This window comes from Rhinolophus sinicus, linkage group LG11 (genome assembly GCF_036562045.2).
Source record: "Rhinolophus sinicus isolate RSC01 linkage group LG11, ASM3656204v1, whole genome shotgun sequence".
Lineage (NCBI taxonomy): Eukaryota > Metazoa > Chordata > Mammalia > Chiroptera > Rhinolophidae > Rhinolophus > Rhinolophus sinicus.
The window spans coordinates 18,896,631-19,184,988 of NC_133760.1; the positions used below are offsets into that span (position 1 = coordinate 18,896,631).

At 47.8% G+C, this 288,358-nt stretch overlaps 5 protein-coding genes across 17 annotated transcripts; 2 read left to right on the top strand and 3 right to left on the bottom strand.

Moving 5' to 3' along the window:
- Positions 1 to 2,755: 2,755 nt before the first annotated feature.
- On the bottom strand, positions 2,756 to 6,959 carry FOXL1 (forkhead box L1). The gene has a single exon (XM_019747100.2). The coding sequence runs from the start codon at positions 5,680 to 5,682 to the stop codon at positions 4,657 to 4,659; it is 1,026 nt and encodes a 341-aa protein (XP_019602659.2). The 5' UTR covers positions 5,683 to 6,959; the 3' UTR covers positions 2,756 to 4,656.
- A 7,446-nt stretch (positions 6,960 to 14,405) lies between these two features.
- FOXC2 (forkhead box C2) lies at positions 14,406 to 17,285 on the bottom strand. The gene has a single exon (XM_019747094.2). It carries the CDS (start codon positions 16,748 to 16,750, stop codon positions 15,245 to 15,247), a length of 1,506 nt encoding a protein of 501 aa, XP_019602653.1. The 5' UTR covers positions 16,751 to 17,285; the 3' UTR covers positions 14,406 to 15,244.
- A 12,812-nt stretch (positions 17,286 to 30,097) lies between these two features.
- Positions 30,098 to 54,705, top strand: MTHFSD (methenyltetrahydrofolate synthetase domain containing). Of its 7 annotated transcripts, none has more exons than XM_019747135.2 (8): positions 30,098 to 30,210; positions 33,882 to 33,985; positions 35,194 to 35,307; positions 38,493 to 38,606; positions 41,419 to 41,509; positions 47,687 to 47,799; positions 48,073 to 48,198; positions 52,024 to 54,705. In XM_019747135.2, the coding sequence occupies exons 1-8, from the start codon at positions 30,195 to 30,197 to the stop codon at positions 52,522 to 52,524; spliced, it is 1,179 nt and encodes a 392-aa protein (XP_019602694.2). In that variant the 5' UTR covers positions 30,098 to 30,194; the 3' UTR covers positions 52,525 to 54,705. The 7 variants fall into 7 exon arrangements, with proteins under 7 accessions (XP_019602694.2, XP_019602693.2, XP_074170579.1 ...); XM_019747134.2 differs by lacking the exon at positions 35,194 to 35,307 and adding an exon at positions 35,340 to 35,453; XM_074314478.1 differs by having other exon boundaries at positions 30,180 to 30,237.
- A 12,671-nt stretch (positions 54,706 to 67,376) lies between these two features.
- Positions 67,377 to 71,836, bottom strand: FOXF1 (forkhead box F1). Its single transcript, XM_019747095.2, has 2 exons — positions 70,333 to 71,836; positions 67,377 to 68,875 (listed from the first exon to the last, which is right to left on the bottom strand). The coding sequence occupies exons 1-2, from the start codon at positions 71,456 to 71,458 to the stop codon at positions 68,715 to 68,717; spliced, it is 1,287 nt and encodes a 428-aa protein (XP_019602654.2). The 5' UTR covers positions 71,459 to 71,836; the 3' UTR covers positions 67,377 to 68,714.
- A 185-nt stretch (positions 71,837 to 72,021) lies between these two features.
- LOC141567473 (uncharacterized) lies at positions 72,022 to 172,475 on the top strand. 7 transcript variants are annotated; one of them, XM_074314483.1, is made up of 4 exons: positions 72,039 to 73,205; positions 73,467 to 73,680; positions 89,923 to 90,015; positions 91,181 to 92,107. In XM_074314483.1, exons 1-4 carry the CDS (start codon positions 72,958 to 72,960, stop codon positions 91,187 to 91,189), a joined length of 564 nt encoding a protein of 187 aa, XP_074170584.1. In that variant the 5' UTR covers positions 72,039 to 72,957; the 3' UTR covers positions 91,190 to 92,107. The 7 variants fall into 7 exon arrangements, with proteins under 7 accessions (XP_074170583.1, XP_074170584.1, XP_074170586.1 ...); XM_074314482.1 differs by lacking the exons at positions 89,923 to 90,015; positions 91,181 to 92,107 and adding an exon at positions 74,093 to 75,909 and having other exon boundaries at positions 72,022 to 73,205; XM_074314485.1 differs by lacking the exons at positions 89,923 to 90,015; positions 91,181 to 92,107 and adding an exon at positions 140,169 to 145,766 and having other exon boundaries at positions 72,047 to 73,205.
- Positions 172,476 to 288,358: the final 115,883 nt, after the last annotated feature.

Sequence of the window (288,358 nt, forward strand, 5' to 3'; positions counted from 1 at the left end):
CAGCTGCAACCAACTGGCCCCAGAGAAAAGACTCTGCCATGCTGAGCATCTCTGTCTGCCCTGTCCCCACCTGGGTTCACTCTCAGTCTCTGCTCTTCCCCTTCAGGCGGACCCCTATAGACTGCATTCTCTAGGCTCCCTGTAGGCTGGACTTCCGGTGGGGTTTGGCCTACCCGAAATACCGACATGAGGCTGGAGGGTAGGAGAGGACAGGCGCAGGGTGTTTCTCGAGGACTCCTGCGTGAGCCAGCACTGTGGCTATAGCCAGACTCCCCCATGCTCACCCGGCATGTTCCCTTTCCCTGGACCCCTCCGCTGTAACTAGTCCCGACACTCTTGCCTGTCCCAGTGGCCCATCTGAGTGGGTTTCTGTTTCCTGCCAGAACCCTGATTCTTGTGCCTGATGGAAAAAGGATATGGGGATGGAATCGTTGCCCCACCGCCTCCGCTTTGTCCTCCCTCCTCACTGACAAGGTCAATAAAGATACCTCACACGACTGTGTACCCCCAAGACTTATGACAGGGCCTCCATCTCCCTTCCCCCAGCCACCTCCTACGGGGAGAACTCAATTGTGTACTCCATTTCATCTGCTCACCATGGTGTAGACCAGGGGATTGAGTCCATATCTGGCCCAGTGCAATTGGCATTTGGATGCCATTGGAAAAGACAGGACCCAAATTTGGCCCAGGCCCCACCACTCCCCACTGCCCCACTCGAAGTCACTGTCCACATCTGTGGTATGTGCCTGAGAACCCTGAGTTCGGGGCCTCTGGATAAGGACAAGTATAGTAGAGAACTTGCCATTTAGTTATTCGGGCCTTTTAAAAAACTGCTTGAAATGTAGATCAAAAGACTGACTTTCCCAACTCACTGATGCTCTTTAATTTGAATAATAAACATTCCTTATTATCATGTGTATTTTTGACTCTGTGAAACAAGCCCTACTTTATGGAAGCAAGACTCCAGCCACCATGTACACAAGAAGTCCACCAAGTCCTGGCTCTCGTTCTAGCTGGTTCCTCGAAACATCACCCACTTTGGTGATACTAACATTAGCCTTCCAATGTCCGGGCAGGTGGGCCCTGGCCTTCAGCGGTAGTAATAATATCATGTGTGGCTCAATCTTTAACCCACACGTGGATATATACTGACCACTCTGCATGAAACAGTAGAGACCACACGTGGCCTCCTTTGCAGAGAGACACAATTGTGCCCAAAAATGGCTAAACACATCCTGTGTAGGTTCTAGAAAACCTTCTGGGGCATTTGAGACCCAGGAGACCATTAGCCTCTACAAGAGCCAGCTAATATCTAAAGCCAAACAAAGCAAAGGCCTTTGCAAAGTTCTCTTATCCTTGTAAAAGTCATGGAAGTGAAGGTCTCACGTTGGTATGTACTTCAAGATTCTTTCATAAAGTCTCTGTTAGTTTCACTATAGTTCAAGCCAAATTATTCCTGGCTTGAACTATACAGAAAAACAAAATCTTTCCAAAAGTATCAATACTGGGGTTATTTTGAAAGGATGCAGCACTAGATTTGAGGCTACCATGTTTCCCTAAAAATAGACCTAACTGGAAAATAAGCCCTAGCATGATTTTTCAGGATGACATCCCCTGAACATAAGCCCTAATGCGTCTTTTGGAGCAAAAATTAACATAAGACCCAGTCTTATTTTGGGGGAAACATGGTATCTCTCCCACCCACTTATATGCAAAAAGGATGAATTTCTGAGCATCTATGTACCGAACATGCATACACATACATATACACACATGCATACATGTATACATATATAAACATACATGCATACACATTATTTATTTGTCATTATGCATATACCTGTCATATCCCCCATTATGATCAGTGTACTCATCTGTGTGTGTGTGTGTGTGTGTGTGTGTGTGTGTGAGAGAGATCAGGGCTTGAACAAAAGATCATTTATAGAAAATAGAATCTGTTCTCTTTGTTTCGATGAGAGCACAGAGGCACACCTTATGATTGCCCAAGAGTAGAATGTATGGCTACTTCTGGTTTAGTCCAAATACTGTTTTAATTAAGAGTAGAATCCATTCCTTGATGTCATTGGTCCATAATTTGGAGCTCATAATTAAATCTAGAACATTAGAACAGCTATTTGGATTGCTAAGAGCCAGAGTTCCTCTTTCTCTTCTGTCGGAAGAAATATACATGAAACTATATAGAATTCATAGAAAATGACCCATAGAGAAAATTTCTCCTGGCTTTCCTAAACCAGATGAATGTGGGGATGAAGTAACAGAATTTCTCTTCATGTATGGATAAACCCTCTTACAAAGTAGATACACACTTCTGCCTTTCTCCTGTGACATAAACATAATGTTTATATTATACTTTTGGAACTGTAACTCTAAAATACCATCCTTTTTAAATGACAGTATTGGATTATTGGCTTCTCCAGAAAGCAGCAATCGTAAGTTAACAAAACACACAAAATAGCAAATCAAACACAAAGAAAGAAAAAATTTTAAACGTATTCTATACAGCAGAATTTTCATCTTACTTTTTGACATTTAGGCAGTATCCACTGGTCCTGGGCTTTTCTGCTCCAGCCCTTAGAGCCCCTGAGATGCTGAGAGGGTTCTTGAACATAATCCGAGGCTCCTCTTTCTTATTACACTGTTTGTTTATCATCCCCCTCCCCACCCCCCACCCCCCACCCCGCCCAGTAATCCACTGAACCAGTCACTGAGAGGTTAATGAAAAAACAACTTTATTCACAGAGCCTGAGACTTTGGGATTACAAAATAGCCAATGACCTCCTTTCCACCACACTTTAAGTTGATGAAGGTGAGCCTGGATCTCAACAATGGGATCTCATCAAAGTTCTTAAAGTCAAGGACACTGCAGCTCACTAAACGGTTCCCATCAGCCTGGGTAGAAAGCCATTGGGAAAACATGTATAAGTCAGTAGCACATGGCTTTACGGATGAATTCTCAGAAAGTCAACTCTGTGCCTACTACTTATTCAATTATTCTGCTTATCCAACATATTCACCAAAAGGCTCTCTTGATGTAAAATTTGTGTTCGTTTTTGCATCAGTCTTGAAAACTATTAAAAAGTGATTTTAAAGACCTCTCTCAGCCCACCTCCAAGAATTCATGACTTATTGTGCCTTTCCCACATCAGATACAATTAAAGTAACTTGGAGGTTCAGGGAATCAAGTTTCAGGACCCCTAAGACAATCCAAAGAGAGGTTAGACACATTTCCCAGAAGTTCCAAGCTGAATGGGATTGTGAGAATCTCGGATTTTCTTAATCAGATCTTTGTTGCAGACCCCTCCCATGAGGCCCATCCCTCCCACCAGACTTCTAGTCACCTTCCTAAGGGGTTTATTCAGCTGCAGGCTCTGGGTCTGCTCGATAGAGAGGTTGGAGGGCGGAGGGGGTTCACAGACTGGGAATGTCTGAAAGAATCCTCCCACCATGCCCCACGTTCTTTGGGGACCAGAGAGCCTCCAGCAGATAACAGCATATTCCCTTATTCTTCCCAGCACTAACCCATCTCTCCCTCTAACTGTTTTTCATGTGTTTGTTTCACCCATCTTTTTTGATGATTAGTAGTCCTTCACTACACAATTCTGGAAAATGTAGCAACAATCAAACCTAGATCTTGGGGTGGGGGAAACACATGGTAATTGAAAATCTTATGTTGTTTGAGACATCTTCCCTCCCCTTCACACACTTTCGGTCTTCCCTGAAATCTTTGATCCCTTAAAATCAAAAGCAAAAAGATAGGATGACTGCTATTGTTGGTAACATGCGTTGGAGAAGACGTGTATTGACTAATGAGCTACCATGTAACACAATGCTATATTATAAAGAGTGCGCTTTCTTGACAGAAATTGTTAATATAAACATTTTCACCGGGCAATCATTATAGTAAAAAGAATCAAGTATTTACGCAAAGAATAGAGCATGTTCCTTTTACTGTCTAGAAAGGAAAAAAAAGACAGAAAAATTATCTATTGAAAATAAAAATGTAGTTTCTCATCTTCCACCTGGACATTGGTCGTAAATCCTCACCAGGCCCCAGATCTGCCAAAGAACCTGAAAAACAGGGGTCACACAGACCCCGCCCAGGCGTCCCCACAACTGGACTTCAGGAAAAACAAACCCAGCTGAGAGCACCCATCACCCAGACGGTTCAAAGCCAAAGCCTGAGTCACAGCGACAATCCAGCTGGCAATGGTCAGACGGTGGCTTTCAGATCGAAACACCCACACTGGCCTGTGTGTCCTGCCCTTGGGTTATCTGGGCTCTCATATGCCCTAGACACGCAGGATCTGTGGTGGGTGGCGGAAGATCCCGCCATTAGATTGACCTAAGGTCAAAGAATTCTCCTGCACCCACCGTAGGCGATCTGAGACGCCCAAGTCCCAGTGGGGCAGGGTCTTTGAACTCTGACGCTTATCCTGGTTCTGGGGAGGTCCCCTTGGAGGAGGCAGGCAAGCATGCCCGCCTGCGCGCAGAAGTTGGAAACACTTCCCAGGATCCACACCTCAGCCGAGGAAAAGATCATTTTTTTAAAAGTGTCTCCTTCCCCCAGCGGTGGGAGCCTTGGTGGCTCACAAGAAGCTCTAACCAAGGCAGGGGAAAGAACGGAGCCAGTTTGCTTTACTGGAAGTGAAGCACGGTGTCGGGGAGCTGCAGAGGGAAGTAGGAGAAGAAAGGGATCCCGAGCTGGTAAAAACCGCCCTGGACGTGCGGGTCGAGCATCAGGGAAGCGTTGAAAGGGGGGCGGAAGCTAGTGGAGGTGGCCATAAGCGAGGTGCCCAGACAGCCGCCGGGCCCCTGCTTGGCGCCCCTCAGGAGCTCGGCCCCTCCAGCCGGCTTCTGGCCCTGCCGTCCTGCCAGAATACTGTCTATGCTGAAGCTCTTGGACTTGTCGGAGCTCTTCGGAGAGCTGCGCGAGGCAGGGCGCGGAGGGGATCCTGGGCGCGCTGGCTGGCCCACGGCCACGGCCCCAGCGCCCTGGACAGCGTCGCCCACGTCCTCCTCTGGGGACGCTGGCCGGGGCCAGAGGAGGGGCGCCGGCGTGGAGGAGACTTCCCGGAGGGGCCAGAGGCGCGAGGGCGCTCCCTCGTGGCTGGGGGTCGCGGGGCCCGGGCGCTCTCCTCCGCTCCCCGCCTCCTGCTGCGCATCTACGCCGCGCTTGTGAGTCTCGGCACGGGCCCGCTTGGCCTCCGGGGCCCCGGGGCCCGGCTTGGGCTTCCTCTTCCGGCGCCGGTAGTTGCCGTTCTCGAACATATCCAGGCAGCGAGGGTCCAGGGTCCAGTAGCTGCCCTTGCCCGGCCGCCCTTTCTCGCGGGGCACCTTGACGAAGCAGTCGTTGAGCGAGAGGTTGTGGCGGATGCTATTCTGCCAGCCCTGCCGGTTGTCGTGGTAGAAGGGAAATCGGTCCATGATGAACTGGTAGATGCCGTTGAGTGTGACCCTCTGCTCGGGCGCGTCCTGGATTGCCATGGTTATGAGCGCGATGTAACTGTAGGGCGGCTTCTGGGGGGGCTCCGCCCGGCCCGAGGCGGCCAGAGCGGCCGCCGGGGCGAAGGCCAGAGGCAGCCCGGGTCTCTCGGGGCCGTACAGATAGAGCATGGGCGACGCGGCCAGGGCAGGCAGCCGGGGACCGAAGAGGTGGCTCATGGCGGGTGGGAACCGGCGTTGCGCTCCCCGCGACGGAGGCGACCCGGGCGGCTTAGGGACTGCGCCCAGCGCGGCAAGGGCCCTCCCGGGGAGCCCGCCGTGCGTCTGCCTCCCGCTCTGCCGCTCTCCCCGGCCGCTCCGCGCTCTGTCCCTTCTTCATGGCTTTAAAAATGTTAAATAATTGTTGTAAGTTTGCTATTATATGTTGACTTAACGCTGGAAAATAAATTGTCTATGATAAACAGTCGTTGTGTTCTCAGCCCACCCACATTAATTAAAATTTCATTGCTGAAAAACTCCAAGCTTTTCCCTCCACGTGTCTTTTTGATACCAGCCAATCGGTTTCGGGGCTATTCCTTCATTTGTTTATAGAATTAGTCTGTTGATAAGTCCGCCCACCCAAGTTGAATCAAGCTGTGTTTATTTGGAAAAATTTCCGGGCACCCAATATATAAACGCACTGATCTGATGTTTGAAATATCACGTCCACCCCTTGACGCTGTAAGCACACACAGTCAGTGAGGCAGGATGTGGACCTCGGTGCCTGGGAGCGGGGTCTGCCCCGCCAGGAAGGAGAGGTGGAGATGGCGCGGGGGGGCGGGGCACAGGGGTGAGTTTAACCGCTGACCTGGGGGAGCCCCGTAATACCAGGGCCTCCCACAGAAGGCTTTTTGCTTTTCCCAGGCTTAATAGGAGATGGAGAGATGGCACAGTATCACAAAATGCATTTCGAGGTCTTTGAAAGCTTTTACATGTGTTGGGGGGAGAAGTGGCTCTACGCATCTAAGAGGTTTGGGAGTCTGAAGAGAAAAGGACACAGTCCTCCTTGGAAAGATCCTGGGCATGTCACGCAGGAGTCTGGGCGCTTGCTAGGGGCCTAGTATCCCAGAGGCAGCAAGCCTTGACCTCCAGGGCTCCCTGGGGACCCGGGGAAGAAAACTCCAGGAGCCCAACTTTTCCGGAGGTCAAAGCATCATCGGGCGCTTGGAAGTTGGAGAGGGCGTGGGTTACCTGGTCCACAGCTCGGTTGAGGGGAGTTTCAAAATAAACCCGATTGGAGAGTTCCGGGGGAGAAAGTAAGGTCTTTCTGATGGGCCCGAAGCTGCAAGCAAGAAACACCATAAAAGGGGAATTTGGCAGCTGGCGCAGGAGAGCTGGTATTTGTGAATGCGGGTCTCTTGCTTTATATTCTGCGCTTTCCTGTTTATAACAAGGAGGGGGGTTATAACAACTTTACAAGTGCACGCAGCTGGCCCGTGATTACATTAAGCATTTGGAAAGCCTGCTTGCTCTCCCCCGACCCACCCACTCACCCTGGGGTGCAAGCACCCCTCACCCCTTCTTATTTTACATTTAGCCACGTCAGGATTTGAATCAAAAGCTCTGAATGATGCCAATTCAGAAGGAGGTGTCTCTGCCCTCACTCCGCAGCGTGTGTGTGGGGGGTGCATGTAGCGTGACTAGTTCCTGTTTATGATCTCTGCTGAATATTTTATAAAAGAAAAAAAAAGCACTTGGGTTAACTGAATTAGCGTTTCATTGAGTAAATGAGCCGCGATGCCAAAGAGAAAAGGGAGGGGCGGGGAGGCAGGTGGGCATAGAAATGGCCCACACCTGGCTCCCACCCGGAATGGGGAGAGAGGCACCAAACTTGCTCTAAGGAGGTGGAGGGGAGGGGGGAGCAGCTGCCGCTGCTGCTGCCACAGAAAGGCGACACCATACTGCAGACTGGTTGAGAGAGCTCAGGAGAATCTCACTCCAAAATGGGGAGCCCAGAAAGTAACTCCTGTGTTTGGGGGTTGCGGATAGCCCGCGGGGTAGCGGGTACGTTTGAAATACCAAAAAGGACGTGGCAATCAGGTCGAAAAACCGGTTTGGGTGCAGGCGCGGCTTGTGGGAGCTCCATGCCAGGCCCTGGGACACCTCCACGCCTCTGTCCAGGGCGCTGCGTTTCTAACTCAGGCCAACCGTCTGGCCCAGCCTTCCCTGGCCTAGGTCTTGAGGATGGCCCTCTTGCCAGGAGGGGGCGGGACGCTGTCCACTGAATCTCTGGCTCTCGCCCGAACACCCCTTTCAATCACGAAAAAAAAGAGCCTCAGTGCCCGCGCTTTAGCAACCCCCGGGTCCAACTGTCCCCTGGGTCCCCCAACCTCTCCAGACCAGCGCTCCCCAGCGAGCTCAACTTTGAATCCAGCTGGGTTTCCAGCCTCGGCGTCCGCTCTAACAGACCCAGAGCAAGAGATAAACGGGTGTCACTATGCACCCCTCCCCCCACCTCCGCACCCGGAGCCCTTCCTGGAGTTTCCCCAGCACCCGGAGTCCAGCATGCACATCAATGCCTCTCCCGAAAGGCACGCCGCAGCGACGCTTCTTCTAAATTCTAAGGCAAATCCGAGCTTGAATTCGTTCAAGAATAAACACCACCCAATTTGGTAATGGGCCGGACGCAGGCGGAGACACGCGTGGCTGATGGGCGGGGCACTGATAGTAAACGAGGAGAAAAAAAAAGAAAAACCCGAGTTCTAGTCGCGGTCTGGAGCGACATATGCAGCCCCGCGCGTGTGCAGTAGTTTGTAACATCTCATAGAGGTTTCAGCCACGGAACTCCGGCCTGGCACCCCTCCCCGTTACCCGCAAGGGGATGAATCCTGAGCTCCCAGGTGAAGAGTTTTTGTAAGTGGAGCCTAGGAGGAGCTGCGGTGGGAAGGACCTCACTGGGGCTTATTTCCGGGGAGCGCAGGGCCCAAATCTCTAGCGTCCGAGAGCGGATGCGCCCTCGTGCGGAAGCTCTGTGGCGTGAGGACAAAGCGGAGGCCCATTGGGGTCCGCCGGGGGCAGCCGAGCCTGCGAGACAGCGAGGCAGAGTGGATGTACTAGAGAACCAGGTACAGAGACACTGAAAGTTTCCTGCAGGTTCTTAAGTCTTCAGATCCCAGAAAAGGACATTCATCTCTGAAGTCAGTGCAAGCGCCTCAACCAGCCTGCAGGAAAACCCTGAGATGCCCGGATGCTCCGGGAAGGACCTCAGCGCTTCCAACTCTGGGCCCCAGCAGACATAGGGTTCAGTGTGGGACGAGGGCAGACAGTACATTGCCAGATCCCACCTTTCAGGAGAAAGCCTCCACCTTGGGCCGGTTGGTCGGAACCCAAGCACCAGCCAGCACCAAAGGGGCCTCAGAAAAAGAGGCTGAGGGGGAGAAATGAATTCTAATAACTGCCAGCTCCCCACCAGGGGCATCTACCTTTCCTTGCTCTGACGGTAAATTAAAAAGCAGAGTCAAGTTAATGATGAGCTGAATCATCATCTCTCCAAATATGTGTATCACTTTCTAAATGTGAAGTCAGTTGACATTATATCTATTTCTACATATGTGCATTAGGTTAGGTCATTTCATCCTCACGGCAACCATATGAAACAGAAATCTTTCTCTTTCCCATTCTGCAGATCCAGAAACTGAGGGCAGGAAGTTAGCTCACCTCAGGTCCCCCACTAGGAAGTGTTGCAAAGCCAGGAAAACAATTACATTAGGGCCCTGTGGAAGTTCACTTGAGACTCCTCGAAGCATGTATGAAGACAGGGGACTTGCCCATCTCACAGATGATGAAACTGAGGCAGGGCACAGAACACCCTAAGACATGGGAGGTAGTAAATAGCAGAACATGGATCAGAGCCCACATGGTTTCCTCCAAAGGTGGGTTATCTGAGGTCTGACAACCTCAGGTGTGTACAGAAGCTCAGAAAGATGTGCTGGGAATAAGAAAAGGGAAGTGGGTGCTCCAGAGAGGAGAGGTATGCGGCACCCCCAGAGCTGTGAGATTTGGGGCATTGTAAGTAGGAAACCCAGAGTCCTCACTTTCATATTACCAAAACCCAGAAGACCCTCTCCTTCTTTCCCCTCCTCTCCCGCTTTGAAAGGACCAGGGAGCAGGGTCTTCTGCTGCTTCTCTGCAATGGGGTGGAGGGGCAACTGAGCCATGAAGGTAACTGTTGGCTGATCAACTGAGGCTGAGTGAAGCCCAGAGAGCAGGACAGGATTTTCCTAAATGCTGATTTCTTTAGAGCTCACCTTGTTCACTTCTGGAAGTGATTTAAAGGGTCTAAACAAGGGCAATTAGGTCACGTGCACTGCCCTGCTCAAGCAGTTTTGCCTGCTATATGCAGTTATTTGAGTCCAAAGATTCTTTTCTCTTCTGTTAGCCCAGTAAACCCTAAGAGATAACAGCGAGTTCTTACTATGGACTGGGCACCATCGAAGCACTTTCCTGACATGCTGGATTCCTTTATCCTCACAATAGCCCTAGTCGATGATCCTATTGTTTTTCAGTTGAGAAATGAGCTTACAGAAGTTTGGGTGGCTTGTACAAGGTCACATGAACCCTCGGCTGGCCTGTGCAGAGGCCCTGAGCTGGGGCTGGTGGATTCAGCTCAGAAAGGCTCTGCTGGAAGCAGAGAGCGCTCAGAGGGGCTGCTGGGAAAGGGGAGGCCAAGGGCCACTAAGCCAAGGGTCAGAGGGGCCTCTCTGGCCTCTGTGACCTCCCAAGCTGAGTGGGCATAGACTGAACACAAAGCTGTACCCCCAGGCTTAGGAGGTGAGGAATGCCCTCCCAATGCTCCCCAACTCCATTCCCTTAAAGGGACCTGCGATGCCAGCAAGCTCATCAATCTGTCAACCCATCCCCTTCCTTCCACTTAAACTTTTCACACCCTCAAGGCCCCAGGATAAAGTCCTCACAAGTCTGACACTGGAAAAAACCATAGCGCCAGAGAGACACATTCGAGAATCCAACTCTATACAAGTTGCGTCTCTCTGCCTTTGCTGCACAGCAGGCATGTTGCAAAAGCAAGGGAAAGGCTTGCACAAGTCCAGGCGGTGGCGTCTTCCCAGGCGCAGTGGCCTGTCCCTGACTGTGGATGCCTAGCCTTCCAAACTCCCTAAAACATTCCACTCCCTTCCTCACATGCCTATGTCAAAAAGCAAACATTTCAAACACCCCAGCGAGCTGAGGCCACGAACGAAAGAGGCAGGCAGTGAATGCTTCTCAAAGTTTGGGAAAGCATTTCAAGTATGTGGTGCCAGGAGGCAGTCACTGGTGGCTCAGACCTAGTGTGTCCTGCTCACCTGGAGTCCAGTCCCCCAGCCGTCCCTGGCCTGTCTACCCCTAAGGCATAAACCCTCATATATCTACTTGTCCACTTCCACCACACTGGGAGTCAGGAGTGTACTGGGATGACACCAGCACACATTCCACGAGGTGCCAAGTACAGGCTCCAAGATCCCAGCACATTCTCAAGAAACTTGGTTCTGCACATTAGTCAAGTATGTCTTTTCTTGGTGTCACTCTCCCCACCCACCTCAGGTTTACAATTATCAATAAATTCTGATCAGGCCAATGTTGCCCAACACCCCATCCAACTTTTTGGATTTGGGGTGGGAAGAGGAGCGAGGAAACAAGCGCTCGGCCACCAGGGCTGTTTTTTGTTTTGTTTTGTTTTGGGTTTTTGTTTTTTTTTTTTTTTTTTTAGGGGGACCTGGGAACTCCGCTGTTTGTGCTTTGAGTGCAGCTCACAAGCCTCTCTCAGGCCCAGAGGTCACCCCCAGGCAGTCTTGGGGTAGAGGGGAGGAGATAGACCCCGAAAGATTTATGAGCCAAGTGCCGAAGTTCCCAGGACCCTGCGTTTTCTTCCCTCCAACAACGGATCTTCATTTCTTGCCGGCAGGGAAGGGGAGCCAGGATAATTGAGGGCCCATGACAGGAGCCCAGGCTAAGAAGGTAGGGAAAGTGCTGAGCTGCCCCCAAAGTCCTTACACTCACCTGGTCATGTTACAGATGAGAAGGCCCAGGCAAGGGAGGGAAAGTGGTTTGTTCCCACAGCAAGATGTGGTCTTCTAACTCCTAGCCCAGTGCTCCAGCAATTCGAAGAGGCAAGTCACCACTGATTTTGGTGTTCATGGGGAAAGGTCACTTGAACCAGGGCAGGGAGGACCAGCTAGCCACAGACCCATGTCCAGCCTTAGGACAGAGGCTGGAGGTAGGCAGCACACCAGCAGTCCCTTCTCCCTGAAAGCGGTGAGGTTGGGGCATCTCTCCAAGTCTTATAAGAAGCAGAGGCTACTCCAGCGGCAGCCTCTCGGGGCTGGGACCGGTTGGCATGTTCAGAGACCACAGGGTCTGTCAGGGTGGTCCATATCTCTCAAAACTGGATCCTGTTTAGAGATACAGTCTACCCAGCCAAGGCCAGTCCAGGATGCAGGGTTAGCTTCGAGGGAAATGGTTTCTGCTGTGGTGGTCGGGTTGCTTCCATGTTTTTGAAGTATCTTTGAGACCCTCCGAGCTGTATCTTACTGGGTCAGGAAGGAACATGACTATCAGACATGCAAACTGTGTTCCTATGGACCACAGAGCCACCTCAGCCGGGGGCCAGGCAGCCGGTGAGGGGCTTTCGGGTCTTTCCATCACCAACTTCCTTTCCCCTTTCCTGAAAGGCCCTGGGCCTCCCAAGGACCCAGTGGCAGTAGGAAGGGGCAGCGAATGGATCCTAGAAGCAGCCTGTGCCCGGTGCAGTCTTTACGCCAGGCAGCAGACGTGCAGGGTGGCCACGGAGACGTGCAAGGCAGCCCGGCCAGTGCCTGGGCTCTGCACTGCTCAAGGTGTCGAGCTGCGGGATCTTCCCGCTCCATGGGGAGCAACAGATGCCCTGAGGCGGGTACCAAGCCCCTAGGCCACAGGTCTGCATTGGGGCTGTGAGGGCCAGGCTGAGCCAGCTCTGTGCTCAGTGCCCAGCACATGGGGCAGTCTTCCGGCACCGATCCACACCTACCTCTGTCCCCAGGGCCTCAGACTGTGGTCACCTTGGCGGGGTGGGTGGTCTGGGAGTGACCCAATGTGCCTGGCCTGATACACCCTTCCACTCTGCCAGCTGGATAAAGCCCCAAGCTGCCCACGTTCTCAACAGAATGGAAGGGCCCCTCACCTTGGCCTCCACCTGATGGGGGGGAACCTTCTGAAGTTACCTACTCCGGTGATTGGTCCACACTCAGCAGGGACTTCTTGAAGAAACCTTCCCAAAGGTAGAAAATCTGGGGCGGTTTCAGAGGCAGCATGGGGTCTCTCACCCTACTCACATTTCTCTTTCCTTTATTCTCAATGTGTCTCTCAGACATGGTCTGAGCTCCAAATCTTAAGAGGAGGACAAGCTTTCAGGGAGGACTCTTTGAAATGTCTGAGGGAGGAGAAAGCCAGCTAGAATACTCTCCTCTCCCGCGGCAAACACGATAAAGAGAACAGGAGCGAAATGAAACCAGAGTGCCAGAGCTGGGCAAAGAGCTGGGCGAAGAGCCGGGCTGCCTCTCTCTGCAGCTCAGAGAAGTGGTCTCTCTCTCTCTCTCTCTCTCTCTCTCTCTCTCTCTCTCTCTCTGTCTCCCCCCACCCCCTCTCTGTAGCTGACTGGTCCAGCTCACTCAACCAATACACTGTGGCCTGGGGGCCTGCTGAAAGTCCAGCTCCAAGCACTGGGGCTCCCCGTTCCTGCGTATTATGAAAAGGAATAAAATGCAGCCTTTAAGTTTTAACTACATGCCACCTCTGGGGCCACAGATTGGAAGAATCTGTGTCACACATATGGGGAAAATTATGCTGAAACTTCCCCCAAGTCTATCTCAGCATAACAGAGACAAAATGCCATGTTTAAAACAACAACACAACACCCAGGTGACGTTCAACGCCACTGCATCAAGGAAAATCACCTTTTGGAAAATCATCCTCACCTGAAATGTTACCTTCACAAGGAACTTGGCCCTTAGCAAGGTACAGCTCACATGCTGGGGTGGGAAACATTCCCAATTTGGAGCTCTGGCCCCCAAATTCACACGCAGACACCAGCAGGGGAGTTGTGGGTTTCGGCCAGTGAAATAGATAACAAAGCCATTTCCCCTCAGCCGTGTTTCACAAAGGCTGCATTGCTATTGAAAATAAAAAAGACGAGATATCAAAATTGAAAAGAAAAATAATCTCCCTATTATTTAAAGTTCTGAAAAAGTTGATGAATTTAGAACTCTAAAAGCACTCGAAATTATTTTTGAAGGGCAACGAGGTTTTACAATTTTTCACTGCAATAGGGTAAAAATTTAGAAATTAAATCAAGAAGTAAAGAGGTCTGAAATCCATTTCTGATCTGGCCACCACCTGGGATGGTCGTTAAACACTACAGACTCAGTCCCCTTTGGACCTTCACTGGCCCAGTTCAAATTCTTCTCTGAAATACCATTAAAGTGGGTAAGGAAGTCCGCATTTTAGGAAATCCAGGGAAAGCAGGACTCCCCTTGGTTTGTAGTTAGCTAATGGAAAACGGTTTTCCTTCCCCTCCTAAATTGGGGATGGCTGGACATTCAGATGGAATGGCACTGTTTGTTTTGACAATTGGCATGTTTTTCTGCATTTAGCAAAATGTATTACAGCAAATGACATTATGGCATGCAGTCCTTCAAGCAGCCACATCCAACCAGGACTGTTTCTCCTTTGCCTCCACCATGGTGGGATTTGAATTAATCGAAAGCCTTTTCTGCCACGAACAAGACAATAGGGGAGTGCGCCCATTCCTCTGTGATCATCTGTGTATATACGTCTACACATTTACCCACCTGTGTAACAAAAATAATCAAAACAGGTGGATTTGCAAACGCACCTTGTTTTTTAAAAATGCGAGAACACAAACACAGTTTTTTGGGCAGAAAAACAACATGGGTTTATTTTAAGGTAAGTACAACAATTAAGACCACATAAGACAAACACAGGTGAAGTTTAATTTTTTAGTTTTTTTTTTTCTTTTCGGAATGCTCAGGGCGGAATCTACTATACAAAACCATCACACTTTGTAAATAAAAAGTATCAGATACTTGACTTCTTTCTCTGCCAACAACAACAAAAAATAAATTATTTTCTTGTTTTGTAAAAGACCTACAACTGGGAAAAGAATTAGATCTCATAATTGTACAGGGGGGAAGCCCCACATAGATATTTTTGAATTTTCAATCTGGCAGTTAGAAATGGTTGGGCAAGATGAAAAATTATCCAGTGAACTCAACTTTAAATATTATATTAATGGCTCTGAACAACAACAACAAAAATAGCCTGATTACAAATCCACACATTTGTACAGCACGGTTAGAGAAATTTAAAATTACACATAGCACATACAAACTCTATAGAGACCCTCTACAGAGAGTCATTACTGGGTCGCTATGGGATTTGGTCCATAACTTAATTTTGGAAACCCCGAATGGAGCAGAGAACACAGCCATCCTGGTAGGGGAGAGGGATTTTAAACTCAATATTCATTTCGTTGGGCTGCCTCCCTTCACAGGGGCTCCTTGGGGATCTCAGAAACGGGGCGGCGAATTAAAATTACCTGCAGCTTCCCAGAGGACTGAGGCTGGCGCGCGCGCGCTCTGCTCCCGGGTCTGAGAAAAAGCTGGTGGATGTGTTTGGTTCTTTTTGCGTCTCTGCAGCCTGAACTGTCTGAGAGGGTCGCGTCTGGGAGGCGAAGCCAGAGCGTCCGGGCCGGTCAGTATTTCGTGCAGTCGTAGGAATAGGGGGCGGCGTGGCGGTAGAGGGACGGCGTGGACCTGTAGGGCAGCTGACAGCTCGCGTTGCCGCTCACCTGGGGTTCTCCGAGGGTCGAGTTCTCAATCCCCAGCCGGTGAGAGTTGAACATCTCCCGGACGTTGGGGAAAGTCTGCTGCTGGGCCGCGAATGTGTGGCCGGGGATGTGGTTCAGGTCGCCGCTATGGTTGAGATACCAGGAGGCCGCCTGGGCCGCGGCGGCCCCGGGCTGCGGCGCTGGCTGGGGCTGGGGAGCCGGCGGCGGCGGTGGCGCCTGTGGGTGATGGTGGCCGTGATGCTGGTGGTGGTGGCCGGCGGCGGCGAGCGCGCCCTCCTGGCTGGCGGCGAGGTTGAGGGCGCTCAGGGGCGACGTGGGGCCGCTCGGGTGGTCCGAGAGGGCCTCGTCCAGCGCGGGAGGGACGCACATGTGAGCCGGCCGCTCGGCACCGGTGTACAGGCTCATGGCTCGCATGCTGCACTGGTAGCCCCCGGCCGCCCCGGCCTCCAGGCCCTGAGCACACGTCTGCCCGTAGGCGGCGGGCGGCGCGGCGGCGTAGGGCAGCGCCAGCGGCGGCACCACCAGGCCCGCACGCCCAGCCGCCGGGCTCAGCTCGCCGCCCGGTGGCGACGTTCGCAGCGTCATGATGTTCTCCACGCTGAAGCCCGGCAGCCCGTTGGGCGCGCCTGCGTGGTGCTCCGGCAGCGAGCCGTCGGGGGAGCCCGCGGGAGTGGAGGCCGCGCTGCGCGGGCTGCCCTGCAGCGCGCTCTCAGGGCTCAGCGTCTCCACTTTGGTGATGACCGGCAGCGCTGGCGACGCCGCCTCGCTCTTGATCACCACCTTCTTCTCGGCCTCCTTGGGGGCGTCCGCTAGGGGGGGCCCGGCGGGAGCGCCCTTGGAAGCTGCCGGGGGCGGCTCCTTGAGGTGGGCCCGCTCCTCCTTCTCCTTGGGCACGTCCTTCTTCTTGAAGCGCCGCCGGCGCCGCAGGAAGCTGCCGTTCTCGAACATGTTGTAGGAGTCCGGATCCAGGGTCCAGTAGCTGCCCTTGCCAGGTTTCTTGTCGTCACGGGGCACCTTGACGAAGCATTCGTTGAGAGAGAGGTTGTGGCGGATGCTGTTCTGCCAGCCCTGCTTGTTCTCCCGGTAGAAGGGGAAGCGGTCCATGATGAACTGGTAGATGCCGTTCAGGGTGATCTTCTTCTCGGGAGCGTTCTGGATCGCCATGGTTATGAGCGCGATGTAGCTGTAGGGCGGCTTCACCAGGTCCTTGGGCGCCGCGGGTTGGTGGTGGTGGTAGGGCGCGTAGGAGCGGCCCATGCCCGCGCCGTACTGCTCTGGGTGGCCCGAGTAGACGCCCATGGGGCTGGCCATGCCGCCGTAGCTGCCCGCCGCCCGGTAGTAATTCTGCTCGCTCAAGTAGGGCACCACTCCCAGGGCGTTGGGGTCGGACACTGAGTAGCGCGCCTGCATGCTGCGTCCGAGACGGCTCGCCACCGCCTGCGCGCACGGACCAGGAGGAAGGCCCTGCGAGAGCGAGAGAGGAAGAGAGAGCGAGCGAGAGAGAGCGAACGAGAGAGGAAGGGAGCCGGTGGGGGGAGCCCCGGGCTCCTGGAAGCCTCGGTGGCGAGGTGGAGGAGGCGCCGGCGCTCGGCGCCCGCCTTCAGGCGGAGAAGGGGCGCTCGTTTTCAGCGGACCGGGCGGATCAGCATCCTGGAGGGCGCGCCCCGCGCGAGCGCAGCGCCAGCCCCTGCTCGCTCGCTCGCTCTCAGGACCTGGAGGGTGGCAGCCCAGGCGGGCCGCCGGGGACGCAGCGGAGAAGCCACACGCGCGGTGGACCAAGGCTGGGCCCCCGGTCCGTGCCAAGAGGGGGAAGGCGGCTCTCCAAGCCCCCCAGCAAATCGGTAGCCCTGAGGGTCAGCGAGACGGGGTCCAGACTGGTTGCCCTGCCGAGCCCGGAAAAAGAGGCAAAGTCCCTTTTAGGGATTGGGAAAAGTTTCAAAAGTCTTCTTGCTGAAAGCGAGTTTTTACTTTCCTCCGGCCACGCCCCCTCCGGGAACTTTGGACCAATAACCTGGCAGCTGTGGGGAGTTGGCACCAATCAGGGCGAGGAGCGCCGGAATCCGTCGGCTCTAAGACCCAGCCGCGCAGAGCCAGACTTTAATGCAGCTCAGTCTTAACTTGGAAAGATTTTTTTCAAGAAAAGAGTTATATCTTATTAAATTTTATTTTATTATCACATTTTAGTTAATGGGCCCACGTGCCCAGAGCAAAAAGAAAAAAGCGACGTTACTTTGCAGAAGAAAAGTTAGTTTGAAATATAAAATCGAATTGATTAATGTAGTCAAATATCTCTCTCCCCAAAGACCTTGTAAGTAGCAAAGACCCTGGGACTATTTTTCTTATTAATGAATGATGAGGCGAATAATTAGATTTCCTAATTATCGGGGTCCAGGTGTAATGGATTCAAAGCAAACGGACTGGATTGGCATGGAAGGGGCCTCCCCTGAATGTTGTCATTATTTAAGCACATAATTAATAATCAACAAGGAATTTCCAGGTTCGGGGCCGTCAAAAATAACCTATAAAGGTTTTAGGGGTAAATTATAGAAATGGAATGCCCCTCACCCCCACCTGAGGAGGCGGGCCGCGGCGTCTATAGGGGAAAGGCGGAGCGAGAAAGTAGCAATATCTTGAGAATTTAATCCTCTAAATTCGCCATGTATTCGGTAAATCACCCGCGTCATCGTGAGCAGTTTTGTGGAATTTGGGGAAGACAGTAAAATAATTTCGCTCAATCCGCTTTTTCCCTTCGCGTGTAGACGCCTGCAGCCCACCGACTCCAGCTTTCAAGCGTGGCTCCCTTTTCCGGGAAAGAAATTTCCCTTTGACCAAGCTGACTCCCGCGCTCCCGAAAACCGGGAACAATGCAGCAAGCCCCGGGCCAGGCAGAGCCGGAGCGGAGAAACCGAGCGGCTTTCCGCGGGGGCTTAACCACGACGCGCGTCCCCAGCGCAGACTCCTGACCCTGGCCGGCGCCTGGAACACCCACCAGGGCGCAGTCCCTCCTTGCGCTCCCGGCAAAGCCCCTTGGGGTTCTCCCAGCTGACTCGCTATATTTCAGTCTTGGTTGGTCGGTTGGTGTTTGATACGTTATTTGAGCACCGTGGCTCGGTGAGAGGACCGGGTAAGCGATTGCAAAAAACGGTTAAGACACCCCCAGAGATGATATTATTCGGGATATGGACCTGAAGCGACTCGGGGTCCTTGCTTCCAAGCTTTCTCCTTCTCTCTAGGAATCCCGGAAAGTTTGTTTATTTGTGGACTGAGTATTTATTCCTTCTACACCTCGAATAATTGGACCTCCCTATGCCCGCTTCCCTTGAAGTAGAGGGACCCCAATGAGAAGGGCTAAATGCTGGTCAGAATTCTTCTGGAAGTTGTCCGTCCGGTTGGGTAGGGAAGAAGACCAGATAAAACTTTTGTTTCAGGTTTCCTTTCCCCTCCTAACTCTTCCATCAGTTGCTTATTAGATTCCCAGGAAAAGGGTGTGAGAGAAATTTACCGTCACTCTTAAATTTGGGGAGATGAATAGAAGGAATTGGGGCCATCGCATTCATTTTCAATAAAATAACAAAAGAAAAAATATTTTTGTGCATTGTCTACGAATGGTATTACCTTATGATAATCAAAATCAAAGAGAAAGTGCAAAACAGGTTCCTATTACCTCAAATATTCTGCTTCTGAAACACACTATATTTTTTATGGCTGCTCTGAGTTCTTCTTCTAACTTGATTATTTTGGGGAACGAAATAAAATAAAGCCACCCAGTCCTCAGCTCACAGGTGAATGGTCTGAGGTTCTCCCACCGCCCAACACCCACCACGACTTTATTATTTTTTAATACCTCTAGTACATTAACATCCATCAAAAAAAAAAAAAAAAAAAAAAACCTCTGGCAAAAAGTGCTTTTCTTCTGGAGTGCGTGACAGGCACTCTGAGTTCTGCTCACAATTTTACTGGAAACGCGCAAACTATTGATCAAGAAACACTCCTCAGAATATTATTTACTCTGCTTTTACGAGGTGCTTTAAAAAAGCTTTATCACAGAACAGGGTAAAACCCAAAATAGCTAAGGACCATGGAAAATAAATTCAAAAAGGTCAGTTTCTGCCTGAGTTTGCATTTAAAAGGGTGTCCAGGTTTAAACCAAAGTCATCTAAAAAGAACTGAGTGGAGTTGCCAAAATTATTACCCCCCCCCAAAAAAAAAGTGGGGGTAGGAGGAAAGAAATTCTTATAATCAAGACAGAAAAGGTGAGAGAGACATTTTCCTTTGCCCCTGGAATTAGGTTTCTTCTCCACTCAGTAGGACTCCGGGAGAAATGTTTGTTCAGGTTATTAAAACAACACCTTCCACACACCTGGACTTTGCAAAAACCATATTTCCGATCTTTTCTTTAACCTGCCAGGATATTTTGGATTGGGGCATGGTAATTTCTTGCTTTCTTCCTTTCCTGACCTCATTGCCAGTGAGTCGAAAGCGGAATCGGGCCGGAGGTCCCTGTGTGCTTCTACAACAGTGAGCGATGATAAAAGGCAAAAGACATTCAAGTCACTCACGCCCCCGCCCCCCCAACTCCCCACCCCTGTCTCCCCACCACCGACAGCACCGCTTGCTTTCTCTCCTGGGTGCCACCGGCTCCTGCACCTGGAGGCGGCTCGGGTGGACCTGTGGTGTTGGCGCCATCTTCAGGCCAACAAGGATACTACCCTCAAAAGAAAAAAAGAAAGAAACGACAGTTCTGGTTACAATGAAGGTACTGACACCTTATGGATACACCTTAGCATTGCACGGCAGGAATAAAGTCTTCAAAAATCTGTGAGAGAGAAGGTAAATAAACTGTGCAGCGCGTCGTCGCGTCGTTCAAGAAAAACAACAACAACAACGACGACAACAACATTTTCCAAAGCTTTACAATGTGTCAAGAACATGATCTGTTGGAAAACAGAAATGTCTTTGAAACTGCCAGGGGAGCAAGAAATCCTCTCTAGGGAGAGTCTCTGAGGTTTTAGGCAAATAAAATCTGTGCCTCTTAGGTGGCTAGAAGTCTGGGTACTTTTTTTCCCCAGGGTTGTTGAACAAATTGCTCCTACGTGTCTTTCCCACGGCAGCTGTCTTTTTGCCCTACGTGTGGTGTGAGTTTCAGGGAATTCATCAGAAAAATGTCCTGGATATGTATATGGCATTGGCTTTAACAAGAGGGAGGCTTTTAAACGCACCTGCACCTGCTTTTGAGGCGCAACAGAACTGAAAGAGGGGACACGTGAAAAGAGTTTTGTGTCTTCTCTCACTGTTTTCAACATATTTGACCCTGTATCCTTCAAACATTTCCCTTCTAGGCTCAGGAGATGCCTTGGGTTTTAGGGGAAGGAACCAGGAATAAGAATAGTCCCAGACTTCCACAAGCTACTTTGGGTCTTATGAACCCTTGGTTTGAAAAGAGTCAATGCTGCTTCTTAAAAATCCATTGCAACCTGCTCCTAGCAGTTATCTTTTTCCGGGACAAAAAGTGTGTCCTTGATGAAAACTATATGAGCCCATTTTACTAAGCATGACCTTTCCAAGGAGTTACTATGATATGGCACTGTTCACAAAGGGCAGTGTCACAAACAGGAAAGTAACAGGGGTGAGGACAATTCTTGGTTAAAAGTTTAAAGAAACTTAATCACTAAATGCAACACTTGATCCTGGATGGAGGACGTTTTAAAAGACTAATAAAGGACAAGTTTGAGACTACCTAGGGAAATTTGAAAATGGAGTACCTATTAGATAATAATCTCATATCAAGGTTAAAATTCTTGAGTGTGATAATTATATGTGGTCAAGTAAGAACATGTTCTTGTTTTTAGAAGGTACTTGTCAAAATATTTAGGGCTGATAGTCATCATCTCTGCCACTTTTAAAAGATTCAACCAAAGGTGTGTGTGTGTGTGTGTGTGTGTGTGTGTGTGTGAGCGATGTGGGCGGGGGAGGGGGGAAACTGAGAAGGAGAAAGAAAGGTATCAAAAATCTAAGTAAAATGAAGATCATTTTTGAACCTATGCTATGTGAGTATTCATTGGGTACTATTCTTGCAATTTTTTGTAAGTTTAAAATTTTTCAAAATTAAAAAACAAATTGGGAGAAAAAGGACCATTGTTACTATGGAAATTAAAAAAGGGACGTGACACAAAACAAACATCTTTCATGGAAGAAGTTGCAAACCCTAATGTGGTGGCCAAAGTCGGCCCCAGTGTCCCTCTCCTTGTGTTCTGGAAGTTACTGAAAAACAATCAACAGCCATGGGCTTTATCACGTTAAGTTGTGGTTGTTAAAGACAAAAAACCCAACACTGATTTTCTAAGGAGCTTAACTGCCTTATAATTCAAGCATCCCCACATTTAATACAATCAAAGATGCAACAAAATCCAATAGAATACTGTAGATGTTTTCAAAACAGGATATTAAAAATATCCATGTTTCTTCTTAAAGAGTTAATGACATGCTTCTCTGTGCTTCCCATTTCATACAAATCCTATAGAGTTGCCCTTAGCCATATTGCTATGTAATTGCTTTGCTTACATGGTGTTATCAATCAGTTAAGGCTGGTATATGCACAGAAACAAACACAAGTCTCAGGGACTTAATCGTGAGCCAACCGCAGCTCAGCGGGAGCTCTGCTCATCAAAGTCGCTCAGGAGCCTGAGTCTTCAAAGGCCAGCTCTCCTGTCATCCCTGAAGGGGCAAGAGAGGGAAACTCTGCCCTGGGAAGTAAGTGTTCCAGCCTGGAAGTGATGTGTGTCACTTCCCTTCACAACCCATTGGCCAGAGCCAGTCACATGGGCCCAACCCACTCAGGGGACAGGAAGTTCAGTCTTCCCTGTGCCCAGCTGACATTTGCTTAGCAGCCTATGTCTGCCACACACTACCTTTCTAGGCCGGTAGAGACTTTGCCTTGTTTCCCTTGGCAGTCCCGGTGCCTTGAATGATATACATTGGCACGTAATAGGTCCACAAGAAGCGTGTGTTGAATGAATGCATGACTTTCCCAAGATTTTCTTCCCTAATATATGAGAAAATGTAATGTGTACATACTGTGTACCAAGCACTGTGCTAGATATTCTGTCCATGACAACTCATTTAATCCTCTTTTGGGGTAGATACTACTAATATCACTGTTTCACAGGTGAGAAAACTGAGGTTTGGAGATCTTAAATAACTCACTCAAGTCTTGCCAAATGATGGAGTCAGAATCTCTTAACCCATTACTTTGCTGTCTCTTTGAAATTAGGGTGAGGGCCTTGGAAATGAAAGGAGACTTAGAAAGTTAAAACAGAAGCTTCTATATAAATAAAAAGTCCATAAGGAAACTTACCTATTTATAATTTCCTAACTATATATACATAGTCAATAGTGTATGCATGAAGGCATGGCTTCTGAACACATGACCGAACATCTATGAAATTTTAGCTTTTTATATCACTAACTTGAAACCCTATAATTAACCCTGTGGGGTCAATGGACTCATTCTCAGAGCCTATGAAAAGAGGGCTGCTCCCTGGGAGGGACAGACAGGGCTTTGGATGTTGGACAAAGTCAGGGAGAGAAAGAGGTGAGGGGTTGACTTGTTTTTCACCAAATTTTCAGCCGGTGGGGTGGGTGCTCTGAGCTCCAGGGAATAAGCCAGGCTTTGAGTCACAATCCAGAGACAGCGTCAGCCTGCGTGTGCCCCACGGTGACTGCCGGATCTCCATCTGGGTGGCAATGACCATAGGCGGCACCAGCGGGAACTTTAAAGGACAGAATGAAATCAGCAGTGCAGAGAGGCTCCCTGGGGGATCAGATCATCGCTGCCACTGGGTGCTCTTCACTTTCAGGAATCCCAAGAAAGCCAAGAACGCTCCCCCACTCCCCCGCTGGCCCCTGACATTGGCACCTGTGTGCTCTCACAGCCAGGACCCTTTGCAGGGCCTCTGTGTGTGCTGTGCCTTTCACCTGGGTCCCTCATCCTCAATTCCTTGCTGCCTTGCCACCTCCTCTGAGACCTACCCCAACCACCAACCTACTTTTCCCCCTCTCTTCACACACCCCTCACATTGATTCATTTTCACCCTGTCGGATGTGATCCTGTCTGTTCCTGTTTATTGTCTGCCCCTCCCCTGTACCAGGATACAAACAGCAGGAAGGCAGGCATGGACCTGGTCTGCTTGTGCACCCCACTGCACCCAGCAGCGCCCTGCTCCGCTAGGCACAGGCTCCATGCTCTGGAATTATAAACCGAACAAATGGATGTCACCTGGAGGCTTCAGAGACACCCGGTCCCTACCACCATAACCACAGGCCTGGTCCACCATTTAGAGGTTCAAACCCAGAATTCAGTTCAAATATGCACCAGCACTTATTTTAGGCAGAGGCTGCATGCGGAATGGGGACACATCGTCCAGTGTTCCCTGGCTCCCGCATGGTGGCAGGCACAAGGCTGTCCTTGAAAGGGCTCGCAGGCTGACATTTTAATTTCAGCAAACACACAGAGAACCCTCACCCTGTTCCAGGCACCGCTCTGGTAATTGGCCATAATCCTCACCAAGGTTGAGAGGCAGATGCCATCAGTGCTGTCACTGCATCTTACAGACGAAGGAAGTGCAGCGCCGAGAACTCCAATGACTTGCCCAGACTCACCCACTGGTGAGCTGCAGACCTGGGAGCTCCTCCTTCCATCCCTGCTGTGGCCACCACACTGGGAGGGAGGGGCAGGGATGAGCAAGGTAAGATTCAGAAAGGGGAGGAAGAGGAGCAAGGAAATCTCCTGGGAGAAATCGGCAATCAAGCTGGGCCTTGAGACCTGAGTAAAGAAAACTATACCCACTCAAACGTCTTTCCTCTTCCTTGACGCTGCGGGTTGCCAGATGTAGGGAATAAAAAATACAAATGCCCACATTGTGCATGGGACGTATGTATTCATTGATTATCTGAAATTCAGATTTGACTGGGAATCTGGTAACCCTGAATTGGGGGGTGGGGGGGAAAGAAGGTCTTCAAATATCTTTTTGGTAATTAGCTTATTAAGCATTCTTACATTGATTAAGTATTAGACGCAGCTCCAAACAACTATGTATTATTGAGATTCATACCTTAATAATAAGGAGCATACGGGACAAAGTCTTCACTTGCTCTGTCATTGCGCAGTGCCAGACACGGGAGATACCAATGATTGATCGCAGCTTGCAATATGGAAGAAATTATACTGATTTTAAATGAGCACGAGTGCCATACGTTATATGGCTAAAAAATCCCGATAGTACAGAAGACGTTCAAATGAAAAGAGCATCTTCTTGCACCCCTCCCCCACTCACAGAGACCATTAACTCCTTTCACTGTTTTTTCTGGCAGTTACCCATGTTTCTGGAAAAAATAGGCTTTGCTGCTATTTCTTGTCTTGGTGACAATCTCTATGATCCTCTGTCTTCCTGCTCTGTGTTTAAAGATGGTAATAAGTTTACTCAGAAAAAATTGGCTGGTTCCTGTGTGTGAGGTGGGGGTGGTGGGGTGGGGGGTGCATTGGAAAACATGACCCACATGGTTCCCTGTTGTGTAATTGGTGCACAGTGTGTGTATTTTAAATTAGCACTTGGGTTCACCTGAGGATGCCCAAACCTCCCTCTGCCCCTGCACAGCTTCCCAGGGAGTTTTTTTCCCCAGTTCCTCTGCAGGTTTCCTTTGTGCCTTTAAGAGTCATGCCTCTTCATTTTCACTGCTCTTCCTTCAACTTTCATGTGTTTGTGGAGTCCCTGCTTTGTGAGAGGAGTTTGTTGGTGCCACTTCCTTCCCTCCTGCTAGTCCCCAGACCTAGTTGGGGTGGGATTTTTGACCTGTGAAAATTGGGGCAGGGGGAGGGCATTTCTGGGATTTGGAAAACATGAACAAAACTCGTGTGGGGACAGCGCCCCAGAAAGCAGTTTCCAGGCTCTCGGCCTCACATAGACAGGTGCTGGCTCAGGTAGTAAATGGCCATCAACTGTGATTGGATGGCCATCAGCTGTGGCTAGTTGGCCGTCAGCTGTAACCAGTGAGCCATTGGCCACTAATATAACTGCTGTGGCTACGCTAGCAGAAAATGGGGGTTAGCAAGAAGATGGTGGCTGAGCTGGCAAGTGTGGATGGCGGTTTGCGGACAGTGTGGATCCAGCCTCCAGTGAGAGTATAAGTGCCGCCAGAGAGAATATAGTGATATGACTCCCCTACTTATGGCCCCGTGGGTGTTCCTTTTTGGCCTCACCATATCCTGCGTTCTTGTATGGGGAGTGGGAGCAGAGACCCCGCCGGACGCCCTGCACGACAAATGGCGCAGCGAGCAGGGTCTCCCGCACGACAACTCGGAAGGAGGAGAAGAAGGGCAGAGTTGAGTTGGTAGGGATGCAGTCTGGCTGAGAGATAAGGCTGGGCAGGCAAGTTGGGGGGGCAAGGCCTGGACTGTCCTTGCAGGTGAGAAGTTCACGCTTAGCAGGTGGAGGCAGTGGGGAGCCACGAGGTCACGGCGGGAGAGTGTACAAGTAGAATTCAGGAAATCAGGTGTGTGGGGGAGAAGAGGGCAAGAAAGGGAAAGCAGAGGAATAGGGGGGAGGAAGAGGAGGAGGAGGTCGGAGGGGAGGCAGACCCAGGGAGGGGGCAGAGTGAGGAGGTAGGAGGCGGTTGTAGTCTGAAGCATGGTGAGACATCCTTGACCTGGGAGGTGGCGCCAGTGGGAATGGCAAGGCATCATTGTGACTCTTCAGGGACATCCTTGTCTTGGCAAAGACAGTCTCTCATGAAATGCTAGTAGTGCTGATGGATGGGCCTCGCCTAATCCCAGGATGGGAGAACACACATAGATCAGAAGCTGAGCCCATTGATACAGGAATAACTGAAGGTGGAAGGGAATTTTGTAGCTTCTCAGGAACCCGGCTTTGTTGTTATGAAAATTATTCACATCATTTTTGTTTTCGTTTTAGCATTTGAAGAGGTGTGTGTGTGTGTGTGTGTGTGTGTGTGTGTGTGTGTGTTTGTACATGTGATTCCGGGAGGAGTCAGAGAGCTGAAAGCTGAACGCAATCTATGACATTTTAAGCTCATACTTGTGAAATGCAGGGGCTGGAAGTGCTGGGGTTTCAGAAACATTCCGGGGGAGAGGTATAGCTCTCAGTGCCCCAGCACCCTGGGTGAATCACTGGACCTCATTTCTCAACGCTTGCCTTCTCCTGTTGATCTAACAAGATCGTTATGGAAAAATGGACACTAACATCTCTAGCTGGGCAGGCACTGTGCCTCGACTTCCAGTATACCAGCCCACGAGGTTGTCTCACTGACTTAATGGAGGAAGCACTTCCCCACATTTTACAGATGAGGGAGCTGAAGCTCAGAGAGGTAGAGGTAATTACCCAAAGTCACACAGCTCAGAGCTCCACAGCCAAGCTTTTCACCTGTTTACCTTTTTCATTATGTTTTCTTCTAGCCAGGTTTTAAAGGTGTTGTGAAGAATAAGGTTAATAAGGAAATGCCTATAGCAAGCTTTAAAATCCACATGTGACCTTGCACATGAATATTTATAGCTATTTTATACATAATTGCCAAAACTTGGAAGCAAATACAATGTCCTTCAGTAGGTGAATGGATAAATAAACTGTGGTACATCCAGACAATGAAATAGTATTCAGAGCTAAAAAGAAATGAGCTAGAAAGCCATGACAAGATATGGACGAAACTTAAAGGCATATGACTAAGTGAAAGAAGCCAATCTGAAAAGGCTACCTACTGTGTGATTTCATCTCTATGACATTCTGGAAAAGGCAACCTATGATGACAGTAGAAAGATTAGTGGTTGCTGTGGGGGCGGGATGAATAAGTGGAGCACAGAGGGTTTTTAGGACAGTGACACTACTCTATATGATACCATGATGGTGGATACGTGTCACTATACATATGTCCAAACCCACAGAATGTACAACACCAAGCGTGAACCCTCATGTAAACCGTGGCCTTTATTTGGGCTCCTGGAACAAAAATACCGTAGACTGGGTGACTTTGGCTGGGAAGTCCAAAATCAAAGTGTCTGCAGATTAGGCGTCTGGTGGGGGCCCTCTTCCTATTTCATAGACGGCCTCCTTCTCACAGTGTCCTCAAAGGTGGAAGGCGTGAGGGAGCTCTGTGGAGTCCCTTGTAAAAAGGCTCCAGTCTCATGACCTAGTCACCTCCCACAGGCTTCCCCTCCTAACACCATCACACCCTGGATTCGATTTCAATGTATGAATTTTGGGGGGACGTGAACCTTCAGTCCATGGTGATAATGATGCATCAATGTAGATTCATCCATTGCAACGAAGGTACCACTGTGGTGGGGGAGGTTGTGTGTGGGAGAACAAGGATGTATAGGAACTCTCTGTACCTTCCTCTAAGTTTTGCTACGAACCTAAAACTGCTTTAAACAATGAAGTCTATGTATAAAAATTCTAAAGTGGGGCCGGCCCGGTGGCTCAGGCAGTTGGAGCTCCATGCTCCTAACTCCAAAGGCTGCCGGTTCGATTCCCACATGGGCCAGTGGGCTCTCAACCACAAGGTTGCCGGTTCAACTCCTCGACTCCCGCAAGGGATGGTGGGCTGTGCCCCCTGCAACTAAGATTGAACACGGCACCTTGAGCTGAGCTGCCGCTGAGCTCCTGGATGGCTCAGTTGGTTGGAATGCATCCTCTCAACCACAAGGTTGCCAGTTCGACTCCCACAAAGGATGGTGGGCTGTGCCCCCTGCAACTAGCAATGGCAACTGGACCTGGAGTTGAGCTGTACCCTCCACAACTAAGACTGAAAGGACAACAACTTGACTTGGAAAAAAGTCCTGGAAGTACACACTGTTCCCCAATAAAGTCCTGTTTCCCTTCCCCAATATAAAAAAAAAATTCTAAAGTGACCAAATGCAAATTTACATATGTGATCAAGTTTGAAGCATTTGGGTTAAAGTTCTAGAATATCTTTTTACAAGAGAGCCAGCTAATTTCTTCTAAGGCGGCTCTTTTATAATTATTTATTCTTTTAAATGCCTGGGCTTTGTGGGGGCACTTCTAACTTGAAAACCTGGTGTAAAAAAGCTAAGTGGAATGTCCTTTCCTTCTAGCACCACCTGCTTTCTAAAATTGCCACTGGGGGAGATGGTCCCCAGTGTCTCTTTACCATCCAAGGGACGTGCCAGGCTGGCCACCGGAGAGCCTTGGGCTATTTGGTTAGCAGCCTGGTCGCTGCTCTGAGCACAGCTGGCTAACAGTGAGTCCTGCACACATTTCCACCACTGGGGCCAAGCCAACTTGCATAAAACACTTTCCACAGATTTATTGTGTTTTCCTGAAAGTGAGAAAACCTCTCTGAGAGATTTCATTTTATAACCTCCTATGATCCAAAGTAATGCTTTGTACTTCTTTTGCAAGCCTGGTAGAAGACAGGGCCACTTTCACGTAGCACTAAGGCCCCTTAATGTCTTAATGCACCAATGCTGTGGATACTACCTAGGCATGCAGAGTTGTGACTAGAAGCTACTACAGATTTGCAATTAAGCACACCAGAGTTACGTCATGCTCTGCCCTTTCTCAGCCCAGGCAAGTTTCAACATCTTGAGTCTCTGTTTCCTCCTTTCTAGAATGCCAGTCACATTTGCCATCTAGGGGTGTTGTGGGGATCATATTTAGATATGACCTCTAAGGCACTTAGCCTGGAGTCTGGCACATTAGTAGTGTTGTTTATTACTGTCATTAATTATGTTCTATCTAATGAAAGCAAATGGCATAAGATCAGTTCTGTGAGACCTTGAATAAGTCACTGGAACACCTGGAAACTCATTTTCCGTATATAGAAAGTAGGTATTAAAATGCTTTATTTATTTCCCAAGTTTGTTGTAAGGATTGTGTGAAGTATTGGATATATAATTTTGAAAAGTAGCTACCACTTCTTGAGTGCTTATGATGTGGTAGGCACGATGCTTATGGGTATGCAGTCACTCCCAGGGAGTGGTTACTAGTGGCTTGGTTACCCCCTCGTTTAGGGGGAAAGGGTTTTCTTCCTAATGCGTGAAGTCACGGCCAGTCACCCTCCTTGTTATCGCTCCCGCTAGACTGGAGCAGGGGAAAGCCATAGACTTGGTTGTCTATTCAGCTCCATCTCTTCCAGTGACCCTTGGATTGACCCATCCTATGTATTGAATGAATGAGAGAACAAATGAATGATGTAGACGAGCAAACTCAGGCCTTCACGTTCTTTCGGTCTCCAGGCGATCCAGAGGCCATGGTAAAACCTAAGGCGTGTGGGCCCAAAGTGTGGCCTCCAGCCGCATAAGACTCAACCAGGAGCTGAGCTGGGCCCGACCCCAAACCCAGTGAATCACACTCCAGCAGCCTGACATTTTAAACAGATGCCCCAGCTGAGCCCGATTTGAATCAGAGGAGAGGAATTGCGTCTTGGAGGAGCAATCAAAGTCGGCTTCCCGGAGGAGGCGGCTTCTGGGGACCAGAGAAGAGGTAGGGCGTGTTGAAATTGGCAGTGGGACCCGAGAGGCCAGGGGCTTGTTCACCTCGGTAGCCCCAGAACTCGGCAAACGTCCGTCCAAGCAAACTTTCATTGCTGACGTGCTCCATGAACAAAGCACGGGCACTGAGCCGCGCGATCTCCCCCCACGCATCCAACTTCACCCGGCCCACGCAGTTGCACGCGCATGCGTGCCTGGCCGGGTCCCACCACACTTTCACCGCCACGCCACTGTCCCCGATAGCGGCCAGGGCGCAGGCGCGGGGAGAGCGCGCGCGGGTGATGTCACTCGGCACCGCCCCCGATCCAGGTGGTGTCGCGTACTGACGGCGTCGCGATGGAGTCGAGGGCGGGTAAGGGACAGCTAGGAAGACCGGCGGGTGAGGGACGGCGGGAGAGACGGTGGGGGTGGGCGGGGGGACGCGGAGTGCTGTGGCGGGGCTCCGGGTCGAACCCGCCGCAGGCTCGGACCCAGATGCGGGACCCGGTCGTCGGTGGAATAAAGAAAATGGGAGAAAAGGAAGGAGGGCTACCGGCTGGGCAGGTGGTGGTGTCCGTGGGCCCCCCTACCAGTCATCACAACTGTTTCCCTGAGATCTGCCCTCACTATCCTCCGCATTTTACAGTTCACAGCTGCTGGCAGGGGCAGCACTGGACACCAATGTAACCTACACGCTGGGGCGCTTAATCACTGTCCTCTTAAGTAATGCGTTCTGAGGTCTCCGATGTACCAGGCACTGGGGAGTCCTGCCCCAGCGTCCCTGGACTTTGGTGACTGATTACAGGATTGCCTGGCAAAGATAACACTAGAACTCATGGTGTGCCAGGGTCTGTCAAAACCAGGTTCCACAACCATGAATAAATCCATTCCTGCCCTCAATACACGTGCAGAATGTAAATTGCACAGTAAACAGATGCTGCTAATACAGCGGAATGACAAAAAAGACCTTTGGAGGTGCCTGTGGAGTGCCGGGACTGAGCGTCAGGCTAATGGTAGAAGAGGGACACCCCAGTTGACCTGACCCAGAATTACAGAATAGGGTTTAGGCATTTCACACATTAATATATGTTGTCTTTTATTATCCTAATCGTTTCCTATGTTTTCATAACTTTCTGAGGGCAAGGACCTGCCCTTTTATTCTCTCCCTCTCCCAATTAGCCCATTGCTTTCTAAATGGGAGTCACTCAAATGTTTGTGATGGACTCTCCAGGGCAAGGGCCCCAATTTCTACATTTTTTGTGTCCCACACAGTATCCTGCACAGTGTTGGTGATATGGTAAGACCTCTGGGTTGTTCGTGAAAGTTATAAGTGTAAATAGCCTTATCATAGTTATGTCAGCGTAATTGTTTCTGTTTGAAAAAGTTAAGCAAACAAATGGTGAGGGTGTTCTGAGTTCCTAAAGAAAGAACATCTGTCTGTGACTGAGCACTCAGAGGATGCTTTCTGAGGGAGGTGGCATCTCAGTTAGTCCCAGGTCCAGTGTCTCAGCTGGACCTGGGAGGGGGGCGGGGGAGGGAGAGAGAGAGAGAGAAATGGGCAGGTGTGTGGGGCCAGGGACCAACAGTGGTTGAGCCACTCTTTGAATTCTAAGTGAGGAACGATGGGAGATGAAGCTGCAGTAGACAGCAGGGCTTTGCAGCTCATTTCACACCCAGTGACAGAGGGATCCACAGGACACTGGAGCAGAATGGCAGGGAGACTCCCTGGAGGTGGTGCCAAAGCTGGACCTTGAAGAGTAAGGTTTTGTGGGAGGGACGGAATGCTGAGCAGACTTTTCCAGAAGAGACCAGAAGTGCAGAGCTCCCAGCAGGAAAAAACAAGCCTAGTGCTGGAAACATCTTGCCTGGCCCTTCTCAGGCTGACAGCAGTATTATCTTGGCCTGCATCTTAGAGATGTGTGTTCCCTAAGCACACCTGGTGTTGTTGTTTTTTGGTTTTTTTTTTTAAGTATTTTTGATTTCTGGGGTGGTTCAAAGCACAGCTAGGGTCCAAAGGCACCACCAGTGTTTGCAGTGGGCTCCAAGAGGCTCAGGTCTGGCTGTTAAAGCCTTGTATGCACACTCTGCCAAGAGGATTTAGGTCTGTCCTGAGGGCATCAGCAGTGGAAGCCTTTAGCTGTGGCCCTTACACCTTAGAGCTACACATTTAACAAATTGTTATAAGATGGGTGGGATTGTAAAAGCATTCATCAGTAACAAACAAAAGGTTGGAAAGCACCTATTGCCCATCCGTAGGCGACTGCTTGAGTAAATTTTGACCTGTCTGTATAGTGGAATGCTATGCAACTACATGGAAAGATGAGGGTATTTTTACATATCATATGGACTAATCTGCATTTAGGAAGTAAAAACAACAGCAAAGGACAGAGCAGTGAGTGCAGCTGTATGGATAGCGCACTTCCTTAGGCAAAGAAAATGAGGGTGAGACTGAAAGTGTCTCCAGTGTGAAGCCTGAGATACCTGGGGAAAATTCATGAGAAGACACAGGTGCACTGATTGCCTTTGGGGGCAGGGACCTAGTTCCTAGCAAACAGTGAGGAAAGAGGCTCTTCATTATATTAGATTGGTGCAAAAGTAATTGCAGTTTAAAAGGTTAAAAATAATTGCAAAAACCGCAGTTACTTTTGCACCAACCTAATAGCTCCCTTAGGATGTTTTAAAAATCCATTTACGAAAAATTAAGCTTTTAGAATGTAATTTATTCCCAATTCAAAGCCACACAATTTAGAATGAGACAGGCTTCCAGCCCTGTGCCAACACCCATCCAGGTGACTCCCAGATCTCTTGGCCCTTCTGTTACTTTTGAGCAGCCTCCACTCCTTTAAGGGAGACTGAGGACCTGAGAGGTTAAGCCTGTCCCTCCTTCCTGCCTGGGTGATGAGAGTTCCCCCAGCCACACACACTGTGTGTAGAACCTCACCTTCACAGCCTGGGTATGTATAGTGATGGGAACGCCATCTCAGTTCTCTGAGAGGAAGAGGTCAACTTTTCACACCAGTGTCAGAGGCGCATGTCCCTGATGCACAATGTGTGTGTGTGTGTGTGTGTGTGTGTGTGTGTGTGTCCCTGCAGAGGCCTTTAGATGGCATAAGGCAGGTGACAGCACGTCACTGGGAATTACATCTGGGCACAGAATCTCCTTCCAGGTTGATGGTAGTGAGAGTATACTTGTGCATGAGATTACCGCCTATGAAATTCCTTGCTTCGTAATTTACGATGCTGGCCTTATAATAAATTGTTACGAAAAGAAACCAACTAGTAGCTATCAAAGTGATTTGAAACAAACTTCTGTGCAAGGATATCCTTTTGGACCAACAGAAGCAAAAATTCGGTGACTATTTTAAAATGTATCTCTATGAATGTGCTGGTTTTATGTTTTTTTCCCTACATCACTGGAAACTACTTTTGATATTTCTCCACTCCAAGAGGAGCACATCATTTGTGCAAATTCTGCTTGGGCTGTCCCAATCAAGTAAAATGTATTTGTTGCCTAAAATTGCATCTCCAAAGTTGGATATAGAATAAAAGATTCCCACACTAGCAACGTGTGGTAGCAAAGGGGTGGTAGTTGGTAATCCAAAATAATAGCTGGTTTATAAATCACTTAAGGTTAAGGAAGCTTACTAGATTTCCAGCAAAAATAAACTAATCATAGCCATCTCAAGACTACAGAGAGTGTTAAATGACAGTGCCTTAACTGGGCAGAACTCACATCTCTAAGTGAGGACTCTAGGAAGGCTGGGTTACATGGTTTGGGTTGCATTTTGTTCTGCTACAGGTTAGCAGAACTGGGTTAATTAAACACTTGGGTTATGTTGAACTATTGTAGGACTTGAGCGATTTGTCATGAATGCGAAACTTATCCCTAACCCTGATTTTCTGATGTAGAGATCAGAAGCTGTAGACCCTGGTCTAGCCTGGGTGGAGGGTATAGCTGGAGCAAGCGTGCAGTAGGACCCGGAATGCACACACTGTGGAATTTCTTTCTGCTGTATTAATCAATCACACCCTTTCTTGCGATAGGTGTTTCCAAACAGGACATTCGTGAGCAGATTTGGGACTACATGGAATCACAAAATTTAGCTGACTTTCCCCGACCTGTTCATCACAGGATTCCCAACTTCAAGGTACTGAAGCATTCTTGGAGCAGTGAACAGGAAAACAGGATATTCCTAAATGAATGACATTAGTAATACAGTTACCGTCCTGCGTCATCATGGTGGATTCAAATTCAGTGAACAGTGAGTGGTGGTGTGAAGTCCAAACCACCAGGCCGAGATGTTTTTGTGTTTCGAGACATCTCTCATCATGTTACCTAACCTTGACTCTCAGGGCCTTTTGCTTTTCTGTGCAGCATGGGTTGGTTGGTTGTATCTTGCCATGAGGTGGTGCTCAGTCTACTGTTTACCATCTGATGCAGAGTGAAATGTTTATCCTGGCTGGAAACACTTTATTGTTGTCCCTTTTCACAAAATTGGCTCCCTAAGGGCAGTGAGGGCGCTGTACTCTGAGAAAGAAACCCTACAGCTAGCACCTTTGGAAAGAGGAAGGCCTCGCCAGTTTCCCAAATATTCAGAATAGAAAACAAAGATACCTGTTTATAATAGTATTCGTAGAAAAAAGTCTGCTTGACAGAGGCAACACACGACTCATAATCTTTGGAATGCATGTTTTCAAAGAGAAAGAGAAAGCGCTTTTTCAAAATCATTGCTCTGTCAGGCCTGAAGGATGTGGCCTGTTTACTTGGTATCACCCCCACACCCCCACCTCATTTGGCTGGGCTTTCTCTTTCCAACCTGGCTTCTAAGAAGCAAGCTCCAGCCCTTCTCTCGTCCTTAGCCGAGCTGGTTCCGAGGCCATCCTGTCCCTTTGAAAAACTTCTTTTGGATGGTTTTTGTTGCTACGTGGGTTTGTTTTAGTGCTTGTTACTCCAGCAAGAGAAGTGTACATGAAGTTCAGGGAAAAGGTGAAAGATGAACAGAATCAGTAATGATCTTTAAAAAGCGAATTAACTAGGAGAGGGATGGGAGTTCTGTGTTAGTGCTCTAACCTTGATTTACATGCTCTGTCTTGATTTAGGTGGTAGTTCATTATCTGAAAATTCATCAAGCTGTACTCATGATTTGTATACTTTTTGGGGTGTATATTTTATTTCAGTAATAAAGTGGGGCTAGGCTAGCTTTCTACCCTGACTGCTTTCTCAGATGTTTCATTGGGTGACTCTTAAATCTTGTCTCAGAATTAGCGCTTCTGCCTGTCTGCGTGGGATGCTGGAGCAAACTGCTGTCAGACTGCAATTGTCCTCTGAGTAACACGCAATTGCATTTAAAAACAGGGAGCTTCTCGTGCTGCTGAGCATTTCCCACGCCTTCAGGCATTCAAAATGGCCAGAACCATTAAAGTCAACCCTGATGCTCCCCAGAAAAATGCTCGCTTCCTCATCCTCAACGTAAGTGCAACTCTGTCTGTTTGCCTAACCAGGGCTCTTATCTGGCTTGCCAAAACATCAAAGACCTAGAAGTTTTTTCCAGAATGCAGGAAGTTAAAGTGGACCCCGATAAACCACTGGAAGGCGTTCGGCTGTTGGCACTACAGGTAAATCCCATTTCCCTGAGCTGGAGTCCTGGCTACTGACAGGAAGGCAGTCTCCAGGTGGCTGGTACCGTGTTTCCCCCAAAATAAGACCTAGCCAGATAATCAACTCTAATGAGTCTTTTGGAGCAAAAATTAATATAAGACCCGATCTTATTTAACTATAATATAAGACGAGGTATAATATATAATATAATATAATATAATATAATATAATATAATATAATATAATATAATATAATACCGGGTCTTATATTAATTTTTGCTCCAAAAGACGCATTAGAGCTGATTGTCCGGGTAGGTCTTATTTTCAGTAAACGCATGCAATCCTGTATTTAGAAGGATGATACTTCTGACTCCTGCCCACGCAGAACGTGCCCTGGAGTTGTCTTTTCCAGGAACAGCTCAGAAGTCTTTCAGTTGTTTAGCAGTCAGTCAGAAGTCCTGAATGTTTCTAAATTTAAAGATAAAGGACATTCAAAACGATGACATGGAAGCATTCTCAATTCTGATGTCCTTCGTCAGAAGAGAAAGATTACAATATGTTTATTTTCTCCTGCCATATTTGTAATATTACAATTCTTTGAAACTTGATAACCCGTGAATAAGAAATCTGATACATTGAGTTCCAAAAATATATACATTAGAACAGTGTTTCTTAAATATAGAGGGCCCTTTTGAAGAAAAAAAATGTCCCCAAGTTTGCTTTAAATTAATTTATTATAATTCAATAAGTACAAACATAACATTTGGCATAAATTTGAATGCTCGTAGCTCTTAGGCAACCATAAAACCAAAGTAAGCATATAAATTAAATACAAGGAAAAGTATTAAAGCAATAACATTCAAATAACAGCACTAATTTCACGTAATGAGTGATGTTCTTTTGCTGAAACAGATCACTGCTGATAATGTGAACAGGTGCTAAATGTCGCAGTGCAGCCTCTTTGGAGTTCTGCCTCATGCGACCGCGCTTAGTGTGGTGACCCTGTTCTCCCACAACTCCTGAGAAGCCTGGGTTATGCAGGGCGTCGTTCATCCTGTGTGGTGGAGTGAATACCAGAAAGTAATTTTACAGGGAACCAGGAGGGGTACAGGGATTCCACTCTGGTTCTTCCAGCTATCTTGTGTAGAAGACCATTCTGTCTTCTGTGTGCGGTGCAACCCCAACAGGGGCGTCTGGTTTAGGCTCCTCCACAAGCATTCTTTTTTGCCAGCCTTATTTTCCCAGTCAATAGATCACTTTGATGAACTAGAGGCAATAATAGCAGCAGCAGTGAAGCACACACAGTGGGCAGTTATTCCACAGTGTGACCAGAGGCAGCTCTCTACATGTGTGAGGTTCAGGGTATTCTTACCTGTCAGCTCCTCAAGAGCACAGCATCAAAGGCCATGAACGTGTCAGAGATTTTAGACCTCAGCCAAGGCATCCTGTGAGACGAGTACAGTCAGGTGGCAGGAGAGATTGACTGAGTCCTCACTTTCATTTATTTGGGGGCCTAAACAGCCCAACTGTATTCCAGGCTCTAGGCCAGTCATAGACGTAGTGGTAAAAAAGATGCAGTGACGCCTGTGGTCCCTGTGCTGTAGGTCTAGAGGCTCATCAGTGGTTTCTAGAAATGTTAGTAGGTTAAGAATCACCTAGGAAGCAGGTAAAGTGCAGGTTCCCTAGCCCTACCTGAGTGCAAGCAGGGATGGTGATATCCACTGCCACAGACCACACCTGGGGACACAGTGGCCTGTGCTTAGGGATGCACCGCTTCCCAGGCTCAACCCCAGGCCTTGAATCGGTTTCTGGAGTCTGTTTTTAAAGAACAGCTGATGATGCCTGAGAACCACTGGCCTAGGCAGCATTGACCAATGCTGGCTAATGGTAGTAACCTCTGGGGAGCTTTGAAGACAATCAGTAGCCGATGTCAGGTTCTGAAACAGAAGATCTGACTACATCTGGACCTTGGTAAGTCTTAAAGCTCCCCAGAGAATGCTAACGTACAACTAGGGTTGAGATCCACAGAGCTGGGCGGGAGCAGCTTCTGGAAAACGGAGTAACCAGCATAGTCTGCAGTAAGCCAGAGTCATCTGGAGACTGCAAATGAAATGAACCCCAAACTCTTGAACACTCCAAAGGAAAATAGTATGTGGTCATTACTTGTGTTGAAATACTCTTCCCTTGTGGTTGAAAAACCTTTATTTAATTAAGCCAAACTGTGATTTTATAGACCTTTTGTTGGTCTCACGCTGTCATCTTCTGCACAAAAACTAAAATATACTACTTTTTACACAAAGGATTTTACACATTTTATGATTGCCTCACGGCCTGCCCCTGCATGAGCTACGGAGATGCTTTGAGCAGTGGTTCTCCTGTTTGACCCAGTGGGCTTGTTAAAGCAGATTGCTGGGCCTGCCCCCAGAGCTTCTGATCGTTTCTAACAAGTGCCCAGAGCCCCCAGTTTGAGAAGCCCTGTGTCCTCTGCACGGGGAGAAGCCGTGTGGCACTCCCAATCTGAGAACTACATAGAGGAAAGGGGTGTTGACACAGGTCAGCATAAAATATTGATTATATCAAGTGCTGATCTCTTAGACGGTGACTTATTGAACAGCAAACTAGATGTAAATATTTGATGGAATTACGTCTTTAATGTGGCTATGCTATACCAGTTTCAAATTATAGCAGTAACTGTGTAGTATTTAACGCCGAGAACAGGGGGCACGGGAAAGTTACGTTTGGAAGTTTTATGAGAACAGACCGTTGGATTTGTGTTGTCATTTTTTTGCCTGTAACAATTTTCAGTGGCAAGTAAAGTAGAATTAGTGAGTTTAACAAATGTCCTGCCTCTTCATCCATGGCTGGGTTAAGATAGTGGCTCTAAGAAAAATTGATCTCCAGGCATTATTTACTTGTTTGCAAACAAGTAATTTCCTTGGCACACACCAAAAAAAAAAATGCAGATAATAGTAACTTGCTTCTGTCCCTGAAATGTTAAAAACATACGCAAGAAAGTTCCTGTTTCATTTTGTAATTTGTTGTCTTTCTTTTAAAAGAGCAAAAAAACGTTGTTGGTTCCAACACCACGACTGAGAACAGGCTTGTTTAATAGGATCACACCACCCCCTGGGGCAACTAAAGACATCCTGAGAAAATGTGCCACCTCTCAGGTAAGTGCGAGGAACAAGTCACCCACTAAGGAAAGAAACTGCTCAGCCGCAGCTTCTGAAGTTAGAATTGCATAAAATACACCACAAAGTTTAAAATGTATTTTTAACAAAGTCAAATGAACAGAGATGTTAAAGTATTCAGCAATCCTGTCATTAAGGGAGCCAAGTAGAAAAACTATGAATACATGGATTCCATTTCTGTAACTTGGTTTCTATTTTGCACCAAGCTGGCAAATTACAAATTCTGGTAACAAAGGAAAAAAAAAGAAAGAAAGAAAGGAAAAACAAATTATCTGGTACTCTGGCACCCTCTAGTGTTAACCTGTTTCGTTGTTTCGTGCTCTATAGCGTTTTCTCAAATGCCACCAGAGCAATAGGGTACACAGCATGGAATTTCCAAAATATGTTCAATTAGGAATTGCCTCATCAGTTCTAAATTAATGATTGCTGGTGTGTGTGTGTGTGTGTGTGTGTGTGTGTGTGTGTGTGTGTGTATGTGTGTGTGTGTGTGTGTGTGTGATATAGTAAAACCAAAGTGTGCAAATATTACATCAGGGTGCACTATAATGGACTTTGTCTTGTAGTTTACAGATCAAGAAATAGCATTTGGTGACTTTTCAGACTCCTAGAGTAGACTGGTCATTTGACTCCTAATCTGCTGGAATAAAAAATAGGGCATTGAGATACTCCTTTTTTTAAGGGATTTTCCACTTAAGTCTAATGTATAAGAATTGAATGCTTTATTGTTATTTATTGATAACCTGTTTTATTCCAAAAATAGAATTGAATGTGGCTTACAAAAAATACTTATAAAGTAAAATGTTACAATATGTGTAGAACAAAAGAGCAAAGAGAAAATAAAAATAGAAAAACAGGAGACAGCATTGGTTCTGGGGTCACTGCTCAAAACTGCGAACGCTGTGATCCTCTGCAGTTGGCAGGCATTGATCCCACGTTTCTTGAAGCCGACAGGGAATGTGACCAGTTAGAAGCCATAGGTTCATGCAGTAACAGCAGTCCTTTTCCTGGGATTGAGGCCCAGGTCAGATGTAGCTGTGCTGCTGGTATAGTGGTCTGTGCCACCTGTAACAGCATCCCCCTTCCCCCTGAAAGGTGACCACCACTCTGCTTATTGCCAGGAGTTCCCCGTGAAACACCAGCACTGGCTGGTCCCACATGTGCATTCCTGAAAGTATGGCCGGGCCCACGGTAAAGCTAGACCGGTTCTCATGACAACTTTAATAAGGATTCAACGGCAAAGTTTGGGCTTTTTTATGACATGAGATACTGGATCACCATCAGAGAGCCAGAGTCATGAACCTCAAAAAGATTTTCATTTACTTTATGGCATAGGAAAAATGGGAAAGTGGAGAGAGACTCTTAAGGCCACATCAACTGCAAATGCAAATTTTAGTGCAATTTTTATTTTGGTTGCCAAAGCTTATGGCAGAAATACTGCCACGGTGCATATATACCGTGGAGCCTCTGATACAGCCTTAACTTCCTGGCAGATAAGTCTCTGAATTTGTCCCTCACTGCCACCATCACGCCCCAGCCACCTGTGTCTGTCATCATTTGTCTTTGTATTATATTTACTCTGACTTAGGAGTATTCTGGTAACCACCCCTGTGTGCAGACAGAAAGGTGTCTTAATCGCATGATAAGTCCTTCTACCCATCAGTGACTTTCTGTTGATTTGAACATGACTTTGGAGCATCAGGAGACTCCTGCTTGCTCACGCTGTGTCTGGCCACACTTAGCAGGTGAGGCTGACTGCGTGAGGAAAGAGGAAGTGTGACACACACAGTTACAACACATGAGACTCCACCCAGCTGTCTGCTCACCAAGGCTGCCAGGCACTGAGCCCCTTAAAACAGAGTTGGGGACAAGGGCCATGGACATGAGATGCCTACCTCCGTGGTCACTGAGAGATTAAGAAAAGATAGGTGCCCCACAGTGGGGCACCATGGGCTGATGACTGGTTTGACTGTTAGGAGGCCCCAGACTAATCACATGTACGGATCCCATAAGTGACTTGTCATATATTTGTGGACAGGGGTCAATACCACACCCAGTGATACGCTTCTGCTGGGTACCGCTCCATACAGTGTCCCAGTCTGGTTCCTTAGATTTACCTGTAGCCCTTATTGTCAGAATCATGACATATCGGCCTTCCTGTTTGTTAAATATGGGCCTCCATTAGTTAGCAGACACGGGTGTACTTTTGGTGCGTTTGGCTGAATAGGTAATATTTCAGAAGTGAATGTGCTATACATGAAGATAGTGGCCTCCAGACTTTCATACTGAATAAATATGTCACACCATGTCTTATGTGCCAAATGCTTTACCTCCGTGATCTCGTTTCATTCCAACACCAGTCTGATGAGGCCAGGGGTGGTGTCCCTATCTTAAAGATGAAGAAATTGAAAGTTTACATAGCTTCCTACTGCTGAGGTCACAGGGCAGAGAGGCATCTGGACCCAGTTCTGTGGGATTCCTTTGAGCCTATGTTGTAATCTCCATGCTCTTCTGTGTCATGGAAAAAATGATCTGCTAAATATTATGAAATTGATATCCTATCCATCTGTGCTGTCAGTTCCTCCTGGCATCTTTCCTGGGGAAGAAATGGTGGGAAATTATCCTAAAATGTTTTTCCTGAAATACCATTTCTGCAACGCCTTGTGTTTGCCGTGGGGCTCTGCATGCATTGGCTTCTCGCAGGACGTTGATTCAGACCCTGACTGCTCATCGCCTATGTATTAGGAGGTGGGGCAGCCTGGAGAAGCTTTCAGGTCCGCATGTCTGTCTGCAGGGCGTGAGGAACTACAGCACTCCCGTGGGCTTGGACGCCAGGGTCCTCGTGGACTTGGTTGTGGTGGGATCTGTTGCCGTTTCTGAAAAAGGTAAGATTACAAACAGGAATTCTCGGATGTGACCACTTACCATGCAGTTTGCTGTTCCACCAGCTCTCTGCTTGTCTTGCAGAAGGTGACAGTAAGTGATTTCAGCTTTCTGGGCACAGGCGTGGCCTCGGAAACCGCTGCATCTATTGTTCGTTTCCAAGAGTTAACCCCGCCCCTCCCACTCCTGGCCCCACTCGACACCTTTACAGTACATTTTCACTCTTCTCAATGGGAAAAATAAAGTGAGATAATCTCTCTTCACTTGGTGAAAGATTGTCCCTCTGTTCTTAAGTTGACTGGAACTGGAGCTGAATTTATTTGCAGAGTGTCAGTAAATAGTTGGTTTTGGACAGCCTCCAGTATGTGGGAAACATTAGGTTCTAAGCCTTGTTTTTGTCATGAAGCGGCAGTCTCCCTGACAACATGGGGTGCCCTGAGCCTGCCTGCAAGGCCTGGGGCTTCGCCATACAGGCAGGTAAGCAGCACAGGGTCTGCACTCTGCCAAGCCACCCTGTGGTTTCCAGGGTACCTCATCCCCCTCTGCATTGCTCTGCCCCAAGCCCAGCTTTTTTTAAAAAATATTTTTAAAAGATTTTTATTAAAATATAGTTAACATATAATATTATATTAATTTCAGGCGTACACCATAGTTATTCAACATTTATATACCTAAAGAAGTGATCACCATGTTAAGTCCAGCAACCATCTGACACTGTACACACTGTATCACAATATTATTGACTATATTCCCTATGCTGTATGTTACGTCCCCGTGACTGATTTGTTTTATACCTGGAAATTTGAACCTCTTACTCCCTTTCACCTTTTTCCCCCTCTTTTGTAATTTTTTCAATTACATTTGATATTCGATGTTATTTTATGTTCATTTCAGATGTACAGCATAGTGGTTAGACATTTACATAATTTAAGAAATGATCTTCCCCTGACTAGTCTAGTACCCACCCAGCACTATACATAGATATTACCATATCATTGACTATATTCCCTGTGCTTTACTTTATATCTCCATGACTATATTGTAACTACCAATTTGTACTTCTTAATCCCCTCCCTCACCTTTTGCACTCTGCCCCCAACCCCCTCCCATCTATCACCCCAACAAATCTTGTACCCATCTGACACCATACATAGTTACTGCAATGTTATTGACTATATTCCTTATGCTATACCCTACATCCCTAAAACTACTGTGTAACAACCAATTTGTACTTAATCCTTTCCCCTTTTTTACTTATCTTCCACTCCCCGCCTATCTGGCAACCATCAAAATTTCTCTGTATCTGTGAGTTTCTTTTTGTTTGTTTATTTTGTTCTTTAGAGTCCACACAAAAGTGAAAGCACATTGCATCTGTCTTTCTCTGTCTCACACTCCACTCAGCACAATTCCCTCCAGGTCTATCCAAGCTGCCACAGATGGCAAGAACATTCCCTTCCATTGCCGAGCAATATTCCATTGTATACTTATATATGTACCACCTACTCTTTATTCATCCTTCCATCAACAGACACCCAGGCTGCCTCCACATCTTGGCGATTGTAAACAACGCTGCAATGAACGAATGGATGCACACAGCCCCTCGAAGTAGCACTTTGGGTTTCTTCAGATAATTATCCAGAAGTGGGATTACTAGCTCCTTCTTTATCTCTTGTTATAGCCTTTGTTTTAAAATCTATTTTGTCAGGTATAAGTATTGTTCCCCAGCTTTTGGGGGTTTTCTGGTTTTTTTGTTTGTTTGTTTCCATTTTCATGAAATATTTTTTTCCATCCCTTTGCTATCCGTCTGTATGTCTTTCAATCTGAAGTGTGTTTCTTGTAGGCAACATATATTAGGGTTTTGTTTTCCATTCAGCCCTCGTATGTCTTTTGATTGAAGCATTTAATCTTACATTGAAAGTAATTGTTGATAGATTTTTAGCTATTTCCATTTAATTATTCTTTTTTTTTTTTCTTTTCATCGTAAAGAAGTCGCTTGAACATTCTTTGTAGTACTGGTGGGCTCTGGTACCTGTTGAGAGTGCTCTTTGTGTGTGCTGCTTGTGGGGTTAATTGGGCAGTGCTCTGTGTGGTCTGAAGCCACCCCCCAAGTATGTTGGTTCTGGGGCCTCTTGGGAAGGGCTGTGGTGCAGGCCCAGGTCACCTACTGCCTGTGACCAGCCAGGGACTACCTGGTAGGAGCTGCAAAGTGATCCATGGTTGTTCATTGCCTGTGCTAAACCTGGAGGCGTGTGGGAGAGGTCACATTGTGAACCAAGGACAGCTGCCACCAGTAATGGGCCTGGGTTAACTCTATAAAAATCCAGGACACCCTGAGGCCTGCTGCCACCTACTGGTTCCCTTAAGGTTCAGCAGCTGATAAAGCCTTGTTCGGTATGCAAGTTAGGTGAGGCAGGGTCTCAGGGAGTCACTAGAGTGGGAAGAGTTGTGGTTACCAGGTTAATGTAAATTCTGGTTTGGTGTCAGTGCTGGGCCTGGAGCTACTCAGAAGTCTCAGAACACACCAAGGCAAGTCACCGCGGGCCTGGAGCATTTGGACCCTGATAGTTTCCTAGAAAGAGTGCAGTGTGGGCGGGGCTGACTGCTCCAACGAGAAAGTGCCTTCCTCACTGGGGAAGTTGGGTGGGGTCTCAGTGAGTCAGCAGAGCAAAGCTGCGGAGCTCACCAGGCCAATCAGATTCAGATTTGGCCTGTGGGAGGCTGGTGGGTCTATGCGTGGTTTCTTTACAAGGACATCTGGTTTCCCGCAGCCTCCATCCCACCTGGATTGTTGAAATACCCACGGTTTTTCACAGCCAAATGTTGTGGGGGCTCTTCTGGGCACCAGTACTCCAGGCTGGGGAGACCAATATGAGGCTGGTGTTTCTTGCTTCTCTGGGGGGAACCTCCCTGGCCAGGATACCCTCCTGGTTCTCACCTGCCACAGGGAGGTTTGGGGCCAAACCATCTTGCATCTCTGCCCCTCTTACCAGTCTCGACGTGGCTTCTTTATATCGTTAGCTATAAAACTTATGTTCAGCCAGACTTCAGATGGTTCTCCAGTTTGATTGTTCTACAATTTAGTTGTAATTCTAATGTGTTCATGGAACGAAGCAGGTGCAGTGTTTATCTACTCCACCATCTTGGATCTCCTCTGCCCCAGACCTAGTTTGATGCTCTTTGCAAACAACCTGCTTATTCTTCAGTGGGTTCAGTGGTTCCAGGTGGGATCACCCCATTGCAGACCTGTGCTTGTACAGTGTGATTTGGGGCCCCCACTAGGAAAGCGTTCTCTCTCCTCTCATCCTTCCAAGAGAAAAAAAGGAGAGACTGTCCTGACACACTCATCCCCAGAGCTCTCTTTGAAAAGTAATTGGCCAAAGCCAAGTTCTTCCTTCAGGAGAGATTCCCAGTAAAGTGTTAGTAAGAGATGCTCTAAATCCTTTGTTCCAAACCTTGAGTGTTGTGGGTTTGTTTTTTTTTTTTTAATGCTGGTCTTTAATATTTTCACCTTAAAGTTCTCTCTCTTCCCAGGTCTCCCTTTGAGCTAGTATGTGAGACGTTGTAGTTCTCTATTCTTTGCTTTCTTTGTGCCCAATTACAGATGCTGTACCTGTGTCATCAGGGATGGGCGCACATCAGCACACATTTCCTGTGTGCCTACCATGGACCAGCAGCCAGGCCAGCATGGTGGTCTCCGCCTTGAGCCCACAGTGAATGGGAGGAGCAGACTCAATAGCTGAACTACAATACGATGTGCTTGGTCTTAGAAATGGAAGTTAGGACAGACATCGGTGGGGGTCAGAGGAGGGACCTTGAGCAGGGCATCATCTCAGAAGTGACCTCAGGGTTAGCTCTTGCATGCCAGGTGTTTTTGAGGCAGGTGGAGCAGGAGAGGGAGCAGGAGTGGCATGTTCATATAGTAGGACCCTTTGGGGCTTGGGGCCAGCTTTCCCAAGGCCTTGAGGCCGGGTGACAGGATTTGGGCTATACTCTTCTGTCAGTGGGAAATTAGTAAAGATTTCTCCTTTCAAAAGATCGTCAGGAGTTTTCCTTTTTAGCTCAGGATGCATGAAGAAGAAGATGCATGTAAATGTCACCATCCAGATAGCCCCCTGATTAAAACAACAGAATCACCGTGCATACATTTGGAAACTTTGAATGGCACAGAAAGCATCATGTGTGCACTTTCCTTCCTCCTTTCCCCAAATTCCCACTGTTAGCGGTTCCTTGTGTTGGTGTATGAATACCAGCACCGCGTGAGATAGAGGTATCCTATGTCCTTTGTGTGTGGGGTGTGTGTTCATCCTGTGTGTGTTTTCACGGGAGGGACAGCATTTACAGTACCCTGTGCCATGGATGATGTGTCTCCAAGGTCTTTGCCCCTCAGCGCCGATGGGTCGGCCTCCTCCTATTGAAAAGCCCTGACTGAGAGACATTTAAGTTATCTCCAGGGTTTGGTTTTGGTTTTTCCCTTACAGGTAACACTAGAATGAGGTGTCGTCTTGTCATATGGTCTAGGTGTGCCTTTGGGGACTATCCATGGGATCCTTCCTAGGAGAGGAATTGCTGAACCAAAGGGCGGATTCTAAACCCTGATGGATATCGCTAGATGACCCACCACAAGGTTGCCCACCTCATATCCCCAGCAGCGTATGTCTGGCCTCTCTCCCCACTCGCTTGTTAATAACTATGCAACTTTCATTTTTATACCTGTCTCATAGTGAACAGTGGTATTTCATTAACCTTTGGATTTGCATTTAGTTATGAGTGAAGTTGAACATTTCTCATACGTTTGCTGTTTATCTGCCTGTCTCTTTCTGTGGACTGTTCATATCCTTTGCTGTTTTTCTGTTGAATTGTCTTTCACTTATCTCTTTGCGTGCACAGTTGAAGGCTTTTAATTGTAAAAAAAAAAAAATAATAACATGATTAGATCTGAATTTTAGAAATATGCATGAGCAATGATGCTTCAACTCTTGGTGGTAAAGCTAACGTGAAATTGAAGTCAAAGTTTCTGCACTGTCATGGGCTTCCTACCGAGAGGAATGTCCAGACTCATTTGGGGAGCCAGAAGGCATTTTAATGTTTACTGTCTTGCTGCATTCTTTTCTCCTGCTTAGTTTCAGATAATAATCCCTTGTTGTTGTGCCATCATTTATGAATTTGCAAAAATTGTACTAGTACTGCTTAAATCATCCTTCGTTTGAGAACTGTAGGGGTGAATTGGGTAGCTGTTCAGGGCTTTTTACAAGACAAGGCTATGCCGTCTCAAATCACGTATCCCTGATTTTAGAGTTTTTATTTTCCCTTTAAGTGAAATAGATGAAAAAGATTTTGCCTTTAGTTGAAAGTTGTTCTTAGTCTTTTCAAGAACTCCTCTTGTGTTGCTTTTTTTTTTTTTTTTTAATTGGGGAAGGGGAACAGGACTTTATTGGGGAACAGTGTGTACTTCCAGGACTTTTTTCCAAGTCAAGTTGTTGTTCTTTCAATCTTAGTTGTGGAGGGTGCCATTCAGCTTCAAGTTGTTGTCCTTTCAGTTTTAGTTATAGAGGGCGCAGCTCAGCTCCAGGTCCAGTTGCCATTGTTAGTTGCAGGGGGCGCAGCCCACCATCCCTTGTGGGAGTCGAACCGGCAACCTTGTGGTTGAGAGGACGTGCTCCAACCAACTGAGCCATCCGGGAGGCAGCTCAGCTCAAGGTGCCGTGTTCAATCTTAGTTGCAGGGGGTGCTGCCCACCATCCCTTGCGGGACTCGAGGAGTTGAACTGGCAACCTTGTGGTTGAGAGCCCACTGGCCCATGTGGGAATCAAACCGGCAGCCTTCGGAGTTAGGAGCACAGAGCTCCAACCGCCTGAGCCACCAGGCCGGCCCCTTGTGTTGCTTTTAAGTGTAGTTCTGCTAACATAAAGCTCACTTAAGTGCACGCTCAGTTTCCTTTTGTAGTTATGTTTAAAAAGTTTCGACGTTCACTTCGTTGTGTGTTAACCACTGTACATGTTCAGTGTTGTTACTTATTCCTCTTTGACTCCATTTCCGGTGGGGTCACGAGGGAAGTTTCTATGGACGGACCAGAGATGTTGGATCCAAGTTTGTCCTTTCATTGTGACATAATGAAAAATTTACTCGTGAATGACTCCCCAGACCCTACAGAGATACCGATCCTCTGCATTGTCTCTTAGGCTGGAGAATCGGGAAGGGAGAAGGTTATGCTGACCTTGAATATGCCATGATGGTGTCGATGGGAGCAGTCAGCCAGGCGACGCCAGTGGTGACCATCGTCCACGACTGCCAGGTGCTCCTTGTGGCCCAGCTGAACCACACTCCTCGAAGAGAGTTAGGGGAGGGAGGGAGGGAGGGAGCGAGGTGGGGAGAGAGGGAGAGGGGCAGGCAGACTAGTCTCTGCTGTCAGTCCATGCCATGCCGTGAGTGGTGGTATCGAGGAATGTGGTAGCTAGGCCTCATCCACAGTCGGTTTCGTGAGCTCCGTGCTCACACTGAGCAGTGCAGTGGACACGACTAGAGCCGTAGTCCCCGTCAGCTCCTTTACCTACTTCTGTTTGACCAGGTCGTCCACATACCTGAAGCGCTCCTTGAGGATCACGACCTCACAGTGGACTATATTCTCACTCCTACGAGAGTCATCACCACGGGCTGTGAGCGCCCAAAGCCAAGAGGAATCACGTGGTCCAAGGTGGGTCACCACATGGCCCTGAGGGCAGCCACGGGGTTCCGTGGTCAGCTCTGGGCCGTGGCTCAGAGGCATCTCCTCTTTTACTGTGTGCTCTGGCATGGCAGCGGTACCCAGGCCTGGTGTGGCTGTACGTTAGCGTTACCCTGAGCTTTTGAACAATTCAGCTCCTGAATCGCTATCTCCAGGCGTGGGCCTGCGAATCTACTTTGCAAACCTGTGGGATTCTGATAAGCAGCCAGGTTCAAGGTCTCCTCTACAGGATAGCCAGCTGTAGGAAACAAGCAAATCCACTTGGAGGGCTAATGCCTTGAATCTATTTGCCAGTGGGTTGATAACATTATGCTTAAGAGATACTGCGGTTGGAAGGCCAATGGATGCTTCAAGGCATGAATGACATCTGGGGAAGACAACACATTTCCTGGTTTTGCACTCTTCCCCTGAGTGTGCTTACTCTGTAGAGTTGTTTCACCTTGGGCATTTGGAGGGACCTCAAAGCATTTGCATCAATGAATAAGCATTAGTCTCATGTAAGAGAACTAATTTTTGGTGGAAGTTGTATTTCATATCAGAAATACTCCTGGTGTTTCTGTTTATCTTTGCCAGCAGCTGCTTAAAGATCACCCATCCCAGTCTCCTTATCTCTGGTCAAGTAAAGTGAGAGCCAGAAAGAAAACAACTTATCCAAAATTGTAAAACCAATGTGTGGCTGAGGTAACATTAGAACCCGAATCTCTTCGTTTGGGTTTGGCAACAGATGCCTTGAGAGTCAGATTTCTGATTTGTGTTGGACTTAGCGTGTATTTCTAGGAGACAGGTTTTTAATTTAATCACTTAAAAAGAATACATATTTATAAGTGACTGACATTTGTATGCTCCATTGAAGCGTGATTGTGGCATATAAAAGAAAATTAAATTTCCTTTATACTGTTTTTTTAGTTACAGAGGGGTGGAAATATTTTTTTTTCGTATGTTTGATTAACAAGCAAAATCTTTTAGTTCACATGGCAAGTTAACAAAATGTAACAAATGTTCCTAATTGTCAGCCAGGAAAAACAGAAGCACTGCTGTGGACCTATCCCGAGTATGACATCCAGCCCATCCATTTGGCTCACAGAGCCCTTTCTGTCAGCTGTGGGACAGCAGTCAACCCGAGCTGTTCTTCAGAGTCCAGGGATGGCAAACAGCTGGCAAAAGCCACCTCATAGTCGGGAGATTTTTTCCATCTAGAACTTGCGAGGGAGTATGGACGATTGCACTGCTGTTAGTCTGTCATTCCGTACCCAGTAAACATATTGCTCTGGAAACAAGCAGTTCTGCAGAAAAGCCACGTGTTTGTGCATTTCCATTTCTAAAGATCCCTTTCCATGTGCCAGTGCAGCAGTGCTGTAGACGTTCACTTAGTTTATAATGTGCGGTTAAAACATTTTCATTATTCTTCAGCTGATTACAATTGAGACGTGCGCCAGCCCTGTGATGTGTGCAGAAGGACGTATTTTTGCTTCATATGACATGTGTTAAAGTAGATTTCTTCTGCCTAAGTGTGGAGCCTTGCCCCGTGGGTCAGGTTTCCTGAGAACACTTAATGTCTTCATGAGAGAGCTCTGTGGTTCCATTGGGCAAAAAACACATGGGAGTTACAGCACTTCAGGGGTGGTCACCTGGCCGAGACAGCTCCGGAGTGGGCACCAGCGGAAGTGCGGTATTTACTAGGCAGTGAGGCCCGCTGGTTCCCGCAGCTGCTGCTTGGAGGGGAGTAACATTAGTCCTTCTACGTCAGTATAGTCAAACTTTGTCTCTGATCGTCATTGCAGTTTTCAATGTGGTCATCCTTCCTCAATACCAGATTTAGTAACTTAAGAAGTCTCTCAGAATCAAATTATGACCATTTTAATTCGGTTTTTAAATATTCTGAAAGCACACAAGAACCTGAACTCTTAAGAAGAAGGCAGAGTGGGGGCATGGGAAGGAGTCGGGTTGGCTGGACTTAGGTCATCTGTGGGATTTTTGGGGGGACCCAGAGCCCATAGGGTCCTGGTCTCTGTGAGTTTAGTCACCTTCGGATGAATCAATTCAAAAGAATTGCAGAGGAACAGGTAGGTGAAAAATTCCTCTTGATTAGAAGAGTAGCCGCATCTTGTGGATATCTCCATGGTGTAGACAGGATTCTTTTGTTCTTTGTGTCTGAACAATGAGCAACATTAGAAGGAGCCAGTCTTTCTTTGCGCAGTCTTTCTATGGCAGCTGAGGATCTGCGCCATTCTGAGGACCAGAGTGGACGAGTGCCACCTGCAGAAGCAGCCATGCCAGGGAGCAAGGGTAACATCCGGTTGGAGAGGGCTCTGACCCACAGAAAGGCTTTGCTGGGGTGGAGAGTATTGTGTCCTTAGCACTGGGAGAGAGATCCAAGTATTAAATTAATGACGATTAAGAGCCTTTAGGTTTGTGAGCAGGCACTTGACTGTTCTTAGGTGTTTGTATTTCTTTAAATCTTACTCTAATTCATTGATTTTTAACCTGGGGCCTGTGTGCTTCTTGTGGTTTGGATGTCCATGAACAGACACTGGGAAATTGTACACAGAAGTGTTGGGGAGTCCTAGGGAGGAACGCCCGGCTTCTCTAGAAAGGTCCCTGACACCCTGCCGAGGATAAGAACCATGTTCTAAGTTACATGAGATTCTGAATATAACGAGAACAGGGATGCTAGTCAAACTATTTATTTTTGTAGAAAAATCGTACCTGCCTACCTTGTGTGCTGACCTGTCTTCATGTCCCCATGTCTGTGGGAAGCCCTGTGTCCGGACCACTGTTTGCCTGTTTGTAACGGTGATTGTTCATAAGCTTCATGCCCAAAAGAAAGACAGAGAGCATGGTTACAGAATGAGGACTGTCAAAAAGAGCTAAAGAGTGTTATTCTGTTCCTTTTCTGCCTCCTGATTCTTCTGACAATATGAAACGAGTTCTGCCCCAGGCTCAGCTGTCCACGCTCAGCCTGACCTGTGGCACAGGCCTTCCCAGTGCCACTGCCCCAGCAGGACAGCGCCAGCAGTCCACATTGCAGGCTGGATCCAGCCAATTCCAGCCTGTTCTGGAGGGCTCCACAGTTGAGAGCCTCCTTTGTTGCAGGTTTCAGGAAATATTTGTTGCTTGGTTAGGCCAAAAAGCCAAAGATGTCCTTTGGATAGAAGTCCTAGTCGTTGAGACTTAACATTTTGTGTAGTATTTATTATTTGAGACTCATTGCTAGAACTGTTTTCAAAGGTGGTGTTCTTGCCTTGTGTCTGCGTTTTCGGTGACACCTTGAAAGGGTTGGTTTCTGAGACATGGTCCTTCAGTGGAGAGGAGGAAGAGGAGATCCATGTGGCTTATTAAAGACCTCATACCCCACAAAGGCATAGGCTGGGGGGAGGGGCCAGGTATGGAGGCAGAAACCCCCCGTTTTCCTGGGAAGCCAGCAGGGGAGTTGCCATTTGTGACCCTGTAACCCTCATCATAGTGACCTTAGCTGCTACTCTGTGTAGGAGGCCGTCGGTTTTCTGCTTCCTGGGACTCTAGAAAAGTAGAGAAAGCTGTCCGTTCTTGCCAGCTGCCATGGCATGTTGGCAAGGGGGTTCAAAGCTACTGAGTAAGACACTCAGGGACTCACATTACAGAGGGTCAGGTGGGACCATTCACATCTAATCCATTGGTGCACATGGCACACAGAGACTGCTGCCAAGAGCGTGTGTGGCCGAGGCCTCTGTGTGACTTTGATTTCTCCTCCCTCATGACCAAGTTGTAGTCCCTTTGGACACTCGGAGAATAGCTGGAACTGCTTTATTTTTTCAGATCAGCTATGAGATGATGGGGAAAATCCCAATACTCAGAAGTCTTCGCTCCCGAGAACAGCAGGCTGGGAAAGATGTCACCCTTCAGGATGAGCACCGGCGCCTTCTGGAAACCCGCAGCCAGCAGACAGCTCCCCCGGGCGCTGTCAGAAGACCCTGGGACCCAGCCCCGCGGGAGTCAGGTTCCGTGCAAGGGGAGGATGTGACTTCTGACACTGTTTATGTTGGGAACCTCCCCTGGGATACCCGAGTGAGTGAGCTAAAGAGAGCCCTCAGAGAACTCGGCGCAGCCCCACTGCGGCTTACCTGGCAGGGACCACGGCACAGGGCCTTCCTCCATTATCCGGACTCAGCCTCAGCCCAGCAAGCCGTCTCCTGCTTGCAGGGCTTGCGCCTGGGTGCCAACACCTTGAAGGTGGCACTGGCCAGGCAGCAGAGAGCCAATGACCCAGGGGGCAGCCGTGCTGGAGAGCTGCATCCTGACCCTTACCCAACCATCTGATCTGTGACGAGTCCCACTCCGGTCTCCATGGAACTTCAGATGCCTGCATAGTAGGACGCCACAAAGCTGCTGCTGCATGAGCTGCTCTGACAAAGTTCAGTTCTTTTTAGGAAGTCTCCGCCTTCGGTTACTGCCTGGGGATGTCCTGATGAGTAGGAGCTATTAGCCAGTAGCACATTTCCCACGTTTAGGAGGCTGGAATGTATTCAGTCCGTGGTCCTTTAGCCTGCTGGATGTTATATCTGTGCTGGTTTCTCTGTAGAGATAGCAGTTGAGAAGGTTTAGGGGACTAAGTGAGCGATAAATAAGTAGGAGTAAGTGGGGACAGTGATTTAGGAGAATCTGAGTCTGGATTTGAGGGAAGTAGGAAATTGAAAAACAGTGGACAAGAGGATCCTTCCAGAAGAGGCCCTGGCAGGGACCACAGGCAGAAGCACAGTAGGACTAAGCAGAAAATGCTCTTGTGCCCCAGGACCCTTGGCCTGGCACTAAGAGGGGAAAACTGTATGCAAATCGCAGAACTCAAGTAGTTCAACCTCCTGGGTGCAAACTGCTTATCTCAACTCAGTCCTGGTGTCAGAGATGGAGAGCTGACCCGACATGAACCTTTGGTTCAGTGGTCTCACCTCTGTCCTCTCCTTACCTTTCTAACCTTATTCCTCCCTCTGGGTGAACACCCCTTCGCTCTCTACTCTTTGCCAGCTGCCCCTGAACACAGCAGGAAGCGCTGTCTCGTAGGAGATACTGGCTTTGGAAAGTGAGTCATCCAGGCCTGCATCACAGACAAAGTCCTGCAAACACACACTCACATTTGCCCTGTGCCTTATGTTTTCCAGGTTTTTTTCCTCCAGTTCCTTGTTCCTAAAAAACAAGCTGGATTTTGGCTGAACTATGCTTTCCGAACAGAAGCGCTTTTGCAATTGATCCTGGGCAAAAAGTCAAAATAAGCATTTAAGTGGAGATTTTATTTTTTCAAATGTACATGCATTGGAAATTTTGTTTTTTCACCAGGGGTTCTTACTGGGTGTATTTTAAGCACGCTATTATGCCTCAAGAGGGCAGGCCTTGCACAGACTTTCAAAAAATATTCTCAGGGCACTCAGTTTTTCTTTCAAAAAGCTTTTTCTCATTGGTTTTACAATGAAAATACTGTGGAGACTTCGGAAAGAAGATCTCTCCTAGACCTTAAACAAATAGATATATTTCCAGCAAAATGGGCTAATTTGGGAACAACAAAGAATTGCAATTCAGGACATGTGGTCTAATGGTGAACCATGTGCAAGTCCTCAGAAACAAAGGAGAGGAATGCTCTTTTATGGACTTGGGAGGGGCTGTTGTAAACAGAGACCATTGGAGGAAACTGAGTTCAAAGTGTAGTGACTTTTCATTGGCCAAGTTATGATGGTCGCTCATTGGCTGAGCTGTTACTGGGCAGGGAGGAACCTTTTCTTCTGCTGAGGCAGTAAAGTACCCTGTTTCCCCCAAAATAAGACCTAGCTGGACAATCAGCTCTAATGCGTCTTTTGGAGCAAAAATTAATATAAGACCCGGTCTTTTATATAAGACCAAATCTTATATTATAGTAAAATAAGACCGGGTCTTATATTAATTTTTGCTCCAAAAGCAAAGATTAACCAAAATCAACATTAGAGCTGATTGTTCGTCTAGGTCTTATTTTCAGGGAAACACGGTAGAATCACGCCCAGTGGAAGATGAAGGGTATGAGTGACTCGTGCATGCGAGTTCTCTCTTCTAACCTCCCAATTCCACTTTAAATGAAGTTTCTGTATTCATTTTCACATTTAGATTTGCTCATCAAATGCAGACCCCTTTTCCAAGTTGTCATGAATAAAATGGAGTGGAGAAATATCTCAAAACAGACCAGGATTTTGCCTTGGGACCTCGGGGCTACTTCTTTCTTGGCCTGAACAACCTACCCTCCTCTGCACATTCGTTCATTTTGCCACTGTGCATGCGGCAGGGATGTCAGAGGCTGACTGACCACCCAATCCATAGTAGCGACCTGATCTTCTTAACTCCTCACTCTTTTTTTTTTTTGTTTGGTTGGTTTTCTTTTTTTCCAAAATACCTCCTGTATGTGGCATGTTCTTGTTTAGTTTTTGTTGACTCTTTAATTGTTGGTTTGCCCCCGTTAAAACAGAACTCCAGGAGAATAGGAAAGGAATCTGTGCCTATCTCTTTCACTCCCCGCTGTGCCCCAGCTGTGAGAACAACTCCTGGCAAATACGTAGCAACCCAGGAAAAACGTAATATGTGAATGCATCCATCAGTGCCAAGAGAGGGGGCCACTGGATCTAGATCACACCACCCGCAGCCCTGTCAAGCTGTGCCTGACACCAACCTGCCTTAGACTGTTGAGTTATACAAATCAACAATGATCCCTATGGTTAAGCCAGGTCACTTGGGTCTTCTGTCACTGGCGGCCAGAATAATCCAGATATATTGATACACAGGTAATCTGAATGAGTTTATCATTTTTATATCTCTGGAAAATAGATTAGTATAAAAAAACTAAAGACCACATGCCTGAGATATCGGTACCCCAAATGTAACAGCTGCCCCTACCTTCCAGTCTTCCATCCTGCCTAGGGCAGGCCTTGGATATGCTTTCTCAGGGCTGCCAGGAAGAGCACTCAGATAATAAGGCAAGTGCTCAGTGACCCAGCTTTTTGTTCCCAAGACTCTTGAGTACTTGTCAAGAATAATAATCATGTAATTCACATAATGATAAGGGGAAATAATGGAAAATGACCCCTTGACAAGGTGCTGAGAAGATATGGACGCCTTTTAAGTGGAGCTGTTGTGATTTGTGAGTCCCATCCTGTATTTTCCTAAATGGTGGTGTGCTTTGCCAGTGGATTTGGCTCATGCCAAATCTGCAGCTACACAGTTTCCAGAAACTCACATAGTAATCGCTGTTCCTTATCTCTGAACTTCCATTTGCTTCTCTACAAATGGGCACAGTATTAATACACCCTCCCCCAAGATGGGTGAGGTTGGATGAAATAACGCATCAGAAGTGTGTGATCCGCATGTAGCAAGAGCTCACGATCGTGTGTTCCCTGTGGAGGGCCCAGCCGCCCCGAGACCCCCCTGATGGCCTCTCAGATGGGAAGAGCAGCTCCGACGGGGGCAGAACTCAGGACTGACCCAGAGGTCCTGTCATGCCCTTGCATTGAGAGCAAGGGTCCCAGGCAGCAGCAGCAGGAGGCCCCAGCCCTCAGGGGTATCAGCAGTGGGGGTGATGGCCCTGGAGCCATTTCCCAGGTGACAACATTGTCATGGATCCCAAGACCTGGTGGAAGTGGACAGGGTGACCATGGCACAGAGCTTGCTGGAGAGCACGTTTATGAGTGTAAGAAGCAGCCATCTCTGCTCCAGAGGGGAATCCCTGACCATGGGCTTCACCTGAGACAGAAGAAGGCACACATCATCTATGTTTCCCTGTCTGGTGAGCTGTGGCCGGGCTCCTCCCAGTCCCCAGGTGACTCGATCATGGAACTGGAAACGGTCCCTCCCGTGGAGATCTGGGAGGAAATCTGTGACCGCCCACACGTCAAAAAGCGGCACCTAACGAGAACCCACTTAGCCAATTTCTAGGAAATACACAGTCTGAATACAGTTGAATAAATAGAAAACAGATCAACATGAGGCCTTTCAAAAACTCAAAGTAAAAGGATCTGACACCTGAGATGTGAAGGAAGAGCATTCAGGACAAAGATTTACTCCACGAAACAGAAGTACATTTCAGGCAACGTCTGCTCTGTACTCCTGAAACATTTGAGAAAACAGGTGCCATTTTTCTTTGAAAATTTTGCGTCCATTTTTTACCTTTGCTGCGCTGATCTCGAAGAACACAGAAAATCCTGAGCTCTAAAATTAAAAGCCCTGTGGGGTAGGTCAGTATACCCAAAAGAGCGCTTGCTGAAAGTAGGCAGAAATGAAGAGTTAAGCAAGGATGGGTAAAGGTTTAAAAAAAAAAAAATACGTGTGATTATAATATTGGCATTAAATGAGAAAATGTGGTGTGCCGGCAAGAGAAGAAAGTCAGCAAGAAGAGAAGAGGACTGGAGAAGAGACAGTGACAAGCAGCAACCCATACATGGAAAGAAAAGAAGCCCATCCACACCAACATTCCAACATTCCAAGACATGGAAGGGCTCCCCTCAGCTGCAGAATGCAGTGCCACAGCACAGACTTCTATAACCGAAATGTATATATATATATATATATATAAAATCCCGTAACAGGGTTCCTGCCTGGAGAAAGGAATATTACCAGCAGTGAGGAACCTGGGCCCTCATCTACAGCTCTGAGCAGACGATAAAGAATCACCAGTCACTTGAGGAAAATGCGTATCTTGAAACTACCAGCGCCTGTGGAAATGTCAGCACAGGAATCAGAGAGTGACTAGAAGGCCATCGAGTCCATTAAAAAGAGAATAAACTGGCAAGGAAAAAAAAGCACTTCTTAGAAATGAAAAACACTGTGAAATAAACTTAACAGTCAAACTGAAAGCAGGATGGACACAGATACAATTAGTTGAAAGATTAAGTCACATGATTCTTCCTGAAACCAGTGCAAAGGGGATAGAGATGAAAAGTATGAAACAATGGAGGAAATAATCAAATTAACACTTTCTTCAGCTAAAGAAAGATTCGACTTCATGTTGAAAAATCCTCAAAATCCAAAACAATGGGAGCATACAGATCAGTGACCTTCCCAAACAGTGTCAGTAACTCATTGAAAACTTTGTTTTTAATGCAATAGCACCGAAAATTATTAAGTGCTTAGGAGTATGCCTAGTGAATAGTCCAGGCCTCGTATGGATAAAATTATAAAACTTCCCTGAAAAAGATGGAAGATCTGAATAAAGAGACATGCTATGTTCTAGATAGAAGGGTTCAATATTATAAAGCTATTTATTTCTCCCTACATGAAGACATTCTATACATGGCAAAATCCCAACTGGATGTTTTCATGGAACTCGATAAGGTGGATTGTCAATGCTCAAGAAAAGTCAAGAGTAAGGAATAGGGATTTAGCTTCTGGATATTAAAACCTATTTCAAGTGTCAGTACTTAAAGCAGTATGGTACCGGGGAATAGGCACCTCAGTGGAACATAATAGAAAGTTTCGAAGCAAGTGGGGATCTAGAACATAAGAGTAATTTCAAAGGGTTCCCCCCACTCGCCCTTAAAAGGATTTGCTTTTTAAGAAATGGAATGAGAGCTACTGACAGTTGTTTTGATGAGTGAATAGAGCAACTTGGATTTCATACCACACAAAAATAAATTCCAGGCTAATTAAATACCTAGGCATAAAAAGAAATATACAAGAATTGGGAGATAAGAGAATGTTTTATAATATTGGGAGAGGAAAGGGCTGCATAAGCAAGACCCTGAATTTAGGGAGGAATTTATTCCTTTGTTCGCCCTTGGAATCTCAGATTTTTGATTGGCACAGAATCCAAATGAGCCCCAAGATGAGCTATCTGAAGAATCTTCTCCAAGTAGGAAGATTGACTAGTGTGTTTCATGCAGTTATTTAGTATTATTCTTTTCAATGCTGCCAAATGCAACAAACCTTAGCTCTCTATAAAACTATGGCCAGCAAGTCCAGCTGCCCCCTAACTGGAGTTGATAAAGCCATCAACACGGAAGATGTTTGCCTCTTTGCCTCCGTGGAGTTGGGAAACAGTCACCCAATTCATGTCATAAAGTGGGAGGAAAGTTGATAGGACAATCCAGTTTCAACATCTGGAAAAGAATTTTCACTGTCAGGAGGAAACCCAAATTCCTTGATATCCAGTCTCTTCCACCTTCATTTCCTTCCACAGATTTCCCCTAAATTCCACTATGTTGCCCAAGAAAACAGGTGGGACACACGGCTGAAGCCAGGCATCTTTTTGCCAATGCTTCAGCACTGCCTGGCTGAGCGGCATTGCTGTGTTGCAGACGTTGAAGTACCAGGGCTCTCTGTTGACCTTCTGCAGGGTTTTTCAATAGGTGGTTTCTGTACGTGAAGTCATCTGAATGACGTAAGGGGTTCACAGCTGTTTTCTCAGTAAGATCAAGAGTAGTGGTTGGTTAGAATAAGCACCTCTAAACCTCTTGTTCTTCATTCCAAGTATTGGATTGACAGACCCAGTTCTACCGTCTGTTGAAAAGAATTTTTTACATAGGGTTCCCACCATGCCGCAAAGTGATTAAAATATAAAGGTTGCAAAAGAATCCTAAAAATAAGACTATAGAACGTTTAGAAACTATCAAGAAAAAGAGTAACCCCACCACCACCTGAAAGAAGCACTGTGATTTCCATGTGTGTTTTTTTCTAATGTCTGTCATTACACATACATGATTTTATTTAGTATTAATTTTACCGAAATTGGTTTTGGAATGATAGCTGGGACAAATCTTTACATATTTGTCTCCCACTTCTCATAAGTCTCTGGAACGCTCAGGGCAGTGCTTGGGGTTATGCTCACACACACACACACACACACACACACACACACACACACACGGTGAGCGTTCCCACCCTGGCTCTTGGAGTCTGGCTCCCAAGGTGGACTTGCCAATGCATCACGTGTTCCCTGTGGGCCAGGCCCCAGCACACACTGCCCCAGCACACACTCCCCATTTTTGCAAATGAGAAGACTGACGCCACTCGGGGAAGTGATTCCGCCCGCCCAGTCCCACAGCCGGCTCCGGCGGAGCTGAGTTGAGCCTCATCGAGATCATTGCTCCTACACCAGTGCCCTTTCCACTTCTGCACCCAACTCTTCACACCCAGGCCCCGCTGGGCTGAAGGCTCCCCAAGGCCAGGACTGTGCATCCCACTGGGCAACAGCTCGGCCTTGGAATAAGAACTCCTTACCTTGTGAACTAACGTATGACAAATACAAATAAACAAGGCTGTGCTCGATGGCTTAAGGGACTTGTCCAAACCCAGGCAGAAGGAAAGTTGGTACTTGGCCCCTGATCTCTACCCCCAAGTAATAGTGGTTTCCCTCTATTACTCTCTCCACCAGCAGATGAGCAAGGATGGCGCTGTGTGCACCCATCCTCCCCATCCCAGCCAACAGGCCCTAAGCCAGGGCTCAGCAGTCTGCCCTCCTTGCCTCCCCTCCAGGGGACGGTCCTGCCCACCACGCCTGTCGCTTTGCCCTCCAATTGTCCTTTGGCATCAATTGAACTCCCTAGTTCTTATCCGGTGACCCACGCACACCTCACTCCAGACACCACATCAGGAGAAAGAAGCTGATTATGACACAAGATGACAAATAAATGGCTGAGAACAAAACTACCCCCCCAAAAAAAAAAGAGGGTGATTTTTTTCCTCATTAACAATCGCATAATTTCATTTATATTATAATGATATTTATATGTAAATTATATGATGCATTTATATATACGTATGTATTGGTAAAGATATAATAATATATAAGTATGAATTGTCCACACTAACACAATTGCATAATTTCACTTACTCCTTATAATCACGTTTGAGGGACGTCCCTATTTCACAGACATAACCGAGGTACAGAGAGAAGAATGGACTTACCCACAGTCTCCCATCTAGTTGGTAGCAAAGTCAAGAGCAGATCATAGATGAAGCCAGAATTATTCATGTGTCTTCCTTCACGGTGGACTGTCTTCACCTTGCCACCTAAGGTAGAAAGAGGCAGACAAGCCAGTGGCATTTTTCTAGAAGAGAGCAGGAGTGGGGTGATTTCCCCAAGGCACATGGAATGCCAGTGGCAGAGATGCCCTTGGGGCCCCGGTCTGCTGAGTTCAGAAGCCTGCAGGAGTCTCCAGACAGGGCAGTGTTTTGTGTCCTGTCTGTGTTGCATCTATCCTACTCCCTTTAATTCTGCTCTGTACATCTCTAAATGCTGGAAGCCCACCATGTGACAGGCACTGGTTCAGACTTGCCTCTTTGCTTGAAATAAATAGCCCTGTATTTTATTGCATCTGTAAATGAAGAAACTGAGGCGCTGAGTTGTGGTGGCTTGTTCCCTGGTGTGTGGCAGAGCCCCGCTGGTCCCCCATTCCACACTCCCCCCATGAGTCCTGATGGCTTTGCCAGTCTTTGTCGTCATCCGGGTTTTCACCGGAGACCGCCTGGGCGCGTTTTCAAGCCAGCAGAGACTTCTAAATAGTGGAACCCACACTCCTGTTCCTCTAACTGGGCAGGATTTCTTCCTGTGAATGGACCCCTTTATTTTCTATGTCCATAAATCACAAAGGTTAAAATGGGAGTTGACATGTGACCATGTAATGTGGACATTTTGCACTTTGGATGGTTTGGAAGCAATAAATTCAGGTCCTGAAGTGCTGAGTTGTGAGCAAATTAAACATCCCTCCTCACCTCGGAGGGAGGGTGGATTAACTCACTTAACCCTTAGAAGAACCCCATGAAGCAGCTACTATTACATTTTCCAGGTGAGACAGACATGGCTCAGAGAGGTTACATGAATTGCTAAGGTCACACAGCAAAGCTGGCCTTAGCCCCAGGATCCCTCCTAGTCAGCATGGGAGAAGCCTGTCTTCTGGGGAAACATCGATGGCTCATCTCTTGACCACCAACAGGGCCTCAGGGGTCATTGGCAACCACGGTGACTTGTCGGGACACTAGAAAGATGATTAATGGTTCAGAGACATGGTGTCGAAGCCATGCACACCAGAGTATGCACTAAATTCAGCGCTGACGTGTACTAGCTATGTGTCTGTCGTGTGGGGTATCAAGCGGGGTCTCTGCTCCCGCTCCCCACATAAGAATGCAGAACATGGTGAGGCCAAAAAGGAACATCCACGGAGCCATAGATGGGGGAGTCATACCACTATAGTCTCGCTGGCAGCTGGGTTGGAGACACAGGAAGCAGGAGCCACACTGTCTGCAACCTGCCATCCACTTCTCTGCAATCCACAACCCACACTCCCCTGTGCTAACTGCAATCCCTGCTTGCCAGCCCAGCCACCATCTTCTTGCTAGCGCCCATTTTCTGCTAGCGTAGCCACAGCAGTTATATTAGTGGCCAATGGCTCGTTGATTACAGCTGACAGCCAACTAGCCACAGCTGATGGCCATCCAATCACAGTTGATGTCCATTTACTAGCTGAGCCAGCACCTTTCTATGTGAGGCTGAGAGCCTGGAAACTGCTCTTTGGGGCTCTGTCCCCATAGTGTCCTAGGGCAAAGTACTTACCCTCTCTATGCCTCAGTTTCACCTGTAAGCCATTCATAGATTTTAACTCAGGCTTCACAACAATGCTTTGAGAGAGGTGCTTCTGCCATCATTCCCATTTTATAGACTGGGAACTGAGGCATGCAGAGGAGAAGCACCTGCCAAAGCTCGCAGTTAGGAAGTGGAGTCAGGACTTGAACTCCCACACTCTCCACTACTACGTTTGCTGTCTGCTTCTCCAGGAACGGCAGGGTCTCTGTGTGTGCAGGGGGACATCTCCTGGGACACACACAGCTGTCTCCGGGGCGGGCTTTGAAGTGGTTTGCTTTCTTTTCACTTTTCTAAGGTTTATTTATTTTAGTTTAAATAAGCCCTATTGTTTGTATAATTAGGAAAAGACTAATTTGGTTTGACCCTCTCCCCCAAAAAGCCAGCTACCCATTAACAAAGGTCAGTAGGCCTGAAACACCAAAATCAGGTTCATCTGTGCACATTGTCAGCTGTCCATGTGGGGGTGAAATCAATTTTCCTTGGTAGAGTTTATTTGTAGTAAGTTTGCTGTTGTCCCAACACAAACTTCAAAGCAGACAGCAGGTGGCGCTGCTGTCTCACAGAGAACAGCCAGGTGGTGCAATGCCTTGGGTGGGTCGTCAGGGGTGGCCCCGCCCTCCTTGCCTCACAGAAGCCGTGACCAGGTGGAAACAGTATGTTGATCTATGGCTTCCTTTGGGGGAAATTTCCAAACAAAAACATTTTTATCCTTTTCCGGGGACATCTAAGGACCATAAACCGTGGACACAGTGGAATGTGTGGTCTGTGCCTCCTCCCTGCTATGATATCGCTAGTTTAATAAGACGCTCAGAGGGGCTTGTCACCACTGCCCAACTGCAAAGTTTCTCCCTGCATTTCCATCCTGCTGATGCAAAGCGTTGTAGGAAATAAGACATGGGTGTGGCCTATACCTGGCCCAGGCGACTTCATCCACTCTAGTCAGGCTCACTTTCTACGTCCTCAGAAGACAGCCTACACTATAAGAGCTGGAGGGGGCATCTTGGTGACCATGTTCACACTGAGGTCTTGAACAGTGCCAGCTTTCTGCTTTGACTCAGGTGGCCCTGCCCTTGGTGATGTCATTTCTTCAGGACATGAATCCCTCCCCCCCACACACACACCAGTATTCTAGTGCTAGAAAAAGCTGGAAATACTGCACTTGTCGGTCAACCCATGATGACAGGGGTGTGTCCGCCACTGAATCTAGTCCAATGGCAGACACATAGTAGGTGCTTGGTGTCTCTTGAATGAATGAATCTGTGGTGGCTTTTTCTTTGTCCTGTTCATGTATGCCAATAAAATTTTATACTTGCAAAGGGTTGTCCCTCTTCTTCTGCCCATCCCCAAAGCACGTAATATAATTGTTAGAGGCCCAGGATTTGTCTCAGTCCTACAATAAGTCAGTGTCCCATTGTGAATGGGCATGGCCTTTTCCTGACTGTCCAGCCTATTGGCCACGCCACTTGCCCAACAGAGCTCTGCCCCAGGATGTGCCTGCAGGAAACACCAAACAAGGGCCGTTCTCCTTAAAATAGTCTAGAACCCCGAGATATTGATGCCCAGGAGATCCCAGAAATAGAGCAGGGAGGCACAGCTACATGTGCCAACCAAGCTGGCCTCACTCACCATCAGCTTCAACTTGTGTTTGAGTTTTTCTCCACTGGACTAAGGGGGCTCAAGGAAGTCGAGGGCGCTCTCGTGAGGGGCCTGGTATAAACCCGTGAAGGCTAAGTCCACTGTCCTAAAGAGGAGGTGAACGTCACAGATCTGCTCTGGAGCCGCCATGCCAGTCTCCCCACCCCATCTGCATGAACCCCCATAGCTTGAAGGTATCGAGGGGTATGAAAGGAGCTGTGTTTAGAGACCTCAGACCCCTATGCCCCCCCCCCCATCTACTGCCATCTCCCCAGCAGAAGCTGGCAACCGGCAGAAGCTGGGTCATGGACCACCCTTCAGCTTCCCTCTTTTTTTTTTTCACTAGGCCTGGTGGCTGGAGGAAAATGGGTGTCCTATCACCACGTAACACAATGTTTAGGGACATGGGCTTTGGGTCAGACAATCCTGGGTCTGAGTTTCAATTCCACTTCTTACCAGCAGTGTCTGGAACAAGTCCCCTAACCTGTCCTAGCTCCGTTTCTGCATCTAGAAAGCGGGAGTAGTAATAAGACCTGCCTGAGGCCTGCTGAGGTGACCTGAGATGGCGTGTGTGAGAGGGCTTGCCGCTCGCCAGCATATGGTATGCCTCATAAGCATTAGCTGCATGTGTGTCAGCTTGCTGGGCTCCACCGTCTCTCAAACAGCTACTTTTTAGACTGCCCTGGGTTGCTGGGCGGGAGGGGGCAGCAGAGGCCACGCTGAGATGCCTTCCCGAGGTTTTCTTGGGAGCCCAGAGAACACTGGAGGAGAGTAAACGTTAGCACCTCACCAGGACCACTTGGAAATCTGTGAAGACTGTGGATTCCTGGGAAACCCCTCCACGGATTCTAATCTAGTGGCTCTAGGCACCCTGCCCCACTCCAAAATCTGGTTTGAGCAGACCACCCAAGTATTTCTGATGAGGGTGATTCCGGGATGGCGGTCTGAGAACCACCATCAGAATTGAAGCCACCATCAGAAAGCTCAGAGGCCTTCTGACCTGGAGGTTAGGAGATCTGGGGACAGATCCGTGTCAGAGCCCCAGGACCAACCCCACTGTCAAAATTCCATCTCTTGAGCCTAATGGGATGTCATCCTCCTGCCTGGGGAGGAAAAGAGCTTCCAAGTGAGTCATTCCAGGAGATAGGGAGTTCAGCGGTTCACAAACTGGGTGCTCAACGGATGTCCCTGAGCAGGAGGCTTTGTAAAATATGGATTCTCGCACCTCCTATACCACCCACCCCACCTGCTCACACCTACACACCACCAGATCTCTCCAGGAGGAAAGTGAGACATGCTTGGGTCACATGGCCACTCCTATGGGTGCCACCGCTGCCCCCCACACCCCCACAGGTCTGGGAGAACAGTGTTATTAGAGATGAGAAAACCCAGGCTCCAACGTGACTTGAGTGGTTGTGGTCAGGTGGTGGCAGAGCATGGACTCTAGCTGCGTCTTTCCACCACCTACGGAGAGCTGCCTGCTACTGGGCCCCTTGCAGGCAGGTAGATAGCCAGGCATTCATGTGCCATCACCCCCCTTACCGTCCCTGGCACTCCAGCCCCAAGGGAAAAAAACATTGGGACACAGTGGACCTCCGTGGGCCATACGCTTTCCCGTCAGAAGCACACACCCTGAGCACCTTCCAGCTACCCCGTGCTTCTCGACCTACCTGGCCCTGGGAGCGAGCTCCAGGGGCCTCCCGGGCTTCAGTTCTCGCCTGCCTGGGGCGAGGGAGCCCAGAGGCTGCGCCAAGGCGCTTCTGCTGCCCAGGGAGTGCAATGGGCATGCTGCTGAGTCTCGGATATGCCCAGGGCATCAGCTTGCTCTAGAAATGCGGCATCTGCGGGATTTCTGATCCACGAACAGAAACCCTTTCGCATATTCTTGCCATTTCCCTGCCTCTGTGCCTTTTATTATTTGAGGGATTACATACATTTAGGGCATGTAATGGACTGCACTGTTCCAAGACAAAGCCCCTAAAGGTAAGCGCAAAAAATTTGAGTTAATTCTATCGAGGATGCCCCTATACTAACTAGAACGAGTCCCATTTATGCACGCAGGGCGAGTGATTTTGCACCAGACTCAGGAGGGCCTTTACATTTTAAGCTCGTAACTTGCACTTGACAGGCACGCTTTTATCACGGCTCAGGGCGGTGGGAGCTCGGCGCCCCGCGGCTCCTGTGTCCCCCACCCAATCAAGTTTGGTCTCTGTGCAGCAACGGCCGCGGAGGCGGCGGTGTGAAATCTCGGACGCCGGAGTGGAGGCAATTTTGCCTGCGGAATCTGATCCTTTCGGGTCTGCCAGAAGCCAAACTCTCCTCGCTGGGAAGACTGAACTCTTCTGTCATCCCCAGGCCCCGGGTCAAGCCCGGAGACAGCAGCCATGCCCATCCCAGGGCTCCCCGAGCCCGTTTTCCTGCACCCTGGATGTGGGTGGGCTGGGAGATACTGCAGAAATGCAGGCGCCACTAGGGAGATGAAAACCGGCCAGGGTTCGCCGCCGTCCGGGACTCTGATAGAGCAGCGGCGCCAAAGCCACGCGCAACCGGGGCGCACCGAGGCCTCTGGCGCGCCAAGGGGCCAAGCGAGAGGACCAGAGCTGGAGACGCTGCACAAGGAGACCAGGGAGCGCGCCGGCTGGGCTGGCATTGAGTTTCTCCTAATCAGCCCCATTTCCCCGGAGCCTTGGACCTAATTGGGGCGCAGTCTCCGACGGAGGGAGGAAGAGGCCCCCTGTTGCCTGCGGAGGTTGTCTGGGTGAGAGCGAACGCGATATTCCGGTGCTCGAGGCCTGGGGGCTTTTCTCTGGCCTGTTTTCCTGGGCACCGGGGGGAGGCAGCGGATGCCGAGAGGTGGCCTCGCCTAGAGAGCACAGTGCCTTCTCCGTCCGCTCAGAACCTACTCCCGGAGCGCCGAGCCAGGCGCGTGCGGGCGACAGCGCGCTTCGTCCAGCAGACCCCGGCCGGTTGTGTCGGCCCGACGGAGACCCCGAGGGATGGAGTCGCCGGCCTTTTCCTGTCCATTTTATCTCGGTTTTATAGACAGCTGTTAGTTTGGGACATTAATTGCCCGGGGGAGTTTATTGATAATTTTGATGTAACAGAGCACCAGAGAAATTACCCTCACGTCCAAAATGTCAAATTTGAGAAGAACCAGGTTCAGAGAAACTGCGGTGGGTCTTGAACGGCCGCACCAACAATGCGACTTTATTGTGTTTGTTTTCCCAAATAGCGGGGATGGGAATAGAAACAGGGTGATCAGCAGTAGATACAGGTTTTTAAAATTTTTTTTTTTTTTTCCCCTAATGATTTAGGAGGAAATGTTGCTTACAGGATTGGAAACGTGCCTGTCACCTTGCTTTCCCACCAACAGCCCTTCTTTGCACAAATTTTACTCACTCCTTGATTGGGGAAAACCAAATGCAGGGCACCCTCAAAAAAAAAAAAAACTACCAAAAAACTTAGAGTTCTTTCATGATTTATAACAGATAGAATATTGGAACAGTAAAGTCTGAAACTCAAAACTCTCATTGGTTTTGGAATGGGAAAAAAGTAAAAATATAATTTTTATATATTTTTACATATCTATGGTCTTCCCTGAGAGGAGGACGATAGTTTTTCTTTAAACGTTTGATTATTTCTTTAAAAAGAGAAATGACATTTAGAGGGGCAGAGGGCTCTTCTTAAAAAACAGTAGCCAAAAAAAATAGTTACTCACATCCAGATTTCACTTCAATGTGAAATGAAGAGTGAAAAGAGGAGGATTAGCCAAAAAAATGAAAATGAAAAAGAAAAAAAAGGTATTCAGAATCACCCATATTTTAAATACAAGAAAAAAGGCTAGCTATCCCAAGCGGGTTTCTGTCTGTATTTGGGGGTTTGGAAGATATTCTGCAATCCCAGTAAAATACTCATGCGATTTTATTTCTAGTTGATACAATGTTAAGGCCATATACAAATGTTATACATTTTTATTTTTGTTCTTTTTTTGGAAAAAATACACAAAAGGCAAAACATCCTCAAATTGTCATTTTATACAGTGCAGAAGGAAATTTAAAATACGTGTCACAAACGCTGCACCCCAGCAGCCAAAATACTAGAAAAAAAGGAGGGTGGTCCTTCATTTTATATATATATTTATATAAAACATATGGAAATTTGTTTCGGACTTTGTTTCAAATTTACAATGGATAGCTAAAAAAAATTCTACCGGCAAATATTGCCAACAAAGTTACACCATTAATACTAATAAACGGAGGAGCCTATGCGGTGTTTCGGTTATTAGGGAAAGAAAGAATAAATAACAGGATGAGCCTTGCTATAGTTTTAAAAAGTGCCTTAACCTTTCTGCGTCACCGCAATCCTGAATTGGCGCGCTCGCCAGGCCTTCTCAGTCCCCGCGTCGCGCTGTGTTCGCCTTGCTCGCGCACAAGAAAGTTTACAGTAGAGGTCAGGAAACGGCCGGGTCTCGTGAGAAAAACACCCACCAAAAAAAGCCCAAATAAAATTCGAAACAAAACCAAAAAGAGAAGGAAGAAGAGGAAGGCGGCGGGGGATGGCAGAGGCCGGGAGAGCCGCTCGCTTCTGGGCTCCATCTAGTTTCTTTCTTTTTTTTAAAGACGAACAGTGGCTTCAGAAATGCAAGTTGTCCGCACAAAGATCCACCTGTGGTTGATGGAGGGCTTCTGAGGTCGGGAGGGAGAACGCGATTTCGTGCCCCCCCTTCCCTGCAAAAGACAGCTCTAACAAGAGACTTGCGCATTCCAAGACATTCTTTCCAAAAAAAAAAAAAAATTAAAAATTAAAAATAAAAAGATAAATACTCAACCCAAAAATAAAAGTATTTGATAATGATGGTCTCATATGTTTGCCTTTCTTCTAAAAAAAAAAAAAATCTCCCCCCACTTTTTCCATTGGAGGGTAAGAGAGGGGAGAGACCTCAGCAGAATTTTTGTTTGGATGTTGAGGGTTTTCCCCCAACACAGCACCTTCTCAGCCGGTTTCAATTGGATCAAAAATAGATACTTATTTACCAACAGCTGTAGTCAGATCAGGCCCTACGCCACCATTTTTTAAATTTTTCGAGGGAGTAGGGGAGGAGGTGCCGACCACTGTGCCCCACCGAGCGGTGTCTCTGCCGTGGGGATTCCTTTCCAAATAATCCGATTGGGGAGGAGTCAAACCCTTTTCTTCTGCCAACGGTTATACCTCGAGAATAAAGCAGTTTCTTGCGATGGGTTCCGGGTCCCTGTGCCGTGTGGCCCTTGCCCAGAGGGCCCCGTGGGCTTCGGCCTCACATCACACAAGGCTTGATATCTTGGTAGGTGACCTGCTGGTGGTAGTAGGAGCCACCACCAGCAGAGTGCATGGACGAGGACGCCATGGTGTTGAAAGAGAAGACAAACTCCTTTCGGTCACACATGCTGGGCGACTGCGAGTGATACCGAGGGATGCCTGCGAGGGAGGTGACAGGGAGAAGTAAAGAGTAAGTGCCAGGGGCCAGAGTTCAAGGTAGAGACGCAGGGCTGCCCACTGCCCGTGGGACGCAGGGCCCTCCCTTCCCTACACTCTACCAGCCGCACCCAGACTCCCCTCCGAGTTCCCGACCCTAGGTTGGGCCAAGCTGTGTACCCCAGAGGAAGATCCCGGGATGAGGCAACCGTCCCGGCTCCCGGGAGCACCCGCCGCCTGGGCGTCTCCAACCTTGGACACTGAGCCCAGGACCGGGGGCTTCTGGATGCCGATGAGGAAGGGGTGAGGGCGGCCGAGATGAGCCAGCAGACGCCAGTGAGGGCCCCAGTGGCCTCCACCTCCTGGACAGCCTGAGGCCTGCCGCAGGGGCAGCCACTTCCCAACCCCAAAGGCTCTGGAGGCCTCAGTGCATCGAGAGGCAGGCGCAGGCCATTACAGGGGCAAAGGGTGGCTTCTCCAGAGGAAGTGCCCCTTGGAGAACAGGGCACCTGGGGCAGCTGGAGCCCAGGAGTTTGAAGCAGCCCAAGCAGGGTGACCCCCAGCTCCCGCAGAGAAGCGGCCTTCCAGCCTCCAGGCCGGAGCTTCTGCCTCTGGTAGGCTGCTGACAGCTGACCCCTGACAGGCCCCACTTAGCTAACTCCATGCTCTTTCCAGAACTAGGCCAAGAAGGCTGCTAGTGGGTGCTCAGACCGGGAGTTCAGGAGGAAAGATTGTTCTGTATCGTCTTTCTCAGAGGGTTGGGGAGGGGATACCTGGGGACCTGAAAACCTGGATCCTGAGAAACAAAGAGTCTGTGAGGTCTGCAACTCTGACCCTTGCTCTGGTCGTGGCCACAGCCCCTCTCCGCCTCTGTCATCACAAAATGCCCCCAACTCAACGTTCCCATGGCCAGGCTTGGTTCCCTAAAGGGCTGGGGCGCTGAGCCTCTCAGCGCCAGGCCCAGGCGGCTTTGGGCCTAACTCTTCCGATCCGCCCAGGCAAGGAGCAGAGGCAGCTCTTTCAGTAGCTTTCTGAGTGACCACCCCAGGAGGGTGAGCCAGCTGGCCAGGGCTTGGCCCCAGCTCAATCCTGGGAATTTGCCGAGGCATAAGGGGGCCTAAGGGACCAGAAAGGTCTTAGAATATATGGGTCTGAGTCTTTTTGGTGGGGACAGGGCCTACCTGGTCAGGCTCTGGGCGTCCAGCAGCCTGGAGTTGGAACAGAAAAGGAGAAACGACATATTGGCGCAAATTGTGAGACCAAGCTGCACTCATGCCTCAAACAGGGATAGGTGGGACTGAAAGACACAGCAGTCTTGGGGTTGGCACCCCACAGAAGTGGCTGTAGGCTCTTGCCCAGGGCGGTCAGCAATTTGGGGGGCTAGGTCGGGCGCAGTGTATTCACAAATATCCGGACTTCCCCGGGATTAGAACCACCGCAGCCCAGCCTCCCCTACTCACCTTGCAGCTCAGCTGGGGCGTTGTGACTGTTCTGGTGCAGATAGGGCTGGTCCAGGGAGTGCGTGGAGAGGCTGCCGGACAGGGGGTTGGCCGAGGGATTGCAGGGGGACAGGGGCTGCTGTTTGATGTAGGAGGCGCCGCTGTTGAGTGCTGCGGAGGCCGACGGTGGCCAAGCGGCTGCGGAGCCCGAGTAGACGGCGTGCGGCTCCATGACCCCACCGGCAGCAGGCAGCAGCGGGGAGGCGGGCACTGAGCTGTCGTGGTGCGGGTACTCGCCTGCCGCCGCACTGCCGCAGCTGCCCATGTACGAGTGGCCGCCGTTGGCGGGCAGGTGGGGCACCGAGTGGCTGGGCAAAGCCATGCCGTCCACGTTGCCCGGCAAGTGGCCGTTCATCATGCCCAGGCCGCCCTCGAGCGCCAAGCTGTTGGGTGGGCACGAGAGGCCGCCGGCTGAGCTCTGGAAGCCATAGGTGTCCGGGAGGTGGTTGAAGCCCAGCCCGTTCATCATGCTGTACATGGGCTTGAGCGCCTGGCATTTCCTTCGGAAGCCGCGCGGCCGCCGCCGAAAGGAACCCTCCTCGAACATGAACTCGCTGGCCGGGTCGATGGTCCAGTAGTGGCCCTTGCCCGGCCGCCCGAGGCCCTTGGGCAGCTTGATGAAGCACTCGTTGAGCGAGAGATTGTGGCGAACCGAGTTCTTCCAGCCCTGGTAGGAGCCGCGGAAGAAGGGGAAGCGGCTCTGCAGGAACTGGTAGATCTCGCTGAGCGTCAGGCGCTTGGTGGGCGAGCTCTGGATGGCCATGACGATGAGCGCGATGTACGAGTAGGGCGGCTTCTCCGGGCGCCGGATGCCGGCGTTCGTCTTCTTGGCCTTGGACGGGCCGGACGACGCGGGGTCCATGGCCGCGCCGCCTCCCCCGCCGCCGCCAACGCCGCCGCCGTGCGGTGGCTGCTGTTTCTCGGGTGCCGAAGACATCGGGTGGCTGCTGCCGCCGCCGCTGCCGCCGCTGCTCTGCGCCGCGGACGAGCGGGGAGGAGGAGGAGGAGGAGGAAGACGAGAAGGGGGGGGCGGAGGGCGAGGGGGAGGGGGCTGCGCGCGCGGGGCAGGCTGCACCTCTGCCGTCATCGGCGGCCACTTCTCCCGAGCGAGCCTTGGCGCACCCTCCCCCGCCTGCCCGCCAGTCCTCCCGGAGTTGCTGCTGGATCGGCCGGCGGTTGGCGCAGAGCCCCCCTCTCTCTCCAGCTCTCTCCTCCCCCACCTCTCTCTCCTCCCTCTTTCCCTCTCGCCCTCCCACAAGGGAAGGAGCGGAGCGGAGGCTGAGGGCAGCCTCTTTGCAGCAAGGGCGGAGGCCGCGAGGAAGCCCCCTCCCCCAACGATTTTTTTGGGGGGAAGCACCACCTCTAGGGCCTGCGGCCGTGAGACCCCGCGGGGAGCAGCGCTTGGTCCCCGCCACCCGCAGCGCTCCGCTCCACGACTCCTGCAGAGGCCGCCCTCACTGCATCTTCTCTCGGCCGCGTCTCCCGGGCCGGCGTAAGACCCTCCAAGAGTTCCCTCCCCTCTCTGCCCCCCTCCGGCCCCCGCGCCGGTGGGCCCTTAAAGGGCCCCCACCCCCACCGCCCAGCCGCTGCCGAAAGAACCCGCCCCGCCTCCACCAACCTGGCGAGCAAGTGCTAATGCCCCCACAGCCTGCGGTTTAGCCCCGCTGCGGACAGGCCCCCGCCTTCCCTGCCCGGGCCGCGCGGCGGGAAACGCACCCCGGGTCCTCGGCCTTCCCCGACGAGTACAGACCCGTGGCAAATCGCAACTGCAGTGGCGGCAGCGGACGCCAGGTCGTGGCCATCGTGGGCACAGCCGGCTCGGGTTCCCGCGGCCAGCAGGCGTAGGTTCCCGCGAGGGACCGCCTCCCCACTCTCCCCGCCCCGGGAAGGACTGCGCGGCGCCCGGGACTTCGGACTCGCCCAGCAGCGCGCGAGCAGGCAGGCAGCCACCGGAGCCGAGCGCGGGCGGAAAACGAAAGCGCAGGGCGGGTCGCTGCCGCTTTGTCTCCGGCGCCGCGGGGCCGGGCGGGAGCGAGTAAGAACAGCTGGCCCTGCGGGGACCAAAACCGCACAGGCTCCCAGAACATGCAGCCTGGCTCATTCACTCACTCATGCACTCGTGCACTCATGCACACATATGCGTGCATTGATGCACATGCAAACCTGGGAAATTACTAGATTCAGGCTTGCAAACTCACACCCATGCGTGAGTTTCCACTCACGCACACGGCGCTCAGACATGTATGTTCCCACTAATGCATTCACGCATACATAGCAGGCCCATAGGAGCTTAAATGTGCACCAACTCTCACGTATACATTAGCCACGCTCGGATCTGAACCCACACGTAGCCAAGTTAACCTCCCCCCCCAAACACACACACACACGCACACACACACGCTCACTGAAAACCCGCCTATTTGGCCCCGCAGCCCCGGTGTCCCCACTTTCCAAGAGCAGGTTCCGATTTCTCGTAGATGGTAAAGGCCCTGGCAGGAAGTTTATACGGCTCAATGTAAACATGTTCTGAGGGATTCTCTAATAATAATAATAGAGAATTCCGCGTGCGCGGGGGGAGTTGGCCTAATGCCCCTGTGGGTTCGGCCTGCCGCCTCCTCGGGGGCCTCTGACACTGCGCGCCAGGCCAGGTTCCGGAAAACAGTCTGCGTCGGCGGCCCTCACGCGCCTGGCTGCCCACAGCAGAGGGCTCGCAAGCGCGCCTTCCCCGCCAACCTCACAGCACTGAGGTGTGAGCTAGGACAGGGTTGGGGGCTGGTGGCGCCGAGCACCGTACAGCGCAGGAGCCCGGCGCGACGCGGCACGCAGAGACCCAGGTGAGTGCTGTTTGCGCGCAGACTGCGGGGCACCAGGCTGGGCCTCCCGCCAGTGCCCCGAGTCGGGTGGAGGGAGGTGAGGGGTATTTTCGCGAGTCATCGCGAGGAGCCAAGACGCCTTGCCCTGGCGCGAACTGGGGTGAGAGGTGTATGCCGGGCTCGGAGCGGGGCCCGCGGCGCTTTTCAAAGCCCACCGGCCTCTCGCGTTTCTCTGGATTCGTTGTTCCCTGCTAATCCCCCTCCTCGTTCGCTCGCCTGCAGCTTTGGCGGTAGACGTCTCATCGCCATCGGGGCCCCTGGCATGTCCTTGCGAGGAAGCTGGAGGGCTCGCCGGCGTTGTCTGCCCAGCGATCGCAGCCTTCCCCGGCGGAGCCGCGCTCGCGGAGACCGGAGAGTCACCTTCTGCGCTGCGCTTCCGCCTGGCTCTCCTGGCCTCGGCTCCGCGCGCAGGCAGCCCAGCCGGCCTAGGGAAACGGTGAGTGTGGGACGTGATTGCTTTGTGTGTCCGTTGTTTCTTCGCTCAGGTAGACGCGCACTGGCAGACTCAATTCACTCAGTTCAGCCAGCATCCACAGACCAGACACACTGAGCACCGTGCACCGCCTCCAATACATTCCCCCACCACCACCACCATCACCACCAAGCGGACACCCGGCACACAGCTCAGGCGCCCCCCACCCTCTCACAGACGCACAAGCCTCCCCACCGCTGAGGACACACTTTCGGTTAAGTGCACACACTCCTGCACTGCGCGTTCACCCAAGTACAGCCAGCTGCACATGCACACACAATCTCACGCAGCCTCTCCACGCGCGCGCACGTCCACGCACACCCGCATTCTCACATATTTTTCCTCCATCACTTTTTTTCACCCCGTCAAACGGCAGCTGCAGGCAAGGAGGCCCCGGCAGCGCCAGGAGGGAAGCTCCCGCGAAGGGGTCGCTACCGCCAGCTGCTGGGAGCACATCTGGCTTTTAGAGGAGATGCGAGCGGGGGAGGCTTGCCTGCTCACCAGCCAGCCACGGGAACAGCACTCCCCACGGCTCCCAGAAAGTGATAGGAACGCCTCCCTTTCTCTCGCTCCTCCTCCACTAACCAGGAGCCTCCAAAGTGAGGGGCCTCTATAGAGCATGATGTTGGGGGGCCCTTTATCCAGTAGCCCCCTTCCCTCCAACGCTCTCTCCAGTTGGGAGGGGCTGCAGATTTCATCTTGGCTCCCCCCCAGATCAGGCTCCCTCCTTCCTGCACATCCTTGTCTCTCACCAGCTCCCCTTGGGGGGCCCTGTGTATTTTGGGGTGAAGGAGCTTCTGCCTTCCTGGGCAGGAAGTGTGGAGTCGGGCCCCACCTTGCCTCCATTTATCCCTCAGATTCTGACAGCAAACCAGACTCTGCAGGGGAAGGACAGCAGTTACCTTGTCCATGGAGAGGGGGCCAAGTGGCCTTGGAGCCTCAGGAATGTGGCAGATGGAGGCTCTCTCCCAACCCCTAATCTCCACCCCAGCAGGAGATAAAGGTGGGGGTTTGAGAGGGAGGGGAGGAGGAATGAGTTCCCAGCTCTGTAATTTGGGGCGAACCCCCCTCAATTCTGGGAAGAACAACAGCCATAGAAAGGAGGGCTTCTCGATATGCCCAGGGACTACGCTCTTGGCTCTCAAGATGCCCCTGAGAGGTCCCTGACCTTACATTTTTGTGGTGGGGAAACTGAGGCCTGGTGAAGACCTGGCCTGAGTCAACCAATGATGTTAAGCAAACAGGTCTTCCTCTTTCCTCTCTTGTCCCAAGGACAATCTATCATTGCATTTTACCCTCCCAGATGTCTTGTTGCAGGCTGAGAGTAGGGTTTAAAAACGCTCTGCAGCCCGACAGGACCCTGGCTTCCCAGGCCCAAGGGCACAGAGACCTGTTGGAGAACTAATGGTGATAAAATAATAACAACTACAAACACAATGTTAATCGGACTTATGGATTGTCGACTGCGCCTAAGTACAGATCATCACCTTATTAACACCCCCTTTGGATGTTCTTAACTTTTCTCTGGGCTGCGAATACCTTTGACAAACTGTTGAAAACTACATCCCACCCTCCCCTCACCCCACACACACAGAAGTCGCATACCTATGACATTTGTAGAATGATTTTCAAGATTACACCAAACATATTAAACTCACCATCCAGGGGTGGGAGCACATCCACAAACCTGCGACCTCCCATCCATTTATCCATGAACCCAGGACCCTGGTTAAACACCCCAAAGTTATTTTTTTAATCTTCACAGAAGCATCTACCAGATCAATATTATCCCTTCCTTTACAGATAGAGCTCAGCGAGGTTACCCCATGTCCTAGGTCACCCTGCAGAGACAGGATACAAACCCAGGTTTGACTGCAGGACCGGGGATTTAAGCCCCAGCCATAGGATGAAAGGGCCAGTAATAGACAAGGCAGAGACCCTCTGCCTGCAGATTTGGAATCGGGGACAGGATTTGAACGCAGTCTCCACCATGTAGGGATGTTACATGAGCTGTTTGTGCCTTAGTTTCATCTTTTTGGGGGCAGCAGTTGTTGGTGGGTTTATTTTTCCCCAGCTTTATTGAGATATAATTGAAACATAACATTGTGTAAGTTTAAGATATATAAAGTATTGATTTGATACATTTATATGTTGCAAAATGATTACCGCCCACAAAATTATCTGCCACCTCCATCCCTCCACAGTTACCATTTGTGTGTGTGTGTGTGTGTGTGTGTGTAGGTGTGTGTGTGTTCAGAGCATTACTTAACATCTCTTAAAAAGATGCAAGGATGTGATACAGTATTATTAACTATAATCACCACGCTGTAACTTAGTTTCTTCATCTGAAAAATGGGATGAATAATGGCACTATTTTCTTCGGGCTGTTGGGAGCATTGGGCAAGACTGTGCAGAGAAAGACTTACTCTATCCAAACAGACAGAAACAAACAAAATCCCTGGGGCCCAGCTTGAGGGGCAGTTGGAGAAAATGCAGACTGGGATATGGCAGCTTTTGGCTCTTAGCTTAAAGATCCATAAAGACCCCCCCCCCCCATCCCAAATCAAATCTGCACCCAAGCGCCAGTCCCAGGAATCCCAAAATGTGGGGAGGGGGTGTAAAAACAGACATGCCTGCCATGTCTCCCACTCCCCAAGCCCAAGGTATTTTTACTGGCTAATTGCTTAAGTGAAGCCGCCCGGGCCGAGAGCGCGCGGTAACCCGAGCAGGGAACCAGATCCAGCTTGGATTGTGCCCGGCCCGCCTCGCGGGCGGGGGCAGAGGCGGCCGCCGACCACCCACCTCGAGGGCAGCCGCCCTGCCCGCTGCCTCCCCAGCTCTGCATTAGCACCCGGCCAGCGCCAGCGCCTCCCTTGCCCTGCTCCCTCGAACCCCTTTCAGACGATGTCCAAAGGCGATGCAAGGTAGTGTGTGGGCTGGGCCCCAGACCCCAGGCGGGCGCTGGACAGTAAGGGAAACCACCTGGCCTGGGGGCATTGGTAAGGAGCCCTGAGGGGTTGAGCTGGGACATTTGTGGGTCAAAATGCAACCTGGGGGCAGGGCACCGTGGGGAGACACATCAGGGTTGGGAGGAGATAGTACATTCCCTCTCCTCCGATCATAAAATGATCTGTGCACACAAGAAGTGGGATATTTCTCAGCAAACTAGATGTGCTCTCACATGTGTGCCCATTTGCAGAGGGGCAAGAACCGTGGAACTAGAAAGGCCCCAAGCAGTGTCCGGCAGGCACGAAAATGTCAGGTGGGTGGACAGTGTAATGGTTGTGCACAGAATAGCCTGAGGTTTGTGCAAATAGGACACGTTTCCTATGCTAAGCAGTATAGGAGGTGGGTACAGTGCGGTGGCTGCATGTGTAATTCATATCTTAAGATGTGGACCATATAACACAGTATGTGTGCAGGCTATTCTAATGCAGTGTGAGGTGTCCCATACCCACAACATTATAGAACGTGTCTAGGGTAGCCGGTGATGTACATGGAATAGTTTGGGGGTGTGTACAACATAATGTGATCCAGACACAGGATACTGTAGCCTCTGAGGCCCATATAATATAGAATTACACAGACTGTTGTGGTGTGTGTGTGTGTGATATACTGAGTTATATCGTACATGACATCATGGATTTGCAGGAACATTGTAAAATATGTCCAATTCGATGTCTGTGGCACAGAACTTGATGGGGACTGTGGTGACAATGCAGTCTGCATCCTGGGGACAGCATGTTGCAGAGAGGGGTCTACACCGGGGTGCTCTGTCCACCCCAGCTTCAGGCAATGTGTTTACAGTAGAGCATGGCTAGATGAATGAAGGGCTGTCAGGAGATGTGCATGCGCGCGAACATGCAATAATAAAAAATGCAAAGCCCACACAGCGAATGATACTTGAGGGCTGACTGTGTGCTCTTCTGAAGCTCCTGAAGGCAATCACTAGCTCAGGAAACCCCAACCATAACCCTGTAAAGTAGATTGTTTTGATCTTAGGTTCCAGGGAAGCCAAGTGACTCTCCCACTTTATTTTTAGAACAACTTTCACGCACTTCGTTGTGCTGGGAAGGGTGGGCAGTTCTCAAAGTAATATGGAGACATGGGGACGATGAGTCTTCTCTGTGGGTCTTGAGAGGCTGTGAGCACCGGGCCTTGTCACCCTCTACCTGCAGCCGGCCCAGAAAAGATGCAGAGACAACGGATATGTGTAGAAGGGGCCCTGAACCCCGGGAAGCCCCAGTGTCTGGGTGTACCAGAGCCATTGGGAATACTCCTGATCTGAGCCGCACACCCACATGTTGGAATGCTATTCCCACTTGTGCCCCATTGCTGGCCAAGTAAACTCCAAACCAAGGCAGTCCCATTGTTCCTTCTTGTTAGTAGCAAGCTGGGTTCTGGGGCTTCCTGAGCCTTTTCATGGGGATACCCCCCAGGTGTGGAGGACAGAGAGACAGCACCCCCTGACCTCACCCAGCCCTGCCACACGCCCTCGGCACACGCGGGGCTGGGAAACCCCACCTGTTCAGACCACCAGGGCCACATTTGGGGAGCAGCGGGGAAAGGGGTTATCCCTGCACCAGGCCCTGGCAGTTCATCTCCCTGTCAGCTGTACATTAGGGCGAGGTTCAGATTTTGGTCAAGAAAAAAAAAAAAAAAAAGCTCGTGCTTGCACTGCTGCAGTCCTCAGCTTGCCCCATCACTTGGCCCTTTTACCCAAAAGCACACATTTTCCATGACGTTCTTCAATGAAATATTTGACAACATCGCGGCCCAGGAATTTACAGCCCTCTTCCCCTGTGAAATTTTTGGGAGTTTTCTGGCATTTGCAGTGCATGCTGCTGTAAGAAGCAGAGACCGCTCCAGGGACGGGGAGCGTCCTGCAGCTCCCATTCCGGATGCCTGGCCCGTCCACAGCTCTCCTTCCCACAGAAGCAGGCTCCGGAGCATCCAATATTTTTATCCCCGCTGCCTGAACAGCTGTGCTTGAAAAGATGTCGAGAAGATGTTCCCTCCAGCATGGGTGTGTGTGTGAGGGTGTGTGGGTGGCGGTAGATTTTGTTTCTGAGGAAGGAGAGAGAGTGGTGCCCAACACATATATCGGAGAGAAAGGGACTGTTGCTCAAAGCTTCCTCCGAGGGTGGGGCTCCCAGTGAAAATGCGTCCTTCTCAGATGGGGGTAGGCAGTGTAAAGAGAAGATGAAAATCAGTTTTGTCTGACTTTCAAAAAAAAGAGGACACTATAAGTTAAATTTCAAGGACCAGGTATTTTCTATTTCTCAGATTTGAGGGAGAGATAAAATAAGACAGACACACACACACAACACGCAGGGAAGAGGGAGTTAGAACAGAGTGAGATCGGGGAAGTGAGGGCCAGGCAATGCAGGGAGGTGGGGGGAACATACCCAGATTTGTTTCTTAATCAAAAGCAGCAATTTGCTCCCATAAACCTGCCTTGTGTAGGTCTCCATTTAGAGCTGGTAATGCTCTGTATATGCCCTGTTTAGAGGAGAATAGAATTTTGACAATGAAAAACGTATTGTTTTTAGGGAGAAAAAATTTGTTCATCCCTGCATGGATGAAAAAGGGAGGCGGGAGGAAGGGGCTTTACCTGCCTGAAGGCAGGACCCACTGCCCACAGTTTGTGGAGAAAATGGAAGTGACAGCCTCTCCCACACTTTCCCCAGGTCTAGTTTGGGTCCTTTTGTCCCAGCCGGGTTGCCCCAGGGCCCCCTGGAAGGATCTGCGCTTGGCCGTGCGAGGACGAGCACCGCTTTGCTGGGCCTGTTTTCTGCACAATTTATTGGAGAGCCAGCTCTCATGTGTATGTGACATGGGTGAAGGTGACACAGCTCCTGGGAAGTCAGAGCTGGGTAGAGCGCTAGGCCGCCTGCCCTGTGCTCTAGAACAGAGAAGCACTGATGGTCAGACCCAACCCCTCCCCAGAGAGAGAACCAATGTCCAGTCATCAGAACCCAGAGACATCTAGAGTCGGAGACACAGAGAGCAAGGTGCGGAGAGAGACACACACACACACAGATGGTAAGAGAGTCAGAAGTTTGCACAGCAAGGTGAGAGAGCCAGGAACAGATGGAGAGCAAAGCCAAGGGAGAGAGAGAAGGAAAGGGAGAGGGAGAGGGAGAGAGAATCCATGGATGGACAGAGTCCCTTGGTCTGCTGGGGGGGGGGCAGCACCCGGAAAGATATCCACTGTTGCTGGGGCCAGGCAGGGAGCCCCCTACCCGAGGGAGGAATGTGTGCAAGAGGGAGCCAGAGACAGAGAGGGACTGAGAGAGAGAGGGAGAGAGAGACAGAGAGAGGAAGAAAGAGGAAGAGAGACAGGCAGAGACACAGGGAGAGAAAGAGAGGAAAAGAGGAAGAGACAAAGAGAGGGAGGGAGACACCCTTCTCTCCAGGCTCCAGGCTCTTGGGCTGGCAGTGGCTGCTCTGACGCTGCAGTTTCTCTGGGTCCAGTTCTCCTGGGAGTGGGTCCTGGACCTGCTCCCCTTTAGACCTGATGTGGGGCTTTCCCAAGAGAGTTGGGAAGGGGCTTTGTGGCAGCTCTTTTCAGTATTTGTGTGTAAAGCCCTACGAGGCCATGTGCAAGGTGGACTGAAGAGTTCCTTGGCAGGTGATTTAACCTCTACTTGCTTCAGTTTTCTCATCTTAAGAGGAGGATAAGTTCAGTACCATCCACAAAGCTGGCCTGAGGACCAGAGGAGAAACACGAAGTGCTCTGTGCAGGGTCTGGTGGGGGCGGGAGATCAGGTGGGAGGGCGCACCATTAATGTGAACCATGACACAATTGTTAAACAACAAACAAAAAAACAAACCCAAGAGCAATTAGGAGCTTGGGACCTGCCTGACTGAGACTTGGTTCCACTGCTGTGTGACCTGGGGCTGGTGGCCTTACCTCTCTGTGCTTTGGTCTTCTTATCTGCCGAACAAGAATAGTGATAGGAGTACCTCCTTCTGGGTAGTCAAGAGGATTAGACAAATGAGTAATTGTTGCCCTAGTTGTTATAATTGAGGGTGCTTCCTCACTGGTGTTTGGGGTGCTGGGGGATGAAATTCCTCATTCCCTTCTGCCTGCAGTCTTGAAAGCCTGGGGGTGTCCAGCCTGTGGACTTGGCTTGACATGACCAAGGATTTGGTGGCGTGAACAAAAATAGGGGAATCAGTTTGCGTGGGCCTTTGGACAAGTCCCTTCTCCTGTGGCTGTGGGCTCTGTTTTTGCCACCAGGGAATGACCCCTACCCTCATCCCCAGTGTGGATAGGAAAAGTAGCTCAACATCCTGGCACCAATTTCAGGGAGCAGAATGTCGGGTTGGAGGGGGAGCCTCTTTGGAGAACATGACGATTCACAGCAGACTTCCTGACACAGGGAAGGTTGATGAAGTCTGTCCCCCCACCCCCCAACCAGCCTTGGTCCCTGCGTCAACAGAGTCCTTCAAGGGCTCCCTGCTGACCCTTGTGGGGTGGCCACCTGGACCAGGGCCCAGCCTGCCAAAACCTGGACTAGATTCCCACCTCCCTGCCCCATCTGCTGTGTGACCTCTGTGCAGCTTCTTAACCTCTCAGAGTCCCCTTTTCTCATTTGCATCATGGTGAAAATATAGACATCTCCACCCTAGGGCTGTGTGAAGACTAACCGAGAACAGCATTGTCATTAGGAAATCGCTGAGCATCGACCGAGGGCCAGCGCTTAGCTATGGCTGAGCTCATTTCATAGACAGGAGAGCAAGGCACAGCGTGGGCACACAGTGAGGGCTCATAAATATGGGACCAATTGTAAGACACTCGCCTCCCTCCTCCTGAGGGCACCTGTGGGGCCCCGATGCTGGGCCTCCATTGACAAACCCAGGAAGAAGAGGAAAGACGGTCGCCCCCCTTAACTCTGAGGCTCTGCTTATTGCACCCCCCAGCTTTCTCCTGAGAGTAATAAGAAAATAACAGCCTCCAGCCTGCGGTGGGTCTCGCCCTATAACCCCCCACGGGGTGGGGGTAGGCAGAATCCTAGGCCTCCTGGGAGGCCCCACCAATGGTACCCCGGCTTCCCGGTACTGTTCTCCAATAGTCCAGTTTCTAAGAAATGGCAGGGAGGGTGGGTGGTGGCCTGAACCTTGCTGAAGGGGAGGGCTCATTTAGTCCCTAGGCTGTCTCCTCCTAGGGTGTTCAGGGAAAATCTTTCCTGCAGCTCTTTTTGTGGCACGAAATTGGGATAAGAGGACTTGTAGCAATGCGGCATCAGAGCAGCCCCCCGGCTTAGCTGCTTGGAGGCCCAGGGATCCCTGTTCCCCAGCAGCAGGCCTCCCAGTGGAGTCCCCTGACCCACCCAGTCACTAGGTCTCTACCTGGGGCGATTAAAGAGCCCCCACCCAGTGGCTTCTCCTCACGCCTAATGCTTAGAGAACTCCTTGCCGTTTAAAACGCGCCTCTGTCCCTTTTTGCTACTATTATTTTTGCCTCTCACTCAACGTTCACCTTGTTACCAGTGAGCAGTGTTCCACCCCGTAGAATTTAAAAATCAGAGGTGAAAACATAAAATCGTCACGCAAACTTTGCCGTCCTTTTATTTTGAAAAATATTTTCTCAATGCTGGAGTTACACCAAAGCTTTGAACAATTGGATCACACACAGATCCTAGCGTGGGTTCGTTTTAAAAAGTCATTTCTTTGGGGCACTTCGTTTTCATGTATGCCCTTCATTTCTTCACCCCAGCAGCAACTAATTCTTATAATTATTTTTCTTAATAATTAGGAATTGATTACCTGCAAAATTCTATCCCTGATGTGTAAGACCCGCTATTTTAAGAAGCATAACCCTCAAAATATTTTAAGCATTTTTGTTATATTCCCACGGTCAAAATCGATCCTTTTATCTTGCTTCTCCTCCCACCTCCTGTTTTGCTGTTACACTTTGAGAATGAGTTAGGGCCACATGGCAGCTGTAGGCAACGTTTCCACGGCGTCACCCTCCCCTCCAAATTAGGCTAAGACCCATTTAATTCTCCATGAACACTAACTCAATTAGGAATCAAATTCGCTTTTAAAAGAGACCAGTAATAAGTGTCCCAACACCCCCTTCACCACCACCCCCACGTTTTTCTCCGCGTTTCTGCAAAGCAGTATTTTCTGAAGGATTTCACTTCAGGGTAGCTGCCCTCCACCACCCCTACCTGCTCTCTCTCTCTCTCTCTCTCTCTCTCTCTCTCTCTCTCTCTCTCTCTCTCTGTCACTCTCAAAAGCTGCTGAGACTCACTCTGGTTTTTCGAGTCTGACTCAAGCGTTCTTTACGTAGCCTCTCAGAAAAGAATTGGCAAAGCGCTGGCGTTCGGCCGAGGCGGTACGTCTGACGTTCGTAGGAAGTACAGGACACGTTTCTCTCCGCGCGGACCAGGTCCCCACAGGGGTCTGCGTGGGCCACCCCTGAAGGTCAGGGCTGGGCCCTGGCTGCGAAGTGGCTCCGCGTCCACCCAGGCCCTGGCGGCCGCGGCGGCAGGAGGGTCCGGGGAGACCCTCCTGGCTACTGCCGCTCTCATTCAGCGACGAAGCAATAGTGGAAACCGCGGTTTGGGCTAATGATGGGTTCTTCTGGCCTGAATGCGGTCTTTTATTTCACTTCGACCATCCCCGGGGAGGGGGTACGCCCCTGGGCGCCGGGGCGAGGGACGCTGGGGCTGCAAATTCGAGAGCCGTCAGTCTGGGGAAAGGTCTTAGGAGGTGGGGACAGTGAGTGCCCCTTTCTCATTCTCTTGGCCCGGCCTCGGTGGGAGCGAGGGGGCAGTTTCATCCTTCTCCCGTGCGTGTCTGAGCTGAGAGGCTGGAGGGCAGGGGGGACTCGGGGCACCAAGGCGCAACGGGGACTTGCGCTTGTGGAGACGTGGCTTCTGGAAACCAAGTCCGCGCGTTGCGGGCCCCGACGCCCCCCTGGACTGTCCAGTCTCAGATAACTGCTGCGGTCGCCGGGCACGCGAGGGAGAAGGGAGGATAAGAAGGGTCTGGACTCTGGATGAAACCTGGTTACCGCTAGAGGGTGATGCCTAGACCGGAATCTAAGGTCCACGAAGCTGGGGAGCCTCGACTGGTTTTTTCTTTTTTTCTTGCAAAACCGGGAAATGCTCTTAAAGTGCAAGATTGTTTGGGACGTGTCTATACGGGTAGTGAGAAATAGCGGATACCAAAGATTCTGCAATAATGTAAGGGGATAAAAGCACATCAGACTCGGCTACATGTACTATTCCCGCTACGTTGTCGGGAGCCTGGATTATACGGGGAACTAGCTCTGTTCTCCACCGGCCGGTGCCCATGTAGACAAAGCCTGGAACCGGGTTACTAGATGAGTCGGGCTAATTTCCCATTCCGGTCTCCAAAACCCGATTTTTAATTCGGGCAGTAGCGGAGAGACGAAATGCGGGTACAGAAGGGGGCAGAATAGGGCGCAGCTCAGACCCCGGACTCCTGGATGACTTTAGAGAGTTCTGATCCCTGCCGGGCCCTAGGGACACGTGCACACGCACACGTGCAGTGTGTGTGTGTGTGAGTGTGTGTGTGGGGGGCGAGGTGAGAACCAGGGACCAGGACTATTTGAACGCGGACGCTGGAGGCCGACGCACCAACGAGAGCCGCCAGGAAGTCACTGCGTTCACTTACGTGGACCGCAGAGAACCCCCCATTATTGCTCTTCCTCCAGCAAAAGCGCACCCCAGCAAGCCTAGGCCTCCACGCCAGGCCGGAGGTCCCAGGCGGCGTGTACCCCGGTCCCCCAGCTCCTTCTTTCATCCCCGACAAGCGTCCCTCTAAAAGGAGACCTTGCGGGTTCCAACGCAATTAGCTCGCTGCTCAGGCCGACGCCGGCTACGGGCTCCTCCTGCAATTAGGGCCGCGCCGGCGAGGGCGGGGGCGGGGGCGCTCAGGTAAAGAGGAACAAATTTGCCTCGAGGCTTTATCTACAAGTGGCTTAACTAGGAATTTACGTTGACAACTCAGCACCTCCGTCGGGGCTCCGGCAGCGGCCAGCTGGGATGACAAGCTGAACTGTGTGTGTGGGTGGGGGGCGGCCTAAGAGCCGGGAGGCCTGAAACTTCAAAGCCACCCAAAGGGGAGCTCAGCCGAGGCGCGGCGCGCTGCGTGGACCTGGGCGCACCAGGGCGCGCGGGAGGGCAGGGGGTCCGGCAGGCGGGCAAGCGGGCGGGCTGGTGGGCGCTGGGCCGTCTTTCCTGGCGAAGTAGGTGGCCCTGTATATTTTTGTTCAAGTGGTGTTTATGTTAATGAAAAAAAGGATGGAATTACAAACAGCCTGCGGATCGCACAGCGGCCACCGGGGACTCGCGGCCCAGGCACAATCAAAGGGCGCACAGGTTGGGCCCGCTTCGGACCTTTAGCAGAATCCCTACTTCGTCTGTATGAAATTGTGTCTCCTCCCTCCAACCCCCCCAAATCGGGAACTCTGTTTGGAATCATCGTGCCCCCTTACCCCGGCGACCCGCAGTAGCACAATCAGATTTCTGGATAAGAAAAAAACCCTAATTTAAGTCCTGCAGCGCCTTTTTGAAACGAGCACCCGGATAAACTCTTTTGGGACATTCCAGTGGGGGTAAAATCAGTCTCCTTCCTCCCCTTCACCGCCCGCCGTTCACTTGCTTTTCTTTTATTTTAAAAATAATACAATTCGCTCTGGCTTGGACGTTTGCTTCCTGTAATGGATGACTTCCCCCCACCACCTTGGGGAAAAGCAGTTGGCTTTCCAAAGGCCGCTTCTACTCCCCCATCCCAAGAGAAAAATCTTTTTCTCTTTCTCAACACCTACCGCCCAATTTTTCCTCCGTTGATTGAAAAGGACCGCGGCAGCACGTGTGTGATTGTTGCCTCCTTTTCTTTAGTAAATGAGAACCCGGAGAAGGAAAACCGGGACCCCGCTGGAAAGAGCTGCCGACCGCAGCAGGCGGGAGAGATTCCCACCGCGCGCGCAGGAGGCCGGCAGTGGCCCTGGAGCGGGAGGGGCATTGCCTGGGCTGGGGCAGCCAGGCAGAGACCCGCGTTATGCCCAGGGGATTTCACCTCCGCGCATCCTCTTGGAAACGCACCCTGGCCACTTTCAAACACTGTGCGGCTGCGTCTCCACGGGCAACGTGAGACAACGTGAGACGGAGACTGAGTGCGGCTAGCCCAGTGGAAAATTCAGGGCCTTGTCTAATCTCTTCCTAGAGGACATCGGACTGGGGCGATTTGGGTTTTTTCATTCACCGTCGCAGGTCTTCACCATGCTCTGCTCATGTAGACGCTGCTCCCTCCCTTTCGGATCAGTCCAGCTCCCGTTTAGGTGCACAGGGTGCCGGCTGCTGCAGTTAGAAGGCAGCGCCTAGAGCACACCCCCTCTGGGGTCTTCCAACCTGGCCAGCTGGATCTACCAGCAACGTTGCGCCCCCACCTTCCCAATTGATTCTCTGCTTCCCTCCTCACTACAAAGCAGATTCATTACTCAAAAAGGCTTTAAAGGCCAGGTTCACCCTGACCCGGTAACCCGCCTGGCACTCGAGCAGTAAAGAAGTAGAGGGAACCAAAAAACCAATGAGCTCTTGAGAAAGAGGAAAAATCCGGGATCATTGCCGGGCAGCAGAAGAAATCTGCATGCAGCCTTTCTCTCCCAGGGAAGGAGAGTTGTTCTTAGGATGGATGATTCATTCTAACCCCCAGGTTTAGGTAGAGAGCTCACATGCGTGGGGGCGAGTTACCTACCCCGTGTTTCCCTTTCACTCTGCCACCTCGGGGCTCCATGCCAAGCCTTGGAAACTGAGGCCGGACCCTTTGTGAGGAGGCTGGATTCTACCATTCCTGGGTCTTACGTGATGGAGAAAGTGGAGCTGCTCTGTGTGCATGTGTGTGTGTGTGTGTGTGTGTGTGGGGGGTTCTTAACTTGAGATCAGAGGGTCTTGAGGTGGGAGGTGTAAATCTAGGTATGTGGGTGCATTTTGGGAACGAGAAGAGCCATAGCTTTCAGCTGCTGCTCGAAGCTCCTATCCCCCCCCCCAAATAAGAACCACCAAGATCCAACAAATTGGGCCTAAGTCACGGTTTTTGGCACCCCCTTCTTTGAAAGAGCTGCCATTTGTCAAACCTGTGTGTTGAGCTGATACGACCCTGATGGGTTTTGTAGCCTTGACATTGAGCAGCGGAGAGAAAAATCCAAGAGGATAGAGACAGGGTGTAGACACGTGCAGCGCCCTGCGAGGCTGCCGGCCTGAATCGCCCCCCTCCGTGCCTTGGGGGTCACAGACTCCAGATGGGACATGTATTCCCTGCAGAAGCGCTGGGGTCACAGGCCCAGGGCAGGAGACCGGAGCATTTGTTTCACCGAGTCCCTCCCCACTTGCTGCCCTGCTCCTCTCCACGTTGTCTGCCAATGCACGCCAACGTTTTATTCGTTCACTAGCCTTCAGCAGGTATGTGGCCGCCCTCCTCCCTGGCTTCCCTTTCCTCCGTCCTTGCCAGTGGGACTGAGACAGGGGGTTGGTGTTGGAAACACTTCACGTCGGTGTTTTGTCTGTTGCGATTGGTGGTGAGGCAACTCCTGAGCCAGCTGAGTGCCCAGTTATTGGACCTTGCATTCTGCCTGTGGGGGTAGAGGTGACTTTTTTCTGGAAAGCAGGGGGCCAGGCCAAAAGACAGTGAGTCCGATGAGGGCTGATCTCCAGGGTTAACAGTCACCCTTATCCACCCACAGGGAAGGCTTCCAGGGGCAGCCTTGGCCAAGGACCGCACCAGCCGCACTTGGTTCTTGAGCCTTCGCCCATCTTGGCGGCCTGGGCACCGTGGGAGCCACTTTCTTCACTGGCACCACTTTCTCCAGGGCTGGGGGATGCCAGACCTGAGCCCTGAGCTGCCTTCAAGCTGGCGGAGCCCCTCTGCCCGTCCCAGCCATTTATTCCATCCTGCAATTAAACCCAAGGTCAAATATCTCCTTAACAACGCTATCAAGCCAGCGGCTCATTATGGCATATATTTAGCCATAAACTATGTGTTGTCGCGAGGAGGAGATGAAAATTATTGTGTTCTGGGAATGAATCCTTTTAGCAGAAACCAGAGCTGTTATTTACCAGGGAGAACTAAGTACAGGCTCCGGCTTCCAGGCGACCCCAGGCAGGACGAGCAGCTTCCAGGTCCTTTCCTGCTCTGCCTGTACCCCCACCCCAGACCTCTAAGGGACATGGCCTCCCCACTGCTTCCCAAGGCTCCAAAGGCAAAGCCTCAGGGCATACTGGGCCGCCAAGGAGTAACATCTAAGTGGGCAGGAGGGTGCTTACATCCACTGTCTGGTCTCAGCTCCCAAATTTGGAGTTCCCACGCAGCCCAGCTCAATTGCCTGGTCATAGCGGAGAAAGCCTTTGATAGGGTTGTATAAAGGTGGCATGACAGCCATGCAATGGAATAGCCTGAAGCTTGGAGGGGTCTACACATCTACAGTGGGGCATCTACAGTGGTTCCACTTCTGTGCAGCCTTGGGTGGGTTACCTAATCTCCCTGTACCTCACATACAATGGGGGAGAAGTCATACTTCCTCCTATGAGGCTCAAGAGAATTAAATCAGATCTTAATGTGCAGGCTGTAGCCCAGCTCCTGACTCAAAGGGGAAGTTCAGTAAATGGCCAAAGGAACAAACCATGAGGATGATGATAAAAAATAACGATGGGCTGCTGACGAGAGTAAATGAATGAAACCACTTGTGTAAGAGGCTGTGGGAGATTTGGAGTCCAGGGTTGGACACCCCTAAGTTTGAACGGGGCCCAGACCATCGCCAGCTGCGCCCATCAGCTCGGGTAATTTATTTCTCTTGTTCAGACCGCAGTATCCTCATCTTTGAACACTACCCGACTCAGAGTAGCTCGCAGCAGCGGAGATGCTGCTAGATGATGGCCAGGGCAGAGGTCCACATAAGAGAAGATGCTGAAACATTATCTCACTCCCTACCTTCCTCTTGTCCAACATGCTGGATGTCACGGTGGCGCTGGTCAGAACCAGAAGCTTCCAGATACACTGGTGACGCTCCGCTTGACCCTGGTAGTTCTGGGGGGATGGAGATTGCATGGACTTGAACCACCGCAAATTTAGCTTCTCAGGAAGTGACTGGGTGACCCACAAGCTACAGCTATTTGGACAAAAGAGGAGGGAGTGCCCAGTCTAAGTGTCTGCCCGAGGCCTCTGAGGGAGTAGATTAATCACAAGGTTAATGCCCTCCCCCCTCCCAAGCAGGGCAGGTGTGTCCTAGAGGAAAGGGGCTGTGGTCCCCACTCCACTGGCCAAGGCCCAACTTTCCTGGCTTCCAGGCTGGGCAGGACATCAAAATGTCCATCCTTTCCCCATGGATGTCATGTTCAGAGATCCTGGGAGCTCCTGCCAGGTAGATGTGGATTGTATTGGGGCAAAAGCAGATCCCCCAGACCTCTCCTGTTGAAAACACACACACACACACACACTCACACTCACACACTCACACTCACACACACAGCCAACACTGACCCTCAGGGCAACTTCCCACTGTCCTGTGTGCTGTCCTTTGAGCTTATGCATTGCCTTTCTTCCACACTGTCCATTGGAAAACAGCAGGGAGTCCTGGGGGTCCTTCTGAACTTAAGCCCTGGCCAGGGGACGGGTGCCAACACTCCTTCTTCATCTTCACACATCATCGCCATTTCTGGAAGTGCTTGCAGTTCTGAGAGGGACGCGCCAGACGGCATGATGATGTTGTGCTGTCACTCATAGCTGTGTGACCTTGACCCGATCCCACCCATCTCCAAGCCTCTGTTTCTTCTTCTGAGAAAAGGGGATTCTGTGTGACTCTCTAGAGGCCAGGCCTACCTATGACATTCATGGGGTGACCCTCCTTCTTAGTTGGATCACCGTATCTCTTGCTAGGGCACCACCCCCATGACGGCCCCCATCAGCTTCACGAAGCACAAACCAGGTGCTTGATGGGCATTTAATTCCTAGGTGACTCCGGGATCCAGGCTTCTCTGATGGCTCAGTGTCTAGGGCAGGGACACAAAGAGAAATTCAACAGATTTAATCATATGGAGTTCCTATTAAATGATGGTGCCATATGTCGTTTTTGTTGATTGATTAATAGAAATATGTATGTGATTTATTGCTCTAAGACAATGTGCATTGAGGGCTTAAGTTTCTTTGGGCTGCACATGTCTTACCCAGGAATTCCATGGGGTGAAGACGAGAAAGAATGACGCAGGCAGCAAAGGCATATACGCATGGCTGGATGATTCTGCTCAGATTTATTCGCCTCAGGTGGGTTGAAAAGCACCTCCTTGGACAAACTTTGGATTGAATCAGAGACGGATTCTCCGTGCAATGCTGGCGTCCTTGCTACTGTTTAGGTTGTTTTGTTGCTGGGAGGGTCTCCCATCAAGATGACAAATGCATTTAGCCTGACATACTCTTGGAAGCACACTGCCTGTTACTCACGGCAAACGGCTGCCCAAAACTTTTGTTTCATTAGAAGAGTACTTAACTGTCCGGCAGGCCGGCTGCTCCAAGGAGGAGCCCCAAGTACAACACTCCACTTGTGTCCTTCAGGGTCTTGAAATTGCAGTTCTTGCAAAATCTACGTTCCTTCTGTTAAAAAATGTTGTTTCTGTGCTTTCTTCCCCTGTGAAAATGAGAATGAATGCCTTTCTTGTGTCAGGCTTGCTCAAGCGGTGGAGGAAATCACAGAAAATCCAGAAGGATTAGACTAACTTAGACAACTTTTTCCCTTTTGGGATCATATTTGGGTCTGTTCTCTGGGTTTAACGGATTTCTACAGCTGGCCTGTAGGGAGGCTGACACAGAGTGCAGCAGGCATCCGGCCACAGGCAGCACCCATCTCAGTTTGGCAAACAGGGCAACGATACCAGGACAATGGTGTTTACGGAGCATTATTCTTATACGTCAGGCACCGAGCTGAGTGTTCGCTTATCTCATTTAATCCTTAAGTCAGCGGTATGAGGGAGACTTTGAGATGATTATTCCCATTCTACAGATGAGGTCATGGAGGCCCAGAACAGTCAGGGCATGTCCAGGCACACATTTCTGAGTGGTAGAGACAGGGGCTGACACGGCATCCGGCTCCGGAGCCTCTGTCCTTAGGGGACCTGGTTTGTCCACAGATCTCCGCCACTCACACCGAACACAGATACAGGGTGGGGACTTCTGCACATGCAAGATGAAGGCGCTGTAGGTGACAGTGCAGGAGTGTGGAGGCTGGCTTGGGTTGGTGTTAAGAGAAATTGCCTAATTTGCATATTGAGTTCACAGTTTTCTGGAAATGGTCGACTTCCGACCACTCTAGCATCACTCCTGAAGTTCTAAAAATTGCTTTCTAATAAGTGTATAGGGGGATGTTCTGAGTGTGTTTTAGTGTGTGTGAGACATCTGGAGCATCTGTTCTTGATAAGGGCACTTTTCCAAACAGGATTTGTGAAGAGGTGACTCAAATTTGAAGACAACTTCGGGATGTGAAATGCTTCATTGGACCAGCAATTGCATCACCATCAAAACCATCTCTGTCCTTGTCTTTTAAAGATACTAAGTGAAATATGTACAGATAGGATTTACTTCAAAATAATCTATGGGTAAACGGACATGGGGAGGGGTAGAGGAGAAGAAACAAAATTGGAAGTGAGTTGGCAAATTGATGCTGGGGCAATGGGAAGATGGGGTTTGGTTACAGTATTTACTTTTGTATGCTTGGTTTTATATTTATGGTAAAAAAAAATGGAAAAAAAAACAAAACATTAAAATCGCCTTTCTTCAGCTCATAGGACCAACACGGCAGGGTGGGGAGTCAGACAGTGAGTATGCAGAATTTACTGGGTATAAGGCTGAATTAAACACACACACACACACACACACACACACACACACACACACGCACACACACACACACAGAGGAATCCAGGCATTTAAAGCTAGAAGGAAAGTTGAGATGGCTTTGTTTCATTCTCCCATTTTACCATGAGAAATAGGAAGACCAGAAAGGCTAAGTGGTTTATCCAATTTGGCACAGCAGTGTTAGTTACAGTGCCAGGACTAGATTGCATAATGACACAGACTTCTGGTCCTTTTGTTTTGTTTTGTTTTGTTTTTTTTTTCACCATGTCATGTAGCAGAAGAAAAGAACTTAGTATTTGCTGTTGTGTAAAATCACTGAAGCAGGCAGTCCCCCCCGCTCTTATACCCACCACCACCTGGGTAAAGTGATGAGCAATGCAGTGAGTCACCTGATATCTGGATGCTTCGTGGTCTTGTGGCTGGAGTCTTCCATTTTCTCAGGATGTTAAGGGATCTGCTGAAATATCCCCCAGTGACTAGATACTGCGCAATCCTACCCTCTTCATCTTTTCAGACATTCTCATCACGGCAGATGATATGACACCCTTGAAGCATTTTACATAGAGTGGGACTTAATGCGAGGAGTTAGAGGCTTCCAGAATCACCAGACAGGCTGGAGTGTCTTCTAGCTGGGCCACCAGAACTGACTCTGGAACAACACAGAATTGACCTGCCAAGAGAGCGATGTGTTTACCTCAGACAGGAAGCAGGAGGCTGCCACTGGATCTACTGAGTTCAAGAACATAGCTATGCCTGCAATCCAGAATCAGGAAGTTACCACCCGCTTGCCCCTTGACTCCCCAAAGCAGGTGACTGGATACTGGAATTTGCTGCAGAAAACCTGGAGTCCCCATGACTGCACACCTGCAGAGTCCAGCTGGGCTCTGCTCCAGGCTGCCTCCCTTCTGCCTCCGGGTCTTGGGCAGCTGCATTTCATTGGCTGAATTGCATACACATCCAGCACGTGGGCTACAAGAGAGTCTGGGAAATGTAGTTTTTTACTTTCCAGTTCAGGAAGACACATAAATAAAGGGGAGTGGATGCTGGAGCCAATGATATCCAACACAGGTCCTTTCCTGTGTCCAGAGTGGGCTCTGTTCATTAGCACTGGCCAAGCACTTGTCCGGCTGCCTGGGATTAGCTAGGGGTGTCGGCCTCTGTCTCCAGCATCTGGCATTGTATCAAGCGCATACTCAAAAAGGACATACTAGTTTTGTATTTAGTGTCATCTGTCCATCCACTATCTACCCATCTATGCCTTCAACAAGCATTTACTAACACCAGGCATTGCACTGGTGGTTAACAAGAAGCTTCCATTCTGGTTGGGAGAAGCACACGATTAACACCAAGAAGAGCAAAGCATCGGGAAAACTAATTCCAAATTGAGTGAAGGACAATGAAGAAAGTAATACCAGGTAGCGAGACTGAGTGTGACAGAAAGGAGAACACATCTGTAAGGGTGCCATTTGAACCAAGGCCTGGACGACAGGGAGTGGGTCAATCAGGAGGAACAGCATTCTACCAAGAGGGAACAGCGCGTGCAAAGGCCCGAGATCCAGAGGAGGCCAGTGTGGCTGGAGTAGGGGGAGGACAGAGCAGAGGAGGCGGGGAAAGTAGAAAAGGAGGCAGGAACGGTGGGTGATCCTCCTGGTCTGAGGGGCCATGTAAACTGTGGATTTTATTCTAAATGTGATGGTCAACCATTAAAGGTTTGTGATGAGAAGAATGACATGATCTTTTGGTGGTTTGGAAACATGTCTGCAGATTCCCTGATGCTCTTTCTTTCAGAAAGGCTATAAGGTCTATATGCCCCTCCTGTGAACCTGGGCAGGCCTTTGCGATCGCCTCTACAAACAGAATATGGCAGAAGTGATACTGTGTGACTTCTAGGCCGGGTGGAAAAAGGGGATCGCTTCTGTTTGCCTCTCTCAGGACACATGCCTTTGGAACCTCTGATAGCCTTGTAAGGGGTTGGCTACTCAGAAACCCCTGTGCTGGAAAGACCACGTGGAGAGGCCACTTAAAGATAAGAGAGAGACCCAGCAGCCCCTCCTACTCTAGTTACCCCCACCCCCCACTGTCGAGTCTTCCCAGCCCAGGTGCTAGATGTGTGAGTGAAAAAGCCTTCAGATGACTCCAGCTCAGCCCCCATGTAACTGACCACATGCGAGACCCCACCCCAGAGCCGCCCAGCCCACCACCCCCTCTTGAATTCCTGAAAGCCATGACATGTTGGCACAATTTGTTATACATCAATAGATAACCAGAAAAAATTTGATTTACATTTTTAAAGTAAACTTTTTATTGAAATATAACTTATGTACAGAGAAGTCCACAAATTAGCTCAATGGGTTTTCTCAAAGGCAATGTGCTCTATAAGCAACGTGAAGATCAAAACATACATCTCCATCCCCAGAAGACCCTCATCCCTCTTCCAGTCACTGCCACCTTGCAATGGACTGAATTGCGTCCCCCGAAAATGCATATGTTAAAATCCTAACCCTCAATGGAATGGTATTTGGAGGTGGGGCCTTTGGGAGAGCCAGTGAATGGAACTGGTGCCCTTATAAAAGAGACCCCCAAGAGCTCCCTTGCCCCTTAGGCCATGTGAGGACACAGAGAGAAGGTGCTGCCTCTGAACCTGGAAGCCGGCTCTCACTAGACATTGAATCTACTGGACTCTTGGTCTTGGACTTTCAGCCTCTAGAACCCTGAGAAATAAATGTCTGTTGTTTAAGCTTCCAGTCTATGGCATTTTTGTTATAGCAGCCTGAGCTGACTGAGACAGACCCAAAGGTGGTCACTCTCCTTACGTGAGGCCGCAGAATCCTGCCTCATCTTGGATGTTGTATAAATGGAATCATACAGAACGTGCTCTTTTGACCCGGTGTCTTTCCCTCTGTACTGTGTACGTGATGCACTCAGGTTGGTGCAGGGAGCCATAGTTCACTCATCTCCATGACTATGGAGCACTCCGTCACACGATGCGACACAAGCTCTTTACTCATTCGGCTATTGAGGGACACATGCTTGTTTCCAGTTTGAGACGATCACCCATAGTGCTGTTATGAATATTCTGGCACGTCTTTTGGTGAACATCTGTATGCATTTCTGTTGCGTGCTGTCTCTGTATCTCTCAGTGTGTAAGAGACCACCCTATACTTTAGTGGCTTAAAGCAATAACACTTTTCTTGTTTCTCAGGGTTCTGTGGATGGACTGGGCTCAGCCGGGCAGTGCTTCTGTTCCACGTGATGCTCAACTATACCAACTAGGCTGGCTGCCCGAGCTGCTGGCTCTCCTGGCTGACAGTGGGTGCTGGGAACTCAGCAGAGACTTTGGACCAAAGCACCTCAGTTCTCCTCCCTGTGGCCTCACCATGTGGCTCTAGCTTCCAATAACAGAGTGCCTGGGTTCCAAGAGGGAGGAAATAGAACTTTTCAGCCTTCTCAAGACCTGGGTTCAGATGTCTCAACCCTTATTTTATTGGCCAGAGCAGTGAGAGCGTCCGCCTGGACTAGAGGGAGGGAAATATGCTCCATCTCTGGATAGGAGGACTGACATGCACCTCAGGGAGGATGACGTTTTGGGGAACCATCTTTGGAGCTTAGGATGTTGATTTTCACTTGAGGATGAGCACTCTTGTTGCTATGGAGAGGGGATTGTGTGCTCAGAGTTCACCGAGACTTAAGAATCCCCTTGGGGCTCTCCTCATCGTGACCTCAACCTCTGTATTAAAGGCCAGCCCTCCCAAGAAGCCCTGGGTGTGAGCACTGAGTAAATGAGATTGAACACCTTCCCATGGCCTGCATTCTGATGGATGGACCCGAGAAGCTTGCTTAGTTTTGGTCCTGGCTCCTGCTCCTGGCTTGGGTTCCCAAGAGCACACCTTCCTCCACAAACCAGAGTGTGGTTCCTCCATAGAAATGGTCTACACTTTACCCCAAACACAGATCCTGAAGCTCCATGCAGATGTGAGCAATTTAGCGCGAACTCTGATGTTTGTCCCATATGGCGCTATGAGGACGTTCACCAGCATGGGGCTTGGAGAGCCTAGAGCAGGGGCCACCTGAATGTTCCTCTCTAGGAGAATGGATAGGGACACGGCGGACTGTACATTCAGTGGAATACTATGCAGCAGTGAAAACTGGATGAAGATACAGCAACATGAACAGATTCTAGAGACATGACACCTAGGGCCAGGGTGCAGGCCATGTAGCACCATGAGGGTGAGCTCAGACACTGGAGCTGTAATGTGAGCGTTCAAATCCCCACTCCCCCACTGGCCGTGACCTTGGGCAGGTTACTTACCCTCTCTGGGTGTTTGCATACTCAAAAATATGCAGGCAGGAAGGTAGGCTCACTGCATGGACGGTTGCTAGGAGGAGGAGGGAGGGGGCACAAATAGACTGCTGAGAGCTGGCTGCGGGTATGGCGAGCCACTGGAAGCCGACAGAGACAGCATGGCTAGATGACTGTACATCCTGGGACAGAACAGATTCATTCCTGTTGTTCTGGCTTTTTACCCAGCTTAGACAAAGATGGGCAAAGAACGTTGTTTTACAAAAGATAGAGACAGACACACAGAGAGGAGAGTACCACGTGAGGCCACAGAGAGTCACAGACAGAGGCCACACAACGATGGAGGTAGAGATCAGAATGATGCCTCTTTATGCCAAGGAATGCCATGATTGGCAGTGACACCAGAAGCTAGAGAGACACGCGAGATGGATTCACCGTTGGAGTCTGAAGAAGGAACCAACCCAGCTAACACTTTGACTCCAGATTTCTGGCCTCTAGAAATGTGAGAGAAGAAGTTTCTGTTGGTTGAAGCCCCCCAGTTACTGGTACTTTGTTATGGCGGCCCTAGGAAACGAATGCAGATCTAGATAATAAAATATATGGCATTATAAGTCACTTAGCAATGACTAAAACTCATTAAATTGTGTTGGTTAAAAAAAAAAGATATATCCATACATTGTATGTGCTCACCATGATAAAAATCCAAGCTTACATAGGGTTCCTCTTGTTTTAATTATTTCATTCCTTTAAACAACAACAATGTGGCTAAAACAAACAGAAAAAAAATTTTTTTCATGAAACAAACTGAAAGGGTTCAATGACTTAAATGGATAAACCATCCCACCAGCGTAGAAAACAGGGTTTGGGCTGTAGACAGAGTCGTGTGTGTGTGTGTGTGTGTGTGTGTGTGTGTGTGTGTGTCTGTGGGGTTTGGGGTTTTGCTCATTTTGAGGGCAGGGAATGGGAGCCCTTTCCGAGAAATGCTCACCAGCCTGTGCAGTCTGGGCTGCAATGTCAGCTGTCCCCTGACTGGCTCAGAGTTCGAGCCCGGTGTGAAGGTGGCTTTGCCTCCTGAGGTCTCCCTTGGAGCCCAGCTGCAGGCAGGAGCCTTCACCCTCAGGACAGAATTCCATCCTGGTGACCATCCGTCCCTGAGTTTCAGGACACACCAGTTGGAACTTCCACGGCTGGCCCTCCTGTGGGGAGCAAACAGCACCCATGTCTTTGAAAACTCACCAGCGTTCCGGGATTCCTGAAACATTGGGCATTCTGTTCTCAGCACTCGCTGTGTACTATTCAGTGAATCCCCAGGCAGTTCTAGGAGGCCAAGGCCATAAAATTATTACCTTCATCACCCCTACTGTATAGATGGGAAACTGAAGCAGAGAGGTTGAATCACTTTCCCACACTGGCACTTGCTGGATTAGAGCTCCAGCGTGCCCACCACACCCATCCTTCAATGTGTGGCTCCAGAGCTTCTCGAAGCCTAGGGAAGGATGAGGAGGGGGCAACGAGGGTCTCAGAGGGCTTAGAGGGAGCAGCCCAGTGGATTCATCCTTGGCTCTGCCTCCAGATGTCCTCAGGCCGGCTCCTTTCCAGCTGGATTTCAGCTGCCATGTTGCCCGTGCAGAGGGGCTGCCCCCTCTCCAAGGTTCCTGCCCAAGCTCTCACTGACACATAGCCTGCTTTATTTCGTCACTCACTTGTCACGGCCTACGGTTGTGCTATTTGTTTAGAGTCTGATGCCCCCTCTGGGAAGGCTGTGTCCTGAGGGCAGCAAATGTTCCCTCTTGTTCCCTCTGAGGTCACTTCCTCAGCACTCAGGCGGTGCCTAGCTCCGATGTCCTGGTCCTGTGTCCTTGTGGAAGGAACACCCCCCAGGCGTGGGGCACTGATGGAGGCGCAAATTGGGTCTCAATGTTAGGAATCTGGAAAGAACATGTGCAAAAGTAGCTCCAACAACCGCTGACACTTGTAGGACACCTACTAAGTGCCAGGCACTTTTCATGGGGCTCGTAATTGAACCCTCAATGAGACTATGACAATTGAGATGTGGGGAGGCCGAGTCACCTGACGCGCACCCTCCCTTTGACTCTGGGACAACAGAAGTAATGGGATGTGATTTCCGAGGCTTTGGGACAGTCGTTCTTGGAACCCAGCCACCATACTACAAGGAAGCCCAAGCAGCCTGTGGAGAGGCCCAGGTGGACAGGATCCAGGCCTCGGCCTGCAACCCTGGCTGTGCTCTCAGCCAACCTGCCAGTCACATTAGTGCGCCATCTTGGGCATGCGTCCTCCAGCCCCAGGTCGCCTTCCAGGCAGCAGAGACAATGAGCTGTCCCCCTCAGCCCTGTCCAAATGGCCCATTTGTGAATAAAATACATGACTTTTGCTTTAAGCCACTACATTTCAGGGTGGTTTGTTATGCAGAAGCGTGTGGCCTTTCCATGGCCCCTCACTGACTCCTGTGGCGCTCTGCTCTTCGATGCATTCTCACAGGAGATGATGGAAGGATGGAGGCCCCAGAAGGTTCCTGTACGGAAGGTTGAGACCCACAGAAATATCTTAACGTCAGAAGGCAAAGAGCATTTAACTTCTGTTCTCAGCAATAGCAAATGAAGAGAAAGGCTGACTGCCTGGGGCAGAGAGTACTCCACCTGGAAACATGTCTGCAGTTTAGTGGGTTTTTCCCTCTCTGAATCTGATGGACCTTGCATGAAGAGACATGTTGTAAAAATTAGTTCCATATCATGGTAAATTTGATTTGCGATCATTCCATTCAGATTAAGGTATCAGATTTATTTTTACATGAAGGCATCAACTCCTACAATGAATATATATGTGGATAAAAGGTGAGGGTTAGATACATATTCTGTCAGAGCTGTGTTTTGGTTGGGCTTTGGCAAATATTTTTTAAAAATTAGGCATTGTAATCAGGTAGCTATGAAAACAACTGCCGTCTTTTGTTTGCTCACAGCCAGCACCAGGTGGTCTCAGAGCAGAGGTCCCTGGAAAGACATACACTGCAATATGGTTTCCATAATCTTATGATGGCAGCCAGCGACCCAGCTTGGGACTCCGCCTCATGCCTGTGACATTGAATCTTTATCCTTACAATACCTGTCATGGGCAGTCTGGACAACCTGTTTTGGACAGGTGGGTCTATTAGGCAGCAAACATTCAGAAGCAGACGCTAATTTTTATTGAGCTGTCCCTGTATAGCAAAGACAGTGCTAAGAGCTTTACATGTCGGAAGGTGTTTCATTCATCCTCATCTTACTTGAGAGGAAACCGAGACTCAGAGAAATGAGTAACTTATCCAAGGTCACACAGCTTGGAAGCAACAAGCCAAGGGATCCTTCCTCCCACATCACGTCCTGCCTTCCATATCCCAAGCAAGAAAGAAGGGGGCAAGTGGAAGAGATACTTTGCTTTCATTAGGGAAGAAAAGCTTTCTAAGAAGCCCAGCCAAGACACCCAGGAGGGTTCACATGTCTTTGCATAGTTGTGGTGAGCTCTGGTTCTGGAGGCAGATTGGGTTCAAGCCCCTGCTCCCCCATTTGCTTGTTGTGTGACTGTGGGCAAGTTACACCACCCACCATGTCTGTAAAACAGGGCCAAGTCTGGAAGCCTATGAAGATTCAATGGGCCAGGATAAATGAATTGTTTGGCACAGGGTAAGCTGTCACTGCTATTCTCAGCTTCATCAGCCATCTTGTGACATAAAGATTGGTGTGCAGAGGGGTAAAGGGCCCAGGTCTGAGAGCCCGGTGACCCTTCCACTCCCTCCGAAACCATCTCGGTGGGACCTCTTTTCCGGGTGTGTGAACACGAGACATTAAAGCTCCGTGTGTTCAAGCCCCTGTGCTCAGGTCTCCACTGTAGCAGCTTTATGTGACTTGTAACTGAGCATGTATTAATGTCTGGCCTTTTCTGTATTTCCTTGAGAGGTAGCAGTTCACCATAGGAGGGATTAGGATGTTATGGTAGGAATGCAAAGCGAAAGCTTTTGACTTTCAGAATAGGCCCCTCTGAGTTTGTGGCATGCGGAAGGTCTGGAGGCTTTGAGGAGGCAAGCGTGCTTCCTGCATCCTACCCACCAGCCCTCATGTACCAAGAGGCAAGACCACTGAGGCAGGGGGCATGTCACCTAAGCCCCAGGTAGAGGGACACTGTCATGGGATTTATGGCCCATCCTGATCCAGGATGATCTCATTTTAAAATTCTTAGTTTATGCCTGCTAAGACCCTTTTTCCAAGTAAGGTCACACTTCCAGGTTTGAGGAGTTAGGCCGTGGACCTATCTGTGTGCATGGGGAGGGGGGGAAGAGGGAGGGGCACCATGCAACCAGCAATAGCCATTCAAAGACCCTCACCTGTGTTGAGATGTTAGCTGTTGTAGTTGAAAACTGTTCTGCTTCATATGCCTGGAAAGCAAAACTAGAGTGTGAAGGGGGAAGGAGAGGATGGAAGATGTGTCAGTAGAGTATGGGCTTGCCTGCTGTAATAAAGGTCCAGAATGACATGTACCTAAACAAGCGAGACACCAGGAAATCTCCACATATGTATGTATTTGCTTTAAGGAATTGGCTCACACCACTGTGGGGTCTGGCAAGTCTGAAATCTGTAGAGCAGGCAGGAAGCTGAGGCAGGAGTCGATGCTGCAGTCTCGAGGCAGAATTTCTTCTTCTCCAGGAAACCTCAGTTTTGCTCTTAAGGCCTCTGTCTGATTGGATGAAGCCCACCCACACTATGGAGGGTCATTTCCGTTACAGCCAATGGACTGTGGATGCTAATCACGTCTACCATCTAGCTTCACAGCAACGCTTCGACGCGTGTTTGATGGAATAACTGGGCGCTACAGCCTGGCCACGTCCACACGTACACCTGACATTTCAGAGCCAATCGCACTGTGCCTGGCTGTGTCCCTCCTCCCTGCAGGGATGTAGGGACTGGAAAGGGCTGTGAGTCACTCTGCTGGTGACTTCTGTCCAGCCTGTCCATTCAGCCATCCACTGACAATTATCTGAGGAGATTGGCTGACAAATCAAGGTTTTTACCAATCATTCTCCATAGCTGAGTTTGTCAGTTTGATAAAAAAAAAAAAATCAGAGCTGTGACAATTTGCTGGCCTTTCTGCCACCAGGAAAATTGACACATGGACTGACATATTAGAGTTGGACCGTGCCCATGGGCTGATGGCAGGGCTGTCACACACACTCAGGCTGAGAAGATAACCACGGCAAAGCAGTCACAACAATTGAGCACTTACTATGCACCAGGAGTCTTTAACCACTTTATAAGTATTAACTCCGTTACTCATACAGCTAGATACTATTTTTTGCACCCATTTTACAGGTGAGGAAACTGAGGCCCTCAAAGGTGCAGTACTTTGCTTAGGGTCAGGTGGCTATCACAGGGAGGAGCCAAGATTCAAACCCAGACCCTCTGCCTCCAGAATCCATTTTCTTGCGCCCATAACCTGTGCCATCATAGGATGTCACTCTCTGTCCTCATGTCAGACTCGGGGTGACAGCAGGGGTTGGGACACACACCTGGGAATCTTTGCCCCAACCCAAAGTTCCTCTTTCGACAAATTCAAGCTATCCCACCCTCAAGAGTGTACCTCCTTATCTAAAACGGGACACAATCCCTCCTCTCTCTCTCCTCTGGAATGTTTCGAGAATTTGTGTCTGTCAAATGCTTCACAGAAACATGAAAAGAATTTTTTAAATGCCAGGCCTTTTTTTCTTTTAATCAATTATAAATTTGCCTTTGGAGTAGCCTTAAGACAACCTAAAAATCCCTAACTTTCATCCCACTGGAGTGAACAAAAATAATCGCTCTGTTGGCTTTTCAGCAGTCATGCCATCACTTTGGATTTCACCTTCAGATGCCATCAAGGAGAGAACTGAGACCTTGGGGGAAATTCTAAAGAAATGAACATTGCACGTTTCCCATGCGGAGCCACATGGCCGGGGAGTCAGTTGAAATGTTTGCAAGTGGCATTTGCACAGTCAAAGCAATTCTGACAGGTCCTTTTGAAGGGTCTGGTAACTAGACGCTCCGCAAACGGCGAGAAATTAGCCCCAACCACAGACCATCCAGCAGACCCGTATTTAATAATACTTCCCAAATGTGTGAAGCACTTAGTTTTAGAATAACAGGAAGAAGGGAATCGCCTGTAACTACAGATTTGAATTTTGTCCTCCTGGGGAGCCTTGCTTTCTTTGGCCAGCAAAGAGTGATGGGCACAGCCCCATCCAGCCTCCCCGTGTCCCCCTATCTTGGGACAGGCACGTCCCAAGGAGGGCGATGTCCCTGTGCCTTGCACTCTTGGCAACTCTGACGCTGAGGCCAGGTCTGCTTGAGGAAGGAGCACAGGCTCTAGCTCCGACCTGGGAACATGAGAACCTCCACCAGGTCCAGTGGGCCACGGAAACCACCGCAAAATTGCTCCCTTCCTTCTGCACGTCTCCGCTGGGCTGCCAGCCTCACGGCAGCTCCAGGAGGCCCTTCTGACAAGAGAGCATTATGACTCGTGTCTGATCCCTCCCCTGTCACAAAGGGGGCCTTTCAGTGCTGCTGATCTGGGAGGGTGGGGACCACATGGCCCGCTCATTAGCCAGCTCTGGGCACAGTGGCCACGGTCCACCGTGCTATACCTGGAACCGCCCTCGTTGGGACAAGCCCTTTATTTGATTTCCAACAGGGAGCTCTCCTGATGTCAGCAAACTTGTTTGTTGGGGAGAGAAGTGTTGGCTATTTACTCCAACAGAGACGATGTAGAAAGCACACATACATCCCTCTGTTGGCAAACGATTTCCTTCTAGAAGAAAAACGACGTATAGATGATGGATTTATGGTGTCAGCGGCTTCAGAAGGATATGAAAGAGAGGGACAGCCCTGGTCACATTCAGGGAGCTCAGTGGCTCGCAGAAAGAATGGGAGGGAAAGAAACTTCACACTCTGTCCTTCTGGACCCTTGGAATAGGAAACCACCTGAACAAATAGCTAATTCAAAAATATCTTCATCCTGCAAAAGGCATCTCAGAGAGGGTGGGTGTGCGTGGAGAAGTCTTGCTGGCGGCTCCTTGACAGCCGGGTGGGGTCGGGCGGTGTGTGTGCATGTGCCTGCAGAGGGGGAAGATCTGAAACATAATTGCTTTCAGCAGAACACGGCCTCACTGTGTAATTAAGCCAAGGGGGCTGCGGGCTCCCAGAGCTTAAGTGATTTCATGTGCATTGGGTGATTATGCTGCTCTCCTCGGACAAAAGTGCTGCTTCTCTTTTTGCCGTACAAAGTGGGTCCCAGCGCAGGATGAGGGGGCCACACCTCGCTGGGGCTGGCAGCTCCTCATGGCTGAGCTTCCCAGGGGTGCACAGGAGAGAGGTCAAGGATGAGGAGAAGCCTGGGGACTCCTGCCACCATCTTGGCCAGCATGACAATGCTAGCCCCGGGTTGATCTGAGCTGATTGGGCAAGTGTGTTCGTTATCATCTGAGGACACACACTTGTCAAAGCAGGTATCTTATTGCTGCAGGTTTGAGGGTCCCTGCTCTTTGACCATCTGGCCCCATTCAAAACAATCAAAATGACCCAAAATGTAAGTAAAGGAGTGCTGGACAGGAGAGAGACTTCCCAATGTGACAGGACTACAGTTCTGATGGAGACAGAGAGACCTCTGAGAAACGCCAGCTCTCCAGCGTATGTCGGGAATTTGTGTGATTTCCTGGTGCAGTCTCCCAAAGGGCAGCCTGTTCTCCTCTAAGTTGAAGCCACTCATCCATCATTAAGACAGGCAAGGTCTCAGGTCTTTGTGGGTGTACCGGGTGAAACGAGCCAACTCCCTTGAGTTTGCGAGCTGGGGTTCATGACTCCTTGTCTCCAGGTGTCTAAGTTTGTGTCCTCAAGAAGTGGAGCCTAAGACAGGATCTGGGTGTGGATGGTTTACTTGGGGGGAGATCCCAGCAAGGAGGGAATGAGGACAGCAGGACAGGGAAGGAGGGAAAGAAAATAAAGAATGAGTTAATGCATGATAAGCACGGTCCCACTGGAGACCCTCTGAGAAACTGGGTGGAGTCATGCCATGGGAGGCGGGAGGGCTGGGGCAGTTATCCACGACTCTCATCCTGCACTGGTCCCCCTTCCCCCATGGAGGATGAGGCACAGGTGCTTGAGGTGGGATGCTGTCAGTGAGCTGGGAAGAGTATCTACTGCTGTAGGCAAACTCAGGTAGGCTAACGGGATTTGGGCACATGCATCTACCACCGCTCGCCGTATATTCATACATAAAAGATGCTGGTTCTTTGTAAACCTTCTCTCACTTCTATTCCCTCAGTCTTCAAGAAATAGCTCTCAGGGAATAAAAGCACTGCTAAATCTCTAAGTAGTATTATTATTAAAGTTAGTAATAAGCTACCTATAATAGTTAGGATTGGCTGAAAATTGACAGAGATGCATAATAGCAATTGCTAAAATCAATGGTTTTCAAATTTTAATCTGCAAATGGAGTAGGCATGGATCTTGTTAAAACTGCAGATTCTGATTCAGTAGGTCTGGTGTGGGGCCTGAGATTATATTTTAACCAGCTCCCAGCTGATGTCAAGGTTGCTAGTCTGTAGACCACACTTTGAGTAGCAAGGGCTTATATCAGTTAAAGGTTTCGCTTTCACGAAAACATTGAGAGATAGTCTAGGTCTGGTATGCTTTGTGCTGTAAAGTCCTCAGGGACTTGGCCCCTCTCATCTTGTTGTTCTAATATGAGCAGCTTCCATTCCCAAGGGCCAGCTGACGGCCCAAAAAGGCTGCTTCAACGCCAGCCATCTCATCTACATTCCATTTAACAGAAGAGAAAGGGATGAAGAGGGGCAAAATAGTTGTCATTTTTTTAAACTTAAACGTTTTGTAGATTCACGTGCAGTTGTTAAGAAATAATGCAGAGAGATCCCATGTGCCCTTTACCCAGTTTTCCCCCAATGGTAATACTTTGAAAAAATATTACTACAATATCACAACCAGGATATTGACGTGGACATAGTCCACCAGTGTAATTCAGATTTCTGCCTCTTGTGTGTTGTGTGTGTGTGGTGTGCAAATTTGTCATCTGTGTAGGCTGGAGTATTCAGAACGACACTCAAGATACAGAGCGTTCCATCACGGTGTGCATCTCTGTGTCGCTTTTTTATATCCATACCCACCTCCCTCCCACCCCATCTCTGGTCCTTAACCTCTAAGGACCAGGGCCAAAGGGTTTTGGCCAGGAGTCTTTTTTGTTTATATTTCGTCTACTGAGGTATACTTTCCATACAATGATGTATAAAAATTTTAAATGTGTAGTTCAATAAGTTTGATGAATTATGCAGTCACGTGTTACCCCTGTAACCAAGATAGAGAACCTTTCCAATGTGCAAGAAAGCTCATTCTTGCCTCGTTGCAGTCACTCCCCCACCAAAGGCAAACAATGCTCTGATTCCTATTACCGTGGTTGATTTTATCTGTCCTTGAACCCCATGTAATGGAATCACAGAGCATGTACTGTGGGTCTGGCTGCTTTGGGCCAATATGCTTTTGAGCCTCATCCATCATGCTTGCATCAGGAGTCTTTTTTAAAAAATTGCCTCTCTTTCCATTATTTAAATATAACATGTATGTCTATTCACCTGTTGAGGACATTTGGCTTGTCCTTTGGCAGCTTCAATAAACTGCTATGCATATTCTTGTATTAGTCTTTGTAAGGACATCTGTTTTTAGTTCTTTGGGTAAATGCCCAGGAATGGAATTGCTGGGTTGAAGGGTCGGCATATGTTGGAATTGATAAGACTCTGACAAGCTGCTTTCCAAAGTGCTTGTATTTTGTGCTGTCAGTCGTTTAAATTGTAGCTGTTCTGGCACGTGTCGTGTTGTCTCATTATGGTATTAATTTGCATTTCCGATGACTAATTATGTTGAGTATCTTGTCATGTCATAAATGGCCTTTCGTCTTCTTTTAGGAAGTGTCTGTTCAAATAGTTTGCCAACCTTAAAATTTGAGTTGTCCTTTTTATTATTGAATTGTAGGAGTTTCTATATTCCAGATCTGAGTCCTTTATTAGATACATGTTTTGCAAACATTTTCTCACAACCTGTAGCTTGCCTTTTCATTTTCTTAATGGTGTCTCTTGAAGAGCAAACGTTTTAAATTTTGATGAAGTACAATTTAGCAATATTTAATTTAGTCATTTTTGCTTTTTGTTTCTTCTCTAACAAATCATGTTTTGTCTACATATCTTGCCTACATTTAAGTATGCAATCCATCTCTAATAATTTTTATGTACGGTGTCAGATATGTATCAACGTTCATTTTTTTTCTCCCTAAGGCTATTGAGTTGTTCAGGCAGCATTTGTTTAAAAGATTATTCTTCCCTCCTCTTAATTAATAATAATATTGATTATTCAATTGGCATAGGTAATTTGTGGTTTCTCTGTTTTTTGCTTGATCACTTGAATTAGAGGTTTATCAATTATATTATCTTTTCAAAGAAACACTTTTGGGTTTTAATTTTTTTCTGTGACTTGCTTTTTATTTCCTTCATTTCTGCCCTTATCTTTATTATTTCATTCTTCTACTTACTTTGTGCTCAGCATAGTCTTCTTTTTTCAGCTTTCTAACACAAATGTTTGGACCATTAAAGTTAAACTTTTATTCTTCACCCACAAACATAAGCATCAAAACTATAAATTTCTCTCTAAGGATCACATTAGCTGCATGCTGCAAATTGTAATATGCTTTGCTTCCATCATTCATTACAAAATATTTTATAATTTCCGCTGTGATTTTTTCTGTGGCCCATGGCTTCTTTAGTAGGGTGTTCCTTAATTTCCAAGTATTTTGAGACTTTCCTGGGTATTTTCGTTTGTTTCTAATTTAATTCCGTTGTGGTCAGAGAACGTATTTCGTATGTTCAGTCCTTTACAATGTATTGCGACTTTGTTCATGGTCCAGCACGTGGTCTGTCTTGGTGAATATTTCAGGTGCACACAAAAAGAGTCAGCATTCTACAGTTGTTGAGTGAGTATTCTGTAAATTCAGTTAGGTTGAGGTGGCTGACAGTGTTGCTTAAATCTTTTATATTTTTACTGATTTCTTTTGCCTACTCATTTTATCAATTATTGGGAGTAGGATTTTGAATATCTAATTATGACTGTGGAGTTGTTTTGTTTCTCCTTTTCTTAACTATAAAACTTGCTTCATGATATTTTGAAGCTCTGTGATTAGGTGTATACACATTTGCCATTCACATAGTTTAATACATAGTTATTCATTATAATATATACACTATATAATATATACACACATACCATATATGCATACATACTGCATACATATATACACAGCATATATATTGTATATATAAATATTTTCACAGTAAATGTGTGTGTGTGTATATGTATACATATACATATACAGGACTCACTCCTATGTCTGTGTCCCATCTGGCCAGTTTTTAGTACATCATCCCCCCAACCCCTTCATAGATAACCACGTTTTATTCCAGAGTTTCTTGATGTACATAAAAGAAAACACAAATATATATGATATTATTCCCCCTTCATGAAAGTTCCTCTTTTGTAATACGACTTTTCCCCATAACGATATATCTTGACACTCTTTTCATGTCAGTACATGACAAGTTTCCTTTAGACTGGTGCCTAGTATTCCAGCGCAGTGTATTCCTACTGAGGGACACTTGGCTGGCTACATACATTGGCTGTCACAGAATGCTGCCTCTCTCTGTCCAGCTTCTATTAATAGTTTCCTGTCCCCCCTTGTCCACTCTCCTCGCACCAGCCCAGGAACTAGCCAGGCAGACAAAGCTCCTCTTTGCGAAGGTGGGGCAGGGGTGATGGCAAACACTATTCAGTTAATATTTGCCTCTCACAGGCAGACATGGGTCTTGCCTTCCAGGAGTATCACTATTTGCTACGCTTGTATGCAGCTACCCCGCAGCAGCCAGCGAACAATGTTTGTGTAAGGAGTCCTTTTATGCAGATACCCTGAAAACAGTGATGGTATTTTGCAGCTACCATTTCTGTATATAGCACCATAGTCATGATCAAAAGCCTGGGCTCCCAGCTTTGTCACGAATTTATTGTGCGCTTTTGGGCAGTTACTGTGCTTTAGGACTCTTGGGATAATAATTAGCAACATGTGACTGGGTGCTTATTACATAGTCATCGCTCCTCTTAAGAGCATTGTACGAGTCCCGTTTCCTTGACAACATTGCCAAGCCAGTCACATTGTGTTCCCCATGGGTCTTTTTGAGGCACAGAGAGGTTAAATAGCTTGCCCAAGATCACACAACTTAGCAGAGCCAGAATTCAATGCCAGCAATCTGGCTCCAGGTTATCGTGAGAGTTAAATGCATCAGGGAACAGAAACCATTTTGACACGGACCTGGTACACAGTATGTGCTCATTGAATATTAGCGCTTGTCATCATTACTTGCCCTAGGAATGGGAATATCGCTAGTCTCTCCTAGGTGGAGAGAGGGAGCACTGGAAGATAACTGTGCACACTTAAAAAAATCCAAGATTCAAATTCACCCTGTACAATTTTTAAATGCACCAGGCCATGGGAGAGGAGGGGTACGGTACAGGAGCCGCTGTGCTGGGCTCAGGTGGGAAACACCAGCGAGTCGGTGAGCCAGGGTCACCCTGTTATTAAAAGCCAAGCTGGGACTTCACCTCCCGTCCATGTACCTCCAGGATCGTGCTCGTGCAGGACGCCGTCAACAGGAAATGTGCAAATGATTTAGAGTCCCTTTGCTTTTCTTTGCAGCAAACAGAGAAGCAAAGAAGTTAGCAAGCTTGTTTTGGCAGGGGAAAAAAACACAGAACGCCCAAACCACAGAATTCTCAAAAATATTGCTAAGCACTAATTTTGCTAACATGTTAGACAGCCTTTCGGATCTAAGCAATCTGTTCCTCGGCTGGAAACAGTTCCCGAAAGCCATGTGATCCCAAATCCACCCTGGGCATGTGGGGATAATGAGAAAATCAGCCCCTGCCTTCCTTCGCCTTTCAGCCGAGCCAAGTGGGAGCACTCCCTCTTGCTTCAGCCCAGGGCCCACCCAAAAGAGGCTGGCTGGTCTGCAAGAACCTTAGCCCTGCCCCCCCCATCCCCCATCTCAGTGAAGACCCAGAGGTTTACATGCCCTAGAAACATTGTCAGACCAAAACCCCCTCCCCACGTCAAAGTCACAGGACCAGAAACCCAACTTTAGGGGGCAGACAAGGCTCCTTACTGGCCCATCCCCATCATTTGAGGTCGGCGTCTCCATCAAAATGGGCGAAATAAGGAGACAAATGGGATAACATCGCTGTTAAGAAGGTAATGAGTCACAAATGCTATTTCGATGGTTTTCTTTGAAAGAAATACACATAACCAAACCAATTTTAATTAAAGATCTTGTCTTTGTAATCAGGCAGCCACAAATGAAGGCAAAACTGCTTTCATGTGGAATAATATGCACAAAGCCCAACGAGTTTTCCCATAAAAGGGCAGGGTTGTTGTTGTTTTTTTCAAATAAGAAAATAGTTTGTTCCTAACAATATGGGGGATGCAACAGAAAGCTATCTTTTGCAAAGTATAAAATTGCGAATCTCCCTCCCTCCCGCCATGGAAACCATTTGTTGATGTGAAACCAATTGGAACCTTTGCCAAATTCACATCCCAGCTGGGATTAGCCTACCCTTTGAGATTAGACACGTGATCCTGATTTTTAAGTGAAAAGCAGAGTCAAAAACCAAATAAACATACCTACAAGCACATCTAAAGTGCAAATGGTGGAGAAATGATTGTAACCCACCAGTGTGCATTTCTGCAGAAGAAACAGCCTGAACATCAAAAATGATGTCTTCATTTTTAGTTTTAAATGACAACAGAACGGAAACACCTCCTTTAAACATGTCCTCCAAAACCAGCAAGGAGATCGTCGTTTTCAGTTAAATGTGAATGTAACATAATAATCACAAGAGGAAAATAGATCTGAAGCGGCCCGAACTCAGCCATGCATTCTTGCTTCTTGACAGCCTTGAACTTGTGTGTACGAAGAAGAATGTTGGGTGGTGGTCCACGGAGGTCCTGCAGACAGCTCACGTGTTGCACGGAGTGTGTCTTTGGACATGGCTGGCTGCCCTCTGGCTGGGGAAGGCTTCCAAGGCAGCGATCATCTTGAATCCTCTTGACATCCCCAGTTTGGGGACCCTTGGGGGCACTCAGCCACCATCGGCTGCCCTGCATGACTCGGGGGGAGCAGGATGGAGGGATCATGTTGAGTCCTAGGGGCTTCTTTAAGCGTCTTCGGATGAGTGATTGTCTATAATGGTCCCACACGTACTGAAGTTTACCTGGCAGTAACTGAAACACATGATGGGGAAGCAGACAATACCAGCAAAGTTCTAAACGCAGGGTAGCTCCTATTCTGTCTGACTGACGCAAAGCATGCCAGCAGCTGATGATGCCCCTGGATGGATTGGTATTCGGATGCTGGGCAGTATCCCACAGCCAACCTGGACTGTAAATGTCTGCCAAATGCTCACTCAGTGTCACTTCCCATGTAGGAGCTGACCTGTCACCATGTTGGGTACACGCCACAGACCTGCAAGGGTCGGAGAAGCCCCAGCTGTATATCTTCATTGGTCCTGGGGGTTAGTGGTTCAGCACACACGGAGTGCTCAATACACACTGGCCATTCTCATTCTCATTTTTAAATGCACAGAGCTATGCAGAGTTCTGGCACAGTGGGCAACAGCATGAGTTTTGGAGTCAGACAGCTTGGGCTGCCACCAGCTCTGATGCTTAGTAGCTGTGAGACAGTTACTTGTCTGTAAAACGGAGAGAACTGTACTTAGCCCCCAGTGGTGGCAGCAGCCAGCTCGGGTTTTTCTTATTGACGACACACCAAAGACTTAGGAGAGGATACCTGCTCACACAAATGGATCACAGCGGCTGACTGTAAGAACACAGGTCACTTCTCACTTACGGAGAGCGCTGTCTGCTTGCAAAGTCAGCAATATTGCCTGTCTGATCTGTGCCTCGCCTCTCGAGTTTCTTTCCTATGCCCACTTTCCAGGCTGTTCTAGGCTCTCTCTTCCTAGAATGCCTTGGCATGTCCAGGGACAGAGCTGGACATAGGGGTGACCACAAGGATCAGAAAGGCTGCTTCTGCTCCATACGAGTAGCTGGCTGCCTGGCCCTGCGGGATGGACCCTTCTCCTCTGATGGCATATTGGGTGTCTAGCCAAGGACTCCTGTGAGTTTCACAGAGCCTGGCAGTGGGGCAGCTTCATTCTGGCTCCCCTCTTCCCTGGCACTTTGGCGACTTGCTGGCATTCAGGAGAGAAGGGGATCTTCTGAACCCACGGAGAACAGGGTGCTGACCATTTGCCGGAGGAACATATGGGCCTCAGGGCGAAGGAGACAGAACGCAAGTCCTCAAGCCCTGAACTGAACGGAGAAGCTGTTCCCAGAGGCTGAGATCAACAATTGTGAATTTCTGCATGAGCCTATTAACAGGTTTTTACTAGTCTTTAAAATCAGAAGGTAACATTTCAACCCTGCAGCAAAGTGACCGTGCATTTTAAGTAATGAGACTCTCCCTGTGAATCAAAGATAACATCTTTTTAAAATTATTATTAGTTTCAGGTGTACAAAACAATGTAATAGACATTTATCATTTATATCCCTCACAGCGTGATAACCCCCCTCTCCCCGTCTACTACCCCTCTGACATCGCACACAGCCATTACATTTCCACTATTCCTCTATTCCTAATGCTGTACTCCGCTTCTTGTAACTATATGTATATGTATATGTATATACACACACACATACATATAAAGTTGTAGTTGACATTCATTATTGTTCAGCCTCAGCTTCAGGTCTTTGAGGCCTCACTTGCACTTCATAGAGTCGGAACAGGGGGTCCCCACCTCCCTGAAGGACTCAGTGCTTCCCCAAACATACCCTACAGAATGTTCCCTGGCCTCCCTTCTCCCTGAAATGTCCCGGCACCTGCTTTATCCTGGCTATGTCACCCTGCAGGTTGCAGCCATCCGTGACCTCCTTGGAAAAGCTTTCTCTGGTCCCCAAGACCAGGCCAAGGGGCTCCTCTGTGTAGCCAATGCTGTACCCCCTGAGGGAGTGGCATTACCTGGAGTATATTATGGTGTATACCATTACCTGATATATAATATTATTATTAGGTTGGTGCAAAAGTAATTACGGTTTAAAAGGTTAAAGATAATTGCAAAAACTGCAATTACTTTTGCACCAACCTAATATTATATTACAGATGTTTTGTTTTGTTTTAAAGTAGGGCACAGCTCACAGTGGCCCATGTGGGGATCAAACTGGCAACCTTGGTGTTATCAGCACCACGCTCTAACCAACTGAGCTAACTGGCCACCCCTATATTATAGGTTTTGATTATCTTTTGCTGGAAGCCCAAAGTAACAATAGCTTAAAGAAAGCATATACGTATTTTTTCTCTCTTTCACACCAAAATCTGGAGGAACGCAGTCCAGGGCATGTGTGGCACCTCTTCTCAGTAACGTCCTTAGGGACACGACTTCCTCTGTCTTATTAATCTACCAGTGGGGCCTCTTTGCCCAAAGGCACCTTTGCTCAAGATGGCCACTTCAGCTCCAGCCATCGCATCTGTATTCCAGCCAGCAGGAAAGAACACCTCTGAGAAGAAAGGGCAAGGGGCTTGGGTCAGCTGTGTTCTTATAGTTTAAAAGAAGGGTCTGCCACACTACTTAATCTGATTGGCCAGAATGTAATCACATGGCCACATCTAGCTGTAAGGGAGTCTGGGAAATGTAACTTTAATTCTGGTTAAGCCCCCAATTAAACACGGAGCTCTATCACCATGGAGGGGAATGACAAACATGGGAGGAGAGCTGCATCTTATCCACGCCATCTGTTTATTCCTAGTGCTCAGCTTAGAGCCAGGATTGTCAGAGATTCTCAGTACATAAGTGATGCTCGAATGAGTAAGTGAACAAACCAATGGCTCAATAGTATTCAGATGTGGGACTCAACTCTGGCAGGGCCTCGTGGAATAAGGTGCAAGGTACCCATGGCGCAGGTGCTGAGAGGCCCCAGGGAGCAGCGTTCTAACTGGAGGTGGGAAAGAGGCTCTGGAAGCTTTGATTTCATAGATGCCCGGGGGGCTGGGGGATTGAGGAAGCCGGCAGGAGAGAGGTGGTCTCATCAGCTAACTGAGGGACTCCAGGTGAGGCCCCTTATTGCCTCTCCTCTGCTCCTCTCTGACTTCTGGGGCCTGGGCCTTGCAGAGTTTCAGCAGGTAACCCCACCCCACTGTCTGTGTTTCATTTACCCTGTGTCACTGGGCCCCAGCTTTGCAGACAGCTGTGCAGCGGGATCATCTTTTACAATCCAATTAGCAGCAGACCCCCCAGACAACAGGGAGACTTGAGCGGTTTGCTTTCCACAGTGAGGCTCGCTGCAGCAGAGGTTAGGCTGCTATCTGAAAAGAAGGGGAGTAAGGGACAGGGGAGAAAGGAGGGAGGTGACTTGATACTCTGGCAGGAGGAGAGGGAGGATGCTCCTGCACTTGGCCGGACCAAGAATGAAAGAAGCAGGAAAGGCCAGAACCACCCACACACTTCCCCCATATGGCATCGCAGCTGTGACTCCTTAAGCTCTACTTGGGGCCAAACACGCAAAGGACTCACGTTCCTTTCTCTCCTTGAAGGAAACGATGAGGGGCCTTTGTCTGCATCCTCCATCCTCACCTGGGGTAGGTAAGAGAGAAAGCTTCTTAGAGCTAGCAGGGACTTTGCAGGTACAGCATCCAACTGAGGCTCCGAGAGGGGCATGAGTCGCCCAACGTCCTAGGAGAGCTGAGACTGGACCCAGGGCCTCCTGCCTTGCAAGACACTGGTGTCCTTCTTGGGTCCCTCAGAAGGGCCTGCTTTGCACCACTTGCCATCATGCCTCTGATGCCTGGACCAAGAGCTTTATGCAGTACTGGATGTCAGGAATTTATCCTGATTTCCCTCCAAGTACCTTATTTCATAATTCCCTGTACCCTGTTTGCATCATTGGAGGACCCCTCCGTGTTGTGCATTCCTCCTGTGGATGGGGAAACCGAGGGACAGATGAGTTGATGAATAACATCCCTGGAAAGATGCCCTTCAACCTGAGATGTCCCTCCCTTGGCCACATTACCAAGGCTGGTCCCAGGTTGCCTGGGACACTGGTTTTGCACAGCAGCTTCTGGACCTCAGGGGGTCTTTCTCAGCTGACTGCCTATATCAAAGTCACTAAGGAGACATCTCCAAGAGCTAAAACTCCTTTGAGTTTTACAGAACCAAGCGGTCTCCCAAATTGAGAGCGAGCTGGATTGAGGAAATTAATGAGTCTGCATTCCAGCCAGGATGGGTGACTGAGTAATTGGAGAGACTCTGAGCTTCAAAGGGACTCATGTTTAAAATGAGGGGTGGGATTGTGTGCTGTCCACCTTACTGCTCTGGTATCCACTTTTATTATTTTTTAAATTCAAAGTCAAATGCAAGACCTGCCACAGGCCCACAGTCTGGTTTAGCCTCCTCTATCAGTAGCTGATACGAGGCCCCAAACCCGCCGCCCTTGGGAGCCTGCCTGCCAGGGAAAGGGTGCATCACCCAGCAAGTCTCTTGTTTGGGGGAGAGGGGGCTGCCTGGTGAACTTGCCCCTTGCTAACTATCCCTCCTGGTTGCTCGGCTAGATAACTGTTGCATTTGGAAATAAATGACACACTTTTCCTACATCTGCTCCAAATTTGCATCTCAGAAATTAGAGAACTTAGTTATGAGGTATTACATAGCCATCCGGGCTGGGCCTCGGAGTATGGAACTGATTGGACATTCCGCCCCAAGTAAGCGGAGTTTCGAGCTCTTTCCAGGAAATTGAGTGGAACACCCAAACTGACATCCAATATTAAATATTATATTTGTATAGTTGTTCTGTAGCGTTCCCTGGCATCCGACATCTGGGAGCGAAATTTATAATGGAGAAATTGAATACCTGGTTAGAACGATGCTCATCAGAGCTAAGAAATTAAAATATTACTGTATACACTCCAAGTCAGGCCGCTTATAAAGGTAGAGCTATTAAAATATGATTAGCCGAACCATATTTTGTCTCAAAAATGTCATACACCATTAAAGTTGAAAAGACTTTGATGCGAATTCCCCTGGCAAAGGCTTTGCCCCGTCAGCAGCAATGTGCTCGGGAATGTTCGCTGCACATATACAGTATCCCTGAGTGAGGAGAGGATGGGGCACCACCTAGGGCAGCAGGACTTCTGGGGGCTACTCGGACACCCAGCACCTCAGGGAATTGGTCCGGCCTGGGGCAGTGGCAGGACTGGGGTCAACATTGAAGGGAGCTCCAAAGTTCTTGGTAATCAAGATAAGTTAATATGTTAGTATAATATGAAAACACAGGGAAACTAATACCTGTTGCCTGGCCTGTTATTGTAAATAAAGTTTTATTGGAACCAGGGCCAAGATTAGGGTATGGCAAGTGAGGCAAGGTTGTGCCAGTTCAGGATCAGATTCTGTCTGTACTTAAAATTTGATATTTTGCTTACCGTGAATTTTTTTCTTGGTATTCATTTCGAGGTTTTTGGATCCATTTAAATTTTGTGACTCTTGGCCAGGGTCCCCACAAGGGGCTGTGAAGCCTGGGATGCACACAAAAGAAATTGTGCACGCTCCAGAAAAACCTGGGGCTCCAGCCCAAAGGTCACTCCCCCAACTCCCCCTTCCTCCCCACTCCCATGTTGGATCCACTGCTGTCATTTGAGAGTGAAAACCATTGACGGCAATGCCCCTACAACCCCACCCTACCCCCAGGTGCAGCTGTTCTTTAGCTGCTGGCTTAGGGGACCTCCTACATCTCCACTCACAGCCCTCAACCTTGGCAGTGGTGCTGTGCAGCTGGTGAGGTCCTGGAAAGCCAGCAATGGACTTGAGAACCACCTGGGTTGACCCCAGGAGGTTGGAGACAGTGTCCCAAACATGGTGGGCAGCAGACCAAGGCCACCCATCATCAGCTCTGGGGGTGGACAAGCTCCATTCTTGCTCCTTGTGCCTCAGTTTCCCCATCTGAATTCATCTAGGGTGATGACAAAACTTGCCCTGCCAGCGTTCCTAGATTTGAGCTTCTTAAACCCGAAGTCAAATTGGTGAAGGTGCCCCGGTTCTAAAGGGCTATCCACAGATCAGGAATCCACGTGCTCTTCCAGAAATAGGGTCAGAGACAGCAAGCATCTTCTCCAAGATTGCACAGTTTGTGAGTGGGGGATGGGTCTTCAGAACATCCTGGGTCTTGGTCTTCACCTCCTTCTTCTCAGTGGGGGGTTCTCCAACTGGAGCCTTCCTCAGGATAGGCCACAGGCCTGTGGAAACAGATTGCTGCGTCCCACCTCACAGTTTCTGATTTGGGGGGTCTGGGGTGGGTCCCAAGGACTTGTATGTCTAAGCTCCCAGGTGCTGTTGCTGCACTCAAGGACTTCCCTTGAAAACACTCTTCTAAGAATGATTAGGGAGGAGTTGGGGGAGTGACTGACAGGGTGAGAGCAGGGAAGCTGGTACCAGACTACGTCCCCGTCCTTTGCAGGGGACACTTCCAAGCCCAGGGAGGGGCACCCTGGTCAAGCAGCGCTTCCTGAAGGCTATGCCCTGCTGCCCGCATAGGAAGCTGCTTTTAAAAGATATGGCTTCCCGGGCCCCACCCCAGACCTGCTGAGTCAGAGGTTGGCCAGGGGTGGGGATGCTCATCTTTGACCCCCCTCCCAGGTAACTTTGATGCCCAAGAGTTAGAACCAGCCATGATTCTCCTGCTTCCTGCCCCCTTTTAAATACTTGGATAGGCGTTCATTTTAAATACCGCTTCCTGCACCCAATCTTGAGCCATTTGAATCCAAATTTTGGGGAGTAACCTTCATCATCTGTAGCTTGTAGAACTCTCTGGAGGATTCTAATGTATCGCCAGGATTAAGAAAATTGAGCGAGGGGGCCCCACCACCCCACTATCACCTCTAAAAGGAACGAACTGCTGAGTTGAGCTTATGTAGGATTGGCTAAGGGAAGGATGGCTGCGCCACAGCCGAAGGATAGCATTTGGGCCCACAGCCATCAAAACAGTGGGTAGATTTAGAGTCATCGAAGAAAATTGTATCTGGGGACAGCGGGTATGGCACTGTTATTCTGTAGGGTTGGTTTTTCTTTGAAACCGCTGAGGCTTGGAATGGGCCCAGATGGAATAGAATTGACCATACTGCCCACTTAGGATACAGACCACCAGCCTCATAAATGGCCTGAGAGATCTATAAACTGAAATAACAGCCCCCACCATATGTTTGGCTTGGCAGAGACGAGAGTCCATGCCTGGTGTTATTATTATTATGGGTTTTTATGGTGACTCACCTCCCACATTTGAGTCTTCCCCTCACTGCCTGCGAAGGAAACCTCTCTGACGTCTGTGTTGCCACTAAGATTCGTCAGGGTGGTTGGAGCCCTCAGGCTGATCGGGGTCATGATCTGTGAGCCTAGGCCACATGGAAGGCTGACCTGTCATTGTCCTCTGGGGTCTTGACCTTGGGTGTAGGGTGCAAAGTGTTGGCCTTCCCGGTGAGCTTGGTTCAGCACTGGCTGGGAGGGTGGAGTAATCGAGCTCTGGAGTCACCTGGCGCAGTGCTTTTACCTGGACTTGGGCAGGCCCTTTGGCCACAAGCCCGAGGAGAAAGAGACATTGAGTTAACCTCAAATATTGGGCAAAACTAGGCACATCAAGTGTGCAGCAAGCCTGCCTAGGTTCAAATTCAAGCTCTGACACAGACCTGCTGGGAGTTCTTGGACATGACTTAAAAAGACTTTCAATGTGCCTCAGTTTTCCCATCTGTTCAATGGGAACCCAATGCCACATAGGTTAGTTTTAAGTATAAAATGCATTCAGCCACGTAGAGCAGTCCTGCAATAGTAAGTGCACAGGAAGTTAATTTATCAGATATTTGTCCATCCATCCATCCCTCTATCCCAGCCTCAATCCATGGTTTATTTTATAATTAAAACAATTTTTTTATAGGCATAGACTTTACCTCTGGGGTCCAATTATTTAACCCCAATGCCTGTTTAACATTTTAATAATGCAACTGGCCCTTGGTAACCTTGGCTGGGCAGAGTCAGAGTCTAGAGATGGACCTAGGCAGATAAAAAGGAGAAGGAGGGACCACGGGTCTCTCCAGGGCGAGGGAGCTGCAGAAGCAGAGGTGCCCCCACAAAGAACTGGACTTGTTGAGGGCAGTGGTTGGATGCCACTCACCCGCTGCCCCCTCTGCAGGGTTTGCCACACAGCCGGCTCATCAGAGCCCCACAGCTGGGCAGGTGCAAGGCTGTCCCCCTGGGTGCCGTCCTCAACACCTTCCTGGGTGCTGCTGTGGGGGTTGAGCAGTGTCTCCACTAACCAGGGCCCAAAGGGCTTGTGGGAAAATCAGCTTTTTGCTCTTTGGGAAAAAGTCAGCCTGGGGGAGGGGCATTATATTCCCAACTTTTATTATGGAAATATTCAGACATAGAGAAAAGGTGAAAGGAGTGTATGGCAACCATTCATACAGCCACCCCCACGGAGACTCTCCAGATTATATCTTACTATTCTTGCTTGATCTGGTACCTATCGTCTATCCATCCCTCTGTCGACCACTCATACATCAATGGTTGTTTTTTTTTTAAGTTTATTGGGTGACAATTGTTAGTAAAGTTACATAGATTTCAGGTGTACAATTCTGTATTACATCATCTATAAATCCCATTGTGTGTTCACCAACCAGAGTCAGTTCTCCTTCCATCACCATATATTTGATCCCCCTTTATCCTCATCTCCCACCCCCACCCCCCTTACCCTCTGGTAACCACTGAACTATTGTCTGTGTCTATGAGTTTCTGTTTCTCATTTGTTTGTCTTGTTCTTTTGTTGTTTTTGGTTTATATACCACATATCAGTGAAATCATATGATTCTCTACTTTTTCTGTCTGACTTATTTCGCTTAGCATTATAATCTCAAGACCCATCCATGTTGTCACAAATGGTCCTATTTCATCTTTTCTTACCGCCGAATAGTATTCCATTGAATACATCAACTTTTAATGTATTTCATTTTTTTATGTTGGTATCAGATTGCTTCACCTCTGAGGCCGACTTATCGTATCCAAATGTCTTTGTTCAATGTTTTAATAAGGTGGAGCCTCTACAGAAATGCAATGGGCTCTTCTTGATTTAATTCTCTCATAAACACATGTGCACGTGGGGTGTGGGACGGTTACTCAGGACAGTGTCTCTGCCAGGTATTGCCAGTCCCTCTAACTATTAATATCTCCAACTCCTTCTCCCCTCCGGGAATTAAAATGGCATTTCCTCAAGCACAAAAGTAAAACAAAAATTAAAAATTGTTGAGCAGGTTTCTTCTTCTCCTTCATAAAATCATTAATCCATCTATACACCTATCCATCCATCCATCCATCCATCCATCCATCCATCCATCCATCCATCCTTCCATCCATCCATCTGTCCATCCACCCATCCAAGCAAAAAGCATTTACCCAGAGCCTTATCACTAGTCATCATATACCCCTCATTTAATCTCCATGACAACATTCCCAGATGGGTACTATTATTACTTTCTTTGGACACATGAGGAAACTGAGGCAGTGATTCGTCCAAGCTCACAGAGCTCCACAGGCAGCACTAGCATTTGATCCCAGGTCTGTGGACCCCTCCACACCAGTGCCTGAGCTGTCTGGCTCTTCCCCTCACAGGGACCTGGAAGTTCCAAATGGTCAAGAACGAGGTGGGGGATGCATCCGAGTATGACCTCAGAGTGCGATATCATTGCCCCTCAAGTTTTTAGAGAACCCCACAAGCCTGAGAGTTTCCTTCCTGGGGAGCTGGGTTTGTCCTTGCTCAGGGGGGGTCAGCTTTGAGAGTGGATTTGGGCCTTTTCCTGTAAGGAGCATGTCCCATCCAGCAGTCTCGTGCAGTCATGTCTGGGGAATAAAACCACATTTCCTGTGTTTACGGAAGCTATTATGTAGGATGAGCAAAGACCCAGGTGACCCCAGCCCAGGCACATTCCAAGAGGACCAGCCATCCCAGGAAGTAAGTCAGGGTGGGGATGGAGGGCCCAGGGGCTGTGCAGCACCGAGATGATAGAAAGCAGGTAAAGGTTTCTACCACCCTCCACTCCTGTAGGGAGGTGAGAAGGGAGCTCACCCTGTGAAGTGAGTGAGTCCGGCTGGGGTCCAGTCCTCAGGAGCTGGGGGGCACTCTGTAATGAGACTGAGGTATCATCACCATGGAAACAACAGCAGCCGCTATTGTTGTTTGAATAATTTCTAAGGCCCAGCATTTGGCACTTGGGGCAGTCCAAGGTGTATGACCCCCTGCTCTGGTGTGATATGACATGGATTAGACAGGAGAACACAGGGTGCCCAGGAACCAGCTGCCTCCTCCATCCTGCCTTCACCTTGCCCTCCCCCACCTTGCCCTTCCCCAGTCCCTGTCTCCATGGTAACCACGGTGGGTGCGTGACCCCTTACCAAGTGTGTCGCTTCCTTGCTCTGTACTTCCCTCCAAAGCCAGGGGAAGGTCAGGGGGTCTTTACACCAAAAGGCAAAGAAATAAATACACAATGGAAGCATTCATTGAAAACGTGCTCTGGACAAATTACTTCATGTGCCCAGTAAGGGCTGGCTCACCCATTTCATAGATGGGGGCTTGGGGATGTTGGTTAACTTGCCCAAAGCTACCAGTGGTGAGGAGAGAGACTTTAGCCCTTCGGAAAGTCTGCCTCTGCCCTCTCCCACGTCCTCCAAGACGTCCTTGTGATGTAGACCTGCACCGCCCCCCCCCCCAGCTGTCTGGACCCTCCCACCCATGATGGCCAGCGCCACCAAGACCAGCATCCAAGCATTAGCCCTGGGTCTGCAGGTGCCTTCAGGGTACACGCATGGGTGTCCTGAACCCCATCTCACTGTCTGTCTGGTTGAAGCTGGAAGAAGCCTCAGAGCACGGCCTGAGTCCTCTGTGTCTGGGCAGGACGGACACGAAATTCCATGACCTACAGGACAAGGATGAGGGGGTGGGCTTATCCATCCGGCTCCTCCCTCCAGTTGAATCAGGAGAGCCTTGATGGGAAAACCCACCCATCGTCTGCGCCCCAGGCTGCTGCCCTATGTCTGTAGGGGCGGGGCTGACAGACCTTGGCCTAAGGCAGGGCAGCTCAAACTTGACCGGGAAGATCAGCAGCAACCAGAGGGTGTGTGAAACACGGATGCTGGGCCTGCCCCCAGCCCCCTACCACTCAGCCCTGGAGTTTCATGAGGGCTGGGCCGTGCCCGAGATTTTGATTTTCTAACAAGTTCCCAGGTGATGCTATCCCTCTAGGGCTGGGGGCCAGAGCTAGGGAACTGTCCACTGAGTGATTTGCCTACCAGTCTTGCTTAATGGCGTTTGGGCCAGAGAGTCCTGCCTATGGGTATCCAATCGTTGTGACAAGCAAAACCATTTTGGAATGGGGCAGCTACATAAGGTCCTGATCGTGGGCCTCGCCGTGTCTTCCAACCTTCATCTGGACTGAGCTCCTAGATGACTGCCAACACCAGCGCTCCAGCCATACACTGTGCCATCTTGGAAGTGGGTCCTCGAGCTGCTCCCGCTGAGGCCCAGTGGGGCTCAGAAGAATTAGTCTTCCTTGCTGAGCCCTACCCTCAGCTTATCATCTGTGCAATGGGCCTGATGACGCTATCTCAGAGGCGAGCCTGGGTAAAGTGCCCTGCATAAACCACACACAGTTGAGTTAGGGCGTGGATGTTGCTGGCATTACAATGGCCTGTTCAGCAAAGGGGCCTTCCTTTCCTTGCATGAAACATGCTGGCCCCTCACCATGAGTTCCTGGCTCCGTTTCTGTCATCATAAAAGATTGTCTTTCCATGAGCAAGCCTCTGCTCATGGCGGCTTGTCAAGAAATTCCCCCGCTCCCTGCCCCCACTCCCTCTTTCCTCCTCTTTAAGGCCCAATGGAAACGGTTCCCCAAACCCATAAAGCATCAGTGCTGCCAAGTTGGCCCTGGCCCCTGTCATTGGGTTCTGTGCCCTGGATGGCCTGGTGGAGAAGTTGGGTGCAGGTCCTGGCCACTGCCCAGATGTCGGGGTGGGAGGGATGTGTCTGCAGTCGGTGGGGGGTGGAGAGTACCAGACGGGGGAGAGAGGCACATGAATAATCCATGACCTTTCCTCTCTGTGTTTGGGTGAACATAAGCCTGTTTACAATAAACCCCAGGGAGATTTTTCATCCTTCCAAATGGAACAAGGGTTATGTAAGCAGAGAGACCTTGAGCTCGGCAAACACCTGCTGCAGGGGGCCAAATGGAGGGAGATCAGGAGAAATGGAGCCCTAGATTGACTCACGACCAAGTTCAAGATGACACAGGCTTCATTAAGCAGGGAGGCTGCTGGGAGGAGCAGAGGGTGCTTCCTGGGGCTTAGCAGGCCAGGCTGACCTTGAGGGGCACCCCTTCCCCTGCACCCTGCACAAGTCAGGACCAGCACATGGCCTTGGACCCTGAGGTGGCTGCCTGTCCCTAGCTTCTCTTTCAAAATCATCCTGGATGTCCTCTCTCTTTAAAAACGGGCCTGTATATATTCTGATTATAGTGAGTAGGAAGGAAAGCAGGAAATCCATGAGGGAGAAACAAATAAATTCAACAGCGACTCACCCCTAGTTCGTTTTTTGCTTTACACCATCCTCGGTGACTTTTAGTGGGCAACTCAACCCAGGAATGCTTATTCACAGAGGCTGGTCTTCCATTTTCGGGGTTTTGGTGTATTGTGTTGAATAAGATAAGCCATTCTGGAAACAGAAGTTCAGCGACCTTTGTGTCTGGATGGTCTGTGGGATTATTTGTAGAAGTTCTAGGCTGGTTGGCAACTGTACCCATTAATGACTTGGGTAAGTTGTGCTTAACCCCATCTGGGGTGATTCTCTCCTCACCGTTTCCCAAATCGGCCCACAGACTTGGAAGTTGAGAGTGCCCCTGACCTCCAGCTTAGACCACGCCATGCCAGGACGAAGGAAGGATGGCATCTTATGGTGTGTCCAGACATCCCCGTCTCATTTTCAGATTCTCTATTATCCACGTGGTAGATTGTATTTTCCAAAATGGCTGCAACGAGATCTCCCATCTTCCCGGGCTCTTCTTACAACACCCTACCTCATAGGTGGGGAGGGGGGTCTCCGTTCCTCTTTTCTTGGATCTCAGTGGGCCTATCATTACAGCAAAGGTGAAACTCTGTGACTTTCCAGAGTAGGCCCTAAGAGGACATACAGCTTCTGTGTGGTCCTTGAGAGACCTTCCTTCTTGGAACTCGGACACCATGAGATGAGGAAGACTGAGAAGCCCCTAGTGGAAGATCCATGTGGACAGGAACCAAGGCTGGCAGCCTTCAGCGGGGCTGAACTCCCAGTTGACAGTCAGCCCTGTGCTGAGCCATCTTGGAAGTGGATCCTTTGGCATCCAGTCCAGCCTTCCGCGCTGATGCCCAGTGGAACAGAGATAAGCCTTCTTGTGGAGCCCTGCCCAAAAGACAGATTTGTGAGCTAAACACATGTTTGTTGTTTTAAGCCACTACGTTTTGGAGTGATTTGTTATACACAACACAGGTATTTCCAATGGAGGTGTAAAAATAACACTCGCTACCATTCAGGGTGAGCTGCCTACCTGCCCGTCAGGGTGACGTAAGTTTGGCTCATTTAAGCCAGGGCTGGACTGCCTATCTGAGGTTACTATGTGAGAGAGAAACTGCGATAGGTAGGATCTGAAGCTCAGAGAAATTCAAGCCGTTGCCTGAGGCTGCGCAACTAGGAAATAAGACCTGAACTCAGTGTGTCTTCTGATCCCGCGGCATCTCTCCCTGTCATTGCTGCTTAGGCATCTGTGCCCCCCTTTCTCCCCCCGCCCACACACCTTTCCGCACTTTGCTGAGCCTGGCTTGTGATACCGCTAATTTTTTGTTAGTTGGGCCAATGCCCTTTGCACCACCTCCCTGGAGCTGTTACTGAGGGTGATGAATCATTGCTCAGAGCCAGCTCTGGATGACCTTGACTCACCAGGGCAGGAGGGGAGGTCCTTAAGATGGAACATTCTCCTCCCCACACCGGAGTATATTTCAACATGACGGGGAAAATGTCTCAGAGTATGCTGGCGTTACTCTTTGTGCTCCTGCGCTGTGCCTGGCTGATTCCACGTGCACCTTAAAGGATTCAGCTCAGAGGTCCCTTCATCCAGGAAGCCCTCCTGACTTACTCCACTCTGCTTTGGCTGTGCACAACCTCAGCAGGGCCTTACCCCAGAATCCTTATTGCCAGACAGTGAACCCATTGAGGTCTCAAGCTGGGCTGTGTTTTTTCTTCCTTGTGTCCCCAGCCTCCTGTGTGGTGCACAGGACAAAAAGAACGTGTGTCCTAAATGCTTATGACAGAAGAGTGAGGGATAGTTAGAGCCCAGGAACCTTGGCTCACCACTACCTCCGGCTGCATTGGATTCACTGTCCTTTAGCAACTCAGGGCTCTGAAAGAGTGCTGTGGGGGCGAGTCTGGAGACCCAACGTCTAGTTCCAGCGTTTCCAGTGATCTGGGGAAAATAATAATAACTTATGTTTAAGGAGAACTTTCTACACTTCAACTGTTGTTTTAGAACGCCTTCACCCTCAGCCTCATGAACACTGACAAGGAAGAACAGTTAGTCTCTGGTTACGGAAGACTTGCTGAGCAATAGAGGCTGAGCAGGCAGGGATCCAAGGCCATCCAACCATCTTGTTACCCTGCCTCTGGGCATCTTCCTTCTTCTCAGGGTCTGCGTCTCCCCAGTGGACAACTGTAGGCGCAGATCCATGGGTCCTACTGCCTGACTCAGTTCCGAACTGTGGTTCTTTGTCTGCTGAGCTGGAGCTGGGCCACCCAAGCCTGCTTTCCGATGTGTCCCGTCCAGACATTCATTGGAAGCAGCGTGTTTGAACGCAGGGTGCCTTTTGCCATCCGCCCTATGTCACACGTGGTGCTGAGGTTCTCTGCCAGCCCACAGAAGCTGAGTTCACCCTGCGTGCTGCTGGGCAACGTAGCTTTCCTCTGTGTCCTGGAGAAAAGGCCTTCTGAGTCCATAATGGAAAACCTGAAGCTGGAAAGGGCTTTATGTCTGCGGCGCTGTCCTCCCAGCCTGCTGCACCCTCCACACTTGCAGTTTCGGGGCTGCCTCCTCCCACCCTCTCCCTCCCTGACAGTATGGATGGGCCTCTTCTCCTTCCCTCGGGTTTCTACAGCCAGGGAGGTAAAGGCAAGAGAGATGGGAGGATTTCTGAGCTGTGCAGCGGGGGCACTGAGCTGGGTGTGGGTTCAGATTTCAGTGCCCAAGTCTAAAGTAGAGAAAAATGCCAGCAGAAGGTAACGCTGGTACACGCTCATTCAGAAAGCATAGAATAGAGAAAGTCTAGTACCCTCAAGGGCTGTCGTGTCTTAAAGGCATTCCATAAGTTGGGCACTGTGCTAAGCATCTTCCGTGCTCAGGCCGTGTGACGGTGGAGGCGGAGAGGGGAGGGATGCAGCCACAGGACACCAGGATTGCCGACAACCACCAGAAACTGGGCGACAGGCACAAACAGATTCTCCCTCTGAGCCTCCAGAAGAAACCAGCCCTGCTGACACCTTGACTTTGGACTTCTGGCTTCCAGAACGAGGAGAATACATTTTTGCAGTTTAAGCCCCTGCCCCTTGGTACTTCCTTATGGCAGCCCTGGGAGGCTAATTCAGAAGGTGACCCCAGGAAGTCATACAGCTAGTAACAGGCAGAGCCAGGATTCAAACCCCGTCTGTCTACCTCGCTGCCCTACTGACTCATAACACGACCTGCCTCTCCCATCCATGCCCCAGGCTCACTCAGTCTCACTTCTCTCAGCTTTCCCTGAAAAAAGTGTTTTGAATTGGGCCCTTCCCTTCCACTCTCCTGACTTTATCCCCTCACAGCGGGGTTTGGCCAACAGCTGTGATTGGCCTTAATTGCCCATGATAGCTTCCTGCCCTAAACTTTCATCCTTCTCTAATTCCACTTCCACATGTCACTGCTCTGTGACAGTGGGGTTGGACCACTCCACCTGGCGTCCCAGGCCTCCGTCACCTGGCCCAACCTCACTGCCTCTCCCACCTCGCTACCGATATCAGTTCTGCTAATGAGCACTCAGCATGTGCACCCCACCTGATTTAATTCTCAGGCAGCTGCAGGAAAACAGCGTAGATCCGTTTCATTCCTTCCCTTGTCAGCTCCATCTCTGTTTCTCAGAGTTCTATCTTCTAAGAAGCCTTCCCTGCCCGCTCACACTCGACAGCTGTGCGTTCCCCACTCAGAGTTCTGTGTCCCTTCCTCCCCTTGTACCTGCCTCCCTGCTGTTCTTTGAATGTGCCAGGCACATGCCTGCCCCAGGACCTTCGCGCTAGCTGCCGTGTGTGTGTGTGTGTGTGTGTGTGTGTGTGTGTGTGTGTGTGTGTAATGCCTTCCCCAGATGTCTTTGTGTTTGCTCCTTTACTTGCTTCAGATCTTTTCCATTCAGGGTTTCAGCAGGAAATGGGATTCTCTCCCAATGTTTGAATAAAAGAGGTAGAAGAGGGTAAGGGACGTGAGACCCTGAGGGTCAAGAGCAGAAAGGTGTTTCCCCTCCTGAGGCTGTTGGGGGGAAGGGGAGGAGACAGTGTTCCTGAGAACTAGAGCGACAGACAGACTCTCACCATGGGGACACAGCCACCTGCAGAGATGTGTTGCTGAGACAGGGAAGAACTACACCGACCTCTCTTTCCTCTGTCTCTGATCTCCTCCTGCTGACTCTCATTGGCTGAACCCAAGAGGAAGCCAGAGGGCGAGGCCCTGGGTGATGCAGTCCATTGGCCAGTCCCAGAGCCCTGGGCTGGGGGCACAGGAGAGCACACCTAAGCCTTTACTCAGATGCCCTCTTCTGCATGGGGCCGTTGCTGGCCGCCCCATTTAAAATTTAACCACCTCTGTGGCTCTTTGCATCTCTATTCCGGGCTTAATTTCACTCCACACCACTTACCACTAACTGGCATCCTATCTGTTTTGCTTATTTTATTATCTGTCCCCTCTAGAATTAAAGCAGGGATCCCACGCCTTCCCCTCTGTTATATTTTGAAAAATTTCAAACTCACGGTTGAAAGACGAGAGTAATGAACATTCATGTACTCTTCATGCAAATTCGTAAATTGTGAGCATTTTAAAAGGCAGGGATTTTTTTTTTTTTTAGGTAAATTTGTAATGGATGTATAACCTATAGACAGAACACAAGCCGTCAGCATGAGGCAAGGACGTTTGATCCTCTTCTGTGCAGCTGTGTGCCTGAGGCTGGAATGACGCCTGGCACGCACAGGGCACACGCTCACTACTATTTGTGAAACAGATGAACGCTTGACTCTTCCATTGATGTAGAGGATCCTGTGATTGCCATTAACTTTGCACGTTAACGTCTGGGCTCCACAAGGGCGGGGACTTCCCATTTGGTTTCCTGTTGCTTAGCCTTGCCTGATTATTTAATCCTCACATCAACTCCATGAGGTTGCTGTTACTATTCCCCCCATTTTTTCAGATAATGAAATCAAAGCTCAGAAACATCAGGACATTTGCCCAACGTCACACAGCTGAGCAGTGGCAGAGCCTGCCCCAAACTCAGATTGGAGGCCTCAGGCCAGGCTCCGAGCCCTGTGATTTATCAGCTGGCGGTGCAGCCCAGTGGCTGGATAGGAGGGGAGGAGTCTCAGGGCTGGGTCTGACCCCGTGAGTGGACTTAATTGCTCCTTGTAGCTTCCTGCCCCACACTCTTAGCCTTCCAATGCGGGGCCTGGGGCAGGTGACTCCACTGTGACATCACATTCAAGGCTCTGCTGGTCTGCCCTTCACACGTGCCCTTCTCACCAGCCCCTCCTAACTCCTGCCATCCTTACCTGCCATCCTCACCCCGTGCTTACGGTTACCTTCTCATCCCGGCTGGTTGAGCCTAGCTCTGCTCACAGAGCTGGATGTGTCAGAGGGATACGAGTATGTATTCTTTCTGGTACGGAAGGAGAAAACTCTTCATGTGCCTACAAATTTGTGGTACATGTTCACAGTAGAAAAATCAGAAAAACAGAAGAAAAAAGATGGCGGATCATCCCACCATTCAGAGATGACTGTTTTGAATATTTAAATGTCCTTCATTCACGCCTTTGGGGTGATTTTATAACATGCTTTCCCGCATTTATGTAGTATTTCTTCTCCTCAGAGCTTTGCATATATGATCTCATTTTATTCTTACACCATCTCCCAGGTTTGCATTATTATCACCTCCATTTTATTGAACCGAGGTGAAGTAACTTGTTCAAAGCCACATAGGCAGTAAGTGATAAGACTATAATGTGTGCTCAGCGAGCATGATTGCAGAATCTGTATTCTTACCCACAGAGACACACACCACTCTGTCTCTTTCATACACACACACACACACACACACACACACACACTGATAAAGAGATGAACTGAAAACACCTTTGACAATGGTTCATGTAATGATAGAGCAGGAGTGTGTGTCAATTTCACCAGCTAGAACGCGCCCTGTGTTTTCGGGCCCGCCTCTTTCCTCAAGCCGTTAGGGATGAATAGCTAGGTAAACATCACCGTAGTGAACATCTTAGAGTTCAGTCTTTTTGTATACATCCTTAATTATTTCCTTTCTATAAAACCCTAACAGTGGGGAATTCAAGTCACTGTTTGTTTATACTTGCAGTTTCAGTAGATACTGCTAAATCACCTTCCAGAAAAGCTGAACAAGTTACACTTCCAAGGGTTGTATCTGAGCAGGAGCAATGAGGTTTTCAAAAATCTTTCTTACCTAGAGTTCTGGTGTCTTAGAATCGTTTTAGTCACTAAGAGCCTCACGATGTCCCAAGGTGGATTATTCCTATTACCTAGGAAGCCGGACCAGTCCTCTGTGATGCCTGGAAAGGAAGGAGAAGGAAAGTGGGACGAGGGAGCTAAATTCTGCACAGACTCCTCAAAAAAGGCCCAATGCCTAGGGTTAATTTGCTGCATACTTTGTCTTCCAAATTATTCCTGCATGAAGCTGGCCTTTGTAAGGAAGGGAGAGCATATGCCCTGTCATAGTTGGGATTGAATTATATCCCAGAGCATAACAAAATCTGTCTTAAGCTTTGGAGAAGATTTCAAGGAGGAGTGTGAAAATGACTGAATGTGAACTAGAGCAGGGAAGTCAAGTGATTTGATCAGGAGTCCATCCATGTGCCTATGACCTGGTAGTTCTGTGCGGCCTGGGGTTCCACAAACAGCCACACCTCCCTGGGCTGGTCCTACATAGCCCCCCCAGAGATGTGCTGACAACTTGGGCCCCAAATAAAGAGGTTTTCAAAGAGCTGGCAGCTCTTTGGAAAAAGCAAATGGAAGACAGTGTGGTGTAGCGGGAAGACCCGGATTTGGCGGTGGACAGACTTGGGGTCAAATTCCACTTCTGTGTCCTGCCAACGCAGGGGCCATTGGTGGGCTATCTTACCTTCAGCTTCCTTATGGGGCGGGGCATGAATCCGACTTTGCAGGACTGTGAAGATGACGGGTAATGGATCTCTGGGTGCCTCGCACATGGGCCACAGACACTCATAAATTGCACCTGTGCCAATTTTTATCCAAAATCAAGACGGGAATGAGGTCCAGAGATTCCCCAATTGGAACAGCTAACATCAGCTGCAGGTGAAGATGACTTCAATGGCAGACGGTTCTTTACTCCATTATCTAGAACCTTCCTAGCAATCTCACTGGTTCCCCCATTTTACAGACTTGAACAGGGAGGTCTGAGAGTTCTCACCAGTGATCGTCTGAAACCCAAACCCCTGCTCTGTCTGGGGAGACCATCCAAAAAAGCCCATATAAGAAAATGGAGGTTCATTTTCCAATAACTTTGGCAGTGGGGGCTGCAGCTCTTGCCTGGGGGGGTTGGGGGGGGACAGGTGGGAGAACAGCAGCACTCCAGATGGCTGTGGGACAGCTGGGGGAAACGCCGCCGAAACTGCAGTTTTCATCCAAGAAAAACGATAGCAGAGGAGGCATTTCCTAGAGACTGTCTCACGTTGGGCAAAACTATGAAATGGTTATTAATGTTTGAGATTTCATAAATTTTTTTTTTTTGAAATTATAAAGGCGGTTCTGAAAGGCAGTGTCTGTTTTCCATAATTGGCGAGCGTTCCCCGGAGGGCCATTCAGCCACCTTGAAAATCAATGTTTTCACGACCCTTGACCCCTCTTTTGCTGACGAGTGTCTCTCCTACAGGTTGCTCCCAGGATGAAAACAATAAAAGCAAATATATAACAGCAAAGGCCCGAGGTTAATGTCTTTAACAAGATAATGTTACTTAAGGGAACTGTAAAGCAAATCATTCCAAAATTCCATGTATTCGCTGCGGCTCCAACTGTATTTTGAAACCATATGTACATGCTGCCTGCACGTCTGGCTGTGGACGAGCTCCACTTGTGTGTTACTTATTTGGATCCTGTGTCACACTGTTAGTTTAAGACTCAAAGCATTCAAAGTCCCTAAAAGGTATGCAGAAGGTTGTTTGGTGTGACTGTGGCAATCCTTGCACGCCAAGCCTATTCCTGCCTACTTGTGTTTTCTGAACTCGTCATGTCTGCCAATTCAATAAGACCAATGCTCCTAGGGGGACAGCATTCTCCAGATATGATGTGACATAGGACATGTCCCCCTCCACCCCACCCTTCACCCCTGAGCTCATATTTCTTTGACATGAAACCTTAGATTGACAACTGAAAACTTCAGCTCAGCCAGCAGATGTTTTGCTGACCCGACACCAAACATCTGGCCCTTTGGAACTGGGAAGGTTAATGGGAATGATCAGGTTGAACCTGGATTTAGCATCAGGTAAACATAGACTCACAGCCTGGTAGGTGTGATGATGACATTATCCCTATGCACTAGTCCTTGCACTTGTATACACTCCACTCAAGCCACGGTCATCAGAGCACTGTCTCAGTGGCTGACTACAAGAACCAAGAGAGCAACTTAAACTATTGGTGCTGTAAACAAGAGCACGACCTGACATTTGGCCTTGTTTGTGGGTCATCAGGAGTTAAATATGGGCAGATCAAGATGGGGCAGAGCACTTACTTGGTGCAAATTCAAACCACAACCACACAATGCTGCTCGCTCACCAGAATGGCTAAAATGAAAAATAGCGACAGTGTAACAAGTGTTGGCCATCTGTGAGGAGGGAAAGGCAATTCCAGTGCAGGGTGACTAGTGCCACTGAGGAGGTGGCACTCGGGCTGGGAAAGGCAAAGAAGGTACCTGTGCCAGACTCAGGAGTGGGGGTACAGCCCCCAAAGGAGCTTAACTAGAGTGAGATCTGAAGGTGTCAGCCAAACGTAAATGGGAGGAAGAATTCTCCAGGGTGGGGACCGCCTCAGCCAGCCTGAGAGGAAGAGATCTTGATTCCATCCTCACGGTTTCTCGGTCTTTCAGAAACCCAGATCCAATCTCATTGCCATCCTTGTGAAAAGAGTTCAGCACACACTGTGGGATGCCTAGCCAACACTCATCCCCAAGTCCTGTCTTCTGTACCTGCTTCTGCTAACGAGGCTGGAAAGGCTGCATCTCTCTCCCAGCCCCCCTCATAGCTACAAAGGCAGGAGAGGACCTTTAGGTGAGAAGCAGAGAGAATTGGGGTCTGAGTTGAGGGGAGGACCAGGCATAGCTGCATCCAAAGCAGGTGAAGCCAAAGGTCTGGGCGTCTGGGCATCCATAGCATCTTCTACAACCTCCAAATGCAGGTCTGTGTCGTCAGGTAGATAATCGAGGCCCAGAAAGGTGAGTGGAGGCTCAGCCTCAAAGGGATTGTCTTGTGGGTATTAGGGTCACAGGCTATTTCAAGTTTCCTTTTTTGGGTATTTAGGAATTTTCTCAAATAAATACACATTGATTCATAATAGTTTTTTGTTTAAAAAAAATTTTTTAAAGCCATCGAAGATTTATGAACAACAAAAATATTTATGCCTTAATGTGTAAAATGCCTTCAGAAATTCTAGGCAAACCTGAAGCATTCTACACAACCATCCCATTTGTCCTCTTCCCATAGGTGGAGTATTTTTAGAGCATGTTCAACCCTTTTTCAATGAAGTTCAGTTTTTTTCCCCTCCCCACTCCCACCAAGTACCTGAGGTGTAGAAATGAATTTATAACAGGAAGCCTTTGATTTCAGAGCTTTTATGTTTTTGAAGTCTTCCAAAGCAGGGCTGTAAAACAACTGGCTTGTTTTAAAGGAATGTCACATTCTCCACACGGGGGCTGGCACCGTGTTTTCCTTAATGTGGGAGGGGCATGTCTCTGTGCTGAGAGTGAGGAAGCACCCGCCCCGTGGAGGAAGCGGTTGTCTGGGGTGAGGGCCTTGCAAGGCAAGCCTCTGTCCCTGCTCCCCAACTCCGACCGACCGCGGGGGATGGGGAAACTCAGAGGGGATTGGGGACATCCATCCTCAGCCAGCTGGCCATACTCAAAATCATCTCGAGGGTGACGCCCCTGTGCAGATATGGGACCGGGCATCGCTTAGCTGGCTCCCCCAAATGGGATGTCCGCTCTGACCCTGAAAGTGCGACCTTAGGGAATCTCATTCTGTCCTCACCGCAACACCGTGTGGTCCACTACTATTCCTATTTTACATGTGAGGATCCTGTGGCTCAGGGCAGCTCAAGGTCACGACTAGGGAGTATACGGACAAGGGTTGCTATAGCAACATCCAGGCCTCTCACCCTAACGCCGCACAACCTTGCACGTGCATTCACACTGCTTTGTTTCATTTTCTCCCATCCTGGATGGTAAAGAGGGTCCTTCTAACTTGACAGCAGCAGAATTGAGTACAGCAGGCCCTTGAATAAGGTCATTTTATTTAAGGTTGTTTCATTGTAATGTTGATGAGATGGTATAGGACCTTGACTCTTGTTTCCATCATTTAGCCTACGGTAAATTTGGCGTTATACGTCATTTCATTTCAAGTCACAGAACCTATCGAGGACGTTAAGTGAGGACTTACTATAGTTGTGACAGAGACAGTCTTGCCTATTAAAACTAAGATATTTTGTGAAAAAGCAAACAGCTTCACAGAGGGTGAGAAGTACGTTCAGAGACACACAGCAAGTGCTGGAAGCTAGGACTCAAGTTATGACCAGAGTGACTAACAAACGTCACTCTAAATCAGGGCAACGGCCCATGGGCCAATCTGGCCCTCCCCCTGTTTTGGAAATAAAGTTTTATTGGAACACAGCTGTGCCCACTCATTTACATGTCATCTAGGACAGGTTTTGTGCTATACCAACTACCTTGAATAGTTTTTATGACAGTGACCATATGCCCCACAAAAGCTCACATGGCCCTTTATGGAAAAAGTCAGCTGACTCCTGATCTAGACAAATGTCAATCTCAAAATACTGACTGCCATAGGATCACATCAACAGACCGGAGATCCCAACCACGGCAGGATAACCCCTTACTAATCTGGATTAAATGTGTAAAATAGAATCTACTGCAGTTATTCTAGATTTTCATACAGGAATTTGGGACCTTGAGGAATTGTTGGACCAGCTGAGAGAGCTCTCTTGCCCAGTGGATTTCCAGCTTCTTGCAGAACACACATGCCTTCTTCCACCTCCTGGCCTTGGCATAGATGGGTCCCCTCTGCTAAAACCACCTCACCCCACATTTTCCGGCTAACAACTGCTCACCCCCTTTTAAGTCTCAGCCTAGCCTCCTGTGGAAGCCTTCCTGGCTCCTCAGGCAGCCCTGGGTACCTGTTCCTATGTTTCCACGGCAGCCCACGCTGATCTGAAAAATAGCAGTCACCACCCTGCCACGTCATGTTTCTAATTATTATTCCTGTGGCCGATTGCATCTTCCCAAAATGCTGCAACAAAATTCGACACTCTTCCCATTAATAGGTGGGGTCCACATCCCCGTCTCTGGAAACTCAGGAGGTGTTGGTGACTGTTTGGGCCACTGGAGGATGGCAGAAGTGATACTATGTGACTTTCAAAGCTAGCTTATGGAAGGCAGGGAAGCTTCCCCGCTGTTCACTAGGGTGCTCACTTTTGATGCTTCTGGCGGCCATGCTGTGAGAAAACCCAAACTCGCCCAGGTGGAGAGACCATAGGAGAGGACTTGAGACTACAGGAAGGGAGGAGGCCAGTTGTGCCAGCCACACCCCTGTCCCTACCAGCTGCCTGCAACCGCATAAGAGAGCCTGAACCATCAGCTGAGCCCTTCCAGAAATCCTGAGCGCAGACCCTATGGAAGATACTATTGATTGAATTGTGTCCTCCCCAAAAAAGAGACATTGGAGTCCTAACCCCCAGTACCTCAGAATGCGACCTTACTCAGAGATGCGGTTTGTAATGACTGATATCCCTATAAGAAGAGGAAAATTGGATACGAGACACAGGGAGAACACCAAGTGAAGAGGAAGCAGAGATCGGCGTGATGCTCCCGCAAACCCAGGAGCACCAATGCTTGCCCCCAGCCACCAGCAGTTAGGGGGAGGCCTGGAGCAGATACTCCCTCACAGCCTCAGAAGGAACTGCCCCGCGGACACCTTGAGCTCAGATGTCCGGCCTCCAGAACTGTGAGACACTAAAGTTCTGTTATGTAAGACGCCCAGTCTGTGGTACTTTGTTATGGCAGCCCCACCAAATGAATACAGGAGATAATAAAATGAGTGTTGTTTCCAGCCACTCAGTTTTGGGGTGATTTGTTACATAGTACTAGCTTGCTGGAATAAGCCCCCATGAAAGTCTAATCTTCTCAAAGGCAGGAATCCCCGGTGCATGGTATATACTTATTAAATATTTGCTATCTGAGCACGTGGGTTGACAAATGGATGATTAGCTACCATTACCCTTAGAGAATTCCCTGGGCACCCTGCTGTTCCAGGTCCATCCCCCAGAGAATAAAGCTCTGGATGCATCGACCGGGCTACAAACTCAGAGGCGATATGACCTTTCCTTGCATGCCTGGGAACCTGAGCAAAAACCCACATGGTGATGCATTTCCTGAGAGAGCCCGTGCCTGGAAAAACAGGAAAGTTAGCGCCTATGCATTTTTATGGGCACCCAACATGAGGATTTTTGGAGGATGGAGGACTGAAAGCCAAACAATGCACTGGTGAGCTGTTAAAAAAATATGGGGGAAGGCCATATGCTTTTGCATTCAAGCAAGACACACAATTGAATAGATGCTAACGGCAGCTCACATTGATGAAAAAGCTAAAAGACAACTCAACCTTGAGTTCCGGAATGTCTCCCACACAATACAGAACCCCCATGGGGGGGCAAAGAACAAGGATGATAGGATTGTAGTCTGTTAGACTTGAGGGGCCATTAATCCAAACCCCTGTCTCCAGGCCAGTGGATGCCTACCTTCCAAAATGGAGGGACTTTTTCTTTTTTTTTCAAAAAGCCTGGAAGGTGGAGAGTTGATATTTGACCTTTACTGAAAAGGTCTCAAATCATACATAACATGTGTTTATTAGGTAATGGAATTAGCTATCACGGAAAAGGAACTGTAAAGATAAGGATGGAAGACTAGAGAAGATGGTAACTTACCCCAACTTGTGCAGCTAGTGAGTGGCTGAGCTGGGTGTTAAGCTGGGGCCCACTGACCTCAGAGCCACTATCCTAACCTCTGAGCCATACACACAGGCGCTAACCACAGCATTGCACGAGGTCAAACTGCCTCTCAACATTTAGGAAGCGCAGCAAATGACTACCGGCTGGTGGATGGGGTTTCAGCAAGCTTGTGGGACACCTGACGGCTCCAGGGGCCCACTTGTCCAACCATCCTCTGCCCTTCTGTTCTACAGCGTTTAGTTTTATTTAATTTAATCAATATTTTAAAGTCCCACGAATGACCTTATACGACATTAAGAACCCTCTACACGTAAAAATGATAATTGACTCCTAACCACACTGCCTCTATGAGCCAGCCTTTTATTTTCAACTTTTCTGTTAACTTACATTCTTTGTGGATGCTCTTACAAGTTTTTAGTGAACACATAGGCTTTTTTTTTCACCTATTAAATTACAGGCATTGCATTGCTCTTTTATTTTCTATGTTAAAGGCCGTGTAAATTCACCTCAAGTTGGTGATGTAGACATCTGCTGCTGGATTTGTTAGGTTTCTCTTTCTTCTCCTATAAAACTACTGGCATGAGCACTTTCACACCTAGAACATTTTTTTTCTCATTTGCTTATTTTCTTTGAGTAAATTTCTAGAAGTGAGATTTTTACTAAATCAAGGTAGATGACTATTTTTATAGGTCTTCAAATCTGTTCTTGAGTCATTTCTCAAAAGACTATAAGAAATTTACACCCCATTGGCCATGTGACATGTACCAGATTCACCAGATATGGCCAGCTCTGGGGATTACCGTTGTCTAAAAAAACCTGCTAATTTAACAGGTGTAAAAGGTCCAAAAATCTGCAGTCAGGACTCGTATCAGTTCAGGGGAAAGAATAAATATATATATTTTTTGCTTCTGTGAGGCGTTCAAGCAAAATACGGTCGCACAGTGTCCCCATGTTCTCATGTCAAACACACTAACCTGATTATTAAAATCATTCGTTTTACATGTGTTTATTTATTTATTTTTCTGTGTAAGAAATGCTTTTCTTCAGCTCAACAGAACATGGAAGTCTGAAAAAACCCTGCCTTCAGCAGAGGATGTGAGCTGGCTCACAGCCAGGGGTTGGATTTTACCCCTTGTAAATACCTCCCTTTCCCGTCAGGAGCCCAGAGATAAGGCTTCCAGGATTCTGCCTGGAGAGGTTGGTACCCCTTCCATCTGCTGAAGAGCAATGCTCCAGATCAGCCTCCCATCCAGGCAACCAGGTCCCCTAGAGATGACGTTTCTCAAAAGAAGATATACAAATGACCAACAAAGATATGAAATGTTGCTCCGTATCACTAATCATCAGGGACATGCAAATCAAAACCACAAATCAAAATCACACCTGTCAGAGTGGCTATTATCAAAAAGACAAAAGATAACAAGTGTTAGCTAGGATGTGTAAAAAAAAGAAAAAGAAAAAGAAACCTTATACAATCATTATGGAAAACAGTACGGAGGTTCCTCAAAAAATTAAAAATAGAACTACCCTATGATCCAGCAATCCCACTGCTGTGTACAGATCCAAAGGAATTGAAATCAGAATCTGAAACACATCTGCACTACAACGGTATTATTCACAAGAGCTAAGATATGGACACAATCTAAATATCCATTAGTGGATGAATGGATAAAGTAAATGTGACACACACACACATACACACACACAGTGGAATATTATATGGCCTTAAAAAGAAGAAAATCCTGCCATTTGCAAAACATGGATGAACCTGGAGGAAATTATGTTAAACACAGTAAGCCAGACACAGAAAACAAATTCTGTGTGATTTCACTTGTATGTGGAATCTAAAAACGTCAAACTTATGGAAACAGAGAACAGAATGGTGGTTGCCAGGGGCTGGGGGATGAGGTAAATGGGGAAATGTTGGTCAGTGGGTATAAAGTTTCAGTTATACAAAGTAAGTTCTAGAGATGCTGTACAAAATAGTACCTATGGTTAACAATACTGTTTTGTGCATTTAAAAATAAGAAATTCTCCCGTGTTTTTTTTTTTTAAAGGATGATAAAAACCTGGAATTTGAAATCTCAATGATAGGGGTGTGCTTCGGGAAATTAAGTTAAAACAACTTGATGAATTCTCATGAGGCTTTTAAACTATTATTAATTAAGATTTAAGTGATGTTTGCATAAAACTGTACAGAAACGTAAAATATATGTACACTGTTATGACATCATAAAACACTGTCGTGAACCACAAGACACTGGTCACATTTTGCACTTTTCAAAATGGTCTTAGCTGTTTGTGGGAGTTTATTCTTCCATATGAATTTTAGAAAATCTGCTCGTCAAGTTTCTCAAAAGATTCTGCTGAAATTTTGACAGACGCTTGAAGGGGAATGACAGCTCAACATGGATAGGTCATCCCACCCACGAACAGAGGTCACTTTTCATTTGTTCAGGTCTTCTTTCACATCTTAATAAAGTTTTCAATTTCTCCATAAAAGTTCTGCACGTATCTTTTAAAGGGTAATTCCCAGATGCTTTATAATTAGTGAAATGACATATTAGTTTGTCCTTTGTTTTAATGTGTCTTTTTGCTTCCACCCAGGATGGCTGTTGAACTGTGTATGCTGAGCTCACACACAGCAACCTCGCTGTACTTGGTTGTTGGTCTTTGCTCATCCTTTCAGAATATTTTTATGCCTCCACACGTATAAGATGTGTGGAGCCTCCCCCAGTCCCGTGTGTGGCTCATTCGAGTAGGGGACTTGCTTTGTCCTCTGAACCCCCGGGGTTACCCAAGTGCCCCAGAAGCAGCCCTGAGCCAGTGGTGGACAAGCGTCAGAAGATAACCACCCCAACTCTCCTGTTCTTCAGTTGGGATGACTCTGAGGCATAGTCTACAAAACGTCTAGAGGTTTCTAGCAAGGTGGCGCTCCCGTTGCCCACAGGGGTGCAATGTGCTCCGTAACGCTCCTTTTCTTCCCGGTCTTCCTTTCCTAGTATCACTTCTCACCTTCCCTCGGGTTATTTCCTGGGATCATCTTCCAAATACACTGGCTGCATTCCTTGCCTCATGGTCTGCTTTTGGGGGAGTCTGGACCACGCAGCAGGTGAATCATTGTCTTTGTGAATACCCCACTGGACAACCAACTTGATGGGGTGGGGGAAGGCTCGGTGTCTGTCCTGCTCAATGTCATGTTCCCAGTGCTTGGCACAGGGATTGGCCCAACTTTAATGCTTTAATAAGTATGTAGTCAATGAATGAGTAGATGGATGGGTGGGTGGATGGAAGAAAAGAAGGAAGGAAGGAAGGAAGGAAAGAAGATGGGTGGATGGACGGATGGATGGATGATGTGTGGATGGATGGTTTCTGTGGAAGAGGTGGGAGGAGCCTAGGCGTCCTCAAATCATGTTCAATCCAGGGACCGACAGAACCTTTTGGTAAAGCGTTTTGCATTCCTCCCACATCCCCCGTCTCTTACATTCCACATCCTTCTCTGAAAAAGTTTCTCTGGTTATCCAAAGATAATTGCTCTTACCCCACCCTTCCCAGGAATCACAGAGCACCAGGCCTCCATCCTCCTTGAGAACCTTGTTTTGGGGAATGAGCAAAACAGAAAACCACAAAGCCAAGCTGGGGTGGATATTATGGGATTTCAATTTGGATCTTTGTTTGAAAAAAGGCTGAAGTCATCCCTGTCATCTGGTGACTCAGACCCAAGTGCCTGATGGGATACATTGTCGAGGGCATCCGGGCAAGGAGGCAGGGGAGGGATGTCCACCTGGATATTTGGAAAGAGTTTCTCATCCGTCCTCGGCACCTGCTCCCTGTCTGCCAGCTCAGACCCTAACACCCACCCCAGGAAGTTGTGCTGCTTGCACCCACACTGAATGCCCGGGCTGAACAGGAAAAGCTCCCTGGGCAGCAAGACAGCTTGGTGCTTTACATTATCTGACTGATATTAGAGCTTTTCCTGAAAGCCTAGTTTAATGAGGGAGGAGAGGCGTTAGTGTGTGGCCATGGGCGTTTGAGGCAGAGGGACAAAGAAAAACACTGGGCAGGGATAGAACGAGTTGGTAAATTTCGATAGCTTTGTAATCGGCCGAAGAGTGAATTCCAACTATGACAATAGCTAATGTTTGAGAGCGTATCATGTGCTGGCTATAACAGGTAGCTCTTCTAACAACTATGTTAGAATCTACCCAACAACTTTGTTGGGTAGGTTCCATTACTAATCCCATGTTACAGATGAGGACCCGAAGCACAGAGACGTTAAGTAATTTGCCCCAAGTTACACAGCTAGTTATTGGAGAACCGATTCCAACTCTGTCTATGCGCTTTGCAGCAACATTACTGCTTCTCTGCCCAATGTCTCTTAGACTCAGCATCTCATCATTAGCTACCACTTGTTTTCTCTTTGATGATTGCCTCCAGGAAATGGGCCACAGCCAAGGACTGTGAAGATGGTTGTCAGTCTGATGTCTTGGAAAGGGCCTAGGAGATCGGGAACTTGGAGAACCGACCATTGGTACCCTAGTGAACTGAGTGGCATTTCAAGTAGGTTCCTGGCCTTCTCTGAACTTCTGTCTCTTCATCTCAAAAGTGGAGGTGGGCATGCTTCATGACGGCATGAGGTTTTATTTAGTAGTAACATTCTAGAGAACCCCTTGACCCCAAGTTGCTGTGTGAACTTCTGAATGCTGTAATTTCTTGTGCCTCCATGTCTGCAGCAGTCCCGTTTTACAAACGATTGGGCTTTCTCTGTGAAGAACAATGGGGCGATGCATAAACATATGCTTCATGCAAAGTCTGACAGATCAGAGGCACGAGGATTGCCCTCCTGATGCAACACACTGGCCTCAGACTGCAGAGGCTCAACAAAATGGACATTTATTTCTTGCTCACACAAAAGCCCAACATCAATTTTCCTGGCTGGCGTCTCTCCTGGGAAGGTTTACTCCTTGCATCTTCTGAGTGTCCCTTGTCCAGGACCCTTCAGACCTCTCCATTCAGCTGGTGGATGGGGAAGGTGGGATATTAGTATTTTATGGATCAGACCCGGAAGTGGTCAACATCACTGTCCACACATTCCATTGCCCACAACTTGGCCACTGGGTTGCCCCCAACTGCAAGGGAAGCTGGGACATGTGGGTGGCTGTGTGCCTTGGAGACAAAGGGAAATGAGAACAATCCATTCGTCTCTGCCTCTGAGAGTCGCAATGACAAAAATGAAGTTGTTGCCGTTGGTCATTTTGTGGAAGGAAAAGAGCGCTCCCTTGACTTATGAGGATTGAGAAAGTCTCAAGATAATCACCCTGTCGACGTGTGCAAGTGTGTATATATATGTTAGTGTGTGTTCCCCTGAGGCAAAACTTTACATTATTAGGAGGTGCAAGCTCAGGAAGCAACAATGAGAGGAGAGCCAACAGGAGGGTCTGAATTGGTATTAAGAAGCCAGTTGGTATTAAGAGCAATGAATTGTTCAATTTTAGGGGACAATCTTCGTACAGCACATACACACAATTGCTTCTCAGGACAGTCTGTCCAAGGACAAAGGAGAAAATTTATCCACTGGCCAATGATTTACCCAGTGATGGATGAACTCTTTCCTGGTCACACATGGACGGGCCCCGGGGAAGCCCTACAGCATCTATTGTCCCCAAGACAATGGAAAATCCCTGGAGTGGGAGGTGGGAGGTGTCCAGTGTGGGCGTCCAGCGAGGCACCTGTAGAGTTCAACTGGAACCCATGAAAAGGTCTGAGACAGGTGTCATCTTTGCCAAGCTCAGAGAATCCAGGGTGGGAAGGCACCAAAGTCCAGAGAGACAACTTGGCGCCCGCCCGACACCTGGTTCGCCCACAACCACATCCCCGTCTGAAGCGGAGCGTGATTTCTGCCTTGCACTGTATCTGACCTCTTGAGAGTTTGAGTGTTTGCTGGGGAAAAAAAAAACAAAAAACCCCATGCGCACTTGATTCTCAGAGGCCGAGGCCCTGTCATCCTTCACCGAAACGGGCCCTTCAACAAATGTAAATACCTTCCATGTTCCCCCGGAGGCCCGTCCTAACAAGGGCTCGCTGGTCTCATAATCCCTGGGATTGCTGAAGCTTTTAGGTTTAACGGAGTAATTTGTAAGGCTGCCTGACTCGCAGCCAGCTCTGTGGGGACTTGCCTGTGGTATGCTCCCAGGCATCTCTTAGAAACTGTGGGCTGGACTCATGTAGCCCTGCCCACTTACAATACCCTCTGAGTCTCATTGTCTCAAATATTGCTGGGAAAAGTCAACAATGACAAAGGATTGTCATTGTCGCTTTTCCGGGAGGAGGTGGGATCCAAAGCCTAGAAGACATGGGAAGCAGTGACCACCACCTCTGAAAGCTGTAATAATTGTGGGGGGATGAGGGAGCGTGGAGCTCCAGGATCCAAATGACCCACGGTTGCAGCTAACTAGCTGAATGACCTTGGGCGAGTCAATTAATCTGCTTTCATCACTCCCTTCAGTGGCCTCCAAAGTCAAGGCTTATGAGATCTGTGAAATGGACCCTGTCCCCTGACCCCCTTGCATGTCGTGCCTCTGACTCTCCACCTTCCCTAGCCACGTGGTTCCATTCTGCCTCCCACCACAGCACCCACCCTGAAGGTGCTCTGTTGAGTCTGCCAGCACTCACCACGTCCTGCTCTCTTTCGTCTGGCACACAGCCTGACTTCATTCTCCCTGCCCCCCACCGCCAAGCAGTCAGGTGGGGCCCCGAGACTGGGTTCTGGCCTGTGGATATGGGACGGAGTGCTATGTGCTACATCTAGCCTGGCCCCTGCAACTTCTGCCCTTTTCCATGATTTCTTTTTCCTGGCCACTGGCTGAGATCCAGTGGGAGACTCCAAGATCCTAGAAAATGGGTCCTGGGTTCCAGAATGACTGTGAGCAGCCAACCCCCACTCACTGTTGCACTGGATCGTGACATGCGAAAGGAACCTGTGTTGGATTAAGCTCCTGGAATTAGGGGATCTTTGTTTCAGCAGTTAGTCTATGCTGACTAATACATACCCAAGAAGAACTTCTCTGAGTCTGTTTTTTCCATCTCGTAAATGGTGACAAGAGAGAGACCTTGCTTAACCACTAGGGTGTTGTGAGCTCAAGTAAAGTAGCTGTAACTCTGGCCTGGAATCAGACAGGTCCCTGGGCTTCAGCGATCAACACATCTCCAAGGCTGCCCTACAGGACATGTTCCAGATTGGACATAGTTGTGTGGGAAACGTATGCAGACAGTGAGCCCACAGCAAGCACCCTACCAGTGTCCTGTCTGTCCCCTGGGGGAACTGGTGTTTCTTCATCGTCAGACTTATTTCCAGCTTCTCCATTCAGCTCTGACCCCGAGAGACAATAGCCCCTGGGCTTCTTTGTCTTTGCCCTGGCTTCCTATCCAGTTCAGCCAATTGGGGGATGCTAGGAGATCAATGGGCAGGGTGAGAGAGGTGTCAGGATGCTTCTGCCTCCTGCTCCTTTGCTGTATTGGAGCAGGCTGGCCCCGCTGTGTCCCTCTTCACCTAAGCTTCTCTCTTCCATAGTTCCAGAGCTCTGCCAGGGTCTGGAACACCATTTCCTCCCGTTGCCCTCGCAGACCTAAGGTGTCGATGGCTTCCTGGGGCTGCTTGCCTCAGTCTACTTACTCCTCCGTAAATCATCTCTCCATTAGAAGTCTCTTCAGAACCCTGGCCAAGGTGCCACCTCTTTCCTGGGGAAACCAGACTGTTGCCCCTGGCTGATACCACTCAGGGTTCTTGGTCAGAGTGAGACACTCATTCTGCCTGACCTAGCAGCAAAGACATTTAGAACAGAATATTACCGAGCTTACTGAATTTCCAGAAGGCTGTAAGACGTGGCACTGAGAGCCTGGTAAACCAGCTCCCAGAACCAGACAGGCGGGAGCAGCTTCGACCCCCACTGAATCTTGCCTCCAGACTAGGATGTCTGGGTGCTTGAATCTCATCGGCTGGGCTTGTGTCACTTGCCTACACCCCAGTGACTGGGGAGCATTTGACACGTCAGCACATCACAGGACGGCTAAAACCTTGGGTGGGACGCCTTCTGAACTGCCTGTCGTCTGCCTCTCCTGCCTTCTCCATCTGTGCCCTCAGAAACTGTAACATGTAATACTCTGCCTGGTCTTTTTTGGGTTCCCCCGCCCTCGCTTCCAGTGGAGTTCAGCCAATGAAAAGCACTAACAAGAGATCAGGGGGAGGGGGAAGAAAAACTAGGATATCCATTTGCCTTGCTTGTACTTTGATTGATATAGTAGCGAAAATAAGCCAACACACACAGCAGCAGACCATTGCCCCCATGCTGAGTGAGCAATCTGTCCATCGAGGCCTCTGGGGTGGCTAGTGTTAGGTCCCCCGAAAAAAGATGCTCAAGCCCTAACCCCCAGGACCTGTGAATGTGACCTTATTTGGAAATGAGGTTTAATCAAGTTAATATGAGGTCTCACTGGATTGGGTGGCCCTCATCCAATGACTGCTGTCCTGATAAGAAGAGGGAAATTTGGACACAGACACAGAAGACTGTGTGATGAGGGAGGCAGACACTGAAGTGATGCAGCCACAAGCCAAGGAGCATTAAGAGCTGCTGTCAACACAAGAAGCTGGGTCAGAGTCACGGAATAGGTTGTCTCTCTAAGTCCCCAAGAAGGAACCCACCCTGCTGACCCCTCGATTTTGGACTTCTGGCCTCCGGAGCTGTGAGAGCCTCCACAGAGACCCACAGACACCCATGGTCGCCAAGTGAATGAGCTATGCCCTCCCCACTGTGTGACACTGCAGTTAAGAGTATGGGCTCCAGAGTCAGGTCTGACTGGGATCCCAGGTCCATCTCATACTGGCTGTGACCTCGGGCCAGTGAACCTCTGGGAAGCCCCAGTCTCTTCTTACATAAAGCTAGAAAAGTAAGAATACTTACCTTGTGAGATTGCTTTAAGGATTCCAAGAGAAATTCTGGGAAAGCACCGAGCACAATGCCTGCCACATAGTAAGTGCTCAGTAGAAACTCCCAGAAGAACGGCTGAGCTGGTCATTTTGACCCAGCCCAAGGCGACAGGGGAGGGACCTCTGCCCCAGCTCAGGGATGAGGCTAGCTTTTTTTGAAGGATGCAGTAGGATGATGGCTGGAATCTGCTCAGAAACACGCGTGGGAGGAAGAGAAGAGGAAGGTCTGGTAGAGTGGAAAGAGCGATGTACTGGTCTCCTCTTCCCTAGGGACTGGCTGTGTGACCTCAGGGTTATCGCTTACCTTTCCTGGACTATAGTTGCCCCATCACATGTTGCAGTTAGGATCTCATTGGTTTGAAGAAAGGCTGACCAGGGTGGTCTCCTAAGACCCTTCTGTAGCAAGGACTGTCAATTATACCCAGGATCCATCTCTTTCTGAGTGTTCCACTGGGCAGATGGTACCTGAAATAAAGACTCAACTCTCAGCCTCTTGCAGCTATGTGTGGCCAGGTGACTAAGTTCTGGCCAATGAAAAGTAAGAGAAAGTATCATGTGATACTCTGGGACGTCTCCTTAAAAGGGAGGGGAATAAACTCTGTCACAGCCAAGAGGAGCCTCAGGGGATGTGATGACTAAATGTAACGTGGGATCCTGGATGGGAGCCTAAGACAGAAAAAGGACATTAGGTAAAAACTGGGGAAATCTGCAGAAGGGATGGACTTTAATTAATGATACTGTACCAATGTTGGTTCCTTCATTAGAGCAAATGTACTCTACTAATGTAAGATGTTAATAATAAGGGAAGCTGAGTGTGGGGTATATGGGAAGTCTGTACTCTATACGCAACTTTTCTATAAATCTAAAACTGTTCTAAAATTTAAAGTCTATTTTCAAAAAGAAGGGAGGTGTGGTCTTTCTTCTCTCTTTCCATCCTGCTGTCAGAAACCTGGATGTGATGGCCAGAGCTCAGGCAGCCATCTTGGACCATGAAGAGGAGGGCCAAACTGGAGGGAGTCCTGACAGGAGCCTGGAGTCCTGTCAACTTTATGGCGTCACCCACCAGTCTTGGAATACCTCTTCTATTTTCTTGTAAGCTAAAGAATAAAATATTGTGCGCATAAGCCACCATTCATTGCCTTTTTTCTGGGTCCTCTTCAGTGGAGCCTAAGGCCCCATGGAAACATCTCCTCTCTCTTTAAAACACTTCAGACCTCAACAAAATTCCATTGGGAAAACTTTCCCATGCAGTGTGATCTTAGACAATAAGTAGCATGTCTTTCCCTGTGTCCTCCCTGTTCTCCTCTTAAGTGTTTAGTGGCAGGTCCATGAGACTCTGATTCATATTCACCCCCGGGTGAATGGGACAAGACAAATATGTTCCAACTCCTTAAAAGACAGCCAGACCAACTCGATGGCATTTTGGTACGTTTCCACATCGCAGGAGGTATGATTTATGTCCTATTCCTCCAGATAACGCAAAGAACTGAGTTTGGAGTCTGTGCTTGACGCATGGGCACGTGAAGCTGGTGTGGCTTCAGCAGCGCACCGCAGAATGGAATACAAATAATCAGGATAGCTGGATTTACTCTTGTCCTGCTGTCTCGACCTTCAAACGGATGTCAGATGAGTGGAAAGCACAGTGGGAGGAACACATTAGGGTAAATTATTGCATCTGAAAAGGGAGTATCGTAAAAATGTTAAGAGAGAAAGTAAGTATTTATGACTCGAATCACTGGTAATTTAATCGTCCATTTGCCTCCTGGTGCGAGGTAATTAGAGCCTTGTCCATGGGGAAAGCTGCTTGTTCTAACAGGCTTGGGTGGGATTGATGATTTTCCCACCTGCTGAATTATCCTCCATGGTGAAAACACCATGCACATGCCTTGGGAAGGTTTTCTCTGGTGTGGACAGGGAGAAGGTGGCTGCAGGTCCTAGTAATGAGGATGCCTAATGGCGGACACGTAGCATCGTGTTTCAGAGGCATCATCTCTCACTGGATCCTGACTACACTAGGACACTGCACCCATTTTACAGATGAAGAGACTGAGGTCCAAAAAAGCAATGCGAGGTTCTGGCTGGGAAATGGTGGGGTCTGCCTTGCAGTTCCGTCTTCTTGACTCCTGAGCCGTCCCTTCCTCTGTCTTTCACTCTGTGAGACATCAAGTATTTCAACAAAGCTCAACCTCATAATCTACTCATGTCACACTTCCCACGCACCAGTACTGTTCCAAGTGACTTACTTGCATTCATTCAACACAACAACTTAATTAGGTAGATACCATTATTACATTGTTAAAACGAGCCATCCCTTCTTTTATAGATGGGTGGTTGTCACGCGGGGAGTCACACGGGGTATCTGGTCCCGCTCCTCATGTAAGAACGCAGGATATGGTGAGGACAAAAAGGAACACCCACGGAGCCATAGATAGGGGAGTCATACCACTATAGTCTCGCTGGCAGCTGGGTTGGAGACACAGGAAACAGGAGCCACACGATCCACAACCCTCACTCCGCTGCTTGCTGGCTCAGCCACCATCTTCTTGCTGGCCCCCATTTTCTGCTAGCATAGCCACAGCAGTTATATTAGTGGCCAATGGCTCAGTAGTTATAGCTGATGGCCAACTAGCCAAAGCTGATGGCCATCCAATCACAGTTGATGGCCATTTACTACCTGAGCCAGTACCTTTCCACGTGAGGCCGAGAGCCTGGAAACTGCACTCGTGGCTCTGTCCCCACAGTAGTTTTCTTAACCTCTCTGTGCCTCTGTTTCTCCATCTGTAAAATGGGAAGTTATGAAGCCTGACAGTTCGGCGTTAGGATTTTTGCTCTTAACATTTACTTCAAACTGCTGTGTACTAAGAGGACCCAAAAGAGAAATTGTCATTTCATGCCCAACAGAACCGTTTCAGGATGGTTGAACACACTGCAATTTTTTTTTTCAATTTAGAATTTTTTTATTTGCATTTAAAGAATAAGCTCCTCAAGTTACTGTGGGGAACAGTCCCTCCAGACAGAAGCATCCATGTTGAGTTGACTTGTGTATGTGTCTGTTGCCTGGTGGTATTTGGATTAGCCCATATATTTCACAGAACTGGGACCAGTTCATGCATTTCCCCTGAGTCAGATGGGGCTTGTCGCCCAGGGCGCTGGCTTTCCCGGGGAGGATAGTGGGTGGCCTTTTTGAGCATCGTTGCAGAAGACATTGATTATTTTAATTTTCCCAATCTTTGCAGCCATATTCTTGCCTCTGAAGTACCCTTCTTGCCTTAAAGGTGTGTTGAAAGCCGGCTTCTGCTCACAAGCCTCAGTTCTGCTGCCTAAAATAATACTCCAGGATGCTGGCAAGGGAATAGTACACTTCCTGCGAGTGTTCAATTCATATTCTCCCAAAAATAACACCGAGACTGTTAACACCTGCACTTTCCAACGTTTCCTCACTAACAACAGGGAGATTAATGGGTCCCATTCAGAACGGACCTCTCTGACCTCATCTATGAAGTCGGGGAACTCAGGAAATTGCCTGCTAATCCAAATCTTGATAATCCCAGGATTCTGACATTCTTTTGCCCTTCCCCCTTTCACAGCCCTAAAATGCCCCCATCTGAACTGCATTACAGCTTCCAAAATTTTGATAAGATACAAAGCAGAGTATTGCCCACAAATAACTTCTAATATGGTTTGTGTGGATTTGTTGAGAGGGGTGATCAAAAATGATGTGGTTTAACCAAATGAAAGTGGTCTGATTAAGCCCAAAGAGTTAGTCCATTTGCAGAAAGAAGAATAAGAAGAAAAAGAAAAAAATGAGAAGCTGCAGTCTCCCAGGCTGCATCTTTGTCACCTTGCGAACGTCTCAAGGAAAAGTGGAGCTATGCACCCTGTTTCTACATGTGAGCTGTCTCAGGGGCCAACAGATTCTAATTCAGTCCATATTTGTTCAGACCCCTGGCCACCCTGGTGTAGCAAATTCTCTCTGTAAGCTTCTGTGATAGATATTGGAGGCCCATTTTACAGGTGGGGCAAATGAGGTTACCCAGGGAGAGTTGGGATTTGAACTCAGGTCGATCATCTTCCTCTGGTTGACTATGAACTCCTTGGGGAAGGGCCAGATTGTGTTTAACTGCACATTTCCATTGCATACCCCTGGCACACAGTAGGTGCTCTTTAAATGTGCATTGATAGTCAAATGGCCTGTGCGTTCCCTGACCCCTCCAGCCTGCAGTGACCTCTCCCGCCTCTCACCTGGTGGGACTTGTGGTCTCTACACGTTACCTGGAACTTATGCTTACCTTGCATGTTACAAAACTCTCCTAGAGGCACTTCTTAAACATTTCAGTGTGTGTATGGGCAATATATGCCATATGCCACGGCAAGACATTAACATGTTTAGAAGGGTTTTTGGAGAAAAGTATTCTTCCCTCTAATGTCTGTCCCTAGGGTGTCATTAGTCATGAATGCTGCTTACCAGTGCTTCCCCTCCCAGGCACCCATATATTTGCATTTCCTGGTCCTCCTGTGGCTCAGGGGATCATGGACAAGTGCTGACCAAGGACTTGTGAGCAGCAGTGACAGATGGCTGGAGTAGCTAATTGTCAGCTCCAAGACCTCCAGGGCTTGCTCTGGTCTGATAACCAGCAGTGTTTGAGGTGGGGGGTGCTTTGTCAGCCTCGAACCCTGAATGATCTATAAGCAGAGAAGCCTACTGTCCCATGCTGATTTTCTATAGATGAAACATAAACCTCTGCTATTTAAGCTACTTAGATTTTGGAGGCTGTTTGTTACTGTAGCATAGCCTAGCCTCTCCTGACTGAAACACCCAGCCTCTAGGTTCCTCTTCTAAGAGGCACCTGCTCATAGCATTTTCTTGGGTAGCCTTCCAGATACAATCAAAACAGATACTGGAAAACACATAATAACATACAATATATGCTATTGTGTCTTGCTTTTTTTTCACTTAATACATCTTGGAGATACTTCCATAACAATATATAAATATCTGCCTCATTCTTTTTTAACACCCACGTTATATTTCACTCAAAGTGTGGTACCATAATTTATTTAAACAACACCCCTTGTTGGATATTTACTTTTCAATCTTTTGCTACTAAAACAGTGCTGCAATGAATAACTTGGTATCTGTGTCATTTCAGATTCATGCAATTATATTTCTAGAGCAAACTAGGCACTCTGTGTCTTAATTTATAAAATGGGAATAATAATAGGACCTACCTGAAGAGGTTGCTGTGTGTGGGTTAAATGACTTAGTACAGGTGAGGTGCTCTAGCATGTAGCAAATGCTTCGTGAATGAATGAATGAATGAATGAATGAATGAATGAATAAAATATGTAAAAATGTAAGTAAATATTATTCTTATATGGACTTTCAGGTAAATCAGTGAGATAAAAATGAGCAAAACAAAATTCCTAAATGAAGTCACATTCAGTGAACAAAAGGATTGAAAATGTTCGTGTCCCGTTATTATTAATATATATGCGTTGTTATTAAATACACCATATATAGCAGAGTTTCCTTCATGTATTCATCCACTTGTTCATTCTCTTTGTCATTGGACAGTTTTATCTTTTGAGCATCTGCTGTGTGTTACCTATTCTGCTAGGATCAGGGAATATCACGGTGAACCATAGGCAAACGCATACGCTGTTCTCATCCCCACGTTACCCAAACGTCAAAAATAAAAATAACGCTATTTTGTGTGTCACCCAAGAGCTTCCTCAACATTGCTCCTTTTTACAGATGTGCAAGCGTCATCACAGTCAATTTAGAACATTTCATCACCACAAAAAGAAATCTATACCCTTTAGCTGTCAATTTCCTATTTCCTTGTTTCACTAGCCTGGTCAACCACCAGTCTATTTTCTGTCTCTATCAATTTGCCTATTCTGGACATTTCATATGAATGGAATCACATAATATGTTACCTTTTGTGACTGGCTTCTTTCCGTCAGCATAACGTTTTCAAGGATCATCCATGTGGTAGCGTGTGTCAGAGCTTCATTATTTTTTATAGATGAATAATATTTCATTGTATGGATATATCACATTTTGTTTATCATTTCTCAGTTGATGGACATTTGAGTTGTCTTCACTTTTTGGCTACTGTGAATATTGCTGTTCTGATCATTTGGGTACAAAGTTTTGTGTAGGCGTATGTTTGCGATTCCCTTGGGCATGTACTTAAGAGTGGAACTCCTGGGTAAAATGCTGACTCTGCACTTAACTGTTTGAGGAATTGCCAGATGGTTTTCCAGCAGCTGCACCATGTTACCTTCCCACCAGCAGTATATGAGGGCTCCAGTTTCTCTACATCCTCACCAACACTCGTTATTATCTAACTTTTAGAGTGACATTCCTGTCCTTAATCCTGAATGAAACAGTCTCTAAATAAGGAGAGCACTTCAGACTTGATAAAGCCTTCTCCTGGACCAACATGATAATCCTAGCGATTGTTTCCATTTCTATAAGGTGTGCCAATTTGGAAAGCATTTTCAGATGTAGCAACTCATAGCATCCCCCAATATCCCTGAGTCAGCTAAGGGAGATGCTCTCATTCCCATTTTATAAATGAGGAGACTGAGGCCCACATGGAGTGTCCTGATGAGTTCACACATTAGGACCAGTTCACACATCAGGACCAGAAACCCAGGTTGTCCCACCCCTGGGCCACCCCACAGGGAGCACTGTTTGAGGCATTTCATCCAATATACCAGCCAGCTTGACCAGTTGCTCTATAATTATTCAGAGGACATTAGAACAACCTGATGTTGCCATTTTAACACACTGGCTTACTCGGAAGTTTTAAATTAGTTTTGAACAATTTTGTTGAGAAAGCTGAGTTGAGCTTTTTTGTAGTGATTTCCAGCAGTGAAGGAAGAGGTCACGCCACCGAGGCCTATGAGCAGGGTCTATTGTTTAGCATCTCAGGGCCCCAGCTCGTCACAGGAAATCCACAGCAAGGTGAAGGTCGTGCTTGCCAAGTCTTTGAAAGCAGTTCCTCCTGCCCAAGTGTTCCTTACAGAAGCAGCAATCCACCCAGACTTCCCAGGGCACTTTCTGCAGCACAAAGAGAGAAAATATTTTTTGGATGAAACGTGGCTCTGAGGTTGACATGCAGAGGCGAAGACTCAAGGGACACTTCATCTTTGAAAATGAACTGAGTAACACTGGAAACTGCAAGAATGCTCAACGAGAGTTGGTTAATAAACTATGGCCCATTGATAGATACACTCCAATCATCTATTGAAAAATCCCATTTTAGAAACATGCTTGATGGCCTGAAAAAATGTTTATTACATATGATTAAGTGAAATAAGAAGGTTACTACTATATAGAAGTAGTTCTTAACTGGGGTGAAATGCCCATGGACATCTGAGAGTATCTGGAGACATTTTCAGATGTTATAAATTGGATGCGCTACTGGCATGCATGAAGCAGAGGGATGCCACTGGGCAAACTATAGTGCACAGGGCTGGCTCTCACAACAAATAATTATCCAGTCCAATGACGGTAGTGCTGAGGTTGAGAGACCCTGCTATATAATACATATCAATGATTTCCATTTTTGCTGCATATATTTAAAAGAACGTTTTCTTCTTGTTTAAGGGAATAGGTAGATTATGTGAACAGTTTTGGTTCCTCTGTAGTTTCCAATCTCTTCAAACAAAAACTATGTATTACTTTGCAATCAGTTAAAAAGTAAAATAAGATCAACTAATGACAGTTACAAATAGGGAAAGTCCTGTCAGTGAGAGTCACTTATTTTTTATTTTTCAAACTCAGTCTAGTTTAGTCATGAGCGGCCCTTGGTTTGTGCCTCAGTCATGTCATCTCTCTGAGCCTTGGTGTCCTCTTCTGTGAAGTTGACTTTTCATATTTGTGTTTTACTTCTTCCTGCTGTCATTTCTCGCTCTCTTCAAGCTCAGTTTAGCAAACATGAGTGATGCTTCTGCAGTACAGAAGACATGTTCTAGATTCATGCCTGGGACCCCATCCACAACCTGGGAGAGGGGCTGCGATGTGCACAGGTGAACTGTGGCTTCTAAATCTGTAAACGAGGTCTGACAATAGTAAATACTCTCAGGGAGTTGTTGGTGAGGATTAATGAACTAATGTAGGTAAGTGTCTGCCACATAGTAGGCCCACAACAAATAGTATCTTATTCCCCTTAAGGGTATCATAAAATAGGGCTTATTTTCAATATTACTTAATTCATGTATTTATTTATTCATTCATTCATTCAACAAATATTAATTTGAATGCCTACTCTGTGCCAGGCACTGTTCTGGTTGCTGATAGGTCAACAGCAAAGAAAACAGTATTTTTAGCTGTATTAGTTATCTATCAGTTATCTATTATTGTGTAAGAAATTACATCAAACTTACTGGCTTAAAAAACACACATTTACTATCCCATAGTTTCTGAGTCAGGAATTCAGGACCAGTTTACCTGGGTGGCTGTGGAGCTCAGGGTGTTTCATGATGACACAGTTGGAATGAACACAGCAGGGGCTGCCGTCTCATGTGAAGGCTCAAGTGGGACTGGAGGATCTACTTGCAGGACGGCTCGCTCACGTGGCTGTTGGCAGGAGGCCTCAGTTCCCCTGCATAGGGCTGCTTGACCATCCTTACTACATGGCACCTGGCTTCCCCCAGAGTGAGTGATCTGAGAGGCATCTAGGTGGAAGCCAAATGGGCTTTGACAAGCAGGTCCCAAAGTCACACGGTCAAGTCCATTTATCCTGTTTGTTACAAGTGAGACACTAAATCTGATCTACACTTGGGAAGAGTAATTGGCTTCCATGTCTTAAAAGAAGGACTGCCAAAAAATTGACAGAAATAGTTTTAAACCACCACACTGTCCTAAAGTAGATAATAGCCTGGTGGGCAGATTTAAAACAGCAGAAAACTTTGAAAATGCAGAAAATCACACGAAGAAAATATGAATAAATTGCTCCCACAATCCTACCAACAACAAAAAAATCTATTCATGTTCATGACTTACCCCAGCTTTATTGAAAAATAGTTTATATTCAGTAAAACATGCCTACATTGAGAGTGAAGTTTGACAATTGTGTACAGTTATGTAATCACCATCACGATCAAGATACAGAACACTCCCATCACGTCAGAGCTTCCTGGGCTCCTTCTCAGTCAATTCGCAGCACGTATCCCTGGCCCTAACCAACCACTAATCTGCTCTCTATCACTAGTGATCAGTTTTGCCTGTTCTACAGCTTAACCGAAACCAAACAGCATGCATTCTTTTTTGAGCCTGGCTTCCTTCATTCAGCGTAATATTTTAGAGATTCATCTATGTCATTGCAGACACCAACAGTTGTTTCTTGTTTGTTTGCTTTTCAAAAAATTGCTGAGTAGCAGCACCTAAGTACATAAAACAAATATTGACTGACATAAAGGGAGCAATCAACAGTAACACAATCATAGCAGGGGACTTTACCACCTCATTGTCACCAATGGACAGAACTTCCAGGCAGAAAATCAGTAAGAAAACAACAGCCTTAAATGACACACTAGACCAGATGGATTTAATTGATATTTTTAGAGTATTTTACCCCAAAGCAACAGAATATACATTCTTTTCAAGAGCACATGGAATATTGTCCAAGATAGACCACATTTTAGGCCATAAAACAAGTCTCAATAAATTTAAGAAGATTGAAATTATATCAAGCATCTTCGCTGACCACAATGGTATGAAATTAGATATCAATGACAATAAAAAAAAAAAGGAAAAGAAGAAGAAAATCCTCAAAAACATACAAACACATGGAGGCTAAATAACATGTTACTAAACAATGAATTGGTTAACAATGAGATCAAGGGGAAAAATCAAAAGATACCTTGAGACAAATGAAAATTAAAATACAATGACTCCAAACCTATGGGACACAGCAAAAGCATCCTAAGAGGGAAATTCATAGCAATGTAGGCCTAACTCAAGAAACAAGAAAAGTCCAAATAAACAATCTAACTTTGCACCTAAGGTAACTGGAAAAAGAACAACAAACAAAACCCAAAGTGAGTAGAAGGAAGGAAATTATAAAGATCAGAGCAGAAATAAATGAAATGGAGGCTAAAAAAAAAAAAATACAAAAGATTACTGAAACCAAGATCTGGTTAGTTGAAAACATAAACAATATTAATAAACATTAATAAGACTTACCAAGAAAAAAAAGAGAGAAACCATATAAATAAAATCAGAAATGAAAAAGGAGAAGTGACAACAGACACCACAGAAATACAAAAGAAAAATTAAGAAAATACTATGAGCAGTTATACACTGATAAATTGGACAATCTGGAAGAAATGAATAAATTCCTAGCACATACAGTCTTCCAATGCTGAATCAAAAAGAAACAGAAAATCTGAACTGACCGATTATTACTAATGAAATCAAATCAATAATCAAAAAACTTCCAACAAACAAAAGTTCTGGACCAGATGGCTTCACAGGTGGATTTTACCAAACATTCAAAAAAAGAATTGACATCTATTCTTCTTAAACTATTCCAAAATATTTAAAAGGAAGGGAGGCTCCCAAGCTCATTCTATGAGGCCACCATTACCCTGACTCCAAAACCAGACCAAGACCTTACAGTAAAAGAAAAGTATAGGCTGATATCCCTGATGAACACAGATGCAAAAATCCTCAACAAAATATTAGCAAACCAAATTCGGCAATACATTAAAAAGATCACACATCATGATCAAGTGTGATTTATTTCTGGTATGCAAGTTTGTTTCAATATCTGCAAATCAAGTAACATGATACATCACACAAAAATGAAAAATAAAAATCATATGTTTATATCAATAGATGCAGAAAAAGCATTTGACAAAATCCAGCATCCAGTTAAGATTAAAAACTTTCAGGAAAGTGGGAATAGAGGAAACATATCTCAACATAATAAAATCTACATATGACAAAATCACAGCTAACATCATACTTAATGGGGAAAAGCGAAAAAACATTCCCCTTTAGATCAGGAACAAGACAAGGATGTCCACTTTCACCACTTTTATTCAACACAGCACTGGAAGTTCTAGCCACAGCAATCAGACAAGAGAAAGAAATAAAAGACATTCAAATTGGAAAGAAAGACATAAAACTGTCATTATTTGCAGATGACATGATACTATATATAGAGAATCCCAAAGATTCCACCAAAAACTATTAGAACTGATAAATGAATTTAGTAAAGTAGCAGGACACAAAGTTAATATTCAGAAATTGGTTGCATTTTTATACACCAACAATGAACTATCAGAAAGAGAAATTAAGAAAATAACCCCATTTACAATTGCATCAAAAAAATAAAATACCAAGGAATAAATTTAACTAAGGAAGTAAAATACCTGTACTGAGAAAATTACAAGATATTGAAGAAAGAAATTAAAGAAGATACAAATAAATGGATGCATATGCCATGCTCATAACTAGGAAGAACTAATATAGTTAAAATGTCCATACTACCCAAAGCAGTCTATAGATTCAATGCAATCCCTATCAATATACCAATGGAATCTTTCAAAGAACTAGAGCAAATAATCCTAAGATTTATATGGAACTATAAAAGACCCCAGATAGCCATGGCAATCTTGAGAAGGAAGAACAAAGCTGGAGGTATCATGCTACCTGATATCAAACTATACTACAAGACCATAGTAATCAAAACAGCATGGTCTTAGCATAAAAACAGACATATAGATCAATAGAACAAAATAGAGAGCCCAGAAATAAATTTATTCCTATCTAGTAATTTTATCTATGACAAATGAAGCAAGAATATGCATTGGGATAAAGACAGTCTATTCAATAAATGATGCTGGGAAAATTGGACAGATACATGCAAAAAATAAAGAAAGAAACTAGACCACTTTCTTACACCATATACAAGAATAAACTCAGAATGAATTAGACTCAAATATAAGGCCCCAAACCATAAAACTTCTAGAAGAAGAAAAAAAAGTAAATTCTCAGACATTACCCTTAGTATTATTTTTACTGATATATCTGCTCAGGAAAGGGAAACAAAAGAATTTTTTTTAAAAAAGGGACTACATCAAACTAAAAATTGTTTTCACAGTAAAGGAAACCATCAACAAAACAAAAAAACATCCTACTGACTGGAGGAGGATATTTGCCAATGATACATCTGGTAAGGGGTTAATATCCAAAATTTATAAAAAACTCATATAGCTCAACACCAAAAAACCAAACAATCCAATTAACAAATGGGCAGAGGACCTGAATAGACATTTCTCCAAAAAGGACACACAGGTGGCCAACAGACATATGAAAAGATGCTCACCATCACTAATCATCAGAGAAATGCAAATTAAAACCACAATGAGCTATCATTTCACACCTGTCAGAACAGCTATCATCAATAAATCAACTAACAAATATTAGCGAAGATGTGGAGAAAGGGAACCCTCATGCACTGTTTCTGGGATTGAAAATAGGTGCAGCCACTATGGAAAACAGTTTGGAGGTTCCCCCCAAATTAAAAATAGAACTACCTTATGACCCAGCAATTCCACTTCTGGGTATTTAGCCAAAGAAATGCAAAACACTAATTTAAACAGATATACAAGTATATGTTCCTATGTTCACTGCAGTGCTATTCACAATAGCCAAGACATGGAAACAACTGAAATGCCCATCAATAGATGACCAGATAAAGAAACTGTGGTACATGTATACAATGGAGTAGTACTCAGCCATAAAAAAGAATGAAATATTACCATTTGCAACAACATGGATGGACCTAGAGGGTATTATGCTTAATGAAGTAAGTCAGACTGAGAAAGACAAATACCATATGATCTCACTTAACTGTGGAATCTAAAGAACAAAATAAATGAACAAACAAAACAGAAACAGACCCATAGATTCAGAGAACAAACTGATGGCTATTAGATAGGAGGGGGGTGGGAGGGCCAGGTGAGAAAGCTGAAGAAATTAAGAAGTACAAATTGGTAGTTACAAAAGAGTCACGGGGATGTAAAGTACAGTATGGGGAATATCGTCAATAATACTGTAATAACTATGTATAATGTCAGGAGGGTAATAGATTTATTAAGGTTATCACTTTGTGAATTTCTAATCACAATGTTATTCTGTAATAAAACTAATAAAAAAAAGAAACAATTGTTCACCACTAAAAAACATACATAAAAATAAAATAAAATTGTTGAGTAGTTTTGCTTTGTCTAGATGCACCACATTTTGTTTATCCATTAGCTATTGATCCTTTCTTATTATGGTTATTTTCTACAATTTCTCTGTATTTCTGTGTCCCTCTATCAGTGTATAACAACAGGTATTCTGTTATTGAATGATGCCCCCCACCTTTTTTTTCCCACTTAGCAAATAATTGCCATGAAGCTTTCCCTTGAGGGCTGGGTTTGGGCAGGATGACACAGTCCAAGGGCATCTCTTCTTCCTGGTCTATACTTGTTGAGATCTTAGGAGCTTTTAAGGTGTACGTTTCTCTTCTCTCAGCTGATGGAGATGTTGTGGGAGTGTGTGTGTTGAGGTGCTCCAGGTATTTATTTATCAGTGGGATAAATAGGTAGGTAGGCCATGATCTGACAAAATTGCCATATGTTGGAAGGGTTGAAGGAGGCATTTTCTTTTGTGGAAGGAAATGTGTTGATTGGAACTGTGACTGTGTGCTACCTAATGTCCCCTGTGGGACCCAGCTCACACTTCAGCCAGCGCTGAGCTCGGACATGGCCACTCTGTACATGTCCTTCAGGGCAGCTGTCATAGTCTGTAATATCTCATTGGTTTGTTTCTTTGCCTCTTGAATCTCTGCCTGCCTGATGCCCCAGTCCCGGAGGCCACGAGTGTTGACCGCTAACAGCTCTCAGCTACCTCTTCTCTGCAGAGCTGCCTGTGGCTGAACAGGAGCCGCCGAGACTAGAAACTATATGCACATGCCTACCCCCAGACTATGGCCAGCGATGGACTCAAGGTGGAACCAGCTCTGGCGTGCAGCTCATCTCCAGAGCTCCCACTGAGACCACCTCCTGGCTCAGCCCTTCTCCTGTCCTCTCCTGCTTCCCCGACTCCCTAACCTGAGGGCCCTTTCCCTGCAAAGCACTGTCACAGGATTCCTGGAAACTCGCCTGAAATACTTCAATGTTGTACCCCTCACGTTTCTTCCTACTGTGTGTTGGTGAAAAAGCCTTTTAAACAATCTGAACCCCGGAGTCTTACCTGGAAAATGGGAAAAATGGATTCAGAATGGTGTGAGGGTCAAAGGGGATAATGTCTTACCAACGAACATGACCCCTATGACTCTACTATGACCACTATTTGTGTGGAAGAATACACGTCAACAAGCAAGCAGTGCGCCCCTATTGGTTGGAGCGTAGCTAGTGATTTCCATTTTCTTACTTTTGCTCATCTGTATGTTCTAATTTTTCATCACTTGATTTGTTTTATTTGTATACCATTATTATTATTATTTATTTATTTATTTTTAAAGATCTGTACCACTAAGAAGAAAGCAAATCAGAATGTGCAAATGAGTGATGCCATGAGAGGGACAACCACGAATCAGGTTCTAATAACTCAGGTTTAATTTATAAAATGCACACAATTTTGTTAAACCCTGATTTATGAATCAGGTCTACATTATAAAATAAGAAATGAATAATTTGCTTATTTCCGCAATTGTAGCACTTCCTTGCAAATTCCTGTGACCTACCACACAGGGGATCTCAACTTCTCAGTATGTCAGAAACGGTGGCTGAGAATGTTGGATGGAAAGGCAAGGCCCTTCAGGAGGAGGAAGCAGGCAGGGAGAGAGGCAGGCTGGTCTGGATCCAAATTGGGAATAATAATATTAATAATAACAGCAGCTAGAATTTTTCCTAAGCTTTTGCTTTATGCCAGATATAGTTCTGAAACACTTTTCATGAATTAACTGCTTCCACTCAGTAGGAACCCTGTAAAGTGAACACTCTTATGATCCCACTTCACAGAAGGGAAAACTAAGACTCAGAGAGGATAAGGAACCAGGTTGTGAGGGGTACAGTCATGGTTGGGATCCAGGCCACGCGTGGTGATACCACATTACTTGAGAGCAAACCCTAGATCTGCTGCTGGGGAGCATGCCCAACTCTCCGGGACCCAACCTGGGACTTAGGTACATGCTTAATGAAGCCTGGACTCCATTGAACTGGCGTTAAGAATTCTTGGAAATGTGTACAATTTGCTGTCTTCTTTCCAAGCTATAAAAGTGCAGCTAATGGAAAGGGTGGACTCAAAAAATGAAAAAACCCTGCACCCTCAAAAACTGACTAGCGTTGCTGTCTTGCCTTCCTGACAGAGGTTCCTGGAGTTTGTAACATGTCACCTGGGTGTCAAACAGCACACGTCAAACCCCAGGGGGTTCAGCCAAATTGAGTAGTCCGGGAATGAAGTCAAGAAAGAGAAGGAAAGGAGGGAAAGTGAAAGCCCATGGGTGCCAGAGTGAAGTTCAATCAGAATCCAGGCAAGAATCAGAATGATTGATTGAGAAAGAGCCAAATGCTGGGGTCTCAGCTAAGGACTTAATAGATATAATTTCCCCCTGATTCCAAGGGGAATTACGTCAGAAATATCATCCCCGTATCTCCATGATACCGTAGGTGAAGAAACTGAGGCTCAGAGAAGTTGAGTAACTCACATTAGGTCACACAGCTGGTCATCAATCAGGATGGCTGAAGTTCTGCTGCTAAACAAACAACCCCAAATCTCAGTGGCTTAAAAGGACAAAAGTTTAATTATGCTCATGCCATATGCTCATTGTAGATTGTTGGGACATTTAAATCACTCAGGGACCCAGGCTGATGGAGCAGCTGCCATCTTGGACTCTGCTGGTAGCTGTGACAGAGGGAGCAAGGGAACTGTCAAAGGTGTCATGCCAGAAATTAAATAATCTGGCCTAGAACTGTTGCACTCAGGACTCATTGGCTGGAATTAGTTTTGTGGTCTGAGAAATGCAATCCTGCCATGTGCTTAGAAGCTCAGAAGAATTGGGGACAAAAGTCTTCATGTAGCACCAGTAACTACCATCATTAGTTAAGATGGTGGAACCAAAATCTGAACCCATCTCTGCTTGACTCTAGGTCACTGTGTGCCTTCTGAAAAAGTGGGCTCCTAGAAGTTACCTTCACACATCTCATGGGACCCCCTTTGATCCCTTCTACCTTGAACTAAACAATCCTATGCTTCTCTAAGGAGCAAGTATGTCTAGGTGGGCATGTGGGTACAAGCAGGACCTCAGGGGCCTCAGTTCTGAAGAAAGCTTGTCTCATTTGCCATTATATTAAGCCATTGAATGCATAGCAAACTTCATTCCAAGATAAAAGCAAAATGTTTTCTAGAGAAGAACAATTCCCCAGGGACCCAATTTCTAATTCAGCCCATGAATTAGGTTCAGGCTCAGCTGCTACACAACAAAAATACTCCTCAGGACAGTGGCTCACACAAGTGGAGGCCGGTATCTCTCTTAGTACTGGGCAGTCCCGTGTGGCTAGCTGTGCTCCACAGAGTCACGCAAGGATCCAGGTTCCTTCAGCAATCCTCCTGCTGTCATCTCCTTGGGTGATGTTCTTGCCCACATGATGGAAGCTGACCCACCACTTCCATGCACAGACAGGATGAGCAGAATAGAGGACAGCAATTCCTCACAAGAAAATGACATGGAATTGCATACCTCCTGGGTGAGAAGGCAGTCACGTGACCACATCCAGCTGAAGGGGAGGCAGGGAAGAGGAGTCTCTAGCATGGTGGCCGTGTGTCCCACTGAGACTTCAGGAAGGGCATCTATTACTAATAGGAAGGAGGGATGAGCCCTGCCTCCTCCTCATCTCCCCCACATAATTGTCCTTCGAACCTCTCCGCTACTGATTTCTCATCAGCCTGGTTTCCATGCCATCTTGCTGCCAGGTAAGATATCTCCCAACCCCCTCTGTGCTACCTTCCATGGGTATATTAATCAGCTCAGTCTGCCATAACAAAACACCACAGCCTGGGTGGCTTAAACAACAATTATTTCCCATAGTTCTGGAGGCTGGAAGTCCAAGATCAAGGTGCTAGCAGGGTTGGTTCCTCGTAAGGGTGACCTTCCTGTCTCATAGACAGCCACCTTCTCCCTCTGTCCTTACATAGTAGAGAGAGTGTGATCTCTCTCTTCCTCTTATTATAAAGCCACTAATCCCATCATGAGCGTCCTACCTTCATGAACTCATCTAACCCTAATCATCTCCCAAAGACCTCACCTCCAAATGCCATCCCAGTGGGGGTAAGGGCTTCAACATATGAATTTGGTGGGGGGCACGCCATTCAGTCAATAACAATGAGGCTGTACGAAGCTCTTCGTCCAAACCCCATCCGGTCCTACTGCCCACCAAGCTCTGGCTGTGCCAGGATTGTACAAACACACGACATGACTCCATTGTTCCTTACACATTAGTTACTATTTACATGATGGATTACATGGGCAGGAGAGAGGAATGGAAGCCAGAAACCCCAGGGACCAAATTCCACCCAGGTTGATGAATAAACCTCCTTTTCCAGCCCAGACCCTGAGGAGCTGATGTATAGGAATGCAAATTTGTTAGAAGCCAATGACCATCTCCTCAGCAGTTCCAAATATCTCGAGGGCTTCCCAGCCCCGTCCAACATCTCACTGCCAAGTTAAACACATGCATCCACTCGGTGAATGTGCACCCAGACGTCCAAGGGTGCAAAAATAGAAGAGAGACCAACCAGGCTGCTCTCAGAGAGCAGCCTCTCCAGGATCTCTGAGAGCACGGGGTGGAGGGTGGGGGGCTGATGCAGAAGCCCCAGGCTGTGTGAAATAGTATTCATGAGCTCAATCTCCGACAAGACTTGCAACCTATTTTGGGGATAAATGGCTGCTCAGAAAGGTTCCCACCTCCTTGTATAAATGTGATTTCACACTCTACTCAAAATGCCCCAGGAATTGGTGACCAAAAAATGGGCGCTCAGATGGGCTTCCCCCATGAACAGTTCCTTGTGCCTCGCCATTGGACAGCTTGGGAAAATTACCTTTCCTATCCTTTCAGGAGCTCCTCTGACCCGGTTGGTCTCCCAGAACTGAGCTGGAGCACATACTCTTCCAGCCGAATGGCCGATCCACTGGTCGCCCTCCCACCTTTGCTTAGGCTGTGCCATATCACCCTGAAAGCTGTCCTTGCTGCACCAGAGTCCTTTCTTATTTAAACCTTCCTCTGCTTTCCCAGCCCTTCTCAAATGCTACCTCCTCCTGGAAGCCCTCTGAGATCACCAGTTCAGCCCTGTTTTTATCTCTTGTCAATGTCTTGAGTTGTTCTTGCTGTTCCCTCCAGCCAGACTGCTTGGCCAGTGCTCTCTGAGTGCTGGGGCGAGGAACCTGTACAGAGTCACATAACAATTGTTAAGCCCAGTGTAGGGACAGAGCCCCAGAGAGCAGTTTCCAGGCTCTCGGCCTCACATGGAAAGGTCCTGGCTGAGGTAGTAAATGGCCAACTGTGATTGGATGGCCATCAGCTGTGGCTAGTTGGCCGTCAGCTGTAACCAGTGAGCCACTGGCCACTAATATAACTGCCGTGGCTACCCTAACAGAAAATGGGGGCTAGCAAGAAGATGGTGGCTGAGCTGGTAAGCGCGGATTGCAGAGAGGCGGATGCCACCAGCGAGAATATAGTGGTATGACTCCCCTACCTATGGCTCCATGGGTGTGCCTTTTTGGCCTCACCATATCCTGAGTGCTTATGTGGGGAGTGGAACAGGAGACCCCACCGGACGCCTTGCATGACAAGTGGAGCAGTGAGCAGGGTCTCCCACATGACACCCAGGCTCAGCTCATCAATAGCTACATAACCCTGGGCAAGGTACAAACAACCTCTCTCTGTGCCTCAGTTTCCCCATTGCTAGGAGGGTCCGTAGATGGGTGAGGCACTGAGACCAAGCCCAGCCCCAAGCTGATGGTGTGTGTGTGTGATCTTGCAGTTATGCTGTGGCCCCTGCCCAGACTTCTCCTCCTTCCCCTACCCCAGGACTGAGGCCCACACAGGAGAGCACAGTGAGACGAAGCAGGACGGGTGTGGGGATTGCGGTTGAGGTCTTGTAGAGGTAGAGGTTTGGAGTCCAGGTCCAGGACCTAGGCTATTATACTGGGAACTGGGCAGGGATTTGGATGGAGGAGTGACACATTCAGAACTGCAGTTAGAAAGGCGGGTGGCAGGGGGTCTGTAACCTGTCACTCACAGGGCTGCAGGGAGGATGGCACACAGCTCTGAATGCAGAGTGCCAGGGCCAGACCCTGCCTGCAATTGCTGCTTTTTGTGCTTGAGCTCGCTGCCCTTGATGCTGAGTAGACCCTCCTCAAAGGTTTGCTTTGTGGATGGAAACAGAAGGCCCTGCGTTCCTAGTGCCCAGGGAGAAACGCGGCTGGCTACCAGCCACAAGGCAATGCCAGGCTCCTTCTGGACCATTCCTTGGCAGAGCAAAGTCTGTGCCATTCCTGGCACACATAAGACAAAAACCTGACGTTCGCTAGGCACACACCCAAGAACTTGGGGGAGTCTCTGAACTTGGGAATGCCACCATTTCCAAGACCTGCAGCTTCAGGGAGGTCCAGGGGAGGAAAGATGACGCAGCCGGGCACTGGCTGCTCAACTGGACTGAGGCTGTGTTACCTGGGTGAATTACTTAAGCTCTCTGGGCTTCTTATCTTAATTTGGTTCTCCTGGAAGCAGAGTCCGTGATGAGGATTTGAGCGAGAAGTTCATTTTGGAGGAGGTCACAGGAAGCACACTCCGGCAGTGGGGAGGTGAGACCAGTGCTGGTATGTTGTAGTTACCAACGTGGGTCAGCAGAGCTTCAACCCACTGAGAAAACTCTAGAAGCCAAAGGCAAACACCAACTTCAGAAGCACCCAGAGTGGTATCAAGGGAGCTGGGGTATCTCTACTCTCATCTCTATAATCATCGCTGGGGGCTGCGTTGCAGGAGGTTTACTTCTCAGCCCTCAGGCTGGCTCAGGCAGGTGCTGGTTCTGGGGCTCAGGTCAGACTGCAGGGAAGGGTTAGGGTGAGGGCTAAGAGTGGGGTTCCAAGAATATCTGCCGCAAATGGATGAAATAGGGGCAGTCTCAGGATGAGTGCAAGAATAAATGAGATAATATATGTCAAGTGTTAGCAAGATGCTCAACACTGAGTAAAAACTCAGTAGATGTTAGCCCTTCCTAATTTTGAGAGTTTGGAGCTTGTCAGGTGAGTGATTTTTCCCTTACTTGAAAGGTGAGAGGAGAAAGGCAAGATGTTTATTCCCCCATGTCTCTCCCTGATGGGTCACTGGATGCATCCTCCTATCCAGGGCTCCGAATGGGTGGCCGTCTGCACGCATCATAGTCTTGGGTTTCTAGTAACCCTGCCCCTTCCCCTCCAGTCCAGGGTCTGTGCCATCCTGTGATTTCCCCAACACCCTTTGTAGAGAGTCTTCTTTTATTAAACTCCCTTCCACTGTCTCCTGCCTGGGCCCTGACTGACCACTAGCTCACCTATGCATGCAGTGGACACTTGTCATTCTTTTTGGCTGCCCAGCACCCTACCTGTGTTTGGGGAATCTCCCTCCTTTTGGTTATGAAGGGAAGTGAGGAGGGCAGAGCTCGGACAAAAGTGGAAATTCCAGGTTGTCACCATTGCAGCTTCTCTGCATCTGGGATGGGCGCACATGGCCTGGGCTCCACTGGTCAGACACATCCTCGCTGGACATTAAGTTGGGAGCTCGTGGTTGTCACCAGTTCTCTCTGACAAAGGTGGCTGGGGAAAGGTGGGTACTGGGCTGCACCACCCAGATGCCCCTTGAGAAAGGACTTACCCCAGGCTCTGAGTGGACGTCCAGCAGACAAACTATCTTTGGGGATGGCTGTAGCAGAAGAAATGCACCTCTTCCAAGGTAAAGCCCCATTTTGTGTGAGAGCTGTACCCACTGACTCATCTCAGCCACTCACTCCGTCTGGACTCAGGAGAGCTCTGAAAGGCCAGCCCAGCTCCCAGCTCCCCACGGGGGTGGCTGTGTCCTTTTTTGGGACTGTCTCAAAGATCAACCTCTCCCTGTGACCAATTCTGTTTTCCCCTCCTTGCTCCCAAGACCTTTCCCTGGTAATCTGCCCCCATACTAACCCCCATCTCAAAGTCTGTTCCCAGGGGTTCCCAACCCCGGGGCAGGCTTGGCGAGGTTGGAAACAGTATCTGGCACATCAGCGATGGTGGGCAAGGCTCAGTGGCTGAGTGCTGTGGCAGATTGTGTTAGTTCTGTCTGCAGAACGTCTCAGTTTGATTCTCCAGCACTCCCAGCAACGATCAGCTATAACAGGATCCTTGAACAAACTCCTTTTCTCTTTTTATCAGGGAGAGACAGTTCTTGCAGCTTTCAATAACTCTGACTGCTGGTTGATGCTTAACAGTTGAATGCTTAGATGCTAACAGGTCTACAGCAGGATTTTCACAGATGCCCATAAATGGGTTATAGGGAGATAGCTAATCCTCCCCCAACAACAACTGGATCAAGTATGCATGATATGATGCATATATGAATTATTCACATAATTTCTGGAAGAGTGTGCAGAGCTTCAAATCAGATTCCCAAAGGACATTTTGATTACCGCTAAATGTCTACTATAGTGTCCCTCAGTCCTTCCTATGGCCTGGGCGGGGTGCTCTGTCCCATTCAAGGAGGCCAATTGCTATATAGTCAGTCATGTGCCGATTTACGATGGGGATACATTCTGAGAAATGCATTGTTAGGCAATTTTGTTGTTGTGTGACTATTGTAGAGTGCACTTATACAAAGCTGGATGGTATGGCTTACTACACACCGAGGATACATGATATAGGCTATTTCTGTTCAGCTACAAGCCTGAGCAGCATGTTACTGCACAAAACAGCATGGGAGTAAATCAAGCACAAGAGAAAATGATGCAATGAAGAGACATGGTAGACATGGGATGCATGAGGTTGCTGCCAGCGTAACACGGCACACTGTTTTACAGCAAACTTTTTTATAAGTAGAAAGAGTACACTCTAAAATAACAATGAAAGTATAGTATAATAAATACATAAACCAGTAACATAGTCATTTATTATCATTATCAAGTGTTATGTACTGTCCATAATTGTATGTGCTGTCCTTTTATACAACTGGCAGCACAGTAGGTCTGTTTGCACCAGCAGCACCACAGACACGTGAGTAATATCTTGCTCTACGATGTTTCAATGCTACAATGTCACTAGGCAATAGGAAATTTTCAGCTCCATGACAATCTCATGGGACAACAGTTGTATATCTGTCTGTCATTGACAGAAATGTTGTTCTGTACTGCATGACAGTACATTAGATACAACATATGAGTGGAGTCAAGTTTCCTGAGTTCCCTGCTCATAGAGCAGCCTAACACAGGTGGGCTCATAGGTAGTCACTCAGGAGCCCAGGCTCTTTCCACCTTGTGGCTCTGCCTGCCCCTAAGATACTGGGTGCTCTGCATTCAGCACATAGAGAGGAAAGAGAACATGGCCAGACATATACTTCTTCAGCTCCTGGGCCCTTACATTCCTTCTACTCACACTCTGTTAATGAGGACTAGTTTAAGGCACACGTTCCCACCTCTGTGCCTGGTGAGCTGGCAAGTGTAGTTCCTGGCTGGGCAGCCACCTCCCAGCGGCAACTCTAACCTGGCACATTGGTAGACATTAAGCTGCCTTCACCACATTTGGGTTGATAATAACAGAGCCAGTGCCCCACGGAAAGGGATCTTGTTCAACAGGATACACCCAGCAAGGGGTATTATTTATTGAGCAAGGGCTCAATGCCGATCTGTTGAATGAATAAATGAAGGAATAAAGGAATGAATGAAAAAAAGCCACCAGACTCTGTTAAGTCCAGGGAATATTTCCAGGTTGCTCTGGCTTTTTGGAAAGCAATCTCAGTATGGTGCTCCAGTCGAAAAGGAAAAAAGAATTGGCTGGATGAAGATGCCATTTTTCTCTAAGACAGTGGAAGGAAGCGTTTTGACTGTTGTCCAGGATATCCGGAGCGGGGCGGATGAATTTCTTTTCCCAGCCAGGCCTCCTTCCCCAAGGCTGTGTGTTTATTTGGAAGAGGTCTGTTCCTGCTGGAGGACAGGTGTTCTGAGTGCAGCCGACGTGATACGGTTGGAGACCCAGGTCCTGCACTAGCTCGACTGCCTGGAAATTGATGGCTTTTCTTGTTTTTCTGGTGGGAACTGGGTGTTTCCCTGCAAAAGGTAACGTGGCCTGTGGAATATTATTTCCTGAGAAGCACTGGATTTCCCCCCATATTAGTCATCGTAGAATGTATATTATTTTAACTCTTGGACTCAGACCTGTGTTTTAGAGCACTCCAGGCAGAGTGGAAAATTGCCGGTAGGGCCATATGGTTGACAACTTAGGAAAGGGCAGCTCTCTTTTTCTCTCTTGGAGATAATGTGATGCTCCCTGAAGGAGCCGACAAGCCTTTTCCAGGTCTAGGACCTGGCAAATTTTTCGAAGTGGAGTCCATGCCCTTGGTCTCTCACCGGCGGGGTGGGAGTGGAGGAGAGGGAGGTAGCACTCAGTGAGTGCCTGGCTCAGCGGGGCAATCAGTAAGGGTTAGGGGGTCTTATGTATTAGTGACCACCTATTCTGCGCAGGGCACAGGAGATGCCCTGGGGTGGAGGTAGATAGGGAACTCATCTAGGAATGGTAGGCGGGACACAAGTGTTACAAGCTCAGAAAAAGTGACGACACAGTCTTCATAGAAGGGGTGGATCCCCAAGGATGTGGGGAGTTTTCCAGATGAGAACAAGGGTGACCCAGGCATTGGGATCAGGGAGAGCAAGGGCCTGGAGTCTGGAAAGGGCAAGTGTCCTCCGAGAGCTGGAACCATCCCCTGGGCCCTCCCCCCTTTCTTTTCAGCCCCCACCCCCAGCAGACATCCACATCCGGCCAAGTTGCTGGCTGTCTTGGTGGGAGGCCCCAGGCGGCTGCTCAGCAGCGGTGGTGCAGGCCGGGAAAAGGCAGTGAACTTGAGGGCCCCCCACTTATCTGTGGAAGAAAGCTGGGAAGATCCGACTGAAGGTGGAATACAGTAGAGTGGGCCAGAGGCCTATGGGAGGTGACTCGGCCACGGCTGCCTGATGACTACCTGTGGGAGTAGCCACGAGCAGCCTGGCCGGGGCCCTCCCTCTAGCCAGACCCCTCCAGTCCTCTGAGCCTCTTCCTTGGGGAAGCTATAAGCTGATGTTCCCCTCTGGGTGTCCTCCCGTTGGTGTCTGGGAAAATCGTATTGACAATTGGCAGGTGAGGCCAGTGAGACAAGTAAGGCTCCCCAGGTGTTACAGTGAGGGCATGGCAGCCAGGTGGCCCAGGTTCAAATCCCACTCTGTCATTTCCTAGCTCGTGTTCTTGAGCTATTCCCTTCAGAACCTCAGTTTCCCTTTTCGTCACACAGGGAAAGTAGCAGTATCTACCCGATACTGTTATGCAGGTTACATAAGAGACAAATAATGGACACATTTGAGCTCTGGTTTTAAGCTATTGTCTTTGAATAGTTGATGCTTTGAGATCCCCTGTCTTCTGTGTCAAGTACGTCTCCTCTCCTTGTCACGGTCCCCTCTTCTCTATTTATCCTTCTTTCCCTCTTCCCCCCTCCGGTTCTATCTCCTCTTACCCTGATCTTAGCAGCCTGTTCTATTTAAACTTCTCTCAGAGGAGGGAGTGACAGCATCAAGTGTTCTTACCATTCCGGTTCCCTGGTCTGAGAAGGGAAGAAATCAAGAGGAGGGCCTCAGCTAGCCTCAGCTGCCAGATATGCCCTTCATATCTGTTTCATGAACGGCTACTCGGTTCTTAAGGCCCAGATCAAAAGCCTCTTCCTCCAGGAAGTCCTCCCAAACTCCCTTGAGCAGCTGATGGCTGCCTCTTTTTCTCCCCTACAACACAGGCCATTGGCATACTGACCCCTGAGATTCTGTCCCAGCCAGGCTCCTACATTCTCTTGCCTGAGGCCATAGTAACCTGTTGCCACCTGGTGAAAACTCTGGTTCAGGGAGGGGCTGCCAACTCCAGCTCTCTCTACAACCTGTGCCAGTGGAACACCAGAGACTAGTTAAAATAACTAAATAAATATTAAGGGGAAAGTATGGGTAAATGAACCATGAAAACATCAAACGTAACAGGATCCAGCATGAGGAATGTAGGTCGTGTGTCTTCTGCCTACTCTGCTGTCGTCCCAGCCATGTTACAAATGGCACCTTCTCTGAGAGCCACTGCTTCTCTCCCAGCACCTTCTTTCACTCCTTGTTTGTCCTTGCCATTATTTTCCTTGTCACTCTGTTCCTTTTTTCTATAGGAAAGGTCTTCAGATACAAGTTATTATTTGTTGCATACATTTACTATGCAAGCTAAGTGGTTTACACACATACCCCGATGTCTTCCAATGTTCCTGTGGCTTTGTCTCTGTGTGAAACAGCCCTCTGGGAAGCATCGTCTGGCTGCAGAGTGATCCAGAAAAAGGAATTTTAACTTTTATTTCAGGGGTTAGCTGACTGATTCTGTAAAGGGTCAGAGAGCAAATATTTTCTGGTTTGTAGGGCACACAGGCTCTGTCACAACTAGTGAACCCAACTGAACCATTGCAACGCTAAAGCAGCCAGGGACAGCTCATAAATAAATGACAGTGTCTGTGTTCCAATAAAGCTTTATGTACAAAAGCAAATGGTGGGCCGGATTTGGCTGTAGCTTGCTGGCCCTGGCTTTACATGTCTTTTTAAGTCCCAATTCATCCTCAGCACGTCTCATAAAATATTTTCCTCCAGTTTCTAATTCTCTTTGGCATTTCCATAGGTGAGAGCCCCAAGTACTGTGTCGCCCCAGGCAACGTGGCTTTTCTTCCCCAGTTCTCTCTCACCCTTTCTCCCAGTCTTTTTAACACAGATCAGGTGAGCCTCTCTGGCTGGTTTCTTCTCTGTCTCTTTCTGTCCCTCTCTGTCTCTCTCTTTCTCACACACACACACAGGATTTTAACATGGTGCTGGCAGAGGAGAGGGAAGTGAGGCCCGGGTACTGACTGGTGAATACATCTTGTCTCCTCACAGTTTATTAACTCATTCACGTCCCTCAACTGGCTCATGCTTTTGGATGATGATGTCGTTTTACAAAACAGTAAACGGAGGCTCACGAAGCTTCAGCCACTTGTCCAAAGCCAGGCTGTGAGTAAATGATGGGCTGGAATCTACGTTGCGTCTGTACAGCCCCAAAGCTCCCACTCCTGGGGGACGGACCTCCCCCCAGACACCAGGGCTCAGAGCTCCGACCCCTGCCGCCTAGTCTCCTCTTAGCGCTCATCACCATTTCCTGTGTCTTTGCAGGGAATTTGCATCTGGGGCTGAAGACGGCGACAGTCAAGCCCCAAAGCTTTCCTAGGACCCCCCAGGATTGTCTCACATGGGACCCTTCTACACAACGGCAGACAGAGCTGAAGAATTATGGCCAACTGGAAGAAGGGGGTAATCAGAGCATCAGGACCGAACCGGCCGCTTGGCATGTTTTAGGTCCCTTGCAAAGTGCTGTGTACTGAGGAGCTCACTGCTTTGCATTCCTGCTTGCCGAGCGCTGGCACTGTGGGATGGCACTGTTACCCTGTCTAAGGGACAAGGGCTGGGGCTCAGAGAGTCTATGTCATCTTCTCAGTGTTGCAGAGGGGGCTTCCAGCCCTCGTCTCCGACCTGCCACACATGCTGCCTTTAGTTCCTAGATTGTCCCCACCACCAAATTCATGTGCTTCCTGGACACATGACTTTATTTGGAAATAAGGTGGTTGCAGATATGTTTCGGTAAAATGAGGTCATTCTGGGGTATGTGGGCTCTTAATCCCGCATGACTTGTGTCCTTATCAGAGGAGGAGAAGAGACACAAAGACAGACACACAGAGAGAAGACGCCCAAGTGATGACAGAACAGACTAGAGTGGTGTGTCTACAAGCCAAGGAATGCCAAGAATTGCCAGAAGCTCAGAGAAAGGCATGGAACAAATTCTCCCCTAGAGGCTTCAGGGGGAGCACAGCCCTACCAACACCTTGATTTCAGACTGGCCTCCAGAACTGAGAGAGAATACGTTCCTGTTTTCTTAAGTCTCCCGGTTTACAGTACTCTATTATAGCAGCCCTAAGAAACGGATAGTTACTAAACCCCATCACACTAGGACCTGGCAGTGCCAGACTGTGATCCACAGTCAGTCCAGCCTCCAGTGGGGACATGCAGCAGCTCAGCCTCCAGAGCTGAAACCCTGAAGGTTCTGGTGGAGGCCAAGGAGACAGGAAGAGCCTGGAAGGGCAGCCCAAGGGCTAATGGGAGTCGGTTCTTCCCAAAATACTGGCAGGCTTCAGTTTCCTGAATACTCTGGACACTCACTGTCACCCGGGACTGAGGCTTTGTCCAGAATTGGCACAGGGACCCTCAGGATCTGCCAAGATGGACGATGTGGCTTAAGCTCTCTGTCCCCTGCTGCATCATTTGGGCCCAACTTGGCTCCGCATGGGAGGGAGCCAAGGGTTGAGGTCTCAGCCTCTCCTGGCACGTCCCATTGTTGAGCAGAAGACTAAAGAAGGGGCAAAGGGAATGGGAAAGAAAGACAGAGGTCAGGAGGGAGACAGAGAGATGGGAGAGATGACATGGGGTGGGGGGGAGAGAGAGAGAGAGAGAGAGAGAGAGGAAAATAACAGGGAAAGAGAAGACAGGGATGGAGAGAGAGGTTTGAAGAGATGGACAGACACCCAGACAAGTAACAGATGTTGACAAGGAGACAGAGGGTGAGCAAGAAAGACAGAAAGAGTAGGCGATATGGAAAGGGGCAGAGTGAGGAGATGGAGAAAGGGGAAAAAAATACAGAAAGAGAGGGAGACAGGAGGGGGAGAACAAAGAAGTCCAAGGTAGAGGGAGGGAGGGAGAGGCAGAGTGCTCCAGAGCCCTGAGCATGCTCCCTTGCAGGCTGGCTGTGTTTCAGCCGTATCATTAGCATCTTTCACGCCGTGGACAATCCCTGCCGTGCAGTACCACGCCCACTGCAGAAAGTGCCTGAGAGGGCAGCATGCGGATGAGAACAGCCCTGGGGACAAAGGGCACACTCCCCGAGCCCAGCCCTCAGAACGCGGGTTCTGTGTATTCCCAGGGGTGATGTGAACTCCCCCACCCGATAGAGGGCCATGGTTAATGTTCTGAAGTCCATGGGCCTCCACCCTCAGTTTTAATTAGGCATTTAACTGGAAAGGGGCAAGGCCTTCGTATTTCCCCACAGATGCAGCTGCCAGTTTTATCGTGATCCCCTGCAGGACACTGTAAAGACACGGGCTTGAATGAAAGAAGATGACAGACAGGCATGTCAGAATCATCAATTCCCCCACCCCAGGTTTTAAGGGATCAGGAAAATTATCCCAGCTGGAGGGGCTTCCGTGGAGAGGAATGGGCTTTATATTGAGCAGAATTTAACCCTTTGGGAGCTTTCCTAGTTACTTCTCTGACACATAGGGACCTGGAGGGAGCGAGACGCTGTGTCAGGTGCAGCCTTGATTACTTGCAAATGACAGGAAGCCCAACTCCACCTGGCTGAGCTGAAAAACAGAAAATTGGCTCAGTTAACTGGGAAGTCCATGGGCAGTGCAGCTTCAGGTCTGGCTGGATCCAGGTGCTGGGATGTGATCCACAAGCTGTGCCTCTCCTTTCCTCGTCTCTGCTTTCCTCTAGGAGAAATCTGTCCTCACACAGTTCCTCCCAAGTGGTAGTAAAGACGACAACTGGCAGCTCCAGTTATCCTGCCAGCTCAGCAATTCCCCAAGTGCCCCCCACCTCAAATATCCCAAGCTTGACTGTCTTTGGAGAACCTCGAGTATGTCACCATGGTGACCCCTGGCTCCCCTGGAGCTGTAGGTGGGGCTGGTCCCATCCAAACACACGGCCTGAGAGTCGGGAAGGGTCCTCATGGGGAAATCAGTGAGTTAGGCAGAGAATATGAGAATGCACTGTAGTCAGGGCTGAGAGCCTGCATGCATTGGTTTAGCTGTGTTGGTGGCTGCAATACTGAAACATTTCCATGTTGGTGGGTAAACAGCCACTGCCTCGAGTTTTCTGAGTGCTTCCCCGGCTCACCATCTTGGACACCTTAACCGTAAAGTTTGGGTTGCAATGCCTGAAAGAGCAGCTTCTCCAGGACTCCAGTGTCCATGCTATGGCAGATGTTGAATCATTTGAACATCTCTTCAGATCTAGGGACCATCGGGACCCTAAGGATGAGAGTGAGCTGGGGAGAAGGACTGGGCAAGGATGCTTGGACAGCTCCAGTGCCTGCCAAGCAGACTGGTGCTGATGCTGAGTGGTGAGAAGCTAGAGAGAGTGGGGCTGAGCACTCCTGGTGCACCAGCCCCTGTGCCACCTGCTCCACATGGGTAAATGCATTTAACCCTCACCTTGCCTTGGGTGCCATTCCAACTCCATGAGGAAAGTCAAGGCTCAGGGAGGTCAGATGAGCCACCCAAGACACTGGGGACGTAGGTGTCAGCTGGTAGTTACCCCTGACTCCATCTTGACACAAAGTGCTGGGGTCTTCCTACTACACCTGTCTTTTGATGTGGATTCTAGGATTGAAGCTGAGATGTAGGCTGGGGGTTGTCAGGGTCACGTTGCAATTTTCTGTCTCTCCCTGGCCCACCTTCTCCTTCTCTCATTCCAGACCTTCCAGAACACTTCTCACTGTCCCTGCTGACCAGGGAATTGACCCATGCATCCCCAAGACTCCCAGTTTCTCCCTTTAGGATCAGTCTGTTAGCTGGGCAGGGGTGAGGGAGACCCCCCTCCCCAGTTATACAGTAATAATACAGTTATAATAACTGTTAATATCCTTGTGTATTAATTCTATCATCTGCGTTATTTCTGGTTATTTTTGATGGGTTGATTTTTCTTCTCATTAATGGGTTATATTTTCTTGATTCTTTGCATACTGGAAGATTTGGGATTGGCTACCAGATACTGTGAATCTTAACGTATTGGATATGAGATATTTGAGTAGTCTTGTAAATGTTCTTAATTTTTGTATGATCAAAAGTGACAGTTGCAATAATAATGTGAACATCTAAGACATACACAACCTGGTCTAAGATGTGTGTGTGTGTGTGTGTGTGTGTGTGTGGGTGTGTGGGTGTGTGGGTGTGTGCATTAGCAGATACCTAGGCAATTGACTCATGTTTTGAGACTCTACTCTGTGTGTGATTCTGAGCTACGTTATTTCCAGGTCAAGAAATTGGCTTGCTAAGTATCTTTTGAGCACTTGCTGAGTTCATGATTAGGGGGTCACTTCTTTTATGGTCAACCACGAAAGCGAATCACAACCATCTTTCTCCTAACTGCCGTGGGTATGGTGCCACAGTCATTTTCCTTACCGTCACTGCATGAGCAACCACAACCATCTTTCGGGCGTCCACTGTATGCAGGGCAGGTATAAGGCAGGATTTCTTCCCTGAGACAAAGATAGAAAGGTGGGCCCCAGCCATGGACGGGATACCACAAGGCAGTGGAGGGTGTTGCCTGACTGCTTTCCAACAGGTTTTCAGAAACAGGGAGTTCATATCCACTTTGAAAAAGGCAGACTCTGCTGTTTGTCACTCTAGGGTATTCCCAGCAATGCTGTGCCCTTATCACCCACCGAAAAGCTGATCTGAATCTCACAGAGGCCTTTTTTTTTTTTTCTAAGTTAGTAACTTCTTTTTCTCTCAATGCCCACTCCTGCCCTCTCCAACCAATATTTCTATGATTGTAATTTTGCAGATGAGAAAGCAGGCTCACGGATGGGACCCTTATCCAAGGTGGTGCCCACTGGCCAGGGGTAGAGGCAAGAGGTGAGTATGTCTGACTCTAGGGCCCTGTCTCTCCTCCACCTCCCATCCTGCCTCATTTCAAAGTGAGTCACAAGGAAGACAGAGAGCCAGAGAGGTGGAGAGAGCCTCTGCCCCAGCTGCGTGTTCATCAAATGCAGCATTGTAAAGGATCACTTGGCAAAATATGAGCAATAAATTAAATTACTCAGAGAACACAGTCTGCAATCAAAGGCATTGTCTTAGCGAAGCAGAGCATTTGCCTCTCCAAGCTGGGCTCAATTATAGGCCACAAGGAGACTCCATTTCATGTAGACTAGGCTCAGGAACCTCCCCCCCCAAAAACTACCTAAGGGTCACTTCCTGGTCCCTGCCTTCTCCCCTGCTCCCCCAACCTTAGTTCTGAGGGGGCCCGTGAGGAGGAGGTCTGGTTCAAACGACACTCTGCCCAGAAACCACAAGTTTATGAATCCCAGAAGTTTCGTTCGCTCAGGTCAGGCTCAGAGCTTGGCTGACGTTAGAGAAGACATTTTTCTCTGTCAGGCAACAGAATGCAGCTCAAAGACGCCAGCTGCGAGGCCTCAGAGCCCAAGTCTCTAATTAAAACAGTGGAAAATTAGATAACTTCACAAATTCATCACTGCCGCCACTGGCTGTCACAGGAAAGGCTTCAGGGGTTACCCCCACCTTTTGTTTATATGCTAACGGGGTCCCTTCAGTTGGCCTTTTTGTGTGTGTGAGTGAGAGTGTGTGTGTGTGTGTATTCTCGCACGCCCCCACACGCGTGCATGCACGTGTTTGCATTTTCTCTTCCTCTTGTTCTAGTCTTTCCATTCTGGTTCTGTCTTTTCTTTTTCAGCCCAGTCCATAAAATCTTCGGTCTAGTGGTCAACCAAGAAGAAAATTTCATCCGACAGTGATTTTTATCACTTCTCTGAGCTTGAAAAATATTTCTGTTTAAAACAATCTTATTCAACATCTCATTTAATTCTCCCAATAACCAGGCAAGGTGGTTTGATCCACTCTGTGTTACAAAAGATGAAACTGAGGCTAGGTGAGCTTGCTTACCTGGTCCAGGTAACACGGCCAGGAGCTGAGCTGGGACTTGAACCCACCTCTGTCCCACTGAGAACACTTGCTCTCCACCCCTACAGATCTGACCTCACACAGACTCTGCCGCAACCTGTGCCAGAAATCCAAGGGATGGACATGGTCATAGTTGTCGTAACTACCATTTATTGTGTTTCACAAGCAGTCTGTTTTCACTCACCCCAAACAGCATGGGTCAGGTACTATAAATATCCCCATTTTACAGAGAGGGACATTGAGGCATGGAGATTGAAACAGACAATGTGAGCCAGTTTCTAGCCCCTTAACCCTTACAATGCACTACACCCAGACCTCTCAGCCTGAAGTTTCCTCTAGTCACTGGAGCCTTCTCTGCCCAACATGTTGGTATACCCTAAATGCTGGGTTCTAATGCCTTTGAAGCATAAATACCTAAGTTCCTTCATGTCAGGTAGAATAACTCTGAGATGTGATCTGCATGATTTCACAGGGGTTTATAATCTGGTGGGGAGATAGTAAGTATATAAATCTATGTTTGATATAATGTGAGCTACAGACACATGCAACTAAGAAGTAGAAAGCAGGGTGGGGGCTGCCAAAGAATGGAGGGGTGTGGTGCCAGTTTGTATGGGGTGGTCAGAGAAGGCCTCTTTGAGGAAGCATTGATTGGTACACAGAAAGAAGCAAGCTTAAGAGCCATGAGAAGATGTTGTGGAAGAACATGCCAGGCAGGCAGAACAGAATATCACCATCACCATCATCACCATCACCATAGCCACCACCACCATCACGACCACAATCACCATCATCACCATCACCATCACCACCACCATCACCATCATCACCATCACCATCACCACCACCATCACCATTATCACCATCACCATCACCACCATCACCACCATCACCACCATCACCATCATCACCATCACCACCATCACCATCATCACCATCACTATTATAACCACCATCACTATAACCACCACCACCACCATCACCACCACCATCACCATCATCACCATCATAACCACCACCACCACCACCACCACCACCATCACCATCACCATCACCATCACCATCATCACCCTCTCCATCATCACCATCATTATCACCACCATCATCATTCCAATTCTAATTCTTCTAATCCAGTGGGTCTGGGGTGGGACACAGAGGCATTTTCAAAAGAGTTTCCCAGGTTATTCTAACATACAGCCAGAGTTGGGATCTGCTGCCCTAGACTGAAATACTGTATAGGTAAAATTTCATTTTAAAATTCCATATTCACAGAAGCTCTACACAGTTGATTTTTTTACTCCTCCCATTTTACAAATGGGAAGAGATTTAGAGAGAATAAGGGAGTTAAGCAAGGCTACGAGCCCATCAGTTGCATAGTGTCCATGGGATGCTGGCACTCACCCTCTTAGCAGCTGCTCTGTGTGGGCACTGAGTCAGAGGGAAATTCAGAGCATCTGCACATAATATGTGCTCAGGGAATACCTGTGGGCCAATCCAGGTCCCCTGACTTGCAGCCCAGGACAACGCCACTTTCCATCCTTGCCTCAAATTAACATGCTATCGTTCAAAGAAGAAAGCCAGCCATGAGATGCCACAAAATATATAAAGGTGACAATGTCACGATAGCTGTTCCTATGGTTGCTGTTTCTCACTGGATAGAACCCAGAAGGTCACACAGCTAGTAAGTGGCAGAGCCAAGATAGTGCATAAACATTGACTTACGGGATCCCAGCTCCGTCTTCCCCAACCATCTTCCTCACAACTGATTTTGAGAGAAAACACAGCTTGAAACCAAAGGCTCCAGGTCTGAGCAGTGATGAGCTTAGGCCAGTACCTCTCTGAACCTCAGTTTCCTGGTCTGTAAACAGGGTGCTTCCTCTGCTGATCTCATAGGGTTATTATGAGACTAAAGTAGAAGGGATGTGACTGCGTCATGTAAACTTCCAAGCACCGTGCACGTGCCGTGTTCTGTTTCCTCTTATCATATACACAAATGTGGCCGCAGGCAACTTTCAGCTCCCTGCTTCCAGGTGCCACAGCCGCTCCCGGCTGGAGGAGGCCTGTGAACAGTGTTCAGTCTCCAAGCACCCTCTTTGTTCAGGCCTGTGTGCAGGCTTTCCATGCCCTGGGATGCTTCCCTATCTCACAGCCACCACTCGCCGCCATGTGGGCTGGCAGGTAACGTGGGCACAGAACACAGGGTGGGAGCAGGCTGGGGTTGGAGGTTGGCGATTGAGACAGTGACAGGTCCAGAATCAGAACTTCTGGGACACTTGCTAAAAATGCATATTCCGGAGCCCAGCACAAGAGATGTCATGGGGGATCTGTATTAAAGCAACGTTCCCCAGGCAATTCTGGGGCCAGCTGTTTTGAGACCCATTAATTTAATAATGTTTGTTTATTCGTCCAACTAGTAGTTATTGACCCCTACTCTGTGGTGTGCCTTATGTTCCAGCTAGTTAAGGGGCCAGCTCTGGAGCTGCAGGGAATGGAATCCTATCTGGATCTTCCATAGCTTCAGCAGATTATTTAATCTCTGTGGTTTATTCATCAATAATAATAATAATAATAATAATAATAATAATAATAATGCATATGACTGCTTACTATGAGGTAGTTATAGTGATGTGCTAGCAAATGTTCAATAGGCAGCTCTTCAGGGGTGAAAAACCTGACTTGTAGCATCTGCCAATTTCCATGGTGTAAATACTCTCACTGCGGCTGCTTTTAAGCCACTAATGTGAGGTCATTGAACATGGAGTCAGGAGATGTGCAACAGCTCACTATTTCTGTGTATTTCTACCATAGTGATTCAATAGACATAATCCAAGGGCAGAGATATAGCAAGAATACAGTAAAATAATTAGAAAGTGATGAGTTTTGAGTATTTATTACCTTTTTTAAAAAAACATAGTTTGTTTAATTTTAAGTGTGCGTCATAATTTAATTTTTAATAATGGCAAAATTTTAAATTTTATTAAAATTCAACAGCTTCTGCAAGCTAGTATGTGTTAGTTCCAGCACGCTACTGGTTAGCTACTCTGATTATCTCCATTTTGCAGACAAGAACCCTGAAGCACAGAGAGGTTAAGTCATTTACTCAGGGTCATAGGCAGAGCCAGGATTCAAACCTATTAGTTTAGCTTCTGAGCCTGGCCATGGGGATAATATCATATCCATCTCCAGGGTAATTTTCAGGATTAATGCATACAACACTCTTAGAGGAATACCCAGCACCTAGTATGTGCTCAATCAATGCTGGTTGTTATTAACATTGTTCCTGTTCATACAAGCTGGAGATACCTAAGTACATGAAACACAATTTCTGTCCTTGATAAACTCACCAGGCTGGGGGATGAGACACATGCCTGCAAGGCATAACAGAGGCCTCCACACGTACCCTGCAGGGGCACAAAGGAAGAGTTGATCAACTGTTTATGGAACAAGGAGGGCTTCATGGTGGAAGGCATATTTAACCTGGGTTTTGAAGGATGTGTAGGAGTTCAGCAGGCAGTTTAATGAGTCAGGTGGAAAGCCCGGTCACCTGTGTGGCTAAAGGAGCTTTAGCCCAGTTGCTTCTTCATTCTCTCACCCCTTTTGCCATGAAAGTAGATGAAAAATCCATTGCCAAGGGGGCTCAATGACTGGTCTTATCCAGATAGGCAAGCCCCTCACATCCTAAGGTCTAACCTTGCCTGAGCTTGGTTGCCTGCCTCTCCCAAGGAAGCTTCTGGATTGAGGCAGTGAAGCCTGGTGGTTATGAATGATGGAATCTCTAGTTTGAATCACGGTTCCTCCCCTGACTTTGTGATACACATAAAGTAACCTTGATTCAAGTCAGTTTCCCCATCCATAGAAGGGAAGTCATAATAGCTTCTACCTCGCCAGGCCGCACAAGAGACATGAGACAATGTTTCCATGCTTAGCACAGAGCTGGGGACAGAGAGAGTGCTCAAAATAAGCTGGCTTCAGAGTGCAGGCCAGTCCTGGAAACTGTCAATGGTCCCCAGTGCCTGCGTCTGGAAAGGCTGTTTGGCCTGTAAATCAGGTGGGCTGGGGTGGCACGTGTCGGGGCAGGTAACATCGGGGGAGCTGCAAGGCCCACCCAAACCCAGCCCCACAGGCCCCCTGCCAGACTGGTGTGGGTGTCAGGAAGCTGGTGGCTGGGTCAGAGCAGGCTGTCATTGTGCCTTGTCCCATGAGGTGAAAGCATTACGGGGGATGCTGCCGCCGGCGCCCCCACCTCTCAGCCCTTCCTTTGAACTCTGACAGTAATTTCACATGTACATGTGGCTGCCAAGCCTCCGTGTCTGATGTCCTTTCCGGCTTTTGTAATGTCATTTCCCGTCAAGGATGGGGAGATGCATTATTGATGTAGGAGAGTCACTTTTTGGCCTAGAAAACCCAACATAGGTAGAAAATCAGCATGGACGGACCTTCTGAGTCAGATGTTGTGGGCATTTCAAGTTGTTGGTCTTTTTCATTTCTTTTTTCTCTCCTTCCTCTGTCTACTTCTGCTTCTAACGTGGTCACTTTGGGGATAATCCATTCAGAAAATGTACCTGTGGAAATAGCAACACCAGGCGGGAGGCCAACATATTTAGGGAGTGCTTGGTTCCTTGTAAATTAATTGTTGGTGGATTTCACTTGAGAATCAAATGTAAAAAGAGACTGAGAAATCATAGATGCAAAGCTTTTAATTCTTCTATATGAATGGTTGCATATACAGTGACTACAATGTGATATAATATGATATAATATGATTAATATAATTAATAAAATAGTATAGTATAGTATAGTATAATATAGTATAAATGAATGGTGTAGACCAGGATAGGCATTTTTTTTTAAAGGGCCAGATAGTAAAGATTTTAGGCCTTGAGAATCGTACTGTCTGTCGAATTACTCAACTTTGCTGCTGAAGCAGGAAGGCAGCTGTAGACAGTACATTAAAGAATGGGTGTGGTTGTGTTCCAATTAAACTTTAAGTACTCTCCTGAGAAATCTCCTGGTTTTGGTGGTGTGAACACGATCTGGCTGCGGTCTTGGGCGAGGGACCTAAAGTGGCCCGAGAGCTGTGGTTTACCCGCCCCTGGCGTGGAGCACTGGTTGGGGAGTCAGAACAAGTTAAATGAAAATCCTGGCTTCACTACTCGTCCGCTGTGAGAAGTGAGACCTTTGGGAAGTGATTCCACTTCTTGGAACCTCAGTTGTGCCGCCTATTAAATGGAGATAAGGACGGTGAGGAAAGTACTGGGTTGTAGGGAGGTTAAACAGATGATGTGTGTGAGATGCTGAGCACAGTGCCAGGTGGGTGAGTGCACGGGAGCCACCCTGGAGGAGGAGGAGGAGGGGGGGGGGAGGGGAGGGGGAGGAGGAGGGGGAGGAGGAGGGGGAGGGGGAAGGGCGTCCAGCTGCACCTTGCTGCTGACCTGGGCAAATCCTTGCCCCTCCCTGGCTTCCATTTTCTCATCTGACTGGTAAGGAGGTTGGACGTGGTGCTGCTCAGGCTTCCTTTCTGCTCAGTGCCCCTGGGACCCTGCAGGTCCCTCTGTGATACCGAATCACACAGCGGGTGCCAGCTAGACCAGTGCTGTTTTAGAGATTTCACCAAGGCACAGCATGGAGTCAAGGGCTTCAGTCTCTGAAAACCTGGACTCTGTCAAAGTCGCCTTTGGGTGCTCTGCGAAGCTGACGTTAGCCTCTCATGTGTGTCTTCCTTCAAAACCTCTTGAGCTTCTACCATGAGTGGCGCGATGCTAAAGCAAGGTGGGCGGGAATAACCCCGTGAGCTCACTGCCCTCGGAGGACCCACTTTCATGAGCGATCTCATTTTGGGGCGACTAAGTCTGATCAAGCTGTGGTAACTGTGGTGGGGTGAATTATGCACCTCCAAAAGATCTGTCCACATCCTAACCCCCGAACCTGTGAATGGGACCTTATTTGGAAACAGGGTCTTCGCAGAGATAATTAAGTTGAGGGTCCTGAAATGAGAGCATTCTGGATTTTGGGTGGGTGCTAAAGCCAAGGACACGTGTGTTTATATGAGACAGATGAGGAGAAGACACAGACACAGAGGAGTGGCCATGTGACAATGGAGGTGGAGATGAGAGCCAAGGACCACCTGGGGCCACCAGGAGCTGGGAGAGATGGGAAGAATCCTCCCCTGGAGCCTTCAGAGGGAGATGGCCCTGCGAATACTTGGATAGCATTCCTCTGGCCTTCAGAGCTGTGAAAGAATAAATTTATGCTGTGTTGAGCCCCCAGTGTATGGTCATTTGTTCTAGCAGCCCCATGACCCTGTACAAGCCCCAGGACAAGCACAGTGTTTCTAGAGAGAGAGTGTCGCCTAGGTTGTCCCTTGAAGTCAGTCACACCGCCAACAAGGATACTCATGTCCCTTAAGGAAATTCCATCTCCTGATAAGAGGGTGGAACCCACCCTCCTATTTTTTTTTTTTTTTTTTCTCAATAGAGACATTGCAGGTCCAAACTTGTTAATGAGGCTCAGTGTCCTGTTTCAATTCCTGGGTCAATGCTGGTGCAGAGAGGATGTTTCAAATTCTGAATATGCTGCCTGGACCGGTGAGTTCAGCCAAGTGTGCGTTGAGTCAAGAAGTGATTTGTGTGTGTGTGTGTGTGTGTGTGTGTGTGTGCGCGCGCGCGTGCGCGCACATGCTAATATTTTTTTTATTTGTTAGTGATCAAAAACAAGTTTTAAAAAAGTTATAAAAGCTACACAATGTAATGTATAAGATGATACTCTAGATGATAATAAATGAACTTTCCACCTTATAACTTTTCGTTCTACTTGTTGGTTCTTGTCTTAAGTTTGGTTCGGGCTTTATCCTTCATTCCATTTTGGTCAACAGATTGTTACCAAGTGTGCCCAGGGCTGAGGGAACACATCTGATTATCCCACTTTGGAAAATTAACTTGGGCTTCTAAGCTTCAGTTTCCTCGTTTAAAAATGGAGCCAGTACACGTCTGTCATGCGGGGGACCCTGCTCGCTGTGCCATTTGTCATGCAGGACATGGTGAGGCCAAAAAGGAACACCCACGGAGCCATAGGTGGGGGAGTCATACTACTGTACTCTCACTGGTGGCTGGGTTGGAGACACAGGAAGCAGGAGCCACACAATCCACAACCCACCGTCCACTTGTCTCTGCCAACCAACCTCACTTGCTAACTGCAATCTGCCCTGCTAACTGCAATCTGCACTTGTTAGCTCAGCCACCATCTTCTTGCTAGCCCCCATTTTCTGCTAGCCTAGCCACGGCAGTTATATTAGTGGCCAATGGCTCACTGGTTACAGCTGATGACCAACTAGCCACAGTTGATGGCCATTAACTACCTGAGCCAGCACCTTTCCACGTGAGGCCGAGAGCCTGGAAACTGCACTCCTGGCTCTGTGCCCACAACGTCGTTGTGATGACCGAGAGACGCTGCTTCTTAGGGTATCTAGGGCTGTGTTGTCCATGTAGGTGTCGCATATGTGACCTTCCCTGGTTTTGTGTTGAGGATGGGGGATGACACAGCTGACTGAAATGACACCTTTGGTCATTTTATCCCTGCATGTGTACTGAAAGTGTCCACCCCCAGCACTGTGGGGAAATGAAACATTTTCCCATAGTTTTTAGATAAATTGATGTTTACCCATCTGAGTCCCCCCCTCCAGTGCCCTCCAACAAAACAAAATACACAAAACCCAAACCCACCTGTGATGAAAATGATTTTAACCTGGAGACATCGCAGCTCAAACTTGAACGGAGAACAGCTTGCTGACAAATGATGTTTCAGCCTGGCAGTGGGGTCAGGCCAGGAGGGGACGCAGAACGAGTGACCCACACTGCATTTCCTCATCCCTGGGTCAAGAACGACCAACTGCCTAAAGCAGGCGAAGCTCCCGACCAATGAGGACTCAGCTTTGCTGTCGGGGAGGAATAGCGTGATGGGGGAGCTCGGCGTGGAGCTAGACCCACCTGGCTCCCCCCTTGAGGCGGTGGCTTAACTTCTGTGGGCCACTGTGCCTGTCCATAAAGAGCGTAGCAATGAGAACCTCACCGAGCTGTTGGAAAGACTGGATGAGACAAGGTTCAGAAAGCAGTAGAAATAGTGATAGGCCCCTCCCCTTATCCCGTCAGCCAGACCCATCCAACAATGCCTGCCTGTGCCATAGTTAGTTCCCCATCAGGGGAGGCATTCAAGCACTTACAGGGAGCTGCAGAGAGGACTCAAGCACAAAGAGTGTTGCCCAGAGGACCTTGAGGTCGCATCTTTCCCCAATCGCTTTCACATTGCAGTCACCATTGAGCAAGAACTCCTTCGTGGGCTGAGCCCAGCTATGCACAGAGCTCCAGCCTTTTCCAGTCCCTGCTCAGTCCGCGGTGACAGTGACCCAAGGTTAGAGGCCATAGTCTGAAACTGTGTCCTACGCATTTCACACTAGAGCCACTTCTAAATAGTGTTCACCACTAGCCCGGAAACAAGCAAGTTAATTTTATAATATTTTATTTGGGTCACTTAAAAAAATTGCCAGCCTTGCTTTAAAAAGTCTTACTACCAGATCTCTCCACTTTTATATCTGCGGATATAACTCACTAGAGGGGAGGCTCTCAACCTTTGCCCCCTCATTATGACACTCTCTTCGATCTTAAGTTTTGAAACTTTTTTTTTTTTGCTACCAAATAACAACAGCTTCCTCATTCTTTATTTATCACATACACTTATGGCAGCCAATCAGAGCATGAGATAATCGGCTTGACCATTGCCAAAAGCTGTGAAATTTGACCTTAAAGTCTCTCTGATTTTGGTTCAGGTACAATTTCTATTAGTTTTTGTGAAATGATGAAAATAACTCCTCGGTCACCATCATAATAAAATATGAATAAAGAAGAGATAGCCTGACTTCCTTCCTCCCTTCCTTCCTTCTCTCTATTTTTCTTTCCTTCAGTTAATCACCATTCCTTTAACCAAGCATTCAATTGAACATCCATTCCCTAAATCACCCATCCCTCCATCCATTTGTTCAACAAGTCTTTATTGGGTGGACACTTCATGCCAGGCCTGTGTTAGCCCCCTGGGGATACACACTACATATGTTAACGTGCTGCTCTCATGGGTTCTTTCCTGGTCCTGGGGCTCAGGTAAAAGGCTGCATGTAGCAATCAATATTCTCAAGGTGATGAGCTGAGGGAAATCCTGGACCCACGGGAGGACAGTAAGGAGAACTGATGGTGCAGGAGTGGGGAGAGTTGAGCATAACGTCACAGAAGGGGTGGGGCTTGAATTGGACCTCGGAAAGGAAGATGGAGTTCAAGTGGGGAAGGGTGTTTTAGACAGAGGGAACAGTATATGCAAAGGCTGGGAGTACTGGCAGGGCGTGGAGAGTTGGGAGCTGGGGAGTAGTTTGGGATAGGAGGGTATGTACTTATGGCTGGAGAGAGATAGGTGGGGATTACATTATATGCGCCCTGGTGAGCCATACTGGTGAGCCCAGGGGTCTCCAGCAGATTCTTTCAACACAGCTCCAGGCTCTGAATATGCACATTACAGGCAGCTGTGCCTAAGGGTATAGCTATGGTAGTGCCAGCACAAGTTACAGAATCTTAGACTCTAAATTGCATAATTAAAAAGTCCCTTTCGGCTCTATCTCCATTTCAGGGGAGAAATCCCCTTCTGGACCTCAGTGGGAGCTCAGCTCTGTGGTTGTAAATATCAAGTGCTTCCTGGGTCCCTACCCCTCACCCTAAGAAGACAAGGTTTGATATAGGAATGCATGTGGGATACAGGAGGCCATGGGTCCCCCTGTGGAAACTGTCCCAGGTGTGTTCTGGGATGAAGGTTTGTGTGCGGATGTGCACCTGGGGTTAGCACCTGTGGGGGAGTGCAGGCTGCAGGACCAGGCAGAGGGAGGAGATGAACTGAGATGCAGTTACACCATGGTCTCATCCGTCCCTCAGGGAGCTCTGGGCCTGGGAGGGCCCTGCTGAGTGCCGAAAGGACCAAGTCCTCATCCCAGGAAGGTGGTAAGGCAGTGCCCTTCAGCTGAGGGGTGTGACTGCAGATGGTCAAGCAGGTGATGCTCCCAATCTCTGGGGAAAGGAGGACCTGGATGAGTTTTGAATGGTGGCAGTCCCCATAGCATCCAACTCAGGACCCGGCCTCATGGAAGAAGGGACTGGAAACCACTCGGACTGTTTGCCTCCCCCACTGGCCCTCAGCAGCCTGAACGTATCAGTCCCTTTAGCATTCCACCATTGTTGTGAGACAATGCCTCTGCCTCTGCCTCCCCATCTAAGGCTCTGCTTCTGTACTCAGCCCCTCCATTCCTGTGTCTCAGGTTCTGAGCTGCTGGAGAAAGGATCTGATTGGTGCCAAGGCCCTGCTGGTGCTGAGTCCTCACCACCCTGTGGGGCAGAGCCTTTGGGCTGGCCAATGAGCTACTTGGCTGGTTGCTTTGTTTTTTTTGTTTTGTTTTTTGTTTTTGTTTTGTTTTTTTTGTGTTTAAGTTTCAGTTGTACAAAACAATATAATAGTTACACATTTATCATTTATACCTCTCACAACGTGATAACTCCCCTCCCCCAATCTACTACCCCTCTGATATTGGCTGGTTTCTTTAGAACCAGGCGGCAGCTGGGCATCTGTGGTCAGATGAGCAGACTGGAGAAGAGGACCGTGAGTTGGGACGAGGTCGCAGACCACAGGTTCTTTTGAAGGGCAGCTCTTGGTGTGAGATGCATTCAAAGCTTGGTTAGTCTAGTATAATCTTCCAGAATGCAGGTTCCAGACTTCCTGAGCTGACTCTAGAAACAGCAAATTCACTGCATTTAGAAGTAGCTCACATTTAATACCTCTAACACATGAACAGTTCAACTTATGTCATGCAGGAACTTGCCTTCCATTTGAGGCCAGTGTAGCAAAGATAGCAATGCCCACAAGCCTTTGGATGCCCTGCACTCCTCAGCCCACCAGTTGCTAGGAGGGTCCTGTGACTAATTCTGGCCAATGAACTGGGAGCATACATACCCCCTGCTGCTTCCAGGTGCAGGCATGAAAGGCCCTCAGGGAATTCTCTCGCTGGGCTCTTCCCTGCTTAAAGACCGAGGCAGCGGTGGTTTCCAGATGGTGCAGCTACAAGATGGTGATCCTGCCAAGAACCTGGGTTCCTGAATGACCACCTGGAGCACAGCACCCTCATTGGACGTGAGCATGAGTGAGAAATAAACCTTTGTTGTGTTCAGCCATGGGGATTTGGAGTTCAATTTGTTCCCAAAACATAATCTGGTCTATCCGGACTAATATAGAAATTGGTGCCCGAGAGGGATGTTACTATAACAAAAACCTGAAACATGAAGCATTGGCTCAATGGTCAAACAGCAGGAGACAAGACAACGTACTGGATTCCAGCAAAGAAGAACCTATAATATGCGGTAGCAAAACGTTTGGTAAAACCTGCAGGAACTCTGGATGCAGTTACAAAGACCATGAACTTGTAGTTTTGGGGAAAGAAGTTGGAACATAGCACAAATTATGTACGCTGTGATCGGCCCCACTTGGCAAAGTGCAATAAAAAAGAGACAAGCTCAAGAAAGCGACTCATTTGCAGCAACAATAAAAGGGAATCAAAGGTCTTGCAATATGGAAAAGCCAGATGCTTCTCAAGCCCCGCAACAACAGAAAAAGCAAAGTTGAAAGAACTCTGAGAGACCAAGATCCAGGAAAACCTTTTTCACTGATTTTAATTAATTAAGGTTTCTCGAGGCCAAGTGCAGACAAATCATGTAGTACCTGGTAAATCCTTTGAGTTGGGTAAAATGACTCATGGCAGAGATTAATGGTGAGACCTATCCTACAAAGCCCACAACACCTCTCAGTCCAGAAAGAGAAGTATGGGAGGAGAGAAAGCAGAGAAACATGTCTGAGCACTGTGTCTTGAAATGCCCCGTGAGCATGTATATTGGTTCTTGAGCTTGGCTGCAGTCACATAGATAAGCAGCCTACTGGATATTTATAAGAGTTGTACTGCCAATGAAAGGCTTGGTCCCCCAACCTTCTACCAGCAGAAGGTGGCTGAGGAAGTGGTGCAGCCTCCAAGGAGGGCATATCCCCATCATCCACTTCATAGGGTCCCAGGTAGATGAAGCGCAAGGAAGATCCTTCCAGTGACTTGGGAGAAGCTCTGGTCAGGATGCCTTTCCCACTCCAGGGTGGCACCCTCCAGGGCTGCCTAGCTGGACTTGAGAAGTGCCCAAGATCAGTGATGGTGTGTGCCCCACTCCTTGGCCGGGAATGTTGACTGGGGTTATCCGGTGACCCCTACCCCTACTCTGTATGTTGGGATGGATGGAGGGCAAATAACTTTGATTCAGACTCTCCACCAAGAGTTTACCTGTCTGAATCTGTCATAGAGACCACCATGCATTCCCTAGGATCCTGGGCTGTGAGCTGGGATAGATTCAGTGGGACTTCCAAGCTGCCTTGCTTGGGGTGAGGTTGAACATGTTGTTTCTGTGGGAAGGAGGGAGCAGTAGGGACATTTGGTGACCAAAAGGGCAGACTGTAGCAGAGACGAAAACGCTCACTGTTACATTTAGCTCTTCCTGTGTAACAAATGACCCCAATGCTTAGTGGTTTAAAAGAATTACTTTTACTATATCTCCCTTGTCATGGGTCAAGACCTCAGCAAGGTTGGTTTGTTTCTGCTCCTCGATGTCTGGGGTTCAGTTAGAAAGACTTGAGCAGCTCGGGCTGCAAGAGCTGGGAGAAGCCATGCAGCTTGCTCTCTCCCTCTCCATTTGGCGAACTTGGGCTTCTACAAGCACCGCAACTTCCGGGAAGTAGGACATCTTACTGGCCATTTCGGGGCTTCCAGAGGATGAAAGAGGGACTTTGGTCCTCTTCCAGGCCTGGAACTGGCCAGGCATGGAACTGACCTACTGTGACTTCTGTTGTACTCATTTGGTTGAGGCAGTCAGAAGCCCACCGAGACTCAAGTGGAGGCCATAGGTCTCACTCTCTAGAGGGAAGCATGTCAGAGTCCCAAATATTTTACAGGTTCCTCTGTATAACCCCTGGCAGTAAGCTGCTTTCTTAGCGCTTTCACAAGGCTGTTCTGTGCACGAAACAGCCTCAGTGTTACAATGGCGAGAGTGACTGTGGCTCCCGCTCTGTTTCAGACCCCGGGCTGTATTTGGGGCTGCTCCATGGGTCTTCTCTTTCCAGTACTCAAGTGGCAATAAAAAGGAATGAAGCTCTGACACAAGCTACAGTGTGGATGAACTTGGAAAGCATTTCACCAAGTGAGAGAAGCTAGACTCAAAGGTCACATGTTGTATGATTGCATTTATATGAAATGTCCAGAATAGGTGAGTCCATAGAGAGAAAGCAGGTCTGTAGTGCTGATTGCTAAGGATAAGGGGCTCCTTTCTGAGATGATGAAAATGTCCTAAAATTGACGATGGTGGTGGTTGAACATATCTGTGACTATACTAGAAACTGTTGCATTGTGTACGTCAAAAATCGTGTTGATTATTGATTGAAATAAAGGATTGACATCTTTTTAAAAAGCAAAGTATTATCACAACCTGGATTTCATCTTCCCTTTGGGCCCCTGGACAAAATGTAAATCCCAAGAGCTTAGGCTTTGGGGTCAAGTCCCAGGGCGGTCCCATGCTGCTGTATGACCACAGGCCACTCCTGAGCCTCCCTGAGCCCTGGCTGCTGCATCTGGGTAAAATAGGATAATAATAGCACCTGTCTCCTAAGACTTAGGAAGATTAAATACAATGGTCCAGGTCAGTGCTCTGAGCATGTCTGGCCAACAGGGAACTCTCAGGAACGGTGCTTGTCACACACCCTTGTTGTTTTTGTATTTTATGGAGGTGGAAATGGAGTCCGGTGGGTGACACCGGGGACTCTGAGACCGGCCCTTCCTGGCTTCCGGCCACCAGCCAAGTTGGCGAGTTGGGCACTGGCTGACTGGACCAGCTGCATCTCCCCCAGGGTCCAAGCCAGGCTCAGCTGCGGGGCCCGGTGCTTTCATGGTGCTGATGCCAGCTCTTCAGCAGACCCTGCAGTTGTGGTTTGGAGAAGTAAATGACACGCTGATTACTTAATCCTAAAACGATGGGAATTTTCTCTTTTTCTAAGGAGCAATGACAGGAAGCTGGCAATGTGGCAGAAGTGGCTACATGAGTCTCGGGCTACTTTCTGGGGGGTCGAGAGCAGTGTGGACGTGACGCAGGACTAAACGGGGGCTGGGGACTGCTGGCTTTTCCCTGCCTTTTCCTCCTGGAGGCTCACTGTCACTCTGAGACCACTGTGTCGCTTCCCTCTTGCTCCCAGCTAGTATCTTGTATCCCTCTGTCTTTGTTTAAATCTCCCCTCCCCCCTCCCTCTAATTTCATGTCAGAAAACGGAGGCTCAGGCACACAAAGTGACTTCTTAAGGTCTCACAGCCACAGCCGCTGCTGGGGTCCTGTCTTCCAGCCCTCCTGAGCATCCTTCCTGCCTCCTGGGCTGCCCTTATTCATTCCAGGTTATAGAATTGAAGGCTAGAAGGACTCAGCAATGGTTGGTCTGACTCTCAGTTGTTTGGAAGAGGAGACCAAAGCTCAGAGAGGTTGAGTAACTTGCCCCGAGTCACTCAGCTAGAGGGGCGGTTCAGTTGCTCATTCCAGTGCTGGGCCACGGTTCCGGAGGTCTTGGCCCTCGTGTGCATCTTTGAATACCTTCCTGGTGGATCTCAGGCCTGGCTCAGGGAGTGCTTTATCCTTCTCGGGCTGCGTGGACCTCCAATATCAGCCCTCTCCCAGGGCCGTTCCCTCTGTCTGCTGGCTCCATGCAGAGCAGCTGGGGGCCTTCTCAGCTGCGAAGGCGGCTGTGCCTGCGCAAAGATCTCAGCGTCTTTGACAACTGAAATGCTCGGTGCTGATTGACAAATGAGCTGGTACCTGAGCATCTCAAGCAGAGTAATGACACCGAGTGTTAGCCGGAGGGCTGGCTAGATAAAAACAAAAGGCTGGGAAGGTCTGGGGGCAGCTGTCTGGGCCCCTCCGGCTCGGGGTCTTCATGCGGGACACAGAATCAGACACTCCTGAATGCTAAGTCCAGACCTGCAACTGCGTGCTGGGTGGTCCTGTGCTGGCCGCTTGTCAACTCTCACTTCTCCCACACCTCGTTCCCCTTCCTTGGGTCCTGCTGATGTGACAGTTCCCTCCCGTCAATCACTCGGCAACTCCAGTATTTATTAAGCCAGACACTGCCCTAGGCAAGCAATACTAACAATAATAATAAGACAACAACCAGAGTAAGGATCTTTAAAACTCCCTGTTTGCGAGTATGACTGACATTCGTAATTCATTTAATCCTCCCAACAACTTTTTGAAATAGATACTATTCTATCAGCTTTTATAGATGAGAAACCTGGGTTACAGAGAGGTGAAGCGATTCACGTAGTAAGTGTTGGAGACAGGATTCATTAACTCACGAGCACATCTGTCTGGCTCTAGACCAGGGAGGGACACTTGGGTGAAAAGTACCTCTAAGCTTTCTTTTTCTTAGAAAGAGACCCCAAAAAGAAACAATTTGTTTTCTTCCACTGCACATGGCAGCATCTGCAAGTGATAGCTGGAACCCTAGCAACAATTTTGTGATATTGAGGAAGAGGCTGACATGCTGAGGATGGAAGAGAAGCAAGAGGGAAGAACATGGGTTCTTGACGATGACACTAAATTAACCAGTCCCGGGGCCAATTGAGCCTCCAAACTTCTTTTCCTGAAAGACAGTTTTCCTTATTGTATAAACCTCCTGGAAATGGGTTTCTGCTCCTTAGAGCCAACCGTCTCCTGTCTGATTCATGGATTAAGAAGGGAAACACCCTTCCAGTAATCCTCCTGCAGGGGAACTTGCCGACAAATACAAGTGCTCAGTAAGTAGGGGTTATCATGACGATGAAGATGATGGTGGTGGTGGTGGTGGTGATGTGTTGCTGACAGTTCTGCTTTCGCTAGCTATTTGGGAGACCTGACTTTTAGAGGATGCGGCTTTCGTATTTCCGGCCCGTTTCCATTCAGGCTTGAACAAAATGATCTCAGGAGAAGCAAAGGATGAGAAGGAGTGTCACTTTGGGATGACCTTGGAATGCCAGCTCGTGCTCTTCTGCTCCTCAGAGCAGCTGCCAGCCACGGACCGAATCCCAGCACGTGCAGGGCTCTGAGCTGGGCGCTGCCTTGTGTTAACCCACCTTATCCTCGAATGCGTCCCACGACGTAGGTCCTATCCTTCTTTTCCTTTTACAAGTGGGGACCTGTAAGACCCAGAGATGTGAAGCGATGTATCCCGGACGACACAGGCGGGGAACTGGTGAAACCAGGATTTGAATTCAGGTTTGGCAAATTGTGTAATCTGGAGGGTGAGGAGACATGCATATCTTCATCAAAGCCTATGGGAGTGCAAACGGCTGTGATCTTGAAGACCGCCTCATGCAACATCTGTACAGATGTGCCCTAGAAATCTTTCCTCAGGAAAATCCCTCCTGTGGAAGGAAGAGCTCCAGTGTGTACGGCTATGTTTACAAGGATATCTGTTACAGCATCCCATGGTTTGGAAGCAAAAAACCAGACAAATAAACCAAGCAACCTGGACGCAGATAGAGCATCCCTCTCTGGGGAGGGGGAGGTGAGTCATGACGTCAAAATTATGGGGTATCCACTGGTGATGAAGAAGAAAAAATTGGAGAAGCATCAGGGAGCCTGCCTTTGTGAGGAGAAAAATCAACTCACATGCAGAGTGATGTTTGTGCGTTAATCTCATTTGAGTAAGAAAAAATAAGGAGGAAATCTCTGAGTATATATGGTTTGGGTTCATTGTGTAAGCATAAGGCAGGTATGGAAGGAAATGTACCACACTGTTCACGTGCTGAGAGGTATAATGAGGACAGCATTGCAAAATACTCTTTTATAAAGTGCATGATCAATTTGTAAACATACAGACAACTATAGAGAGATCACCAAACGTGACAATGAACTATTTCCTTGGATAACTCTTATCAACATTCCTTAAGTAAACATGATGTATGTGTGTGGTAGGCAGAATTAAGATGGCTCCTTGACCTATCTCCATCCGCACCCCGCACCCCCCTCGCCACGTCCATATCTTGTGAGCATCTCTTGAGAGTGGGCCCAACCTGTGACCTGCTCCTACCCAACAGGATATGGCAAAGGTGAAGGGATTTTGCAGACATAAGCAAAGCCCTTAATCAGTTGATTTCAAGTTAATCAGCAGGGTGGTTATCTTAGGTGGGCCTGGCTTAATCGGCTGAAAGCCTTTTATAGAGAGACGGAGGCCCTCCTTGATGTTGAAGACTCTCTCTCTTGTTGTCTTTGAAGATGCAAGCCATCACGAGTTCCACGGCTTCAAGAAAAAGAATTCTGCCAAAAACCTAAGGGAGCTTAGAAGTCCATCTTTCCCCACGTGGGCCTCTGATGAGCATTCAGCCTGGCCGACACCTTGATTGCAGCCTTGCGAGAGCCTGAGCAAAAACCCATTGAAGTGCCCAGAGACCTGACCCACAGAAACTGTGAGATAATAAGTGTGTGTTGTGTGTGGTAAATTGTTACACTGTAACAGAAAAGGAATACAATGTCCACGGTTAGAAAACTGAAACAGCACGGAAGGGAATCATACGCAAAATCCAAGCCTCTTTCACTTCCCCAACCTTTCTGTGGCGTCCAGTGCCCCTTTAGAGCAACTTCCGTGTGTATCGGGGCCTCAATGGTGGGGAGAGGGGTTAGTTTTCAAGTATAGGCAAATGATTTCCCCATTTACCCCAAGAGAATATGTAACATACCCTGTCTTAAACAAATTTTTTGTCCGCATTTAATAATGTGTCTTACACCCTTTTTTATTAGCTCCTCGGGCCCCCTGATTCCTCTTTCTCTAATGAAAATGGGACTGACCAGAACTCTCCCTCCATTCTTTCTGGAGCTACAGACCACAGGAAAGCAACCTTCTTCATTCCAATGTCTGACGGCTGAAGGTTTGGCAGAATCGTGGATAACTCTAACTTTCAGGTCTCTGAAAATGATTAGGTCAGCGAATGGATGCTCAGAGCCTATAAAATTCACGAGGATGTCAAATCACTTCCAGACACGGGAGGGGGGAGCAACAGAAGGGATGTGAGTTGTGAGGCTGCCTCAGCAGAGAGAGGGGAAGACGATGCTTGTTGGAGGCAGGAGGCTGAGAGAGCAAGTAGCCCCACTCTGCTATTGGGGTACTTTGACAACTTGAATGCGTTTTTATCGGATTTGTTCACTACAGAAGCATTATATGATTCTTTGATAAGCCCAATGATTCAGAGGTAGCTAGAAAGACAAGCTAGGAATTCGTGAACGTACAGCAAGGTGTGTGTTTGGGAGTATAACTGCCACATTGATTGTGATTGCCCCCCCCCAATAGAAACTCCCTAGCCCATCGAAAGAGGACCAGTGAAATAAAGCAGGGTGCACTCATATGTTAACATGCTGGGCAGCTGTTGAAAATGAGGATGTAGTGGTGGGTCGACGCCATGCAATATTACACAGCAACAAGAATGGGAGATTTGTAACCACAGGCACCAATGTGGACAAATCTCACCTGCATAATGTTGAGCAAAAACAATCAGACACAAAAGAACACACCCTGTCAGATTCCATTGAAACAAAAGCATAAAAACCAGCAAAGCTAGCCCATGCTGTTGGAAGTCGGAAGTCAGGACAGTGATTGTCCCTTGGGGCAGAGTTACAGAGAAGGGAGTTTCCAGGGGCTGATAATGTCTGTTTTTTCATTTGGGTGCTGGTTACCTGGGTGTGTTCAGTTGGTACAAATTCATCTTGCTACACACTTGTGATTTTTACATTTTTCTGTAGGTGTGAGACTTATAGGTACAAAATGTCGTACTTCTTATCATGACAAAAATGTGACCACAGTCATAATTCTACCATAACACTTTGTTACAAATGATATATTTAGAATCCCAGCAAAAATGGTTTATGAATGAGTTCGAGTCAAAAATGAATTAGTTCCTTAATCCCTTCACCTTTTTCACCCAGGTCCCCATCCCTCTCTTATCTGCAATCATCATTTTGTTCTCTGTATCTATGAGTTTGCTTCTGTTTTGTTTGTTTATTTTGTTCTTTAGATTCCACATATAGGGAGATCATATGGTATTTGTCTTTCTCTGTTTGATTTATTTCACTTAGCAAAGTACCTTCCAGGTCCATCCATGTTGTTGCAAATAGTAAGGTTTCATTCTTTGGTATGGCCAAGTAATATTCCAGTGTGTGTGTGTGTGTGTGTGTGTGTGTGTGTGCGCACACACCCTGTTTCCCCGAAAATAAGACCTAGCCGGACAATCAGCTCTAATGCATCTTTTGGAGCAAAAATTAATATAAGACCCGGTATTATATAAGATTAGATTAGATTAGATTAGATAAGACCTGGTTTTATATTATAGTAAAATAAGACCAGGTCTTATATTAATTTTTGCTCCAAAAGATGCATTAGAGCTGATTGTTTAGCTAGGTCTTATTTTTGGGGAAACACGGTATATACCACATCTTCTTTTCCAATCGTCTATTGGTGGTCAGTTAGGTTGCTGCAAAATAGTCAAGTGGATGTAAAGTACATAGAGAATATCATCAGTAATATTATAATAACTATGTATAGTGCCAGGTGGGTACTAGACTAATGAGGGGAATCACTTTGTGGATTATATCTGACCACTATGCTGTATACCTGAAACTAAAATAAAATAATATTGACTAAAATAAAATAATAATGTCAACTGTAATTGAAAATAAACAAATATTTTTTTGAAAATTTTGAAAAATAAAAGTATCAGGAGCTAATAAAAGAAGATTGTAGGATGCACTATTAAATTAAAAAAAAAAGAAAAAAGAAAAAAGAAAAAAAAAAGAGCTGCAGCCCTCAAGTCTGCCTGTGAAGCAGGATGATGCAGGAAGCTCTGTTTTCCTAGCAGCAATCCCCTGCTCACACCTCATTGGCCAGAACAGTGTCACATGACTATCTCTAGCTGCAAGAGAGCCTGGAAATGGTAATCTGCCACTGAGTTCTGTTGGTAGTGCAGAAGCACAGAAAGAATCTTGAATGTCTCCTCCACACTCAGACAGAATAAAACTCACTTAACGAGCCCGTTTTCAGGGGGTCACCAGGTGTGAGAACAAAAAACGCCCTCTGGTTCTAAGACGAGGATCTCCAGGGTCTTAGCAGGCCTGAGTATCTATGGGCTCCGCAGGGACCTTACAGAACTGCCTGACTACTCGGAGTCGTTAAAAATTAAGGCAATTAAGACAATTAAGACAAGGAGGAAAAGGAAACTGCCATTTCTCAAGTACTTCCCATATGTGAGGCGTGTGCCTCTCACAGGGCTGCACAGCATCCTGAAAAGTGAGGAATTATTGCCCCATTTTACAGATGAGGCAACGGGAGGTGAGTGCCATCGTGGTTATTTTATGCAGAGCACTGTGCATGCTATGGGCTTTGCCTGCACTCCTCTAACTGCAGTTCTGGGAAGCACTGTTGCTTTGCTTGTCACGACTTTTGCATAAATGAGCTCAGTATCAAAGGAATTGACCCTGATTTTGTGCCTCCAGACCCCAGCTCTGACTCTATCCCCTCCCTGCCTCCTGCGAGAAGCAATTTGGCAGGTCCAGGTCGAGGCTGATGATCAGTGCACTAGTAGACTCTGGAAAGAAGCTGGGGTTCTGAGAAGTTAAAGGAGTCAGCCAAGGCAACACAGTTAGAGGGAAGAGGGGCCAGCATGGACACCCAGGTTTGCTGGACACCAAAGAGCAGACTTTTGCCACTGTACTCCTTGGATGCGTTCCTCAGCTTTTCCTGTCCATCCACCCACCCCAGACAGAGCCCAGCTGAGCAACTCCTCAGCCCTGTGGGCCGTGAGTCTTGGGTTCTGTGCAGACAAGGCACTCTAAATTTTATAACGCAGCCTGTCCTCAGAAGGTTCAGGGCAGCCCAAAGGGCTCCCCCCACGTGACCTGAAGCTCTGGGTTCACAGAAAGGACATTATGCATCCATCGGGCCTCCCGAGGTCCTGGTTGCCACGGTGGCACGCTTGCTGTGTGCACATCCACGTGTGTGGCTCCTGCTGCCCATCATAGCCCTCCTTGCTGACAGAGGCACTCAAGCCCACAGGGAGGGTGCCTGCAGACCGGCCCACAGCATCTGCCCATCGGCCTATGTCCTGGACACTCTTCGTTAATGAATAAGCCCAGAAAACCTGGTCCTCTTGCTTCATTATCTTTGTTCCTTTTCCAAAGGATCCATTTTTCCCAGGCCAACATCCTGCCCTGGCCCCTCCCAGTTTGGTATGGAATATACAAAGAAGACAGCTCTTTCTGGGATGATATATGGGCCCCTTGCTGGGGTCCCATCAGTCTCCTCAAGAACCCACTCCTCTGGCCAGGTATTGCTGGGGTCATGGCCCTGGGAAGGTTGCCAGAGGTCAGATAAGGATGATGTTGAGTCTGTCAGTGATTCCTCCACTGGACAGACCCCGTGTGATGGGGCTCTGCTTGAGGAATTAGTGAGATTTGTCACGGGGTCGGCAAGGGAGGGGAAGGAACGTTTCTGGCTGAGGTCACAGGGTCAGTTTGCCTCAGTGACTGAGTGCCTTACAGGTAATGGGCATATCCCATAGCTCCCGCTAAGCTGCATAGGGTCTAGCATACCTTCCATAACCCAACCTGAAGGCGGTATAGAGAAACTACAGAGGCAAGTGATCGAGTTCAAGTCCTAACACAGTGCCCAGCCCATAGTAGACGCTCAATAAATAAGAGTTGAACAAATGCATGCACGAATGAATGAACTTGCTACATGACCTTGAGGTGGTACACATCAATGTGTGGGGGATGTCCAGCATCATTCCACCTTCCTCTGGTCCGAGCACTCTGACATTCCTTTAGGAGGGATTATTTCTTCCAATAAATAAAGTCCTATACAATCACGGTGTCCTACCTTCCCCATGCCATGGGGTGGGTCATGACTCATGCTTAGGCAGAGGGTCATTCCCCGCCTAGAAACTGGAATGTGCGCAGAGGGAAGAAAGGACCACCAATGACTAGAGTCATTCATTCCAGCAGAGATACCCAGGCAGGTGTTTCTTGGCTAAAGAATCACAGAAAGAAATTGTCAGCCTGTCATGGGGTGGGGAAGGGCACAGGCAGCCTCTCCTACCCTTGTCGTTCCCCACTTTCGTCATTCATTCATTCATTTATACCTTCATCCTACAAACACCACTTACACCCCTCTGCATGCCAAACTCTGTAGGTGCTGGTAGAAACACAGAGTCAGGGCTACAGTCCTGTGGGTGACAGCTGGGCCAGACACAGTTAGATGCAGTGGGGCTAACTGGAAAAGAATGGCTGTCCAAATTCAGGGAGCCAGGGTAAGGGCTGGGGTCAGAGAGGTTACACCGATGGTGGAGGGAAGAGTGAGGGGAAACCATCCCCATCCCGAGGAGGTGGAGGTCATGGGGATGTCCTTGGGTGCACCGTGGGTAGGGATGGCTGTGGAGATAGAAGGCAGCTGAAGAATCTGGGTCTTTCCCTCTGAACTCTGTTTCCTGCTTCTGTGCACCTTAACCTTCATAGAGAGATGTACAAAAAAGTGTCAAGAGGGACACGGGTGCCAGACCTCCCCCACCTTACGCCAACCTCACCTCTCCATTTCTGGAAACAGCAGCATAGGAAGTGACCATTTTTGCACATCCAGTCCTGTGTGAGCAACGTGAGAGCCCATGGGAAAGAATTCTCTTTAACTTTTTGTTTTCTTCTGGCATAAGCAACTCTTTCAAAGGGGATTTTGTTCGCCAGTTTTGTTATGTGCTGTTTTGTTTTCCTGGGGGGTGTGGGGGAGGGCTAGGTGCTGAGTAATGGGGTCTTTGAATCTTCATCTGTGATAATTATAAACCAGTCCTGCGTCCCCTGAGGACCCCAGCACACAATTCTTGGAACTGTCCTGTTCGCTCCATTATGTTACAGAAAGTGCAACGCCGGAGGCATTTTCTGAAGAATCAAGATCTGAAACCAACATTATCTTACTCTCTTATTGTTGGCACGGGAAGAACAGCCGGCGCCTGCCAAGGGAAACATGTCAGACTTCCATCAAATTCCCGAAGGTCAGAACCTTCGAGACTGGTGAATTTTGATTTCATCTTAGGGGAAAGAAAACCTCAGAATGCAATGCCAGGACACAGTGAATATTTTAAATAAACTTATACATTAAGTAGAAAAAAAAAAAAAAAGATAATGAGAAAAAAGAAAAAGGAGACCGCTGGTTGAAACCCCCCACAGGGTGAAGGGAGCAGAGGAATGGAAAACAAAACAGAATAGTCCCTCAAACTGCCCTTTGTGCCCTCATTCTCTCTGTCTTGGCTGTTCTTGCTGCCCCCAAACCGCCTCCACTCCCCACCTGTCAATATCTTATTTAATCTCATTAAACCCCAGTTACACGCCTTGGCTGGTAACACTTTTCCTAATGTCTCCAGCCCAAATTGGAGATCCTCTTCTCTGCAGATTCACACTTATTTGTTCTGTATTATACGGTGTTTATATTATTATTTGAGTCTGATGCTATGATTATTCATGAGCACACCTGTCTCCCTATCAGACCACAAGTTCCCCCAGGACCCCAAACCTGGGGGCCTGGCACATTGCCAGGTCCATGGCGAGAGATGAATACCTACTTGTTACATTAATTAACTAGCTATTTCATGTTGACATGATTCTATTGGCCTCCATCATCAGTGTGCCTCAGCTGTGCGTGCACATTTGCACCGATGGATGTGCGTATACCTTTATTATTTATCAGCCACCAAATATAAAAAGGGATTGGCTCTCACTTACAATCTCAAAACACACATGAACCCTGCGTCTGCACAGTTGAAAGCAGATCAGAAATCATGTAGAAGCAGAAAGACCGATTTCCAGGAATCTGGAATGCGTTAGGTGCTCTAATTAAACATAAAATTTTACTCTGAACTTCCTGGCAGCCAAGACGAAATGGAAATGATTCAGGATCATCAGCTTCTTCCTGTTATTCAACTGGAGGAGAACTTTAAGGAGTAGGTTCCTATTTCAGGTTGGTGGAAAATGGTTTTGACTTCTATTTTGTTAAAGACACAAAACATCAGTCACATATTCAAATCTGAGGTCACCCAAAGGTGATAGGAAGAGGATGCGGAGAGGACAGAAAAACGGAAGGCTCAAGTCTTTTCAGACCAGTGGCTCCTCACTGGGACTGTGTATTAGTTATAATGATGGCTAGCTGCTGTGACAACTATCCCCTCCCTTTTCAGGGCAGTGAAAGGTCATTTCTTGCTCATGCATGAGTCATGCTCAGGTGGGGTCAGTGGGTCACTGTTTCGCTCTAGGAGGTCATTCAGGGACCCAGGGTCTTTCCCTGGGGCCCTGCCACCCTCTTGCCTCCATGGTCCTCCTCTCCTAGCTGGGGGTTGGGGAAAAGGAGAAAGATGCACGCACATGTACTTCTGAGCCACTTTGACTGGGCAGTGACTCCGATCACGTCCACTCATGTGTCATCATGAGAACTTGTCCCAGGGCCCCCTTAGATGCAAGAGGCTGAGAAGTGTAGTTCCCGGCTTGGCGGCTGCTGCAGTGACAGCTCCTCTAAGGACATTCACAGCTACATATCAGAATCTCTAAGGAAACACTTTTAAAACCCGCGGGCTAGACCCAGAGATTCTGGCTCCGTGAGCCTGGGCATGTGTGAGCATGTGGAACTTGAAAGACTCTGCTGGTAATTCTGATGGGCTTCCTTGATCGAGGACCCTCCCTCAGATTGTTCCTTTCCACTATCAGACTTTTCTCTGACCACATGCATTGGGTTGGAGAGTGTCTCTTCCCCTTCCCAAATGTATGTCCTTCTCAGAACCTTGGAATGTGACCCTCTTTGGAAATAGGGTCTTTGCAGATGTAGTCACGTTAAGATGTGGTCATCCTAGAATAGGGCGCTTAATCCAATATGACTGAGGCCCTTATAAGAAGAGAAGACACAGAGACAGGCACACATAGAGGAGAAGGCCATGAGGCCCACAGGAAGAAGGCCTGTGGCAATGAAGACAGATACAGCTGCAAGCCCAGGAACACCAAGGAGCGCCAGCAACAGCCAGAAGCTGGAAGAGACAAGGAAAGAATCTTCCCTGGAGACTTCAGAGAGAACACGGCCTTGCTGATTTTGGACTTCTGGCCTCCAGAACTGTGGGAGAATAAATTTCTATTGTTTTAAGCCCCCCATTTGTGGTAGAGCAGCCCTAGGACACTCATACACCACTTGACAGTGCAGTGATTCTGACCGGACTCAGGAATGAGGCATCTGGGAAGTGTGCTTCGCTCTGTAGCAACGCAGGGCAGGGGATCTACTGAGGCTTTCAGTCCTCACACTAGCCTGGAGGGCTGGGCTTGAAATTAGACACCAGGCAGCCAGACTGGAGTTGGCCCTCACTCTGGCTGTGAGAACCTGTAAGTGCTTTCCCACTTTTGGCTTCCTTTCCCTTCGCTGTTAAATAAAGGGTTTGGCCTAGGAAGGGGGTTCTCAAAATATGGACCATGAACCACGCAGCATTGTGAGCTATAGAAACACCTGGGGATATGGCTGAAGACGCAGATTCCCGGCTTCATGTGGGCCCTTTGAACCAGAATCAGCAGGGGTTGGTCAAGAAGGCAGATTGTCAAGGGTCCTGGTGTAAGGTGGTCTGGCATCCGCCTTGTAAAACGTGTCATGCAGATGTCTCAGGGCACCAGCGGCGTTCGTCATCACGGATCCCCAGCCATGGGGAAGCAGTTTAAGTATTTAAGCAGCTAAATGTTCCTTTCCTTTATCTGCCCCTGGGACTGAGCTCCGGATTCCTGCGCGTGGATACACTACTTAAAATGATGCCCTCACTACGGGGAGGAGGGGAAAGAGACTCCTTACGATATTAGAACAACAATTTCAGCGGCTGTGTCAAGCAAATCTGAGAAGGCATTTTTTAAACACAGACTCGTTAGCCAGGCAAAGAAGGTTAATAGTGAACAAAACACACTGAGCCCATTGGAGTCTAAAAGCCAAGTCGAACTTTCTTTTTCTAGAACAGATGTTTACAATGTTATCGTGTTTACTTCTCTCATTCCTGGATGAAAGTGGTGTTACCTAATTTAATGTCTACTAATGTTTTTCACACCCGTTGGGGAAAAATTACAGTTCCTAGCTTTCTAAATGTATAGGCAGAGAAAGAAATCTTAAAGAAAGAGATGAATGCATTTGACCATGTTAAATCTTTTTGTTAATCCATTACAAAATTCGAAAGTCGACAACAAAGGAAAATGTTAGCAACATTTTGAAAGACAGTCTGACTTTCCATTGGCCTCTAGAAGATTAAGAAGAGATGAGTTCTGATTAAGGGCTAATACGAATTAAAATTCTTAGTTTGCAAAGGACACTTGGAAATCAATAAGATCAAGGCAATTATCTCAGTAGGAAAACGCTATGGATATTTTCAAGCCAAAAGGAGAAAATCAGATGGCCAACTAACATAAAAAAGTGTTCACCCTCTGTAGCAATCCAAGAAAACAAATTGGAACCAAGATGTTCTTTCTTTTCTGCCTGCCAAATTGGCCAAGGGTTTTTTTTGTTTTTTTTTAATTTAATATTCAATGTGAGATTTTTTGAGAAAAGTCCTCTTATCATATATTGCTGGTGAGATTATAGATTGATAAAACCTTTCTGGAGGACAATTTGAGAAATGGTATTGAATGTCCACCTTCTAAGGCAGTCATTACATTTTTATGAATTGAGTCAAAGGAAATAGAAATGCTGCTGCAAATATACATATTCATTACAGCATTATTTATATATTCTGGGGGGAAATGGCAGTCACATAAATAACTATTAGATTGGTGCAAAAGTAATTGCGGTTTAAAAGGTTAAAAATAATTGCGAAAACCGCAATTACTTTTGCACCAACCTAACAGTAATTGGGAATTGGGTTAATAAAAAATGGGCTATGCCCACCAAGAAATGTTTTAAATCATGTTCTTAAAAAATATTCAAAGGTATAAGAAATATTTACAAAATACAGTTATAGGACAAATATGTACAAGAAAAAATAGGTCACAAGGCAGTACATGTGTTATTGATTTTAAAATTAAGTATTTTATTTATTGGCCTAGAAAAAACACCCACTTGAAATGAATCCGAATGTTAGCCATGAAAGTCTGTGACTTTTATTTATATGCTCAGGTTATTAGAAGCGAATGGGGCTCAAGACAACTGAAAGATCATTGCTGTGTGTGATTTTTAAATTTTGTGTATGTGTGTGTGATTTTTAAATTTTAATTCAGGTGCTTGTCTATGTTTTCCAAGTTTTCTACAATAAACATGTATTGGTTTCATTTAAAAAAGAAAAAAAGATGTGTGAAATCCTCTTGTCTCTGTCTAGTTCCTTCTTTGTTTTGCTTTGCTTGATGGTTGTGAGCTCAAGTGGACCTTAAATATAGACTTGAATATAGGAGGTAAGATGGGGCAAGGAGACTAAGATAAAATTGCTGCTTGGTGGAGGGATAAAAAGCTGCCAAGGCCTCTTCCTGACCTAGTTCTCCTCTGCTGGCCAGGGGACCAAAGGCACTTACACACAGTAGCTTTGTCATGCAGGGTGTCATGCGGGGTCTCAGCTCCCGCTCCCCACATAAGAATGCAGGACATGGTGAGGCCAAAAAGGAACACCCACAGAGCCATAGACAGGGGAGTCATACCACTATATTCTCTCTGGCAGCTGGGTTGGAGACACAGGAAGCAGGAGCCACTCTATTCACAACCAGCCGTCCACTTCTCTGCCAACCAACCCCACTTGCTAACTGCAATCTGCTCTTGCTGGCTCAGCCACCATCTTCTTGCTAGCCCCCATTTTCTGCTAGCCTAGCCACAGAAGTTATATTAGTGGCCAATGGCTCACTGGATACAGCTGATGGCCAACTAGCCGCAGCTAATGGCCATCCAATCACAGTTGATGGCCACTTTCTACCTGAGCCAGCAGCTTTCCACGTGAGGCCGAGAGCCTGGAAACTGCACTCCTGGCTCTGTCCCCCTAAGCTTCCTGGGGGGAAAGCTTCCAGGCCAGGGCTAGGCTCTACACTGGCCTCTCCACTTTCCTCCACCATCAGTTTCAATCTGCTTGACGTGTTGAGTTTTCTGGAAATACATTTGAGAAAAAGACTCAGCGGATTTCAATAGTGTGAAGTGGTAATGTATGATAGGAACTATATCATTTGGCCTTTGTCCCTGTTCCTGGAACAGATCTCCTCAAATTCTTAGAATTTCCTACATGGGCAGAGCAGCAAGGTAGGTTCCCTTGAACCTTCAGAGGAGGCTCGGCCCTGCTGACATCTGGATTTTGGATGCTGGCCTCAGAATAGTGAGCGAATGAATTCCGGTTGTTTGCAGCCCTGGGTTTGTGGTCCTTTGTTATGGGAACCTTCGGACATGAATACAGAAGGAAAACCCACTAGGGCAGTTCTGTACCTTCTTGGGTGTCTCTGGGCCAGTTTAGGAGGAGAAAGTTCTGTCTGTGTAGGAGACACGGGCTGAGACTTCCTGCACGGGAGTCCGTAGGCTGTGCCTCCCAAAGCCTTGCCTGCAGGGACCTAGAAATAGCTCTAGCCTGAGCCCCTTTTTTGGTTAATGGATTGGGCTTGCGGTGCCTGCCACTTAAACAGCTTCACCAGCCAGGAGGCCGCGGGGAGCCTGACTCCTTCCCTCCCTGCCCCTTCTTATCATGATGGATTGCCACTCAGGAGTGAGATGGAAACTTAAAAATGCCCTTGCTCCACACAGCTCTGGGCAATGCCTTGTTGGTTTTACTTGCAAATCCAGGGTCGTAAACTTTTAAAAATAGGCGCAGGGCTGCCAGTGTCATTAAAGGAGTCTCTGATTTATTGAGATGCACCGCCGTCTTCTGTAGATGGTTCTGAAACTTGCTGGAAAGACCCGACTGGTTGTGAAGGCCGTAAGTTTTCCTCTCAGTCATTTTATTCCTCCTTGACTGTTCGTGTTCTTCCCCCAAAAGAGATGGTGAGATCATTGAGGACTTTCTGGGTACTCTTTAAGGAAGGCAAACATTTGGTGCTCTATAAATGCTTCCCTGATGGTTTGAGCTAAAGGGGTAACTACCACTCTTTTGAGGTGGCTATGAGAATCGGTTGGACTGAGAGGAAAGCAATTATCTTGAATCATGTTTCACTGAGTGTGTCAGGATGAAAGCCTTTGTAAAAGAGGACTTTTTCTTTTTTCAAAAAAAAAAAAAAAAAAAAGGGAGGGGGAGGTGGGACATGTGCCACCTTAAGAATGCTGTTGTTAAAAGTATATTTAGCCAATTCTATTTGGATAATAGTGGAAAATAAAATTTTGCCAGGGACTCAGCTGACCCCTTTACAACTGAAATCAGATCCACTCAGCTGAGTGAAAACGCAGAGGCACGTCCATACCATCCTTGTTTTTTCTCTCATGGAGGCAAGAAACTGTGGAGACAAACAATCAAAAGAGGATATCACTTACAATCAATCCCACTCTTTAAGGAAATCCCTTCAGTCTTTGGGTGCAACTCTCTTTTCGTTCTTTTTTTTTGGCTGCGCATTTTGTGTATATACTTAAAATAAAACCTATATTTCACATAGCGGTTTATAACCTTTTCCCCCACGCAATGTATTGTGAACATTTTTGCAAGCATTATGTATTTTATGGCACCATTTTAAGTGAATAAGGCTCTGCTATGTGGATATACTGTCATTCATTTGACCACCCCTCTGTTGCATATTTGGCGTAATAGTCTGATTCAGGACTACTTTTTCATTCTGCGGGTTAAGCAAAAGGCAGATTCTTTTTCCTATAAATTCTTTTCCCTCTACACTGAGTAAACGGGTCACATCTGATGCCAGTTTTTATCCTCCAGCTGAGATTAGATGTGGAACATTAGAAAATGTTCCCTCACAAAGTGGTAAGTAAGTTAAAGGCTGTCATTTCAGACCTTTTCAGGCAGCGGTTGGAGCGTGTTGATGGCAGAGAGGGACATGGAATCAGTCCAACACCCTAGGAAAGTGGAACATTCTTTATCTGATTAGAGGAGGAACAGCAATTCCAAAAGTGAGTTTCTGTGGGTGTAGCAAAAGCCCCAAGCAGGGTCTGTCCTGGAGAGTTGGCCACCAGGAGTTCCCCCTGATGGAGTGTTTCATTGAGCAATTGCATGTGAATGCTGCTGACAGAAATTCCCAAATGGTAACTTAAATACACTTGGCATATTATTTTTCTCAAGCATTGAGGAGTCCCAAGGTGGCAGCAGACAGCATTGGTTCAGTACAAGACTGTCAGAGTTGAGATCTTTTCAATTTTCTTTGACTGTCCTTTATTATTGCCTCATAGTGTCAAAATGACTGCCCCGTCGCCACCGTTGCATCTATGTTCCAGGCAGAAAGAAAGGAGGTAATGGAGGTCAAATAGATAGTCTATCTGAATCCACTGGGACTCTGCTTGCAACTTATTGGCCTAAATTATGGTGCCTGATCACATCCATCTGTAAAGGAGATATTTCTAAACTCATGTGTCTTTAGGAAACCCTTTTAGCATCCTCTGTACATGCTATGTCATCCTTTTTTTGTGGTCAGAAAATAAATGGTATCTAAAAAAAAACCAAAACACCAAAACAAACTGAAACAAGAAGAGTAGTTTCTCCAGAGCACTCCCTTCATGGAAACAGAACCCTCTCTGATTTCAGTTAGGGGTTCTAAGTGGGGTGATATTGTCAGGAAAGGCAAATGGGTAGACAGGTAGCAGCTTGGGGCTCGGGGGATGAAGAGAGGTGATGTCTCACACAGACCTGGAGTAAACCTTTCCCTCCATATCTCACTTTGACTCTGCACTTAAGCGTCCTTGTCCAGAAAGTACGAGCCAGAGCCACCTCCCCTGACTGCTACTCCATGGCTTGTCCACCATACCCAGACTTCCATGATTCTTGTCCTGTAGGAGCTCTACTAATAGTTTCCTTTAAGTCCATTCAACTTTTACTGCAATTGATTTATTTTTAAAAGAAGCGTTCAATAAATTTGCACGCAGCACCCCAGGGACACCTGCCACAGGTAGACAGGTGACTTTCTAAAGTCCATGTGTTAGTACAGCATGTGGCTTGAGCTGAATACAAATGTCAGCTGGAACTCCAGGTCTGCTCTCTCCTTGGCACAAAAGGGGGGATTGGCAGTATTGGTGCTGAAGACCTATGAGCACCCACCCAAGGCTTCCTCTAGTCAGACGGAGAGGGCATGCGCGGAAAAGGAGCAGGCTCTTTGTTAGCCAATGTGATTTAACACCACTTTGCCTGGGGATCATGGCACCCATGCTCTGCTGCCCTGTGTCCCTGGGGCTGGCCCTCTGAAGACCTCCCTGTAGGAAAACAGATTTTCCTTGAGCAAATTGTTTCTCCAAAACAATTGCACTTCCTTCGACTCTGGGCTTCCCCTGGAACCGTGGGCTGTTCCATCCCATTCGCCACAGTCACCTTTTGGCCCTTGTATGTTTGACCTGAGACCCTGTTCCATATGATAAAAGTCTTTGAAAATGCTGCATGGGCACCTTTACACATAACCATTCTCGTTATCCCTCCCCCAATTTAATGCATATTCCTGTAAGAGAAAATATCCTGTAAGAGAAAATATAATTAAGTTACTTGCCTGGCCCCTGTAGAGATTTGAGTTTGAGACCCCTGACTTACATAAGAAACAGTCTTTGAGAAACACGCTCCATGTCACCTGCTCATACTAAGAGTACACCATATTACTCCCAAGCCTACGGTAACTTCTTCAGAGAACATCTGTAGCTCCCCTCCCACGTGCCGACATCACACTTCTCCTGTTTTGTTTTCCAGCCGTCCTCCTCAGTCACCTCGTCGGATTCCCACCTGGACGCTGAGGCCAGTGACAATCCACTGAGCGGGGCCTCTTACATTGGCCTTGGGGAACAAAAGAGGGACGGCAAGGACAACCCCCGTGCTGGTTTGCTCGCTGCCTTAACAAGATAACCACCAACTGGGCAACGCAAGCAACAGAACTTTATTGTCTCACAGTTCTGGAGGCCGGAAGTCTAGGTCAAGGTGCTGGCAGGGCAGGTTCCTTTGGTGGCTGTGAGGAAGACTCTGTTCAGGCCTCTGTTCCAGCTCCTGGTGGTTTGCTGGCAATCCGCCATTTTTTTAGCTTGTACAAGCATCACCCTGATTTCTGCCTTCATCGCCACATGGCGTTCTCCCTGTATGCGTCTCTGTGTCCAAACTTCCCCTAGAAAGACATGGATCATTTGGGTTTAGGGACCCACTTACTCTAGGATGACCTCATCTTCGCCTCACTAATTACATATGCAACAACCCTATATCGAAATAAGGTCAAATTCTGAGGGCCTAAGGGTTAGGAATTAAACATACGGGCAGTGACGGGTGATGAGGTGGGGGTGGGGGAGACACAATTCAACCCATACCAGCACTCTGGCCAGAATCATAGAAGACAGCATCCAACTGGTAAGATGGCCAGAAGTTAGCTCTGCTAAAGAAGAGGTGAGGAGGGTTCCAGGCGGAAGGCACCGCACGTGCAAAGTTTCTGAGGAGGCAGAGAAGACAAGAAGTGCTTTCTGGAATGAGCGGGGACAGAAATGTTTGGCAAGGGGGAGGCAGGGGGGGCGGGGCGCGGGCAGCTGAGACTGAAGAGCTAACCAGGGTACATCAGATATGCACACAGTGTGATTTGTAAACTCACTGACACATTCATATATACCTAGGGCAAAACAGCAGATGTGAAGATCCGTACATGTTCCCAGGACCATCCGTGGGTGGTGTGGGCCAGCACTCGGGACTCAGGGGTTGCTGGGAAGCAGGCAGGAAAGACTCTGGTTCCCTAACCCCCGTCACTCCCGTGAGGATGCATTTCCCAGTGCAGAACGGAACGGTCTGGGCTGAGCAATTACGAAAACTTTTAAAGGCTTATGCAGCAACCCCTTTCCAGAACGCTTCATTTCAGCCCTCCTCGTAAACAGATTGTAAAGACGCAATCAGCCCAGAGCCTACTCTGCTGTGATAATCTGATGTAAGCCAGGCACTGATTTATATGCGCCAGTCCAAACAAACATACCTGTAGACCATCAAACTGGAATTTCTTCCATACTTTCTTCTTATGCATTAAGGAACTGCTTTTATTTCTCTTTTGCCGGAGGGGAGTGATATATTTATTTTGCGGAATAAGAAAAGCAGTGTGCAAGATGCTAGGTAAAGAGCTGGGAGGAGAGCTGTGGGTTGGGTGGGGGTTACGATTCCTTGTCAGACAGGGTCAATGAGAACGGAGGAACTAAGCAGGCATAATGTCCAGTTCATTTCGTGTTTATGTTTAAAAACGACTTACATAACACTTGTTGCGTGCCAAGCACTATTCTGAGAAATCTATAAATATTAACTCCGGGACTCTTCCATCCTCATTTCACAGAGGGGTAAATAGAGGCACTGGAGTGTCCATTTCTCCCTAATAGAGAACTGAGTTTTGATTTGCTCTCTGCCTTCTCTTCCCATCACTCTTGAGCTCTCAAGATCTGAGTCTGGATTTGCCTCCTTGGCCCTGGCTGGTGAAAACATCTGATTCCACATACTGCCTTTCACCCATTCATCCTTCTCCTCCTGCCCTTCCCCTTCTCTTCCCACTCCTCCTTAACCTCCTCCTGCTCCCTCTCCTTCAAATAACATTCCTGCAATGCTCACGTATATCATCACACCATTGGCTCCAATTCCTCATCGCTCCTTATGTCTTTTGTCACGTGACATTACAGTTCCTCTGCACCAAAGGGACAGAATACATTTCCCCTTCTCCTCTTACCTTTGAGTTCAGCCATGCGACTTTCTTTGGTCATTAGAATGAGGTAGAAGTGACAGCATGCTACTTTTGAGCCCAAGTCTTGAGGGAGCTTGCATGTTTTCTGGTTCGTGAGCCATTGCCATGTGCACCACTTGCCTGGGCTAGCCTACCAATCCCAGAAGGATGAGAGACCTTTGGAGCAGAGCCATCCCAGCTGTGCTCAACCTGGGTCTGCTAGCTCTCAACTGACCTTGAACTTGTGAGCTCAATAAATATCTTATAGTGCACACTGCTGAGATGTGGGGGATGGTTGTTACGCAGCATTTTGTGAGCCATAGAAAACTGCTACAATGAGCATTGTAGAAAATCTGACAACTACAGACAAGTGTGAGGAAGACAAAGTCCGTGGAGTTTCACCACCCACAGGTAGTCTCTGTGAACATTTTGGTATCTTGTGCTGTTTGTACAGGTATACATGAATATGTCTGAATTTACAAAATGAGATCATCCTACGTGCATATCTTATGTATGCTGGTTACCTCTTAAAACTCAGCTGCTCCCCTCCCCAAGCATTTCTGTCCCTCTTCTTTTCAGAAAGTACTTCGTGTCTTCTGTGCATTCTCAGGACCTTTACACATGTTGTCCATTCTGCTTGGAACACTCTTCACCTCTTCTGTAGCTGATCTAACGGCTACCCATCTTTCAGCTCCTACTCCTCTTAGATGTGGTCTCCCTGACTCTCCCGTCTGCGTTGGGTACCACTCCTGTCCTCCCACTTTCCTTAGTTGCCTGCCTTGTGTGTGCCTGAGTGCTTACCCGGTCCCTGCCCCAGACGGTGAACTCTGTGAAGGCAGGGCTACGTCTGTCCTGTCCTCAGTGTCTCCAGGGCAGCATCTGGTACACACTTAACATTGGTGAAATGGATTTTCAACGTGATAATGTAACACGATGTGGATGGAACAGGATACTGGGGGCAGTTTTTCCCATATCATTGAAGGTCAGCTTGCCTTTTCAAAGTTGTCCTATGCTGTCAGAGATGCTTGGCATTTTACATGGCTGGCGGAAGGTAGCTCTGCCTGTTTTCTTGAGCGAGGGCCTGAGAAGCCCTTATATCTGATGGGTCTCTTCCCCAGATGAACAGTTCTATGACTACACCCTGCCATCTCCCATTCCCACACGTCCTGGTAGCCAACTCTTGCAACCCAGAGCACCACTTCCATCATAGGCCTTCCCCTACTCCGTAAACTTCAATGGCTCCCAGTTCTCTGGCAGAGTGGGTAGCCGGGCTGATCACTTGGACAGAAGGTAGGACTGGAGTCATGGTCAAGGTGGAGACTGGGAGGAGGAGAGATAAGCAGGGTTCTCCATGGTTCCCCTGTCTGGTCTCCCTCAGAACTGTGTGTTCCTTGAGAACAGAGAACAGGTCTTCTCTTTCTCCCTCATCAGGTCTGGGAGACCTCAGAAAAGGTTTGGTGACTGCATAAATGACTACATGCCTCTTGGAGATTCCTGACTTCTGCAAAATGCCTCTGTGCCAGTGGTCCTACTGTGTGCCCGGGCTCTGCCTGCTACTTTCCAGGCTCCTCAGTGGTCCTGCCTCTTGTGTCTGGTTTTAAGGAAGCATGGACCTACCTTTCTTCGGTCTCACCCACTTTGCTCCTTAACTGTCAACCCCTTAAATCACTGAGTTTGTCTTCCTGGTAGGAGGGGTGCCATGCTGACTGTCTTTTTGGGAGGTTTTCGTGATTCCTGCATCTCTGAGCAATCAGAGGGAGGGAGCCCTGCCGATATCTTAATTTCACACTTTTGGCCTCCAGAACTGCAAGATAGTTTCCGCTGTTTTAATCTACTCAGTTCGTGGTCATTTGTCAGAGCAGCCCCAGGAAACGAATGTAGACAACAAACTGTGTGTTGTTGGGCAAGTTACTTAAGCTCTCTGAGTTGGCTTCCTCATCTGTTACTGGGTTTAGTACTGATCTCATCGGATTTTGGTGAGTCCCAGTGCTGAGGGACATAAAGGACCCAAACCATTCATATTTCATAGTAAGTGTCAGAAAATCACCACCCTCATTATTTTCATTGCTTCCGTCTGGTCTGGAGGAGAGGGGTTTGATCGAGTCTCTCAAATGACCTGACGCTTGGAAATAAAAATGATTTCTGACCCTCAAATGGGCATTTTCAAAACATGCTGGTGGAAGCGTCAGTTACCACAGCCTTTCTAGAAAGAAATATAATTATAAGCACAAAAATGCAACTAGCTTTGATCCAATAGTTCTTCCTGAGGTATTCACCTAAAGAAAATATTTACATTCACATGCAAAGATGGAACTACAATGAAGCTGAATCCAGTGCGATTTTATACACACTCAAAAAAACACACACACACACACACAAAAAAACACAGATCACTACAAAACAGAATTTTTAATTTTGGTGAGAATGCCTAAAATAGAAGATTGATTAAATATGGGTTTGCTTTCTCTTTTACACCAGAGGTTGGGAAACGTTTTCTGTAAAGGACCAGATAGTAAACATTTTAGGCTATTCGGGCCATACAATTTCTAGCTATTCAACTCCCCTGTTGTGGGAAACCAGCCATAGACCATACATAAGCAAAGGGGCTGGTTTCATGCCAATAAAACTTTATTTACAATAATAAGTGGTGGGCCAGATTTGGCCCACAAGCAAGAAGACGCTGACTCAAGTTATAGACAGAATATTAGCAAACTACTAAAGATACTGGAGTAAAGCAACCTAATGTCATCCATGGGGAGTCACCCAATCCATGTTCTAGGGCCGCCTGGTTCTAGGTTCCCCGAGAAGCACCCCATGACATGAATATTTGAGTACAAATTTATGTAGGAGGTGACCCCAAGAAACACCAGTGAAAGATGGGGGGTGGGACAGGGAAGGGAGGTGGTCAATATACTGAGTGTTATCTAGAGCGTTACCACCATGTGTCCCTGGGGCTCGTGCACTGGGACCCTAGGAGATGGTGTTAGCCATGCCCCCGTGTCCTCTGATGACGGAGGGGGATTTCATTCAGGAAATCCCTCTTCCTCGTTGTTGAAAGCTAATTTGTTTGGGGGGGCGGTCATCACTCCAGCACTTCTGCTTGCCCTGTGTGTGGACAAGTGTATCCCCAGAAAAGGCAGTCTCAGGTAGAAAGGCCCAGGGTTCCCAGCAGGCAGCCTTAGGAGTTGAGAGGTTAATGCAGACCAAGAGAAAACATGACCAAGTGGGATTCATCAAGAGAAAAGGGACATTGCAGGAAAACTATATGTAGTTTTCGTGTGACACGATTTCTGTTCCAATAAATAACATGCAGGTATGTTTCTACCTGAATAGAGAAAGCATGCCAGGCAAGAAACATGCACGCTATCCAGCCAGCTGGGTACCCCCGTGGGGACGGGGAATACAGAGAGACACTCCTCTCTTGACTTGCTTCTGCATTGTGTGAGTTGTTATAGAGAGTATGTGTTGTCCTTGCAATGTAACAGTCAATAAAAATATACAAATGATGCTATAGGAAAAAAACTAATGATAGAGTTCATGATATCAAATTAGTATTAATAAAGTTAATGTAAAACAGTTTGTAGAGTACGTTCCATTTTTATAACATTCTGCATGTGTACGTGCATATATGTGTGTGTATATCTATCTATCTATCTATCTATCTATCTATCTATCTATCTATCTATCTGCTATCCATCTATCTAAGGAAGAGAGAGAGAATAAGATTGGTATTTGGTAGGACACATACCAAAATGTGACCTATGATTTCTTTGGATTTTTTTTTTCAGTTATTAGGCCCCCCAGCTTCTGTATCCGGCCTGGGTGTGTGGGGTGTCCGAGAGGCATCTCAGCAGGCCCAAGCCCTGAGAGTAGGAGTAAGGTCATCCTCTCAGTGGAAGGTGAGGGCCCTGAAGGCCACTTGCTCCGTGGGGCTCCTTTTGTCAACTGCCATGTGCAAATGGGCTCCTTGGAGGGCAGCTCATCCAGGAGGATGGATTGTTCCCAGCTGGTACCCAGCCAGGCTAAGGGTCAGAGGTAGCTGAAGGGCTTGTGAAATGAGAAGAGGACGGCTGTGGCTGTGACTGCCATCTGAACCCCCTGGCCTCTATTTTGTTTCCTGTGCTATTATCTGTCCCCCACAGGTGAGGGCAAGGACCCGGCCTCTCTAGTTTATAGTTTTATTCCCAGTGCTGGGATGTAGTAGATGCTCAGTAAAGCTTAGTTCCTATCACAGGTCTCTCTTTCTCGTGGAAAACAGGACTGGGGGATGGGGATGGCATTGTTGGGGTCTAAACCATGAAAAAGAAAAAGACTTTAAAGTGGGCTAGCTGGCCGCATGTTGCACTTCCTGCAGGAGTTCAAAGTCAGCCCTGCCCCTGGAACTGCCATTACCAGTTTAGATTGTTCAGAATCCCGCTGCTGACTGTTCAAAAGGCTCCCAGCTGCTATCAGGAAATAGCTCAGGAAGGTCTCCATTAAACACCAAGAAACTGAGATGCAATCAGCCGGGCTGGAATTCAGGAAAGTGCTGGCTCTGGAGTTTAAGGAAGAAAGAACACGTTTCAGGGCGAGAGGAGGCGAATCTGCCAACCGACCCCTTTTTTCCCTTCCACCTGTTGGGCAAGGCCAAATCCACTTCTCCCGTCCTGCCCTTAACCGCAGGAAGAGAGGGGCCTCCAGCCCAGGGCGCACCGTGTCCTTACGGCAGAGTCTGGGATCTCCTGCAAGTGGACAAGAGCGTTCTGATTGCTACTTCTTCTGGTCGTTGGCGTCAGCCCGTAATCTTTCAGTTGTGGTCTCGAAGGCCAAACATGAACCAGGATTTTCCATTATGGTTGCAATTTTGGCTTGTAATTTTATCACTCGAATCTAAATCCACTTCAGAAATGCCGTAAACTAATTGTCACTGAATAAACTGAAACTTTTGAGGAGTTTATAAAAGTGATTTAATGAAAAAAAAAAAAAAAGAAGATAGAAAACAAATGTTGCCTACAGAATTGTTGGCAAAAGGTAAAAACTCTGTTTCTTTTGAACGCATGCCCCGGTCTCGGCCGAGCCCTGCCTGCCGTGGCCTCCGAGCCCAGTGGCGGGGATGCTGTTTGTGTTGGAGCCTGTGGCGTTGATTTCCAGTTTGTCCTGGGGAGGTTGATTGCAAGGACGTTGGGACAAGGGCATGGGTCGGGTCAGCTGAAAATAAATGGGCACAGATCAGATCAAATCCTTATCCAGCAGAAGGAACTTCGTTTCCTTGATTAAAAATACTAATAATAACAAAGTGACTGTCGGGGTTAAGTAAATGTGAGTTAATTACTAAGCTGTGACCATTTTCACAGTTTCTGAAGCTAAACACTTCAACGCGCGTTGTCAGTTTACGTTAGGCAATAATTTGAATGACTACCGGTTAGCTGTTTCACTTCATTCATATTAAGAAACAATATACAAAGGGTATAAAGTGATCAGCTCTGTTTATGCTGAGGAGGAGGCAGCAGAACACAGGAGCGGGGCAGAGGGAGAGGCTGTTCTTGGCTTTGCACGGGCTTCTGCTGGTGGTTTATGAATGAAAATCTTGAGAGAAGCTTCTAAACGCTGACAATGTGGGAATGGTCAAGCAGAGCAAAGCCCACCCAAGCATTCCCAGCACAGAATGGGGAGATGAGAAGGGTTTCCTGTGGGGGAGGGGGGATGTAGCTGTTTGACAAGAGAGAGTCTGCGAAACAAAGATCCTTCCAGGTCCAAAGGTGCAGGATTTAGGATCTGATGAACTCCTACAGGAAGAATCTAGCTGGGACCCATCATAGCTGGATGCCAGTGTTTTCCATGACTGCTGAGGTGGAGTTGGGGCGGTTGTGGGATTCTGAGCTTCCTGGATGGCTGAGGAAAGTGGGACCAGGATAGGGACCTCCCTCCTATGTTGGCCTCAGGAAAACCCAAGAACTTCCTAGCCTCGAACCCCAGGAATCTCAGGTCTCCTGTGAAAATAACGCACAGGTGTCAGAAATCAGTCTGGAATTCCAGGCGCCATGCCCTCTCCCACGTTTACGGTAAACGGCAACAACAATAACAGCAAAAGCCCTGCAAAAAAGCAAGAATGCTTTCTTTAGTTAAGCCTCATGGAATAGGAAGTGAGGAGAAACAACCCAACTGTCCATCAGATGAAGAAATACACAAAATGCGGCACACACACACAATAGACCATTATTCAGCCTTAAAAAGGAAGGAAATTCTGACACGTGCTACAACATGGATGAACCTTGAGGAGAGTATGCTGAGTAAAATAGCCAGCCACAGAAGGGCAAATCGTGTATGATTCCACTTGTGCGAGGACCCTAGAGTAGACAGATTCATAGAGACAGAAAGTAGAATGGTGGTCACCAGGGGCTGGGGGAGGAAGATGGGGAGCTAGTGTTGAGTGGGGACAGAGTTTTAGTTTGGGAAGATGAAAAAGTTCTGGAGATGGATGGTGGTGATGGTTGCACAACAATGTGAATGTCCTTAATGCCACTGAAACACACTTAAAAATGGCTAAAATAAATTTTATGGTCTGTATCCTTTACACCAATAAATGAAAACCAGTATAAAATAGGTATCAAGTGGAGATGAAATGATATATCCAACCAATTGAAGTTTGGTTGGCAAAGAGTAGGTGATCATATATGTAAATATTCATTATCGCTGTTATTACTGGTACCCCATGAATGCTTGTGAAATGTGATATGAGGGAGAGAGGGGAAAGTGGGGGGAGGGGGAGAGAGAATTCTATTATCGATCTGTGAGACGATTCATCTAGAGTCATTTTAAGTAGAAAGACTGTCTATGTGATCCCATTTATAGTGTTACATTGATAAAGCAGGTCTTTAAAATTAGAGAGCATCAGGTAGTCTGAACTCAATTCCATCCCAGCAATCACCACTCCTTAAGCATTTGTGGGCATCTACAACCTACATCTCTGACCCACCTGACCATGTGTTACCCATTAACACCCAGGACACAGGACTTCCCTAGGTGTCACCTCTTACATTTCAAACCAACAAGACCATCTTCCAAACACTCTTGAGCTTTGCTTCATGTTCCATCCTTTCCACGGTGCTGAGTGGAACAAGGCAGGAACCATTGATGAGGAGAGAGAGGCAGCTGGGTAGTCAACTTGCCGGGGTTGTTCCCCATCTCAGACAGCCTGGCCCGAAAATAGAAACCACCTATCACCTAGGTTTCTATCTCGCTTTGGGTGCAGCCTCTTAATGGCCAGGTGTTTTTAATAAAGGGCCGCCAATCCTGGCTGGGATTGCACAAGCATGAGGCAGGAGAGAGAAAGGGTGACTTTGCCCTTTAGATGTCCATCCTTCTAATGACAGAGCCGGTGTCATGGTTGGTGAGCAAAATTCCTACAGACACTTTCTTTTAGGGACTCATTTCCCGCTAGAACTAGAGGCACCTCTCCAAGGAACTCCTTTCACAATCTTTCCTTCCCTCTCTCCTTCCTCTCCTTTCTCTCTCTCCATCTCTCTTCCTTCCCTTCTGCCTTGAAGAATGTTTTGAGTGGCTGCCAAGAGAGAGACCCAAGGCTAGGCACCAAGTCGAACTTCTGTGTTTCCTAAGGAGCCAAGAATCCCCTCTTGGCGGAGAAAGAACACAAGGTTTTTTGTTTTGTTTTTGTTTTGTTTTTTTTTTTTTTCATGTGAAAAGCATCACTGTAGCTGGGCCATCAGAAATGTATAATACTCACTTTACCCAATGCCCCCAAGGGCCTGCAACTTGCCAACTTGCTTCTCCAAGGTTTAAGGGAGTTGTGGGATACAGGACTTTGGGGGCTAAAACTGGGACAGTCCCTGGCACCCTCATTCATCGGCCCGTCTGTGAGCATCTTGAGCTTTTCCTTTGGCTTGAAACAAATCCCCCCAGCCCATCTGAATCTGAACTGTCATTGGAGCCCCTGTCTGCTGGACCCCTAATAGGATATCTGGCAGTTAACGACGGCATCTGATCTTATCACCTTCTTCTCTGGCAAGGCTGGCTCCATCAAAATAACTTTTATCTGGAAATAAAATAATGCAATTAATGTCCTGACTCTCTAATGCCCTCTCGGGTGATCTCAGCTCTAATGATTTAATGGGTGTCCTCCATCTGCTAATTACCTGAAGCATTTATTAAGTCAAAGGCATTTGGCTCAAAAGCAAAGGCATGGATGTATAAAGACCTTGTGCGGTGAAATGAGTCCACAAGCATGGGGATTTGTTCATTTTCTCTTTCTCTATTTGGCTCTAAGATGGCTCCATTCCCCACACCCCACCCCTTCCCGGGGCAGGAAAAGTGCATACCACTCGCAAGTGTCTTGACTGCATTTACGTCACCTAAGAATTTTCTTTTTCTGGCTCACTCTCTGGCATCACCCGGCCGAGAGGCTCCAGGAAAATCGTAAACCCTATTGAATGGCACCGCGGTAACGGCCTGTCCCATCGGAACACGTTTGTGCTTTTTGTCTTGTAATGTCAAAATGAACTTGGCTGGGAAACTGAAGCTGCCAGCTGTGTGTGGGTTTGGCTTTCTGAGTTTCAGGGGGGTAGCGGGGGGTGGGGGTGGGGGAGAGAGAGCCCCAGCAGGCGCCCTGCACATCCTGGGGAGACTCGTCTGCCTCACCTCCTTCTTCATCTGTAAAATCAGACTGCTATCATCATGGCAGACCCTCTTGGAATTGCCCCGACAGCTCCGTGAGTGTGTCCAGAACCTTCTTTTCCACACTTGGGACTGAGTGTGTCTCACAGGAAGCACTAGGTGGAGAGGAACTATGCCGGATTCTGCCACTGAATAGCTGTGTGACCTTAAGGGAGGCACATCACCTCTCTGAGTTTCAGTGTCTGTGAAAAGAGGGGAGATTGGACTAGTCAGAAGTTTTCAATTTTGTCTCATCCTGGGATCTCATTTTCTATGGAAACCTTCCCAGGACGTGACATTTGTAAAATGACTAAATGTTGAGATCTGTTTGAGGCAGACAGTTGGTGGCTTGGCCCCATCTCCTGAGGGCTCCCTGCCACCATCCTCAAGAAGGCTCTGGGGGGTCTTCTGACAGCTTAGTTAATATGCCACGAACAGCTCTCAGAAGGGAGGTTCAAGCTTGTGATTCTGTGTTCTCTGATGTGCTCAAACCAGCAACAGCCTGCCTGTCTGTCTGTCTGTCTAATCTATCGCCTTTCTTTGTCTCTCCTTCTCTGTAGCTATCATCCATCTAGCTATCCCCTTTCTCGCTTGCTTTCTCACTCTCTCTGTGCGATCACTATCTATCTACATATCTATATATCTATTTCTCAGATTTATCTTCATTCCCCCCCTCCCAAACGTTAACGTGAGAATTCCCTGGAGATCTCGTTCAAACACGGATTTTCACCCCCTGAAGTCTCTGATTCTGAGGTCAGGATGGGGTCTAAGTTCTGCATTTCTAACACTCTCCAGGTAATGTTGATACTGCTGGTCCTGGATCACACTATGAGTGTTCCTGAATCTTCTGCATTTGCTTACCAGAGGGTCTCTTCATGTTTGATTTCAAAAGCTTTTTGAGAAAGCTAAGAGAGTAAAGAACAAAAACAGCACCATCCATTTCTTACATGTACTTGGGAGTAATAATCAACAATGTACTTGTGTCCAAGTTACTTTTCTGCAGTTCGGGGCCTAATACCATTTGCATCATGGGATACATGCATTTATTAAATTAGTAGTTATACCCTCCCCCCCCCTTATGTTTCAGACGTAAAACTCTGACTAGTTAGTAGTCAAACTAAGTGTCCACATACCCTGGGACCCAGCCACATGCCCCCTAGATAAGTTATCCTGCAGAATTCTCACACAGGTCCACATGGGATGTGTACAAAGATGTCCACCAAAGTGCTATTTATGGTAATGAAAACTGAGGTGTCCATCACTGGGACAGTGGGCAGTTGCCACCACAGAGTGCCAGGCACCAGTGAGGGACAATGAATTGGGTCCACCCAACACCACGGATGGATCGTAATACTGTGCTGAGGGGGGAAAGAAAAGGACACTGAGATATTTAACCTCAGACCACTTCTGCAAGTTGTTTGCACACTAAATCTTGCACAGGGACACACAGGAACACAAGGACACGTCAGAAAAGTTGCCTGCGTGGTGAGAGGGGACAGAAGTGGGAAGCCAGAAAAAAGGAATTCAAGACATAACACAAGAGGGGGACTCACTGGGGCCAGGGAGGAAAATGATACCCTGATGGCTGTGATGAACTCAGCTCTCTGCACCTCTGTCCAACTGAAGACTCTATCGTAAAGGAATACATAAAAAGTGAAAAAAATAAAAATGAAAATGTCGGCCCCAGGCCTCCACAGACAAGGAAGACGACGCCTTTCTCCAGCAGCCTCTGCACCTTTTGTAACTCCCTGGGGGCCTCTTTCATCAGCACGGAAGCCTGTGGCCTGTCCCCACCCACCCCCAGCTCCAAGGCGTCCACAGAGCAGGGGAACTCCAGGCATGATCAAAAGATAAAAAGAGAGAGAGAAAAGAAATGAATCATCAGGGTTTCTCTTTTCTTTGTTCTCCTTGATCGGTAATGGGTGGGACTAATTTTCTTTGTGGAGTTTTAGTGTTAAGTCTGATTGTGGGTGACACGGGCCAATGGTCCATGAATCTGGCTACATCATAACCAACCAAGGCACTTGATTAAAAACAAAACAAAACACAAATCCACCTAAATTCCCAGGGCCCACTGCATATGAGGCTCTCTGGGATTGGGGTTAAATGATTGTTAAAAAAAAAAAAAAAAGTAAGTGTTTCAGGTGTTTGGGATGAAACCCAAGTTGGAAAAAGGAATGTAGCCTCAACCTGACTCTCCAGGTGCCGAGACGGTACTCCCCTGCGCCCCCTGGTGGCGAGAACGAAATGCACGCAGCGGTCCCTGGGTTGAGCGCTCAGGGGCAGGTGGAGGCCAACAGAAGCCAAGTCTATGGCTGGTGTCGGGTGGATGCAGGTGAAACCACTGCCTTGTGCACGAACATTGCATCCCTTGCTTTTCACCCTGTCCCACAATTTATTGCCATGGCATTATCTTGTTTGATCTTATTCGTATTTTCAGATGTGCCCTTCCTGAGTCCAAAGGAATGACTTTTATGATGAAATTTTAGCTGCTGTGGCTGGACATCAAGGAGATGGTTTGCGGGAGAACTTTTCTTCTTTTCACTCACATCTGTGCAAATCTACGATCAGGTCAAGTTCCCTGACCCCCTGTCATTGCTCAGAGGCCTCTCTGATGATACTTAATGAACAGGACATGATTTTACCTACATTTTAGCAAATGGGAAAGGTGCTGGCACTGGGCAGCAGAGCATAAGGGAGAGAGAGAGACTTCTGTATGTTTTATTTCGAGAGGTGAACAGCTGCCACTTTATGATGTCCAGCAACTGTAGAGCTCCAGCGTGAGCCGGGACTTGTCAGGAGCTGGGGAATGTCAATATGTGAATAAACGTGGCCCTTGCCCTCCAGGAACTTAGAGTCTATCAGAAAAAAAGAATGAATGTAGTCCAGGAACCACACAAAGAGATCATTGGATTTAGAAGCTCTGATTATTAAGTTTAATCTGACTCTACAGTGGTAGCTCGGAAAAGAGCGCTCAGAAAAAGGGAACAGCACGAGGAGAGGCCCTTTGGTGGGAAAAGTCCTCTGGTGTTGAGTGCAACTGGAGCAGATGCTAGAGAGGGAGGCAAGTCTAGACCATCACGGCTCAGCATCCACGGGAAGGGCTGCGGTCATGTTCTGTGAGTCCCAGGTGTCATGGGAGGCGTTTCAGCAGAGGGTTAACATAATCCAATTGGTGTTTTTGTTTTCTCTCCTGTACTCATAATAAATGCATATGGTTTAAAAAGATCAAATAATCCTGAGTCTTCTAATGGAAAACACCGGCATTCTGCTTTACTCCAACCCATCCTGTTCCATTCCCCAGAGTAGCCATTTTGGGTTTTTTGGTTTTGTTTGTTTGTCATAAACTCTATGTTTTTATCCTGTTCACAATAATAGAGAACATCAACCATCAATGAATGCATGCGTGAATGAACGAATGAATTCCCACCCGAAACCAAGCATGACAAACACAGGAAGGAATGCACAGGACAGCCTGCTGGCCAGACTCTCCTCTGTGCCTCTTCCCTGCCATGTGGGGAGGCCTATGCAGTAGCCCTGTTGGGCCCAGGCTCTTTACGGAGGTGGGTGCTATGAACCCCAAGGAGACTTGGACTCCGTAAGCATTCGCTCGTCCTGCGTGTACAAAGCTGAATGTAGGAAGCCACTGCAAGTGGGTGGCGGGGATCTTTTGTCTCAGGACGTCATCAGCAGTTGGAAATCTGACAGGAAAATACATTTCCCAGGAGTACATCTATTCACGTTCATCGGAAACAGCAGTGAGGGGCCCAGAGTGGAGGAAGGGAGAGGCAGGGACAGGATGATTCATTCATTCATTCATTCATTCATTCATTCATTCATTCATTCAACAAGTAGTTATGAGCCCTGCTCTCTGTGCTGGAGACGCTGACAATGACCCTGTCCTCAGGAAGCTTACACTCCTGTGCATGAAGCTAGACAAAGAAACAAATGAGAAAATGCATCACATGCCCGCAGGTGTCAAGTTCTGGGAAGAAAAAACCACACAGCACAAACAGGCTAGGAAGTGTGGATTGTGCTACTTAAGTAGGACTGTTCTGCCGCCTCTCTGAACAGGTGACATTTGTGTGGAGGCCTGGAGGAAGGCAAGGACGGCCACAGTGTGGATTTCTGGGTCTCTGCACTCCCAGTAGAGAGGAGGGTGAGCTCAGAGATGGCTCCGTGGACAAGGGACAGAAGGGCAGCGAGGAGGGAGACACATAGGACCAGGGAGCAGCTGGGACCAGTTCATGGGGTCCCAGGACATTTTAAGGACCTTGGATTGCAAGGGAGGGAGAGAGGAAGAAAGGGAGCCTGAGGCCTGAGCCTTCTGTGCCCCCACACCCTTTTCCTGCTGCCTGGGCCACCTACGCCCAGCCTCCAGCACTATGACCAAAATGATTTTGCATTTCTTCCTATAGCATTTCTTTTTTTGGAGGGGAGGGGAGAGTGAGTAAGGAAATGTTTATTGACTGAGAAGGCACCAACCAAGAAGATGGGAGACCCAAAAGTGCCTCAAATCCACCTGCTCACTAGACTAGGTTAAGGGTTTTTAAGTGGTTGGGGGAACAGGTATGAGGAAGCGCTGATGGGACAAGTTCGAATTGGAGGACCTTGGAACTTGGCCATTTATGGTAAGGGGCATCAGCACTGGATCTTCCTGGACAACGGACCCTTGGCTTCTGGAAGGGTTCCGGTGTTTAAATTCTGGTTACGTCCCTGTCCTTTGGTTCCGTGTGCGTTTGGGGGTGGGGCGAGACTCTGGTTCTGGGTGCAGCTGGAGGTTCCAAGTTCTCTTCTCTGCTTATGCCCCAGGCGCATGACTTCCGGTCTTGGTCTGTTGTCTCTGAAAAGCAACTCAGTATCGGGTTAACCAGGATAGGCGCCTTCTGAGCAGGTTCGGCCGTTACAGATCCCACGTTTTTGTTGTTCACCCATCAATCTTGAGGGAAATAGGGCCACCCGGTCCAGGTTCAATTAAGTTGGAGGACGAGCGTCATTATTCCTGCAGTATTACACGAAGGTGCAAAGCCCTCAAACTGTGTGTCCCTTGGCTTCAACCAGGTAAAATTTGTCTCTGCCAAAGGACATGGACTGGAGAGCCAGATGGACATTAAAATATATATATATTATATTTAAATATATTTCTATACAAGCACACTTATTTATACACTATACTATACATAAATACATGAATGACATTATATCACATATAATCCACAAATTATTAATTATAATATAAATATATTTATAAGTTATAAATATATTTATAAGTTATATATTTATATTTTATGTAAATATAAGTTTATAGGAATACAATTGTCTAATATATTTATATAATTTATAATTCATATAATTATATGATGTGTAGCATATCACATACATTTATTATGTAATATGCAAACTACATATCATATAAATTAGAAATAATATTTTATATCATATAATTATTTTCTGTAATGTACAAAAATAAATCTACGTACATGTCTAGACAGCACGGCGAGGGCAGGGATGTGTCTGTCTTTTTGATCAGACCATGACACCCAGCCAGACCTCTTTTTGTTAAGTGTTGAATGGATAAAAGCCTTTTCTTAGTGGGGACGCTGAAACCCCAGTGGCTGAATTCTGTCTGCTGCATCCTCTGGCTGACTCTTGGAGTTGGGCTGTCCCCTCACTCTGCCATCTAATCACAGTGCGAAAGTCTGTCTCAGGGTCCCTGTAAGAGCTGGTGGGAAAGGCACATAAAATACCCCTCAGGAGGTTTACGAGGGGCCTCATTCCTCTGGGCAATGCCCCCAGATAAGAGACTATTCACATGTGAAGGACTCACTGGCTCCCCTCTCACTCTGCGAGATGAAGCTCCTGAAGAGAAGGGAGTCTCCTTGGCCCCTCCTCCCAGCTCCTCCTGGTCTGTTCCCAGTGGCCCTGTACCCTTTTCTGGCAAATGGACCTTTTCTAAGACCCTGCCCTGGGCTGGGCCAGGCAGGCCCTGGGAACTCACAAAGAAGATAAGGCACTCCCTACCACCGCTCCTCCTTACTTGCTTTGGGAACTCGATGAGCATAATGGAAGCAAAACTTAAAAACGCCTTTGAAAAAATTGCATATAGAATTATCCAGAAAAGTGTGCAAATCATTGGCATGCAGCTTGATGAATTTTTCTGAAATAAACAGTCCTGAAATGAGCCCCTGCAGCTTCCAGAGCCCCCCTGTGCCCCTTTCAGCTGTGCCTCCCTCTCTCCCACCTCCTGATAAGGCTTTATCATGCCAGGTTTAGTCAGGGAGGCAGAACTACCACGGGGGATGTGGGAGAACAGATTTATTATAGGGATTAGACCTGATTGTGGGAGGAGCTGGGGGTGCTCAGAGACAACTCCCACCCCAGCCTTCCAGAAGCACCGGTGCAGTGGACAAGTGCAGCTTGCAGGGAAATCTGGAAAGCAGGCTCAAATGTGAGTTGACAGATTGGAACCTGGCAGGGGAGTGGGTGGAGAAGCCTACGGACAGCTGCTTCTGCGACTGGCGGTCCATGGGTCACCGATGGTCAGCTAAGCTGGCAGGAGGGAAGGAAAGGGAGAGAGCAAGAATCGGCTCTGTGCCATCTCTCACTCGGGCAGCTGCCAGGACCTCAGAGGACGATGGCCATTGCTGCACTTCCACCCTCCAGATCGAGGACACGCCCCTCTTTCTGCAAACTCCTACCTCGGACCATGGTGGTTCCAGCTCAGGCACCTGTTTGAACCGGTGTCTGTGCCAGCTTCTTTCGCTCGGTGTTATGTTAGCGACATTTATCCATGTTGTTGTGTGTAGCAAGTGTTGTTCATTCTCAGTTTTGCATAATATTTCATTGCATAACTCTCCCATAATTCTATTTGTTCAACTGTTGAAAGGCATTGAAGTAGTTTCTAGTCGTTGGCTATTACAAATAGAGCTGCCTGAATATTCTGGTACATATCTTTGTGTGGACATACCTACACATTTCTCTTGGATATATGCCTAAATGTGGAATTTCTGGGTCATAAACTAGCCTCGTATTCAGCTTCAGTAGATAACACCAGTTCCCCAAAGCGGTTGCACCACTTTATTATTTTGAGTGCCTCTTGTCTATTTGGTTTGTATCTTGAATTCATGTTCTGACTCTGTTACTTACAAGCCAGGCTCTTGCCAGAGGCTCCAGTGTTGGGGGGAGGGGCTGGGCATGTACAGGCAGAGAAATAAGAGACCCTGAGTTATAGATAAATACGTTTATTTTTTGTTTACTTATTTATTGCCTGCCTCTCTCCCACCCCCACCTCCCACCCCAGACTGTGAGTGCCATGAGATCAGAGAGTGTTTTAGCAAGATAACGTACACCCCCAAAGATGTCCAGGTCCTACGAATCCCCAGAACCCGTGAGTATGGTACCTTACATGGCAATAGGAAATTAAAGCTTCAGGGGGAATTAAGGTTGCCAGTCAGCTGACCATTAGAGGGGGAGATCATCCTGGATTGTCTAGGTGTGCCCAATGTTATCACAGAGTCCTTAAAAGTAGAACAGGGAGGCAGGAGAGAGAACAAAAGATGGCAACATGAGAAGGACATACGTAAGCTGCCATTGCTGGCTTTGAAGATGGAGGAAGGAGCCACGAGCCAAGGAATGCAGGTGGCCTCTCGAAGCTGGAAAAGGCAGGAAACAGATTCCCTCTTAGAGCTTCCAGAAAGAACCAGCCCTGCCAACACCTTGACTTTATTTAGCCCAGTGAGACTTGTGTTGGACTTCTGACTTCAAGAACTGCAAAAGACCCTATGTATGTCATTTAAGACACCAAATATATGGTATTTGTTACAGCAGTAACAGGAAATGGACACTGTCTCATTCCCTACGTACTATGTCCCCAGGGCCTGGTCCATAGTAGATTCATAATGAATACTTACTAAATGAATAAATATAGTGAAAGGAACTCTTTGCTGAGAGCCTTTGGTGAGGCAGCTGCTTGATACCTAGTTAGAGTTGCCAGATGTAGCGAATAAAAACACTGAATGCCCAGGTAAATTTGAATTTCAGATAAACAACAAACCATTTTTATGAAAGTATGTCCCTTGCTATACTAAAAGAAATCGTTCGTTGTTTAGTTTGAATTCAAATATACCAAGGTGTCTTGTGTTTAATCAGGCAAGCCTATATGCAATCATTCCACAGATGGCAGAGTGTGCCTCAAAGTGATAGCGAGTCAGGAGCAGACCCAAGGCTTGAATTCAGACCTGTGTGATTCCCAAGGCCCCCTACTCCTTTCACCCCAGTGCCCCCTGCTGCTCCTGGAGTGAGAGAAATGAGCCCATCGCATCATCCCAGGTCCCTGACGACTTTGGGCCGAATGCACCATCTCCTACCAGGTTACCCCACACACACACCCTTTCCCACCTCCACACCCCATTCCCACCCCTGTGCTCTGAGGAAACAAGCTTCTGGGATATCTCGGCTGAGCACCACCAGGGACAATGCAAACTCTGGTGAGTATATGGTGCTGAGCCTGCCTGGCCCTTCAGGAGGAATGAGACGGCTGAAGTGGGACCCGCGGCCAGACAGTGAAGGCTCCGTAAGACCTTGGCCGTTGTGTCTTCCTGCCAAGCCGGCATTCCCCTGAGCAGAGGTCTGAGGAAACCTGCTAAGGAAACAGGAGGCAAGGGAAGTCCTTCCTTCAGAGGCAGGAGCACTCCGGGAGGTAAAGCTACCGGGATGCAAACTGAACAGAATTGTGCCATTCTATTTTGGGGAAAACAGTACAAAAATAGGGTCCACGTGGAATTCTCTTTCCCCCCAGCGCATTGCTGGAGGAGGGACAGGTCAGCCCCTCACGCCCAGTGACTCCTGGCTTGCACGGTCACTCACAAACACACCTCCAGGAAACGCGTTGTCAAACATGCTCACATCCATGCACTGACACACAAAAATAACCTCCGAAAAAAGCACCAAGAATGGATAGTGAACCACCTCAGATTTTTCAAAGGAAGTTAAAACGCAAGAGATCAAGGGATTTGCCCAAGGTCACAGAGTACAATAGATGCTTCCCTAGTCCTCCAAGTTTCCAGGCAATTGCTTGTCCTAAGAGGTTGGATGGCCTCTCCTTTAAAACTTTAAATATGGTAAACACTGAAAGCCCTCCCACCCTGCCCAGCCCTCCATTCTGGTCACCTGAGTCAGGCATGAATATTCTGCAATGATGCCAACTCAAAGAGATTTCAGTTTTTGTCACCTCTACTGCCAGTCTGATCTTGGAGTTGGAGGAGTGATGTTTGAATCACTCTCCAGTTAACAAGATGAGGGGTCATGGATTGTCAGGCTTCTGGGAGCAAACAGGACGGTGGCAGAGTCAAATTGGGAAATTCGAGGAGAGTTGGACCAAAGGACTATTTACAAAGTTGAGGGCAAGGTGTGGGGACTGTAATGAACAGTGTGGTACCTGGGGGTGGTGTTGTGGGGTGTCACTACCTCAAAGCATGCAGAGCAAGGTGAGGGGATTCCTAGAGCTTGGGGAGCGGGGCTGCCTAGCTGGAGCTGAGACACAGCCAGCTGGACTCTGGTTGGGTTAGACCAGTCCAGAGCTGGAGAGGGGCCAGGCACCGGAAGAACATGGCGGCCCCCTACCTGAACAAAGTCAGGGATCTATTATCAACTACTACAGAGGAGAGAAGCACAGGGGGCCGTAATGGAGTAGCTCAGGTGGGGTAGGTCAACAAAGCGTACTTGCCCCCAGAGGCTGACTTATAACCTAATTGACTTCCAGATTTTAAATCTTGTAAATCAGATCCTTATCTCGTCGGAAAAATGATGAGAAACTAAGATTCTATGTCACACTATAGAACTTGATGATGAAGAGAAGATAAAATACAAATACGCCCTTCACCCGGCAAGCATCATATTTGTAAACCCAAAACACTTAGCTAAACGTGTTCTCACGTTAGCTTCTCCAGGGGACTTTTCTGCATAGGCTGGACTGGTAAGGGGGGTCTGAACGTCAGTGTTTCCTGAGGCTTGGCGCTTCCTGAGGGCAGATGCTGTGCTCACCATGGCTACTGCCCTCACCCCGCCCCAGCACACAGCGCGTGCTCCAGAAATGGATGAAAATGAGGGAAGGAACGCAGGCGGCTATCTTATTTTCCTGACAAACCTCCTTGAAGTCAAGAAAGCCCCATTCACTACTTCAAGGATTTTCTGACTCGGTTCGACATGAAGGTCATCTGTCTGGAAAATTTTTGTTGCTGATTCACTGTTCATAAAATGCTTTGGAAGGTCAGTTCTGAAGGAGGGAGCAGTTTCCATGGTGACACAGCTTTCTCTGATGTGTCCTTGATTCAGGCTCAGCTGAGTCACTGAGACTTGGGCACCGTGACTCACTCGGGGGTCAGAGTTCACAGGAGATGGTCTTTATTTTGGAGTTCTCATTCATGATAATAAGAGCCTTTGAAGTGGATGTGGGGGACAGGAAGGGTGCAGGCTGAACCTCACTAAGATGGGGGTTTCCCCAGAAGAAGGGGGAACTGCAGATTGGCTTTAGAGAGACCTGGGATGGGCCTGGGATCCGCATGGGCTGTGGAGCCCTGACAGGTTAATTAATTTAAAGAATTGAGTGTCTGCCACTCTCACCGATAGGGCTGGTAGGAACACTCAAAGAGATCGTCTTTGTAAAGTACCGGGCACATAGTTGGCATTCAATTGTGCTGGGACTGGAGACACTTAGGAGTTCTTATCCTGAGACAGAGTTGTCATATCATTTGAGGATAGCTGTTATCTGTGAAAATCCCCCATCTCTTTGTCTCGGCAACATGTCGTCCAGCACAGATACTTCATGTGTTCATTTCCATCTTCCCAGCTAGCCAAAAAGAAAACAGATGCTAGGAAGGGAGCCAAATGCTGTATGATCTGTTCTTTCCCCCAAAACATTACAGCATCTTCTTTGCAGGGTGATGTAGGGATGAGGTCTGTGCCATCGACATCTCATGGCTGCCTGACTATGCCAGGAATCTGGTCCCTGGGAAACCTCTGGGACTCTGTCCTCAATGCCAAGGCCGGCCAGTGGTCCTCCAAATCCAATTACCTGAGATCATCAGCGGCTTTGGACGTGTCTGCGGTGGACTGTGCAAATAATTTGTTGCTGGAGGCAGTCCCATCAGCACACAATGAAGTCCCAAGCTCTGGGGCCTCAGTCCCTGCTTGGCTAAGTTAATAACCCCAGAGGTTGGGGTTTTTCAAGTCCTTACTTTGTCATTGGCTATTAAGAGAATTAAGATAACATAACCATCTAGCATGGCCCTCTGGCCATTACATCGATAATTCTTGGGCTATGAATCATTAGACCAACTTGGTTGGCTTCTGTTGTCAGTGACCCGAGGTGGTTGTTTGGAGAAAGGAATTGGATTAAAACATTGTGAAGACAGTTGGGGGAAGCTGTTCAAATCAGACAGGTTTCCGAGGACTTCCTAACCCCTCTACCCATCACCCTCTTGTATTATGGTTTCAAGGGGAACCTTTTGCTTTTTGTTTCACTTGAGTTGTCATAGCAATGCCCATAGGAGCTGGAGCACCTGACGATGAATGATGAACGCTGGGCAAAGAGCTTTTTATCAAGCATCTTGTGTAATCCTCACAAGAACCCTGTGAAAGGGCAGAAGTAAACGCCCCCCTGACCCCCACCCCCTGTCACACACACACTAAGAAATGGAAAAGCTTTGTATCCATCAGCTCACTGAGCCAAACAACTAGCAAAGGGGGCAGGGGCCCCCAGGGCTGCTGGTTCTGAAGTCCACCATCCAACTAATTCGTTTCACACATTTCTTGTTGCTGTCTCGTTCTCACTGCAGACACACGTGTGTTAGTTCAAGATAACTGGCCCGCCATGCTGATGGCAGGAACCTTTTTAGTTGAGAAACGAATGTTTGCAGACGTCCCCAGCATGCATTTGTGCGGAGCTCGCCAAAATGTGTAAGTCCTAGATCTCCCCGCTCAAGCTGTCATAGTCTAGTTGGGTGGGGGACAAGACACGCAGATGCGGAAAAGCTTACCACCAGTGTTGGGGTGAGTGAGGGTGTCACAGAGCTGTCCTAGGATAGAGCATCTCAGAGACCTGAAATGGGGCCTGCTGGGGATGTGGGCATGTGTTTGTGTGTATGTATATTATGAAAAATAATTTAGTGGTTTTTTAAAAAGACATTTCATTTTGAAATAACTTAGGACCTTCAGGAAAGTTACAAAAGAGTACAAAGAATGCTGGTATATTTTTCACCAAGATTCCCCAAATGCTAGTGGTTTATCCTATTTGCTTTGTCAGGTCTGGCAGACATGATGTCCTCTTACCTCTAAATACTCCAGTGTGTATTTCCTAGAAACAAGGATTTACATAACCACAGTATTATCAAAATGAGGAATTCATCTGTGATATAATACTTTCATCTGCTTTGGAGAGCTTATTCAAATATCACCAATTATCCTATGAATGTCTTTTATAGCTAAAGGGGCGGGACACACACACACACAAACACACACACACACACACAAACACACACACACACTTTTTCTGGTTCAAGAGTCATCCAATCCAGGATCACAGCTTGCATTCAGTTGTCCTGCCTCATACGTCTTTTTTATTCTGCAACATTCTCGGTCTTTTGTAGTCTTTCATGATTGTGACGTTCTTGAAGAGCGAAGCCTCGTTATTTTGTTTAGTGGCTCTCAGTTTGGGTTTGTCTGATATTTCTTCATGGTTACATTCAATGTATGACATTTTGGTAGGAATTCCCCAGAAGTGATGTCTGTCCTTGTCAGGGCTTCTTTTCAGGGGCCCATGATGTCATTACCTGTGATGGTAACTGATCACTTGGGGAAGGGGGTGCCTGTCCTCTGTAAAGTTACCATCGCCCCCTTTGTAATTGATAAATATCTTGTACAGAGATACCATACTTTCTCCTACAACGTAGAGCACATGGCTACTGCTTGCCTGAAATAAGTATCCCAAGGGTGGTTTCCAAATGGTGATTTCTTTCTTATCCCATCATTCCTGATAAAATTTTTAATTTCAATTCTGTTGCAAGAAAGAGCTTTTCTTTCTCCCCTGTTTATTTATTGTGTCAATATGGATTCACAAATTCTTACTTCATTCTTTGGGTTATAACCTGTTATGACCAGCATTTATTCTGTTGCTCCGATTGTCCTAGATTTGACCATCAGGAGTCCCTTCAAACTGACTTTGACATGTCCCCATTGTTCATTGAGCACTTCCTCACGTCTGTCACAACAAGATGTCCAGGTTCATCTTGAACTTTCCCTGCCCACTCTTGGAATGGATCATTCTCTCTGCAAATTTCACTTCCTTTTTCCCAGGTATATCCATCCACCATTTAAATCACCTGCTTCGTACCTAGGTACTATCTATGTTTCTATGCATCTGTTTGGGTGTAAAATGTAAGGGCTCTTCTCAGGAAAAAGACCATTGGAGGACCAGCAATTGTGAGGACTAAAGAATAAGGTGGGTCCAGACAGGCTCTCGGATCTGTAAAGATAATCCAATGAGTGGTTTTTGGTCTAAGGAGCATTTTAATTACCCAGGGTTGACTTTAGCCTCACCAATTACCTGCCTCCAATTTTGCCCCAAGCCCCTTCACGTAAAGACCAACTGATGGACACTCTTATTGTTGTAAGATAGTCGTTTAACTTGGACAATGGAGGATTAAAACAACACGGCTCAAAGATGAGGCGATTGCAGCCCTAAATCATGATAATGCACTAGGGTAAGAAAGCTTAATCTCCAGGGAGTGCTCCAAATTCCCACCACGTGCTTATAATACTTTGTTTTGCATTTGGAAGTCTTGATGAGCAAAAATGAGGTAGAAACTACACTAGGACAGGGTGTTTACCGGTTAATGATCTAAGCTGCCTGCCACTAGCCCATATAGTATCATTGAAAGAGCAATATAATCATGCGACAAATTAGAAAGAGGCGCTTTTTTCACCCTGGTAAATCTAGCTCTGAGCCATGTGCAAGGCTATGAGTGCAGTGTGGGCTAGCCACTTGCTCCGTTGGCTAGGCAACTTGTGCAGTGAACAACCTGCACAACTGTACCCAGCAGCCCAGCGTCCAAGAGAGTCCTGGATGTTTCCTTACTGCCTTTCACAAGGAGTTCTACTGCCAATCCACCAAGAATAAAACAAGGCAATTGCATGTTTAAATGCCAGCAATGGGTTGTATACAAATGTCAACTTCTTGAAATCCTTGCCTTCATAAATTGCTATTACCTGGACAGTCTCAACCCTTGCTAAGGAGAAACTAGGCTAAAAGGCCTCCTGTTGAAACCCTTGCTGTGTTTGTACCTCTGAGGTGCTGGCAGGACAGTAAAGCAAGGCTCAATCTGAAACCTGCCTGGGGAGGTTCTTCCATGGAAGGTAGTGTTTATGGAGCTTCTGCCGTTACTCAAGATCAGAGCATTGATTAGCTGTAACACAGGAATTGAGGTTGTTCTAATCACATGCCATGAACGTATGAGAATGTCGGAGGACATCTGAGAGGGCAGAGACAGGCTGTGAGGGGAGCAGGGAGAGGAGGAAGGAAAAGAAGCAGGGGCTGGGAGTCCAAGCAAGGAGACGGCCCCTTCGTCTCATGCATGTCTCGTGCTGGCATTTTTATCTCCATTTCACAGAAGAAACTGAGACTCAGGCAATAGTGAAGCAAGTTCTTGTTGTGAACAAATAATTATACACCAATATAATCATGTGACAAAGCTCTGTCCAGATTGTATAGGTTATAGTTTGCTCGTGACATGGAAAAATGTATTCTTTACATATGTAATATCACCTCCCTTAACCTTTACAGGATTCCTACATTTTTATAGGCAAGGAATGTAGGTGTTAGGACTAGGTGCAGATACATTTAACAGAAAAACCAAATTAATGGTGGCTGTAATATCTAAAGGCTAATTTTTCTCTTTTGTAACAGAGAAAGTTTAGTAAAAGGGAGTACAGGGTCAACAGTGGCTCCTTAGTCTTCTGGGACTTAGATTACTTTTATATTTTGCTCTACCATCCTTAGGACCTCATGGTTTAATATGGTTGCTGGGGCTCCAGCCATCATGTTTTCATTCCAGGCATCAGAAGGGTAAAAGGGAATGTACTACTACCTGTTTATTTCTCAAAAAGTGTTGCCAGATGTCTTACCCAATAATATTCACTTACATTTCATTGGCTAACCCTAGCTACAAGGGAGGCTAGAAAATGGCAGTCTCTTTATTGAGCACATTACCTCCTAGGATAAACATGGGTTTCTGTTATTAAGTGCATTGGACAGGGTAGGCCAAGTGCTGAAATAAAAAATCTCCAAATCTCCGAGATGTAATAAAATCATGTTATTTTGTGCTGACATCACAGTATAACACAGGTTGAGGGGTGGGATTGGGTACTGTGGATGTCTGTTCCAACAACTCACTCAGAGACCCAGGCTCCTTCCATCTTATGGCTCCTCCTCTTTCCAGGTGCTTGGAGGCAGCAGATGGGGAAAGACAGTGAGGATGGGACACAGGAGGTTTTTATGGGCCATACCTGGTGGGGGATCCACAACCCCCTCATTCAGATGCCATTAGACAGAACTCGGTCACATGGCCACCTAAATGCAGGAGGCTGGGAAATGTCGTCTGCACACGCAAAAGCAACAGGGTTGTGTGGGCATTGGCTAGACAATGTGCAGTTGGCCAGGCTGCAGAGAGGGAAGTCACTCACCCATGAGGACCTGGAATTCAAACCCAGGGCCCCAAGAAGGAAGAGCCAGCTTCCCTCAGCAGCAGAGAACCAGAAGCCCAGGGTTTCGCTGGGATGATGCTCACTGCTCAGTGACATCCCTTCCACCATAGCAGGAAGAGTCCCCTCCCCGGAAACACAGGGGCCAAACCAGCCTCCTGCCAAACTTCCTCTGAAGGATACAATTAGCGGAGCTCTCCAGACAGGGGCTGAAAATTGTGCACCTCCCTCCCCCCGCCCCCCCCCCAATGACCTGAATGGATCATTTGTGGCTCGAATGACAGACAAATGCAATAATTAGGCCTATTTAGTAAAGAGGGGTGAAAGGTCAAACTATGAGGCCAACCGTCTCCTGTTACCAGCCTGGTGACTAAGTCGGTGATGTTTATACAATAAACCAACACTGGTCACTGCTGCCCCACTGCCCGTCCCTTCCCTGGGGCTTTCAGAGACTGGGTTTAAAATCCCAAGAGCTTGGTTTTTAGGAGCCTGCTGCCAGGCCTGCAGGACCCAGCCTCCACTCCCTCCCTGTAGGACCATTTGCCTGACAAGGGTCCAGAGACTGAGACACCGTCACTGGCCGTGGATTTTGGCTAATGTGACTCCAGGGGTCATGTCCACAGCAGGTTCAGGAACATGGACTCAGTAACCCACCAGACAGTGGGTCACGGCCTCCTTCCATCCTGCACTCCAAGTCCCCAACGTATCTCTTTCGTCTTCTTTTTTTCCCTAAAAATCTGATTTTGTTTTATTTTAACCCAAAGCAGATGATTCGGCTGTTTGTCAGTCTTTTCACTGCTCCTTGCCTGGGAGGATTTTCTGAGGGTCCCTCAGGCTTGAGGGGTGAGAAGGGCAGGGACTAGAGCTTGGGCCTGGGACCGCCTCCCGGAGCAGGCAGATGGGAGGGATTGACAAGCATAGGAGTCCTGGGTGCAGGCCTTCCTCTCCTCTCTCCTTCCTCCTCCTTGCCTTCCCACCCCTCGCTGCCTCACCCCTCTCTCCTTCCTCCTGTGTAAAGCCTGTGGGGACTGGAATCCTTTCAGATGACAAAGTGAGAACTGTCCCTTGAGCCTTTGCCTCCTGCCACTTCCCCCTGCACCCGCAGCATGTCTCAGAGAAGGACAGATGCTCAACAGATACCTTCAAACACCTGGAAGTGTAGAATGGTGCCTTGCAACCTGTACTGGGCATCTCAGGCCAGAAGACAGGAAGCTGGGAGCCTCCCCATCCCTCATAAGGGCCCCCCTCACCGGCTGCCTCCATTTACATGGTGGTGGGGAAGAGGAAGTGTTCCTGGTTACCCTCCTAAAGCCTCTGATGGACTCACCATGAGTAGGGCAAAGGGCTTGTGACTCTAGGCTCTGCGGGTGTTAGCAGGTATCAGTGGGAAGTCTCCAGCTCCTTGGGACTCAGTTTCCCTATCCATTAAATGGGGACGAATGCAGGGCTAATGTCACGAGGTGACGTCAGGATCAAAGGGTGCACGGTGCCCATTTTCTTTCAGGGATTGTGCAAAGCCTTCACAGGACAAGGGTTGGTCCTTCTTGCTTTAGGGGACCCCCTCGTAAAACTCCCTACCATTCTCTTCTCTTTCCTACCTGGTTGTTCTTGCTTAAAAAGATGGATTCAGCTGCGGGGGGGCAGGGGGTGGGACATTCTGTCCTCGAGAGGAAGGTTTTCTCTGGCCTGGTCACTCAGGAAAAAGGACCATCCCAACATTCCGCCCCCTTTGGCCTTGAAGCAGCCAGAAGGCAAAAGGCGCCAGGCCAGAGCTGGTCTCCACCCAAATTTGGCAGATTCTGCATCTGAACTCATGGAGTCTGGTGGAGGTTGCAGGGAGGGGAGTTCAGTTAATTTGCTCTTAGACAAATACAACTTCCTGGTTCATGGACCAGAAAGATTAAAAAAAAAAAAAAAAAAAATATATATATATATATATATATATATATATATATATACACACACACACGTATGTACATATATATGTATATGTGTGTGTATATATACATATATATGTATATGTATAGATATGTATGTGTATATATGTGTGCATATATATATATATATATAAAGTTTCAATCTCTTTCCTGTCTGTCACATCACTTTTTGAGAAGCAACACTGGGGTGACTTAAGGTACAGGGATCAGAAAATGATGGAACTGGTGAAGGGAAGGGAAAGCACACAGGACATCCTGTCGGGGTGTGAGGGGGAGCCAGAGGCGCTGGAAAAAGAGATGAGGGACACATGAGATAACTTACTTGTCCGAGTTCATTCTGCTGCCTGCCCCTCATCTCCCAGGCAAACTCCCCACGGAGACCCGCGAGGCTGAGGCGCAGAGACTGGCCCCTGGCCAGGGAGGCTTGGCACTGTTTATGCGCTTTTGTTGGAAGGAGAGCGGAAGGAGGCCTGATCTGTTTGTTTGTTTGTGGAGGAGGTTCTTGTGCGCCCTCCAAAGCCCGCTGGACTCCAAAGGACAAGACAGTCCCTCAGGAGGGGTTATTTTTGTTTTATTGTACAAATTAGAGCCCAAGTGTTGAAGTCACCAAAATATATAGCCCTTGAAAATGAAAACACTGGAGATGAATTGAGCTAAGGGGAAAACGACAAACTTTTACAAAAAAAATACGATGAAATTCAACTCAAGAGGTGCCGAGATGCTCCTCAACACAGTGAGGGCTTGGCCTCTCAGAACATAACATTCACCTGAGTAAATATTTCTGTCATGCAAAGATGCAAGATTATTTTTATAACTGGCAACCAGCTTAGCTTCTTGTTTCCAGGGACTCATCTTTAATCCTTGTGTAAAGACACTTCTGAAAGTGCGCAGGGATCTTTGTGTTTGGTCTTCGGTGGAAGCAGAAATGAGAGGTAGCTGAGCATGGGGAGGACGGAGACCTGCCCCACCACCAGGACACAGGAGGTGTTAGGCAAGTCATTCTCAGTACCCCCTAGCTGGGGCTTGTCGAGGGGCTCACAAGAGGGGGTCACAGCAGGCCGTTTCCTGGCCCACATAATGCAAATGGCCATTAGGTCTCTATCTCTATGACTTCCATTACTCATCTCACCCTCCCCATGCCTTCAGTGCTACTATTACAGCCGTTTTACAGATGGGGAAACAGAGAAGCTAGTGGGTTGTGAAGGCAGGCCACACCACAGCATCACAAGTACTAACCTGCCATTTGGGAACACAGACGCTCTTCTTCCTGTGCCTGGTATACACGTGTTGGAACCATAGGCTATGCCAACATGCAACTTCTTTTGACTTACAAGCATGGCGATGTTATGCAGTCCAGCCTAACAAGCATCCTGTAATGAGAGCCTCTCTGTGAGCTGAACAGGGCACGTGCTAGTTGCAAATGGCCAAAACATGCTGGGCCAGCCAGCTGGTGGACCTGAGTGCAGTGTGAATGTGTGGGCAATAAAAATGGAGGAATTAAGGCGGATGCCTGAGAAGGACACGCCGACCCTGGGAAAAGAGCATCAACTAGCAGAGAAAAAGAAAATAGCTGGGGCTAGGGCACTGATCCAATTTTTAAGCTAAAGATGTGAAAGGACTATCTCACCTCGGAGTTTGAAGATCCCAGATTTTGTTTTAATCCAGCACTAGGAAATCAGACTTTTCAGGGTGGGTTATGAAATATTACTACTGCTCAACCAAGCTACATATATTGATTTTGGTTCTTTGCATGTTACCTGAGTGTGGTGTTGTTACCCAAGCTTTTGGAATTTTGAGGAAATAATCGGGTGTTTTTGTCCCCATTTTAAAGATGAGGAAATCGAGAGAGAGGGAGGATATATGTGCTGAGCATTAATCCTAGAAGCTACATCTTAAAGTTCCGGATCTCTCACTCTAGTGAATCATAACCATTTACTTCTCTGCTATTATTATTTCCTCAAGCGTTTTGTGTTTCCGGCGCAAAGTCACTGCAATCAATTAAAACGCTTAAGCTGGTCCCTCACTCTTAACCAACTGCACATCAGATTTTGGTAATAGTCTGATTTCAACTCTCTTGTAGTGGGTAAAAAAGAAAACTCTCTTTTCTGTGAGATTTTGGTTTTGGTGCCTAATTAGGTTGGTTCCACCATTATTGCATTTTCAAAGTAAAACATGATTTTATAATGAACAGTGAAACCACAGACAAAATGGTGTTGCAATTGGAATCATTCAGATAAGCAAGAAAGTCGTACCAGATGCTCGCATGCCTGGGGTGTGGAGGGAGGGAGCACGCCCGAAATCAGATTTAGCAGATGTTCTGATGTCTGGGGTTGTCCCAAACATTCCATATTTAAACGATGGGCCCTCGGTTTTTTTACTCTGTTTGAAAGGAACATTAGCAATGGGAGGGCAAGAGTGGTTCAAACGAATCAGATCTTTTCCAGAATCCAGCCAGGGCTGCGTTTCTCTCTTCCAACTTAAAACGTGCTGGGCTGGTTCTTGGCAGCACTCATCCGCTCATGTCTCACTCCCTCATGTCTCCTTGCTTTCTGGTTTCCACCCTGGTGCAGACAGAGACTGTCCCCAAAGACCTGAAAGCAGGTCCTCACCAGAGGACAGTTCCAGGCCAGCTGCTTTGTATGGCAGATACTCTGCTCAGATCCCCAGCGTCTCACTGATGGGATTCTAGTGGCAAGGCATTTCCTGAGACCTAGGCGGCTTCCCCTTCCGTTACCAACACGCTCACCTGAGGAGCTCAGTTCTCTTTGAAAACACAGAGAAAAACTTAACACGAGGGCTATGACTATAGTTGAAGGTGCCCGTAGCCAGGAAGTAAGCCAAAGTCAGTCAAAGCCTGGGGTGAGGAGGGTGTGGAAAGAAGGGCATCCATGAGAGGCAGATTTTAAATAATTATCCCCAAACACGGGAATGTCAACCACATTCCCACACCTTTCTACCCCTTTCCCTACAGAACTTTACATCCAAAAGTTTAAAACCTTCCACTACGGAGGAGAAGGAAGAGAAGAGGCCTTTAAAATAAAAACCTTTTCAAATAAAGTAAATTAAATATATAAATTTGACTTGCTACCAATCAATTTCTTCGGGATCCAATATACGCATTGTCAAATGCAGCAACGTTGACTAGCTAGTACTTTGTTTATTTGGCAAACATTTATTGAACACATACTGTGTGCCTGACACTGTACTAGGTACCGTGCAGAATGGAGGATAAATAAGCATCTCGGCCCCCATGTAGCTTTCATAGGGGAGGGATTGGGAGAAGACAATAAAAGAGACAGGATGCCAGATGGTGGAAGGTGTTTTGGAGAAAAGAGAGAAGTAAGTAGAGGCCGGGGATGAATAATTGCAGTTGCAAATAGGGTGCTTGGAGATCATTGCCAGATTGCCTTCCTTGCGCCTTGAGGTAGGTATTAAGAGTTGTGCCCATTTTACAGATGAGAGAGTTAATGCTCAGCAATTAGCTGAATGGCTACTCTAAGATCATCTAGAGATTGGCAGGATTCAGAGTTAAATCTGGATTTGCCTGACGCCAGTGTCCACGCGTTTAACTATTCGTTTATTACTCAGTCCGTTACATTTTTTCCCTAATCATTTCACTTGTTTTCTCACATCATAGTACCCCACCCCAGCAGAAATGACTGTCCCTTTTATGGATGAGGAGTTGGAGGCCCAGGAAGTAATTTGCCGATGGCCCCACCAGTGCTGGGCAGCTGGCCAGGACTGGCCATCTCTGGGCATGAGGTCAGCCGATCGTCCCACTGGCTCTGTCCTATTGGGGCCACCGGGTACATCTGATAGCGAAGGACCGCCATCTCTGGACAGATCTTTAAAAAGTGACAGCGTGACCTCTGACATGGTCTGGTCTCCAGAGCTCCCTCCAGCATGAGCAGGTCATAAAGCTGAGAGCAGCACAGATTTCAAGGAAGATTGAGGCGTTTATCGCAGGAAACCCTCCTTAATTGCTGTTAACTTAAACCTCTGCTACCCTGCGTGACCGCAGCTGGCGATCTTGATTTGTGTCTCAAGACTCAGGGACAGAGAAGGGGACCAGATCCTCCAAGGATCTTAAGGAGACAGGCAATGGCCACTTGCTGTCTCTTCCACTCATGTTTGTTTTTGGATTTTTATTTTTTTTTTAAAGTGCCAAAGTGAGCTGCTGTTGAACTCACGGGATCCCACTTCCATGGGCAGGGCTGGTGTGGAGGAAGGCAGAGGTGGCCTTCCCGGAGCCTTCTGTTCTGCAGCGTTCTGCAGTCTCAGAAAGGCAGGAGGCTCCTGCAGTTGGCAGTGGTGATGTGTACTTGGCCGTGGGGAACCTGAAGCTTTTCTTAGGGCGGCTCCCAAATGCCTAACCCAGCCTCCACTTCGAGAAATTTCCTGGGGGAAGCTTTCTTCCTTTTATGTAAATTCGAGTAGACCCGCCCCCTTTTTTTAATTAGGAAAGGAATAGCTGCTTGTTTTAACAAATTCAACCAATATACACAAATACAAATAAAATGTACACATTTCCCCCTCCTGATTCCACACCCTGCAGAGAAAAATCACTGTTGGCAGACAGGGGAATAGCATTCAGAATTTTCCTATACAGTAGTTGCCCCCCATATCCATGGGGAATGTGTTCCAAGATTCCCAGTGGAAGCCTGAAACCATGAATAAGACTGAATCCTATACATACTGAGATGTCTCCTGTACATACAAACCTATGATAAAGTTTCATTTATAAATTAAGTATAATAAGAGATTAACAACAATAGCTAATAATAAATAGAACAATGATAACAATACACTAGAATGAAAACTATGTGAACGTGGTCTTTCTCTTTCAAAATATCTTATGATACTATATTTACCTTCTTGTGATGTGAGATGACACGGTGCCTGTGTGAGGTGAGTGCAGGTCAAACCTGGTCTTGCCCCTTCAGGCCTCTGCGACCACAGCGAGGCCCCGAGCCTGTTTCCTCCCCTGCAGACCAGGCTGAAGAGTACTACCCATTGTCAGGACACAATGACACGTGGCATCATTTAGGGAGAGCGACACAGAGGGAGGGCTTGAGTCTTGGTGTCAGAGGTTCCCATGGGGACCATCGCCTACTAACACAGTGATCTTGGTGAGGTCACATCTGTGATCTGCTAGGTCACAGATGTGCCCATCTGCAAAGCAGCACTGAATGATTTGTCTACTTGGGCCACTGCAGAGGCTCAGACTGAGGGTAGCGCTGGTACTCTGCCATCCACCCTAAGCGCTGGCCATCATTCCGTTCCCAGCTGCTTCCACGGCGCGATGTCTGTCCAGAGGGGCATCATGTTTAAAAGGGCAGCCTCAGGAGGCAGAGAGATGTAGGGTGGGCTCCGGGTTCCATTGTCCACAAGCTGTATGAGCAGGCCTCACTCACCCTCCTCTGTAGGTGGGCATATGCTAGCCCTGGCTTACTAGCTGGTTGGGCCAACGCCAGGAGATGATGCATTTAGAACACTTCCCGTGCCTGGCACACAGCAAGTGCTCAGGCACCATGAGTATCGTGTGTTTGAAAGCCTGATCTACATCAAAGAGTGCCACACAAACACAGAACACCCCTACCATTTGTGTCCGATGAGGCCGTGGCCGTGATCGCAAAGCTAAGCTAGGGTATGACTCCTGAAGTAACTGGAGACAAAAGTGTGGGGTTTGCCTTGAGGTAATCAAAGAGAGAATGCATGTGCAAACTAGCAGGTTAAAGTTAACGTAAACTTTGAAAACCATGAGGAAATTAAGGATATCACTTTAAATTAAATATCTTAAGTAGACATGTACTTTCAATGTGATAAGACAGCTATGGCACATTAAGTCAATGCCGATGGGTAATTAAAAGCGGATTTCTCCAGGCTTCACTGCCCAGGAGGAGAGATCGATGTCTTCCTACAGGAGCTGATAGCCCTCAGAAGCATGGTTTTAATAATCCTCGGGCCCCATTTGCCCTCCATTTGACAATAATAATGATTTGTTCTTGTAATGAAATCATATTCATTTACTGCGAGTGCACTGGGCGCATAGGGCCTGATACGATCGGTGTGGCTAGCCCTGAATATGACCCAATGTGGTGATGATTTCACGGAATTCTAGAACATCAGAGCTGGAAGGGATGGAAGGCACAGCACGTCCCACGCCACCATTTCACAGATTTAATGCTGGGTTGTGAAGTTGTTCGTACACGTAGGAATGCACCTAGCTGTAAGCTTCTGGGAGAGTTCAGGGAAAACGGAGCAGAAATGTTTCCACTGGGCGATATGTCAGGTTCTGTTCTTTCTCCTCCCTCCTTTCCCGTTTCTTCCTCCTTCCCTCTCTTCTCTCCCTGCCTTCTCTCCCCTCTTCCTCCTTTTCCTCCCACTGTCCCTCTCTCTTCCTTCTTCCTTCTGCTTCCTTCTCTTTTCTTTCTTCCTCTTTCTCCTCCTCCTCCTCCTCCTAAGCTTTCCACCCATTCATGTTGGTAGCCAATCTCAGTTTTCTGGCTGAACCAACCTCCCAAGCCTTCTCGGGACATGTGGTGCCTGTTCTCACCTGGTATTCCTGTGGCTGAACTCTGGAAGCTTCTGGAGGAAGGTGACAGCCTGGGTAAGATTCAAGGCAGCTGCTCATGACTGTGTCCTTGGTTTGCCCACAGATTACTTTCAACTAATCAATAACCAGGAATCTTCGGCTCCATTTGTAACCGTCTACAAAGAATGGCCAAGTGTCAGAGGTGTCTCTTTTGTCATCTCCTCCCAGAAAAGACCCCCAAAGAGTCCTAAAATACAAATAATACTCTAAGGCCCCCCGGGATGTCTCTCAGAATGCGCCCCATGATGGCCCAGCTCCCGGGCAGAGTCTCTGAGCCTGAGGCTGGGCCCCCGTCTTGTTAACGTGCTCCCTGCAATTCTGAATGCACACTGTCATTTTAAGAAGCCCGTCTCAGTTTTTAAAAAGGGCCGACTTTCCCCTGAGCTGGGCTGCCGTCTTTCTTAGGGAAACCTTTACTCAAGGCAAATTATTTGAAAGTGGCTTATGCTCCTCCAAATTCCTGAAGGAAAGTGCCTTCACTGTGTAATTAGAGTCCTAGGAAACCCATAACACCACTGCATCTTTGTTTCTCCATATGAGAACAATTAAGTATTTGTTAATATTGATGGCCTGCAAAATCTTCACGTCATGCTGACAGGGCCCAAAGTTCCTGCACAGCCATGGTCCTAACTCAGATCTGTGTTCTCCCCACACTCACTCTGGCAGGCCACCAAAGCTGTTTGTCTCCAATCCCCAGCCTGAACCCGGTACCTGACATGCAGACGAATGTTCAGGGTCCAAATGAGATGAGTTGATTCACGCTACTTGACAACCGACAAATGTTTATTAAGCACCTACTATGTGAACAGCCCTGTGCTGGGCCAGAGTTGTAGCCCACCTCTGCCTCTGACCAACTAAGGGAGTTTAGACAAGTGCTGGTCCCGCTAGCCTGGGGGTGGAGCACTGAAGAAAGGAATGAATGAATGAACCAATGAATAAGCAACTCTAATGCATGTGCTGTGTAATTCATGATGTGCGGTTGGTTTGGTGGGGAAAAGCACCCATCAAACCAGGTCTATAAGTCCCACCTTGGCAGGCGTAGATTCTGGACCAGTCTGAGAAACATTAATTAAAGGGAATGGAAAGGAGCAGGAATGAAGGAAGTGGTCAGCACATCCTTGCCTCACTGCTCTGCAGCAGGGTGCTGATGGCCTTTTGCTGCTCCCCAGAAAGGCCTGCCCACCACCAATACTCTTAAGTGACCAACTGACAAAGGGGAGAAAGGTGTCTGTGCTTGGAAGGTCTTAGTCTTTTATCGCACATCTAATGGCCACCAGGAAGGAGGGGACAGTGACGACAGGCCAGGCCACTGCACTCAAAGCAGCCCTGGCCCTGCTCCCTTAGCTGGTGGGTTTCAGCTTTCTCAATGGCAGCCTCCTGCCGGAATGATTCCAAAGGGCCTAGTTCTCTAGGATGTGGCCCACCTCTGCACGTTGGGTGTTGCAGACTGGCTGAGGAATCGCAAAATAAAAAAAAGCAAGATGCCACGTGACAGCACTCATCCGAGCTGGTTCTGCAGAAATTCTCTCTCCCCAACACAGTGCATGTCTACTCGTTTGTTACCTAGTTTCTAAATCAAGAATGTACACTCCATGAGCACAGGGGCTTTTCCTGTGTTATCCCTAGTACCCAGAAGAGTCTAGCTCATCTTAGGTGTTCAATAAACACTTGCAGACCGCACAGACAGAGGAATGCATGAGTAAGCTAATCACCTTTTAGGTAGGTTTCAGACCTGACTACCCACTATTATCACCTGGGGAGTTATTTTAAAAATACCGTCCTTTTTAAAATCTCCGCCTGTGGTTCTAATGTGCAGTCAAGAGTGAGGGTCTATGATCTGTGGAAATTGAGCTTTAAAAAATCCATCACTGAGACAAACACACTCCTGCACACTGGGGTGTACAAGAACATTCCAGAAGGGTGGCTCAGCAGTATGTGCATTTACACATGTGTATTTCTGGGCACAGACCTTCAGGGCCTAATTAGGTTGTAAATTATGTGGTAAAGATGACCACCAAACCTTTTGTAATGGCGAAAAAAGCAGGATCCAGCCTAAAAGTCCAACAACATCGAAAATGTTAAATAATGTGCTACTTTCATCCTCTGGAATATTAAATACTATTAAATGTAATTTGAGGATGAGTCTTTATTGAAATAACAAGTCCACAACATACTGTAAGGTTTTTAAAAAGCAGGTTAAGCAAGACACGATAAATAGTATATCACAATTTTTTAAATGACAAATGCATAGGGAACACTCCCTGGAAAGAGTCAAGTTCGTTGATGTAGGAGACTTTGAGACACTGTTTATCTTGTTACGTCATTTATGTTAGAGTTACCTGGCCTGTCTATGTTATGAACCCATTTACCTTCACAACAGGAGGTACTGTCATTAGCATCCTGGTTGGAATGAGGAAACAGGCAGAGAGATAAGCAGTGATTTGGACCCAGACAGTTAACTCCAGAATCCGTTTGCTCACCTGTCCTGGACAGATGGAGGCACCTGTGCCAGCATGGGTTGTCTCTGGGAGTTGGCATTACGGATGTTTTCCCTCCTTTTCCCTCTGCATATGTATATACTCTCTCATTTTCCTGCAATGAACATATGTTGACGGAATAATAAGTAAGGACTCCATAAAATTTTCTGAACATGGAAGACAAATGACAGCTTCCTGGCCAGCGTTACACACTGCCATCTGTACCGGTAAAAATTACCTTGGTGGTTGGCCTCCTTCTTCTTGGCTTTATTGGTGTGGACCCTCTTGCCCAGGAAGGGGCACTGTCCCCTCAGCCCCTCCTTATCTAGCGCTGTGGGAACTGCACCTGGATTCTGTGTACAGCCCTTGGCTGCGTGTCCTGGAAATGTCAACAAATTGGAGGTTGTTTAGAGAACTGCAACAGGGATGATTAAGGAATGAGCTGAACGGATTTGTCGGGAAGGCTTTATAAGAGCTAAACACGATGGCTTGGAAAAATGACAACCGTCCACCAGTACGAGAGGGGTCCAAGCAGGATAGCAGGGGAGGGAAGACTGTGGTGCTTGAGGGAAGATGTGAGGGAGATGACATGCGAGAGGACCAGGAACCTTCCTGGCTGTGTGGCAGAGGAAGTGTGCTCAGCGTGGGCTGGCATTGGGGCTGTGGAAAGGGTCTTCCCACTGGGCATCGCTAGACCTGTCTGGGCATCTTTGGGCACTGCAGGCAACATCAGACAGCACGGAGAATTGCTGGGCATCACTGGGCATCATCAGGCACTGGGCATCACTCTCGACATCATCGAGGGCACCGGATGCAAGGAGACAATATAAAGATGAAAAGTACATGTCTCCTGCTTACAAGAAGCTGATGATCTGAAGCAAGTAGTAGACCCATGTTACAATGTGGAAGGTGCTGCATAGTTTGCCTACTTAATGCTAGGAGAGAACAGGGCAAGAAATTAATGACTTGAGCTAATAAAGGGATTTAGTGTGAGCTTCCTGGTAGCCAACTGAAAAGGTGAAATGGGTTAGGTTGTGATTCTCTTTGCTCAAAGAAGAGACTGACTTTAAGAAACTGCACTGACTTTTTGGTTCAGTGAATTAATCCATACTCGGATCAGAAAAGAATAACTTCTTCATACTGACTTTGAGAATGACCCATGGTAAATTAGTAAGTGAAAAAGCAAGTTAAGTATGTATATGGCAATCCCCTTTTGTAAAGAAAGCACAACATAAAAAGCTCTGAACAAATGCAGCAGTTCCCCCTTATCTGTGATTTCCCTTTCCGTGGTTAGCTGTGGTCAACCGTGATTCGAAAATATTAATTTTCCCCAACCTTTGACATTTTCTGCTCCTGACAGCCAACCATCAACGTCATCATGGCTCAAAAATCCAGGCTCTCTTGAAGCAGGTGAGTCTCCTTCTGACATATCATAGGCACAGGCTCTGGGGTGGAACCATTGGGTTTGAGCCCTGGGTCCACTGCTCACAAGCCTGGTCACCTTTCTGTGCCTGTTTCTTCATCGGCAAAATGAGGATGACAGCACAACTACACATTAAAGCTGTCGTGAGGATTGAAAGAGTCGTTCTACAGAAGTGTTTAGCACAATTCCCTGACACATAGCAATTGTCTCGTAAGTGTAAGGTTTACTATTTTTTATTTAATCAACAAGAATAGCATTTATGCCAGGTGTTTAGTCAAACATCAGAACTCTCATACATTACTGATGAGGTTATAAAATGGAACACTACTTAAGAAAGTTCTTTGCAGGTCATTTACATCCTCCCAATTCGCTGGCTGCCTCAGATGTGTGTATAGGTATTTAGTGTATTTTACCCTTTTCTGGACTATTGATTCGATTTATAACATGAAACTGTAGCATAAATGATTCCCAAACTTCGAGTACTGAAAATTCAGTCATATTTATTGCTTCCATTCTTCTTGAAGTCTCCAGCCACAGCTCTTTATTTGAACATGCTGTGTGCATTCAAGATTTTCCACGAGAACTAACAAAATACTTCATCAAAAGCAACGTGTTGAACGTGCCCTGTGTGCCGGCACATGCCAAGTATTTATTTCCTTTAATGCCCACAACAATTCTATGAGGCAGGCGTCCCATTTTATAGATAAAGAAACTGAGGCTTTCTGGAGTTCGGCGAACTTCCCAAGGGAACACTTGGCACCTGAATGGTGAAGTGTGACGTTACATTATAAAACAATGAAATTAGTAACCGAAGACAGTATATATCAGACAAGAACATGCTGCACTCATGTTTCCTGGAGGAAAAAGGAACTGTGTCATTCTTAATTCCATCAATTACCTTATAATACATAAAACCACATAGAATAAACATGTGGGACCGTTTCATTCTCCACCGACTAAAGCAGTGCTCATTGCGTAACTCTTTGAAGTGTGTGAAATATGTGTGTTGAATATTCACACAACTCGTGAAATTATCTCAGAGTTTCACTTTTTTGGTAACTCTTTCCTTTGTGATGTCTTCAGTTTCAGAGAGAGTTTTATAGTTTCTCAATTTTTGCAAAAACAAAAGTTTTCCCTGGGAAACGCCATCGGTGAGTGCTCAAAACAATAAAATGCAACAAGTTTGATGTTTATCCCAAAATTATGGATTGAAGGGATTCAGGGATAATTTTGGAGCTGGGTTACAGGGGATCCCATTAACCAAGCCCTGGGACCCGGGAATTCCTAAGGGGATTAATAAAGTTTTAGAAGTTGGGGACGCCTTGAAATTTTGTGTGGGCTCTGGGAATGCCCGCTCCCAGACGCAGGTCCCATGCTTTCTTTCAGCTGTTCTCAGTGCAGCTCATGACTCACAGACACAGAGCAAGCCACCCCAGTCCCCGCTCACAGGGAGGGATACCACTCACCACTACCCCATAGCAGGCTTACTAGAGTCAGCATGAGACCCCACCTCACATCTCAGAAGGAAAGGAGCTGGCCGTTCTCCTTCCTCTGGTCACCCTCGGGTCAATATTTGGAATCCACCAGGAAGTAGGTACTTGGGTTAACAAAAAAATGTCTAATATTTCTGACCTAATTTCAGGAAATCACAAATAACCATTCCAGAGCAGCTATTCTATTTTTTTCCACCGGGAAAGGAAGTTTGCATACTTTAAAACATTTTTTTTTAAACATAGTGGAATAGTAAAATAAATTATAGCACATCCAAAAGATGGCATATTAGGCAACTATTAAATGATGTTTATAAGGGAGTTGAATGACTTGGGAAAGTACTTATGACATATTGACAAGTGGGCACAGCACAAAATAAAGCTCCTGATAACAGCTTTGTAAAGGATGTGTTGTAAGACACACACACACACACACACACACACACACACACACACACAGGCTTAAAAAAATTGAAAAGAAATTTACTACCATGTTAATAGCAGTTACTCCTGAGTGGTGAAATTCCATGTCACTTTAATTTTCCTTTTTGTACTCTCCTAAATTTTCTCCAAAGAAAGGGTATTATATTTATAACAGAAACCAGAGGAGTATTAATAAAAAAACGCTGTCTCTCTAAAAGAAAAGATAGTTGAATCAGGATACAAGGAGGAAATCCACCGTGATCGTGTTGTAAGTAGGAAGGTTTCCGAAAGATCTTTAAAAATCTAAATCCAAGTCTTCAAGTCTTATTCAGACTTTTGAAAAATCACAGAGATCTCCTTACATGTGCTTATTTATTTCGTATTTAAGCAACAAAGTGGAGAAATCAGCTTCTAGGGTCTGTGTCTGTTGTAAAATATGAGGATGGTTTAGTGTCAGAGAGTGGTATGAAGAGCTCTGAATGCTTTCCAGTTTACTATGTTTCCCACTTCCCCCTCTGTGTACCTTGGTGTATAAGTCCGGGGGCTCGAGACTCAAATCTAATTTGTGGTGTGACCCACAAAGGGAGGAGTATCCCCATCCAAACTCATAACTTCTTGCTTCGTCTAAAAAGCAAGCGAGGTTGATGTTGGCGTGGGGACAGAATTTCCAGAATGTATGAAGTATGAAATGGCTGGTCACCACAGACCCGCTTTGCAGGACGTTGCAGAACAGAGGCGAGCATGGGCGCCTACTGGAAAGTGACCCTGACCTCCCTCTCCTGAGCCCAACCTCAGAGGAGCCCCCTTGCCAGCCCCAGCTCCCTCTCGTCTACTGTTTTTCCCAAACTGGCGAGTCTGGATGCAGGCCCTGGGGTCAGCGCCAAGGCAGGGCGCAGCTTCACAGAGCTCACGCAAGGGCCCTCTGCCTGAGGATGGAGTAAACAGACTCTCCTTAAAGGTCACTTCTTCAGGCTCTGGCTCTGGCGGCCAGAGGAAGCTGCAATCATTTTTCAGGGCTGTAAATGCCAAAAGAAAAATGCACTGAGTCACAGCTTTCCTCCATGCCCCTGGTCAGCGAAGCGCCTTCTCACAAGGCATTTCCTTGCCAAATAAAGCTTCTTTTTTTCCGCCTGAACCCGGAATAGACCTTGAGTAACCTTTGCTCAGGGGTCTTGGGATGCAAGCTTTTAAATTTAGTTTGCAAACCACGGTGGCTCCCAGCTAGCGGGCCCTAGCTGCCAAAGGAAACCTTTTGCAACACCCTCATCTTGTCTTTACACGCTGGGTTAAAATATTTGGGCCCTGGACAGAATCTTTACATTAAAAGGGATTGTAATGTGCACTTTGTTTTTATTTATTTATCTAGCTATTTATTTATTTGTGTATTTATTTATTTTGGGCTGAGTTTTATTCTGTTTTGTTTGAAACAAATGAAAGATTTTATATAACCCGATCTTCCTCAGATGAAAAGCAGTGCTTAGCTTCACCTGGTACTTGTACGTCTTGATGACAGAGACATGCTCAAGCCAGCAGAAGGGACAGAAAGATGAAATTTAAGGATTAATTTCTGTGAAGCTGAGAAGTGTCTTGTCCAACTAATTGGGTGTTCCCCACCGTCTAAATCACAGACATCCATCTGGTGGATGAACATTCCCCTTTAAAAAAAAAAAAAAAAAATGCCTGTTATCCTGGTGAGTCCAACTATATAAGCCATTGGACGAATTCATACTAAAATGTGACTGCTTGATGCTACAGCCTTTTTCTCAGAGACCCGAGGACTAGACACGTAGAGAATAAAGTTTGGAAGAAAAACATGAGCTCAGAAAGGGAGGGCCAGAAAGAGGACGAGTGAGGTCACTGCAAAGTGTGCCCATGTTTTGCTTAAGGGCATGTCCTGCAGGTAGAAAATCTAATCTCTCCAAACAGCTCCCAGGAGGGGAAAAAAAATAGGGGTAGGAACTTTGGACTAATTTGGGGACTACATAAATTAAATGATACTTTAGACATTTTTTGCGTTATGTAAACCTGTGAGCCAAAAGCAGATAGACCAATGACAACCTGAGTCCGCTGGGCCATCTCTGAGGCTGGGCCGGCCTCCTGCTTCTCAGTAGGCTGAGGAGCCAGCAGGGGCTCTGGGCACAAAGCCCAGTGTCAATGGCTATCTGACAGCACCTCTCCTTTCCTTGGGCAGCTGAAGAAAGTGTCTGTAGGAGAAGTCTTTAAAGTTATCTATAATTTGAGACAGTGTTTTGTAAGTTGGATCTCTAACCAGCCTAATGTTTCCTTTGTGAGCCTTTTTAAAGGGTGCTGTTTCCAAGTGTTTGAGAAGCAACACGGTGTAACTACTCACTCTGCTGCTTTATAGCTGTGTGGCCATTGGCAAGTTACTTAACCTTTTGTGTTTCAGTGACCTTGACTGACTAAAAGAAAGATGGACACCGTCATATGTACTTCCACCACTGTTGGAGGCTTGAGACTGTTGGTGGAAGGTTTAGTACAGTTCCTGGTACAATGTGACTGTTCCCTACGTACTGTTTTTTAATGGTTAACAAGGCAGAGCTGGGAAGGCAGTGGGCCATCTCAGGCAGTGGTGAGCAACCCATCTATGGGAGAGTTCGAACACCAGCAACAAGACGATATCTTTTGAGAGAAGCAGGTGAGCTGATTCAAGTATTCGGTGGATGAATGGAGGTGTGGGAGTGGGGGTTGGACCTGTGGAACGTGAACGACCCTTGTAGCATGAAGATCTGGTTCTAAACAGCTGCACACAGTTCCCCAGCGCATAAACGACTGATACATGTATACCAAGTAATTTTCTTAAAGACGAAAGAGCAATGACGAGATGTCACTTTCTACCTATAGCATTGGCAGACTAAAAGGGTTGTGTGATGCCCAGTGTGATGCAGCAATGGGAACTGGGACCCAGGTCTAGCTGGTTTGTGGAAGGGCAATTGTTAATTCCTTGTTCCCTGCTGGTTTGTTCAGACACATCAACGTTTTGCGTGGGACTGCCTTACAGTCCAGTTATCCTGTCTCTAGGACTCTATCCCAAGGAAATACTTAGGCAAGTATGCAACGGATGTTCATTGTGGTGTTGTTTATGCTACATAATAGCAAACTTGGAAAAAGTCTAAATGCCACAACCGGAGGTTGGGGAATACTGTACATCTATGTAGAGAGGATGTGGATCTATCTTTGTTGACATGGAAATAGATCCATGCCACACTGTTGAGCTAAAAAGAAAAGCAGGTCAGCGGTAGTATGTAGGACATAGTCCCATTTCTTGTAAAATAGTATACTTTCATCATATGAGTATAATTTGCATAGACAGATGTTTAATGAAATTTTATCAAAACAGTATTTCTGAGTGATGGGGTTTGGGTGACTATTCCTATATATTTTGATGATTTTATTTTTGCCATTTTTATTAAAAATTTTATTAGAGTTTAAAAGTGTATATACAGAGGGTGCACAAAAAATGTATACACATTTTAAGAAAGGAAAAAAACTGTATTAAAATTGTAATACTCAATATATACCACTAACAAAAAATGAATACAAGTCATGTGTATACATTTTTTTTGGCACCCTCGGTATGTCCTAATTTTGAAAATAAAAACGAAATAACTGGCTGAGCCCTGCAGCAAGTCTCTAAGCTAGCACATCAAGGCCTGAGCCACCTAATAAGATGACATTCCAGGACAGGGAACTTTCAATGATGACGGAAGACAGTTGATGGATGGCAGAGCCAGCGGCCTATCTGGGCTGATGGGGTGATAACCCCTCATGTGGCCTGACTCACTTGGGACCACAGGGCTGTCTACAGACCCTGCAGTCCCCAGCCTCCCTCAGAAATAAACAGGAAGCAGAGCCAGCCCTGGGAGCTGGCGGAGGACCGGCCTTCCCAGCTGAGACAGAGAGGACCCGGCCCCCTCCCTCCACACAGACTGAAATTCCCAGGAAACAGGCAGTGGGCATGGACAGTGGACAGTGTTGGGGTGAGAGTCGTGGACTGGGCTGCTGAGTTCCCCTCAAGAGAGAGACCTGGGAGAGGGGGATGTGGTAAGACAGTCAGACAGTGGGCAGAGAAGGACAGAGTCTGACAAAGGGAGAAACAAATGACAAACCCACTTTATGGCAAGGTCCCTTCTCAGGAAATAGTGACAGGAATAGGGATGTAAAAAGGTGAAAACCCTGAAAACTGTGTTACTCCCCTCAATGTGAAGATGCTGGACATGAGCCCTCATGCCCACACCAAACGATTGCTGTAACCCACCCACCATAGACTTAGAGGAGGGAGGCCTGGGCTCTCCCTTCCAGGGCCCACCTGGCTTGGCTCAGGCTGGACACTGGGAAAACAGAAACCCATTGGTTCTACGTACCACATGGACCTCTGAAGGCAATTGAAAGAGAGCATGGTGTAAAATCGTTTTAAATTTTAAAATGTTGCACTAATACATGGCACCACGTTTATATTCCAGAATTTCTCAGAGTACATTAAACTGAATCCTAGGTTACTGTGTGTGTGTGTGTGTGTGTGTGTGTGTGTGTGTGTGTGTGTGTGTGTGTTTTAAATCTCACAGAAAATATCTGTCAAAAAAAAAATGTTCTGAAAAATCTCACAGAAGGTATCCTATTTGTAAGGTTTCTTTCATTCATCCATTTGTTCACTTATTTGCGATTAATTATTGAACTCTTCTTATGTTCCAGACTCTGTTCTGTCCCAGAGGATAGTGCAGTAAACAAAAGACACAAGTCCTGCCTCCACAGGGTTTATGATCCGCAGGAAACAATGACCATTACCGAGAAGTGTGTAAAAGATGGGGCCCTGCAAAGCCATGGCAGCCAATGGATGACACGAATGATCAATGGCTATTATAGGCTGTCGTTTTTCCAGGAGAATGAACGCTTGTGAAAACATGAAGCTGAAAACCCAAGGCCTGGAACTGACTCTGTAATGTCAAGCTTCTGAGTCCATGCAACACACGCACGCACACACAGACCTGCATCTTTTGGGATGGAGGATGAACTCCGATAGGGAGTCCTGACTGAGAAGGGACAGCTCACCATGCAGCATATTTTGTATGTATCTCAGATGAGCAGCTCCAGGAGCTGTTTTGTAGCAAAAAGACACGAAAACATCTCCATGTTACAAAACTATCTTTAAAATAGGATTTATCAGAATAGAAGTGTTGTAGCGTTTTCCCTTTTCATTATCAGTATTTTTGCCATGCTCTTGTTTGTGCAATACATATTTTAAAGTGATTTTAAATCAAAGAGTTGAGAATAGCAATTCTCCCTATAATGACAATCGTAAAAGCCAGCTATCTATGAGCCAGAAACCCTTCTCAGTGCTTTATATTTATTAACTAACTCACTTGATCTTCACAACCATTATTATCCCCATTTTACAGATGAGGAAACCAGCTGAGGCACACAGAGAGGCTAAGTAACTTGCCCAAGGTCACACAGCTGGCAAGGAGCAAAGCTGGGATTTGAACCTAGGCTTCTAGGCTCCATCATTTGTGTACATGATTCCTTTACCACAGGGCCTCCAGCTGGGGATGAGGGAGATGATGATGAGAGTTACCAGAACTTGAGGCCTGCTCCCTGTCAGGCTCTGCCGGGTCATCTGAATTCTCATCTCTAAATTAGCCCACACTTTGTGGGACTAAGTTCCAGTCCCATCACCATTTTACTAGTGAAGGGACATCAAGTGACCCACCCCGTTATCACAGACCCAGTGAGTGGTGGGGCCCAGGTCACATCAGGTCTCTCTGACACAATGGCTGCGTCTTTCCATGACCACTCATCAGAAAAACAAAATAGCATCTCTGTGTTAAATAATTGTTAAATGTCGATTTTATGACTCCTTGGAGAGGATAAACCTTTGGGGAGAAGACAAAAAAAAATCTACCTTAAAAATAGAGAAAACCAGCTTAGTTTTTCTCCCAAGAAGAACCAGTTGCAGAGACTGTGTATGAAAATACTCTGGTGTGCCGGAAGTCATTGAGCATCTTCGCCCGCAGAGATGCGGCTCCAAGGAGCCTCTCCCCTTGTCTGCACAATTCCCAGGAGAGAATTAATCAGAAATGTTTACTGAATGCCTACTAGGCTACACTGCGAAAATGTGCCTTGGATCCGGCAGACTCCAGAGCTTCACCGTCCCCCCACTGCCTCCTGGGAGGCTCCCCCGCTGCAGAAAGCCTCCTCCTCCTCTGTCTTATGGATGTCATGCTCTAAACGCAGCTAGTGAAACTGGTTTCTGTGGGGCCAGACTCCTTTCTCCTGCTCCCTGCAATGTGCCAATAGCCTCTGGATTGCATTAAGCTGCATAAATAACAAGTCTGTTGTCAGATTTCCCCCTGGTGAGGAAAGGGCAGATGGGGAAGCCGGCAGGGCACGACCTTCATGTTTCTCAGCGGGAGTCAAAACGCCTCCCATGCTGGGGACAGGAGAAGAGGGTCTGTGTTATGCTTGCACTGGGCCCTGACAGGCAAATGTAATTCCTGTGCGCGCTGGAGGGGCGCTGGGATTTGTTTTATAGCCTGGTGCATTTCACTCTGTCTGTTCAGCGGCCAACATCTGGTGGGAGATGGAAAAGTCTCATGCTGAATCTTCCAGGCTTGGACCACTCCCGGGTTTGGGCGGCCCACCCTGGGGATGGGGTTTCGTGGCTTCTTTGTGCCTCAGTTTCCACAGCAATGAAGTAGGGGACATGACTCCTGCTGATGAGAGGGTTCCGTGAACTGAAGCTTATGAACCTCAAGGAGCCTGGCACAGAGTAAGTCAAATGTCACTGCCCCCTTGATCCCAAAGACACAGGGACTTTCCTGTCTGGGAGCTGGCACTTCCTCCTCCATCATGGGTTCTGCTTTGGACAGCCATGTAGGAGAGGTACACAAAATCCTGTACAGAAGAGTGCAGTGCTCAGAACTTACATTTCAGGCTTCTGGTCTGACCCTCATCTGCTTCCCCAAGCAGAGAGGACAAGCTCTGATGCTCAATTTACAGTGTTTGCTTTCAGTGTCCTCATCGGTATTCCTCCAGTTTTTAAGTGATTCTGTAATATATTTCGGTGGTTTAAAAAAAAAAATGGATGTGGGGGTGCGAGATGTAGGAAAAGGAAGGGGAAAAGGGAAGGGAAAACAGAAGGCAGTTACTCTTCACCTATGATGTGTGGGGCCTGTGCTTCGCCTTTTAAAATTCAACCTTCACCATCCTCCTGATAATGGGGTTATTAGGCCCATTTCACGGATGAATATATTGAGGCTCAGGAATATTAGGTCACTTGCTTTGATCGCACCCTCATGTGGGATGGAGCCAGGATTCCAATCCAGAGGGTCTAGTGAGTGGAGGCACTGGATGGAAAGAGTAACCGTTCCACATTTCTTAAAGGTATTCCAATGAATTCTTTACTCTTTTCACTAGGTCATTCCTCCATCATGTTAATGTTGGTTTGTTTCTCTCTCTATGACATTGCAAGGTGTGACGATGCCTGTTTAAGCAAAGAGAAAATGATTTCAGGCTGCCTCCATGGAAAGACTTCCTTCACTTATAATTATTCACTAGTAATTTAACACCATCCCAAGGAATGGGGTGAAGTGGTACAAGGAAACTTGAGAGATGGAACCATGTCTTTCCTCCATGCCCAAGATGGCAGAGCTTCTCCCCCATTGGTTTATCTCCATCCATGGATTAAAGGTTGAGATTCTCCTGCAGCGACATCACGGCAGCTGCCATTTCTCCAGGTCTCACGAGGGCTGTCCCTGTGTGACTTCCTTCAATCCCTAGAGCAATTCTAGGAGTTAGGTACATTCATCATCAAGCCCATTTTCCAGATGAGGAAACTAAGGGCTGAGGTACCAGGTGGAGGCCTCAAGGGCCAGAGAGCTGGAACTTGAAGGATGACTCAGAGTAACAGATGAACCAATTCTCCCTTGATGGTATTTCCAAAGAGTTTCTGAAATCAAAATTCAAACGGAGCCCCCGAAGAGGGCTGCTCTGACCGCTGGCTCAGAAATCGGCTGCTCTGCCTCCAGTGTCTCTATTCCATTGTCTTGTCTAGTTGTTCTTGGTTTCTCCTCACTCTCTGAGAATCTGATTTACCTCTCTGCTCCTCCTCTGCTTCTCCCTCCAGATTCTCATCATTGTGTCCTCGGAGCTTGGGCCGGTAACACTCATAGTAGGTGCTCAATAAAAAATGACTTGGATGGTGGAAGAGGACTGAGTGGGCAACAGTGCAAAGTTCAAAGGCTCGGCTTGTCCCCAGTCCTCCCAGGGGGCTTGCTCTCTGAGCCTGGGACTTTCATGATATGGGGACAGCCCAGGGCTGCCATTCACCTCCCTCTGATCTGCAGAAGTGCAAACTTGAGGAAACCTTCAAAGCATGTCTGCCAATAGATCAAACCTTCTTTCAGCCATGACAGCCTCCCATCACTCACCTCCCCAAATAAACCTGCATAATGAAGACAGATGGTCCTGGTCAGCCGTCGGCCATGCTGGGAGCAGAAAAAGCCTGCAGATGGTGCCGTGGGCAGCCTGAGGCCACACACCCCACCTGGAGCTGTGATCAGGGGTGTCATCAGGATGGAGACTTGTCTGCTCAGCCTGCGGCCTCCTCCATCGCCCTGGGGGGGCAACATCTCTATAGGATAAGCCTGGTGAGTCTGAGGAGTGGGGTCCTTCCAAGCCATGCAGCCTGAGCCAAAACCACCACCAGCCCCGGTGGCCAGCAGGCAGGGCCTTTAGTCGGCTAACTCCTCATTAAGGAGGTGTCCAAGACTTGGGAACCCTCTTGGAGACGGGGAATGGACTGGGTAGCTGGGGGGGGAGGGTCAAGATGTCCCCCTGGGGGTGTTTGAAAGGAGGGGGCTGAACACTGAGGCACAGCAGAAACCTGGACACCATCTTTGGCTTCCTGCCCACCTTGTATCAGCAGAACGGAGGGGTAGGGAGAAAGCTTCACTGGGGTTGGGGGGGGGGGGAGCTCTCTCTGCATATACTGAGCAGGGCAGCTATGAGCAAGCATCACTCAAAGGCTGGGTTTGGTGAGGCTTTCAGGAAACAGCTTCAAGCATCCTAGGTGGCCCCTAGGTTTGAAAGTCCTTCAAAGGGAAAGATCAGGAGCTGTCTGTGGGCAGGAGGGTGGCCACCTAGTAAGCTATGGTCAGCATTTGGGGCACTGGTCTGGGTGCAGAGAGGCCTCTCACTGTTCACCTCAGGCCTCAGGAGGGGTGCAGGCCACTTGCTGGGGGTAGAGGGGGATGTAGTAGTAACAGGAGAGTCTGAGGAGTGGGGGAGTGATGGGCACTGGGTGGCAGGCGTTCATACAACCTACACACCGGCTGATGCTAGCACCCCAGCTCACAGATGGGGACACTGAGGCCTTGAGGGGTGACATGACAGCTCCCAATGCCCACAAAGCGTGAGACCCTAAGGCCCTGCCCTGCTGCTTCTTGCAGCCCCATCTCCAGGGGAGACCCACAAGACATGGTTTGAAGGACTCTAGCTGGGCCCCTGGAAGTCGCAGGGCCAGCCACAGGTCTACAACCTGTGGGTGCTTCTAGACACTTCTGCAAACTACCTATGGTGCAGGGGGAAGGCGCAGTGAGGCGAGGGCAGCCTGTGTGTGCGTGTGGCGTAGGCAGGCCAGGCAGGCAAATGCCTGTGTGGTCTGAGGGGGCTTCGTGTGTGTGGTCCGCCACCAGCCCAATGCTGATCGTCTGTCCAAAGGCTGCTAACTGCCTGCCCAATGACCAGTGTGTTTACTTTAGCCCTGTCTGCACCAACTGAACTAAAAGTGCTGTCTCCTTCCAGCTGGACCTCCTCAGGGGGAGAGGGAGAAAGAGAGAGAGCGAGGGAGGGAGGGAGGGAGGGAGGGAGATGAGAGAGGAAGAGGGGGGAGACTGAAGGAGAGAGAGATGGGAGAGGGAGGGAGAGAGGGAGAGAGAGAGAGAGAGGGAGAGAGAAGGAACGGACAATGTTGCACGTGTGAAGCTGCTCTACAGCAGATAGGCTGTAAACGAGGTTCCCGAGAAATCAAGACAACCATTTATAGGCCATTTCACCTCCGTCCTTTCTCCAGCACCTTCCAACCTCCCTCTGTGAGCTTTGCACCCCCACCCTACCCACCCCCACCACACGTTTGCTCAGACAGATGGGGGTCATGCATCACCGTGTTGAGTGTGGCCGAAATGTTGCTCATGTTCTCAACTGCTGACATAAAACTATGCTTGTCTGGTCTGGACGTGTGTGTGCGCGCGTGCACGCACACGTGCAATGAGCCAGTTACTATAGTGTGTGCATGTTTGTTCTGCATACATGGAGTGAAGGAAAGGCTAGTCGGTTTGGAGGTTTGGGCGAGTGTTGGCAGGGGTCTGCGGGCCCTCAATGTCTGTCCTCCCATGCAGAGATTTCCAGCCTCTCTGGACCTCTCAGGAGCTTCATGAGGGTGAACCGAGTGAGTGTCCTCTGGAGGTAAACATACGATGTAAATACATGGTGGAGCTGAATTTATGACCAGCTGTGCGGGATTTCATAGCTTCAACGATGTTCTCATGATTTTCCCTCTTGAAGTGTTGCTATTCAGCTCCCCCAATTTTACATTGTTCATTGATGATTTACTCCTTTGAAATATTTATTTCCTGCAATCATCTCAATATTGTATGTAATGAAGAAGGGTGGAAAGAAGAGAGACAGAGAAAGAACTTTTTTGTTTTGTTTTGTTTTGTTTTGTTGTTTTTGCCACTGAAAGGAAGATTCTGGAAGGTCTGGTTTCAATGGATGTCAGACTAGAACTTTGTGTTAAGAAGTTAAGACCTGTGTGGTATATAAAGGAATGATCAGACGTCATTCGTGGAAAGGTTTCCTTCTCCAGGACACTCTTTTTTGAACCAAGAGGAAAGGTGGAGATTCTTTATAGCCCCTTCCTCTGACTTACACAAAAGCAGAGTCAGAAATTGGGTCTCTGCTTCAGACTGACCAGTCCTCTGACTGTCATCTCTGTTCTCCCAACCAGGTAAAGTAGTAAATGCATAACTTGAAAATAAATAGATAATTCAGGGGGCTTGTGTTACAAGAGAAAATCAGGCACTTTTAAAAAAAAATTGAGGTCAAGTTCACATAACAAAATTAACCACTTTGACGTGAATAATTCAGTAGCATTTAGCACATTCATAATGTTGTACAACCCCCACCACTATCTACTGTGTTTCCCTGAAAATAAGACCTAGCTAGACCGGCAGCTCTAATGCATCTTTTGGAGCAAAAATTAATATAAGACCCAGTCTTATTTTACTATAATATAATATAATGTAATGTAATATAATATAATACCACGTCTTATATTAATTTTTCCTCCAAAATATTTATTTCCTATAATCATCTCAATGTGGTATGTAATAAAGAAGGGTGGAAAGAACAGAGACAGAGAAAGAATTAGAGCTGATGGTCTGGCTAGATCTTATTTTCGGGGAAACATGGTAGCTCCAAAACATTTTCATCACCCCAAAGGAAACCCTGTCCCCATGAAGCACCCCCCTCCCAGGACCATAATCTGCTTTCTGTCTCCATGGATTTACCTGGAAAACTGAGTACTTCGTAGCCACCAAAAGTGCTAAATGAAAATAGCTTAGTTGGTTCTTTTTTAATTCTAAGTTAACATACACTTATGCAGCAAATTTAATCATTGCAAAAACCCTAAGACTTGTTAAAATGCTTCCCTCCCAATTTCTCACCCTAAGTAACCTTGGCAACATTTGGTGGCCCCCAGCACTCCCTGCCCCAGACATCTCTTTGTATAAACACTCACACAACACACCCTTTTAAAAGCCAGTGGAATCATATTAGACTGCTAGTTTGGAACCTGATTTTTTTAACCTAACAATGTATGTCAGGGACATATTTCCATGTCAACACACACAGTTCTCCCCGATCTTTTATGTCTGCCCAGGGCTCCTTCCTGCAGACATACAGTGGTTTAACCAGCCCCTAGGGAAGGGTGATTAGGTGTAAGCATCTAGCTTTCATTCAAACGGATTGACTTTCTGGGCTGTGTTAATTGATTGGATTTAGGGGGGCTTGCTCACAGGCCAGAGGGATTGAGAAAGGATTTAAGAATTCTTTGCAAGAATTCAGGACTTACCTACACCACAAATTAGACCTGAGTGACGTGCAGACACACCTGCTCAGTGCACCTTTGCAAATGTAGGTAAGGAGACCTGACAAACCTCTAGAAAGAGCTGCCCAAGGACGTGGGACCTGCCAGCAAGTCCACCTAAGAAGGCGGTTCGGGTGGGCTGACTGCCCAGAGCTCGTCTTGCTGGGGGCTTCGAGGTTATTCTAGAGGGGAGCAGTGCTGGGTTGAGGGAGGAAGCAGGAAGGCTGGTATGGCTTCTAGGGTGCTGGCTGGGAGACGCCTGCCGGCTGGTGCGCAACTATGTGTGTGTGTGTGTGTGTGTGTATTTGCATGTGTATCAGCCAGAAAGAAAAGGGAACTTTCCCTTATAGGGAGGCATTGATGTGTCAGTTTTCCAAAACCCTCTTTAAACCTTGTAACTCAACTCGACATTTTGCCTTAGCGAGGTAAGTGGCTGCACATGGAGATTTTCTTAAAACCAATCATTTTGTCCATTATCTCAGGTATGTGCTAGCTCTCCCCCCAACGCCTCAAATCCTCTGAGGCCCAGGTAGAGTCCCGGAAGGAAGGCCTCCTGGGCCACCTCTGCTGGTGCAGGGTGAATCCCAGCTTGTGCACCCATCTGACCTCTCACATCACTCATTCACGTGTCCTCGCCTCCCCATCCTGTGATTTCGCTTTTTCTGCTATTCTGGGTGCCCCAGCTAGACTGTAAGGTCCGAGGTTCTGGGACTTCGTAGAAATTGGCCCCTGTGCTTTGCGAGAGAGTGCGCACAGTACTGTGTGTGGATGATAACGGACGGGAAGTTGCACATTCATTCCTTCTGTGGTTGCAAACCCTCAGAATCCTCGCAGGCACGGGCATTGGGAAGGCCCCTCCCATTTGGGTTTCTAAGGACTCTAAAGTTCAAAGGGCTGAGATTATGCACAGGGCAGGGAGGAAGGGGAGGGAAGGAGACACTCGCCTCAGGCACACAATCGAAGGGGGCTCGGAAAAACTCAAGTCAACAAGAAGAAAGATCTAAAATAACACAAAAGTAAATCCATGAGAAGCAAAATACCAAGTGTTCAAATAAAGCCAGGATACAGGGTCAGGATCAGGGTTGAGGCATGCGTAAGGTCGGATCCTACCTTTATTGAAAATTCTGAGTATTTTGTTTATCATGGATTTTTCTGCAACCATTTTGATTTTTTTTTTAAATATTGCATTAAAATATCGTGTATCTTGATGACTGAGTTTTGTGGTGCTCCCTTTAATGTTGTACCCAAGATATGAGCCTCACCCCTTACCCTAGTCCTGACCCCGCTGACAGTCTAGTCCAAGGTCATCAGAGGTAGAGTGCGATGTGAACTTAGGGCGCTGGCTGCCAGAGCTTTTTTGTTAAACTGTTGGCCCAGAATTGTAACTGCCAGCTGGACCCCTGAATCTCTATTACATGAGTATTGATCTGCCGGGGGCCCCTTGGGTTTCTCAGGAGAGCAAACGGAGAGAAGGAATGAACTGTGCTAAGCCACCTCCGAGCCCCCAACATGCACGCACACAGAAGCTGCTTGAAAATTCTTTCTGTTCGATATTTTTCCCCCCTGACCTCCAATGTCCGTCACAAGACTCAATGAGCTGTTGGAGGTTAGTGATGCATTTCTATCGATGGGGGTGGTTGTTACCCTGGGCATAGCAATGATTCCATTTGAAGCTCGTAGCTTAACATTCCTGGGACAGAGTTTTATGGAGAGGAGTCACGTATTTTATGTGGAATATACACTGCACCATACATTCATCACAATGTTGGTGACAAAATGGTTTGCTCTTTTTACTTCATGTCCGATTGAAGACAGCAACAAAACGTTCCCCCCAAACACAGATCCTCAGAATGTGGAGAAGGGAAAGTTTATAGGATACATGGGAAGGGTCATTTGTAAATTAATTTCACTGTTGACCAAATAGTTTTGCCTGTCTTTTTTTTTAATGAAATGATAACATTCTTAAACCAAAGTTCACCCCCCACCCCAGGCAGAGCTCTGTTTTGCTAAGATACAGGCTTGCAGTATCAGCGCAGGCTGTCTGTAGTCCTGCCACAAGGGCTATCAGCCTGCAGACTTTAATTAAACCGATTGACTGATTCAGTTCAAACAACAACAGTGTCACTTCTTGGTGGAATTGAACAGTTTTTTCAGCTGAATGTATCTACCATTACAACAGATGAGGAAAGAAGCAGTAACAGTGACAAAGAGGGGTGTGTGGCGGACCTGCTCCATGCCATCGCATCCCATCCCACCTGCATGGCTTTGGGGGCTCGCTTGAGCTTCTCTGAGCCTTGGCCTCCTCATCTGGAATGTGGGGATCCCCTACCCTCCTTCCAGAAGGTTCTGATCAGATGGGATGGGACGTGCAGTGTACTTGGCTCAGGACTTGGAACCAGAGGGAATCAGTCTCTCTCTGCCCTTCTCTTCCCTCTCCTAATTAGAACAGATACTATGCTAAGAGGCAAAGTCATCTCAGGGGTCCAGGAAAACTGCCTGCCTGAAAGGGAAAGGTTTTTGTTGGACCTTGATGTGGCTGGGGAGGTTGTGAAACATCCTTTTGAAAAGGTATTATTTAATATCAAGTATTGATCACATAGTATGTGCAAAGGCTCTGCTAAGCGACTATAGAAAATCCTAAAACCAATTCCATCCAGTCCTGTGGAGGTGACAAACCGGGACTCCAGCTAGTCCTGAGGGAGGGTGGAGGAGCTGGGTGCAGAGCTGGCCAGCTTCTCGTTTCAGGGCTGTCACTTCTATTACCAGTGTCTCTACTTAAGAAGGGACTCAACCAGTCTCTTCATGTTTCTTAAGAAAAAATTTGTAGAAATAGTTTACAAAAGTAACATATTTATTGTAGACTATCTAGAAAATATGCAGCAGCACAAAGGGAAAAGAAAAACACATGAAAATGCCACCACCAAGAGATAACCAGTTTTCACATTTTGATATTTCCCTGGGCAAGTTTTACACACACACACACATACCCTTTGGGGAGCAGTGACTGGCATTGAGTCAGTACCCAGTAAGCATCAGCTATTGTTATTACTGTTATTTATTTTCTCTGCCATTATAGAAACAGGCTCAAATTATGGAAGTGCTGTCTTTGCAAAATTATTTTCTTTCTTTAATTGCTTGAACCTCTCCCTAGCTCCTCAATATTTTTCTACAATATATTTTTTCATGGTCATGGAGTAGAAAACTGCTTTAAAGCTCTCAGCTGCCCCCAAATTCCCCTACCCTCAGCTGTATGTGTCAGGGCAGCCAGTGTCTCTGTGTAGCATAGATTTCCCATGAAAAATGGAGTGTAGGTGCAGCGTCCGAGCCCTTCAGGGTTCCACACATGGGCTTTGGGGACGGGGTGAGGTTGATCTATTGGCAAAGTCAACATACATCTATGCAATTCCTGGCCGAGGCTCTTTATTCTAAGTTCGTGTGTCCTGCACGGATGCAGCCCAGGGAAAGAAAGGGAGATAGCAAAGCATCTAGGACATAGAAACTGCCCGTTTTCAGCTCAAATCAGGGGAACAGCAACGACATTTTGGACCCCACCTTCCCTTTCCAAATCAGATGGACTGTCACATTGTTGCAGACCCAGGCCAGGGAGGCTGGATGCCAGGGGAGCCAGCAGCGCTGTTTCCCCATCAGCCATTGTTGAGGCAGCAGAGGCTTCAGACTAAATGCAGTGAAGACATGGAAATCGAATTTCAGTTCATTTGTGCATGGTGGCTCAAATGGTGACTATTTTAACAACAATAACAACACTAACATTTAACGCTTACTAGGAGCCAGGCAGTGTTCTACAAGCTCTCACGTGAACTCATTCAATTTTACAGTGATCTGTGAGAGAGGGACATCACCAGTTCTTTGCATCGGCCGAGACTGGACATGGGCTAAATAAGCTCTCTATTGTCCCAAGTTGCCCATAATTCCTTCCCACCCTCAGTGACTCATCCTTGTTTATTTAACTTTAAAAAAAAATCGTGTTTGCAATATTACTCTTCTGTGCCCTGTTCTAACAAATACAATGAATGTCGCCCAAGTTTCAAGCGTCAGAGAGAGAAATGACTTAGAAATGAAGGTCCCGCGTGGACCCAGAGCAAACCACTGCCAGTGACCCGGGGAGCTCCTTTTCAAGGAGACAGCAAGTCAGAATTACGATTTCTTTACCGAAGTGGGGCATTTGTACACTGTCTGCCCTGGAACTGGCCTTTCTCACACTCAGGATTCTCTCTGGCCTGTGGGCCTCTCTGATTGTGAGTGGATTTCAATGAATCTGGAGGGGGCAAGGGGCTGCCTGAGGCAGGCTGATGGCATGTACTGGAAGAATTTGTGTCCCGTTTCTGTGATGCTCAATCCGCCCCCCCCCCCTGCAGCTCGGTCATCCCAGCTGGGCTCTGAACCCCCTGGAGTCCTGCAAATGGGGGCTCCAATAATAGCCTCATAGGGGCCACAAGGTGGTAATAGTCACTATAACCCACACTGCGTCCTCATTCCTTCCCCACTGAGGGTTCCCAAAACGAAGGGTAAGAAATGCCCCCATTGCAAGTGGATCTTCCGGGTGAACAAAACCCCAAGCCTGTGGTCCTAGCTTAACAAACGGCTGCCTTTCTTTCTAATATGAAACACAAACTCCAGGGAACAAGACCTTTTCTCCATCTTCCGCCCTTTCCAATGACAGCACCCGACCAAGATTATGTGTAGTTTTTAACTCTATCTTAGGAATTTCTCCCCTCTGCTTTTAAAGTAAAGTTTTACTATCACACGCACGGATGGTGAATAGGGTCAAGGTTCAATGTGACTCTCCCCCCCACACACACACACCCCGAGTTCTTTTTATTCGAAAGGGAAATGGGTAAAAATCGCGCTGAAGACTAGGTGGGTCTAATGGGGGCAATCGCGGCGGCGGTGGCCCCGGGGCTCCCCTGTGCCGTGGAGCGGAAGGGCGCTGGGGACGAGTCTCCACGTGCCCATCGAGCTGTACGGGACCGGGACGCCACGACCTTCCCCTTCACCTGCCTGGCCGAAAGCCGACCCCGACCCCGCCAAACAACCCCGGCGCGGGGACGGGACTCCCGAGCGCCTCGGCTCCGGCGGGAGCGGCCGAACTGAGCGGTGAGGAGCAGGGAGACGCGGGGCGCAGAGAGCGGAATGAATCAGGGGACGCCAGGACAGAGAAATGCAGGGGTGGCTGGAGGGGAGCCCGCGAAGGGATAAGACGCGAGGGGACGTTGAAGGGCCGGGAGAATTGCGAGAGGTGTGCTGAGAACACCCACGGAGGGCATCGCCCGTGGATGCGGAGTTGCAGAGCAGCGGAGAGGAGAGCGTGGGGAGGGGGAGCCGGGGAGGAGAGAAAGAGGGAGGAAGAAACTCGGAGAGGTAAAGAGGGGAAAAAAAGGGGAGCGGGGACCCGCAGGCTGAGCTGGGAGGAGGGCGGCTGTGGGGGAGCCGCTCCCGAAGGCGAAGGTGCATCCAACCCACTCGGGCTAGTCCCTCTAGCGTCCCCCTCGCTTCCCCGTCGGGCCCCTGGCGCCCAAATCCTTGGGAAAGAGTTGCTCTCCATTCCGTGCTTCCGCCGGGGCTGCGACTCCCCCTCCCCGGTCCCCCTGCGTGGCGCGGCCTCTAGAGAGCTGGCCGCAGACGTAGCGCACCCGATGCCCCACGCTCCGCGCGCCCCTGCGCTTCTACCCCGCGGCCTGTGAGCTTGGTGACCACCCCGGCACTCAGCAGGCTGAGCCTGACCACTCGGCACCCCCCTCACCCTCAAAACACTCCGCGGGGTCGTCTTACAGGCGAGACTGAAGCTGGAGCCCAGAGGAAGGTTACAGGCCTGAGCAGCTGTTGCTCTGAGATCATGACCGCCAGGCCCCAGGGCCCCCATGTGATCAACAAGGTGAACTCACCTGTAACAAGTGAGCCCGCCTTGACACCTGGGGTCAGCGCAGGCGGTCAATCCCGGCCAAATCATTGGAATCAGCCTGACGCTTAATAAATACAGTCCATACTCTGGGTTCTCTTCAGATCCTATAAATCTTTCACCTTTCAAATACAGAGTCCAGGGCTCCAAGCCTGGACCTATTGTGTGGAACCTCCAGCAGAATACCCCATGAATCTGAATTTCCAGCCCGTGCCTTGGTGGTGGTGGTGGGGTGACCCTCAGTCACAGGAGTTCCATTCCCACTGAACTCCATGTTGGCAAGAGACCCATGCAGCAGATGCCCCATGTGAGTTGGCAGACATGGATTCCATCCCTGTCTACACAGCCTGAGAGCACAATTTTGGAGAGAGTAGGGGTGGCTGTGAACTCTGTGGTGCTTCATCGTCCTGTTACAGCCACAAGGGCTGGTTGTCCCAGGGATCTTTGGGCCATGGCACACAAAGCACTGTATGGTAAGCGATTAATGACAGTAGCTGCAGCTACCACCAATGAAGTTACTAGGGTCTTTGTGTCCGTTTTCTGTCCCAGTCCTCACAGTGCGACACCACCAGCTTATCACTTGCTCTAGGTCCCACACTGGTGAACTGGGCTCCCCGCCTGCCCCCCCACACACACCTGCCTCCGTGCACAAGGGGGTGGGCCTGAGCCTCCTGGGCCCAAGAGGGGGACCTATGCACCCCAGAAGGGGTCCAGCGAGCCTGGGGCCCGCTGGGTTTCCACTGGGGCAGGTGGGGGCCTAGTGCTTGCTCTAGTTACTGGAGCCTGGGTGAAGGTCAGAGTGCAGAGCACTGGGGATCTGGGGCTTCAGGAAGATGCCTCAGAAGCTGAAAAGAACTGCAAATGTGAGAAACTGGGTGAGAGGAGAAGAGGAGAAGGGAGCATGGAGAGAAAAAGGAAGAGCGGGGAGGGGGATTCATACGCTAACTCAGGCGGAGGCGGGAGGAGGAGGGAGGTGATGGATTAGAGAGCAAGCACTCCTGCTGGATGCAGATCCTTGTCAGACCCTGGGCTTGTGGGCCCGGGTACCTGGCCTCAGCCACAGCTCCCTACACCCTGAAACCCAGATCCCTGGAACTCCGGAACTCCAACTCCGGGAGATGATGCCAGGGCAAGCATGCATGTCACCCAGGGTCCTGGAAACAATAGTTGGGCTCAGGAGTGCGATCTTGCACTTAGTACTGATTCTGGGCCCCCTTTCCCCATCACCTCAATCTGTCCTCATAAGGCAATGGCTAAGGAACTCCATTTTACAAGTGGGAAAACTGAGGCCTAAAGCGGTTGAGCAGGGAGCCAGGGCCTGACTCCCTCAAGGTTGTGAGTTGGAAGGAATGAGCCAGGAGCTGGAAGCTTTCACCATAGGATGCCAGGCTCACATCAAAACAACAAAGTGCCTTGTATTAGATATCCCCTAAATGCCAAGACTGTGCTCAGAACCTCTCATTTTTATCCTACTAGATTTTCACAGCAATCCTAGGAAGTAATGAGAGTCTCCCCATTTTACAGAAGGAGAAACTGAGGCTCCACCTAGAAGACATTCCTGTGCTGGTTTTTCGAGCACCTGTGCAGGTGCTTCTTTTTCTGATCTTGCTGTATCTCCCCTTCCCTGCGGGAGTGGGACAAGGCATATGGGCTGTTCTACTTGGGCAGCTTCCAAGAAACATTGAAGTTGGCAAGCCTCAGAGCCCAGGTCTCAGGGGTAGCCCCACCTTACTGGGGAGCCTTGCCATACCCCGGAATTTCTGCATCTGGAGCCTCCAGGCATTGCCCCTTAATCTCCTGTGAAGCAGTGTAGCCAGCCCTTTAAAACTGGGCTTAAGGGAGGGGAGTCTGCCTTCTCCTGGCCCCCTTGTTGATGGAGTGGAGTAGCAGTATTTAAATAACACCTAGAGACCCTAGGAGGCCAAATTAGCTGATGTGTGTTAATTAGCTCTTGGCCAAGTTAAGGCTCCTTGGGAAGAACCCAACACAAGAACATTTGAAGTCAATGGCATTATCATTATGCAGTTTAATGGGACACAGAATCTAAATTCCCACTGGCCTGTCCTTAGGGTGTGACACTAGGTTCTGTGAGATTCGTGGGTGGTACCAGCAGCGGGACCTTTTCCTCTCTAGCAGGACAGAAATCTGGCTTCGCTGAACTCAGGACTTCTCTTACCTTGGCTGGAATCCGGGCTGAGGTTTGGACCTTAATATTGCACAGAATTGCCTAAAGTTTCCTAAGAAAATTCAGAAAAAACAAATGTAGTCATGGGTATTTCCCTCGAAAGGAAGATGAAATACACCAGGTTTTTGCTTGGGAAAGGACAGAAGTGCTGAGTGTTTCTTGTAGAGGCAGTGTAATCATCACCAGCGTGGGCTAATGGAATATCCTAAATGAGTGCAAATCATTTTCATCAATAACATACTGAGTGATATGGGTTTTCTGTTCTGGTTCTTCTTGCTAGGGTTTCCATGCGGGAATTCCTGCCCATTCTCAGGAATTTTTTTTTTTTCGCTTTCCCGTTCCCGAATCCCAAGAAAAGTTGGTCGGGAAATCGGGGAAATGGGCTCCTTGAACCCAGGTGGTTGGGAGTATCGGCCGTCACTTTGTGGAAATGATTCATTGTAGAGAACGGAAAACAGTTTATATCTTGGGATTTGGGAATGGGAAAGGGAAAAAAAATTCCTGAGAACGGGCAAGAATGCCTGCCTGGAAACGCTAATTCTTGCTATGTAACACATTACCCAAAGTTAGTGGCTAAAACAACCATGTTGTTCTACAATTGATTCTTTGGGGCAGGAACGCAAGAAGGGCTAGGTGGGTGGATCTCACTGGGGTGTCTCTTTTGGTTGTGGTCAGATGTTGGGTTGGACATGGAAGACGGCGTGCTCTTAGAGCTATCAGTCAATGCTTGCTGCTGTCCGGGAGCGCCGTGGGCTGTGGAATGGAGCACACAATGGGCCCTCCAGCATGGTGGTCTCAGTGTTATTGAACATCTTCTGTGGCAGCCAGCTTCCCCCAGAGCCACAGTCCCAAGAGGGCGAGGCAAGAGCTGCATGGTGTGTTGTGTCCAGCCTCGGAAGTCACACAGCAGCACTTCCACTGGACGCCGTTAAACAAAGTGGTCACCAAGCCAACGGATTCAAGGGGAGGGGACCTAAACCTGACCTCTCACTGGTGAAAGAGCACTGGGCATGTGAGATGCTGTCGTGGCCACCTTGGGAAGAGGTAAACCTACTGCACCTTCTGTTGGAAAACTGCACACTTATTCTAGAGAATCTTTCTAAGCATCGATAGAATTAGAAACCATAGAAATTTGGTGTTTGGAACTTCGGGAGTTATTTGTGACCTATTTACAGATGAATCTATTGAGGTTCAGGTAGGACTAAATGCTTGACGGAAGCCACAAACCTAGACAGAGGTGGAGCCAGCAGCAGCAGTCCCGAGTCCGAGGTGAGGCCTCAGGTGCTTTAGTGAGTGAAGCAGGGCTGGGGAGTCAGTGGCTGGGGAGAAGGGGGACTCAGGCTAGAGTTTATTCGGTTTCTAGCTGGATGGCCTTGGGCACATCATTGAACAGACCCATGGCAACATACAGTAATGCTAATTTAAGCCAAGATTGATTGAGTATCTACTATGCACCAACATTCTAAGTGTTTTCATGAGTTAACTCATTTAATCGTAATAACAGTAGATGAGGCGCAATCAAGATCATCCCCATTTCCCTGATGAGGAAACTGAGGCCCAAAGAATTTGACCAAGGTCATGAAGTCAGCAAGGGGTGGAGCCAGGTTGGACCCAAACACTTGGGCTGTAGACGCTTTGGTCCCAACCGCTATGCTAAATGTAACTGCAGCGTTTGGACTGTAAAAACTAAGTGAACAAAATGTTGGAACTTACTAATTACGACGGTCAGAAGTGAGCTTCACAACATGTCACACAAACACAGCAGGAATTCAGCAGCTGCTCTTCCAGGCTGGTTTCTCTGTGGAATCCTTAGTAGGTTTCTGAGAGCTACCAGTTCTCTTCGTACAACCTTCTGCTTGGTAAGGATGGATCTTTCATCTGCATATTTACTTAAAACAAATGCATACTATTCATACAACTTCCAATTAATTAACAAGCGTTTTGTCTCCCACAGCAAGAATGTGGAGATAAGAGGGTCATAGAGTGTGCAACTACTTAGCCATACTGTCAGGGCTCTGGGCCTTTCTGTCTTTTTGCTCTATTATTTCCACCCTTGTGTTTGTGTGGCTTCATGGTTGCAAAAGGGCTGCTTCACCTCCGGAAACTTAAAACAATGGCCAACATCCTCATAGCCTTCCTATTTGCAGGTGCTGTTCCAAGGGCTCTGCATATATTAACTCATTTAGTCCCCCCAACAACGTATGAGGAAGGGCATTGAAGCCTGGGGAGGTTAAGTCACTCTGGAGCCAAAGTCGTAGGACTGGTGAATGGCAGCGCTGAGTGTGGAACGCAGGAGTCTGGCTCCAGACAAGTGGTGTTAACTGCCACACTCTGCCACCTCTGCCAAATAGCATTTCGAGCATGAAGAAGGGTGGAGAGAAGAGGTTTTCCAGAGACCCTCACTTTGTGCCTCCTTGGCCAGAAATGTATCACAGAGCCACCTGTACCTGGAGAGGAATCTGGGGGCATATTGGGGTTCTGTTAGTAAAGAAGAGTGAAGACTATTGAGGGGAGCTAGCAATAGCTGACATGCAGGCCATTTATCTTTCTGGATCTTGTTTTCTCTAAGTGTATCCTGTGGTGGTGGTTGGAGCTTGGAACTCAGGTCTTCAAATTGGTGGCCAGCCAGGAACTCGGATTCCACAGCCCAGGGGCTCAAGTGGCTGTGTCTCACACTTAGCCATCAACCCAGATGTGTTCTGCAGTGTAAGGTACAGTCTGAACAACCCCTTTCCTGTGAGCATATGTCACCTGGATCCATCTTAACAAGCGCAGGCAGACAGCTGTTCCCCCTTGGCGGGAGCCCGGGTCTTGGCGAGCAGAACTGTGTGTGTGCTTGTGTGGTCATCTGCTGTAGGGGACGGTGTGGTGCTAGCCAGCTGCTCCTTAGCAGCCCAGCGCTCCCCACCAGGAGTTAAATGTTAATGCCTCAACTCTTTCTGCTGCGATAACTCTGAGCATTGGTCTACACTGGTTCTTAGAGTTTCCACAGCAGGATTGAGCTCAGCGGCCCCTTGGTGCTAACTGGCCTAATATCCTACCCTCTATCAACCGGCCTCTGCCCTTATTTCGCTTCCCCATTTGTCCACTGATGTTTCGTGGAATCATCAGCTAAACAAACTTCTTTACTTGAATCCTTATCGCTCCATCTCTTGGGAGGGAACTCACATTAAAATAGTCCCCAAGAAATCTGGCTGCTTCCGTCAGGCACGAAGGCTTCCCCAGACCAGCCCTCTGTCTAAGAGGCTCCTAAGAAGTAAACAGAAGTGAAGGACTGCAGACTCATGGTGACTTGTACAATTAAGGCCGCCCCATGCTAGACTTAGGGAACATTGTGGAAACCATTGCCCTGGACGTTGCCCAACGGCAGGTCCTTGAGTCATTGGGAAGGTTTGGTTTTTAGCACAATGAGAACCCCTCCTCCAACTGTCATTGAAACCTGAAGGCAAGGATTTGTGAGCAGGAACATTAGCTAGTGGCTGGAGAGGGGTCTTAACGGGGATGACCCTGCATGAAAGGCAGCAGTTTGTCTCAGGCAGCACTCACTTCATCCTGGAGAGCAATCGTGGGCCTGCTAAGCCAGGCTGGGTGTCGTGACAAACTGGTCTACATCTTCCGGTAATTCACAAGCATGTTTCTGAGTTTGGGTGCTGTTGAAATTGAAGGACATAAGGACAATGGACTGTCCCATCCTGACGGTGGCAGAGGCAGGATTCGTACTGTTGGTCTTGGCTGCTCTGAATGTCTGCAATGGCCGTGGGTTAAGGACTGTGCTGGGTAGGATTCTGTGCTGATGGTCAACTTAGGGAAAGGGGAGTTATTGGATTGCATGGCTCAAAAACAAGCCACAAAATGCAAAACCGGGTTCAGGGAAAACAAACAAACAAACAGGGATGTGCTGGTGTCTAAGAAACAAAAACTATCTGGTGGTCTTGGCAGGTCACCACTGGTGGGAGTTGTATTATTTTTTAAATGTGTATCTATGTATATAGTTCTTACTATTAGTTATATTTGTGTGTGATTAATCCTTATAAGAATCCTGTGAGGTCGGTAGTATTATTATCTCTGTATTTTAGATGAGGAAACTGAGGCACAAGAGAGTTTAAAATGACTTGCCTATGGTTAGTAGCAACCAAAGTAAGACATAGCAGGGTTAGGATTTAAGCTCAAGTAGTTTGATTCTGGAATATTATTCCCTTTTCCATTAAAAGTCCAAAAAATGAGGGATCTGGCGATTAGCTCCGTGAAGGTCTTCAGAAGTCTTTCTTAAACATTTTGCAAACATCTTTCTTTGAGGTCTCATGGTCCAGGAAAGCTGCTGGAGCTCCATCCATTACATCTACGTTCTGGGAGAAAGAAAAAAAAAGTGGTTGTGATGGGAGAAGAAAGACAAAAAGCAACCTTTTCAGCTGAGTCAACCCTTTAAGATATTTTCTTGGAAGCCCTACAATAGCTTTTGCTGACATGTCAGCCACCATAATGAACGTCAGGAATAAATATAATAATAAATGGAAACCCTTGCACCAACCTATTTTCTCTTTCTGGGGCCAGGTAGTAAGAACCAAGCGACATTACAATAAAATCTGCCATACCCTGGTTAACCCTTGAATCCCTACATTGAAAACTGCTTTGGGTAACTGGTTACCACAACAGTTCTCATTATGCAGCTATGGAGCACGGTGGGGGGTGGGGGATGTTACCTAGAGTGAGCTGTGGAGACCTTCTAGTTTCCATATTTAGATTAAATCCAAATTAGCTATTCTCAAAGGCAAGGCTTGCTTTCAAGTTCTTACTGGTGTAATGAAGTGAGGTACTTTGCAAAGAAGACATGCTCCTGTTTACTTTTACACTCCAGGAGGCCCAGCAATTAAGGGTATTTAGCCCTGGAAAGGTGTGACAGCCAGACGCGGCCCCCATGCTCTGCTTCAGAACGCAGCGCACCATCAAACCCAAATGTAAGCATCAAATCATTTTAAGTAACTGTCTGGTGTTCATTTGTTTTCCCATTGGGACAACTTCACCGCTCAGTGTCTCTGGGATCTTTGGGGATATGTGGGTGCTGGCGTTGGTTGGCTTCGACCTCGCTGTTTAATTTTGGCCCCCAAGCCAGGGGGAGTGAGAACTTTGCTAGCCTAGCCATCCACGGACAACATTCCAGAGTGAATTTTGAATCTTGACACTGAATCTGGCTAGCTGTGCCATCCTGGCAAGGTGGTGTATCCTTCTGGACCTTAGTTTCCCCTCTGTAAAGTGGAAACAATCACAGTTAGTAAGCAAGAGGTGTTTCCAGCCATTGCATTTTGATTAGCTGTGAAGCTGTGCAAAACCAAAGTGGAGAACAGAGAAGCTGAAATCACTAGGGAGCAGTTTTCTCCCTCCAAAGATCTTTCCTGGACCCAGGCATTTTTTATTCCCCATTTTGAATTGCTCGCCCTCCCCCCAAACTATTCCTTCTAGGCAGGAGCATCAAGAGCCCATTGTTCCCAGTTGAGTCCTGTCAGCTGATGACACTAAGGGTACATGTGTCACAGTGCAAGCAAAGGCTCAAATACCTGATGAAAAGCACTTAAAGCAAAAAGCGTTCCAGTGCCGTGGTACAGACCAAGATTCAGAGAGGGTATTAGAGAGGCTTGTCAGTGCCTCGGAACTGACTCCCCCAGGGGTTTTTAAATTTGATTTCCTTGGCTGAGAATTTACTTCTTGGCTTAACCACAACCTCATGAAATATTAACAATTTCCCCATTGGAGATTGTGTGTGTGTATGTGTGTGTGTGTGTGTAGATACATAATTTTTTTTTTCAGAAAATTCTAAGAAGAAGGTGGTAAGGTAGTTTAAGAATACATTGCTCTGTGCCAGGACCCGTGCCAAGCAAATCTTGTTGAATTGTCGAAATACCTTATCAAGTTGGGATTGTGTTACTCCAATTATAGAGATGAGCAAAGTGAGGTCAGACAGGAAACCTGCGGCTCACCAGGGTCACGTGGGTGGTCAGGGGTGGAGTTAGACCCAGTCCCAGGGCTCTTGCTATCCCTTAGGGTAGGGTTTTCCCTACCCAGAAGGAATAGTGCCCAGTCCTCATTCTGGAACTTCCCCCAGGAGTTCTTTGCCGCACTCTCTTCATTATTAGGTGAGGACAGGTCCGTGCTCCCCACGTTTCTTTAACTGGTCCCCAAAGCCCATCATGGCCTATCTTTCAGCACCAGCGAGCTCAGACCACTTACATTCCTTGGCAAGGTGCCACACTCCTCCATCTCTCACCTTTTCCTTTCTGGCACCAAGAATCTCAAGGCTTTCTCTAGCTCTCTTTTCTTCTATCAGCAGCTGCAGGCAAGGTTAACTTTGGTGACCCAACATTATCACTCTCCCGGGCACAGGGTGGTACCTCTCTGGACAGTCTTCTCTTGGCACCTTTTTACCCGGGCATGCCATGCCGATGCTCTGCATCATCAGTGCCTCAGACCAGAAGGAACTTCCAAGTCCACAGAGTTCATCTTCTTAAGGGCAGGAAGAGTCACTCGCGATGCTTCTAAGAGGGGCTCATGGTCATTTTAGTGGGTGATCCCCTTAATAAAATGTCCAAGGTTTCATTGTATTTGATGTCTGGATGGACTCCCTTTCTTTCTGAAATCAATCCTAGCCTTGGTATGAATCTCAGCTCTGCCATTTAATACTGTGTGACCTTGGGCAAATGACTCAACCTCTCTGGGCTTCATGTCCTCATATGTAAAATGAGACCCATAATAACCCGCCTCCTGGGATCATTGTGGGACTGTTTTTTTTTAATGCACATGAACTTAATGCAGTACCTGCTACACAGTAGTCACCGAGGGTTTGCTGATGTTTCTTTCTTTGTCTTCAGCACATATTCAGTGTTTGAGAGACTCGAGTGCCTCTTTGCAAATGAAAATGATGCAGTAACTTTATAGCTTTTGTGGCCTTTAGTGTCAAGTTGAGGCATATCTCAATTTAAACCCTAGATAGAGTCCTGTTTAAAAAAAACACACAAAAAAACTATAATGAACTCCATCTTCTTACTGCCATTCAGTTCTCCGGTGTTGGGAAAATGGCACCAAATAAAATCCAATCATATTTTTCATCCAGCTAAGTTAAATACCAGTCATTAAAGAAAACATGGGAATTTTCTGGCATTAAAATATTACTGCTCGAAATAAACCAGAGAATATGAATGCCAAGAAGTTATGCTTGAGCTGAGGTTCCAAGCGAGCCCTTGAAAGGCTGCTTGCTGGGGCGACCAGACTCAGCTGAGCCCATGGGACTCAAATAGCTCTCCTGTTTCGACCAAGACACTTTCTCATGATCCCACTTCAGGAGAGTAATCACACAGGCTTTGGTCCTCCAGACACCTTTCTAGAACCAACCCTTCTTGATGTCTGGAAAGGAGTTGGTAGCTCTGGATATACGCAAAGAGAAAAACAGAAACACTTACTTCAGCAGTAGATACAAAAATGCTATGAAATGACGACATGGGGTAGTGGAATTTAGGGGAGCGGTTGCAAACACACAGGCAACACCCACAGAAGCAGAGGACTCCTACTTTTTGAAACACATGCCACAGCAATTCAGTGAAGGAATATTGAGACTTAATGGTTGGACAACATCCGCTAATATCACTTCTCCAAGAGGGAAATGCATATCAGTAGGATATGAAACGCTTCCAGTTGTCTAAGGAAATAAAGTGCTTTGAGTGAATGTAGCAGACTTCCCAGCACCCAGATAATTTAGCAATTATCTAAAATTCGTCTACTTTGCAGAGGATGCCCTGTCCTCCAGCTGGTGGTGATCATCAGGTTTGCCCCATGTGGAAATGTCCCTTGGTCCCCGTGGAGCTATAGAGCCATGTGATGGAGCAGTAAGGGCTCTGGATGGAAGCCGACGGGTCTGGGACTCCGGCCAGTTTTCAAATTCTAGATCGTCCTGGTCCGCGTGTTCTCGTTTGTAAAATGAATGTTCCTTTGAGGTGAAAACTTTTGTGACTCCAGAATTTGAGGGTACAGAAGGAGCTGCAGAAGAAGAGGCTGGGAGGGGGACAATGGGGGACTCATCTGAATCGAGACGGCGGCTGCAGTTGCAGAGGGAGAGTAGAGAGTAAAGAGAAGAGGATATTGTCATCACCCCTGTCTTCTTAGTCCAAACCTTAGTTGTACGAGAAACACCAGGGTGCCAAAAAAATGTATCCACATGACTTGTAGTCACCTTTGTTATCGGTATATATTTGAGGATTACAATTTTAATACAGTTTTTTTTCCTCTGTTAAAATAGGTATACATTTTGTTTGGCGTCCTCTGTATATATTTAATTCTCTATCTCTCAACCTCACGCCACGTTTGAGTTTCGGTTACAGTGAATCTCAGTCAATTCTGGGGTCTGCCACTCCCCTTGGCCAGGGTAACATCTAAGAGCTATGGGCTCACATAGTGCTAATGCGAGAGGAAGACACACCTGCCTTTAACGTTCATGTTCCTTAGGTCGTCACCGAAACGGCCCCCTCTCCTGTCCATGTCTTCCTGCAGGTGTAGTGGGTAATTTCATGCCAGGGTTGGGGCCACTGGCATTCTGTGTCGCCATCTATTGCCCTGCCTGCGGAGGTCAATGCGCAGACATTTCCTCTATGGGTCTTAGTGCTTGAAAACAAGGGACAGACTCATTTGCATAATTTAGAAAGAACGTGCATCTTCTGTAACAGAGACCCAAAGGTCAAAGGTTTAGTTCTCTCTCATATTAGACATAGGCAACCCAACCTGAACAATTAACAATAGGTGAAAGGTGTCAGAATCGGGGAGGTCGGGTCATTGGGAGCCCAGGAAGTTGGAAGGTTCGTCAGTGGGTGCTAGAGATGGGATGTAAAGGAGGACAAAGACCCAGGGTTAAAAATCCCTCTAGGTGATAGAGGAAAGACAGCGGGAGCCATCCATGCTGGTGATCTCCAACAGCAGTGAGATTTCCAAGAGATGGTCAAGATGGACGACAACTGGGAAATGGCAGCGGTGAATAAGGAATACGAACAGGCAGACATGTCTCTTTGTGTGCAATTACTGAAAGGCATGAAAGCAGCATGCCCCATTGGGAGGCGTCCTCAGGGAAACCATACAATCAGGAGATGCATAGTTTCATCTTTAAAAATCCCCGACCTTGTCGATTAAGTTCAGACGTTATTCTCCCTTCCCACACCAGCCCATTCTCAGACAAAGCCCCAAACTGCCTTTGGGGTGAGCTAAAAGATGCTCAGAATATTTCCCTGGCTGCGCCAAGCTCTTAAACCCAATTGCAAACCCTAACTAGGAGAAAAATAAGTGTTGGCTTCCAGATTTCTACAACTTTACCTCCTTTGGCCCCTATTGTTGATGACTGGGAGGCTTGGGTTACGGGAAGAGACCTCCTCTGTGTAAACAACGCTGCCGCATGCTGATGTCATGGCTCGGGATTTTATAACTTCCAGTTTCTAGTCTCTTCTATGGGACTTTCCACATTCTGCCCCTTTTCCCAAATTTAATGCGGAAAAATGAATTTGAAATAATAGGGGTTTAGAGCTGAAAGAAAGTATTATATAAAGATTCTGTTATTTGAAAAATTTGGTGCCGTAATAGCATTGATGAAAGACCAAAAGGAAAATGGGTGCACTGAAAGGCCAAAGACACAATTAACAATTATAAAATAATTGTTATTATTATGTGGGCCTTACTCATGGGCCAGGCATTGTGCTCATTAATTCCTATGTGTGACCCCATCCAGGAATAACAGTGCTGTGAGCTAGATGCTATTATTGTGTCCAAATTACAGATGGGGACGTGGGAAGCTCTTGTTTATTTTCAGTTGTCCTCATTGATTGATTGATAGAGGTAGTACTCAACTTCTGTGAAGAACTCATAGCTTTTACATAAAAAAAAAAAATATTGGGCAGAAAGTGATGCGTTGTCTCTGTTACAATCTGTTTCTGTAACTTACCACAAAAAGCACGCCATCAAGGCAGCGACCTTAATGTTTGGCTCTTTGCACCTTTCCTGCTTTGTCCCGGCCTCCGGAGACCTTGGTGAGCCTAGATCTATTCTCTCCCACATGTTTGCTCTCCTCATCTTGGACAAGGAAATGGAGGGTTGTTAGCATGTGCTGATGGATTTTCCTTGGGCCACCCAAGAAGTCATAGACCAAAGAAAGATTAAAATGCCTCTCGCCTGAGTGTCTCCTCAGGAGGCGACCAAATGATGGAAAATGAATGTGAAATGCCGGCTGAAGAAACTTTAGGTCAGGCGGTTGCTGAGGCCTCCTAAGGAAGTGGTCAGAGCCCACGCTTTGAGTCAACCTCCAACTAAGAATAGGCATAGAGGGTATGTCCCAGAAGAACAACATCAAACAATGTCTTGGTAACACAATGAGTATCCTCAACCATGATTAACTGAGGAAGGCTGAGGGCAAGGTTAGTGTGCCTTAACCTGGAGAGTCCCAGGTGGGCTGGGAATTTGGCCCTGAGATAAATGTCCCCGCAGTATGGATGACGGAGATAGCTTGGTGGATAAACAAGATAAAAAGCAAGGCCTCTGAAGGTAGACAGACTTGGGCTCAGATTTTCCCTCTGGGGAGACTTCTAATTTCTGCCAAGATGGAGGAACTCTATCCTCTAAGTCCTCCCTCTTACAACTAAAAACCGTGAGTACAGCACATCAAACAAACAGACAAAGACTATGAAAGGGGGGATGAAGAAGGCAGGCTGCTCAAGGACCTCAGCACTCATGGAAAGGCTCAGGAACGAGTTACCTGAGTTTCATTATTGCCTCCCAAATATCCCAGACAGGATACTGGAGAAGCCCAGAATGTGGAACCATCAACAGGTACAGACAAAAATATGCTCCAAAAAAAGTTTGTTTTCCCTAGAACAGTGTACCAGGAAAAGGGTAGACTAAGAACAGAAAAATTTTATGACTATACCCATCGTATTCCAGCCAACCAACACCAATGGAAAGACTCCCTCTCCCCCTGCAGTGTCAGAGGGGCTGAGTGGAGAGTTGATTCCCTTGCCTTGTACCCCTAATGCCATGAAACTTTATCATCCTCCCAATCCAACCCCCCATCCCAAGTTACTGGCACAGTTGAGCAAGGACTTAGTCTTCTATTTCCTGTGCAATAGGAGCAGGTGGCACTCTGATCCCCCTGCTGGGGTGGTGTCGTTGCCCCAAGTAGGGAGCTGAGGCTGCACTCACCCCATCCAGCTGTCAGGAGACAGAAGGAGGCAGTGCGGGGCAGGGCTAATCGGCACTCTGGTCCTCCACCCACCTCTCCCCCTGGCCAGTGTAAGCAAGGCAAGGTGCTGAGCCTCCACCCCAACAGTGAGGCTGAGTAAAGACAAGTGAGGCAGGGCAAGCTAGCACTCCGCTTCCCCTCCCTGGGTATCACGGGGGTGCAGCAGTGAGCAGAACACCCACTCCCACCCTAGAACTAAATGCGACATGAAAACAGGGTGTTGCCTACTAACAAAGAAGATCAAATATGATCCAGACTCTCGCAATATAATCCCCCAGATGTCCAGGTACACACAAAATTTGGTCATTATCCCAAGCATCAGGATAACCACAATTTGAATGAGAAAAGACAACTGGCAGACACAAAAAATGAGGTGATGTAGAAAGATCTGAAAAGGAGTATGAAAAGTGATTATGAATAGGCTTGAAACAAACAACAAAATATAGTCTCAGCAAAGAAATAGAAGACATGAAAAAAGAGCCAAAAGAGGAAATTATAGAAGTGAAAAATACAATTACCAAAATAAGAATGCCGTAGAAGCTCCATAGCAGAATGAATATGACGGATGAAAGAACAAGTGAACTTGAAGATAGAATGATATAAATTATACAATTTGAACGAGAGAGAAAATAGTAAAAAATAAATAAATAAAGCCTCAGATATTCATGATAATTGGAGTGCCAGCAGGAGAGGAGAAAGAATGTGGGGCTGAAAAAATGTTTGAGGAAATAATAGCTGACAATTTCTAAAATGTGGTACAAAGGTATAATCCTAACAGAATCAAGAAGCTGAGTAAAACCCAAACAGATAAACCCAAATAAAGCCGCATTAAGGCACATCATAATCAAACTTGTGTAAACTAAAGACAAGTAAAAAATTTTGAAAGAAGCTAGACAGAAATGATAAGTTAAAAAAAAAAAAAAAGAAATGATAAATTATAGAGGAACACCAATGCAATTAACAGTGGATACCACAAATTCTATACCCAGTGAAGCTATCCTTCAGAATTGAAGGGGTAATAACGAGATTCTCCAGTAAAGAAAAACTAAAAGACTTCATCTCTAGCAGGCCTATCCTTAAAGAGTGGCTGGCAGGAGTTCTTTGAATAAGACCAGAAAGCAGAGAAAATTGGAGTAAACATAATAGGTTCTACTGCTCCTCGTCAGTTCTGTATTGTATTTTTTAGTTAAAGCACCGCCATCTGAAGTGGTCCTCAATATATCAGAGGAAACTCCTAAACGATTATTATATTTTAAAAGTAGAGGGGATACAGAGCCCTAAGTGGAAGTACGTTTTCTAAACTAAACTCCATGTGGTTAAAACTTGATATCGGTAGACTGTGCTAAGTTATGTAGGTATAGTGTAATAGAGCAGCCCTGAAGAAAGTGATAACAGCCATATACCCAAACACATCATAAGTAAATAAAAATGTGCAAATATCCTACAGGATGGCAAGAAAAGAGAAACAGAGAAGCGAGTAACAGGTAACAAACGGAAAATAGATAATAAACTGGCAGACTTAAGTTGCAACGTACCCAGAATTACGTTAAATATAAATGGCCTAAATACAACAATTAAACACAAAGATGGGCAGAGCGGATTGAAGAAAAGCAAGCTGAACTATATGCTGTCGATAAGAAACTCACTCTAAATATAATGACATAGGTTGAAAGCAAAAGGATGGAAAAAGATATATCGTGAAAATGTGAAATTTAAAAGAAGGAGCAGCTTTATTAATATCAGGTACGTAAGGTGGACTTTAACACAAAGACAACTGCTGGGGATGGAAAGGGACATGACATAATGATTAAAGGATCAATCCACCGAATCTTTCCTCTGTCACTTGCTGTCTCTTTGATAAGCAACATAACCTCTTTGAGCTTCAGTTTCTCCACCTCTAAAATGGAGACAATAAACACTTTATAAAATACTGGAACATTAAATACTGAATACAGATTAACACACGCTAAAAGCCCAATAACTAATAGCTCATCATCTTAAATAATGTGCATTTCATCATCACCATTTAGATAAGGTACATCAGACAGGAAAACAGAAACCCCACAATCATTGTATGTGTGTGTGCGTGTGTAAAATACATATACCATTAAGTTTACTATTTCAACCATTTTTAAGTGTATGACTCAGTGGTATTAAGTACATCCTCACTGTTGTGTAACCATGACCACCATCCATCTCGAGAATGTTGTCATCAACCCAAAGTGAAACTCTGCACCCGTTAAACACACCAGTTATTTTAACAGAGAGAATGTAACATAAAGAGTTTTTAAGCCAGGTATTGGAGGGCTAAACAGGCAAAAAGTTAACCTGGGACACCGCCGAGGTGGGACTCACAGAGGTGGGAATCACGCAGCTACCTACCTCTAGGGCTGCGGTGACAAAGGGAAAAGGGAGGTTGATGAGAATTTGGGAGCTTGGTGGAGGGATTCTGTGGAGCTGGGACCCAGCCAAAGGAATAAGGCTGAGCTCTGGGGAATGCGATGAAGCTGGTTTTGCCACAGTGGGGGACAAACCTGGCAGGTGGAATCAGCTGTCCCTGCTGGTGAAGGACCACTGGTCAGCTGTGATGCTGACCAGTCAGGAAGCAGACACGAAGGAGCACATTCCCGGCCTTGCAGCAGCCTCCCCCTAGTGCCCTGTATTTGCAGAACCAAATAAGGAGCAGCTGGCGAAGGAGAAACGTGCATTGCAAAGCCCCAGTTCCAGCATTACCACTGCAGAAAACAGAAGGCGGTGTCTGAGTGGCCGTAACAATGTGTCACAAACTGGGAGGCTGGCAAAAACAGAAACTTATTCTCTCACCTTCTGGAGGTCAGAAGTCTGAAATCAAGGTGTCAGCAGGGCTGTCTTCCTGAAGGCTCTGTGGGAGGATCCTTCCTGCCTCGGCTAGCTCCTGGTGGTCCCAGGTAATTCCTGGCTTGTGGCCGCATCATTCCAATCTCCATCTCTGTCTTCACAAGGCCTTCTCCCTGTGTCTGTGTCGGTGTCCGAGTCCAAATTTCCCTCTTTTGATACGTTCACCAATTATATTGGGTTAGGGCCCACCCTACTTCACACACACACACACACACACACACACACACACACACACCACAACTCAACCCCTAATGGGTTTGGAGCTGAGAGACAATAGTCTAATAACCAGTGCAGGCATTGTTCTGAGATCCAGGGAATATAGGCCCACTTCTGCTCCCACAAGTCACAGGGACCTTTCAGAGCCTCAGCTTACCCATCTGTAAAATGTGGTGGTGGAGTTTGATTAGCAGACAGGTGAAGACCAACAGTGTGCAGGGCTTGGTGTCACAAATGTGCGACACGAGATAACAAGACCCGTGTCCTGCTCTTGAGGTGTTTTAAAGTGAACAGTGGCCACCCAGAACCAGCAGGTGACTGCAAGGTAAGGAAGGGATGGTGTGAAAGTCTGAAGGCCGAGGTGTGTGGGCGCCTGGGATTCCTGGGCTAAAATCCCCATTTGATTTGACCTGGGGGGGGGGGGGGATGAGCGCCGCCCAGCTAGAGCTTGAATGGGTCCATGAATTTATAGGATCGCAATGCCTTCCCAGAAGCTTTTTGATGGGATTGAGGGATCCCAGACGGGCACAGAGCTTACATACACAATGCAAAGTGGTTTTCAAAGGGCCGGGGCTGCGGCTTCCATATTCATCTGACCCAGAGTAATGTAAACTGCGTTCTCCACTAGACCTATGGTTTATTTGTACAGTTTGGGCCATTTCTGTAAATGTTTGACCCGTTTGGAAATCCAATCCAAAGGGAAAGCAAATGAAGGCTTTTATTTTGTGTGATGGAATTCGCGGTCGATGGCAGTGACATTTTACCTATAGCAATGTATTGAATGCTGCATTCAATAAGCCAGATAAAAAAAGCACCCATTTTGTTTTGCTTCGTCTTGTTTCGAAACATCTGAAAACCTAGGGAGAAAGAAAAATGCATGGATTTGTGAAGAGAAAAGAGGTGTGGGACTCAATGCCCAGGGCCTGGTATGTGTGGGTGCCCAGCGAATTTCGGATGGATGAATGCCCCAGAGACAGGGTCAGGGGCTTCCCTGGGGGGTCAGAGTAGGGTGCCAGATGAGCAGGTCCACTGAAGGGGCACACGGCTCTGTCTCATGTCAAAACACGATAAATCCTTTACAAACCACATGCTTTTCTTGTTCATTAAACATGCCATAAATATGCCAGGATGCTTATTAAGGAAAAGTTATGTGACTTTTGAATAAAATGTCTAATTGCCACCAACTCCTCTTTTGAAAAAATTAATATAGACTTTCATAAAATAGGACTTGCTACTGCTGATAGGTTAGAGAGAGAGAGTGCATGATCGCTGTAAGTTACAGCGTGAGCATTAGAAGTTGTTATATACATAACGAATTCCTGGTTTTTAAATTATTATTATGTTGTTGTTACAATTTTTCTGGAACCGGAGATACTCTGCAAAACTACAAATGGAAAAAATGAACACATCAGCTAGTTCCTTGCTTAAGAATTCATGGGTGATTTTCCAAATCGTCACAACTCGTACAGATGGCCTGGGTGCTGGCCATTCACGTGGTTGCTGACCAGTTAGGAGGACCCCCGTCCAGGGTGCCAGTTCTGTGCACACATCAGATGGTACACGCAGCTTCATGTAAGGTCTTATGAAAGACAATGAGCAATAACTCTGGCAGCTTTGAGCATGGTTCTTGGCGCATAGTAGGGGCCAAACTTCAGCCTGCACAAGAGTCCCTGAGGATCCTGTTACATTTCAGGCTCTTGGGCCCCTTCCCCAGACGTTCTGGTTCCCAGGAACCTGCGTGTTTACCGAGGCTCCCTCCTCCCCGCCACGCTGCCCTGGGCTGTAACGTCCTGTGGGAACAGAGTCCCCACCTGAGTTGGTCTCCGCACTATGCCTGGCACACACAGCTGGAAACACTGCAAATGTCTGTGAAGTGACTCAAGGCTTCTGAGAAGTGAATGTACGTTTTGTGTCTCAGCCAGTGTCCCGATGGGAAGCAGATGGACCGTTCAAATTAGGAGAATTTCAGGAGGTTCTGTTTACGACAGGATTCTTTATACAGGTGGGGTTGGCGTATGGGGGGTGCCCGAGGGAAACATCAGGAAGCCAGGGCAGTAGCAGTGGAGCTGTTGCCACCCTTGGCTCTTAGGGGAGAAGGGGAAAGAGCAGGAGCAAGACTTGGGAGAGAGTGACCATGTAAGAGGAACAGTGACCTTGAATTGAGGGACACATCAGCCAGAGGTGACCTCCCAGGGAGGGACTCCTCAGGAGGGAGAGGATAACACCTTCTCCACTGGTATCCTCTGGTGTTCCCATTTGGCTGAGCTCTCCCGGAAGCAAAGGACAGGGGAGGCCCGGTGCGCTCACTGTAGGTTCACAGGGCAGAGAGAGGGTCTGCAGGGGCCAAGAAATGAAACATACTAAATTTTCCTAAGTTCTTTCCAAATCCACAGTGCCCATATCCCCTGCTGTCTATTGCCACCATCACCATCTGCCTCAAAGCTTCATGGTCTCTTGCCTGGTTTATTGTCACAGCTTCCCAACTGGTCCCACTCCCTCAGCCCTACTCCCTTCTAATCTACCTTCCAGAGGCCAAGAGACACAAATTTCTAACACTCTCTCCTGATCATGCCACTAGCTTCTTAGATTCCCCCGTGGGGCCCCCCCTGCCTGCAGGACAGTCTCGTCTCCACACTGCAGGGCCTCCTCCAGCTTCCCACCCTCCCCTCCCCAGGCTCCTGCTCACTTGTGCAGACCCCACCCGGGAACCTGGAATTCCCGGGAAGCTCCTGGCAATTTTCCCACCTTTGTGCCGTTGCACAACTGTTTCTTCTGGCTGAAATCCTTTCCCCAGGTCTTGGAGGGACCCTATGCTTCTTTCAGGAGTCTGTTCCAATGCCACCTCCTCCAGGAAGCCTCCCCAAGGCTGCATCAAGCCTCCTTCCCCTGAGCTCCCACAATATCTCAATTCCTCACAACCGATGATTTCACGTAAATGAAGTTTGTGTAGTAGGCGTGCCTTTGCAGGTAGGCATGGACATTCAAGATAGGGACATAAGAGAGGCTCCTCTTCCCCAAATGCCAGGGAGAAATGAGACTTGGTCAGACTAACAGCATCTGCAGTATCAGGTCTTCCAACAATGATGCTGTTATTACTGATAATCCACACTCATTGTGTGCCAACGAGGAGTCAGACATGAGCATTGCCTAGGTTTGGGGACAGCTAGACACTTGCAGAGGTCATCTGCCAGGCTCAGTTCTGCTCACTAAGAATTTTTCTGGTTTCAGTAAATGCATTGTCCTTCAGCCCTTTTCCCCTCCTTGCATGATCCTGCAACCTTTACCCCAGGACCCTGCGTGCTGGGTGACCCATCAGCTAAGTGATGGCTGGCGACCAGGGTAGGGGGGGTGAAAGGGGAGGGTCCTCAGCCTCAGAATCTCTATCCCAGAGCCCTCGCCAGCAGTGGGACACCCAGATTGGGTTTGGATTGGGTCCTGATTTGGAGCACAGTGAAGTCTCTATTCTGCTGGAGCTACAAACCAACCCATTCCGGGGCAGTCACATTTCAGCTGGGTTTGCGGTCACATCCGAGCTGTTCAATTTCACCTAAATGAGAAGTACACGGGTGTCGATCTCAGCCCTGTGTGTTTGGTGACCATCAGTGCCAATTACGTGAAATGCCAGTTGCCAGGGCAATTCTACCTTCGCACAGGCCAGCAGAAGAAAAAAGTTGTTCCTAAAGTTAATTGAAACCAAACCGAGACCACATGGCTCCTATTGGGGGAATTGACCCCAGCCCCTTTCCCATCTCCATTTCCTCCCCGTGGTGTCGGAGTTGATCCCACCCAGTGCAAATATGGAGTTTTATACAATTTACCTTTGTTGGATCCAGGTTTGATTTCTTTGAGCAGTTGGTTGAACCAACAGCACGTGTGGATATTAGCATTTAATAGGCAAACCGGATCATTTCTCTACCTCAGTAAATGTCTGTGCTGCGGGGATTTTCACCTTTATAGAAGCACTTGTAAGTTCCAGGATTATAAAAAATATCAAATCATAATAACTGGTATAAAGAGAGAAGGGAGAGAAGAGTAACTGAGTCAGTGGGATATTGAGTTACTTCTGAGACCAGTTGATTTCTAGAACCTGTCCAACCTTCTTGCATGTCGGTGGTGATGAAATTGATTGTGAATCAATCAGCCAGAAGTTTCTCTGGCAAGACTGGGTTTGGCCCATTCTCTGGTGTATCTTTGATTTTCTTTTGAGTTAATAAGAAACAAAAATAAGTAGTCAAAAGTGAAATATTTATTCCTGAAATGTCCTAGGAATGATGGATAGA

Excerpts from the sequence above, each read along its gene's own strand:
- FOXL1 (XM_019747100.2), bottom strand. The coding sequence starts at position 5,682 with ATGAGCCACCTCTTCGGTCCCCGGCTGCCTGCCCTGGCCGCGTCGCCC.
- FOXC2 (XM_019747094.2), bottom strand. The coding sequence starts at position 16,750 with ATGCAGGCGCGCTACTCAGTGTCCGACCCCAACGCCCTGGGAGTGGTG.
- MTHFSD (XM_074314478.1), top strand. The coding sequence starts at position 30,195 with ATGGAGTCGAGGGCGGGTAAGGGACAGCTAGGAAGACCGGCGG. Across the intron at positions 30,238-33,881 it reads ACAGCTAGGAAGACCGGCGG|GTGTTTCCAAACAGGACATT; the intron begins GTGAGGGACGGC and ends TTCTTGCGATAG. Across the intron at positions 33,986-35,193 it reads ACAGGATTCCCAACTTCAAG|GGAGCTTCTCGTGCTGCTGA; the intron begins GTACTGAAGCAT and ends ATTTAAAAACAG.
- FOXF1 (XM_019747095.2), bottom strand. The coding sequence starts at position 71,458 with ATGACGGCAGAGGTGCAGCCTGCCCCGCGCGCGCAGCCCCCTCCCCCT. Across the intron at positions 68,876-70,332 it reads CGCCCCAGCTGAGCTGCAAG|GCATCCCTCGGTATCACTCG; the intron begins GTGAGTAGGGGA and ends CCTCCCTCGCAG.
- LOC141567473 (XM_074314482.1), top strand. The coding sequence starts at position 72,958 with ATGCCCCTGTGGGTTCGGCCTGCCGCCTCCTCGGGGGCCTCTGACACT. Across the intron at positions 73,206-73,466 it reads CGCGGCACGCAGAGACCCAG|CTTTGGCGGTAGACGTCTCA; the intron begins GTGAGTGCTGTT and ends GCTCGCCTGCAG. Across the intron at positions 73,681-74,092 it reads CCAGCCGGCCTAGGGAAACG|CTGCAGGCAAGGAGGCCCCG; the intron begins GTGAGTGTGGGA and ends GTCAAACGGCAG.